This window comes from Gorilla gorilla, chromosome 15, assembly GCF_029281585.2.
Source record: "Gorilla gorilla gorilla isolate KB3781 chromosome 15, NHGRI_mGorGor1-v2.1_pri, whole genome shotgun sequence".
NCBI lineage: Eukaryota > Metazoa > Chordata > Mammalia > Primates > Hominidae > Gorilla > Gorilla gorilla.
Window position 1 is genome coordinate 105,050,493 of NC_073239.2, and position 278,543 is coordinate 105,329,035.

Below are 278,543 nucleotides of genomic sequence, written 5' to 3' on the forward strand. Positions count from 1 at the left end.
CTAGCTATTCTCTCTAAAGATAATGTATAAGGAAAAAGAAAATTTTTCTATGTCTTCATTGAGCTAATAAACTTTTTGATTGTATAATACCAAATAACATTTTAAGTGGCTGAAGATATTATACTTTCTAGTTCATAACAATAAATCACATATACTTCTCTAATTAATTTACCTGAGATAATTCTGAAATCCACTGTCAGCTACAATGTTCAGACTAAATGTCCTCAGTAATTCAACAACATAGTTTTGGGGAATAATTTTTAAATTGTAACCTAAAATATCATAATATATGTTGATAATATATATATCTGAGACTACTTGATGCGAATTTCTTATTTATTTACAAGAATTTGATGAGCACCTACAAGGTGACAGTCACTGTAAGTGATGTGAAGGAAACAGATGAATAAGACGTGCCCTCTCTCCTTTCAATTTCCACTTCTAATTCCCTAGTCCACGCCCTGGGCACTCATACCAGGAAGATTGCAATTGCCTTCCGATTTGGGTGTGTGAGGTTGGTGCACAAGTAATTGCAGTTTGCGGTTTTTGCCATTACTTTTAAGATCAAAAACTGCAATAGCTTTTGCACTGACCTAATAACACCACTTCTTACTCTCTTCATCTCACCCCGTATGCGATCTGGTCAATATTCCTAAAACACAGCTTTCATAATATCACTTCCATGTTCAAATACTTTAACATCTCCCTATACTACAATAAACCACAACTGTCTTAGCCGGGCATTCAAAGTCCTCAACAGTGAAGCTCCTTTCCAATCTCATCTCCCACTTCACGCATTTTGATTCCAACTAGTCCTTGACCATAAATACATCTTTGGAATTGGGGCCATCTTCCTTCTGATCATCTCCTTGCCTGGAATACAGTACTCTGCAGCCAAAGAATCCTCCCCATCCTTCTAGGTCAAAGCTTTATTCAAGCTTCTCATCTTACCTCGCCTGTCTATAAGGATCTCTCTAGCTCTGACTTCCTGTCATTTGATCCCTACTATTATCTGTGCTATGCATGGAAAAATTAGCTTGGACTATTAACTGTATCAACTGTATTAGTCAGGACTCTGTTGAAAATACAACTCAAGCAAGCTTTGACAAAGAAGAATGCTATTTGTTGAAGGAATACCAGGGTAATTTATATCACTAAAGCATTCAATATTCAAATGGCAAGATCAGGGGTGAAGCTGGGCTTCAAAAACAATTTAAACTGAGTATTTCCTGGGCTCTTCTCTGTATCTTGTCTCTGCTTCTCATGGGTGGGCTTGGTTTCCTGTCAAAGCAGATGGCTTCCTCCATGTGCCAGGAAATAGGGCATCCAACAATGTTGAATACCCCACCTAGTAATGTCTCCTTCGCCCAGACTAGAAAAACAAAATTATTTTTGTATACTTCCAGCTGGAAAAATCCTGGAGAAGCCTTCAAATTGGCCTGACAAAGGTCATATCTCCATTCCTGAATCACTCAGCTGCAGCCAAAGGAGCAGTGTTATTCAGTATACATGTGCCACTGATAAACCATCTCCTATAGAGTAAGAGTTGTTCCCAGAGTAAAAGGATTATTTATGAATGAGACACTAATTCCAAAGTGTGTCTTGTACATTCTAACCCTTATTTTCCTAGCATTAAATGCATGTTCATACACACACACAAACACACACATAGACACACTGATTTCAGGAGACCTGAGTGCCATTGCCATAAATGAGGAAGCCAGAGCTCTCACTGAAGTGCGTGCAAATACAAACACATCCTCTGGAGCTGAGGTAGTTATCAGGATGTTCCACAATGCCCCAGTGCCATTCCCGTGATGCCATGTGTCAATTTCCTCAGATCCCTGAAAGCATAGCCATGGCTGCACACTCCTGCTTCCTCAATCTCTGAGCCCCCTACTCCTATAAAGCTCTAGGACCTTATCCCATGAGCCTTACTGGGGCCATGACTGTCTTTGATCCCATGCTATTCAGAGCTACTGGATAACCCTCATCTCATCTCCAGGTCTGATCTCCAAGCTGCCCATGCCCTGTGAGACTGATCTGGATGGACTGAAGAAAAGGATTGCCTTTCCTTCTAGCTTCTAGTTTATTACAGCTAATGGGGGATGCCTGCAGAAGGCCAGATAAATAAAGAGAAGTCAAGTCAGAGTATCTATTCCCCAGCTCCCTTCCTATGGGATTGCCATAGACTGACTGCATTTGTTGGCTGAAGGACGCAGTTCCTTTCTGTCCACAAAACCTCTCTCTCTTCAAGTTCCACTAACCTGTCATAGTTCTATTCTCCATTTCCCAACTCTTGTCTTGGGTCATGCCGTGTAACAAAGCTAGAATAATACAGTAGCTTTTGGCAATTCTGCTCAAGGTGGTGGGGGAATCAAAGACTCTTTGACCATAATTCGTTGGAATTATTAAAAGAGGAGGTTCATGTTGGCAATGTCAAAGTGCTGTTTATCTTATAGTTCTACCCAAAGGACCTGAAGAGCTCACCTCCTGCTTCACAACCAATCACCATCACCATTTCATTCTCATCCAGAGGAGAATCAAGTAGAACTGAATGACTAGCCTGTGACTGAGAAGAAGATGGGGTAGTTTCCTGGAACTGAGGAGACTAGTAAGGGAGCAGCAGGGGTATAAAGATGAGGGTGGTTTTCCCAATACACTTTAAAGGGAATGAACATCAGCGACTGCCTATTGGACTGAGTACATAGGACTCAGGACCATGGAGGAGCCTGGGATGAATTGGATAGAACAGGAACCACCTGAAAATCCTCCCTCTCAGCATAGACCAGGAATAGACTCAAGAAAGAGACTTGAACCTAGAGTAAAGTGCTCTTTTGAATATTTTTCTGAACTCTTGTGTTATGATTGACCTCCAAGGAGTTGAGGCTGTTTAATAATGTAGTATTCCATTTCTCCCTTCCATTGCGAAGGACCTGATGCTCAGTTAAATAATGTTGAGTCCAGGTTTAGTGGACTCATTTCCCAGAGCTGTGGCCACTAACCTTCCAGAAAAGTAGCCATCCCTGAATTTTTAGGCCATTAAATAATAAATAAGAGGACTTCTAAAATTAATCTCCTTGCATTTTGCTTCATTTCAATTGAATGCTACTAGAGTCATTACAATGATGACACAAGAGGCCCACAGTGTGACTGAAACATGGACAGTTGTGTTTTTCTCTGTAAAGACCACTTTCCTAGGTGGAATAAAATAGAAAGTTAACACACCAATAAGCCAGTTGCAGGAGTGACTCTTTCTTGAAAGCTAGGCGGCATATATTCATTTTTCTATTGCTGCTGCAATAAATTACCACCAATTCAGTGGCTTAACACCACACAAATTTATTATCTCATGAGTATGTCATTCAGAAAACTCACTGTTCTGTAGGATGGGCTCAACTGGCTTCTTTCCTCCCAATCTCAAGGCCAAAATCAAGGTGCTGCCTGGCCTTGGCTCTTCCGTGGAGGCTCTGGGAGAGAACACGCAGCCTGGCCCATGCAAGTTGTTGGCAGAGTTCAGCTCCTTTCAGCAGTGGCACTGAGGTTGCCATTTCCTTGCTGGCTGTCAGTCACAGGTTGTTATCTGCTCCAAGAGCCTTGATTCTGGATGCTGTCTTCATATTTAAAGCCAACAACAGTGAGTAAAATGCTTCTTATGCTTCAACCCCCTCTATCTTCTGATACATCCTCTGTCAACTAAGCTAGGGGAAGTTCATTTCTTTTGAAGGCTCACGGGATAAGTTTGGGCCCACCTGAATAATCAAAGATAATCCCCCTATTTTAAGGTTCATAACCTTAATTACATCAACAACGTCCCCTTTACCATGTAATGTAACATATTCAACTTCCAGGGATTGGGGCATGGACATATTTGGGGGTCATTCTGCCTGCTGCAAAAGACATTGAAGCCAGTTTATGGCCAAGTGCAGAGAGGAGATAGCTTAGACCAACTGATGGCATTTTTGCATGTGATTTTTTTTTTTTTAGTTATCTTATTTAATTCAGTGTACTTGGAAAACGCTATGAAAATAAATTGTTTCAATATGCTTTTTCTAATTACATATGTAAATATATGATCTACTGATATACATGTAGAATATATATATATAGTCAAAACCTTGGAGCTACATATTTAGCTCATTCAGTTTATAAAAAAAAATCTACCACATAGCCTCGTTAGCAAAGCCAGTACTCCTTCTCAAGATAATCAATCAGCTAAATCAGTCCGACTCTCAGAAAAAAAGACACTGAGTTAATTTTTTATCCAAAAAAATGAATTCTAAAATCCACTGGAAAAGGCATGAATCATATGATAACTTTATAATACCATAATACAAATTACTAGAAGTTGTTAGGATTAAAATGATATTGATCTAATGTAATTAGTTACACATTATAATTATAAAAATCATTCATTATATTATAATTTTTATAAGTTATAAAATTAAGAATATATATGCTGTTTTTCATTAACTTGCAATGGTGTAACATTTAATATGTGGTTAAAATGATAAATTCTTTACTAAAGGGGGCCTAGAATGAAAGGGAAGGTACTCATTGTTAGGCTGGTGTGCGTGTGTGTACTAAATGTGGATGTTTGGCTTTGGGGAATGTTGTGGGGAGAATTACCTTGATGCAATGGTACCCTCCAAGTATGCTCTCAAGCAAGCTATCTCAAAGGCCGTGGAACAGAAAGGCTCACCAACAAAATTTAAATACTTGAATCACATGAGCTATTTAATCAATTTAAAATATAGCAAGAGGCAAGGGAAAGAGATGGGTTAATACACTTAGGATAGGGTATAAGAAGATTGAACCAGGGTCAGCTTCTCCCCGAGGCACCGCAGACACACTGTCCAGGGACCATCCATTTTTAGGAGCCCACAAAACTGTTTTAATTTTTTTAAGTCAGAAAAAAAGAATGAATGTAATCTACCCTGGATTGTACTAGTCTTCATACTAATTCAGTAGTAAATATTTTTAATATTTCTTCATGGAGGAAGAGCCCCAGAAAGGTTAAAATGCCTAGAACCCAGACAAGACATCCCCATACAGACAAGGATTGGAAGACCACACTATCCAAAGTTTGGGGGTCACACAGTGTTCACATAGTGTCTTTTCCTGCTTCAATCTCCCCCATGGGTGGTGAGGTTATGAAGACCAGAGCTGAGGTTTGAACACGGGGTTTAGGCCAGGTGCAGTGGCTCGTATCTGTAATCCTAGCACTTTGGGAGGCTAAGGCAGGAGGATCACTTGAGAGCAGAATCTGAGAGACTCAGGGCCAAGTGTGCCTGGCCATAGCTAACACTTGGGAATTAGCCAGCTCAACAGCTTTAGGCTTTGACTGAATTTCTTAGGCAGAGCACTGTGGGGCCAAAATAGGGCCATACCGGGAGTCGCCAGTGGATGGACAATTTAAGTATGACATAGTTGTCAGGCCAGAAGTGGCAGCATCATATTTTATGACTTGGTCTTTCCATATCTTTGTATCTGTAAGTAAATCTCTTGTTTTTTCCATCATGCATTCCATTTCTTCTGTTTAACTAGAGATGGGGTCTTGCTATTTTGCCCAGGCTAGTCTTGAACTCCTGGCCTCAAACAATCCATATTTTACAGGTTACTACTATTATATTTAACATACTTATGGATTTTGCCCGTCTCACAAGATATTTTTTAGCCATTATCTATTCTTAACATGTCCTGTGAATGTTGCCTGCATCTCATAAGTTACTAGCTTATTAGAAAAATTAAATAAGAATAATGTATGAGATTAAGAAATTTCACCATTTCATTAAATGTAATCAAACCTGTTTTATGTAAACAAAGAGAAAGTTATATACCATAAAAAACTGTACTTCATTAATTTTTCCTCATGCTTTCATCATGTTTTTATTTTATATCAAAAAGTAGAAAATATTAAACATTTTATAAGGTGAAATTAGGTGAACATTGTAATTTAAATATATGTTTAGTGTTATAAAGTATATTTAAAGTAGAAGGAATCACATATAAAAAAATTTATTATTAGGCTTTCTCCAAGGTAACTTGAAAATTTGATAGTCCCTAAAAATACTCCAGTTACATATTTTAAATTAATCATCACTAACTTATTCTACCTGCGCTGTTAACAGGGGCTTTTCTTTTTAGTTAGTGACTTATTCTAGGGATAAGCATTGGGATGTAGAAAAAATCAATTTCATGAAATATGTCTGCAGGGAGGTAGAAAGGGGGAAGCCATTTTTAACTTTCATTGTTTCTTAACAATGCTTTTTGCTTTATCTTTGTCAAACTCTCAAGAGCTGTGGATTTCTTGATAATGGTGGGGGATGAAAGAGTAGGTCATTAAATGAAAGTTAGGCCCATGACTACAGTTAGTATTTCTGACTTCAGAACACACAATAAAGGCCAAAATATCCCCATTTCTAATGCCATACTTCATCTTTAACAGAAATACGTTCAAGACAGTAAAAGAAAGATTTTGAGAATCTTTGATTTCATCAATTAAAAGACCCTTCTTTCAAGTCAGTATTTCAAATTATCTGTGCCCTGGGAGATCTTACAGCCCAGAGCAATGAGCCACAGTAAGAATTGGAAAGGTGAAATGTTTACGTTTCTTAGATGAAGAGGTAGGCTATAGAAAAAGGAAAATGAGAAAAGAGAACTCTGTAATGCCAGGAAAGAAGACCCCAGGGGTCTGAGCACCCCAGTTTGAAAGCAATGGTCTATTCTTCACAATTCAACTGATAATTGTCTATTGACATCATCATCATAAAGTATTTTAATTTTATGAGATTTTAAGAATCTTAAATTCAAGGTCCACTTCTTATATTCACTCATTACATCACTGTGCTCCACATGTAACAGAGGCTCCATAATACCTCTTTGTTGTTTACCCAATTATTCATGCCTTTGTCAAGGACCTACAATAAATCGGGTACTGAGATGACAATTAATCCAAGGAGAATTTACCATCACAGAATCTGTGACAAGCAGTGTACTAAACACTGGAGATAATAAACAAAACTGTTTCTTTGAGAAGTTAACTGATTAATACCTGTTATTATTTATAGACTCAATACCTGGAATAAAGTCTCCTTGATTCTGTTCTCACTACCACTTTTATGCTTTATATATTGAGAAGGGGCAAAAGTAAAGCCATTCGTAGAGCTTGCAGATCACACACAAAAAGGAGATGGGCCAGATTTGGCCCATGGCCATAGTTTGCTGACCCCTGATTTGAGAGAAAGAGGGGGGGAAAAACAGGGTAAAGTGTTCTACAGCAGCAATGATATGTATGTGCTGAAATACCGTGACTAGTTTTACAAAATTGTCTGAAAAGACAGGGAAGAACAGCAAGTGTGCTTTTTGGTTTATTCAAGAAGAAACCATGGACAGGAACATCATTTTTTGAGCCATCTGTTTAAGTCAGAAGGTGTACAGGAAAATGGAACAATGTAGATAAACAAGGTAATGAGTCATTTGACTGTCAGGACTTTTTTATACCTCCAACACAACCAGGTTTATTTCTCTCAATGGGATGGCTGAAGAATGGCTACCATCAAAGCCACTGTCACAAAATTAACCATTGAAAGCTGTTTGTTTTGTTTTCTTTTTTGGTTTTTTTGAGATGGAGTCTCACTCTGTCGCCCAGGCTGGAGTGCAGTGGCACAGTCTCGGCTCACTGCAACCTCCACCTCCTGGGTTCAAGCGATTTTTCTGCCTCAGCCTCCCAAGTAGCTGTGACTACAGGTGTGTGCCACCACCCCTGGCTAATTTTTGTATTTTTAGTAGAGACAGGGTTTCATCATGTTGGTCAGGCTGGTCTTGAACTCCTGACCTCTTGATCCACCTGCCTCGGCCTCCCAAAGTGCTGGGATTACAGGCTTGAGCCACCATGCCTGACCTGAAAGCAGTTTTATCTAAAATTTTTTTCTCCTCTGACATGAAAGAATGTCAGAAGAGAAGCCTGACTATATTATCTCCAATACAACTACAAAGAATGCTAGGATATGTAGTCTTCCTGTGTGCTGAGAAGAGGAAATCGTGTGGTAAACACATTGAATTGTCTCTGACACAACATACCTTCCTATTTCTCACATACTTTTTTCTTGATGCTATGCATCTTTCAGTAGCTTCTTGAGAGGGTTAGATAGAGGCAAAATGTGGGGACTCATGTGTCTTAAAATGTCTTTATTCTAGCTTCACATTAACTAATAGCATGTCTGGGTAGAAGATTCTTGGCTAGAAATTTTGATTTCCTTCAGAATGTTGTAGCAATTGCCCTAATATATCTAGCTTCCAGTTTTGCTGTTGAGAAGTGTCTCATCATCTGGATTCTTTTGTTGCTGTTCTTCCTCTCTCCCTTCTCCCTGGAAGTTTGTAGAAATTTCTCCATGGTGCTCTAGTAATTTGATATTCCACATAGGTTGTCTCTATATGGATCTATTTTCATTCATTTTTCTGGATAGTGGTGAACTTTTCAATCTGAGAACTCATGCTTTTTCATTTTGGAGATTTTTCTTGAAATTATTCAGTGTATCACATTCTCTCATTTTTGTGTGTGTTTTTGTCCTTTCTGAATGCCTTTTATTCTTTGGGACTACTTTTATGATTTTTTTCTCACCTATATGTTATATGTTTACCTTTTTTTTTTTTTTTTTTTTTTTTTTTTTGAGATGGACTCTCGCTGTGGCCCAGGCTGCAGTGCAGTGGCGCGATCTCGGCTCACTGCAGGCTCCGCCCCCCGGGGTTCACGCCGTTCTCCTGCCTCAGCCTCCCAAGTAGTTGGGACTACAGGCGCCCGCCACCTCGCCGGGCTAATTTTTTGTATTTTTAGTAGAGACAGGGTTTCACCGTGTCAGCCAGGATGGTCTCGATCTCCTGACCTCGTGATCCGCCCACCTCGGCCTCCCAAAGTGCTGGGATTACAGGCGTGAGCCACCGCTCCCGGCTGTTTACCATTTTATTCTACTTTATGAAGAGGTTCCCTCAATGTTATTTTTTAACCCTTTCTTGGAATTTTTACCATCGAGTTTTAAATTTTTAATTTCCAAGAACTCTTTTATATTCTCAAAACATTTCCTTTTATGGAAGACTGTTCTTTATCCACAGGTGCTATCTTTTTTAAAAGATTTATTTAAGGATATTATTTCTTTGAAGTTTGTTTCATGTGCAATTGGTTTCCTACAGAAAGCTTTATTCTTCTTTTCTTTTTAGAAGATTTCTTCAGACATCTGCTAATCGTTGGTTGTAGAACACTAAAAATCTGACTGGAATTTTTAACCAGATGAGGGGAGCCTGTTGACTGCAAAGATCTGGTCATGTTTCCCAGAGAAGATGTAATGTTTTGCCTCACTACAAAGCTTCTGAAACAGAATGGGGGGAGAGGACTGGAGGTACAAGTGGGGTCTCCACTTTCCACAGACATAGCTTGGTTTAACTCTCATCTTTTCAGTGTGGCACCCCACCTTCGATCATGCCTGCCAGGCTCCTCCTGGTCCACAAGCCTTTTTCCCTGTCCAGATAATAAGCTTAGTTGCCTTCCTGAGTAGGAAAGGAGAGGTTTTCCTACAAGTACGGAGTAGGAAAGAGGAACTAGGAATCTTAACACTTCTTAACCAACTCTCAACCCTTCCTTCTTATTGGAAAGCCTCACTTCTGAAAATTCCTGAACCTAATACCCTCCTCCCAATTCCAGAGTCTTAAGGATTTTGTCATGTAAACCAGGTTGGTTCTTCCCTTTCCCCACTGTTGTTTGATAATTGAGCCTTTTTGTGTCTGCCAAGTCAGTTACCTCTTATCCATTCATTTTCCAGTTTCAGAAATTGTGTTCCTTTGGACTCTAGTTCTTCCCATCAGTATCAACTCAGATCTGGGCAAGAGGGGACCTAGCTCTGAGCTGCTCCCATCATATGGAGGCAAAGATCTCTTGAAGCAATGGGTATGCCCGCCTAGAGTCTGGACCATCCCTTTTGGGATCACATTCTGTTTAGAAAAGATTCCCAAATTCCCTTTCCAAGCAGTCTTCAGGACATCTAGGAGCCTGCAAGGATTTCTTCCTGGGGCAATCAAGCAGACTGCATTGCCCATGTGTACACTCTAAGCCTGAGGGATGGCCAAGAAATGACTCTCTGCAAGGAGTGGGAATGAGCTGCAGCGTGCTGGGGTTGGGATGCTCATGTGTGTGCACCACCACCTCTTCCCAAAGCAAGTCACAGCTTTGACAACAGTAAAATAAATTTTCAAGTTGCACTCTCCGCATTTATTTGGTATCAACTGGTATGCATATGTACATACATATTAGTCAGTTTTCACACTGCTGATAAAGACATACTCGAGACTGGGCAATTTACAAAAGAAAGAGGTTTAATTGGACTTACAGTTTCACATGGCTGGGGAGGCCTCATAATCATGGTGGAAGGTGGCGAGGAGGAGCAAGTCACATCTTATGTGCAAAAAGAGCTTCTGCAGAGACACTCCCGTTTTTTAAAACCAGCGGATCTTGTGAGACCCATTCACTATCACGAGATCAGCATAGGAAAGACCTGCACACATGATTCAATCATCTCCCACCAGTCCCTCCCACAACACGTGGGAATTATGGGAGTTACAAGATGAGATTTGGGTGGGGACACAGAGCCAAACCATGTCAACATATATTTCAATGTTGTCATTATGAGGGTATATTTGTCAAAGTAGGAGGATATACTACAACAGTTTGTGGCCAGGCATGGTGGCTCACACCTGTAATCCCATCACTTTGGGAGGTGAAGCAGGAGGATTGCTTGAGCCCTGAAGTTTGAGGCCAGATTGTATAACAAAGTGAGACTTTACTGTTACAAAAATTTTTTTTAAAAATCTAGCTGGGCCTGGTGGCACATGCCTGTAGTCCCAGATGCTTAGGCTGAGGTGGCAGGATCACTTGGGAAGCTGCTACTAATCCTTTAACATATTTGTGCAAAGGTGTGGATAATCTATCAAGTTCAGTGGTGCTCGAGGACAGTCTCCCAATCATTGTGGCACATGTTGTCCATGCTCCTACCCTTGCCACAGAAGCACATGTACCTGCACTACTCATTTTTTACAATGATGATGTTAGACATTGCCATTCTCCATTAACTATTTATACAATTATAGTATGCTGTGTTATACCCTCATTAAGAAAGCATTTCCAAGCCAGGCACAGTAGCTCACGCCTGTAATCCCAGCACTTTGGGAGGTAAAGGTGGGAGGATCACTTGAGCCCAGGAATTCAAGCCCAGCCTGGGCAACATGGCAAAACCCATCCCTAACCAAAAGAAAAATAGAAAAATTAGCCAGGCGTGGTGGCGCATGCCAGTAGTCCCAGCTACATGGGAAGCTGAGGTAGGAGGATCACCAGAGCACAGGGAGGTCAAGGCTGCAGTGAGCCATGATAGCGCCACTGCACTCTAGCCTTGCAGCCTGGGTGATACAGCAAGACCCTGTCTAAAAAAACAAAAAAGAAGAAAGAGAAAGCATTTCCCTGTACTGACTCACCTGAACAAACCCGACAGAACTCCAGTCACTTGGCTTCCTATAAGCTATGGAACGGAATCATGTCAAATTGTACTGGTCACTGGCGATGCAACCCACCACCTTGGTCTTTATCATGCTGCAGTGAACATCATGATAGTGTCTTCTGTGATTCGCAAGATAATTCACGTATAAGAGCTACTGAGAGCCATTTCAAAGAGTACATACTGCTGCAGGAGTTAGCACATGCATGTCAATTTCTCACAACTTGATGTCTCAACATAGGTGTCTAAGTTGGCAGGATACAACCTTTGTCATCAAGCCCTCATAGGAATTCTTTCTACAAATGTTGGAGGGTTTGAGCAACCATTCATGGTTCAGATTCATCTTGTCACACGAGAATTACAGATGACTACAATGATCAGCATTGTATCAGCAACTTTCTGTGAAACTTCAACTCTGCATTGATCCTCATTCTTGGGGTAATTGATGAGACACCCCAGTTCAGAGATGCATGCCTCTAAGAATGCAACTGGGGTGAGCTGAGATCGCGCCACTGCACTCCAGCCTGGATGCCAAAGCGAGACTCCGTCTCAAAAAAAAAAAAAAAAAGGGTGGAGTGGCTCACACCTGTAATCCCAGCACTTTGGGAGGCCGAGGCGGGCAGATCACGAGGTCAGGAGATCGAGACCATCCTGGCTAATACAGTGAAATCCCGTCTCTACTAAAAATACAAAAAATTAGCCAGGCTTGGTGGCAGGCACCTGTAGTCCCAGCTACTTGGGAGGCTGAGGCAGGAGAATGGCGTGAACCCGGGAGGTGGAGTTTGCAGTGTGAGCAGAGATCACGCCACTGCACTCCAGCCTGGGCGACAGAGCGAAATTCCGTCTGAAAAAAAAAAAAAAAATGCAACTGAGCCTGAGTGGTTCCTGTATACAAAGGCAACTTGTCATCCTGATGCTTCCAAGATCATGACGACAGCATTTCCGCTCCTCGCCACAGTAGCCCTGTATCATGCAGCTGAAACTAGTTCAGCCATGGGAAATTATAGACAAGGAATGCCAACACTAGGAAATATTCCTGAAACTCAGCTAAGAGATGCATACAGAAAAAAGGTTGAAGCGCTCTGGTCAATCCGCATTTACTGATGAACAGTGGGAGATTCTCAAGTCCTGCAGGATAACGCATGAAATGGTTCAAGCAACAGTGGAATCCAAGAGAAAAAGAAGAAGCAAGTCTCCCACACCGATAACAGGAGATACTCCCTAAGTACTAGTGAGAATAAAAAACTGAACTTGATAGACCAAGACAAAGACACCAAAACACCGGAAGAGCCGTTCAGAAGAACACTCGAGTTGTCACAGCCAATGGATGCAAAAGAAGCAACTCCACACAAAGATTAAGATTACAAGACGCCACCAATGCTGTTGGAAAATCTCCCTCAGGAAGTACTTGTTCCCACTTTGCCACTGGCTACGTCTTAGGATGAAACTGGGATGGAAGCAGATTCGACAGAAGAGTGGACACTCAAGATGTTTGCGAACGAAACAAAAAAGACGATTCCAGCAATGAAAGCAATGACGTGCTAAATAATATTCAGGTAGTGAGACATCAGTTGGCTGGAAAAATTTATGCCTTGCATGATGCTACTGAAAACTTAACACAAGCAGTTGGAAACAGATTCAAAGTGCTCGATGCCAAACTTGAGGAATTGCAAATGGGTATCTCTTTTATGCACTCTAGATCCACCCAAAGCAGGCCACCTATTGTGAAGCTATATCCCACTTTTTTCCCTGATGCCTCTAACCCACCACCAGCTATTGCTGTGGCTTCGGCTTTTCCTGCCTGCATTTATTCTCATCCAAACAAGGAATGGAATGATTGGTGGCTGTGATACTATGACACAAGTATTGACGTATCCTACAAATGAAAAATTGCACAAAATCTACCTCACTGGTGAATTCTTTGTGCTGACAATCTTAAATGGAAAACTGATTTATAGCATCATTGTGAAAACTACTGGGACAATGCGCTATACATATCAATGGAAAAGTCCCTTTGCCTTCTGGAGCATTTACAGTGAATCTTGTCTAAGCTCAAAGACAGTTGAAAGACCAAAATACGTTTACACATTACAGACCCAAGAAGACCACAATGAATGTGACCAGAAGCACCATGACCACATCAATTCAGAACGAGTGCAGAGCCCAGCCCCATGGGCAGCCTCAATGCACAGAATGCCAAACTTTACAGCATTAGTCCTTTCACTTACCTAAAAAAAATTACTTTAAAGGCTCTGGACCATAGTAGACTTTTTTATTTTTTTATTTATTTTATTATATATATATTTTTCATTATACTTTAAGTTCTAGGGTACATGTGCACAATGTGCAAGTTTGTTACATATGCATACATGTGCCATGTTGGTGTGCTGCACCCGTTAACTCAACATTTACATTAGGTATATCTCCTAATGCTATCCCTCCCCACTCCCCCTATCCCATGAGAGGCCCCAGTGTGTGATATTCCCCACCCTGCATCCAAGTGTTCTCATTGTTCAATTCCCACCTATGAGTGAGAACATGCAGTGTTTGGTTTTCTGTCCTTGAGATAGTTTGCTCAGAATGATGGTTTCCAGCTTCATCCATGTTCCCACAAAGGACATAAACTCATCCTTTTTTATGGCTGCATAGTATTCCATGGTGTGTATGTGCCACATTTTCTTAATCCAGTCTATCATTGATGGACATTTGGGTTGGTTCCAAGTCTTTGCTATTGTGAATAGTGCTGCAGTAAACATACGTGTGCATGTGTCTTTATAGCAGCATGATTTATAATCCTTTGGGTATATACCTAGTAAGGGGATGGCTGGGTCAAACGGTATTTCTAATTCTAGGTCCTTGAGGAATCACCACACTGTCTTCCACAATGGTTGAACTAGTTTACAGTCCCACCAACAGTGTAAAAGTCTTCCTATTTCTCCATATCCTCTCCAGCATCTGTTTTTCCCTGACTTTTTAATGATCGCCATTCTAACTGGTGTGATATGGTATCTCATTATGGTTTTGATTTGCATTTCTCTGATGGCCAGTGATAATGAGCATTTTTTCATGTGTCTGTTGGCTGCATAAATGTCTTCTTTTGACAAGTGTCTGTTTATATCCTTTGCCCACTTTTTGATGGAGTTGTTTGATTTTTTCTTGTAAATTTGTTTGAGTTCATTGTAGATTCTGAATATTAGCCCTTTGTCAGATGGATAGACTGTAAACTTCTTCTCCCGTTCTGTAGGTTGCCTGTTCACTCTGATGGTAGTTTCTTTCACTGTGCAGAAGCTCTTTAGATTAATTAGATCCCATTTGTCAGTTTTGGCTTTTGTTGCCATTGCTTTTGGTGTTTTAGTCATGAAGTCCTTGCCCATGCTTATGTCCTGAATGGTATTGCCTAGGTTTTCTTCTAGGGTTTTTATGGTTTTAGGTCTAACATGTAAGTCTTTAATCCATCTTGAATTAATTTTTGTATAAAGTGTAAGGAAGAGATCCAGTTTACAGCTTTATATATATGGCTAGCCAGTTTTCCCAGCACCATTTATTAAAAAGGGAATCTTTCCCCATTTCTTGTTTTTGTCAGGTTTGTCAAAGATCAGATGGTGGTACATGTGTGGCATTATTTCTGAGGGCTCTGTTCTGTTCCATTGGTCTACATCTCTGTTTTGGTACCAGTACTATGCTGTGTTGGTTACTGTAGCCTTGTAGTATACTTTAAAGTCAGGTAGTGTGATGCCTCCAGCTTTGTTCTTTTGGCTTAGGATTGTCTTGGCAATGCGGGCTCTTTTTTGATTCCATATGAACTTTAAAGTAGTTTTTTCCAATTCTGTGAAGAAAGCCTTTGGTAGCTAGATGGGTATGGCATTGAATCTATAAATTACTTTGGGCAGTATGGCCATTTTCACAATATTGATTCTTCCTATCCATGAAAATGGAATGTTCTTCCATTTGTTTGTGTCCTCTTTTATTTTGTTGAGCAGTGGTTTGTAGTTCTCCTTGAAGAGGTCCTTCACATCCCTTGTAAGTTGGATTCCTAGGTATTTTATTCTCTTTGAAGAAATTGTGAATGGGAGTTCACTCATGATTTGGCTCCCTGTTTGTCTGTTATTGGTGTACAGGAATGCTTATGATTTTTGCACATTGATTTTGTATCCTGAGACTTTGCTGAATTTGCTTATCAGCTTAAGATTTTGGGCTGAGACGATGGGGTTTTCTAGACATACAATCATGTCATCTGCAAACAGGGACAATTTGGCTTCCTCTTTTCCTAATTGAATACCCTTCATTTCTTTCTCCTGTCTGATTGCCCTGGCCAGAACTTCCAACACTATGTTGAATAGGAGTGGTGAAAGAGGGCATCCCTGTCTTGTGCTGGTTTTCAAAGGGAATGCTTCCAGTTTTTGCCCATTCAGTATGATATTGGCTGTGGGTTTGTCATAAATAGCTCTTATCATTTTGGGATGCATCCCATTAATACCTAGTTTATTGAGAGTTTTTAGTATGAAGGGCTGTTGAATTTTGTTGAAGGCCTTTTCTGCATCTATTGAGATAATCATGTTTTTTTTCTTTGGTTCTGTTTATATAATGGATTACATTTATTGATTTGCATATGTTGAACCAGTCTTGCATCCCAGGGATGAAGCCAACTTGATCGTGGTGGATAAGCTTTTTGATGTGTTGCTGGATTCGGTTTGCCAGTATTTTATCAAGGATTTTTGCATCAATGTTCATCAGAGATATTGGTCTAAAATTCTCTTTTTTTTGTTGTGTCTCTGCCAGGCTTTGGTATCAGGATGATGCTGGCCTCATAAAATGAGTTAGGGAGGATTCCCTCTTTTTCTATTGATTGGAATAGTTTCAGAAGGAATGGTACCAGCTCTTCTTTGTACCTCTGGTAGAATTCGGCTGTGAATCCATCTGGTTCTGGACTTTTTTCGGTTGGTAGGCTATTAATTATTGCCTCAATTTCAGAACCTGTTATTGGTCTATTCAGGGATTCAACTTCTTCCTGGTTTAGTCTTGGGAGGGTGTATGTGTCCAGGAATTTATCCATTTCTTCTAGATTTTCTAGTTTATTTGCATAGAGGTGTTTATAGTATTCTCTGATGATGGTAGTTTGTATTTCTGTGGGATCAGTGGTGATATCTCCTTTATCATTTTTTATTGCATCTATTTGATTCTTCTCTCTTCTTTATTAATCTTGCTAGCAGTCTATCAATTTTGTTGATCTTTTCAAAAAACCAGCTCCTGGATTCATTGATTTTTTGAAGGGTTTTTTGTGTCTCTATCTCCTGCAGTTCTGCTCTGATCTTAGTTATTTCTTGCCTTCTGCTAGCTTTTGAATATGTTTGCTCTTGCTTTTCTAATTCTTTTAATTGTGATGTTAGGGCGTCAATTTTAGATCTTTCCTGCTTTCTCTTGTGGGTATTTAGTGCTATAAATTTCCCTCTACACACTGCTTTAAATGTGTCCCAGAGATTCTGGTGTGTTTGTTCTCGTTGGTTTCAAAGAACATCTTTATTTCTGCCTTCATTTTGTTATGTACCCAGTAGTGATTCAGGAGCAGGTTGTTCAGTTTCCATGTAGTTGAGCGGTTTTGCATGAGTTTCTTAATCCTGAGTTCTAGTTTGATTGCACTGTGGTCTGAGCGACAGTTTGTTATAATTTCTGTTCTTTTACGTTTGCTGAGGAGTGCTTTACTTCCAACTATGTGGTCAATTTTGGAATAAGTGCAATGTGGTGCTGAGAAGAATGTATATTCTGTTGATTTCGGATGGAGAGTTCTGTAGATGTCTATTAGGTCCACTTGGTGCAGAGTTGAGATCAATTCCTGGATATCCATGTTAACTTTCTGTCTCATTGATCTGTCTAATGTTGACAGTGGGGTGTTAAAGTCTCCCATTATTATTGTGTGGGAGTCTAAGTCTCTTTGTAGGTCTCTAAGGACTTGCTTTATGAATCTGGGTGCTCCTGTATTGGGTGCATATATATTTAGGATAGTTAGCTCTTCTTGTTGAATTGATCCCTTTACTATTATGTAATGGCCTTCTTTGTCTCTTTTGATCTTTGTTGGTTTAAAGTCTGTTTTGTCAGAGACTAGGATTGCAACCCCTACTTTTTTTTGTATTCCATTTGCTTGGTAGATCTTCCTCCATCCATTTATTTTGAGCCTATGTGTGTCTCTGCACGTGAGATGGGTCTCCTGAATATAGCATAGTGATGGGTCTTGACTCTTTATCCAATTTGCCAGTCTGAGCCTTTTAATTGGAGCATTTACCCCATTTACATTTAAGGTTAATATTGTTATGAGTGAATTTGATCCTGTCATTATGATGTTAGCTGGTTATTTTGCTCTTTAGTTGATGCAGTTTCTTCCTGGCATCGATGGTCTTTACAACTTGGCATGTTTTTGCAGTGGCTGGTACTGGTTGTTCCTTTCCATGTTTAGTGCTTCCTTCAGGAGCTCTTGTGAGGCAGGCCTGGTGGTGACAAAATCTCTCAGCATTTGCTTGTCTGCAAAGGATTTTATTTCTCCTTCACTTATGAAGCTTAGTTTGGCTGGATATGAAATTCCGGGTTGAAAATTCTTTCTTTAAGAATGTTGAATATTGTCCCCCACTCTCTTCTGGCTTGTAGAGTTTCTGCTGAGAGATCCACTGTTAGTCTGATGGGCTTCCCTTCGTGGGTAACCCAACCTTTGTCTCTGGCTGCCCTTAACATTTTTTCCTTCATTTCAACTTTGGTGAATCTGACAATTATGTGTCTTGGAGTTGCTCTTCTCAAGGAGTATCTTTGTGGCGTTCTCTGTATTTCCTGAATTTGAATGTTGGCCTGCCTTGTTAGGTTGGGGAAGTTCTCCTGGATAATATCCTGCAGAGTGTTTTCCAACTTGGTTCCATTCTCCCCGTCACTTTCAGGTACACCAATCAGACATAGATTTGGTCTTTTCACATAGTCCCATGTCTCTTGGAGGCTTTGTTCATTTCTTTTTACTCTTTTTTCTCTAAACTTCTCTTCTTGCTTCATTTCATTCGTTTGATCTTCCATCACTGATACCCTTTCTTCTAGTTCATTGAATCGGCTACTGAAGCTTGTGCATAAGTCATGTAGTTCTCGTGCCACGGTTTTCAGCTCCATCAGGTCATTTAAGGTCTTCTCTATGCTGTTTATTCTAGTTAGCCATTCGTCTAATCTTTTCTCAAGGTTTTTAGCTTCTTTGCGATGGGTTCGAACATCCTCCTTTAGCCCGGAGAAGTTTGTTTTTAGCTGGGAGAAGTTTGTTATTACCAATCGTGTGAAGCCTTATTCTCTCAGCTCTTCAAAGTCATTCTCCATCCAGCTTTGTTCCATTGCTGGTGAGGAGCTGTGTTCCTTTGGAGGAGAAGAGGTGCTCTGATTTTTAGAATTTTCAGCTTTTCTGCTCTGGTTTCTCCCCATCTTTGTGGTTTTATCTACCTTTGGTCTTTGATGATGGTGATGGACAGATTGGGTTTTGGTGTGGATGTCCTTACTGTTTGTTAGTTTTCCTTCTAACAGTCAGGACCCTCAGCTGCAGGTCTGTTGGAGTTTGCTGGAGGTCCACTCCAGACCCTGTTTTCCTGGGTATCACCAGTGGAGGCTGTAGAAAAGCAAATATTCCAGAACGGCAAATGTTGCTGCCTGATCCTTCCTCTGGAAGCTTCCTCTCAGAGGGGTACCTGGCTGTATGAGGTGTCAGTCGGCCCCTTACTGGGAGGTGTCTCCCAGTTAGGCTACTTGGGGGTCAGGGACCCACTTGAGGAGGCAGTCTGTCCGTTCTCAGATCTCAGACTCAGTGCTGGGAGAACCACTACTCTCTTCAAAGCTGTCAGACAGGGACATTTAAGTCTGCAGAAGTTTCTGCTGCCTTTTGTTCCACTATGCCCTGCCCCCAGAGGTGGAGTCTACAGAAGCAGTCAGGCCTCCTTGAGCTGTGGTGGGCTCCACCCAGTTTGAGCTTCCTGGCCACTTTGTTTACCTACTCAAGCCTCAGCAAGGGCGGGCGCGCCTCCCCCCAGCCTCGCTGCCACCTTGCAGTTCGATCTCAGACTGCTGTGCTAGCAGTGAGCAAGGCTCTGTGGGTGTGGGACCCTCTGAGCCAGGTGTGGGATATAATCTCCTGGTTTGCTGTTTGCTAAGACCATTGGAAAAGAGCAGTATTAGGGTGGGAGTGTCCCGATTTCCCAGGTACCATCTGTCATGGCTTCCCTTGGCTAGGAAAGGGAATTCCCTGACCCCTTGTGCTTCCCGGGGGAGGCGATGCCCTGCCCTGCTCCGTGGGCTGCACCCACTGTCTGACAAGCCCCAGTGAGATGAACCCAGTACCTCAGTTGGAAATGCAGAAATCACCCATCTTCTGCGTTGCTCACACTGGGAGCTGTAGACTGGAGATATTCCTATTCACCCATCTTGGAACCTTCCTTGTAGATTTTTTTTAAGTACATAATCTAAAGAGCGGAAATTCTGCCTCTGCACAGATTCCCAAGAGTAGAGGCCACCTAATGGAAAAATTTCTGAAGTTCTCAAAAATTACTGTTCTCAAAAAATTTCTTTCTGGATGCATCCCCTATGTGTCACTACTCTGATGGAAGTAACATTAAGGCATACTGTACACCTTTAGCTGTAGCCTACTGGGAACAGAGAAGCTAGCACTGTGAAAACTAGGGGAACTGACTTGGTTGTAGAGGTCAAGACACCCTTAACAAGAGACTCGAAACTGCAGCCAGAAGCTAAGACACAGCCCCCAGAGGACATGATGAATCCAGGAAATGTTTCAACTAGCATTAATACTTAAAGCTGTCAGACATGTTAGGTCAATCATAGGAAGAAGTTTTCAGAGAGCATGACAATTGGAATTCAGAAAGCCAGCAGTGGAGTGAATCTAGGTCATCTATTGTTTGCAATGGGCTACTCCAGTGATCACTTGGGGATATCTGGATGTGTCTGCTCTCCCAAAATAAAAATATCTAAGAAAAGTGTCAGCTAGCCAAGAAAGCTGCAGGCTCAGTGCAAGATTCTGATGCCAGCAAGGAGACTGGAGGTGCTTGTCATGAATGCAGGCTGACTTCTGCCTTCAGTGACCTTTGCCCCAATTTCTTGGTTACTTGAGAAGTCTCTATTCAAGACTCACTCCCTCATGGAGTACCTATGTTTCAACTTCCCCTTCATTCTCAGTTGCTTAAAACAAAAGTAGCAATCCCAACTCCCTGCCTTTAAAAGTAAAGGAGATGTACTAATTTGAGCCAAACAGGAGACATTTGCTGCAGGAATTTTCAGTATCAACCAAAGCCAAATCTAGGTATGAGTTGGCCAACCAGGCCTCTTAAATTAAGGTTGATTTTTTTGGTGGGATGGGGAAAAACAGACCTTGAGTCCCCAAGCAAGAAAGTCCAGTTTAAAAAAAAAAAGAATTTGCAGGATGAGGAAAAACAGACCTTGAGCCCTCAAGCAAGAAATTGCAGTTAAAAAAAAAAAAAGTTTTTACAAGTTTTATCCTATGGTTCCTCCAAAACCAGGAACTGCCAACCAAGATGACTTCATCCATTGTCTTTTCTGGCCACACATTGCAGTGGTTCCTCCAGTTGCTAAATTTTTCTACTTTTGGGAGCCGAGAACATGCTTTCCATGCTTTTTCCATATTATTTTAAAAAATAGTTTGACTCAACCTTTAAGAATTTAAAATATTGCATTAGTAATGAGAAATCTGACTAGTTCCACAGAGGAAAAAAAAATGAAATGAACAAAAGCCAGATTTTAAGCATTTTAAATTAAGAAAAAAACTTTATAGACTAGAATTTGGGCGTTAGGAACTGACTTCTTTCAAAACAAGAGGGAGCATAAGCATAGCTTCCAGGAAGGCTCTGAATGCCCTCTATGCAGCAGCTCCCTCTAGCTTTAAATTACTCACGGCTATACTTGGCTTTGAGCCTTAGGTTTTGTTGGAAGTCCATGGCAGATTTGGAAAGAGAGCTTCGGATTTCTCACTTCTGAAACCCTGCTCATCTGTTTCTCCTGCCTCTGCCTCTGCAAGGAGGAAGCATGACTCAAGCAACATTCTGTCATCAACAGAAGAGAGGACTGACAAAGAACAGCTCCAATAAGTCCCTGGGGACTTGAACAGTGCCTTCCTATTCTTTAAAAAAATATCCTCTTAAGACATTTAACGTGGAGCCACCAGCACACAACCAAAGAAAATGGTCTTCAGGTTGAGATATGGTCAAGTGAAGCAATTTGTGGGAGAGGAAGAGACCCAACTGTTAGCACAAATGATTCTGTCATTCAGGAAGGAAGCTGTGGAGGCTTCCTTATTTCTCATTTGTCTGGGTTTAAGTATCAGTCTACTAAATGCTCGTGGAGTGAAACCCTGCCTGTTTTTGATTCTTAATATGAATATAGATAATGAAAGAGAGTTTCTAGATTATTTTCAGGAGTTTTCAATAGAAGGTATCAGAAACGTTTCCAAAGGCATAATAGGCTTGTGGCTGTCCATGTTCCAATAAGGAGCTCAACTTGATCCTTTAAAGTGATTCTTCCTGTGAAGAAAGCAGGCTCAGCAAGCACTGGATTGGTCACCCCAGTGGAGACAAAGGGGGCTACATAAGTCCATGGAGAAGGGATGAAAACTATCTTGGAAAAAATTCAGCCAGAGCCCAAAGAGTCTTCTCCTGGCTTTGCAGAGGGCAAGACCGTCTGTAATGGAACTTCCTCATGATACTTTTGCCTTGGAAAGCATTATGTTTCTCTTCCCCTTGGATGAATTCTTGCCTACTTTTAAATATCCAGAGTGGAGATAGACATTTTGTGCCTGAAATTACTGCTGTCTTGGTAGGTCTTCAGAATAAAACCAATGTAGCTAAGGGAGTAAGAAAGCTGCATTGGTATATTTGGAATGTGGATTTTTATCAGATTGGTACAGAGTTTAACTGGGTATGATATAATTAGGAAATATTTTTATTTTTTCCCACCAATGAGTAGGACAGATTGCATCACTTTCAGTTCCATTTTAGCCGCTAATAAGTTGTCCCATCTTCAGGAGTTAAAAAAAATCTAATCCAGGTCATTCTTTATATATATATATATATATATATATATATATATATATATACTTTAAGTTCTAGGGTACGTGTGCGTGTGCACAACGTGCAGGTTTGTTACATATGTATACATGTGCCATGTTGGTGTTCTGCACCCGTTAACTCGACATTTACGTTAGGTATATCTCCTAATGCTATCCCTCCCCACTCCCCGTACCCCATGACAGGCCCCGGTGTGCGATGTTCCCCTTCCTGTGTCCAAGTGTTCTCATCGTTCAATTCCTACCTATGAGTGAGAACATGCGGTGTTTGGTTTTCTGTCCTTGTGATAGTTTGCTCAGAATGCTGGTTTCCAGCTTCATCCATGTCCCTACAAAGGACATGAACTCATCCTTTTTTATGGCTGCATAGTATTCCATGGTGTATATGTGTGACATTTTCTTAATCCAGTCTATCATTGATGGACATTTGGGTTGGTTCCAAGTCTTTGCTATTGTGAATAGTGCTGCAATAAACATACGTGTGCATGTGTCTTTATAGCAGCATGATTTATAATCCTTTGGGTATATACCCAGTAATGGGATGCCTGGGTCAAATGGTATTTCTAATTCTAGATCCTTGAGGAATTGCCACACTGTCTTCCACAATGGTTGAACTAGTTTACAGTCCCACCAACAGTGTAAAAGTGTTCCTATTTCTCCACATCCTCTCCAGCACCTGCTGTTTCCTGACTTTTTAATGATTGCCATTCTAGCTGGTGTGAGATGGTATCTCATTGTGGTTTTGATTTGCATTTCTCTGATGGCCAGTGAGGATGAGCATTTTTTCATGTGTCTGTTGGATGCATAAATGTCTTCTTAAAAATCTAATCCAGATCAGTCTTAATCAAAACTTTAACCCTGCATCCAATTAAAACTTCTTTCCCCACCCAGCTCAGTCTTGCTTGGAAATTAGCATCTGGGGAGGAGTCATTGTCTTTTCCTATCACCTCACTCTACTCAGTGCCTACTTCTGGGTTCTCTAGGTACAAGAGTGATGACAGATAAAAGATAAAAGAATTTTTACTTCATTGGTGCTGTTTGCAGTGTTCTCTTGACTCCTGAAGAGCCTCTATTGTGTAAATACTGGCTTATTTTGTGAGAGACAGTAATGGGTACATTGAAGACCACTAAGGAGACCTCCTGTGGTACCATCTCTTAACCCAAACAATGCTTCCTCTGGTGAAGTATGATGATGACCCCAGCCCCTTCAGTTCCTGACCCATCAGTGTAACTCTGGGGACCCCCCTACGCCAACCAACAGTCTTTCAAGACAACTTGATCCTGGGACCTTTTACATATTTGTCTGATGCCTTGTGGGGCATACATTCTTGCCCCTCAAAACAATGCAAGGGAAGCTTACCCAGCCACTACCCCCGTTCTTCTTGCCCTACAACTGTGCACTGCCCCAGCCAACCTCCCACATTTAGACTTCTTCAGGGGACACCTGTGAAGCTTTCTAGTGAACTTGGCTCTTACAGCAGCCCAAGGCAAGCTAATGAGTTTCTGAACCCCAAAAGACATTCAGCTAGGGAATGTCATGTGACATGTTTTCCCCTTCAAGCAGACAACCCAAAGCCCATGAGAAGTTATCGTGGTATAACCCCAAAGTCTATGAGAAGTTATCATGGTTTTATTGCATCCTCTTCATTTGGCTAATGAAGGAGAGCAAAAAGAAATAACAACCTTTCCTCTTCTCTTGTCTCCTCCAAGTGGACTTGGATGATGGGTGCAGATATTCCAAGGATAAGTCTGGTTCCTCCTGGAAAGTCCTGAATGTCAAGTTATTTTTCACCCATTGCCCTTGATACTGAGGCAGGTTCATTCTGCTCATCATCTAGAAAGCCAATCACTGAGACAACAAGTTTTGCAGTATACAAAATATTGATTCACAGGGCAATCCAGTATGGAGATGAGAGAACAGCTCTCAAATCCACCTCTCCAAAGATAGGGTTGAGGGATATATATGGGGTAAAGAAGTGGATTGGTCTAAGACATAGGGAAAGGTGAACAACAGTGGGAAAAATGAGGTGGTCTGTGATCTGCCAAACAGTCAGGGTTCATGGCTCTTCATAAGACACATGTTCAGAAAATGGTGGTGTTAGCATGATCTGAGGGAGGAGTTTTTGGCTGTATGACATCAAAAGGCCACCACTTGGGCATTTGCACAGGCCAAGTGGTCTCAACTGGTTCAAGCCGGACAAGAGCTGACCCTAAGTTCCTGAGAAACAACTTAAGCAATCGTTACATCAATACATCAGAGGTATTAATACATTAATCAATACATCAGCGGTATTATCTATAAGGAAGCTTGTGAAGGCTAAGTTACAGCATATAGCAGCCTGCTTTTCAGCAATGTAGGTTAAAAAATCAACAAGAAGCAAGTAACTAAAAAGATTAGACCTTGGTTTCACCATCAGCTTTAAGGCTTTAGCTGAAGTTGCAGTGAAGACAGAAAAATATCTTTCCATAGGCTGTTACACAGATTCTTCCTCTTTATGAATGAGGATTTACCCCAACTAGGACAGAAACATCAGAAGATGAAGTGATGGAGATGTCTGCTTCAGTGGTGATCTCCCCATCTCTACTGGATTTCTCTTTGGCTAATGCCAAGGGGTCCTTAGCTCTGGCCCTCCACCCAGAGTGATGTGTCTAATCCCAACCCTGTGTACCTTGATCCCTCTGCAGGACATTGGGTGTCCATTCCCCAAAGAAGCACCAACCAATTTTCAAGGGGCTTTTACACCACTTGGATGGGTCTTCAAGACTTTACTTCCGTAAGACACTAAAACATTACATTATGAAAACTGGCTACATAAATACTAGAAATTGAAAATCCATAACCAGCAACATACATTCATTCATTAAACATAAAATGTTTCTTTTAACTCCAAAAAACATCATCTGAAGCATTCAACCTAAAGCATACCAAAAGATGGGAGATAGTGTTGAACTTTATAAATGGCATCCACTCTCAGTTACCCCCATGTGATTTATTGAGAGGAAAATGTTCATCTTCTCCCAGTTCAGTTTGTGCCTGGCTCACCTTGCCCCTTGTGTTGGTGTGACATTAAGGAATAAAATCTAACTCAATATCATGCCTCAGAAGGAGGTATATGGTTGATCTGCTCAAGGAAAAGGCCACATAAAGCACCCTAAAGCCAAATACTTGTCATTTCCAGGAATTTTTAGTAGAGAAAAGATTTATTCACAGTGCAGCCCAGCACAGAGATGGGAGCAAAGCTCTGGAGGAATCCTGTGACATTAAATTGTCTGTAACATAGTGAATTTGATAGGAAAAACCAAAGCAGTCATATGCTTGAATTCTTATACACATCAAACCTATTGAAAGTTGAAGGGATGGTTATATGTCATAACCACAGCATAAGGCAAGTTTAAGTTTTACCATTTCTTTTTCACAGTTCCCAGCACTGACAAAATAGGCATACACATGAATTATCAACTGGAGTTCATTCTACACACTCTCGCAAGAAATGGGGACCATGACAAGGATATGGTGAGTAGGAGGGCAAGTAGAGGAGCTGAGCCTCAGCCAAGGTACACCACAGGACACTTTTCAGTCTGGGCCAGCCCTCTGGTATTAGTGCTCAATACCAGGAAAGGAGGAGAAGAAACAGTTGAGAGGGCAGGATACACAAGCTCTACCTAGCGTCACTCAGTGCCTTCAGAGAGATCAGCTAGCTCCACCAGCCATGAGTGGCAACAGGTTGCCTCAAGCCATTTGCACTATGGCTCTCTGCTCATTGTCCTCACTTGGGTACCTGCCTGGCCTCAGAACTCACAGTTCCCATCTGTCCCTGAACCCTGGCCTGGTCTCACTTTTCAGCCCACTCCCATTCCCAGGTTTCACATGTCAATGTGTTCTTCGCACTTGGATCTTTTAGGAAAGGCTTTAAAAGGCTCACATTCACTAGTGCCTACTTGGAGAGGTCTAGCCAATTTCCCCTCACCATCCTATCCCCCTTTTTATTGACTGGGACTGACCCCATCTGGGAGTGTTTTCTCTGTCTCATTCACATCCTTTAAGATGCTATTTGTTTCCCAATTATTCTAAGCTAGGTGGAGCTGATGTTCAAAATATTTAACAACTGGTATATGGTACAGGCACCGACCAATCAGAACAGATTCTAACCACAAACAATCATCAGGGAAGGGGAGGCATACATCTACTAAATATATAGACCCCAAAGAAAGGACAAAGAAACTTAGGCTTGTGTTTGTGCCCATGGCTTTTCTTCTGCTGTTTTTCAAGTGTCCCACAACTGTGTAAAATTACAGCTAGCTTGACCAAGCACATCATTCAGAGATGAAACTCTGTGTTGTGGGAAGAAAAAGCATTATATCTATATTTTTAGGTTTGGGGCTTTGTTTTGGGTTTTTTTTATGTTTAGGTAATATAACTCCTAAATATGCATCTTCACATGTAGAAATGTCAATTTTAATAACAAAAGACAAACCCTGTCCACATTGCCATCATATCATGAAGCTACTAGGATCTCTCAAGAAAATCCATCCTCTGAATTGGGGTTTTGTCTACATTCAGGAGGTCAGGAAGAACTACACTAGCCATCATAAGTTGTCCTCTTTACCACTCCAAGGGAACTATGCTAGCTGTCTTATTCCTCTCCAAATAAGAAAGTCTGATTGCTATCTGAGGAAGAAGCCTCCATCAAATAAAGATTCCCAAACATAAATTCTATTTTAGTGGGCAAAGACTGCTTATTTGAGCAATCACGATTAAAGCAACAGCATTTCCTGGAAATAAAAGCGCATGCAGAGGTGTTTGGGAGCCCAAAGCATTATTGACACCAGCCGGAAATTAATCTCTAGAGAAAGCTCTTCTTCAAGTGTCTCTGTTAAGTAAGGGCTAAACACACCCTAAATGTAACTTCAGCATAGCCATGCTAACTGTTCCTCACACTCCCTGGGCTACCAGCCTGAGACAGGCATCAGCCCAGCAGAGCTTGGCATTATAGGACATCCATGGAGGCAGGGCCTGACTCTATTAGGTCATCTGCCCAACTTCTCCAGACTCTGCATATTTAAAACACACAAATTTCCTTTCCCTCCAAAAAAAAAATCCATGAATTTCTTGAATAATATTTACTGGAGAATAGGTATAGCAAAATATGTATAAATCAGGCTACTGATGTTAATTTTAAAACTGAAATTATAAACTTCCCTGTTTTTGCCATAGTGTTTTGCCACCTTTGAAGCTTTGGTCTGAAATACACATATACACACATATATTTAGTCAGAGTATTTGAATAACCCAAAAGACCAAAGACTGCCAGTGGACAGCAACGTCTCACTAGGGCTGTAGAGTACAATGCCCCTATCAGAGACCGAGGGCCTTGCTCATTCAATTCAGCATTTTGTGGGCATCTCTGGGGTACAATTAAGCCAATTTAGTCTGAAAGGAAAGCTGTTGGATCAATTAAAGGATAAGAATAAAATAACACATAACAAGAGTATTGGAAATGGTTTTGATTTTTTGGAAAACACGTAAGTGCATAATCTGAGGCTGGCAAGAAAACAGCCACACACGGCAAGAAATAAGAAGGAAGCCAACCACCACTGGAACCTCAGACATGAAGAGAAATGCTATTTCATACCAGTTTTGTTTGAATCAATGGGCCAGATTTTATACAGACTCCAAGAACTTGATACTGCTGTTAACAAGCTGCTTGTATCCATGGTTTTCTAAGAAATGCTCTGGCCCTGAATTTAAATCTCACCCAAAAGATAATTATTATTCTTAGAACTAACTCCCTCTTCCTCATAGGTGACTCATGTGGGCCAGGTATGCAATATTTTGCTCTGAATATTTACATCTTCCTCTGGCAGAGGTTTGACTTTGGCCTTGGAGAAACGCCATTGATGAAGTTATAACCGAGAGCACAATTTGGATCGGAGGTAGGTTTGGCCAAGCTGAGTTCCAGGGTCAAGTGTCTAGGAGAGGCAGGAATAGAGAGACAGATTAAACAGTGGTCAGGATGGGAGGGAACCAAGGATTCAAAGGCCTAATTCTCATAGGGCAAAGCTCTGGAGCCAAGTATCACGCCAGATTGCAAGATGCACAGGGTACAAGTAGAAATGGGCTGCCTGGATGGGGTGGGTTGGGGGGACCCAAGGTAAAGAGGCAAACAATTGTGGATTGAAGATAGCCCACCAGCTTCCACCATCTCCTAGGAGGCGTTCTAAGTAGAGAGAGGCAAACAGCAAGGCAGCAAACCCTGGGATCAGATTGGACAGACGGTTTGCCACTTGTCCAAGTTTGATTGGGTAAACTCCAAAAAGTCTTCTTCCTTTTGCTACTGCTCAACTTTATTATCAACCTCTACAAATACATCAAGCATCTATCTCTACATCACTGTTTTCATACAGTTTGACTTTCACCAGAGAAGTTTCCTGCTTTCCAGAACACTGGTGTGAATAACCTCTCAGTGCATCCACATTCCTACGCCAGCTCTCCATTTCCCCTTCCACACTCAGGCTCTCCAAACCCTAGTCTAGTTCCAAACCAAGCCAGGCCTGAAAGAAGGAAGTAGTTGAGTTGCTTCAGTTCACCCTCCTGTCCCTTCTGACCCCATCCCCCATCTGGTAGGGCATAGCGTTAAGCTGCCTGCCTGGAGACAGATGGAGGAGTGGTGCCCAGGCCACAGCATTGTGCCTGGATCCATGCTGGCTGCTATTCCCTGAATTTCCTTGAATTTCCCTGACCTAGATACAACCTCATGATAAGAGTTTGCTGAGCCTTCCAGGAAAACTGTGCCCACCTACATAAACCTCAGCTGCAAGGATCTGTGGCTGGACTCAATGGTCCATAGTCTACCCTACCACACAGGTGATATTGGTGAAGGATCTACCCCTTCAGACACTCCCTACTGTGACCATGTCTTACAAAGTATAAATCGCCTGATCGTGCTACCAAATTCTAATGTGTAACCCATCACCCTTTTAAGTCATGGCGTAAACTAGTACCATTTTTGTAGAATGACATTGACATGTGTCTCCTTAAATAATATTCCAATAGCAACTGACTCCTTTTTCAGAAACAACAAGTTCACAGGCTCTGGAAGAGAAGGGAGGAAGAGCAAAGAGGAGTGTTGTATAAATCATTCAACTAACAAGTGCCAAAAAGCTTTTTACATTCTTAATCACTGAACAGAAACATACGCATAGAACTTGCATTTAACCATGACTGTAGACAGGTTTGGGTGTATTTTGGTGTATTTGTCTCAGTGCCTCATGAGAGCACACAGATGAATAATCAGGGAACTTACTTTAGAAGAGCACATTTTATTTGGGAGAAATCTGGAAGGGGACCAGCGTCAACGTATGGGACCCCTCCTCCCATGCTAAGCTTTCCAGAACAGTCCCGATTTCAAATATTCAGTCCTGTTGTATAACCAATTGATACTTCAACACTTTCTCATCCAAACTGCATCTCCTGACCATCTCACACACATAGGAGTCCATGTATCCTGATTTAGAGAGTTGGAAAAAAAATAGTGCCCATGGATACATTTCAGTAGAGATGTTTCTCCAACTTTGGGCTTTTCTAGCTAAAGCTGCACTCTCTGCATAAGACTCTTCACTGCACAGATAAGAAGAGAGCTTCTCAAGCTTTTCTGAGAACCCTCAGAGAGCCGGTAGAAAACACCAGTCCTCTGACAGGAGTTGGGAGAGCATTAAAGCAGAAGGCTCTAGCGAGCACTCACACCAGCAGAAGGTGGGCAGAGGATGTGTGCCCTGGCACGAGGCTTGTCCAAGGGGGCAGGAAACTGGAAGAGACTTTGAACACTGGTAAGCTGCAATCATTGACAACTCAAATGAGACTGCCTTCTAGGGCCACTAAAAGCCTCCTTTTGACAAATTGGAATCAAATTATTTCAAGTGTGACGTACTAAACTGTCCAATAGGACATATCCACAGAGTTTCCAAGTTGGCTCTCCCAGACACACAGGATACTAAGAGAACCATGTAGAAGGGTGCGACTCCCTGGCTCTTCCTTTACTGACCACTCAGCAAGATCCTTGACCTTGGCATTATCTGTGTTATTGCAGTCTATCTTCCCAAGTCACGAATTTGCTACTTTTCTCATTCTGGGTCTGGGTGTAACCTTTTGGAGGTGCTCCTCTCAGCTTTGTAGTCTTCTCTAACTCATCCAGCAGCCACAGGGCCAGGTGAGAGGTGCTCCACTTTCCGTCTATTTCTGTTGGAGTTCACTTTGCTGGTAATGTGGCACCAGCCACTGCTACCTAGTTTGACAAGGAACTCTCCAATCTGCATTCACCATACAGCTAGCATATCTCCAACCTTAGCATCCAATAGGTATCACAGTTTTTGAGGAGCTATCGAAGGCATCTATCTATCCACTGACCTCCACACATGATGCAGAAGACAGATGGTACATGTTCTGGGGAGGGAAGAGTATCTTGCAAACAACAAACCAGGTCTGCCCACGAGTAGACTTTCTGCACAACTCGCTGGACTTCTCCACCCAGAACATCCCTTCTGACATCAGCTCCATCACTTCCTAATATTCCCATTAACACTTCGACAACTGGCCAATACCTTAGGAGATTCCTAAACACCTCTGCTGTGCCAAAAAAAAGGTGAAAGTCAGTGGTCCTCAAATCAGGACCCATAGGTGGGCATCAATGGGTTGCTAAACACACTGAAATGGTATGCAATGTTTTTCATTTTTTTCTACAAAAATGTTCTATAGCTTTCATCAGCTCTTATAGGAATCCATGACCCAAGCGATGTTAAGTTCTACTGCTTATGATATATTCCAGTCAAGTAGAAATTATCCTTTTTCTTTTTATGGAAAATAGGAGATACACCATTTTCCTGTGCCTAAACTGGGAAACCACTGCCAGAAGCCTTTTGAAGTAACCTAGGTCATAACCCTGTAGCCTTCCAGTTCTGTCAAACTTTCTTCACAGGCATGGTCCTGTGACCAGCTGTCCATGGGTGCTGCTGTGCCTGATTCAATTACTTCCTGGCTCTCTGCCCACATCTTCCGGCGACCCAGCTTGGGGTCCTAGATTTCATCACTAGGGAAGCATCTGTCTCCATGGGCACCATGGCCAACTTTGGTACCTACTTCCACCAGGAATGGCATAGACCACGAATTTCTGGGTGGTCTCTTTCCCATCTCTAGCACACCCTTCCATTAGGGGATACAGGAGCAGCCTGTTGTGATCGTTAAGTAGGTTACTTAAAGGTAAGAGAGGGGTCAGCCCTGTCCCTGAACATTTAAATACAGCAAAGTGCACCTGTGCATTCCTCTTAAGAATGCATATAGAAGACCACTGCATGCAAGAACAATACCCCATTAGTGGATTCACCCAGTGATAGCCTCCTACTTAGTCCTGCCAAGACCTAACTGACTAATCATTTTCCCCTTCTTTTTGTGGCTCTTGATCTCAGGCAGGGACCCATTTCAATCACCTTATCTGTCTCAACAACCCATTCTGCTCTTGCCTTGCATGTTTCCTAGGTTTAGGCCCTGGCAAAGCACACTCTTTCAAACATTTTACCATATAGGAAATTCCACAGCCCAATCCTTCTAGACTCCCTCACTTCCCACCCTCTTTCCCCTCAGATCTACCTAGGAAGGTTTTTGAAAGAGTTTTCGTATTTATATGTTTTTCAGATACTTAGACCATTTAAGAGGAAAGGAGGGCATTTCAAGCATCAGTCCAGGCAGTAGATTTGCCCTCATTTTGCCATTTCAAATTTTTAAAAGCAAAGAAACTGAGTATCAAGCTGAAGTGATTTTTTTTTTTTCTTTTTCCCTGATGCAAGGTGGGGCTCTGGCTCTCGTGCGGTGGATGTTCAAATGCTTCCTTTTGATGTTGAGTAATGCAATGTCAGGGAAGGCCTCCCTGTCCCCTGCATTCTCCAGACCACCTAGCAGGCCAGACCTCATCCTGAAGTTGCTTCTTTCCCATATGGCTTTAGTGGCTCAGGATGACTGGTGGGACACCTATTGAGAGATAATTCCTAGCCATGCGGCTTTGCCCCCACGTGACTGCCTGCTCCCTCTCACAGAGCAGAAATCCCCTGTGGGCCTCTGGAGTGCTGTCCCGGGTCCTGGTCTGCACATTCTCCTGAGGCACTTCGCAGCCCTTCCTGGGAATCATCCAAAATGAGGTGATTCCAGCCAGTTTAAGGTGAGAGCAGCCAGCAATTCAGTCTACATACTGTTTCTTTGGAAATTAAACATGTATATAATTCAATGAACTGATCCTGAATAAATAGCATATTCTGATATACGCTATGGAGACAGAGGTGGAAAAGAAATCTCTGACTTAGCCCTGAGTTTTGATTTTTAGCCATTTGTTCTGCAAATGGAATTGAGTATACCACAAATTCTGTTCCCTCTCAGAGGCACCTTTCCTCACTTCCACCTCACAAAAGGATAACTGGGGCTGCTCTTGATTTTGGCTCTTCCTGGTCAGTGCATGGGGTTATCATTGCTCCAGCAGAGGCTGTCGTGGTTTCTAAGAAGTTAACATTTTGCTGAATGAAACCATGGCAGAATTCCATCTGGGTGGCAAATTAAGCAGCCTGTGCATCCTCAGGGTGGGCGTGGGAAGGTCTAATTTCCATTGGCAATTTATGAAATAGCAGGAAAGAAAGGTTACTGGAAAGTAAGCCTTACAACAGATGCAGAGTTGATGGAGGCTGCAAAAAAGAAGAGGAAAACCACAACTCTCAAGCAGCCTTTTATTCCCTACTTTACTCACTTAGGAAAAGTTACTGTCACTGGCATGCCCAGCACTGGGACCCTGCTCACACAGTGAACAGGCTCCATAGAGAAGACATTTTGACGGTAACATGTGAGAAAGGAGGCAGAGAGGAGGCAGGGGTGGGCTTGTGACATATGAGGCCCCATGTATGAGCAGAATCTCTTGGGGAAAGGGTCACACTTATAAAGCGAAGGCTACTGTATTTGAAACACCATTTCCCTTTTTTCTAAGAACTCACCGAAGGTCATGTTGAACAGAAGTCTTGAATGATCAATTCCATGAAATTTCCCAAGTTATCTATTTGAGTAGCACACTCACCACCAACACACAGCAAAGGTGGTAAACCCAGGAGAAAACCTAACAAGAGCAATTCACTGTCTCCTGGGTCCTAGCAGAGCTGGGAGCTGGGTGCACACTCCTCTAACCTTTGTATTCTTTTCATTCTTTCATGCCCAGTCTCAACATTTGAAGAAGGAAAAGAAATGTTATTTAAAATAATGGGGGATTACAGCCTCTTGTCTTCAAGGGGACATGGCATGATCCATCGCCCCATAGGTGGTTTTTCTGTACAGCTACCAATTTGGTGGATCTTGATGGAGCTTTTAGGGTGTGAGAAGTTAAAGCCACTGAGTTAGTCTAAATGGGTGTTGATGGCAGTGACTGCTGCTGATACGGAAGGGAAGTGCTGGGAAGGGAAGAGTGTGGTCCCTTTAAATGATACAGAAGAGGGGAAAGGAAGTGCTGGCTAGAGGAGGGCATGGTCCCTGGCTAGGGCTTCACCTCTGGGCCTGTGCCCATGGACCTAGTTGAGGACAGGAATTTTTGTTTTCCTGCCCAAATGTTGCATTTCCCAAGACCACCCTGGCCTACCATGACCCCATCCTGTGCCTATAAAACCCCCCCGAGACCCTAGCAGGGAGACACACAGGCAGCTGAAGTCAAGAGGAGCACATCGGCGGAGGAACACACGGGCAGCTGGATGTTGAAAGGAACACACTGACAGGCACCAGCATCCCAGCAGGCCACCAACTGGCAGAATGACAGCAGAGTTTGCCTGGGGAAGTTGGAGAAGAGCTCTGGGGAAATCCATCCCCGGAGAGACTCCAGGGGACAATCCATCTCCCTTCTGGCTCCTCCATCTGCTCAGAGCTCTTCCTCCAGTGACACTTCTCAGTGAAACCCAAGTGATTCTCCAAGCTCATGTGTGATCCAATTCTTCCGGTACACAAAGGCAAGAACCCCAGGATACAGAAAGCCCTCTGTCCATGTGATAAGGCAGGGGTCTAACTGAGCTGACTAACACAGCCACCTATGGACCCTAACAGAGTCTACTGTAACACATGCCCACTGGGGTTTCAGTTGTGAACACTCAAGCCCTAGACGTTGTCGTGGAGTCAGAGCCCCACAGCCTGCCCATCTGTATGCTCCCCTAGAGGCTGGAGCAGCAAGGCACTGAAGAAGCGAGTCATACCCCATCACATGCCCTGCGAGGAGGACAAGGAAACTTCCCATTACAACCGGGGATCGTCTGGGATCGCAGAAGCTAAGTGTGAGCAAATGTGAAACTGTCAGGTCTGCCTTTCTTTCAAAACCCTGCCACCTCTCTCTCTTTCCTGCAGGTAAGAGGCTCTGTTTTTCTTTCGTCTCTTTCCTCTCTCACACACAATTTGAAATGGCTCTTATCTCTTTCTTTACAATGTTAAGAGTTTTGCTACAGGCTGCAGCAATGTTACTAAGTAAAATAAGTGTTTGGCTCAGCCACAAAGGTGCAAATCAGACCAATTTTTTCTAGAGGTGCCATGTATGCCTCCACCTTGGCAGCTGCAGGCACACACGGTTCAGGGCACCTCTTCTTACTCTTTCCCCTCCCAGCTTGGGCACCTGGGTGTGCCCACAACAGGCAAAGGCAGAGTCCAACAACCATGAGGGGGGCGGGAGGAAGCCGAGGTGATAGCCAGGACCCTACAGGGTGCTTCTTGCCCACTGAGTCAATGGGAACCTTTCCTCCCCTGGCCAAGAAATTCAACTTGGTCTGAACTGGGAAAAGGATGGGAAAGTTATAAGGATTAGAGGGGCCCACTTGCACTAAGCAAGGGGTTCTTCCCCAAGCATTCCCCCCTTTTTTGCCCCTTTAACTGTTTTTCTCTTTTTTTCCTTTTCTAAGTGAGAGGGCCTCCCCCCGCCCACAACACTCTGTTTCTAATAGGGAAATTAACAGAGGAGCAACCCCTGCTGGCTATAAGAGCAAATTCTGCAGGGCTTATTTGAGACACTAAGTGGATACAAACATCCTCCAAAATGACTTTTAGTCCCAAACTCAATTCCAAGCTTAGGCTGAGGCCCTGGAAAGAAAGAACAGGTCTGAGGAATCCAAATTCAGGCAAACAGGCACAATGTAAATGAGCAGGACCAATTCCTGCTGACTGAACCCCACCTCAAGGAAGAAGGCCATGCTTCATGGCATAAACAAGCCCAGGGAACTCGAAGTTTGCCAACAGCAGGGAGAAAGGAAGGCACAGGTGAGGGTGGTTAATTCCTATTCTCCAGGTTTTCCCTGCTTCATGGGTACATACTACATTGTTACCTGGGGCCAGCCATCACCTGCCAAGGTCGCCAGGACTCAGGGACAAGAGGTGGAAAGTGAAAGGAAGATGCTTGCGTTCTCTCTCCATCACACCCTGAGTTTTCACTGAAAGAAGGAAGGGAAATGAGGGACACTTCTATTCTCTGTCTTTCAGAATGTGCAACCAGTTCTCTTCACCATCCCCAGCTTATACTCCTGTAAAGTGTATCCTGAACAATTGGGACTGCTTTGATCCTCAGAATCTGGAGGAAAATGGCCTCATAGCCCTCTGCACAAAGGTTTGGCCAAATTATGATTTACAGGAAGGACTGGCTTGGGTTCAGGAAGGAACCATTCATTACAATAGCATTCAGCAATTAGAACTCTTCTGTAGATGTGAGGATAGACGGTTCTGAGGCCGATATGTACAGGTTTCTATACCTTGCAAGGCAATACAGACCTTTGCCAACAATGTAGGATTGATCTAGCCCTCCTGTTTGCCATCTCAGGAAAGGCTGCAAGGGGGAAGCCCAGGGAATTAATTAAAGATACTAGTCCCAGAGGCACTCCCAGCAGAGGAGCCAGCTCCCTCAAGCCCTGCTCCTCCGGGTCCACCCCAACCTCCCTATCCAGCCTCAGCCTCTCACTTGCCCCCTCATAGAAATCCCAAATTATGATTTACAGGAAGGACTGGCTTGGCCTCAGGAAGGAACCATTCATTACAATACCATCCAGCAATTGAAACATTTCTATAGATGTGAGGATAGACGGTTCTGAGGCCCATATGTGCAGGCTGTCTATACCTTGCAAGGCAATCCAGGCCTTTGGCCAACAATATAGGATTGATCCAGACCTCCTGCTTGCCATCTCAGGAAAGGCTGCAAGGGGCAAGCCCAGGCAATTAAAGATACAAGTCCCAGAGGCACTCCCAGCAAAGGAGCCAGCTCCCTCAAGTCCTGCTTCTCTGGGTCCACCCCGACCTCCGTATCCAGCTTCAGCCTCTCACTTGCCCCCTCCAAGAAATCCTCACCCTAAACAAGCCCCCCTCTCACTCTTGCCCCTACAACAGATGCCCAGTGAATTTAGGCCCAGTGATGTCCAGGTCCCCTTCTCCCTACAGGACTTAAAGCGAATTAAGGGGGATCTTGGCAAGTTTTCAGGTGACTCTGATAGATATATAGAGGCTTTAATGGCCACCATGCAAGCCCACAAACCCCAGAATTCCAGGGGGCACCTGTTAACTGCTAAAGATATGGCAAGAACAGATATCTCTCTTCTAAAAGTTATCTGCTCCAACACAAGGTTTAATTTCCTTCACCAGGGTGAAACAGCCTGGGGCACAATGTTGTTATTATCTCTGTAATCTTTGGCACTAAATTCTTTCCTTGTATAATACACATGTTGAACCCACGCATACTTAACCTTATGAAACTTTTTTTTCCTCTCACTCCTAGAATCCATTGGCTCCCTTTGCTTGGAACCCTTAGATAGACCTCTGGGAGGAATCTGACTGCCGTTCTCCCCAAAAACAAATGCCCGCTGTCTGTGGGAAGCACTTAGGACTAATCATCATCCATATTCTAATGGCAATTAGGTATACCTCTTCAGAGGGTAGAAATGATCCAGAAGCGAACTGCTGGAAATGGAAGAGCATGGTCCCTTTAAATGATATCGAAGTGGGGGAAGAGAAGTGCTGGGTAGAAAAGGGCATGGTCCGTGGCTAGAGTTCCATCCCCGGACCTGTGCCCACGGACCTAAGTGTGGACAGGAATTTTTGTTTTCCTGCCCTATGGTTGCATTTCCCAAGACCAGCCTGGCCTACCATGCCCCCATCCTGTGTCTATAAAATCCCCTGAGACCCTAGCTACTTCCACTCAATAAAACCTGGCACTCATTCTCCAGGACCCTAGCAGATAGACACACAGGTGCTGGACATCAGGAAGAGCACCACCAGTGAAGAAAGACATGCACACGGGCATCGGGACATTGAGAGGAGCACACCGACAGGCACCAGCATGCTGGCAGGCCACCAACCAGCAGAACAATGCGGAGTTTGGCTGGGGCAGTTGGAGGAGAGCTCGGGCCACCAACTGGCCCAACTCCAGGGAAAAATCATCTCCCTTCTGGCCCCCCCATCTGCTGAGAGCTACTTGCACTTAATAAAACCTTGCACTCCTTCTCCAAGCCCAGATGTGATCTGATTCTTCCAGTACACCAAGGCAAGAACCCCAGGACAGAGAAAGCCCTCTGTCCTTGCGAAGAGGCAGGGATCTAATTGTGCTGGCTAACACAGCTGCCTATGGATGGCAAAACTAAAAGAGCATCCTGTAACACACGCCCACTGGGGCTTTAGCTTTAAACATTCACCCCTAGACACTGCTGTGGGATCAGAGCCCCACAGCCCGCCTGTCTGTATGCTCCCCTAGAGGTTTGAGCAGCGGGGCATTGAAGAATCAAGTCACACCTGCATCACATGCCTTGCGAGGGGGGACAAGGGAACTTTTCCCATTTCACCACTACCATGCTGGCTGCAGCAGGGAGTTGCGACTCAGCCTGCACACTCCATGGAGTTCCCTGGGCACCACTGCAGCAGTCCCAGGCCTCCTGGTCTATGGGCCAAGCTGCAGCTGCAGATCCAGGCCTCCTGGTCTATGGGCAGCCGCCCAAACTACAGCTGTGGGTCCGAGCCTCCCTGTGCTCTTGTGGGGAACCGGAAGCAGGCAGGATCTGCCCTCTGGGGTGCAGCTTCAGCTGCCCAACCAGCATCTGCAGACCTGGGCCTCCCACTCCATGGAGCAGGCAGGAGCCAGGGACAATCGGGAGCTCTGCCCCTTCCAAGTTGGTGGGGTGGGAGCTCCCTGGGTGTAGCTGCAACTGCTCTCCCAGGCACGAGACCTGAGCATCTCTGTAGTCTGCCTCCTTAGGGGTGGGAAGGCCCTCCCCACTGATGGCCCTGCTGGCTCTGGGGTGTCTGCTCCCACTGTCTGGCCTCGCTCCTCTCCTGGCACCTGCTTCCATCCTGGAGTGAGGTTTTGGCTGAGCCCTGGGGCCATTAATACCAGCAGGAGGCAGATTGATTCCTCGGTGGGAAAGGGTTGGTCTCCAGTAAGGCCCCACTTTCAGGCCAGGAGGTTGGGGGCTGGGCTTCCAGTCCCACTGACCAGAGTAGGGTCTCATAATACCTCTTCTGGACCCACCCATGGCTGCCCGTGGATCAATCAGCAGACACTTTTTCCCCTCTGAGGTCCATAAAAGCCCAGGGCTCAGCCAGAGTAGGGCACAGGATGGCCTGAGTCAGAGAGACAACTGCAGAGGAGGACCAGCTGCAGAGAGGAGGTACCCTCTCTGCTGAGATCAGGAGAGACATCAGGATGACCAGTGAGCGGAGAGGAGCTACCCTCTCCAGGGCCTCTGCTCTGCTGAGAGCTGAACACTCCACAGGACAACCAGCCTATAGAGAGGAATTATCCACTCTAGGCCTCCTCTGAGCTGTTCTAACACTTTATAAAGCTCATCTTCATTTTGTTCACCCTTCACTTGTCACTCTTCATTTATCTATATACCTTATTCTTTCTGGACGTAGGACAAGAACTCAGGCAAACGCACCACTGGCGACAGAGGTTTCTGGCCAGACAATTGATGCCCCAAAGATCCCATAACAGTGTGGTTTCTTGTGGAAGCCAAAGAGAGCTAAACTGCCTTGCTTAATGGAGCAACCAGAATCTTGGAGCTGTCTGTAGATGCCACCAGTTTGGGGAGTAGTGGGTGGAGTAGGGATCTTAGAAGAAATGGATGAGGTGGACAAGTAGTAAGGAAAACAGGAATGAAGGACACCTAGGGAGAGTGCCAGTTAAGTCCCCATAGCCTGAAATAATTTGTGAATTTTGTTTTCTATTCTATGCAGTGACAAAAGCCCTTCTGTTAACCCAAAACCTTCAGCTACAGAAACAGAAGTAGCTTTTTCACTCCGGGATGACAAGAACAAAAAACAAAGAGCTACAAGGTGCCAGGAAACTGAAAAAGGGAATTCAGTACGATCAGGAAAATGGATAAATGAAAGAACTGGAGAAATTCAAGGCTCATAAGAAGTCCTTGGATGCATTTGGGAAGACGCAATCTCTGCAGGGTCCAAGAATGGTGGCTCTAGCCAGGCAATTTTGTTACTATAGGAGAGAACTGTTGACCTGGAAGACAGGAAGATCCAGGGCCTGAGTTACTAAAACATGAAAGTTGCTAAGTGCAGTGAAGGTTCTCCCTGCTCCTTTCATCCAATTCTCATGTTGCTTCCGCTGCTTCAATCTAATCCCTTATCCTCAACCTTAGTCAGGGGCCCTCTTTCTTTAGTCCATTCTTCTAACATTAAATCAACATGAGGATCATTTCCTAATTTGGGAAAGACAGTGATTGGAAATCAGCATTACTCTTTTCATCCCCAAAATATCACATTCTACTCCATCCTTGGATATGAATGCCTTCCTTGCCTTCTGAGGTACTTGTCCTTGCACCATTTCTAATCCCCATATTCTCAGATTTCTCTCTTCTCCCTTTTCTTCCCTTTCTTCTTTCATTCTACTATCCTATTACTAACTATATTCAGAGCATAGGACCTCAATGTATCCTTTTGTATGACTTTCCTGTTCAATGCAATTTGATTATAAAGACTTTCATTGACGTGAAACTTCTGCCTTCCCACAGACCTATTAAATGGTGAAAACAAAAAAGATTGATCTGGTATCTAATGCTGACTTTCTTTTAGAGTATGTAGGGGAACATTACTGAAACAACCATTTATCTTTTTCATTCTAAGGCTTTGTCCCCTGAATATCTGACATTCAGGCTGTCTAATGACTATACAGACTGGATGGGGCTAAAAGTCACCAATTCAGGGCAACTTTTATGTCTGAAGTCTTGATACATATTTTTTACCAGCCTACCCCAGCTCTGCTCTGAAGTACTTCCATAAGCCTGTCATTTCTAAATATTCTGATTCATCTAGGCAAGGTAGATTCCACAGAATTCAGGGCTGAAAATGACATAATCATAAGTGTCAGGAAAGACTGAAAACCCAGTATTGCTCTGAATAAAATCTAATTCTCCAAAATGCCCATTTGCTTGCCCAATCTGAAACCCAGCATGACAGTTTTACTTCCGTAGTCAAGGCACAGAAGCAATATGAGAGTGTCCCCAAAAACTGTTCTGGTGTCAGGCAGACAAGGATGCTGCCACTTCTTGAGCTGTGTTTACCTTGGGTGGGTCTACTTATCCTCTCTGAGCATCGGTTTCTGCATCTGTAACACTGAAATAATTAGTCTTCTTGCCAAAGTTTGTATGAAAATTGAATTATATAATATGTGTCAGGTGCCTAGCTGAGTGTCAAGCAATGAGTGGCTCCTTAACAAAGGTGACAGTCCCGCCCTCTACCTCCCCTCCTTCTTTCCTGCTAAATAGACTGTTTCCTTTTATCCTTTGACATAAGGATCATTTCCTACTTTGGAAGAGAAAGAGAGAGAGATTAGAAATCAGCATTAGTCTCTTCTTTTCATCCCCCAAATACCACAATCAACTCTATCCTTGGATACCGATGTAAGGAGACGACTTTAGTGCTCCAAATCCCTCACAATCAGTAAATGACCTTATCTTCTAGCAAATGGCAGAGTCAATCCTTCACTAACAATGCTGTCCATAGCACATGAATTTCCAATTAGCTTTAATGGCAGTAGCACTCTCTGGCTTCATACAACCATGATGATTTGCCGGCCTCTTCTTCCGGGAAGAATAAGTTAACAGAAATGCCAATTCCTTTATTAATCATTTGACAGTAGGCCTTTGGGTGTGCAGAGAAGCACAACAATTGTAGACCCCTGTGAAGCTCTGGAAAATTTGAGAATTTGTGAAGATTAGAAGAGTAAAGTTGTTAGTGTAGTCAACCAGTCACATAATGAGAAACCCTGGACCCAGTTATTCCTAGGCAAATATGGCACAAATTAACATAAAACCAAACAGAAAGGAAATACTCTTGGTAGGAAACTTAATGGATCAATTCAGTAAGTATTTTTTAAATTTGTATACATTTATGGGATACAAGGGCAATTTTGTTACATCTATAGGGCTATTAGTATATCCATCACTGGAATGACTACATTGTACCCATTAAGTAGTTTCTCATCATCCACCCTCTCCAACCTCCAACCCTTCCTAGTCTCCATTGTCTGTCATTCAACACTTTATGTCCATATGTACACATTATTTAAGCTCTCACTTATAAGTGAGAACATGCAGTATTTGTCCCTGTTTCTGAGTTGTTTAACTTAAGACAATGGCATCTAGTTCCATCTATGCCACAAAAAACATGATTTCATTCTTTTTATGGTTGAATAGTATTAATATATTATATATATATCTTATATTTTCTTTATCCAATCATCCATTGATGGACACTTAGGTTGATTTTATGCCTTTGCTAATGTGAATAGTGCTGCCATAAACATATGAGTACAGGTTATCTTTTTGTTATAATGATTTCTTTTTTGGGGGGGTAGACACCCAGTAGTGGGATTGCTGAATCAAAGTGTAGTTCCATTTTTAGTTCTTTTAGATACTGTTTCCCATAGAGGTTGTACTAATTTACATTCCCACCAGTGGCATATAAGTGTTTCCTTTTCTCTGCATTCTCTCCAACATCTTCTCCTACATTTTTGTCTTTTTAATAATAGACAGTCTGATGTAAGTTGGTATCTCATTGTGGTTTTAATTTGCATTTCTCTGATAATTAGTGATGATGAGCATTTTTATATGCTTGTTGGCCATTTGTTTGTCTTCTTTTGAAAAATGTCTATTCCAGTCCTTAGCCCACTTTGTAATGAGATTATTTGGGTTCTTTGTAGTTGTTGAACTTTTTTAGTTCCTTGTAAATTCTGAATATTAGTCACCTGTTGGATATATAATTTGCACTTATTTTCTCCCATTCTGTAGGTTTTCTGTCCACTCTGTTGATTATTTACTTTGCTGTGCAGAACCTTTCTCAGGTAATATAGTCCCATTTGTCTATTTCTGTTGCCTATGCTTTTGAGATCATGAATTCTTTCCCTAGACCAATGTACAGAAGAGTTTTTCCTAGGTGAGGAAACACCTAAAAGGTGTGTGTGTGTGTGTGTTTGTGTGTGTGTGTGTGTGTGTGTATATGTATGTATATATATATATATATATATATATATATAGTTTCAGGACTTACATTTAAGTCTTGAACCCCTCTTGAGTTGATTTTTGCATATGGTAAGCAATGGGGTGCAGTTTCATTCTTCTGCATATGCCAATCGAATTTTCCCAGTGCCATTTATTGAAAAGAGTGTCCTTACGCTGGTGTACATTTTTGTTGCCTTCGTGAAAGATCAGTTGGTTATTCATATTGGGCTTTATTTCTGGGTCCTCTGTTCTAATCCACTGGTTTGTTTGTCTATTTTTATACCAGTACCATGTTGTTTTGGTTGCCATAGCCTTCAACAAATATTGCCTACTTTTTCCTTCAGCCTTGAGAATATAAAAAATAAATCAGGTAAGATTCCTGTCCTCATGCAGTGGCCTTTAGGGGAGACCATAATGTAAACAAAGAATGAGAATGACAGTATTAAATACATTCATTAAGTAGCAGAAAATAGAATTAGGAAAGGCTTCCCAGAGGGAGAAACTTCTGAGTTCACTCATGAAGGAAAAAAAAAAAAAAAAGAGGGTTTTCTAGGCCCAGAAAGTTGGGCAGGTCATTTCAGGCAAAGGGAAAGCCAAGTACAAAATTTCAGCAGGTGACACAGCTGTACATATTTGGAGAACATAAGGACGTTTATATAGCTGAAGACCAGGAGCCAAGGAGTGCAGCAGGAATGGAGGAGGCAGGGGCACCAGGCAGAGGCAAGGCCACAAGGCAAACTAGCAACTAGGCAAACTAGCAACTGTGCCCACAAGAAAAGATTTGGTGCCATTGATGGTGGGGAGCAGTTAGAACTGCTTCTCCTCATCTTAGCAGAAGTGTGAAGTGTGAAGAATGAACTAGAGAAAAGTGAGAGTCAGTGTGCCCCCTGCGAGTTCATGCTTCAGAACAGGAAAGCTGGAGAACCAATGCCAGGAGTGGCCTTGCTCTGTGACACTGATACTATGATCTTCAGAAAATAAGAAAAGTCTACTTTGCTGACTCCTCTTAATCTGGAAGAGTTGCTAGAGGGTAGGTACACAATTTGTCCTCAAACTAAAGCTTTGATTGGGAGCCTTCCAGATGATGTGGTTAAACTGACATCTGAATAATTCAGATGATGCCCATATTGGCAAGACCAGCATGTTACCCATCTACTTGTACACTTCAGTCCAACATGAGTTCAAAAAATCCAATGAGGCAGTTCTTGTCTCAGTGTTCTTGGGCAGGAGGGAGAGAGGCTTTGCCTGGCCTCCCAAGTATACTAGTATAAAGTGTAAAAATGAGGGAGTCACTGAACATCTCTAAGGTCAGAAAAGTGAACCAGAGAAACAGGAAGCTCTCTCCATTTCCAAGTTTATTATCTATCTGTATGTGTGCTGAGAGGCCAGAGAGTGATTTCAAATTCACAGAAGTGGTTCTCATTAAAAAGTGCTGCCTGCTAAGAAATGGGGTGGGAGGAAACTTGGAAAGAGAGGGGAATCCAGGTGCCCTGCCTGAGAAGGCTGCCAAGAGGAGGCCTGGGTAAGGGCAATAGGGAGAATCTTAAATGCAGATGCCAAGTCCTTTATATCCACTGATTTCTCTTAAAAGTGGAATACTGATGCTGACAGAAAAGGAGGAAGGTTTGAGGTCATTAATACTTGGAAGGCAGAAAAGAGTTTTCTTCCCTCTAAACCCAAAGGGCTTGTCTGGGCCTCTGGCTTTCTCTCTTTCTCCACTATCCATAGTGAATTTTCTGTACTCTCAACATTTATTCTTTTAGCCCCTTTTCAGGGAAAGGAGGCTCCCAGCAATCCATCCATATTTAACAATCTGCCCATCTTGCCAAGGCTACTCCCACCCCACCCACTGTGAGCACTACCATAAGACTCAACTTAATAAGGTTGCTAAGGGGTCTTGGTTCTACATCTCTGCTCCTATATGAAGCCTCTATTGGCAAGAATCTCCCAGTGAGTTGCCCCCAAGCCCGCTATCCCCAGAGAGGGCAGAATCTCTTTATGGGAATGTGTGGTCGTATGTAAGTTTGCATCTGGTAGGACATTAGCAATAACTATGCCTATGCCACTAGCAGCTTGCTACAAACAAGAGTCCCTACTACCCTATTGTCCAGGTGCCTCAATCCACTTCATTAGACAGCTACTGGGAACACACAAAATCAGTAGCATGGCCCCATTGTTGGGGTCTCACAGTTTAGCTCTACAGATGTTCCCTGGATTATGAAATTCCCATGAGCAAACTTCCCCTTAACAAATTGTTCTCGGAGGCACTGGATACAGTTTAAGAGATGGGTAACAGTATACATTACTCAAGTAGACATAAAGCACTCTTGAGCATAGATGAAAACCAAAGAGAGGAGGCAGGAGTAGGAAGGAGGAGAATTTTGCATCCAGCCCCAAGTTTCTGAGTCATCTAAACTTTTCCTTCATCAGCTCACATTATTTCTGTGTTTGTGTGTTATCCCTCTCCATCTATCCACATGCATACACCGTTGTTACATTTTCATTGTGATTGGAAGCTACAGTTCAGGCAAAGGGTACAAATCTCTTTAAGAAGATAAGAAAGAAAATGCAGAGATCCCAAGTCAATGGGTGGCTAGCCATGGCTGACGCAAGAGATTTAAAACCCATGCTCATCTTTCTGTTGTCGAAGTGATTTGTAAGGCTTTTGGGCTTCTGTGAAATGAAAGCAAAGAAATATATCCTTAAGCCCTTTCATCAATATATGGGAAATCTGACTTGTATACGAAAAGAGTTATTGCTTCAAGTGGGGATGTGTCTGTACACAAAGGCATATAACCAAGTGTACACACATAAACATGTAATCAAGTGACAAAAGTACATGAGGAATACCAACTGGGAGAGGCCCATCTGCGGCAGTACGCTTCCTGAGTAGAGAGCCTGTAAGGCTGTGTGGCTACAGGGAGGAACTGAGTCTTGTATAAGGATGGTTGGGATTTACAAGGGGGAAGGGAAAATGGGGGCTACTACTGGAGAAGGAGGTCTGCCAAGGATTTCTGTAGACAGAGGAGCTAGTTTCAGGGATATGAATGGGCCCATTTTCATGCAAGATCAATGTAGGCAAGCACCATAAAATCAGGGTAGACACATGGGGCGGGGCCATGTGCTTTGATGTTTCTCCAGTGAGAAGTTAGTGGCCAAGTTCAAATGTTCAGCAGCAGAGATTCATGACAGCAGCTGTGCTTCTGCAAGGCTCTCTGGCATACCTTACAGTCATACAGCCCCAGGCTTTCAGAACCACCCAAAGTGAATGCAGAGAATAAGAGATAGTAAATCATCTTTACCAACTGAGATAAGAACTAATTCTCCTTCTCTTTGCTGGTTCCTCTCCCTACTCCATACTAATTTACATAGTTTAGGCTTTGTACCTGTATTCTTTAGGTACTTCTAGAGGCAGACAGAGAGCAGGAGGTAAAGACCCCTGAGAGTCTTAGAACAAGAAAACGTTCATAGCCCAAAAGCATTTTCAAATGAGACGGATGGAAGTAGCAGGAAGTGATAATAAGAGACCACACAAAGATCACACTAAGAGTAGGGTTTACATGTGCATTCACAAGATACTAAACAAGAAACGCAATTGCCATTCAGTCATATGATATCCCAGTGGAAATGAAATGTATTTAGTGAACTTCAGTGTTCCTGGAACTAGGGGATTTTTTGGTTCTTGTTCCCTATTTTAATTAGACCGATGCCTACAGTTATTCTCATTTTTTTTAGCAGATCCAAACGACATAAGGTAGTTTAAAATCTAGTTAAAAATCATCTAGAGATCTGCCTGAACAACATAGCATGACCCTGTCTCTACCAAAAAAGAAAAACTTAATTAGCCAGGTGTGGTGGCATGCGCCTATATTCCCAGCTACTCGCAGCGATTGAGGCGGGATCCCTTAAGCCCAGGAGTTCAAGATTACAACACTGCACTCCACCCTGGGGGATACAGTGAGACCCCATCTTTTAAAAAACATCATATAGAAAAGGGCATTTATTAATGTGACAACATGTAATGCATCACTAAATGCAAAAGCAAGCAAGAGAACAGTCTACACATAGTGCAGTAACATTACACAGTATTGTAATTATTACATAGTGTGCTAATAGTACAGAAACAATATCTACAAATACTGTATGTGTTTATGTGATTTTTGAGAGGGAGATGCTATATATAACCCAATATATTGTTATTTTTGGATGGAGGTGACTGCAGGTGATTTTCTGTTGTTTTTCTCCCCTTTAATACTAGTCACATTTTATGTTGAACATGTATTTTAAAACTAATCAAGGACTGTGCTATTTCTCAAAACTGCATAGGAAATTGGGGTGAGACAAGCTCCAAAGGTTATAGTTCGGATTACAGGGGATTCCTGAGTCTTTTGCCTTTCTCCTTCTAAGCAATTTGACAATAGAAAGAGTCAAAAGAAATCCCTGGTTGATTTAAACCCGTTATCAGTACTCCACTACTGCCAAGACAAGCATTTTTACAGTTTCTCTCTGGGAGATCAAGAATCCAGGCATTTTCACAAGTGATTAAATGTATCTAGCTAGGGTGAGAGGGAGTGTGATGGATACCAGTGGGATAAAAATAGATATTTTTACAAGAAGACAAATTATACATTATTCAAAACATTTAATTCAAGCTTTTTGTATGCTCTCACATGCCCCCAAACACCTAGTCACTTCCAAGGACTAAGTTAATGGCCACCAAAGTGATGTGCATTTCATTTAAATGATAGATCACTTATTTCCCCCATTTTCCAAACAGAAGCTGTTGCAATTAATGCATTTCACCACACTATAATGCAATGCAGAAGAGAAGGGCTTCTTGGTGAAAGCCTGTCCTATTTCTATCCTGGGCAATCACCTGTGTGGGCTCTCAGTAGGAGACCACAGACAGATGAGGCGCTGCCTGCTGCTAGAATGCCATAAAACACACTAGTTTATTTCTCTTAATGGCTTCCTCCCATTCCTGTCCAAAATGAACTTGCTAATATATCATAGGAGTTATCAAAACAGGTTTTTGTTTCTTCCTTAGTACTTGAAAATCCATTGGTAATTACCATTATGGGGTTGCATTTTGCATCTGTAAGTCTTAGGATGAAAACTAGAGCTCCCTCACATGTTTTCTATTTACACATTTTTCTTTTCTCAGAAAACTGGGCCACATGCACTCACAAGAGGTGGGCAGCAGGATGACAGACTCCACACCAAGCAGATGAGACATATTCCTATAGTCCCATGACCTCCAACAGGGTTTCCCTTTATCTGTAGACTCAGTAATCTCCTTTTCTGTCCCTCTCTGAAAGAATGAAAAGAACCCAACCAAACAATCTCTGTGGTAGTTCAACCCTGGCTATCATAAATCAAATAGGGTGAAGGATAAAACTGTGTACCTGAGCCAATGGGTTTCTTTGGAAACCTGCTAAGATGGAGCTGTTACATACTCGTCATCTAACTGATGCTTTTCAAACTTTAATGTGCTTATGAGTCACCTGGGGATCTTGGTAAAATGCAGATTCTTAGCCCCAGGCTGGGGAGCCCAGGAATAGGGATTTCTAATGAGCTCCCAGAAGATGCTCAAGCGATGGCTGGTGCTTTCCAGTCCTGGCATCTTCTGGATACCATTGGTTGAGATAACCCATTAAAACCAATTTTGCCTGATGGTGATCCAAGGTAAGCAAAATTTAATCTGGTGATGAAGGGCTCACCCCTGATCAGGGAATATTATAAAAGAAGCCCAAAAGTGTAAGAAGCTAAAAGAGTTTTAAAAAATGACACATTCTTCATTGGAACCAAAGAAAACCAGGCACCAAGACAACCCCAGAGACAAAACCAGAACAAAACTGAAACAGAACTACTGGTTTTATTAACCACTTTGTCTTGGAATCCAAAATGTTGAGAAAATGAGGAAAACTTTTTCGGAGGAAAAACAAGGACCATGTTGCCACTGCCTCTGTAGGTGATTTATGCCTGCTGAAGGCATCGGGAAACCAGTAGCCAGGCTCTCCATGCACTTAACACTAGAAATGCAATTGTACAAACAAATGAACTACAGGGCAGATTAATTAAGTAGGCTACAGTAGTGAGACTCTTTCCTTTCTAGTTTCCAAGGTTTTATGATTCCAGGACATACACAAATTAAGTACACCTGGGAAGATATATTTACATCTTTTCTAAATGAAGTATTGCATCCACCTGTTTCCTGAGTCTATCAAAGAAGCCCATACTGCCATGGTTTCCATTTATATAAAATGAATAAGAGTGTACAGGTGTGCTCAGACATCCCCATGCTATAGCCTTGCAAGGTTAGAAGGATTATACTCCCAGACTCTCAGGTCCACAGAAGACCCTGAGGCCCATAGTGACTTGTCTAAATCCAACTCCCAGTTGGGAGAATATTCTGCCATACTAGGAAGAGGGAGTCATTCATGGAAGAATCACAGAGGCTCCAGAACATCTGGATGTATGGATTCATCTTGACTCAAATTCATAACTCATTTTTAATTCCATTGTCTTTCCAAGTTGTGAGCTACCGGTAAGGAGCAAAAGGCCAAAAAGAGAAGTTGATCCAAAATGTTTACTCCCTCTGCAATGACTGCTTATAGAAAATAGCAGATTCTCCAAAAGAGGTGCAGAGTCTGAGAATCCAGATATGTATGATCTTCCAGAGGCAAGACGGGTGGCCAAACTGAGGACCAAACTATATGTCTCCGTGGCAGATAAAGAGGCCACTTCCAGCACCTGTGTGAAAGATGGTGCTTTCGCTTATAGGATATTCTTTTTATTGTCCAAAATTAGCATAGCCAGAAACAAAATCTTGGACCTGCCTAGCTGGGCAAGAATCTAATAATGAAGGTAGAGGGAAGTACTTGCATATATTCAAGGTCTATAACTTTCTGTAACTGTCTTCTTGTAATTATTCAGTATCATAAAAGGAAAGGAAGAGAGAAAGACAGACTCATACTCAGAATCCCTAAATGCTAGGGAAGAAAAATAGTTTTGAGTGCCCTAACCTTCATTATCATAATTTCTTGGGGATGTAGATTACTCCATCAAGATTTAGAGAACTGTAGTTACAGTACTGAATTGAACAATAAGCAAGCCCAATAAAGGTCTGCCGAAAAAGTCACAACTCTATTCCTCCAACAGCCATACTCCCTGTGTAGACCTTGCCACTCCCTATCACAGCACTGTCTTGGAAATGTCAGATTCCAAGACCTGGCTACCTCTCATTAACTGTCCAACTCTTATTTCTTTCCTCACCTTACAACAGGTCTTCAGGCTCATTGATCCTATACTTCCCTCCATACTTCCCAGCCAATCTCCCTTTTTGTGGCTTCCCTTTTTATTTCAGAAGGACCCAGAGTGAGACCCTTTTCCATTCTTGGTGAGATCCTCAATTATCTGGCCCCTTCTATTTCAGGCCCACCAGCCCTATTACCGATCTTGGACAGGTCCAAACCTTCTCCCTCTCCAATGCTCCTACACCTGCGCTGCTGAACACTGCTTGAGAAAGTCATACACAGGGCCTCCAGCCTCTCCCGGGATCACAGCATCCCGTAATAACCCTCACCATATCCCACCACAGCTATTCCAAACAGTTACCAGTCTTACCAAATCCCCATCCCATCCCCACTTCATGCCTCAGGAAGTTGGCTTTGCCTTCCACCTCACTGAGGAAAACAAAGCCCTCAAAAGGGCCATGCAAGGTCCCCTAAGCCTATGAATAGGTCTAATTCTGTGTCTGTCTCCTCCCCATCCCCTTTGGTGAACTTTGTTTACACTCAAACTCAAGTTCAAGGCAATCCCACTACCGATGCTCTGCAAATGTCCCCCTCTCCCCTTTTCTTGGCCCAAGACCCTGTTTTCTGCCCAGTGTTTCCTTTCCCTTCTGTGTTCTCACCCTCTCTCATCAGGCTCTCTTTGTGCAGCTTATGAAGGTGCCCCAGAGCCTGCCACAGTTGTGGAGGAAGCAAAGGTCTCCCTTGACCTTCCGTCGTCTCTAGCAACTGCTCCATCTTCCTGGCCAAGCTTGTTAAAGAAACCTAACAGGGCTTGCTCCCTTCACTGGGAGCCAAAGGTCTCACTTCTTCACCACTGAAAATGCTCTGGCAAAGTTTACAGTAGGTCACCTTCGGGATAACAAACCCAGGCTCAGTGACACCTTTCAGAACTTCTCTAATGTGAATGCTCTGCTACTCCTTTCTCAAAAGTCCCTTACCCTGTTCTCAGCCCTGGCCTCTGGCTTCTGCAACGTCAATCTTGCATTCTTCTTCCCTTACCCCTCCTAAGTTAACTTCCTCTGTTTTCCTGGCTTCCCCTCTTCCTTCAGGATCCCCCAAGGTTCTACTCTTTTCAGTCCACATGCTCAGGTAGAGAGCTCTTCCCCGCGCTCATGGTCGTATCCCATGGATAGACAAAATGGACCCAAAGTAACCAAGTCCTTTTTTAGCCATCTACTGGCTGAGTTTGCTAAAGAACCTACTGACACCTCATTTCCTGACTGATTCTCCCTTCCCACAACTTCCAAGTCACAAAGGGAAACTCACTAAGTCTAGGTGCCTTCATACAAGAGGAAGTTACAAATTTTGAAGATGCAAGAAAAAGAGGAGAAAAATATCTGTTCTGTGTGTCCAGCCTCAGGTTTGCCTGGTTTGTCTTGGCCACAAGGGACACAGGAGACCTCTTCACCGTTGAGCTGAGCCCATTGCATTCTTCAGAGATTCCACACAATTTTCTGGCATTTCGGCTGTCTTTTGAGCCGGGTCCTGCTGTTCATTTGATTTTTGTTTCATTTGTTTCTGTACACATGCTTTCAACATGCTAAGCTCCTCTCTCCCTCTATCCCTTCCCTCTCTCCTTTCCTTCCCATCCTCCCTTCCTTTCTTCTGTCCGTATTCATTGACTGCCTATTACTTGCCAGTGTCCACTGCGGCACTAAGATAAATTAAGTTGCCCATAATCAAGTGGGAAATGAACAGGAAAAATGAGTAGTGACTGTAGAAAAGTCACGTTCACTTGGAGTTTCAGTGTGATCAAAGTCCAAAGCCCCCAAAGACCCTCTCCCAAGATTTGGGGGTTGCTGTGGCACCTTGCCTTTGCCAAAGTTCCATTCAGTTAAACTGCCCTTTGGGCCATTCCTCTTAACACTGCACTTGAATCCCACTCAGAGACACAGCACTAGCTTCTCTCTGTTGAATCTCGGGGTTAAGATCTAATTTTTCCAACTCTCTCATCATTTTCGTTTCCTTCACAAGTGATTCTTATGGGTTTTGCTGCATCCTTTAGTGTGAATTTCATTCTTCAGTGTGAATTTCACAACGACTTGGGGCCACAGGTTTTCCCTTCCCTCCCTCCTGCCATTCCTCCTTTCCTTCCCATCCACCCTTCCTTTCTTCTGTCCATATTCATTGACTGCCTACTACTGGCCAGGCTCCACTGGGGCACTAAAATAAATTAAGTTGCCAATAATCAGGTGGGAGATGAATAGGATTTCAGGGGAACAGGTAACCTATTCTCTAATACAAGCTTGAGAGAAAAGTGACTTGAAGAGTTGGCAAAAATGTGGAGTTTTCTAGGCAACTTGTGGGTGGGTAAGCAGAGCCTGAGGGGATACAGGAATTAGAGTTCTTGCCCTGTATATCACCCCAAATTTTCAGGTCTAGTTGGAAGCAACCATTAGGCAAGGAGAAAAACAGTAGAACATCAATATAGCGTGCCTCAGTTAAATATTTTTTTAACTGTTTTTGTACTGCAGAAGTGTTTGTTGAATAGCTAACAGAATCTAAGTTGAGAAGTAAACTTTAAGAAATTGGACTAATATTGTGATTTTTGATATTATTGGTCAGAATCATTTCCCATTTCTCATTATAATAGTTAAAGCAAGTACCTGATTTCTTAGTTTTTAATTCTCCTATAAGAAGTTAACCTTGCAGGAGAGGTGGTTTTCAGTGGTCATTCCCTGAGGAAAAATGCCTTCAGCCCAACCTCAGTATATACACATGGGTGCGCGCACACACACACACACACACACACACACACACACACACACACCACTCCACCATATACCCACCAACTATCCCTGAACCATCCAATGTATTTTTTGCTGGTCTTATTTCCAAAGCTAAGCAAAAGAAGAAGAGATTGCTCTCCTGGCTGATACAAAATCATAGTAAGTTTTGAGAAAAAGCCAAGTAAATAATTTTCTGGAGTTCTTATTCCATCTCCCATCCCAAACCTACCATAAGAATCCAAAAAATTATAGAAATGGCAGGGATTTTTAATTTCAAAAGTCAGTAATGTGAGTGAAAGGCTGTGATCAAGATTAAGCTTCAGAAAAGTATCTCCGAGCTCCCAGAGAGTTGCTGTAGTGAGTGCTGAATGTCTGTGGCACTAGTACTGGAAAGCAATGTGGAGTGCACAAAATTCCCTCATCACCGTAGACAGCTGAAATGCTCAGAAAATTTTGGGGAATCTCTGAAAAATGCAATGGGCTCAGCCCAATGGTGAAGAGGTCTCATGTGTTTCTGGTCTTGTAAAGACCAGAAATGAAATTTAACATGCATATTTTTAAACACATCGTTTAGAAGAGAAATACTACTGAGCCAGATAACTATTGAATTTTATGAGTCCTAATAAAAAAAGGGAGGAGGTTGGCTATAGGAAAATAAGATTTTTTGTGCTTATTCTATTTTGTGATGGTCCTTCCTTTTTTCCTTCTACTCATATTCATATTCGGAAGTTTGTGAGACTTCTCAATTGCCCTTCTCTCCACCTTGGCATTTTTCTTCTCTCTAGGATCCTGATGTATTTCTCTCGTGCCTCAGGGACGTTGACTTTGGAGAGAGCTGTTTTGAGTTTGAATCATGATTTTGGCACTTACTGGCTTTGTGACTTGGGAAAATTCTCTTGTTTGGCATGTATTTTCTCTTCCATAAAATAAGAATTATCATCTTTACCTCACAGGATGGTTATGAGTATAAACCAAGCTAATATATGCCAAGTGCTTCATACTTGCTGGCACCTATAGACACTCAATAAATATGAGTTTTCTTTCTCAGAAGAATAACTGTTGTTTTTTATATTCAAAGCTATATTCTCTGTCAGTGTCCTTGATAGTCCCAAACTGGGCAAACCTGGGGCTGGACACACAGAGCACTGTGCCCTATCCTTTTTTCGCCTGAGAGCCAGGGCCAGAAGTTAACACACAGCTTAGCAAACAAGTATTTTCTTAAAAAAAAAAAAAATGTGGAGTGACTGCAAAGCTCATCTCTAAGGCTCTTTTCAGCTGACATTATGACATTACGGGACTCTGCCTTCTAGGATCTCCCATGGCAGGCAAATACCTCTGACACACCTCCACCCCATGCATACATCTGACAAAACGGAAAAGAATAAAGCTGCAATTTGGAGGCCAAAGTGAGGCAAAAAGAAAGGCTGACGTTGAGAAGCAACCTTACTGTTCCAGCCTGGGGGCCTCTCTGCTATTGTTAACCAAATTGATGTTTTCTTTGGAAGACCACTCTGTCAACTGATGGCAGTGGACACTGTGTCGGGAGAAGAGTCAAGATTCGACATCTACCTCCTGGTTACCTACTTGATTGATGGTCTACACCACAGAAATGTCCCACATTTTTCTCACACCACAGCCCCTCATAACCAAACTCTATAAAGAGGAGGACTAGCTCCCACCCTCAGGCATATTTTCACTCTTCATCCAATTCTCTTCTCTTCTTACGAAGGAGCCCAGTCTGTTTGGCCTTGCCTAAGTAAGAATGGCATAGAGAAATCTCCAAAAGGTCAGGGGTTCTCTTGGTGGAAAGAATTACTGATGAGTTTTTGTTCACATTGATGAATGGACAGTCAATCAATATGAAAGGAAGGGAGGGAAGGAGGGGTAAGGAGAAGAGAGAAAGGGAGGAAAGAAGGGCTTGTAGACAGGAACTGATGAGCATGTATATATAGTTGCTGATGAAATGAGGACTGAAATGTGCTAGCAGCTCCTGTCTCAAATCCACAGCTAAAAAAACCCAGAAAATTTTGTAGAATTTGTTTCTGAGAAACAGAAGCCACTGAGTCAAAGTTCAAAATAACTAGGTTTGCATCTCTGAAAAGCTGTTTTCTAGCTGGGCGAAGTCTCTTTCACCCAGGCGTATGTATGAACTCTTGCTTTCCTCCCTGACGGGACTGGAAGCTCTTTTTACAGTCACGATGTGGCTCTGGTCTGTGGTCCTAGACCAAGTTTTCATGGTACTCCCCTCTTTGGCCTCACACTTCCTCACGAAACTTCAGTGCTGCCTCATGGCCTGCAGGATAAAGTCCAAGTTCCTCAATGTGGTATTTGAGTGGCCATGGGCCTGGCTACCCCCGCACCCTTATCTTGGTCTTTCCATTATAACAGCTCCCCATGGCTCATAGTTCACTGCTGCATCTCTGTGCTTTTGCTCATGGTTCCACTCTGCCTAGAACCCTCACCTACCCATACCCCTAGGCGAGCTGCTACAAGGTTCCTGCCTCCTTCCTCTGTGTGTGACCTCTGCCCCAACACTTGGCATCCCTCTCTCATTGCACTGGCCACATCCTGTAACACTGATCAGCTTCATGGTTTTACTCTCACTAGACAGTGAGGTCCTTTGGGGAGAAACACTGTCTTACCTCTCTCTCTGAATCTCCACCATGGAGAACCATGCCCAGCACACAGTAGGCATTCAGTAAGTATGTGTTGGATGAAGGGATAAATGAAGGAAATGTCCATGTTTTCCCTTCAGTTGAAACTCAAATGTCCTTTAGAAGATTGAACACTAAGTTTGAAACCACCCTGACTGTTGCTGAATCCATCCAACCTCTTGGCAGGTGTATATTTTGTGCCTTTTATCCTCGTAACCTCATTTCTCTTTTTATTCCCCTCTGTCACTTCAGTGGCGTGCCAACCTCCATGCACTGAGCAGCTGATAAGGCTGGAAGCCTGGCAGTGGTAACTACCAGAAAGTTTCAACTCCCAGAGATGGTCATGGACTTTCCCAAAATATGTTCCTGGGGCCCCAAAGTGTGTGGTGGGAGACAATGCTTTCTATTTTATGTAAACCAAGGAGAACTTGGCATGCAAGTGTGGGGGTGCCACAGCAGGAATATGGAATTCCATCCCAGACTCTTCTCACTCAGGTTGGAAATGTGCAAACAGCAGCTAGAGAAATATCCATCTGGATTACTGCAGACGCGATCAGGGCTTTGTGTGGAAGGTTAGGCTAAGTGACCTCAACATTCTCTGTCCCTATATTGGCAGGTCTCGGTCTTTGAGTTCAAATTTGATAACTTGCAGTGAGTTTTTGTTGGGACTGTGATTTGGACCCAATTATCTCATTTCCCATTTCTTCCCTCCCCAGTGGAGACTGGAAAGACTCTGAGCCCCTGCACATCCCTTCTCCTGGCTCTTCACTACAGAGGGCTTGAGGCTTCTCCTCTCCTTGGTTCTTCCAAGGTCCAACCTATGAAAACAAAAGTGAAATTTTGAGTTATAAATACAGTCACCAAAATGTAAATGACTAGAAATAGCCACTCTTGAGTCTTACTGACACACATACAGAAAATATGTGACATCTCCCTGGTGACTCAAGGCAGTGTGAACAGCAGCAGCAGCGGGCTTGATAGTGATGCTTTACATGCCTTTGGCACAAGCACCTCCCTGGAACTTAGCTAGGCGTCTGTAGCTAATCTTCAGCCACAGGACCTTCTGGCATCTTCCATGGCCTACCTGTCAGTTTGAAGATTGACAGCAGCTTGGGGCCCTCACCCAGACGAGCAGCAAAAGAGGAAAATAATGAGTAATTCATGAAAGAGTCACCATCAAGGGACTCTTGGGACTATTTGAGAGAAACCTGGGCTGGGGGGAGGGGAGTGCTGGAGCCCTACAGAGCAGCAGGGGGCAGTGCCAGAGAAATATTATTTTGTGGCTGTTCCCACAATTCTAAGCCACAGCAAAATGGATGGTTTCCCTTTATTGTTTTGTTGCATTCAGACAATCTGGACTAAGATGGCTGGTTCCTGAGGAGGAGTTTGGAAGTAAAGAGGAATGGTGATTTGGGACTCATAAAGACATCCCAAAAGTGGGGGTTGGGAGAGCAGGATAGCAGAGACCTGACACTGGCAATGCAGGGCTCTCAGTGGAGTGTCCTGGCAGACTGTGAGGGCAGGGAGGAATCTGTTGTTTGACAGCAGTGAAGGGGGCAAGACCCCTTTTATTGTAATTATCCAGTGGCTGACAAAGGAAGGTTTTCTTGACTCATGTGAACCCAGGAAATAGGGCCTTCGAGTCCTTTGCCTGGCGTGGCAGGGCAGTGGCACAGGTTCTGCACAAGGCAGGAAAATGGGACCTGATGCCACTGCCTGTCACATCCGTGCTAAAGAAAGGCACAATGCTCAAGGCCCATCGCACGTGATGCCCATTTCTGCACCATTACTACCCACCCCTCCTATACCCTGCAAGACTCATGGGATGGACCTTTTAGGGAATAAAAAAAAAGGAAAGAAAAACTGTAAACATTCACAAGGCATAGAGAGACTGAATCCCAAAGTGCACACAAATACCATTAATACCCCCAGCTCCCAAATCTCCCCCAGGCCAGTCTTCCTGGCCTCCCAAGACCAGAGAGAAGTGGCCTCTCTCAATGTGAAATGATCTCTAAATGCCAAGAGGTGTTTTTGAATAGAATCATGCAAAACTTAAAAGGGTCCTCATGAAACAGATGAAGATGATGGATACAACAGTACCGCCTGCAGTCAAACCCTCTCAACCTGCAAGAGGAGCCTCTGGCTAAAGGTCAGTTATTTCGCAGGCTGGAGATTAATCAGAGAGCTCAAGAATATGAAAGCAAAGAGAAACAGAAAGGAGGGAGAGGTGGAAAAGAAACCTGTAACCTCCATTTTCTCTCTCTGGGAGCCCATATAGTGAAGAAAAAGCATCAGGGTTGGGAGGTCTGGTGTGGTTGGGAGGTCCAGTGTGGTTGGGAGGTCCAGTGTGGTTGGTATTCTAAATGTCAACATAAACGGTAAGTCCACCCACTTCCCTCTACCAGAACTTTGCCCTTTACTGCTTCTAAAAGGATGGGTCATAGGGAATAAAAGAGGGAGACAGGATAAGAGGAAAGCAAAGACATTACCTCGCCTTTTCCCTTTAAGACTTGGGCAAGTCACACTGCCTATCCTGGGCTGCCTGACATGCTAGCTGGGAATTTTCTGACTTTCCCTGGCATCACTGTAGTATTACAGCCAGATCATAACCTGAGAGCTGATGTGCTTCCTCACCTAAAATGGAACCGACGGGAGGGAGGGTGGAATGCTGTTTGTGTTCAGGTATGAGTCATTACCATGCATCCCACTTCCTTGAACCTGACTCTTAATTGCATGCTTTAGCCAAGATTCAGCAAAAGGAGAGCTTGGGAGTAAGTCTCCATTGGCAGAGAGCACCCATGTTGTTTGCTGCTCATTTTTCTACCCATGGGAAAAAGAACTCCTAACCTCTGGAGTCAGTAGTCTGGCCAACTCATCCAAGCGACTTGGGGAAGCGATAAGATTCCCTGGCCCCAGGTGGTGCAGAGAAGTGGGTGGTACCTCCTGGAGTCCCCATTCCTTCTATTATATGTGGTTTTCATAGTGGATTAGACGCTTCATGGCAGTGAAGTGCCAATAAGAAGAAGGTGAGATCTGGAGTTAAACATGTCTTGATTTTATATCCCAGCCCCATCACCCACCGCTGGTGGGTGTGACCTTGAGCAAGTCACTGAAGTTGTCTGGTACCTAGGGTGCCACACACACCCACCCACCCACCCTCACACACATACACACACAGAGCAAAGAGTAATTGCATTTTGGTTCTGATGCACATGAGAGACTGGCGGGTTTAAACTCCTCGATGGGCCAGCAACTGTTGAAAGGCTCTTCAGTTTCTCTTTGGAATAAAAATAAACAAGTTCAAAAAGAAAAGAAAGCAAGTTGAAAAGGGACATGTATTCTTTGAGGAAGCAGATTTGCCTTCAGTGGCCAAACAATGAGTTGTGAGGTTTTTCCACTGGATCATTTATACTTTTTTGTATAGATAACAGCAGAGGATAAAACTAGTAATAGTAGAAATAATTAAATGTTTACTCTTTAATAGTAAATAATAAGTAGTTAAATATTTAAGAATAGAGTCATTAATTTTGTGTGTGTGTATGTGTGTACCTAACACAGAGACAAGGGCTTCATATACAGTATCTTTGGGGGATTCTAACCCAGAAAATTCTAACCTCTTGATTTTTTAAAAATCTTTTTAAGAGGCCTCCTCTTACTTTGTTCTAATCGCCTTCGGGACATCTATGGGTCTCTTTGTCAGAAAAGACCCAGAAGCCTGGGCTTATAGTATAGAAGTGGGGAGAATCCCCTACCACTGTAAGCAACGAGCATTGTTTTTATTTAATGGGAGTCACATTGTGCCGTCTTGCTGCACGGATAGCCAGTTCTCTACATCTTATAACACAATAAACCAGGGAGGAGAGGGGAAGGGAAAGTACAAGTCCCCTTTGGTGAAAAAAAAAAAAAGAACACACTGAGGTGATGCCAGTTGCTAAAGGGGGCAGCACCAGGGACCAGGGACAAACGTGGAGAGGGCGTCATCTTCCTCTCCCCCTGTCCACCATTGCAGTCACAGCAGAGGCTTTCCCTGATGGGGGCTGGCGTGAGTGCACTTAGAGACAGCCTTTCCAGGGCTCTTTGCAGCAACGGTACCCCTGTTAAAAGTGAGCCCATGATACCCAGGCTTGCATGAAGGGCGGGACCTATCTCTCTCTTCCTATACAGAGTGGCAGCATCCCAGAAATGGATGGCAGACAAGCTGCAGCGCTGTCTGTCCTAGACTGGGGGAAGAGGCTCTGTCCCAAGCCCATTTCAGTAGTAGCCACCAGAGGAGGATTCCTGCAGACCTCACTCACACTGCAGCCAGAAGCTAAAGGACAACGTCTATACAAACGGAAAGTCTTGAGCCCTGTGACAGGGGCATGACAGGGAAACAGATTGTGTTCTTGCCTGTCCAGGGCAAGGAGCTGGTGCGGCCCCCTACCCCTGGCCCCAGCCCCGAGACCTCAACATATCCCAGCACAACTCCCCCACCACCCCCTCACCCCAACTCCACTCCACATAAGGGCAGATGCTTACACTCATCACCAGGCTACTCAAGGGCTAGCCAGCTTTTACTCTTTAGTGCCACCTACTGGCATGGAGACCAAACAGCACCACCAAATAAGCCTGCCAGAAAGGCACAGTGCTAGCGTGGGAGACAAGCTTCCTAAGATCTCCACACTACCAGCCCTGCAGAAGATAGTGTGTCAATATGCATCAGTCTTGTGTGTTATAGACCCAATACATCACTCCAACAAGCAGTATCTGAAAAAACCACTGCATAAAAGCTTTCCATAACCAAGGAACCCATACAGAGACTTGGTCCCCTGAAAGCACCCAGAAATGAAACCAAATGGTCATACACAATATACAACACAGTCATACCTTCTAGGGAAAATAAGTTTTTAAAAAGTCTTAGCCAAACAATAGCAAATTCAAAAGTTAGAAGCGACAGTTTCTTTAGTTGAGAAGGAATCACCTCAAGAACTCTAGCAGTACAAAAAAACAGTTCTGACACAAAGGATCAAACTAGCTTTCTAGCGATGGATCCTTATCAACATGAAAATTCTGAAATGACAGAGAGTCAACATATGGACTGTAAGGAAGAGCTCAATGCAATCAATGAGATCTAAGAGAAAGTTCAAGGATCAATGAGATCCAAGAGAAAGTTGAAAACAAACATAAAGAAATCGGAAAAACAATTCAACATATGTATGTCTCGTATATGTTATATATATATACATATTTGAGACAGGGTCTTGCTCTGTCACCCAGGATGGAGTGCAGTGGCACGATCTCGGCTCACTGCAACCTCCACCTCCTGGATTCAAGGAACTTTCCTGCCTCAGCCTCCCCGGTAGCTAGGACTACCGGTGCTGGCCACCACGCCTGGCTAGCTTTTGTATTTTTAGTAGAGACAGTTTTACCATGTTGGCCGGTCTGATCTCAAACTCCTAAACTCAAGTGATCTGCCTGCTTGGCCTCCCAAAGTGCGGGCATTATAGGCATTAGCCGCCACACCCGACTGAGGTGGCTATATTTAAAAACAAGCAAAACTTCTGGAAATAAAAAATTTGCTAAAGCAATTTCAAAATACAGTTGAAAGCTTTAACAATAGACTAGATCAAGCAGAAGAATTTCAGAGGTTGAAGACAAGTCCTTTGAATTAACTCAGTCAGATAAAAATAAACATATTTTTTGAAAAAATGAACAAAGCCTTAAAGGAATATGGAATTATGTAAAAATGACCAAACCTATGACTTATAGGCATTTCTGAGACAGGAGAAGAAGAAAAAGTAAGCAATTTGGAAAAGATATTTGAGGCAATAATTCAGGAAAATTTATCTGATCTTGCTAGAGAGGTAGACATTCAATTACAAAAATTTCAGAAAACACCTGCAAGGTACTATATAAGATGAATATCACCAAGGCATACAGACATCAGACCATCAAGATCAATGCTAAAGAAAAAATCTTAAAGTCAGCTAGATAAAAAGGTCAAATCATCTATAAAGAAAATCCCATCAGACTAACAGCAGACTTCTCAGGAGAAGCTTTACACATCAGAAGACATTGAGGGCTTATCTTCAGCCTTCTTAAAGAAAAAAAAATGCCAATCAAGAATTTTATATGCTAATCAACTAAGCTTCATAAACAAAAGAGAAATAAAGTCTTTCACAAACAAGTAGATGCAAAGGGGGAATTCATCACCACTAGACCTAGCCTACAATAAATGCTCAAAGTAGTTCTAAACAGAAACAAAAAGACAAAACAATACTCACTACCATAAAAGCACACATAAGGGCAAAGTTCACAGATCCTATAAAGCAGTTATACAATTAAGACTACAAAGCAACTAGCTAGCAACACTAAGAAACAAATCTCATGTGTCAATATTAACAAAGAAACAAACCTCACATGTCAATATTAGTCTTGGATGTCAACAGCCTAAATATTCCACTTAAAGTATACACATTGGCAAATTGGATTTAAAAAATTAGACCCAACCATCTGCTGCCTACAAGACACCCACTTAATGTATAAAGACACCCATAATATCAAAGTAAAGGGATGAAAAATGTTTTATCACTCAAATGAAAAACAAAAAACAGTAGGGAATTGCTATTCTTAGATAAAACATACTTTAATTAGAAAAGAAGACTTAACTATCCTAAATATATACACACCCAACACTGGAGCACCCAGACTTATAAAACAAATTCTGCTAGACCTAAGAAAAGATATAGACAACCATACAAAAGTAGTGAAGGATTTCAACATTCCACTGACAGTACTAGATAGATCATCAAGGCAGAAAACTAACAAAGAAACTCTGGAATTATACTGGACTCTTGACCAAATGGACCTAATAAACATCTACAGAACATACCACCCAGCAACTGAAGAATATTTTTCTCATCTGCATATAAAACATTCTGTAAAATTGACCATATCCTTAACCGTAAAGCAAGTCTCAATAAATTCAAAATAATGAAATCATATCAAGTATCTTCTCATATCACAATGGATTAAAATCAAATATCATTACCAAAAGGAATTCTCAAAACCACACGAGTACATGGGAACTAAACAACTTGCTCCTGAAAGACTTTTCAGTACACAATGAAATTAAGACAGAAATCAAAAATATTTTTGAAACAAATGAAAATAGAGACACAACATACAAAAACCTCTGGAACAGAGAAAAAACAGTATTAAGAGGGAAGTTTATAGCATTTCATGCCTTCATCAAAAAGAAAGATCTCAAATTAGCAACCTAACATCACACATCAAGAAACTATAAAAATAAGAATAAACCCAAAGCTAGCAGAAGAAAAGAAATAACAAAGATTGGAACAGAACTCAATGACATTGAGACCAAAAAAAATTATACAAAGGATCAGTGAAATGAAGTTGGTTCACTGAAAAGATAAACAAAATTGATAGACCACTAGCTAGAATAACCACATTAAAAAGAGAGAAAATGTAAATAAACAGAACCAGAAATAATAAAGATGACATTACAATTGCACAGAAAGGAAAAAGGATCATCACAGACTACTATGAACTTTTCTGTGCACACAAACTAGAAAATCTAGAGGAAGTTAATAAATTCCTGGAGACATACAACCTTCCAAGACTGAATCAGGAAAAAACAGCAATCCTGAACAGACCAATAAGAGTAATAAAATTGAATCTGTGATTTAAAATTTTTCAACAGGAAAAAAAAAGCCCAAGACAAGATAGATTCACAGCCAAATTTTATCAAATGTAAAAAGAAATGCTGGTACCAATATTATTGAAACTATTCCCAAAAATCGAGGAGGGGAGATTCCTTCCTAACTCATCCTATGAAATCAGCATCATCCTGATACCAAAATCTGGCAAGGACACAACAGAGAAAGAAAGCTACAGGCCAATATCTTTGGTAAATATAGACATAAAGTTCCTCAACAAAATACCAGTGAACTGAATCCAATAGCACATCAAAAGAAAATTCTAGGGATACAAGGATGGTTCAATATACACAAATCAATAAATGTGATTCACCACATAAACAGAAGTAAAAACAAAACCCATATGATCATCTCAATAGATACAGAAAAGGCATTTGATAAAATCTAGTATCCTTTCATGAAAAAACATCCTCAACAAAATAGAGATCAAAGAAACATACCTCAAAATAGTAACAGCCCATATATGACAAACCCCCAGCCAACATCAAGAATAAGAAAAAGTTGAAATTATTCTCCCTAAGAACCGGAACAACACAAGGATGTCCACTCCCACCCTGCCTATTCAAAATAGTACTGGAAGTCCTAGCCAGAGAAATCAGGCAAGAGAAAGAAATAAAAGGCATCCAACTTGGAAAAGAGGGAGTCAAATTATCTATTTGCTGATGACATGATTTTATACCTAGAAAACCCTAAAGATTCCTTCAAGACTCTTAGATTTGATAAACAATTTCAGTAAAGTTTTAGGATACAAAATTAACATCCAAAAATCAGTTGCATTTCTGGACCCCAAAAACACTCAAGCTGAAAACCAAATCAAGAACTCAATCCCATTTATCATGGCCACGAAAACATATAAAATACCTAGAAATACATTTAACCAAGGATGTGGAGGGTCTCTACAAGGAGAAATACAAAACTGATGAAAGAAATTATAGATGACACAGATAAATGGAAAAACATCCTATGTGCATGGATAGGAAGAATCAATAGTGGTAAAGTGACCATGCTGCCCAAAGCAATCTACAGATTCAGCATAATTTCTATCAAATTAACAATGTCATTTTTCACAGAATTAGAAAAAACAATCCTAAAGTTCATATGAACAAAAAAGAGCCCAAATAGCCAAAGCAATCCTAAGCAAAAGAAACAGAGCTGAAGCTATCACATTATCTCACTTCAAACTATACTACAAAGCTATAGCTGTAACAACCAAAACAGCATGGTGCTGGAATAAAAAAAAAGTCATATAGATCAAATGGAACAGAATAGAGTACCCAGAAATAAAGCCACATACCTGCAACCAACTTTATCTTTGGCAAAGTCAACAAAAATAGGTAATAGAGAAAGGACATAAATGGTACTGGGAAAACTAAATAGCTATGAAGAATGAAACTGGGCCCCATATCGCTCATTATATACAAAAAATGACACAATATGGACCAAAGATTTAAATGTTAGACCTGAAACTATAAAAATCCTAGAAGAAAACCTAGGAAAAACTCTTCCAGACATTGTCCTGGGGAAAGAATTTATGGCTAAGACCTCAAAAGCAAATACAACCGAAACAAAAAGAGACAAATGTAACTTAATTAACTAAAGAATTTCTGCACAGCAAAAGAAACAATCAACAAAGTAAGCAGACAATCTTACTTTAAAAAGGGAGACCATATTTGCAAACTATGCATACAACAAAAGACTAATATCTAGAATTTATAATGAACTCAAATGAACAAGAAAAAAAAAACAACCTCATTAAAAAGTGACACAGTAGACACTTCCCAAGAGAAGACATACAAGTGGCCAACAAATATATGAAAAAGTGTTCAAGCATCAGAGAAATGTGAATTAAAACCACAATGAGATATCATTTCACAACACTCAGAATGGCTACTATCAAAAAGTCATAAAAGATGTTGGCGGGAGGCCGAGGCGGGCGGATCACGAGGTCAGGAGATCGAGACCATCCTGGCTAACACAGTGAAACCCCGTCTCTACTAAAAAATACAAAAAATTAGCCGGGCGTGGTGGCGGGCACCTGTAGTCCCAGCTACGCGGGAGGCTGAGGCAGGAGAATGGCGTGAACCCGGGAGGCGGAGCTTGCAGTGAGCCGAGATCGCGCCACTGCACTCCAGCCTGGGCGACAGAGCAAGACTCCGTCTCAAAAAAAAAAAAAAAAAAAAAAGATGTTGGCAAGGAAGTGGAGAAAGGGAACACTTATACACTGTTGGTGTGAATGTAAATTAGTTCAACTCCCATGGAAAACAGTATGGAGATATCTCAAAGAACGAAAAATAAAACAACCATTTGAGGCAGGAATCTCACCACTGGGTGTCTACCCAAAGAAAAGAAATCATTATATCAAAAAGATACCTGCACTCATATGTTTGTCACAGCACTATTTACAATAGCAAAGATATGGAATCAACCTACGTGTCTGTCTATCAACAGATGATTAGATAAAGAAAATGAGGTATATATTCACTGAGAAATACTACGCAGCCATAAAAAAGAATGAAATCATGTCCTTTGCAGCAACATGGTTGGAGATGGAGGCCATTATGTTAAGTGAACTAACTCAGAAACAGAAAATCAAATACCACATGTTCTCACTGATAAGTGGGAGCTGAACAGTGGGTACACATGAACACAGAGATGGAAATAATAGACACTGGAGACTCCAAAATTGGGGAAGGCTGGAGGGGTTCCAGCTAAAAAGTTACTTAGTGGGTACAGTGTTCATTACTTGGATGGAGTGTTCACTACATATCCATGTAACAAACCTGCGTATGTACCCCCTGAGCCTAAATAAAACAACAAATAAACTAGGGAGATACATGAGCAGAGGGCCTGCTTTGTAGCTTTCATAAAGTCACTGACATTTCTATATGTTTGTCTCCCTCTTCCATAACTACAAAAAACATTGTCTGTCTCACCTTCAACAGATGGGAGCTTCTTGGGCAGAGGTACAAAATCTGACATATTGCTTGGGCTTGGCATATGATTTAGTGCTAACTGACCCCCTCTGCCTTCACACTAGTTTGAGATGTATTGAATTGAAGCCAAGCATTTTCAGCATCTGCCTTGAATATTCTTCAAAGGTCCTCTGGTCAAGCTGGCTTCACACATGCCTCAGATGCCATGGATGAGTTATTTTGTCTAGAGCACTCGGTTGGCCCCTTGGAGGGGCTGGTCTCATAAGGTCCCCTTCTCTGTCCCAGCCCTTCCACGTGTGGGCAGAAAATTGGTCCTGCATCCCAGCTCCCACAGGGCTGAGCTATTGAAGCTGCCCAAGAGTGGGCATTCAATATATGTCTAGCTTCCCAGAGGGCAACCAGGCCCTGAGGGGTCTGGAGCCAGGATCTGGAAGCTGGTTTGGCTATGGGACCAACTGGATCTCTCTCTCCACAGCAGGCCCACTATTCTGCCCCTATTCGCTTTCCTCTTTGCCTAAGAGGGGAGGCAGATTCGGCTCAGCATTTGGGAGTCTCTTGTCTCTGGCACCCACACCCACCCACCAAGGCAGAAAGAGGTTGGAAAACAGGAGCTCAATTGCAGGTGCTTCTGGCCTCTAGCTACAGGAAACTGCCTCCCCAACCCTTTCTCAAAAAGGGACTGTGCATTTCATGGCACAACGCACGAATACAAAGTGTTTCTATGGTGTGAATCTTCCACAAATCAGGGAGAAAAATGATCTTCTGTTTCCACCCAAGAAACAAAATCATTCAGGTTCAAACCAAGAAGAAGAACCATTTTGGTCAGAAGGAGAAAAAAACGGCTTAGATATGCAAGAAGTGGTGAAGAACTTTATTTTCTGTAAATCATCATGACATCAGTTTCAAGACCCACCCAACTGGGAGCATGTGAAATTTTTTCTTAGAAGGTTTGGACTGGGATCTTGGGACTCTGCACCTACCCACACTGCCCCTCGCCCTCTGGCAGGGCTGCCCTGGGTCTTCTATGCTGAAGCCCACTGTGCTGTCCTTTCTTTTCGGGGGCTACACACAGGCCCCCTGTGTGGGACTCCAGACTCCTCTCTGCCCTGTCCCCAACCTGAAAGGGAAACCTCTCTTTCCCATCACTGCATTCCAAATCACTCTACTCCCTGTCAAATGAAATCTTGTGAGACTGACTTTTGAAACAAACAACGAGGAATACTCCTACCATTGTGTTTCTCCCTAGAATGAAGCTAAAATCTGGGATCTGCTTGATGCAAGATAAGAGGAAAGGGGGAAGTAAAGGGAGAGGGGAGAAAAGTTAATATACTGTGTATTATTCAATCACACTTGCTTTCAGAAGGAGTTACAATTCCTGTTGTAGCTGGTGACCAGTAGCACCGATTTTCTGTTTATCTTTTAAGTTTGGCTTAGAGTTTGTAATTTGTTTTAGTCATTTTAAAGCATTCCCCCCTTCACAGAAAATGTCTTATAACAAAGTAATCTCAAATGAGTATATATTTGAAGTATTCTCTGGACAAACAGATCAATCTTAAATATTGATCAGAATATTTAATTAAGCAGAATTATGCTTTGGAGCCATTCAGGTTTCTCTGCTACCTAACAAGTCCTATACCATCTTTAAGATGCCCTGTCTTACTGGAAGCCTGCCTTGACTGACACAATGCAAACTGATCCTCACACTCTCTTAATTCCTATCAATTTTGTGGTAATTTCTTGTACTTTTGAACCCAATTATATACAGTCTTACTGCCAGCTTTTTACCTCCCCAGAGCACATTGCTCAAAGCTACCTAACTATACTGTGCAGAACTTTGAGGGCCGTGAACATGACCTAGTTGTTCCATCATTTTCCCAGGGCCTCATACATCATAGGGTTCCATAAATATTTATTCAATGAATGAATGGATTGTACAATCTTAACCAGTTGCTATTGCCATTAGCTACTTCTCCTATTTTCCTCAGCAATAATTCACTGGGAAAAAATGTTTGGGGTTCATATTCACTCACGGAAATAATGAAATGGCCCGTTACTTTTCTATGAAATCAAATAACTGAAGAACAAAATGTTCTTTAAGGTATTGATTAATGTTTTATATAAAATACTGAAACGCACAGCCATAAATTATGCTGGCATTATGTGTATTTGTATTTCTTATGTTTCCAACTAAGCCTGTTGATGCTAGAATGTTAAAAAAGTTCTTCATTTCAAAATAAATTCGTATCTCATTGAGGTCCTGTGATTGTTTTTTGCTTCAAGCATTTGCAAAACAATTCAAAAGAGCCATCAATATAGGCACTTTACAGACAACAGCATCAATTATTATGTTGGAAAATATTTTAATATTATCACATTCCAAGTGAGGAAAAATCTTTACTTATCCTGCATGATTCCAAATAATGAATAATGATCTTTAAAATTCATTTAATAATAACTTAATAAATAACTTGTCTTAATAATAACTTGTGTGACAATTTTTTTTAGTTTTAGATTCTTACATCTTTTTAAATGTATTTCTAAGAACAGATCATCCAAAATTTGAGATATTTCACATGAAGACCATGTATGGATGCTGACCTGTATGCCAGTTCAGATCCATAGAGCCAGGTGTGCACTGCATTTTAAAACTGGGATAGTTTGGTTTGAAGAGTATCTGCACCACTCTGGCTTCTTTGGTTGGTGCAAGTTCATGGAGATGACCAGATAAAAAGCTGCCATTGTGGTTGGTATTCTGTCTTCAGAAATCTCCCAACATATTTTCCATTTGTCTGGACTGCTATCCTTTTTCCTGGACTCCTGTCACACACTGCATCCTCCTGACTTCCCCTCTAGCTCACCCCAAATTTGGGCTGCCTTCTGCTCCGACTCTCTGCAGAGCCCCTTTGCTCAACACCACAGTTTTGGATTTGCTCTGTATTCAATGACTATCTTCTAAGTTCCTGCCACGTCTATTCACTGTGCCAAGCCCATGAAATTAATGAAAGAGAGCTCCCTCTAGGAACTCTCGATGTGGGGAAGATGACAAATGTCAAAAACCGGGTGACTGTTCTTACCAGGGGATCATTGGAAGGCCATCTAATCCAGTCATGGAGTTGCTGAAAGGCTTCTAGAAAGCTGGTGCTCTTGTGGAATGATGGCCAAGAAATAGCATATGTGAGACCTCTCTAGGGACTCTCGGAACTAACTGGGGAGAAACTGTAGGGACTGGAGCCCCACAGAGCAGCTAGGGCAGGGCCAGATAAATATTGTTTTATGGTCATTGTTATGATCCACTCCTATGAGGATAAGCAAGAAGCCCTTTCTAATACAATTATTTTATATCCAGGTTCTCTAAGAGTTCTCTAAGAAACTCTTAGAGAGTTTTGAGTTCTCTAAGAAATACAGGCCCATTTACTATCGTTTTGGAAAATTCTTTTGATGGTCAATAAAGTATCAGATTACCTTGCTGCTGTTACTCTAAGTGACTAATGCTACTTTATTCTAAATACTGTACCCTCATGAGAAAATGAGAGTGAAAAGGCAAATAATACCTTACTACTACTCTGAAAGTAATTCTGACTTCATGGACTTCCTGAAAGAATCTCAGAGTCCTACTTGGATCACTAGGCCATATTTTGAGAACTGCTAACAGGGAATGTAACCTTAAAATAGATTTTAAGAATGTGCCTGGATTCGTAGGGAAGGAATTATTTGATTGATGAATGATGCCTGCCTTGGGCACAGGAGCAAAGCATAATCTCGTATTTCCTAAGTATACAGACACTCGAACTCTATCTACAGTAATACGATTGGTTTTTAAATAATCATTCCATTATCTATACATACAAATGAAAGCTGTCCTTCATAGTAGTCATGTTTAGAATCTAGTTATTTCAACAACTATCACTGTGATTAAACTATTGGAGTTCATTGTAAATCCGAAATACAAATCAAACTCATTACTTTATAGGCAAATTTGGTTTTGACCAAAATGATACTTAGGAGTTGGATAAGTTACTTAGGCTGCCAGTCTTGGCTCCAAATGACTTACACTTCCTGAACAAATTAAATCTGCCTTGAAGGATGAAAATGTATGATTAATAAGGTAATAAGATTATCCCACCAAGGCTGGGCACGGTGGCTCACACCTGTAATCCCAGCACTTTGGGAGACTGAGTTGCATGGACCACTTGAGGTCAGGAATTCAAGACCAGCCTGACCAACATGGTGAAACACCCCGTCTCTACTAAAAATACAAAAAAAAGTTAGCTGGGCATGGTGGCACATGCCTGTAGTCCCAGCTACTTGGGAGGCTGAGGAGGGAGAATCACTTGAACCTGGGAGGTGGAGGTTGCAGTGAGCTAAGATTGCGCCATTGCACTGCAGCCTAGGCAACAAGAGTGAAACTCCGTCTCAAAAAAAAAAAAAAAAAAAAGATTATCCCACCAATAATTTGAGTTTCTATAATGTATCAGGTATCCTGTTGAGTGCTAAGGATGGAAATGAAAGGCACAATCTCTGCCCTGAGGCATTTATAATATGCACGGAACAGACGAGGAAACTAGCACTTAAAACCCAGCATAAGCAGCACTATCACTGAGGGGAGCTCAAGCTGTGTTGAAAGCAGCTAACTCCAAGGGGATGGAGAGAAGTAAGGAAAGACTTCCTGGAGATACCTCATCAGCTGAGTTCTGAGGACTTGAATGAGACAGGTAGTAGTGGAATGGGGGAAGTGGCGCATCAGTGAGGAGGACTTCCAGAGGGATAGCAGGTGCAAAGACACGAAGATAGAAGAACTGTAGACCACTTACACTTGCTCTGACCCACAGTTGGGAATGCACCTTTGAAACCACGGCATGTCTCCCCCACAAAAAGAAGAGGAGAGACGGTGAAGACAAGTCAGAAAGAACCACATCACATTCTCTGGAAAAGTCATTAAAGCATATGTCCCCTGCAGCCACATGGCCTAGTGAGATACTCAGGCTTGGAGCTGATTAACTTGGGTTGGAGGTTTCCTATTCTCTTTGAGCCTCAAAGTTTTCATCTGTAAAATGAAGATATTCAATTTATGGTTGCATTTGCAAGGGTAAATGGGATGTTTGTAAACTGGTAGATAACAGGTGCTCAAAAATGGTCAGCATTTTATTTCTGCTCAATATTAATAAGCCCGTGGCTGGCAGATGCATAGCAAGAGCAAAACCAAACACAGCATGAAATGTCGGCATCCAAGGGGTTGTTCATTTTATACTGGAAGACCTGGCGCGATGTCTAAACTTAGTGTTTCACCAAGAAAATGTGATTTATCATGCTGGTGTAGTCCCGGCAACGTACAATCAAGATCAGGTTGAAACAGGGAAATGAAAGTAAATGTGCAGCAACAATTCTGTTTGTTTTTTTTTAAGGTTTCTCTTCATGGATTGCTTTGTGCTCCTCCTCCTGCAAGACAGTGAGTCTCCACAGGCCCATGAATGTCATAAGTGAGTGCAAGCTTGAGGAAGCACCTATCCTGTGCTCAGAACAAAATATCTGTGGTCCAGAGCAGAGCTCCCAACCCAGCTACTATGAACCACGCTAGGCCCCAGAAAAGAAAGGAAAACAGAAGAGACATTGGATTGGATCTTCCAGAAGGTCTTTGTTGCAATTTTTCTCCATCATTGAAAAAAAAATTACATCATCAAATAAAGACAATAGCAGCACAGCTTACTGAAATGTCACAAGCAAATTTGTTTTGTACTTTCCCTAAGAACATTATGAAATCCCCCTCCCCCCGCATTATTTTCTGTAAAATGCCTTTTTTTTTAAAGCACCATGAAATCCTACGGAAAGAAAAATAAGTAAAACACCTCCACACATGGATTTATCATCATTGTCACTGGGTCCCCTGCCTGTGACTCTGGGATGGGAAGGAGGCCAGAGGCTGGCATGTGAGGTGGTTTGCATATCACTTCTAGGCACCACTGCACCTTCTCCCTTCAAGCTCAGAGCCCTGACAGCAAAAGAGAGCTTCCGCAGTTACCTTCTGCAGCATAGGTCTGCTGAATCGACGGAGCAGATGTCCTCTCAAAATAATTTATTTTAATGCACAGGGAACTATTTCAGATTTTTCACCTAAGAATCAAGAACACAAAGTAGATACCAAATCTCAGGCACCTGTGAAAATGATCATCACTTTCAGTAAAATCAGAGACACCTCTCATTTCTCCTCAATGCCACTGCACTGATGTCAACTGACTTAGGGCAGGCATGAGAGAACTGAGGTTTACATGGAGCATGGGTGGGTTGGTGAAGTCCAATGAAGGTATGGTGCAGAGACAGAGGACAGGGCTTTGCTTACAGCCATGTAATTAGCATGCTGTTCCAAAGTTTCCCTATGCAGAATTAACAGCATCCACAATGCCACATTAAAGTGATCTTTGTTTCAGAGAGTTACCCTTTTTCTTTTTAAGGCCATTACTAGCCAGCTCTTACTGTTCACTCAGCCACTGTCTTTGCACACAATTGCATCATAACAGTAAGAAAGAATCCCATATTAGCAAAATGCAACAAGCAGAGATATGGAATGCAACACTGGCTGGTTTTTCCTTTCTCGTTTTACAGGGGCTCTGAATGTTTGTTTTCCTACGCCTGTCCCATGGTTCAGAAACCCTGGTACACACTGGATGCTTCACATTCTCACCAAATCCAGTGGGTAAAAACCAGCCCCACCCAAACTCTGGTCACCTTCTCACTAGTCCTCAGAACCCAGCATGCAAACAGACAGGCAACATTGACGAAGCCAGGAAATGATATCATCTCAGAGGGAGGCAAGGGGGCAGGTTCTTAGTATTCAGCTCAACTAGGACTTTAAACATGGAATGGTCCTTATAGAACCCAAAGCAGCCATTTCCTCAGGTGTGTGTGTGTGTGTATGTGTGCGTGTGTGTGTGTGTGTGAGAGAGAGAGAGAGAGAGAGAGATGTCTGTCTGATCATAGTACTTGAATTCATGATACATGAAGTACTACAATTGACTGCAAATAGCAACAGCTTAAAATTCTTTAACTAGTCTTAACACCATGCAAAAAATGCCCTCACAGCATGAGCCCTCCCGGTGACAGTACACTAAAGAGCTAGAAGGGAGGATAGAGAGAGCCTACACAGGGCATGATCCGAATTTGGACACCAGTCTCCCAAGTACATCTGGTCTCCATTAATCCCCCAAAAGACAAATCCCAAAGGGCAAGAGACTAAGCTCTCACCTTAACCTAAAATGGGCAAGACAATTAATTAGTCATTATTCACAAATCCAACTTATAATTTAATCTTAATAAATTTTGTGAACTCATGGACTAGGGAGTGTTTCATTAGAGAACTGCACAACTACAATGGACCTTGACAAGTATCTGTGCTCAACTCCCTCCCTTGATGTGCAGACAAGGTAACAGAGATCTAGGCAGAGAACTGATGCACCCACAATCACAGGCTATGACTGCTGGAACACAAATAGTCCCAGTTACCTTAGTAACAGGCCAGAGATGGCCCAACACCACCCCAACCCAGACATACACACACACACACACACACACACACACACACACACTCTATACAGCCCTGCCCCAAAGTGATAAATTCCTGGAATCACTGTTGGGTTAGGACTGGGTATGGAGCTGTACTCTTTCCAGGAAAAAATGCCCATTGGCTCTCTCACCAGTAAACCTCCAGATTTGTCATGCAAGAAAAATTCAGTGCCCGCTTGCCAGTGAAGCAAAAGACAGCCCCCACTGAAGATGGTGGACGTGTGCTCTTTCTTTGTGCGAAATTGAAACATTTCTCCTACGTTTATGCTGGAATGGGAATGCATATTGGAAGGGGGGGCTGTGCTGATGCATGTATAGAATGTGTAGCAGCTTTGACTTATCACGTGTATTCTACATGCCATTTGGCCCCATCTAAAAAAGGTAACATTCAAGTAACTTCAAATCAACTGGCCTCCTCCAAAATCTTAGTTTATATGAAGAGGAATCCAACCTCTTATTCTCTCTCAGCATCTTTGCGAGAGTATTTTATAGGTTTCTAAACACTTTGCACACATATTTAATCTATCAATCACCATAGAGGATCTTCTTTGATTTTGTTCATCACATTCTTGCCCAAATGTCTCAGGGAATGGGTTATGTAGAAAATTTTCCCACCCCCAGCCCAAGGTTATGTTTGATCCCTCTGTGTGACTGATTTGACTCATTTGGGGAAGCATCTATGCACATACCAACACATGCACCTATTCCATTTGGTAGAGTATGCAGCTTAGTGCTTTGAACTATTTTATTCCTGCTGTATGCAGAGTTTCTACAAAGTTAGCAAGTAAAGTGCAAAAGAGTGCTTTCAAAGGGCATTTTTTAAAGGGTGCCACATACAAAATTTCCAAAACCAAATAAATGTACAGTAGGTGTCTGCAGGGGCAACCCTTTGAGCCATGTTTACACAAAGACCTTGTGCCCTCTTGGCGGTGGAGATTCCGCCATATCTGCTCCCCATATCTGTAAGCTGTGTCCATGAAGCTAGAAAGACACACATACACACAAACACACACATTCACAAGGATGCATGACACAGACACTATAGTGAAGTTGAAAGCAGACTTTGGTCAGACTTTGAATACCAGCTCTACCATTTTCTTGCTGTGTGCCATTGGATAAATAACATAGCTTCCCTGAGCCTCTGTGTCCTTGTGTATATAATGGGTTTGCAAATACTTCCCACATAGTGTCGTGAGGTTTCACTGAGCTGACGTTCATAAAGTGCCTAATCCTGTGCCTGGCCCACAGAAGGCACTGGATAAATGAGAGGGAAGCCTCTGCCAGATTTGGCCGTAGGGCCTGGAATTTTAACACACTGCTACAAAGAACGTACCAGATAACACAGAGTGGAAACCAAATAAGTGAGATCCATGGACAGTTTAATTAGGAAGCTTCGACTTGTTAGAATAACAGAGGAAGTCCCAGTTATCTACCTATTCCTTAAAACACATTTTGTCAGGCTGGAATGATTCCCATAGTAAAACTCAACATCCACAACTGCATAAACATCGCCTCCCAAGTGACTATTTATTACTGAGTCAACACAGGATGTCACCAGTGAGCCTCATCTCCAGTCCAATGGAGGAGTTGACTTAGACCTTCCTTGGACAGGAAGCGTCTCATAAGCAATGCCAGAACTTCAACAGAGCCTAAAGGTCTGGGGACAGGGAGATGGGACTGCATGTGCTCCAGGCAGGGAAGAGCTGTGCATTTTTGAGAAATGGGCAGGGACAGGTCTTCCATGGTACCAGTGGTCGAGGATGTCGTGGGTACAACTTTCCCTGGAGGTCAGAAAGCATGAGACAGTTTCTGGAAGTCTCCGCTAGTGCTGTGATCTTTTGGTAAATCCACACTGCGGGTTAGTTATGTAAAATCCCGTGAACTCTGTAAAAGGCAGCAGTGAGCCTAGAACACCCATAACCAGCAACTGCCTGGTGTTGCCAGGTCCAAATGCTTTCACGTGTGGCCCAAAGAGCTAGCCGTGAACCAGCCAATTATGATAAAGACTGAGGCATACACAGGAGTATGTATTTTCCCCTTTCTGATACAAACCCATTTAAAATCATCATGCAACCTATGACTAGCCATTCCCTGACTTTCCTCTGCGGGATGTTCTAGCCTCACAGACCAATCATAATTACGATGTGTTAGCTTATCGTTTGCCTGGGAACAATCAGTCTAGCGTGTTCCAGTTTTAGTGAGTAACCGATGTGAGATGTAGAAACAAGCAAGGAGAAGTGGTGACATTTTCAGAATAAAGGAATGCCCAAACATAAAAGTAAAATGAAATATTTTAAATATTTCTAAGTATCATTGTTAAACGGAATTAATGGCACTTACGCTGCAAGCAATAAAAACATTTCAAGCTTACTGTACAAGGGGTACATTTTCTTTTTGTTTGGAGATAGCGAGATTGGATCTTATCACTATGTCTACCCTAAGACACCCAAGGGACAAAAAGCCCTGAGATGGAAAGATGCCACGGTCCTCCTCAGTGTGTCTCAGAAATGCAGGATGTCTACTTTTGTAAAAATGTAGGATCAGCTAGACAGAACAGCAAGCCACTGGCATCATGCAAGGCAATTGTTTTGGTATTTCTCCCCCTCTTATCAAAACAAGTTATAACCAAAGTACATGGACATTTCCAAATCAGTTTATTGTCACCATTGCACCCACTGAGGAAAATGCATGATTGGCCTTTAACCACGCAGCAGTTGATGTCGTGTTTTCACCACTGCTCGCCAGTTCACGTGGACTACCTACCCCTGTGAGAAAGACCAAACTCAGCAGGCTTCTGTCATTGGTTAAGGTGATATCCACAGTGTGATGTGTTTGTGATTATTTTTTTTCTTTTGTCATAAGAAAAGCAATTGCACCTTTTCATACGTGTGCTCTGATCTGCTTCCAACAAATTCCAGGTGCTCTCAGGTCCCCACAGACATTCACTTGGAGCATAGAAAGACTAGGTATGATGCACTGAATGGTTTGTATCAAAATTCAAGCTCAGAGCACATGCCAAAATGTCAACTCCAACGCTTGTTACACATAACCAGCTCCCCCCCAATCAGGTCCCCTTCTGTGTGTGCACATATTACTAACGACTGCACTAAAAAGACACACCTGTTTCTTTCAGGAGACTGGTCTAAGGAATAGCTGCCCTTGTCTACGTGTGTGCCCAGGTAGCACTGCCCAGGGGTACAGCACTGCCACTGAAATGCCCTTAACATGTACGGCCAGAACCGGCTACGTGCACGGACACTCTTGGTGTGTCCTGCGGTTGCTGTCTGAAATGAAGTTCTTGTTCTCTGATTCCTTTTGGCAGAGCAAGCTTTCAGTTGTTTATGGCACAGTGAAATATATTCTTCAATGCTATGTAATTTTGGACTAAAAAGTCTGTTTAAGGCACATGTCTCAGTGTGAATATTAAAAACACACACACACACACACACACAACGCTCAGTCCAAGACCAATGTCCTTCACATTTAGTTTCTGTCTTCAAGTAATGAGTTGTTCTCCAGCTCCCGGTCTTTGGTGTCCGTGGGTATCATTCCGTTCTCCATCTCAGCGTGCTGCTGGATACAGTCCGTCAGCATGGCTGTGCTGGAGTTGTCCGAGTTACACATCTTTTCCGTCTCCTCCTCTTTCTTCTCCTCGTCCAGGGAGTAATTCCGGAAGGTCTTGTAGATTTTCTGAACGTCCTCGGGCAAGGTCTTTTTGAGGTCCTTGTTTTTCCTCTTGGTGAGTCTGGAGGTGGACCCGAACTTGTTGATGATGTTGTCCTCGGACGCACCCTGCCCATGCTTGTTCAGCTGCTCCGGCCCCTTCAGGCGCAGGTTGTTGGGCCGGTTGTTGATGCTCTCCTGGGACGAGGCCTTGAAGCGGCCGGTGTCCAGGGCGGCAAAGACAGAGCGCTTCTCGGGGGACAGCATGTCCAGTGAGTGGGCCCGCTGGTCCAGGCCCAGCCGCCGGCGCTCCATGCTGCGGATGGTGGCCGCCCGCTGCAGCTTATCGTGGATCTCCACGCTGAGCCTTCGCCGTGTCTCCCGGAACTCAGCCGTGACATTGGCCTTCCACTCTGCCGCATGGGCCTTGATTTCACCCACCTGGCCAAGAGACAGAAGAGCAACAATATGCTGACAAATGCCTCCCTGCCTTGGCCTCCCAGCACCCACAGCCCTCGGGTGTCCCCACGGGGAGGCCAGGAGGTGACGGAGCACATGCCCAGGGGGAGGTGCAAATGCTACCTTCTGCCCTAGTACTTCTGCCACCTGGACACCCATCCCTAATTGGCTAGCAAATAAGGTGGCTCAGGGAGACACACGTGGTGGGCAACCCCAAGAAGCCTGAGATTTGGAGATGGTGACTTAAAGAGAGGGGGACGGCATCCTGCAGGAGAGGTTAAAATGTGGAGTTGGACAGGCCTGGCTTCCAGCTCTCTTTTATCAATTGCATGGCCTCATTCCCCCAACATACACTTGAGTGACCATATGTAGCTCACCTGAGACAAGGAAATGCACCTCACTCAGCCCTGGGCACAGCAGATGTTCAGCAGGTCTTCTGCCCTCCCTGCCTTTCTGGTTTTCTATCCTGGCAGGGTGACCAACTTGTTCCAGTTTGCCTGAGGCTGTCCCGGTTTTAAAACAGAGTCCTGTGTCCTAGGAACTCCCTCAGTCCTCGGAAAACTGGGATGGGTGGCCACCCTATCTGGGCCATGCTATGGTCATGTGCTGTGGGGCTTTCCCTGGTTTAACAAGATGCTCCAGGGCACCTGGTAACCCACTTCCCCCAGTCAGGGTGCAGGAAGACGGCCTATTCTGCCAAAGCCCACAGAACAGGCCTCCTTAGAGTGGAGTTTTGCCTGAGGATCAGCACAAAATTTCTTGGCTCTTAATGAACAGGGCAGACAGTATAAGTCCCATGCTTCCCTCTGCAAATGAGGAACTCAAATTTGTGCCTCCAGGAAAGTCAATATTCATGTTGTTCCCTTCTCTTTTGTTACAGCTGATTTTCAGCAGGTCAGTTAGCTGTCTGGGGAACCGGTCTGGAAATTGCATTGCTTACTTTCCTGGCTTACTTATATAAACCAGGAAAATTAGCATATGGGCCCAGGAAACTGATGTGGGAAATTTCTCCATTCAGCAACTTTCTCCTGGGGAATTTTATACAGAATGAAGCAAACAGAGGCTGGTCCTCTATTTCTTTGGTTTTTCTTATCTCCCTTCCTTTCTTTTAGCTCTTTCTTTTCTCCTTCCTTGGCCTTCCTCCTTTCTTTTCCTCTCTTCCTAAGAGAGCTACATGAATATTTATTTTTTAATCACAAAATCTATCTTTCCTTCATATGTCTTCCTTTACTTCCCTTCATGTAAAGTTACACGCACGGCCCTTCCTCAAGGATGTATATTTGTCTCTATGGATGCGACAACCAAGAGGGGATATAAGTGAAAAAGGCCCATTGGGCTCACTTCCCCGTAGCCGGTCAATGTTCGATGATTTCAGTTTCTTACTGAATCAGGAAAGATTCTTGGCGTTCAACTGCCTTTCTGCACAGACCCTGAGACCGGAAGGACAGGCTGCACACCCCCCCACACACTCAGCCATAGTCTACCTCTCCTATTTATTTTCATTTTCATTTTTTTTAAATCAGCTGTTGTTTACTAGTTTTTCCAGGATTTATGGGCTGGTAAACGAATCACCATATTTTCTCACCTGCCAAAAAAAGAATCCAGAAATAACTGTATTCTATTCTCCTTAGCTTTGAAGGAATGATTCAACATGACGAAGCCTATGACCCGCCCCCCGCTCCCCCCGCAAAACCGAGCCAGAAACACTCCAGCCCACAGGACAGAGACAGGCAATTCTGGACACAAGCTCATCTGTTCTCAGGAACATTCATAGGGTTAGGAAGGGGTCCTACCTCTTCTTTTGTCTTTTTGGACAGAACCCGTAGCCAATCTCCGATCATACTGAGGACAGCTGCAAAGTAGGCAAGGCCAACAAGGATCCAAAACCACACTAGGGGCTTATACCACTCCCGATAATTGATGCCAGCGTTTCCCCCTGAAAACAACCAAATGTTACTTTAACCATGATCTAGCATATGGTCTTTGCAGAGAACACATATTCCATTCCATGTAGTGAAGACGTCATCCATCATTGTTTAACACTCAGCTGTTAGGTTTGCTGTGTACAAGGTGGACCGGGGTTAGAGGGCAAGCGGGGTACCCATCCCTTACCCAAAAAAGCCTAACTTGAGGCTTTACTTCCCTCGATTCTTGACCACTAACCTTAATACCAGAAATAAAAAATGCCAGTGGCCAACTTGACCTACTAATGCTTGACCTGAGCGTTGAGGATGAATAACTCTGAACTACAGGACAACAGATCAGGCCTGGTTGTCATTGTTTTTTCTTAAACTTCTCTAAATTTATTTTAATAAAAATCAAATATAATCATATCACCCCCTATGGTTTGGAATTCTTGGAACCATTTCCATCTTAAGCACCCATACATTTACTAAGAGACAAGTGGATGTGTGAAAGTAAAATTAGCTTTAATGGCATTACTGGGACTTTGATGCAAGCAATAGTGATTTAATGCTAACTGAGGAATGGTGTTTACATAGTGCTACTCCAAAGGGTCAATTAGGCTGAGTAATTAGAGTCACCATAAACTAGAACTAAAAGGGACCTTTGAGGCCAATCCCTTTATTTTATAAATAAGGATTACAGTAAAAATCCATCAAACGAAATTGGCCAGTTGCCTGATTGCATTGACTGGCTGTTCCATTGAAAGGACCAGTCATTTATTCTGAATAATTAGCCTATTTATTCTAACCTTCCTACAGACAGTGCTGGAGGCAGCCATGCAAAACAGGTTGCAAGCCCAACCCACCATCCTAAAGAAGTGAGGAAGCTCCTGGAAATAACGGACATCAGCCTCAATCTCTCTCTGGGAAACGCTGTTGCCTAAGGAAGCAGGCAGTGGCCGTTTCTAAGACGACAGATACTAGCAATGGATTGGTAACTATCGTATTAGGTGATGAGTGATTACAGACTTTCCCACCGGACCAAGGTTGTAACCACATCTAGCGCCACTGAGTCTTACGGCAAAGGCAGCTGGGCAAGAAATGTGACCTGTGGCTCCTCTCGACAAGCTCAAACCTAATCAGCAACACAGCGCAGCAGACCATGAGGCTCGACAGCTGCTGCCACTTCTTAACGTTAGAATTCCAACTTCTCTGTGCCAAGCCCCCTTCGGTTTGGTCCAGCTGCTTTTGGTTTTTCCTTTCAGACAACTCTCTCCTGCATCATTAGAGCTGTAGGATACGATCTGAGTTCCCGCACCAGTAAGTGGTTTTTGAGGTTCATTTCGTTTCTGTGCTACGCCAGAGAAATATGTAGCTTTCTCCTGTGGGCTATCTGGGAGTAAATATTTACCTTTGCAAGTCACTATCACCCAGCAAAGATGGTCACTAGGGTGCGCTAGTGAACAAGGAACAATGAAGCAGGCAGTCAACACCCTTCTAAGTATCCCTTTATGAGCTGCTTATCTGGATTCGGAGTTCTGTGTGTGCTCCCAGACAGAGTTGCGAAATATTGTAAGGCTGTCCTAAAGTGAGTCAGCTGCAAAATAAATCGGCAATCAATCCTGCAGGATCAATGATCTGATTACATTTCTAGTAGAGTTCATACTATGTCGAATCACAGCAACCATCAACTCTTGTTAATATATCGTTTTCCAATGATTGGGTAACCTTCCCTATCACTTGTAGACTGTTACCAAAAGATAGAGATAAACTTCCAGTCTTTTCAGGCATGCATTCTCCAGATTGGTCTGTGTAAGCTCGGAAAACTGGAGCTTGGAAGGGGTCTGGCCTAACTGCAGTCAGCACTGTGACTTTTAAGAGACCGTGGTCTGCAGAAACCTCAGGACAAAGGAAATATGGCTCTGTAATCACTGACAAGGGCAGTAAAACTGTGGATGCCTGGGACTGTGTAGGTTGTGCCCTTACTAGGTAAGTAAAGATAAGGTAAAGTGCTAGTTTGTACTAAGTGCTCAGTCCATGGTAGATAACAAATAATAAAAGCATCACCTAAAAAATCTCACTCCCAGGCCTCTGCTATTTGTGCCTCAGATTAACAGACTGAACTGAGCCATTGGTTAGAGATCTGTGTCTGTCACAGGTATCTTATAACAGACAGTCCTCAGGACAGCCCAGTGCTATCCCAGAGAGCTCTAAAGCACCACCCACTGCAGGTTATGCTTTGGATACTTAAAGATGTTTGTGAAATAGTTCAAAATTCCAGCTGCCACTACATGTGTTTGCCTTAGATTGGAAACACCACTGAGTCTTCCCATGGACCGGCTACGGATGATGCTAAGGGATTAACTGGAATACATCTATAACTGTTCCTCTTACTTTTCGCAGTTTCTCTGTGCAGTCTCTCTTCGGAGCTTGAGGCCACTAACTAGACATCCATGGTTGAGCACTGTGCTTAAGGGGAAAATGGGTAGAGTCCCAGGCTCCAGGCTTTCTGTAAATGATTTTTAGTCACACTGACTAAAACTCAATTTTTAGTTAAAAGCTAAAAAAAACTAAATTTAGTCACTTTGCAATTCTTAGTCCTTAATCAATAAAAAGGAAGGGGAAAAAAACCCCTATTATTTCTACAAAGTGGAATTCAGTCTTTGTCTGCCCAATTGGAAGAGCTACAAAACCACTCTGCCAGTTATTTGTATTATAAAATTAACAGGGAGGCACGCGTGCCCCTATTGATGAGCCTTCAGCAATCTCTTCCAGAATTTCCTGTTTGCCAGACTCCCAGAGACCAGAACCCATCCTCCTGATGTGCACAGTATTCCATGGAGAAATCAAGACACTGCTGGGATCACACGCCAAACAAGAACGGTCTGGCCAGGTGCAGTGGCTCACACCTGTAATCCCAGCACTTTGGCAGGCCGATCACATGAGCCCAACAGATCAAGACCAGCCTGGGCAACATGGCTAAATCCCATCTCTACGAAAAATACAAAAAATGAAAATAAAAAATAGCCAGGCATGGTGGCACACGTCTGTAGTCCCAGCTACTCAGGAGGCTGAGGTGGGAGGATCACTTGAGCCCCAGAGGTCCGAGGCTGCAGTGAGCCATGATCACACCACTGCACTCCAGCCTGGGCAACAGAGTGAGACCCTGTTCAAAAAAAACAAAAACAAAAACAAAAACAAAAAAAAAACAGTCTGCTTAGGGCTCAGGTCAGGCTGCCACTTCACCAGGAACTGGTAAAGGAAACACACACACACATGCACGCACGCACACACACACACACACACACACACACACTCCATCCAGACATTTCAAACTTGTGACAGATAGAGTTGTTTGATCAAAGTGTTCACTTCTTGTAGTAGAAACTGATCACCTGTCTGAACATCTAGAACTATCCTATTAGAAAAAGAGAAGGATGGCCTCTTCCTTCTATCCGTACCTTTCTACCACACTTTTGGGAAACTGGTGCACATATGAAACTAAATCTCATTTCATTTGCAATTTCCCTGGCCCTAGATGAAATTGATGGTGATTTTTTTTCACTTCCTTAAACATAGCTCATCCACATTTATTTTTACAAGGAAGGCTATTGCTTGTATATACACTCCTGCATAATCCATGAGCTTATATTCCCTCTGGGCAGTTCTCAGCTCCCCATAGTCACCAAAGTCCTCAGCTTTGTATCTGGGCATGTGCAGGACAACGTTTGCAGAGACAATGGCTCTCACCTGGGAGTCAGGAAGCTGAACCTGCAGGTCACTGCAGACCAAATTCTATGCTAATCTCATCTGAGTTTCCTATGTGCCACTTCCTAGCACAGCCTTTATCATTGGATTAGAGAGGTTTAATCCAATTCAGAAGTCCAAGATTTAATGAGAAATTCACTTTAGTCTTGCATAATTTGTGTGACGATAAGGGAAATAAGCATCCTGAGAAGGAAAGGGTTGGCTTTCTTTTCATAGCAGAAAAAACCTATGGTGTTTATATTACATAGGACTAGGGATTTGAAATGAGCCTCTTCACAGCAGTAGTGACGCTGAGTCATCTTCATTTGCTTCTCCCGCAACATCTTTTATCGATTGCGAAAAGCACAGCCAACAGATTATTTTTCCCTCCAGAGCCCCAGTGCCTGGCCTGCCCAGGGTGCTTACCTGCCACAAAATCACCAAAGCCCACCGTGGTCAGAGTGACCACCACAAAGTAAATGGACTCCAAGGCCGTCCAGCCCTCGATGTACTTAAAGATGACAGCAGGGATCGTCACAAACACAATGCAGCCGGCCAAGATGAACAGGATGGTTGAGATAACCCGGATCTTGGTCTGACTCACTTGCTTTTTCTAGGAAGAGCAAAGGAGAAAGATAGGCAAGTCAGCGGCATCACCCTGGATTCAGGATATAGATGCACAGAAAACGGTACGGTGTCAGTGACTTTTAACCTTTCTCTGGTCATTGGCTGCTTGGAGGAAATTTGATGAACGCTGTGAACTCTTTCCTAGAAAAGTGCATTCAGAATTTTTCAAGTGGTCTAGGAGGTTATCAGGCTCCCTGAAGCCTGTTCGTGGACACCAGGTCAAACAAACAAACAAAAAAATCCTGCTTAGCCAATGCCTTGAATGTTTCTTGCATGGTTCCATGACTGCAGCCCAGATGCTGATTCTGACTTCTCACTGGTGCAAATATAATGATTTCCCAAAAATGCTACCATTTGTCATGTAGTATTACTGATCCACCATTTGTGAGAATGAGTTTGGAGCTCTTTCCACAATGGTGGTGATGGATTTGCACCGTTTCCCTTGTGTCAAATAGAATATGCTGGAAAAAAAATTATCTGAGTCAGGCCAAAATGTTTGGATGAAACGGAAAACATAGTCATCCCCATCTTCACCTGTGACTGACTCTAGCCAAGTATTTGTGTGTTTCTTCACCCCCACATTTTCCCTGCTGAGGCTGTACATTTATAACACACTTTTGTTTTAAAACACACCTGTCTGAGCTGGTGCTGTGATCATCATGTGTGTTGACTGTATCACTCACAAGAGACAGGATAGGAGTTAGCATAACAGGGTCCCCGTCTAAATGGGTAGCAGGACGTCAATTAGATGGACTTAATGATCTGTGGTGAAATCTCCTTTGGGGCTTCAAAATTTTTATACATCTCTGCAAACAAATCTCATCTCATGCCAGCTCCTGAAGGAGTCAGTTGTTGGGTCATTAAGAAAAAAGCATCTAGAATGGGAATTAGACTGATACTGGGGCAAAGGAATCATACCAGTGGAGTCCAGGAGCAGGACTGGTAGCATCGGTCGTATTCTCTTTGGATGTGCTGAAGGCGACACTGGAATTGACTCTAAGCTGAAAAATCCTCGCAATTCTCAGAATTGGTGCTGGAGACTGTCATCAGGAGGCCCTGGTATCATATACTAGCATAAATATATGAATGATGTGTTTAACACCAGAATGTATGGCCTTTCTACATTGCCTAGATGAATTTTCTGCAAACGTACACCACATTTGGGGCAATCAATACAGGAAATCCGTACCATGAGACCTGCATCCTCTTCATCGCACCAAGCACAGAGAGACCTTTGCTTTATATACTTCATTTTACGCATGCAAAACAGAAGCCAAGAGGGGTTAAGGGACTTGCATAAAATGATGCCACTAATTAGCCGAGATTAGAATTCTGATGTAATTAATTCTCAGTCCAGTGCTTAACAATGGAAACAGCTTTTCAAGTAATTCAACAATTCACCAGCCCAAAGAAAGTTGTCAAACAAAGTCGTCTGCATCTAACAAAAGAAATCAGACTAACTCCTGCTGAAAATGGGCAGTCCTCTGTCCCTTCTGTGAAGGAAGACTGAGAATAAAAAATGGTCACTGGGTGATCTGTCCAGGAAAAGCTAAAGAAATGCCATCCTTCCTTGTAAAAAGGAGGTACTTTTCTAACTCCTAAGAAGGCATCTGGTATATAAAATGGGAACAGGGAAAAATAATTTGATCTATGCTTTGATATAGAAACCCTCCTAATCTCCTCAGAGAAGCCATCTGAAAAAAAAAATACAATTTATTGATATTGTTGAAACTATATATGAAAATATCGACTTTTTCACACATGAAAGTGTCATAACAAGATAAATTACCTGAAAACTGCAGGGAAAGTTTTGTCCATTTCATAAATTTCCATGTTGGATATTACAGAAGGATTTTGTGAAGGCAGGTAAGCCCCTCTGAGAATGCAGGAACTTACTTTAATTAGCCTAGTTTTGTTTGCAGAAATGTATGAAAAGTTCAAAGCCCAAAAGGAGATTTCGCCATAGATCATTAAGTCAATCTAATTGCTGGCAATGGGAGTACCATTCCTCCTCAAATATTCCTCCTCAAATGCATAGTGAAGTTAAAGTGAATTAAATGTTTGTGAGATGCTTGTTAAGTCATAAATTAAGATGTGAATGTAATTGCAATCTAAATGAGGTTGAGGTTGGCAAAAGAGGACTGCAAGTACGTAGGAAACTGGAGACGTTCCTGGACTTCAGGAGATGGGCAGGAGGGAAGATGGGGAAGGACAGGGGTGGATTTGTTTGATGGCAGACAAGGAGGTGTGTAACAAAGGCTAGATCGTGGCATCTTAATTGCATCATCTACTGGAGACTTTATCAGCAAGGTAAACATTTCACCACTACTCATTGCCCAGGCTAACAAGTGTGTTCCTGGGCTGCTTCTCCTAGACATCCAAGGGTAACGCTCAGAGAATGTTTGGAGCATTTAATTATCAGGGTATTTTAGGGACTTAAGAAATGTGCGTCTTGCATGTGTATGTGTGTGTAGGTGTATGAAAATATGTGTATACCCATACTTTGCTATAAAAAGAAGTGCTGTGGGCGTAAGGTTTTAGCAATATCTGTTATTCTAGATACCCATGTTTTTGCTGCCCTCTAGGTATTTAAAAAAAAAAAAGTTGCCTTAATTGAACATTTTAAACTGCAGCTTTCACAATGGAATCACAAACCATCTCATGTGCCGTGTTGTGATCTTCAGTTTTCTTATCCCCATTAGCCCTGTAACTGTTCACTGCTGCTGAAAAACCACAGTAGTGTTTAAGAGCACAGAGTCTAGGGAGAGACTGCCTGAGACACATCCCAATCCCACTGCTAAATAGCTGAGTGACCTTAGGCAAGTTTCTCAACCTCTCTGTGCATTAGTTTTTTCCTCTATAAAATGGAGATAAGAAATCCCACCTTATCGGATTGTTTGGAAGATTAAACAAGTGTGCAAACACTTAGCACAGTGCCTGGTTAATATTCAATGCTTGTTAACAGGCCATTGTAATGTAAATGCTCAAATTTTTCCTTAGATGTAGACAGTCCCAGATTTAATGCTTCTCTTTGCCATTGAGGAATGTTCCCTCATATGTGGCTTAAGATAATCTCTGTTTAGCTTTAGGAGGTCGCTGCTGGTTGTCCTTTCCTGGATATATTGTATACCTCATTGTCAATGACAAAAAATGTCCTCATTCTCCTTTGGTTCCTCTTGCCAATTCTGGTTTGAGCTCTCAGACAGTCTCAGCTCACAATCTTGGAAGCTTTTTTATTTGCCTTCCAATTAATTCCACCCTACTTCCAAAACCCCAGGCTCAGCCACCTCCCCGTCCCATTTTTCATCATCCTTCAGAAACTGCCAAGAATTGCAGATAACGTTTGCGATGTCAGGAACCAGCTGCAGAGGGATTCTGAGAGGCACAAACCTCACTCTCCCTGCCTCCCTGCCACATCCCCCTGCCACTTACAGAATGGAGCTGTGTTTCCACGGTGGGGTTGCTAGGCAAAATTGCATTGTTTACTTACCAGTAAGCAGAGCCGCTAGCAGAAAGCTCTGTGAGAGCCCAGATCTAACTGAGCTAATGTGTCCTTAGGCTAACAAAACTGTTATCAGGGAAGAGATGGTCTGATATGATATTTGGGTAGAACTGATAGGATGGTTGTGTACTTCTGTCTAAATCGTGTTTTCACACTTTGTTGATTGGTTAGACTAGAGCGCATGTTTTTCCCTTCTCTTTACACAAACAGTATTTTGCAAAACTATCTCCCGTATCTGATTGATACAAACTATAGGAATTTTTTAAGTACTCAAAACCCATCTCCTGTAGAGTTCATTTAGTTGTTAAAATTATATGTGCAATTGTTCCAAAGACCAAGTAAGCTTCGTAAACAGGAGGAGAGGGAGCCAGTTCTAAGAGCTCTCTTTTGAGAGAGGGATGTATGGACTGACAATTCGGGAAGTGTTTACTTGTTTCAGGCCTCAGAGGGCTAAGCCACATGTCCAATTCTCATTAAGCATAATTCTCTGCCTGTTTTTGTTTACTTCCACAATGTTATTTTGGAGAGCATGTATATTTCCATTCATTTGTGGGCTATTTTTTCATTTAATTTTTACCCCCTCTTTAATGCCCATTGTTTGCATCTTTATGTAATTTCTTAGAATTCTGAGATTAACAATTCAGATTGTTCTGTCTGGCTGGGAAATTATTTATTCATTGTGATTTCTAGCCAGGATGTCGGGGATTTTACTCAAGAATAAAGACACTGCAGTAAAAATCCTAAGACAGAAGCTAAACATTCAGAGCTCAGTTTACTGCTTGGTTTGGTTTGTTGAAATGCAAACACATCACCATAGTAATACATCTGAACTGAGGATAATTTCTCAAAATGGAAAGATGATGGGAACTGCCTAGTAAGAGGACTGACTTCATTTTCTTATAACATGTTTTCTTCCAAGATTTATTTTAGAAGGTTCACTTATAACTAATAATTTCAACATCACAATGAATGGCCTTGTGGCACTAGCAATTCTATAAACTATGAGTAGGGCTTTTAAACACTCTCTGCCTAAAATCTCCATGGCAGAGATGCTGTAAGCACACATCAGTGAGAATAGTGAAGTGGAACCTTCAAGAAGCCTACTGAAAAAGTCCCACTCAAAAGCTGAATACACAAATAGATCGTATATACACACACAGAAAAAAGTTTATATCCAGCTTCTGACTCTGAGTCATGTTGCAAGACACCTATGACAGACTGGCCAGTTCAGTACTTTGCTGGTTTCACTATGCAAAGTTCTTGAAAAAGATGTTGGTTTTTATGGGTAAATTGTTTTTATCACTAGACTACTGATATAGGTGCATCTGGGATGGAAAAAAATAAAATTCACAAATAATAAAAACTCAGGCCAGGCATGCTGGCTCGCACCTGTAATCCCAGCTCTTCGGGAGGCTGAGGTCAGGAGTTCAAGACCTGCCTGGCCAACATGGGGAAACCCCAACTCTACTAAAAAATACAAAAATTAGCTGGGCATGGTGGCAGATGTCTATACTCCCAGCTACTTAGGAGGCTGAGGCAGGGAGAATCACTTGAACCCGGGAGGCAGAGGTTGCAGCGAGCCAAGATTGCGCCACTGCACTCCAGCCTGGGCAACACAGAAAGACTCTGACTAAAAGAAAAAAAAAAATCAACTGTTCCACTGCAGGAAGACTTTAATTAAAATTTTCAAAAGTTTTCTGTTCTAAAAAACTGGTGGCTGTTAACATTTGAAGATAATACGCTATTGGAACACAGGATTTGGCATTTAATTCATTCTGCACATAATTATTTAAAACCTTAAATGTCAGGGACCATTCTAGTTGCAAGAGACATGGCAGTTCGACGGAAGGAGGGAGGGAAGGATGGAAGAAATGGAAGGAAGGAGGGAAGGGAGACAGAGAGAGAGAGAGAGAAGAAAGGGGAAAAAAGAAAAGATGCACACAAAGTCCAGCAGGAAGATCTGAGCCTTTGGCTGAAAAAGTCTTTGTGGCACTGTCCATGGTGACCGCCCCCCCCCCCCCCCCCGGTAGATATTGAAGGCAAAGCTTAGTACCTAATGACACCTAGGTGACCAAATATATCACCTGGGGGAGAAGAAAGGAAAGAATAACATTCTTGTAGCTCTGGCATGTGGAATATAAAAGCATGCCAACTGTAATGGACGACCTTTAAATCTTTGTCAGTCAGGCATTCAGAAGGTAGGTCTCAGAGGCAGGAAAACTCATAAGCGATCACACCACATGTAGAAAACATCCAGACAAATCCTTAACTGAAGAAGGGTCCTTCTCTTTGGTTGAAGGGTGAAAGAAAGCCCATGGAAAGGTAAGGAGAATGGGACACCTGCTGATGAGCCACATCAACTGAGTAACTCCTGACAATCCCAAAAGATGCCCCTCCCAGCTGCTCACCTATCCAAATTCTAAATTTATCCTACTCAAATTTCAGCAGCATGATGAACAATGCCTCCATCTCAAATGGCCTCTCCACCATCATAAACAGAAGCATACAATAATACTATAGTAACAATGCTACAGACAGCTAAAAGGTAGACTCACTCTTCTTCCACTGGCTAACAAGGTGTAAGGTCACAGTTCCCTGGCTAAGCAGTGCACAGGAGTGAAGGCACAAGACCCCTCTAATAGGATAAACGCTCATTTTCCACCCCAGTGCTTTCCTTGTATAGGGAGCTCCACCTGCTGTAATACACATGGCCACTCAACCCTTATTCTGACCCAGGAACTGTTAACCCAGCCCCTTCCTCTCCCCTTCCTTTTGGGAGTTACCCCTTGTGATCTCCTATCTAATTCTGAGGTTGTATTAGGAAACTCATCTTTCCACAGATATAAACCATATTCTTCAGTATAAAGGGAATATAGTAATGTTAGGCTTTAATTTATCATCTCCTTTGTCTTATTTTATTATTTTATATTTTATTTTATTTTATTTTATCTTATCTTATTTTATTTTATGTTATTTATTTTATTTTTTTGAGGCAGAGTCTCACTTTGTTGCCCAGACTGGAGTGCAGTGGCGCAAACTCAGCTCACTGCAACTTCCGCCTCCCGGGTTCAAGCGATTCTCCTGCCTCAGCCTCCCAAGTAGCTGAGATTACAGGAGCGCACCACCACGCCCGGCTAATGATTGTATTTTTAGTAGAGATGGGGTTTCGCCATGTTGGCCAGGCTGGTCTTGAACTCCTGACCTCAAGTGATCCACCCACCTCGGTCTGCCAAAGTGCTGGGATTACAGGCGTGAGCCACCGTGCCCGGCCCATGATTTTTTTATTTTAGCAGAAAGCTCAGTGATTGTTCCATTATGAAGGGGGAAAGAGGTGAAATCCTCTGCTGTTCAGCAAGCTCTCCTCAAGGGAAGGCGAGTTCCCTTCTTTAGCTTGTGAATGTTCACCCGGAAGGAAGACATGTTGTAAAAGCAGAAAAGTAGGGTGAGATTACAGTGGGTTTCCTGCTAAGGGTGCTCTGCTAAAAGAAGAGTGGATTGGGACAGCCATTAAGGAACCCTGAGCCCTGGCTAGAGCTGTCTGGGAAGGACAAGAACCTGGAAAAGCAGCCAGGGCAAGGGGAGAGCAGCGTTAGGGTTCTCATGTAGCCATAAAACAGACTAGGTCAGTAAAACACCCCTTGCCTCTCTGGCTCCTCTAGGAACACTTTACTCTTTCTTGTCCTTCCCACCCATCTCTTAGCTATGCAGCTGTTCCCTGGAACCAGTATCCAAGAGTACCCAGAACACGTAAAAGAGAAGAAAGTTGTCATATGACCCCTATCCCCACTCCCATGAGTAGCCCAGAGGCTACTAGACAGAAGATCTATAGGCCCAGGAATAAAGGTAAATGACAAACAAGCATGCATTTTCTGTGACCTTATTTATCTTGCCTGTTAGAAGATTTGAAGACAGCCTTCAAGGTCAGATAGATTTAGGTCAACACCTATACAAATACCTGAGTATTGCTGGATAAGCAGTAAACAACCCCCTTCCCAATAGACAGTTTCTTTCTTTCTTTCTGTTTCTTTCTTTCTTTCTCTCTTTTTTCCTTCTTTCTTTCTCTCTTTCTTTCTTCTTCCTTTCTTTCTTTCTTCTTCCTTTCTTTCTTCCTTTCTTCCTTTCTTCTTCCTTTCTCTTTCCTTTCTTTCTCTTTCTTTCCATACTTATCTCTCTTTCTTTCCTTCCTTCCTTCTTTCCTTCTTTCCTTCCTTCCTTCTTTCCTTCTTTCCTTCCTTCCCTCCTTCTTTTTTTAGACAAATACTTTTAATGTAAGCACCTAGGGATGCTTGTCCACATAAAACTATAAATAATAATAAAATAAGCATTAAGAAATCATACAGAGAAAGGTGTGTGAACTAGAAGAGAAAAAGGCAACAAGAAGCAAACAAAATTAGAAAATCTTTAAGAAGGATAATTTAAGAGCATAACTGAGAAAAAAAATTGGGGTATAGAAAGAAGAGATAGAACAATAGTTTGAGGGATCTAGAATTTTTCTGGAGGCATACAAGAAGGCTTCCCAGCTACGCGTGTACCTAATTGTTTCAGAGATAAAAAGAAAATGGAGAGAAGGGAGAAAGAGATATGCATGAACTTTCTAGTTAGACTAGGAATGAAAAGTTAGATAAGAAGGAAATACAGCTTTATAGAAAGTCATGCAGAAATAAACCCTACACTGGAAAGGCCTGCATTGAGGGAACTGGGCAGAAACACCTACAAATGAGAAAATTCCTTTAGCATATTTTTCAAGCTATGAATGTAGCTGAACTCTATAACTTTTCTATTCCTTTTTTCAATGAGTATTTATCATGTACCTACTCTCTGTCAGATATTGCGCTAACTTCACCGGTGAGTAAAACAAAACGGCCCCCAGTCTCACAGAGCTAGTAGGAGTTGAGACAAGCATTAAGCAGTCATGCAAGGAAATAATTAATCACAGCTTGTGATAAATCAGACGTGTTGTGAAGGGGAAAGAATCCACAGAGTGAGAGAGTGTAAAAGGGACCTCATGACACTGTGGAACTGTTTGCCTACCACAGTCTCCATATTTGCTGCTCATACCTCAAGATTCCCTCTTCGTAGTAAAGGAAGTTGTTGCAAATGATCCAAAACAGGGGATTAGTGATGGAGAGAAACAACCCTGCAAGGAGGCTAGGGAGGTGCCAATGAACTTGGACTTCACATACATTGGCTGTTTTCTACTCCTGACAAAGTTTCCATTGGAGGCCTCATGGCAGAATCAGGGAAAGTACCTTGACATCCTAGGGGACATGATCTTATCTAAGTTTTATACAAATGCCTCCAGGAAATGCCAGGCTCCAATTGTGTGTTGTGGACAAATAAATGCATACATGATTCATTTCCTTATTCATCGATCACTTATTTATGATTATTAAAGAGGAGCGCTGCACCTTCATTTGATTAGAATGGATTTGCTTAGAAGGACTATACTGGGCCAGGCACAGTGGCTCACGCCTGTAATCCCAGCACTTTGGGAGGCTGAGAGGTAGGTGGATCACTTGAGGTCAGGAGTTCGAGACCAGCCTGGCCAATATGGTGAAACCCTGTCTCTACTAAAAACACAAAAATCAGCCAGGTGTGGTGGCGGGTACCTGTAATCCCAGCTACTTGGGAGGCTGAGGCAGGGGAATCACTTGAACCTGGGAGGCAGAGCTTGCAGTGAGCCGAGATCATGTAACTGCACTCCATCCTGGGCAACAGAGTGAGACTCCGTCTCAAAAAAGAAAAAAAAAATAGAAGGCTACACTGAAGCCTATTTTGATTGCTGAACATGCATAATAAATGTCCTGGCTTTTAATTGGTACATTTTTTCCTCTTAAAAGAATTAACTTATATGCAAACTCTTTCATGGAGCTAAATGTAATGAATAAAGTAGACTATTATCTTTCATGAAGAGACTGGGCTGTTTAGCTATGCAAATGAAAGCAGATGTAGGCATCCCAAGGCTGTGACTCCAGGGACACATGCTCCATAAGATAAAGTAGTCAACAGTGCCCCACCCTTTGGTAGGGTTGCATCTCTGTAGATACTATTTCCTTTACAAGAGTATTCTCTTTAAAATGCAATTCTAGATTCCATTGCTCCTGCAAAGTGTTTAGTAGAGATATACATGAACAGTTTGAACAGTTCTTCTCAGAGGACCAGAAACTGAGAATCTAAAAGCAACAAAAGAAAATCTCGAGGCCTCCTGATGTTCACCCCATGTTAGGAGAAAGATTAGAAAATGGAATTGGACCAACCCTGGTGATGCTCAGCCTGTGGTGTATGGTAAATGATTATCAATGATACTGCCATAGGTCGCCCAAGCCACTCCACTATTATGCTGTGACCAAACAGAGTTAATGTGATCACAGGGCATGTCCACGTCAGAGGATCCTTGTCATTCTTTTTGTCCACCAATAATTTGAACATCCTTCTTTAGTTTGGTGAAAGACAGAGACCTCCTCCCAGTATAGATGCTACAATGTACCACCTACTGACTTTCCCAGCCTCTCCTGCTATGAGGAGACAAGCACGTGACCCAGGCTTTCCCAGCCATAAAGACATAATTCAGACTTTGAACCACACCCATGCAGATGTAACAGGGTTAAACCTTGAAGTAGTCATCTGAGAGTCCTCCGTCCTCCGTCCTCCTCTTTCATCTCACTGGCACCTGCCACTCCCCAGACCATTCTGAAAAAAGGTGTGGAGATTCTCAGAGGCAGACTTACAGAACCACTTTCTCCTCTCCCAGACAGTAGGCAAGACTGGGTTAGGAACACAGACAGAGAGAAGGCGGAATGGCCACTCAGCCTGGAGCAAAAGTACAGTGGGAGGGATGAGATCTTCCTAGAGTCTTCCGGTTGCGGGGGGTGGGTGGTGGGAAGCAAAACGTCCAGGCTGGAGGCCAAGAGGAAGAGATTAGATGCAGAGCTTTCTGCTGGTGATTCACCACCTGTGCACAGCCCAGCTCTCAAGAGTCCTGGATCCTCCTAGGTCCTCCGACAGAGGGTGAGGGACTGGAACCCTGAGTGGGGTGGGCATGGAAGGTAAACCTTGCCCTTGATCAAGATGGAAGTGAAAGCATCAGCGGGGAGCTTCCATGGGAGGTGGGGTGGCAGGCAGGAGCAGACGTATCTTGGATGTTATATAAAGAAACAGGGACCCTGTGGACGCCATTCCAGGGATGGTGGTACCAATGCTGGTATGCCCCACTCCAGGAGCAGTCACAAGGATGGTTCTTGCAGCAGCATCCAAGGGCCACAGCCCTGTATATGCCCGGGCAGACACAGCAGTGGCTTCCTCCAGGACCAGTTCCATGGTGTGATTTGGTCATTGTTTTCAAAAAGGTACCTTCCCAGTTTGGGTTTGCAACCATCCCAAGGATTTGGTAGCTATCCAATATCCTTTTTAAAATTATTTTCATTTTTGTTTAAATTAGCCATAGTTTCTCTCATTTTGAGCTAAGCTGCCTGCCTGCAACAGCTACTCCTGGAGGTCAGGGCAAGCTGGCTTTAGCCACCTCGAGGCAGGTCAAGGACACAGCCCAACTGGACACCCTGGAACAGGCCTGGAATTCTGGGCTCCAAGAACAGCCAGACTGTAAGCAGATGTGATGTAACTGCTGTGGGTAATATCTCTCTGACATTCCTAAATCTTAAAAGTCTTGTTACAATGTACAGCTGGTGTCAGCTGCAGTTTGGAAGGTGTTGTATCTATTCCTGAGAATCTAGTGTTACCGGGGAGAGTGGTGTCCGTCTCCCTCAGCTCTAGGACAGCAGGACAGTAGCACTCCCCCTTCTGAGGCAGAAGGATCTGTCACCTGCAGAAGGTGGGTAGCAAAACTGTCATGAACGATCAGTGGTTAGAGCAGAGGTCAGCAATCCAGAAGGAGCTGATGGAGTAACACAGGGAAGGCACAGGCTGTGGCCAGGACATGGTGACAACCCCTGCCAGTACCAGAGGGCAGGGAAACTTGGACAGGGTAGGTAGCAGGTGGGAGGGGCACTGTGGGGCCGGTGGAGCACCAGGCATTGGGGCCAAATGTAGATGCAGAGAAAAGATTCAGAAGTACAATTATCAACGTGTTAATGGTGGATTTCTTTGGACAAAGGATATTTACATGATTTTACTTTCTTCTTTGTACTCCCCTGCATTTTCCAAGGCCTCTACAGTGACCATGTATTCTCTTTGTAGTCTTTGTAATGAAAGAAAAAGGAAAAGGAGAGGTGGGAGAGAGCGAGAGGGAGAGGGCTAAGGAGAAGAGAAGGGGAGTAGAAAACGAGCAACATGCTCAAGAACGTGGCAGAGGTTCCCTCGAGAAATAACAGCACTGTGACCTTGAAAATCATTCACTTGGTCCTTCTTCCTTTTGGAAGAGGAGTGACAACCCTTCCTTGGAGGGAAACCTAAAAGAGAAAAGGAGGAAGAGATAATCCCCATGGTAACGTAAGAGGGATGGGCCTTGTCTGAGCCTTCAGGATCCCAGGAATGTTTGCCAAAGGTGGCAGTGGGAGAGCTCTAAGGACCTGGCCATGATCCAGTTCAAGAAATGCATCTTGCCTGCCACCTCATGCTGCCTCCTCCTCCTCCTCCTCCAGAATACGTCAACCCACTTCTGAGGAAACTGTCAGGGACCTCTACCCCCCCATTTCCCCCAACTCCCCCCTACCCCCGCTGCAGGTAGGTAGTTGCTGACCCCTCTCTCTTGCTGTAGTAGCAGTTAGTTTGCAGTTCTGGAGAGACTGGATGGTTTATTGGTGCCCCAATACTGCTCCATTTCATACTTCAGTGCCTTTTTCAAGATTTGATTTTTTAAGAAACATTTTTGCTTCACAGCAAAATTGCGAGAAAGGTACAGAGATCTCCCATATAGCCCCCACCCCAAACATGCACAGCCTTCCCCACTATCAACATCCCATGCCAGAGTAGTGCACTGGTTACAAGTGATGAGCCTATACTGACAATATCATCCAGAATCCATAGTATACATTAGGGTTCACTCTTGGTGCTGTACATCCTATGGGTTTGGACAAACGTCTGATGACATGTATCCACCATTATAGTATCATACACAATAGTTTCCCTAGCCTAAAAATCCACTCTGCTCCACCGATTCATCCCTCTCTTCCCCCAGGCTCTTGGCAATCACGGATCTTTGTAACTGTCTCCATAGTTTAGACTTTTCTAGAATGTCATGTAGTTGGAATCATACTGCATGTAGCCTTTTCAGATTGGCTTCTTCCACGCAGCAATATGCATTTAGCATTCCTCTACATCTTCTCATGGCTTCATAGCTCATTTCTTTTTAGCTTCTGTGCCCTTTTAAGGGCTGTTCCATCTGCTAGGATAAGGTTCTTCCCCCTTTTTAATGCTTGTCGGACTCCTAATCATTCCTCACACACAATTCTGACATTACCTCTTGCAGGAAGCCCTCTCCAGTTCTTGCTCTCTGCTGTCCATGTTCCTTCACCCTTGCATGGTCCCCTGTCCATAGAGCTGCTCAACCTGCATCACTGTCCGTCCATCCATCCATGTGTCTCCCTATTACACAGTGTGCTCCTCCATCTCAATGTTCTAAGTGCCTGGCACAGTGCATTTTTCTTTTCTTTTCTTTTCTTTCTTTCTTTTTTTTTTTTTTTTTTTGAGATAGAGTCTTACTCTGTTGCCCAGGCTGGAGTGCAATGGCGTGATCTCGGCTCACTGCAACCTCTGCCTCCCAGGTTCAAGTGATTCTCCTGCCTCAGCCTCCCGAGTAGCTGGGACTACAGGCATGCACCACCATGCCCAGCTAATTTTTGTATTTTTAGTAAGATGGAGTTTCACTATGTTGGCCAGGATGGTCTCAATCTCTTGACCTCATGATCCGCCCACACTGGCCTCACAAAGTACTGGGATTATAGGCATAAGCCACCATGCCCAGCCCGTAGTGCATTTTTCTACAGCTGCCTCCTCTATTTTAGCACCTCGAGAAAACATGAGAGTACTGTTTAAAGCAAATATTCCATAAAAACAATAAAACCATTCATCTAGCAAGAGATAAACTGACAGGATTTTATAATTTGGAATGCTAGTAAAGGTACATAACATAGAAAGGTATAGTCAGATGGATGTACACACACATATGCATGTAATAAATATTTGTGGAATAAAACTGAATATTAATAGCATGGGAAATACATCAAGGGAAAAGGCTTAACTATTGGAACATGGCCATTTTCACGAAAATAGAAATTAAATATGTAAATTCTTGAAAGTTACATGGGAGCTCCCTGGAAGCTCTGTTTATAACCCTGTTTAGATTACAACACCCTAGGAGGTGGTCTCTAAACTTGTTAGGGTGTTTGCGGTTGTCACAACTGGAGGGGCACGTTTGGCATGTACTGGGAGGAGGTCAAAGACGTTCAGACGTCCTGCAATACAACAATCAGTGCCACAAATCACAGAACCATCCCACATTTAGCATGAGCTTTGAATGTCCCACTGAGAAAAACTCATGTCTACAATTATCTGAGCCAAGAACCTAACTCCCTTTTACATGTGAAGACACACACACAAATTGTTTGCATCTTTTCAAAGTTGACCAAATTTTATAAGAATCTGACTCTAATGTAAATAGATTAGCTGGAACCTTGCTGAGAGTTGTTCTCTATTTTGGAAAACCACACCACTGGAGAAAAAGTCCTTTGTGACATCTTAGTCATCAACACAACATACCTGAACCAATCTGCATTTGGAGATATTGCATTCTACATATAGATGCCAAGACTCACTGCTTCAGCAGGTCTCCTAGGGTTTCATAACAGAGCACCTATTGTTGAAACATTACTTTCCATTTATTTCTCCTTTATATTATAGCTAGAAAATTTGCATTGAATTTTTCAAAATTATCTGTATTGGCAAGGTGCACTGTCTCTGAAATTCATTTCAATGTAGTAAAGGAGTATTCATAAATATATGCTATAAAAGGATATTGGATATTACAGGGTTCAGAACCACTGGGTGAAGGTAAATTGTATACTGTATTTAAGAAGATTGACTTGATAAGTCTGTAGAATTACACTTCTAAGTATAGCCTGATGAGGTAAAAGTGTCTGTGCATATGAATAACATTGGCAATAAGCATTAGCAGGGAGCAGCTCCCCTACAGACCCATCTTTTATTCAAAATAATTGTACTTCAAAGACTAAGAACTTTTTTTTCCCATTGCCATTTATTTGCATACAATACTAGTTTCGATTTCAAGGTCACTCTCTTTTTTTTTTTTTTTTTTTTTTTGAGACAGATTCTCACTTTGTCGCCCAGGCCGGAGTGCAGTGGTGCAATTTCGGCTCACTGCAAGCTCCGCCTCCCAGGTTCACGCCATTCTCCTGCCTCAGCCTCCCGAGCAGCTGGGACTACAGGGGCCCGCCATCACGCCCGGCTAATTTTCTTGTATTTTTTAGAGGAGACGGGGTTTCACCGTGTTAGCCAGGATGGTCTCGATCTCCTGACCTCATGATCCGCCCGCCTCGGCCTCCCAAAGTGCTGGGATTACAGGCGCGAGCCACAGCGCCGGCCCAAGGTCACTCTCTTTATCTTTTTTTAGAGGGGGATTGTGCACGATTAGGAGAGTAGGAGGGATAGGGGATGTCTCACTATGCTGCCCAAGCTGGGCTGATCCTCCAGCCTCAGCCTCTCAAATAACTGGGACCTAGTCCAGCTTCAAGGTCATTTTCTATATCAAGATGTATAAGGTTATGTCTAGCAATGTTCATTCATTGATTCATCAAGTACGGATTAAGTGCTCTCTGGGTTCCAGGCCCTGTGCTAGCACCTGAAGATGCAGTGGTGAACAGGCAGATGGGACCCGACCTCACACAACTCATAGGCTGATGGGGATACCCACCATCAATACAGTGAGATGAATGTTATTCTTGGGGTCTACAAGATGTTATTTGCGGGGGTGTTGACCTCATTTAGAAGTCAGGAAAAGCTCCCCAAGGAACTGACATTTGAGCTGAGACCAGGAGAAGGGTACAGACATTGTTTGAAACACCATAAATATCACACGCAAAAGTCTGGAGATGAAAGAATGTGGCACATTCAGTGCAAACGCAGAGGTCCACTGACTCTCCCGTGGTGAAGCAGAGATTTCTCCCCAAACACGATCACCAAGGCTCTTACTTTAGGAAATATTAACGATGACAAACTTTTAACATTTTGACCCATATAATCTTTTCAGAAAATTTGGTTGGTGGGTTCCTTTTTTATTTCCCTAAAAATAGAAAATAATTTGAAATCAAGACATTTCTAGAAACATCATTAAAGGCACATGATCATTTTTTAAAAATAGAAAGGAGAAGAGAAGCAAATGTGTGCTCATCTTCTAGACAGGGGACAATACCATCAACTCTTAAACTCTTCCAATAGTGGCTCACGGAAGCAGGTGTCACATATTTATACAGCCATCTGGACAGGTCCTCTTCTTCCTCTTCCTTGGGGAAAAGGTTGATAAGCCTCCAAAGGGTAAATAAAAGAGAGAGACACCTAATATAAATACAGAATTAAAGGGCTCAGGACAATTGAGGCTTTCTGAAGAGCAGCAGAGTCAAGAAGCATACAGCAATGTCAGGAAAAGGATGCCAGAAAGAAAGTGGTAATAACACTGCAAGAATACCATATGGCATTTACATGTCATGTACTGCATTTTAAATGTTGATACTTGCTTTTTTTTTGTTAGCTCTGGTGCCAACTCTGTTATAGTACACAGCAAAATTTATTTTTTTAAAAAAATCACATGGAAGTTCTCTGTAATCTATTCTTCAAATTGTAGATAAATTCCCTTTTATTTTAACCACATGATATCTATTCCTGATTCTAATCGCTCAAGCTAATCTGCAAAATAGTTTAGAATGAGAAGGGACAGTCCTGACAACTGAGACGAGATGCCGGATACACCCATTTGTGACTACTCCGGAGTGAGAGGGGACCTGGGGGTGGGTAGTGGATAGGTAGACAAACAAATATTAATAATAATAATTTAGTATCAGTTCTTTCAAGCATTCCCCAGGCTCGTATAGAAAGACTGCAGATGTTGTTCATGGTGAAATTCACTTCTGCCAAGGAACGGAAAAAATAATGGAGGAAACATCACTCAATCTGAGAGGGGAAATGGTGTAATAATACGGTATCTAAACAGAAGAGACAGTGTTTGGGCTCAGTAAAACCCATCTTCCGAGGATCCCTTGTTGGTATTTGAAGGGCCAGGCTTCTTTTCGGAGGAAACTTTAGTCTTCCTTCAGGATCTTTTAGTAACACTTTGATGCATTTTTATAAAAATACAAACTGGCCCTTGTTTTCAAGATCTGGTAAGAGCACGGGCAAGCTAAGAGGCAGTCAGCATGTAGCTAAAATAAATTCTTACTCATTCTTGGATTTTTTCTTCTTTTTTTACTAGAATCTGCATATGTGGTAAGATCACATGAGCACATCTGCATGAACACTTGCAGCCAGTGAAGTGTGGCCGACGACGAAGAAGACAACCTGCCTCCTTCACGCAGACCGAATGGCAACGGCACCCCCGGGGGAGCCCCAGAGGAGCCGACCAACCTACCGTCTGCACTCTTGCTTGTGCTGTTTGCCTTTCGAAAGGGCTCGCTGCATCGCGGCCAATGCATCTTCTCCTCCCAAGGCCATGCCTGATGGCTGAGGTCCTGTCCCAGATACAGACCCTGTTGCCCACGGGTTTCTTTCTCTCCGTCGCTACCCTTTCTGGGGCCCCCTCCACTTCTCCAGCCCCACCCACCTCCATGCCCATTTCCAGGAAGGGTAGGACAGAGGGCAGCATCAGCAAGCATCTCTTCTTCATTTGTGAAGCTTACACATCCTGGGTGCTTGGAAAAAGACCTGGTTCGTGTCTCTCTCCTCTCTAATCAATTCACAATCAATAAATATTTACTGAACACCTCCAAAGCACTTAGCACTGAGAAGGTCCTACAGGGATACAGGCCAATAAACGCACGGTAACATTTAGCTTCAAGCCCCTATGCTTTACTTGAGCAGAACAATCCATTGGCAAGACAAGGCAGGTGCTTGTGTGATGTGAAATATACAAGCTAGAATTAACAAGTCCCTCTCTGGGCTCCCATAGCTAACAGTGTTCTATAATAATAGTGAATAGCATTGATTGAGGCTATGTGGCAGGCACTGCTCTCAAGTATCAACTAAGTGCCAAAACAGACAGGAACCATTATTATCCTCATTTTTTCAAATAAGAAAACTGAGGCACAGCCTGAGGTCACATAGCTGATAAGAAGTAGACATACCATGGATCATTCACCCAAGGTGGTGTGACTTCAGAGCCTGCCTGCCCTAGCCCTGGTATCATTATGCACAATATTATGGACACTGGTCTTGATGCATGGCTGTTTTCTCCTTAAGAGAAAGGACTATCCCTTGTTTATTGCCACATATCCCTATAGTGTTGAGAACACACACAAAAAAGTGTTATTCAATAATTGTTTATTAAGTTGACCTGGCAAGGAGCATGAAGGAACAGCCACAGTGAAGAACAGAAAAGTGAATCGTGATTGGGTGAATAAAAGGATTTCAGAGTAGAAAAAAGGTCTGGTGGAAAGTGGATGTCATCCATATGCAGAGGCCCTAGTCGGCCTGGCACTGAGCCACCCGTCCTCCCACCAGCTCTGCGCACAGGGCCCAAGCTGACGAGTAGGAAGGAAAGACGCACAGGGACACAGCTGTAGGTTAGGGCAGGGAGGGAGACAGGGCAGGTGCAAGAGGGAAGCAAGGCTAAAGGCACAGCCTCTCCACTTAGCCCCCAGAGTGATAGAACAGCAGCTATGGGAGCAGCCAGGACTTAGAGGCAGTCAGACAGCAATTTACCAAACACTGTCATTTGGGCCTATAAAAGTTAAAGAAAAAAAAAAAACAGAAAACAGGAAGTGTTGGTGAGGAACTGGAAAGACAGAATCCCTGGGCATTGTTGGTGGGAATGTGAAATGGTGCGGCCACTGTAGAAAACAGTGTCATGGTTCCTCAGAAAAATTAAATCTGTAATTATATGTGATTCAGCAATTCCACTGCTGGGTATATGTCCAAAATAATTAAAAACAGGGACTTGAACAGATGTTTATACACCCATGTTCATAGCAGCATTATTCATAACAACCAAAAAGTGGAAACAGCCCAAAAGTCCATCAACAGATAAACAAATAAACAAAATGTGGTATATACAGACAGGGGGATATTACTCAGCCTTGAAAGGAAGGAAATTCTGACAAATGTGCAACATTCATGAAGCCTTAAAGACACTATGCTAAGTGAAATAGGCCAGACACAAAAGGACAAACACTATATGACTCCATTGACATGAGGTTCCCAGAGTGGTGAAATTCATAGACACAGAAAGTAGAATGGTGGTCACCAGGGGCTGGGGGAGAGGAAATGAGCAGTTATTATTGAACAGACTCAGAGTTGTCATTTGGGAAGATGGAAAAGTTCTGGAGATGATGGTAGTGACGGTTGCACAACAATGTGAACGTACTTAATGCCACTGAACTGTACACTTAAAAACAGGATGGTAAATGTTATGTTGTGTACACTTTAACACAATAAAAAAAGGCATAAAGAAAATCTTGAAGCAGTCTCTAAAGTATCCTACCAACTCCTGGGAGTAACTTAGAGGAAAAGAAAACTTCTGGACAGGCGCAGTGGCTCACGGCTGTAATCCCAGTGCTTTGGGAGGCCGAGGCAGGTGGATCATGAGGTCAGAAGTTTGAGACCAGCCTGGACAAAATGGTGAAACCCTGTCTCTACTAAAAATACAAAAATTAGCCAGGCGCAGTGGCAGGTGCCTGTAATCCCAGCTACTCGGGAGGCTGAGGCAGGAGAATTGCTTGAACCTGAGAGGCAGAGGTTGCAGTGAGCCGAGATTGTGCCATTGCAGTCCAGCCTGGCAACAGAGCTAGACTTCATCTCAAAAAAAAAAAAAAAAAAAAAAAAAAATTCTTTGTAACAATGACTATGGCCAGGATGAAAATGTTAAATCCACAGAAAAAAGAAAGCCCAGAATGTCATGGAAATTGATGCTAACTTGAAAGGCCAGTGATCTCAACTTTTGTGAGTATGGCACTCCCTTCTGAAGGTTAAAAATATCCTTGATCCCCACACAACAATAGAACTTTTGGTACTAACTGATAGTGAGAATATATATATATATATATATATATATAGAGAGAGAGAGAGAGAGAGAGAGAGACAGAGAGAGAGAGAGACAGACAGAGAGAGAGAGAGAGAGAGAAAGAGAGAGGCCGGGCATGGTGGCTTATGCCTATAATCCCAACACTTTGGGAGGCCAAGGCGGGCAGATCACTTGAAGTCAGGAGTTCGAGACCAGCCTGACCAACATGGAGAAACCCCATCACTACTAAAAATACAGAATTAGCTGGGCATGGTGACACATGCCTGTAGTCCCAGCGATACAGGAGGCTGAGGCAGAAGAATCACTTGGACCCGGGAGGCAGAGGTTGCGGTGAGCCAAGATCGCACCATTGCACTCCAGCCTGGGCAACAAGAGCAAAACTCCATCTCAAAAAAAGAAAAAAAAAAAGATACTATAGATACTATGAATTCGGGAGTCACCCTTTAAAATGAACTGAAATGAATCATTGATGACAACCCCTCTACACACATTTGGAAAAGGGCAGCACACATGTTAAGGAGACATATTGTTTATTCTGTCCACTGGCAATGCTTGAAACACAAAAGGATTCACTGATCCTTTAAAACGACACCTCAGGCTCCTAGGGGCCCACCACCTATAGGATGAGAACTACAGCTATCTATGAGCAGGAGCCTAAAACTCAGCAGTAAACTTCCAAGACATAGTGCAAAACCATTAGGTCAAAACTTATGATGCACAAATGCAGCTCCTCTCAGAAAATACAAAGCAATGCATTCTCCCCCAGAAATACAAAGTGCACTTCTAACAGGAATGCACATTTCCTGGGCTGGATTCAGTTCAGGAGAGTGCAGTTTGTTGGCAGCCCTTCACTATGCAAAGCCATCAGAGCCTGCTCAGCATGGGGCTGCACATGCTTGTCACACTGTCCCCTCCCAGGGGAGCTGGCTCTTTGGGGTGTGATGGTTCAGAACACTGGCACACCTTTCAATAATGATGTGTATTCTAAACATTTTCCCTTCCCTAAGGCAAAAAGTCATAAAGCTATCTAGAAAGTATCAATGACTACTGACATGCCAGTCATCTAAAACTTATCCTACAGTGAACACATAGATCACACACCCAGCTCCGTGATGAGCACACTCAATTCAATAAGGGCACCTCTCAATTTTCAGGAACCTAATTTGTTAGAAGCTACACCAAAGTAGGTCATTGCTTGCTTGGCTCACAGAAGTAACATGAGGCTAAATGTAAAAAGAAAAAAAATTACGATAATTTTTTAAAAAGAGTTCTCTATAAGAAGAGAGCAAAGAATTAATATTTTATTAAATCAGTGCATTCCAGAGGAACCAAACTAACCTGTGAAAATTGGTGATAAAGCATGAACATAGGAAATCATTCACCTATTATGCTGATTTTATAGTACTAGTAAAAATGTGATTGCTAATAGAATTCTTGCATTAAATTCATAACTCAAAAGCACCTGGAATCTTTAAATACAGTTTACCATGTTGTAGACCTAAAGCATCACTAGACTTTCACTAGCCCCAAAATGCAAAAATATAAAACCTTTTATTAATACTTAATAAAACCTCTCAGATTCTAAGAAGTGATTATCTCTTCAATGAGAAAGACCTCACTGATAATGAATACCCATAAAATTTTCTAGATAGTTTCCTCTATCAGAGATGTTTTAAGAGTTTCAGAAGCCTTAGGGAAAACCAGCAAAATCTGAAAGATATGAGGAAAGAGCTAAATGGCTCTTAAAAGGAAGAGATATTTAATACTACTTGACATAGCAGACCTTGAGTTTAGGACTGAGTTAAATCCCCAGTGGGAATTAAAATCTTGGTGGTGATGGTCTCAAACTCTATGCTCTTTTTATTTTACTTTATTATTATTATTATTATTATTATTATTGAGACAGAGTTTCACTCGTGTTGCCCAGGCTGGAGTGCAGTGGTGTGATCTTGGCTCACTGCAACCTCCGCCTCCCAGGTTCAAGTGATTCTCCTGCCTCAGCCTCCCAAGTAGCTGGGATTACAGGCATGCACCACCACACCTGGCTAATTTTGTATTTTTAGTAGAGACAGGGTTTCTCCATGTTGGTCAGGCTGGTTTTGAACTCCTGACCTCAGGTGATCCGCCCACCTCAGCCTCCCAAAGTGCTGGGATTACAGGCTTGAGTCACCACACCAAGCCACTCTATGCTCTTAAAACCATCGAAGCAGAGCATTGAGGCATTCTGATGAGCCCAGAAAAAGAAGAATGCTTTGGAGGACAAGGCCAGCTATCTCAGGGCACCAAGAGGCTTGGCTTTGAGCTGTGCATTTCCTCCTGTTTTTAACATTAAGCAGGTTGTACAAAGTGGAGCAATGGATGGAAGAACAGAGTGGGGACTATCTTTGCCCGGCAACTGCTCTCACAGAGGTGGGTCAAAACAAGTCAGCTATTGGTACGGTATAGGCCCCTCTTTTATTAGGTTGGTACAAAAGTAATTGTGGTTTTTGCCATTACTTTTAATGTCCTATAGTGATATCAGAATATAAACCCATCTTTGTATTAGTCACATGGCAGCAGACATGAGCAAGGGGACACCTAAATCTTAGATTAACCTCCAAGAAAAGAGAACACAAAGAAAGAGATGTTAACTAATAATGAGCTGGTATTAGGGAACTAAAGCAGGTACATAAAGAACCAGAGGCTATGATGCAATTCAACACACTGAGAGAGAGCATAAAGTCGGAAAACTAAAATCCTTTTAAAGCAGATAAAGACAGGCCCAATATCTTTCTCTCAACCAGCCATTTTTATCTGTCCCCAGGTCTTACTAAACCTTTTGTGAAGGCTCCTCTGAGCCATCAGATGCTATGCCTACATTGCAAGAGAAAGAAGAAAGGACGTATAGTAGAATGACTAAGTCTATTTGTGCACTCTGGGGCAGGGAGACCAAGTTTGGAAGTCTAGCTCTGTCATTTATGGGCTGCGTGACCTTGGACAAGTCACAGAACCAGTCTAAGCATTCCAATCTCATATAATTAAGAAACAATAATGATCTCTTTGGCAGGGTTACTTACTGTACAGCTTACTCTAGGTAAAGCCCAGATAGCCCAGTATCTGGCATAATAAACCCTCAAAACAGATTAGCGACTCTATTAGTCCATTCTCATGCTGCTATGAAGAAATACTCGAGACTGGGTAATTTATAAAGAAAAGGGGTTTAATTGACTCACAGTTCCGCATGGCCGAGGAAGCCTCAGGAAACTTACAATCATGGTGGAAGGCACCTATTCACAGGATGGCAGGAGAGAGAATGAGTGTCAAGCAAAGGGGTTAAAGCCCCTTACAAAACCATCAGGTCTCATGAGAACTCACTATCACAAGAGCAGCATGGGAATAATCTCCCCCATGATTCAATTACCTCCCACTGGGTCCCTCCCACAACACATGAGGATTATGGGAACTACAGTTCAGATGAGATGTGTGTGGGGACACAGCCAAACCATATCAGCGACTTGTATCTAGGCTTTGGTATCACAGTGCCATAATACTCAGTATTATCTCAACAAAATCCTCTCAGACAAATGACCTATCCAAGGCTCCCTACAAAGGTTCCGGCATGCAGATGTTCATGAATAATTTCCCACCCCAAAGTAACAATCAGATTCCCAGAAGTTACCTGTGATCAAAGCTTGCCAGGGGGAAAAGAGAGAGAGAGACAGAGACAGAGAGACAGAGAGACAGAGAGAGACTCTGTTAAAGCTACCTGGAAAATGTTTAAATGATAAATGCTATCCAGGCAGTATTTTAAGTAGTTCTATTTTAGGCAATGTTTGATATCTTTACTGTGCATAGAAAAGAGTGAAGATGCACTTTAAAGGCCATTAAAACGTTCTATAATGACCTCAGAAGACAACAGGAAACACCAAAAGGATACTGGCCAGTTATGAAAGGTAAGCCAAGAAAGAAGAACCATACATTAGATAAGTCCCTATGGGTCAGTTAAAGTTAGTGCTGAGATGGTTTGCCTAGTGAAGAATAATAGCAGAACAATTTATCATTATGTGTACTCATCAGAGTCAAGTCTCCAAGCATTTTTGCTTTCTTGGTGAGAAATGATCTCATTCCCGGAGTATAAAATCTGCAAAGCCCTCTTTAAGGACCCATCTGAGAGAGGAGAGTTCTGAGTCGGAATGGCGCTAGCACTGAAAAACTGATTAGGATCATTGGTGGAGGCACCAGAGCTCGTGTGGAAGATTTGGACAGGGGACCAGGGCATGCACCTGGTAGTCTTTGGGGCAATTGTCCCCTTATTATCCCAGTATAGCTATGGTCAAATTAACTAGGGCGATTTTGCCCCTGAGGACACATTTAGTAATGTCTGGAGACATTTTGGCAGTCATAACTGCGGGCAGTGATGATGCTGGCATCAAGTGAGTAGAGGCCCAGGGATGCTGCTACACATCTCACAATTCACAGGACAACTCCTATGACAAAGAATTATCCAGACCAAAATGTCAATAGTATCGAGGCTGAGCAATCCTATGTTAAATGAAGGGAGGAAAGAAGGAGCCGGCCATGGAAAAACTGTCATGGGCTGTCATTAAGAAATGTTGTGTAGTCTGTTTTGTGGATGTCATATATGTAGGTCACCCCAAATGTACATTCTGGCCCTATCATTAAAGCTACACAAAATCCTTAAACTAATTTGGAACAGACTTGGTTGATAAAGCTTTAAAATTACTTGCATTTTCAAATAATTCCTTCCTACCTTCTTGCCTCCTAGGAAAAGGAAGAAAGCAACTGTTTACATTAAAACCAGGGTCTTCTCTCTGATAAAAATAAACTCACGGCAGGGCGTGGTGGCTCATGCATGTAATCCCGGCAGTTTGGGAGGCCAAGGTGGGCAGATCACGAGGTAAGGAGTTCGAGACCAGCCTGGCCAATATGGTGAAACCTCGTCTCTACTAAAAATACACAAAAATTAGACAGGCATGGCGGCACGCGCCTGTAGCCGCAGCTACTCAGGAGGCTGAGGCAGGAGAGTCGCTTGAACCCGAGAGGCGGAGGTTGCAGTGAGGCGAGATCGTGCTACTGCCTTCCAGCCTGGGCAACAGAGTGAGACTCCGTCTCAATAAATAAATAAATAAACTCACATTATCATGTAACATTAATCCTACTGAGTTAGTTGTTAGGAACTTATAATACGATATGTACTAGGGCAGGCATGACATAGAAGCAGATACTCCAGAGACATATGGGCACTGGTAAACTGAAGTTCACTGATATTGTGTCTTTTCTACACTACTGAAAGGCAGCCATTTCTTAAACTAAAGCCTCAGCCTACCACTCTGCCCTCCTCCCCTGCCTCTTTGGGTGCAATGCTGATGTACACAGCCAAGACCCTTGAACATTTTCATTACCAATAGGTATTGGAAACTGTAGCTGAACCTACAGTGCTGAAAATAATACCCAGTTTCCAAAACAGGGATTTTGATCTGTTTGAAATAATAATTTTTATTTTTTTTATTTTACTTAAAAATATTTTTAGAGACAGGGCCTCATTCTGTTGCCCAAACTAGAGTACAGTGATGTGATCCTAGCTTACTGCAGTGTCAACCTCCTAGACTCAAGCAATCCTCACTCCTCAGCCTCCTGAGTGTCTAGGACTATAGGCACTTACCACCACACCCAAGTAATTTGAATTTTTTTTTTTTTTTGAGACCGAGTTTCACTCTGTCGCCCAGGCTGGAGTGCAGTGACACAATCTCGGCTCACTGCAACCTCTGCCTCCCCGGTTCAAGCGATTCTCCTGCCTCAGCCTCCCGAGTAGCTAGAACTATAAGCACACACCACCATGCCAGGCTAATTTTTGTATTTTTAGTAGGAACAGGGTTTCATCATGTTGGCCAGGCTGGTCTCAAACTGCTGACCTCAAGTGATCTGCCTGCCTCTGCCTCCCAAAGTGCTGGGATTACAGGCATGAGCCACCGCGCCCGGCTCGATTTTCTTTTTTTTTCAGAGATGGGGTCTCACTATGTTGCCCAGGCTGGTCTTGAACTCCTGGGCTCAAGTAATCCTTCTGTCTTGGCCTCCCAAAGAGCTGTGATTACAGACGTGGACCACTGCGCCTGCCTCTTGAAATAATAATTATTTTAAGTTAACCCTTTTGCTGCTGAATGCTAGCTCAAAGATGCCTTGGGAGAAACAGAAGCTTCCTGCCAATTGTGTTCTTAAAAGCCTCTCCTTGATCCATGCCAGGCACATGGCAGAGGCCTGCAGGAATCTTTGGCTTCCGCCACATGCCCCTTCCTGGAATCTAAAGTGGTTGATCAGTCCACTAATTTAACCGTATTAGCACTTTGAGATTGTCATCACTTCCATCTTAAACATGTGGCCTGTTCTAAATTTTCCAAGTAATTTTGGCACTCGTAAGTCTAGGGTAATGTTTTATTATTTGTCAGTGACACCCAGAATCATTTGGATCCATAAGCAAATAAACATTTCTGCCATATCCTTGGGGCGGGGGGAAAGCCAAAAAAAGAAAAAGAAAAAAAAAAAAAAAAGGTGTCCCTTGGTTTTACAGGAAATATCAGAAAGCCTGCTGATCCGAGCCGGAAAAAAAGAAGCAGGTACTTCCTACCAGAGGCCAAAGTCCAGCTTGGAGCCAAGAAAATGAGAATCAGTCCAAAATTTGACTGGTTTTCCTACAGCATCCTATCAAGTGATAATCAGCCTGGCCCAGCAAGACAGCTACCCCACAGCAGGGGAGAAAGAGGCCGCCTGCTTCCAAAACCTGCTTCAGAATCCAATGTCAGCCCTCCTTCATCCCAAATAAGCAGATATTTGGGATGCTAACTGCCCAGATATTTCCCTGGGAACTCAGGAAGAATTATTTTCACTTTAATTAGTATGGTATACTAAAATATTCTAAACTCCACATTGGTTTCATGGTGTAGATTAATCTGACATTAATATTTTCAGCCCACCTGGAAGAGGTTAAGGCAGGATTAGTGGTTCTAATCCAGGTCCTACCACCAATTCACTGTGTGGATCCAGGCAAGTCACCTCACGGGCTCCATTTTCTCAGGTGTGAAATCTATGAGTCTCACAATAGCAGTATTCTCCCCGAAGAGTGATGCACAAACGACCTAGAACTAAATTCCTGAAAGGCTGGTCACCCTAGAGTGGGACCCAGGAGTGCATCTTAGAGCATATGTACATGACTATACCAGTGCGCAACAATTTTACCATCCACTACTATTCTTGGAGATAAAAGAATGCATTCCAAACCCCCTTTGCAGCTACGAATGGGACCTGGTAACTAGCTCGGGCCAATGGGCTCTACCTGAAGGACAATGCTCTGAAGAGCCAGCAAGCAGCGCTCAGCTGTTTCCCCCACCCTATCTAGCCCCTGAGCCTGAGAAGCTGTCTGGGTTGCAGCAGATCTGGCAGGAGTGGGAGTAGGCTGTTTGTGATAGGCTAGCTTATCTTGATTGATTCAAGGATCCCAACAGCCACCTAATTTATGACAAGGAAGAGGGAAGACATCTTCTCTATGAGTGATCTCAGTGGCTAGCAGTTAATTGACATCTATGTGAGATGTTATCGTTTGCTTACTCCAACTTCTTCGCTAACAGAATTCTAATTTTGCTCATCACAGCAATGTGTTCAGCCCCAAGAGATGAAACATGATTCCTCTGCTCCTTAAGCATTGGAATCACTTGGACAGCTTGGTAAACACAGATTGCTGAGCTCCAGCCCCACCACCCCCACCACCACCACAAATAATTTTCATTTCTAACAAGTTTCCAGTGGATGCCGATGCTGATGGTCCAAGGGATACTGATGCCTAAGGTTGAGGGACCAAACTTTGAGAATCACTGGTTTAAGGCAATACTATCGTCCTTTGTCCGATACTTCCTTTCCTATCCTCCCTTGCAGATGCTAATGTGATCTCATTCTGGTCAATGAGACAGAAGGGGAAATCCACAGGGTAACTTCTGGGAAAGATTTTTCTTCCATAAAAGGAGCTGATGTCAATACAATATTGAAAAAGAAGAAAAATATTGGAGGACTGACACTAACTGGCTTTAAGAATTACTATAGAGCGAAAGTAATCAAGACAGTATGATATTGGAGAAAGAAAAGACAAATAGATCAATGAACTAGAATAGAGAGCCCAAAATAGAACCACATAAATATAGTCAACTTATCTTTGACAAAGGAGCAAAGGCAACAACATGGAGAAAAAAAAAAAGGTCTTTTCAACAAATGGCACAGGAACAACTGAACATACACATGCAAAAAATATGGTGCAGACACAAAGCTCACACCCTTCACAAAAATCAACTTAAAAGTGATCACATACCTACATGTAAAATGCAAAAGTATAAAACTCCTAGAAGGTAACATAGGAAGAAATCTACATGACCTTGAGTATGCCAATTACTTTTTAGATACAACAAACACATGCTCCATGAAAGAAATAGTCGATAAGCTGGACTTCATTAAAATTAAAACCTCTGCTCTGTTAAAGACACTATCAAGAGAATGAAAAGATAACCCATAGATTGGGAGAAAATATTTGCAAAGGATATACTAGATAAAAAATGCAAAGGATATACTTGATAAAGGAATATAATTCAAAATATACAAAATATGGCCAGGCACAGTGGCTCATGCCTGTAATCCCAGCACTGTGGGAGACCGAGGCGGGTGGATCACCTGAGGTCAGGAGTTCAAGACCAGCTTGGCCAACAAAGTGAAACCCCATCTCTACTACAAATACAAAAATTAGCCAGGCATGGTGGTGCACGCCTGTAATCCCAGCTACTTGGGAGGCTGAGGCAGAAGAATCACTTGAACCTGGGAGGCGGAGGTTGCAGTGAGCCAAGATCATACCACTGCACCCCAGCCTGGGTGACAGAGTGAGACTCTGTCTCAATAATAATAATAATAATAATAATAATACATTACACATTATACATTAAATCTCAACAATAAAGAAACAAATAGCCCAATTAAAAAATAGGCCAAAGACTTTAACAGACACTTCACCAAAGAAGATATACAGATGGCAAGTGAGCATCTGAAAAGATGCTCCACATTATACATCATCAGAGAAATGCAAATTAAAGCAAGATACCACTACACACTTAGAATTGAGAAAATTCAGAACACCGACAACAGCAAATGCTGGTGAGGATGTGGAGCAACAGGAACTGTCATTCATTGCTGGTGGAAGTACAAAATTGTATAGCCACTTTGGAAGACAGCGTGGCAATTTCTTATACACCTAAGCATATTCTTACCATCCAATCCAGTCATCACACATCTTTGTATTTAACTAAAGGAGTTGAAAACTAATGTTCAACCAAAAAACCTGTGCACAGAGGTTTATATCAGCTTTATTCGTAATTACCAAAACTTAGAAGCAAACAAGATGTCCTTCAGTAGGTGAATGGATACATAAACTATGGTACACCCAGAAAATGGAATATTATTCACCACCCAGCAGAAATGGACTACAAGCCATGAAAAGACATAGAGGAAACTTTAATCCATATTTAAGTGAAATAAGCCAATCTGAAAAGGCTACATACAGTATGATTCCATCCACACAACTGTATAAGTCCATTTTCACGCTGCTGATAAAGACATATCTGAAACTGGGAACAAAAAGAGGCTTAATTGGACTTACAGTTCCACATGGCTGGGGAGGCCTCACAGTCATGTTGGGAGGTGAAAGGTATTTCTTACATGGTGGCAGCAAGAGAAAAATGAGGAAGAGGCAAAAGCAGAAACCCCTGACAAGCCTACCAAATCTCGTGAGGCTTATTCACTATCATGAGAATAGCACAGGAAAGACTGGCCGCCATGATTCAACTACCTCCCCCTGGGTCCCTCCCACAACACATGGGAATTCTGGGAGATATAAGTTGAGATTTGGGTGGGGACACAGCCAAACCATATTAATGACATTCTGGAAAAGACAAAACTATAATAAAAACATGAGTCATTGTCAAAGGTTAGGAGAACGGGATTGATGAACAAGCAGGGTACAGAGGATTTTTAGGTGAGTGAAATATTATGTATGATACTATAATGGTAGATGCATGTCATTATAAATTTGTCCAAATTCATAGACTCTACAACACCAAGAGTGAACCCTAATGTAAACTATGGACTCTAGGTGATAATGATGCATCAATGTAAGTTCATAAATTGTAACAAATGTACCAGTCTGGTGGGGGATATTGATAATGAGGGAGACTGCACATGTGTGTAGGGGCAAGGGGATATGGGATATCTCTGTATCTTCCCCTCCATTTTGCTGTGAATATGCAACTGCTCTAAAAAAAGATAAATTTTAAGGGAGTTCCTTTTGTATTTCCTGATATGAGGTTGGGTGAAAAAGTGCTATTTGGTCATGAAGCAGCCATCTTGCAATGTGAGTGACAAGTCTGAGGATGAAGAGCTACCATGCCAAGGAAAACAGAGCAGAAAGAGGTAACAAATCTGGATACACCTGACATTGTGGAGCTGACAGCACAAGCCTGAGTCAATGTACCTCCAGGCTTCTTGCTATGTGAGATAAGGGTTCAAATTCTTAACCCATTGTTAATGAGTGTTGGGAGTTATGAAAATTGTCAGAATCAAAATGGGGTTACCTGTGCTTAAAACTCTGACAAACAGAGTCAGGGAAAGCCAGGAAGGAAGGATTCTCATGCACAAATGCCTGATTACAAGAGCTATCATAAAAGACTGCAAAAACTACAGCCTTGCACAAAACCCATCACCGCGTTATGCAGAAAAGCATTTCTGCGAAGACATCTACCCAGCAACTGACTGTCCAACCTTGGACTGGCATCACCCTTGTTATTGATCCTTGTATTCAAGGATAATTAGCTCAAAACAATTATGTAATCCTCTTCATTTTTCCTTTAAAAACCTTTTTTTTTTTTTGCTTTACCTCCCTGAATGCACACATAGTTTAAATTGGCATGTATGTTACCACTGCAATGCCCGTCCCTGAGTAAATATCATTTTCTTTCAATGAGCCTCTCTCTCTATGTTATTTAGGGTGACATAAATGGTGTCAGAAGTGGGATCAAAGTGAGTGCACCTCAGAGGAATGAGAGGTCCCTGGAATTGAGTGCAGTACTGACTGAGCCCTTTCTGCTCTCTGCTTCTGTCTGTTGCCTCTTCTGTCTGGGTGACTCTCCTCTCAGATTCTCAGACTCCCTCCCTTTGGTGAGTTCTTTTTGACTTTATATGTGATTAGATTTGGCTAAAAGGTGCCTTAAGTAAAGAATTTTGCATCCCTCTTGGGTCTGTAAAAGGCGTTTTTGTTTGTTTGTTTGTTGGCAAGCACTTTCTGGTAGAAAAGTATCCTTCTGCATTGAGTACTCTGGTTTCTACAGAATTTACATTCTGTCTTAGTGGCATGTCTTTTCTGGTGAATTCACTTTTGGTTCTTTCTTTACATCTAGTTTAATATGTTATTTGGTCTGTACACCTGGCTTAAAAAAATGTGTGTGGCTGGGCATGGTGGCTCATGCCTGTAATCCCAGCACTTTGGGAGGCCAAGGAGGGCAGATCACCTGAGGCCAGGAGTTCCAGACTAGCCTTGCCAACACAGTGAAATCCCATCTCCACTTAAAAAAAAGAAAATAAAATTGTGAGCATTCTTATTTTAGTTTCATTTGGGTTTGGTTATGCACATCTGCAAATAATTTGGCACCTTTACTTTTACCTTTCCTTTGTTTCTGAACATCATCTGAGAGCAAAATTAAACATTCTAAGTGGTGGTGCAAGAAGGCCATTTAAAAGTGTTGTTTTAAGCTTCTATGATTGTAGTCATATGTTACACAGCAATAGAAAAACTAATGCAGCAGCAAGGTCCTAATTCGGGGTAAAGTGACTGTAAGCCCTTTCAGAAACAAAGCTAAAGCTATATTCTCTGATCAGCTTATAAGCAATAAAGCTGGCAATTTGATCTCCATCTGACTCCTCCATTTCACAGTTAGTTCTGAACTCCAGAGGAGAAGAATTTTTATTTATTCATGTCATAAAAACTCCAATAGTCAGGCATTTTATTATTCTGCAACCAAAAGCATTTCTAAGTAATCCAATATCCCTCAGCAATTCTTTAAAATGAGGATCAGACCTGGGATGTGTTGGAAGGACCCAAAACAGGGTCACCTCAGGATTCAGGCATCTTGAAGACCAACTTTATATTTACTTTATTTATTGATTGATTGATTAACACAGGGGCTCACTCTGTCACCCAGGTTGGAGTGCAGTGGCACGATCTCAACTCACTGCAACCTCCACCTCCTGGGTTCAAGCAATTCTAATGCCTCCATCTCCCGAGTAGCTGGGATTATAGGCATGCACCACCGTGCCCTGCAAATTTTTGTATTTTTAGTACTGACAGGGTTTCATCATCTTGGCCAGGATGGTCTTGAACTTCTGACCTCAGGTGATCCACCCACCTCAGCCTCCCAAAGTGCTAGGATTACAGGTGTGAGCCACCATGCCCGGCAGAAAGCCAACTTTAGATTTTATTTTTACTCCACCGTAAATCCTCTCTTCCCAAGAGCTGAGGGAAAACATAACAGCTCAAGAGAAGGGCTTAACACTCATTGAGCAGAAGAAATACATTAACCTTCCCCCATGAGAACTAAAAATTCACAACCCCAAGCTTTGTTAGCTTATACAATTTTCACTTCTCAAATAACCACCTAAACATAATTGGACTTTTAAATGTAGTTTAAGTCAATGGCAGAAAACTGAGATTTTCTACCAAAACTTTACATGCAGCAAGCAAACTGCTGCAGGATCAGTTGTTCGTATATTTAGGAAGTGTGCTTACATTCTCCCTGGAATTCGGTCACCCTTTCCAATAGCACCCTCCAACACTCAGCAAATGCATTCATTGTGCGCTGCCCATTCAATAATATGCAACTGTCTTGCCTTCCTAAAAGAATCTTGATCTTTGATGGCGCTGCAAGAAGCTGAGTGGACAATCAACATAAAGATGAAATGTGAGGTTTCTAAGGCTCTGTATCAGAATCTGTTGATGGTCCATTTGAGAGGCAGCTTCAAGGGGAAGGAGAACCATATACTCTATTTGTAGTCGGAAATTCATTAGGGGAGACTAAGTCCCTAAATTTAGTAGCAGATGTCCAGATGATTGCAACCTCTTCCATCACTTCAAATATAGTAACTAGAATTTTTTCTGCTAAGGAGGATTTCAAAAACTTTTAGTCCAATCCTTTCTTCTACAAATAAGGAAACTGAGCTCTAAAGAAGCTACATAAAAATAAAAATGCCAGATCAGTCATTTCCCCAATTGAATCCTGTTCTGAGTGTTCAAACCACCAGATTCTTTTTTCTCTAAGTCAGAGGGCCATGAGGCAGCAGCTAAAAGGGTGCTTCCAAGAAATTCAAAAGAGTTCTTGGAGACAGGGCTGCCATGTCTGGTTTAGGAAGAACTAAACATCTGAAAAGCAGGGAAGCTGAGCACTGATGGTTTCCATGGAGACTACTGGGGAGCCCAGGTGCACGGTCTAATGAGGCCACCGGCCAGCCAGCATGAAGGAGCAAAGGCTGTGGGACATTCCAGTAAAACTCACACACCACAGAGCTCCTCAGATGAAACCCGGATGAGTGGCTAGCCTGCCCATGAGGGCTTCTCTTGGAGAGACACACAGAAGCCCTGGGCTCTATATGTTTGCCCTATATGACAAGCTCTTTTCCACACATTATTTCATTTAATCATCACCAAAACCTGACAAAGTGATTCAAATTCTATCCCCTTTTGTGGATGAGTAAACTGAGGCAGCTGATCCAGGATCAGTGAGATTATAAATGGCTCACCCAGCTATGGTGCCTCGTTCCTCCCATTCTACTCTTTTTAAAAAGCCTCTGAAACTGCTCATCTGAAAGCTCCCTTGCATTCTTCTAAAGAGAAGTATGAGCCATTATTGCAGAGACAGCCTTGAACTCAAAGTTTAAGAGTTCTTAGAGGGGGAAAAAAGCACAGCTTTAGAGCTTCCAGCTGATCTGTCTTTGGCCACCATTCCTAGATCCTGGAAAAGACCTCAGAATGTCATTTTTAAATATTAAGTCATCATAAGAAAGCATTCCCTGAGGAAGGTTTGAAAGACTTGAGAATTAGGTCAGCAGTGAGTAAGAGAGCAGAAGTGACCTTACATCTGAGCAAAACAGGTGTTCTGTGAAAGCATACGAATGAGTGAGAGTTAAAGGGCATTGGGAACCCCGGTTTAATCACTCAGCCACTCATGCCTGCAACTAATGCCAGGAATAATTTATTAATTAATTTTAATTTTAGTAAATAAATTCCTTGAGTTGAGATAGTAGTCTCTCGTTTAAAGATAAATATTCCAGAAAGGAAAAAACCCACTAAGGCAATAGCAATCATCAACAGTTCAGTAGGAAGTAGTACATCAGGATGCCATTTCTGAGGGAGCACTCAGCAGTGAGAGATGGGAGAGAGAGACCATTAGGAGACAGGTGCAAAGCACAGAGCAGTGTCTGGAGAAGTCAGGCTTCTGGAAGAAGCAGGATTAGCCTGAAGACACTGTGCTTGAAAACAAAACGGAGTGAGGGAGTTCCAACAACAAAATGGATGGATTTACAGTTTTCTACATCATTACAAACACAGTGAGGAACCCCATCTTCCATCTTGAAGGAGAAACTGAGCTTGTCTCACCTCTTCAAAAAATCTGTGTTGGCAAATCCATACTTAACCCTCTTGTGTTGTGATTGCAGAAATATCACTTTAAAATAGGAAGCTACTCAAAGAAGGGAGTTTAGGTGCAAAATGTTTGACTTCCATTGGCCAAAACAGAAAATACAATCATAACATTAAAAATATTCCATTAAAAGCAGACAGTGCCCCTGATACTGCCTCCTGGATCCTCTCAGGCTAAAGCCAACTGGATCGCAGTGGTTAGAATTTAAATATGACACAGTACTCACTCGAAAGACCTTCTCCACTCTTGCAATGCTTTTCCCAAAGATGGTTCCAAGTTGGTCTCCAATTCCAGCCAATAAGAAACCAAAGAGTGGAATTCCAAAGATGGCATATAAAATACAAAAGATTTTGCCTCCTTCAGTGCTCGGAGCAATATTCCCATACCCTGGTGAGAAATATGAAAAAGAGGGACAGTGGCAGAAAAATTAGCAAACTGACCAAAGAACTCACAGACTTTTTTAAAAGTTTGTACATTCCCCCACCTTATGAGCTTTAGGGAGTAGAACTTCATTTCAAAGGCCCTCTACAATTCGCAACAATGTTCCATTGCTTCTCTTCCTTCTCCCCTTATAAACGGTTTTAAGGTTTCTTGGATATTAACACATTTTAGGAAATTCATGGTCACTCAGAACTTTCATTTTCATTTCTGACAAAAAGTGATACCACCTTTTTCTGAAACACCAAGCATCATGGGCATGTCTAGTTTAGCGAGACCTGAATGTGTGGGAAGGAATCACCATTGCACTTATTAGATTTGACGAGAGCTTCTTTTTCACAGTCTTACCCATGGGCTCCACCTGGCCCGACTGTGGCTGTCTTGAAGGGTGATGGGTACCCCATATTAAAGAGGAAATGTGGTCTAGTACAAAGTTAGAAAGGACTCATGAATTGTACAGCCTTACCCTGGGAAGTCTAAAAACAGGAAAGAATAGGGAAGGGAAGGCTTTGTGCTGTCTCTCCCCACTGCCAGTGAAGTTTCACCCCATCTGGTTCTTTTTTTCTCTTTACTGGGAACTCCACATCATCTCTGAGTCCTACCCCTCCTCCCAACTACCTCTTGCATTGAGGGTAATAAGATGTTAAAAGTTTATTGATGGATGTTTGAATACAAGAGAAACTTTTTATAGTCAGGTCTACTAATATGTATTTCAAATAGTGCTTTGAAAATACCCGCATCTGCATTCTTAAGAGTACTGCCATTACATAAGTAATTTATGTACAATGAGTACTGGGCTTACCCTATATGGATGAGGCTAAAGAAAGTATTGCTGGAAGAAAAAGTCCTATAGCATTAGCACACTTTATATGGAGATGAAAGTCTAAATTAATTAATGTTCATTTTTGTGCCAATTGATATTACAATCTTATGTTAAAAAGTATCTAGACAGTAATCTAACCATTCTCCCAAATCTGGGTAAATCATGTGGGGCCTGTTTCTGAATCCATTCAATGAGTGAGTTATTGGGTCCATGGTTATTGACAGGTTGGGAATGCAACATGATAAAAAAACGTTGATGGTTAGTCCATCATTCAGCCACCCACAGGCCTGCAGAACTCACGGTTGCCTTCTGCCTTCGGGAATGAGTCACCTGGATACTTTCCTTTGCAATCTTCTGTTCTGAATCATTCAAACCTCTTATAATAATCTAAATTACAGCTTCCATTTCTAAAATGAGTGTTCAGGCTAGGCTTCCTCATCTTGTATTTCCTTTACTCACCAGGATTTTGATTTAAATATGTAAAAAGCTCTCAGAACTTTTTTCAGGTACTTTCAGGAACTTGGACAAAATCATTTTTCCAAGCATTCCCCTCTAGAATGGTCGAGCTGACATTAAGCTAGCCCTATTAAAAAGGAAATAAATGAGCCTCTACAGTTTCACTTTATGCAGGTTTATGGTGACTCTTGGAAACATCCAAGTAACTTGTGAAAACACTGAAGACCCCAGCTTGACTGTCTCACAATAGCCTAACTTTGGGGAATATAGGTTGTCCAAGTGTCTCAGAAAGAAATATATTGCAGACATAGGCAAACAAGTGGAGGCTTGGAACTGGATGAACAGGCATCTCATTAATCCTGACAAGTGCTACACCCCCTTCCTCCAGCTTTCAGAGATGACCACCCCCACCCACCTCCTGGGTAAGGCACTGTGGCTTACCACGGAGCACCAGGGAGAAGTGAGGAGATGAAAGATCTGGATCCAATTCCACCTCACACTACCTGGTTCTCCTTAGACCCACTTAACATCTGCAAATCCTAGTGTCAGAGGTACTCAAGGAAAATGCAGGGGGGAATAAAATCAATGGACTGTAAAGTACTGTACCAATGCAAAGTATTATTATTATTATTATCATCACAATTGGTTCCTTATTTGTTCAGTGTTTTGTTGACTAGAACACAAAAATAATATTAAAGCTAAGTTCTTGGGTAAGAGCATGAGTGATGCAATACTCAAACAAGCCTTTAAATATATTCACAGCCATCTTTCTTTGGTGACACACTGCCCAGTGGACAGAAAGTCATCATTCTTGAGTGATGCTGTATCTCATGCATGGGCATGTGTGTGAGTGTATTTGTGCTCCATGCCTTTGGTGAACTATAAGGAGAGACTGTTTGACCCTCAACACTGTCACTCTGGGAAAATGCCAGCACTTAACACTTTGGAGCTTTGCTCTGAGGCAATGGGAAGACCACATTTCTGGATTTGGGGATCTAGTTACACCCCGCCTGTCTGACTGCCCTGCTCATCCTTCTAGAATGCTTGGGTAGAACTTTGAAGTAAGGTGTGACAGTTGTCTGTAGGCTCTAGAACTAGAGACTACACAGATTTCTGTTCTGATTCTTCTATTTACCAACTCTCAGGTCATAGGCACATTCTTAATCTCTCTCCCTCACTTTCTTCATCTAAAAGACAAGGCTATTAAAGTGCCTACCCATAGCTATTAAAGATTAAATGAGTTACATGCAAAGCAAGAGTTACATGTGAAGATTAAATACCTGTGAAATATGATGCAAACTAAGCACCCAGTTTGCCTTGTGCTTTACTGTGGGAAGGAATTGTTTCTGAGCAATATGTCTCCAGGAAAACTCAGTCCCAGGAGAAAACAGGCAGTTGATTCCTATCTTCCCTCCAGAAACTTCACTGTTCTCCCATAGCACCCACAGCATCAGGTGGTGACTTTCAGCAGAAGACAACCAACTCCACAAGGGCAAACAGCCAAGGGGAGGCTGTAATGAACGCACAGCACCAGGATGAGCTCAGATCTGTTCACCTCTGGCTAGAAAAGAGTTCCCTGTTTTTCAGGAAGAGAAAGCTGGCATTTAAAGAGGACTTGTGCCTCAGGAGTGCACACAAAGGCTTCCATTTGCTGTTTACATGCCAAAGTCAAATCTTGGCCCAACTGTGTGTTGTGCAGCCCTACTTGTTTAGTTGAGAGTGTGCTTTCTTATTATGGTCACCAGTCTGTCTGCGCAGGCAGGGCTGCTTTGTGGATGTGCACCCTGTGCAGTCCCACAGGGCCCACACTTAGATGGGTCCTCTGCTTGGTTTAATGCTCTAAGGGACCCCACTTCAATTTGTACTGGGTGCCACAAATTATGTAGCTGGTCCTGGTGAATCTAGCTGGACTCCATTGCTTACTAACTATGAAATACTGGGCAAGTTATTTAAATTCTCTGGGCCTCAGTCTTCTCATAGATAAAATGAGGCTAATAACAGTACCCACCTCATGTGGTTATGCAGGATTAAATGAGATAATGTATGTGGAGCACAGTGCATGTTAACTAGGAAGAACTCAGTAAATGTTAGCCATGGTGATTGCTCTTTTCAAAGGCACGGGTTAAACATCCCATCTAAATCAAGTGGGGCTCACACTCATAATCTCAGCACTTTGGGAGGCCAAGGTGGGAGGATCACTTGAGGCCAGGAATTTGAGACCAGCCTGAACAATATTGTGAGCCCTTGTTTCTACAAAAAAAAAAAAATTTTAATTAGCCTGGCATGGTGGCGCACAACTATAGTTCCAGCTACTTGGTTGGCTGAGGCGCGAGAACCATTTGAGCTAGGAGTTTGAGGTTACAGTAAGCTATGATCACACCACTGCACTCCAGCCCAGGCAACAAAGCAATACCCCTTCTCTGAAAAATAAAAATAAAAATAAAAAATAAACATCCAATCCAGTGCTGGGTAAGTACCAACAGGTGCCTCGATAGTTTGATAGGGACAACCCTTAAATGAGGCTGCCAGGCTAGTGACGCAGTGACTGGCTACCACCTGGTCCTGACCAGAGGCTCTCTCTCTGATGTGGGTAGAGTCAGGTGGCTCAATCTGAAAATGCCTCACAGACTAAAATCTAATCGCATTTCACAGATATTGGTAAGAACCTGATCACTCGCTGTCCTTCTACAAATGACAGCTTGTGAAAAAGCATCTGCACATAGAAGTGAGCATCATTCATCCAGCTTAGAAAAGCTAGTTACGGGGGACCCACCAGCTGAGCCAATAATCAAAGGCAGGTGGGACTTTCTCACGTTGAATTAGTTACTGAGAAAGGGACTAGGGTGCAGTGCAGCCCTGTCATTGACAGAGCAGAGTCTGCTCTTCCTTCTGGTGTGGCTACTGGTCTGGAGAAGTGCCTGAAGGTATTCTGTTTGCTATACACTTGTAAATCTTTCCATATATCTCAGCACAAGAAAAACCTTCTTCAAAAAGAAGTGCTTTGATATCCTCAGATAAAAGGGACCTCTGATACTAAGGAGTAGCGCTGCTTTTCAGAAAAGATTCTATTATTCCCAAAGTGTGTCTATACACATTCTACCTAATAAACACATTTTTTACGTCTGAAAAGTACATAACCTTAAGCTGCTCATGAGAGCCTTTCTGGAAAGAAATTTGGCAAGCCTTTCATTTCCTTTGACAGAGCAAACCCTTGGTAACCTTTCCAAGGAAACAACCAGAGATGAAGACCACACTTCACAACGTTAATACCATGGTGTTACACTATTACTAAAATAGAAACAGCTTAAGTTCCCAAGAATATGTGATTATAGTGTGAATAGTGGATCCAATAGAAACCAGCAAAGAATACGCTTTTCAAAGAACTTTAGTAATACGCAAAAATGTCTGCAATATTACGTTGCAAATTTTATGATCGCAAGGAAACAGGCCAATATTTGTGTATTTCACAATTAATGAAATACACAGCTCCTCAGCTCTCATGGTTCCTCTTTCCTGACTCCTAACTAGTGGAAAATTGCTCAGGAAGAACTGGAAGAATTGCTGGGCTCTGAGTTTTCTTATAAACCTTGAGACCACATGCAACAAATGAATTTACCACTAAGTAATTGGAAAAACAATTATTTCTGCACCTCATTATTCTTACTTACATTGTATTAAGGGCTTCTTTGGAATTCTCTAACTGTATGACTCTATAAAAATCCTCCACTCTGGAGTTAAAATTTAGCCAGCTAAATGGTGTTCAACTTACAATACATTATTTTTCAATTAAAAGAAAGAAAAAGTGAGAGAGAAAATTGTGTTTTCTAAATTAAATAGAACAAGGACCCTATCTCTAGTGTTAACACTGTACAATGATACAGAAGTGGACTCTGCATTTTACTTTTGGTTTTGATGCACATTTGTTTTGCAGTAGTTTCCTGTTCAGCATCCACCTTCCTTCTGATTTTTGGGAAAGACCCCCTTCCTATGCATAATTGGTATGACACAGTGTCCTGCCTCCCACCACAGAGGAAACAGCCTCCTAGGCAGCCAGGATGTGTGCACATGAACAAATAGGATGGCTCTGCCTAAGACTTTAAATCAAGAGTCAGTGGCTCAAAGATGATGACAGATGGCAGCTGCAGCAGCCAGCAGGCTCAGTCACTAGCTGTGGAGGTCAGAGGATATTCACTGGCCCTGCATGAGCTCTGACCCAAAGCATGTATTGGGATGTTTTCACTTGCAGGTAATAGAAAGCTCAACGCACACTCGCTTAAACAATGAAAGAAAATATATTGACCCCAGTAAATAGAAGGCGGTTTAACATTTATTTCTTAACACTTCCTGGGTAGCACCATCCAGAGCTCAAATGATGTAAGCGAGACCCCATTCACCACTCCTTTTCTTCACTCTGCTTCTTTAGTGTTTGATGAATTCTAGGCAGAACAACCCAAGGGGAAAAAAATGACTGGCAGTGCCTTAGGCCTGTCTCTTTCCAGACTTACCTTTAGTAAGAAAGAGAGGTCATTTCCTCCAAAGCTCCGGCAAAAGCCCCTAATCCAGATCATATGTCCATCTTTGAACTAATAATTGTGGCCAAGCACTGGATTTCTTAGTCTAGACAAGGTGATTGTTCACCTGAGGCCTGGGGACAAAGCATGGGGAAGGGAACCACTGGGGATATGACAATGAGGACATGGGTAAGTGAATGGAAATCCAGGCTACAGAATCCAAGGGCTAAGAGCCATTTGCTCAAACTCAAAGATTCCGGTGTAAGCACACACACAAAAAAGGGTAAAAACCGTCGCATATCAAACGTTCTTCATTAGGCAGATGGAGCCACCGTTCCTCAGTCACATAATATTATGTGGATCAATAAACATAGTTGTTCAATAAACCAAGTTCCTGGATTCCTAACAAGCTAACACAATAAATACCATTAATGCACCTTCCAATGTTGCCATAGTGTTTTTCAATGCAGCAGACAGATCATTCATTTAGCCATGTCATGAAAGAAGAAAATTAGGAGTTTCCTTCAATATACACAAATGTCTCATGAATCCAATACCGGGTACCAGAGAGCATTTTCCAAAATGTACTTCTTGAAGTGGCCTAGACTTTCTCAATTTTAATTGGTGTACAATAGATCCTCCTACAATGCGTGACACTTTTTCCCAGGTTAACAATCTGCTGAACACAATGAAACCTGACATTGGTCTTCTTCGATCCACTACAGCAAGGCCCTCTGGTGTTGTTCAGGTTGCTAACACTTTTTGCCCTTATACTAAATGATGTCAGGCCACCCAGCTTCCTTTGTTGGACGCTGTGAGTCTGTGGATTAAGCTGACCTAACCTGGCCTAGAGTGCCAGAAAAGGCTTCTAAGCCCCAGACACACTGGTGTCATGGGCATCTTGAATACTTTTAATAGCTAACACCAGTATATTTGCAGATTTGCAAGTGTAAACCTAGCATGTCATATAATTAGATTAAGAGTGTTTCTAAATAAGAATGGCAATTTTCCTTCATCCAAAATGTTCTTGTTGCATACGACTTTCTGGATTTCACCTAGAAACAACATAGGTCCTGAAGGCTAGATCTTAAAACAAAAGCAAAAACCTGTGCCTCTAAACCAATCGTTAGCCTCTGAAATTTGCGCCTATAGGAAGTTGATTGTCAAAACTGTGCCTCAGAGGAAAGAACCTCTCAAAAGGCATAGCTGGGCTTCAGAGAGCAATAAGGCAGGGAGTTCCTCCTAGAGAGTATAAACAAGTTTGAATGAAAGAATTTCCCCCACCAGGAGGGCGGGGGAGCCTCTCAATGCCTGTCCCTCATTGCTGTGGACCAGTGACTGCTGGGTGTCTCTCCTGCTTCTGAATGAAGATTTTTGTTGCAGTGCTACTTCACAATTGTATGTGGGCAGAAAACCCTCAAACTCATTTTCAGCAGAGCTGGAAGAAGGATATAATCCAGAGATTCCAGCATATGTGTAAGAACTACCAAAAGAAGCGGAGATTGGACAGAAGCCATATGAACAAAAAATAAAAAGAAGAAGCTCGGAAAATGATGACAGGGCCCTAAAGTGGTAAATTTCAGAAAGTATCCGAAAATATCCAAGTATAAAGGGGAGGGTCTCACTCTGAACTTCAAAAGAGATGTCCCTGTTTTTACCAAGCATGAAACATAGGATAAAGAGGGAGAGCAGCAGAAGCCACCCTGAACTTGATCTGGTTCAGAAAACAGGGAGGCAGGACAGAAATAATACAGATGGACCCTATTTGCAGAAACACTCTGTCACAGAAATGAAGAGAGTTAGGATGTGCTATCTGGAAGGTGGTACCCTGACTCACCCTGCTCTCCTCTCCCCAACTCCATGAAATCATTTGGCAGAAAGCTGGTCCAGGAATATCCAGTTTGCCTGGGGCCAGGTATTTTAAAAAGAAGTTGACCAAGCATAAATATAAAACTTCCATAAGAAAAAAATGTGAAAAGAGTAGCAAAACTTACCAATGGATGGAAAGAGGCTCACCAGAAAAATGTTTCCAAAATCAGACAAAAATTGTGACCAAGTATGAAATAATCATCTCTAAGAATCTTCACAGAGAAGCCAAAAAGTAGAAATTCAAGAAATCAGTGGAAAAATGGAACAACAAGTGAAGATGAAATGTGAGCTATGAAATTCAGGAAAGAAACAGGAAAAGGAAAAAATTCCCTATTGATCACAAAAACAAAAAATAAAATTGGAAGGAGCTCATGGCAGCACAGGCATTGTGGAAAACATACAAACTAAAGGAATAGGGAGAATAAAATTAACAAAATGAAAACTAAATTTTAAGAGTTAAAAAGTAGAGAAATGAGAGACATAGAAGATGAGCAAAGAAGTTACAATATATGTATAGCTGTAATCTCCCAAAGAACAAAACCAAAACCACACAGCAAAGAAAATGTTTAAAGATGTCAATCAAGAAAACTTTAATGCAATAAGAGTCAAAACCTAGTAATGTTATCAGATGAAAGAGAAATAATATTTTAAGTCACTGAACAAAAAGATAAAGTCACCTATAAAAGTGGGGAAAAAAAAGGCTGGCATCAGGTTTCCCCCAACAGCTGCAAAAAAACTGGGAAAGAGAAGAGCAACACCTGTGAGACCAGTTAAAAAGAAAATGTAAAGCCAGGCGTGGTGGCTCACACATGTAATCCTAGCACTCTGGGAAGCCAAGGTAGGAGGATCCTTTGAGGCCAGGAGTCTGAGACCAGTCTGGGCAACACTGCAAGACCTGGCTTCTACAAAATATTTTAAAAATTAGCTAGCCCTGGTGGTATGCGCCTGTAGTCCCAGCTACTCAGGAGGCTGAAGCCAAAAGATCACTTGGGCCCAGGAGTTGGAGACTGCAGTGAGCTATGTTTGTACCACTGTACTCCAGCCTGGACAACAGAGCAAGACCCAGTCTCAAAAAAAAAGAAAAAGAAAATGTGAGTCAATAAAATGGATTTCATTTTGTTTCAACTATCCTTCAAATGTTAAGCTACAACTGTGAACAATGCAAGATCTCACAGAATATTGCTCCCCTGAGCCATTCTTAAGGCAACTACTTGAAGATGACTTTCAGCCAAGTAAGTGATCATGAGATAAACCACAGCAAAAGGACTAGAGATGAACATTAATGATATCTAACTATAGAGCTATGACTAAAACAAATGCAAATATCAGGGTAACAAATTAAAATCTAAATTACATACCCTGAGGTTATACAGGCATATGTCAGAGACATTGTGAGTTAGACTTCAGACCACCACAATAAAATGAGTCACACAATTTCTTTTTTGCTTCCCAGTGCATATAAAAGTTATGTTTACACTCTACTACAGTCTATTGAGTGTACAATAGCATTAGGTCTAAAATATATATATATACTCCTTAACTTGAAAATACTTTATTACCAAAAATTCTAATAATAATCTGAGCTTTCAACAAGTCATAATGCTTTCGCTGGCGGAGGGTCTTCCTTTGATGTTGATGACTACTGACTGATCAGGGTGGTGACTGTTGAAGGCTGGGGTGGCTGTGACAATTTCTTGAAATAAGACAACAAAGAAGTTGGCCACATCCATTGACTCTTCCTTTCACAATTTCTCTGTAACATGCAATGCTGTTAGATAGCATTTTACCTACAGTAGAACTTTTTTCAAATTGGAATCAATCTTCTCAAACCCTGCCACTGCTTTATCAACTAAGTTGATATAATATTCTGAATTCTCTGTTGTCATTTCAACAATGTTCACAGCATCTTTACCAGGCAGGAGCAGATTCCATCTCAAGAAATCACTTTCTTTGTTCATCCATAAGAAGAAGCTCCTAACTCATTCAAGTTTTATCATGAGATGCAGCATTTCAGTCACATCTTCACACTCTACTTCTAATTCCAACACATCAGCAGTGGCATCCTCTAGTGAAGTCTTGAACCTCTCAAAGTCATCCATGAGCCTTGGAATCAACTTCTTCCAAACTCTTGTTAATGTTGATATTTTGACCTCTTCCAATTAATCACAAATGTTCTTAATGGCATCTACAATGATGACTCCTTTCCAGAAGATGTTCAAATTACTTTGCTCAGACTCATCAGAGGAATCATTATGTATGGCAGCTACAGCCTTATGAAATGTACTTCTTAAATAATAAGAGTTCAAAGTCAAAATTCCTCCATCCATGGGCTGAAGAATGGATGTGGTGTTAACAAGCATGAAAACAACATTTATCTCCTTGCACCTTTCCATCAGAGCTCTCGGGTGACTAGGTGCATTGTCAGTGAACAGAACTATTTTGAAAGGAATCTTTTTTCTGAGTAGTAGATCTCAACAGTGAGGTTAAACTCTTCAGTAAACCATGCTGTAAACAGATGTGCTGTCATCCAGGCTTTGAAGTTCCATTTATAGAAGGCAAGCAGAATCCTTAAGGGCCTTAGGATTTTCTGGATGGTAAATGAGCACTGGCTTCAACATAAAGTCACCAGCTGCATAGCCCCTAACAAAAGAGTCAGCCTATCATTTGAAGCTTTGAAGCCAGGCATTGACTTCTCTTCTGTAACTATGAAAGTCCTAGATGGCATCTTGTAATATAAGGCTGTTTTGTCTATAATGAAAATCTGTCGTTTAGTGTAGCCACTTTCTTAGCTAGACCTTCTGGATAACTTGCTGTAGCTTCTCCACTAGCACTTGCCACTTTAACCTGCACTTTTATGTTATCAAAAGGTCTTCTTCCCTTAAATGTCATAAACCAACCTCTGCTAGCTTCAAACTTTTCTTCTGAAGCCTCCTTACCTCTCTTAGCCTTTATAGAACTGAAAAGAGCCCGCTTGCTCTGAATTAGATTTTGGCTTAAGGGAATGTTGTGGCTGGTTTGATCTTCTATCCAGACCACTACAATTTTCTCCATATCAGCAATAAGGCTGGTTCACTTTCTTATCATTCATGTGTTCACTCACTGGAGTATCACTTTTAATTTCTTTCAGGAATTTTTCCTGGCCAGGAACAGTGGCTCATGCCTGTAATTCCAGCACTTTGGGAGGCCAAGGTGGGTGGATCACTTGGGCCCAGAAGTTCAAGACCAGCCTGGGTAACATAGTGAAACCCCATCTCTAGAAAAAAATGTTTAAAAAATTAGCCAGGAATGGTGATGCACACTAGTAGTCTGAGCTACTTAGGGGGCTGAGGTGGGAGGATCCCTTGAGCCCAGGAATCAAGGCTGCAGTGAACCATGATCACACCACTGCACTCCTGTGTAGGTGACACAGAGAGATCCTGTCTCAAAAAAAATAAAACACAAAATTTCCTTTGCACTCACAACTTTGCTAACTGTTTGGCAGAAGAGACTTAGCTGTTGGCCTGTTTCAGAGTTCAAAATGCCTTCCTCACCAATCTTAATTATTTCTAGATTTACATTTAAAATGAGAGACATGCAACTGACTCTTCCTTTCACTTGAACACTGAGAAGCCACTGCAGGGTTATTAATTGGCCAAATTTCAATACCATTGTGCCTCAGGGATCTGGGATGCCTGAATGGCCGGCTGGTGGAACAGTCAGAACACACGGCATTTATTGATTAGGTTCACCATCCTCAAAGGGCATGGTTTGTGGCACCCCAAAACAATGACAATCGTCACATCAAAGATCACTGACCACAGATCTCCTTAACAGATATAATCAAAAATGAAAAAGGTTGAAACCATTGTGAAAATTACCAAAATGTGGCAGAGACACAGAGTGGAGCACACGACGTTGGAAAAATGGCACCAATAGACTTGTTAAATGCGGGATTGCCATACACCTTAAATTTGTTAAAAAAAAAAAAAAACTCAACATCTTCAAAGCACAATAAAGCAAAGCACAATAAAGTGAGATACAACTTATATAGAATGACACCATGAATAAGAGTGGATAGTGGAAGAGGGAAAGGAAATTGAGATGCTAAGTTCACTGACTGCCTTATATGTAATAGCTGAATGCCAAGAGTTATCATTTAAAGCTGGCAAATCATATAAGAGGAACATAAGCACATTTAATCATTTAAAAGATGATGTCCACCAAAACTTTGTGTTGGAAAAAGAGAGAAAAGAGATATCATCACCCGTTATAGGGATCGAATACATGCTGGTTAACGAATAGAACACTAAAATTATTATATGCCATTATACTTATAAAGTTAACCCCTAGGCCAGGTGCGGTGGCTCACGCTGGTAATCCCAACACTTTGGGAGGCTGAGGCGGGCAGATCACCTGAGGTCAGGAGTTTGAGACCAGCCTGGCCAATGTGGTGAAACCCCATCTCTACTAAAAATACAAAAATTAGCTAGGCATGGTGGTGGGCGCCTGTAATCCCAGCTACTCGGGAGAATGAGGCAAGAGAATCGCTTGAACCCGTGAGGCGGAGGTTGCAGTGAGCCGAGATTGCACCACTGCACTCCAGCCTGGGTGATAAGAGTGAAACTCCATCTCAAAAAATAAAATAAAATAAAATAAATAAATAAATAAAGTTAACCCCTAAGACAAAAAATACGAAACTCACCAAGCGTCAGAAAAAAAAGACACACATACAAAAAATAAGACAAAGACTGATACAGGAAAGAGATCATCGCAGTTCACTCTATGATCAGCTGCAGAAAGCATTTATCTAGTCAAAATCATGCAGATGTTTCACTTCTATCTAATTAAATATTGGGAAGACAGGAGGACAGGAAAAGAGCCCTTCTGTGATGAGGCAGGCAGGAAGAAGGAACTAACTCCTCATCTTCCACAATGGAAAGTCAAAAAAAATCCCCAAAACTGAAAATTCCAGAAGTAGTACAAGCATGATATTTAAAGACATGGGGATGAATGTTAAAATCAATCAAAACAGATGAAAGCAACAGTCTCTGGGAAGGTAAGAAAAGGTGAGAGGGTCAGAATGTTACTGTTTTTTATAACAAATTTTGTAGAATATTTTGGTTCCTTACTATATAACTTTAATAAGAAGTACAATTTTTAAAATGGAAGTTGAGCTCAAATGAGTAACCCGAGTTCAACCGACCAACTCATATTTTCCATTCTAACCTTTTCATTAGGTTTGCTAGCCTTTCATTCTGGAAAAAGAGATACTTCATTATGCTTTGGCTTTTGTTGAAAGCCACCACAATGACTGCATTAATTTAAATGACAGTGTTTCATAAGCCTCCTCTGAACCTCAAACTATAGTGTATGCTATGAGGACAAAGCACTGACTAAGCGCCCTTACACAAGATGACCTGCAGAGGAAGAGATATTAGCAAACAAATGGGTACCTATGGTCGTAATGACAGTTCCAGCAAAGAAAAAGGCACTGCCGAGGTCCCAGTGGCTGCTGTTGTTGGAAGAATTTCCTATTGGACTGACTCCTGCATTGTCAGCATCAAGGGCATGCTGCAAAGAAAGGAAAAAAGCATAAGACTCAGTTTAAAAGTTGTTTTTTTTTTTCCAAAAAAAAAAAAAGGTTCCAATACATTATTCCCCTACTCAAGAACCTGCAGTGATCTAGAGAGAACTGGTTAAGTGGATGAGGGTACCATCCCAAAGCAAAATACTATGCACCCAGTTGTGAAAATCAGAAAATTAGTGTTAAATAGGGGGGAAACGCTAGGATATAGAATATTGTGACATTTATAGAAAGCTTGCAGGCATGGGGTGGCCCAGATTATGCAAAATGCTACAAGTTGCTGTGCATATACACACAAAAAAAATGTCCAGAAGAATGTTCACCCAAAGTGGGCATTTCCGCAAGGCAGGATTTTGGTTGCTTTTTCACTCTTTTCTGTCTTGTAAGAATGTTTTACGTTGAGCTGGTTTCCACAGGGCAGGAGTTAAGAGCCATCCTGGCTGTGGCCGTTATTAACTTCAGAACCTTGGGCAAGTTGTTTGAACCTCTCTAAGCCTAGTTTCCTCATTTGCAAACTAGAGATAATACCTTCCCCACAGGGTTGTTGTGAGGATTAAATGAGCTGGTCCAAGTAACACCCTTAGCCAAATGTCTGGCTCCCAGTTAGGGTTTACCAAACAGTAGCCAATTTCATGATTGTCATTCCACTCTCCCCCACCCCCACACCACACACACACATCGCTCTTTTTGAAAATAAGCTACAATGACTCCTTGATGATAACTGAATTGGAATTCCATACACCTTAAAATTTCCAACAAACTGGCCACAATGATGACCCATTTTCATCTCACACTGCTATAAATTCCCCACTCTGGGCAGGACACTCCATGACATGTTCCCTGTACTTATGTACCTGTGCCCTCCCACAAACGGTGCCCATCCTTCTGGGTCTAATTCAAGCCCTGCTTCTTCCAGGAGACTTAGTCTATGCATCACTGCTTCACAGTTGCCCCCTTCCCCGAGTTCATACTTCGGCAACAATTAAAGATACGCTAAAAATCCCTCCCTAGCCTCATCACGAGCAGGAGAAGGTAAAAAAACTCCGTAGCAGTTCTTCCTGAGCTGGCCCCTGCCATATTCTTTCAAGCCAGGGAAAAAGGTAAGACGTGCTGTCATGGCAGCCGAAACACATGCTGTTCACACAGGTGAACTGGGATAAAAAAGCGACAGGTGGAAGCCTTAGAGAGGAGGTGACAGACACAGGAGCTACTTCTAGAACAACAAACAGACACTCTGTTCCTTGGGCAAACCTGGAATAACCCTATGTAGGGAGAGCAAGACACAAATATTGAAACGTAATTACATTTATCCTAAGTAATGCCCATTAAGCTTTGTTAAAACAGGCATACAGTGGTTGTCACAAATCAGATTACAACTGGAAAAGTCAATCATCATTACATTTTGCCATCTTTCATCTGAGTTATTTCAAACACTCTGAACCAGGGATCAACAACTTTTTCCATAAAGGGTCAGATAGTAAATATTTTAGCCCTGGTGGGCCACATATGGTTCTCTGTTGTATATTTTTCTTTTTTTAAATAATCTTTTAAATATGCAAAAATCATTTTCAGCTCAGGGGTTGTACAAAAAGACGCTGCGAGCTAGATTTGGCAGACTCATAGACAATTGACTGGATGATACAGGGGAAAAAAGCACCTTCTGTCAAGTCGTGACTCTATTCTTTTCTGCCTCTAAGAGAACATGGAATATTATGCAAGACCGCAGCCGGCCACTGTTCCTAGCAAACCCTGGCACCCTAGAATTTAAAATCTGGCTGCATGGGATGTGTACAGACTGTCTTTGCATAAATCAGCCTAATTGACAATGGTCACATAATCATCATTGGTATGTTCTGCTTTGCTCTAGAGGGGAGATAGATGGTGAGTCCTTTCCACTGGTAGCATCTCCATTTTCACTGTGCCGTATGAGTACCATCAGACCAAGCCACAAAGCCTTCACCAGTGTTTATATCTTCACTATCAGTTCAGCTCTGATGAGCCCACTTGGAAATAATACCGCAGGGAGGGCTCTAGGCTTCAGTCACTTAGGTTGCCTCAAATCACACCATCAGTACCTAATATTTACAACTCCTATCAAGCTGTGAAGAGAGGTTAGGCTCACTCAAGTCTCACGGTGCTGAGAATTGCACATAAATGTCATAAGCAAACCCAGCACTGCAAACAAAAACACAGATTTGCACGAAAGACAACGGGGACGATGATTTGTTTCATCAAAAAATCTGAAGAATCCTTTTCAAGTTTCATTTTTCTTGAATTATGCAATTTATAAATATTTAATGTTTACCTATGTAACCCTCAAGGAAAGTGTTTATGAGTTGAAAGGAAAAGGGAACTAACAGTTGTTAAGTGCCTGCCTTTGGCCAGGTGCACTAGAAGCGTCATTCTGTTTTATCCTTTCTACAACTTGTGTGTGATTCCATTCTATCCTTTCCATAACTTGCAAGAAAGTAGTATTATCCCCCACCTTAGAGGTGGGGAAACAGGCTCAGGAAACTTAATTAACTTGTCCTAGGTCACCCAGCCAGGAAGTGAAAAGGCCAGGATTCAACCCTGTCTGGCCCAAAGCGGATGGTTTTGCCTTTCCTCTACCTTTGGTACCTAGAATGCATGCTGCCTCCCCCACTCCCATCTTCACCTCCAGACAGATGAGGAAAGAGGATAGCCATTGTCCCAGAATTTAGGCAGAAGAGACCTCACGAGAGATCATTTCTAATTAGACTACTTCCTTGAACATGCAAATGGAGACACCAAACTTCACTTGGCTGTTGAAGCTGATTAGAGATGAGTCTCTCTGTGTTAAAATAAAATTAAAGAATAAATTAATTAAAGTGGGAAAAGGTTGATTTTTATACCCTAAGAGGGAAGGATCAGAGAAAAGGGAAAAGCCCTGAAAAAGGAGGATAAGAAGAAATAAAGCGACAAAAAGGGGTGTCAGCTGACAGGTGGGAAATTCAGGCTCCGTAGCGGCAATGCCCAAGTCTTTGAAGAGCAGCTCCATCTAGTATCCAATTTCAGCTGGGTTCTATCTGTGATGTCAATTCCTCCCTCCCTGCCAAATCTTCAGTAAAATGGCCAATGCACCCAAATGCCCTAGGGAAGCAGTTTTGTGGAAATTATACATGAGGCTTGTTATGGGCAAAGTAGGGCCGCTGATGATCTGAACTAACTCCTTGAGAGCAAGACTCAATGAAAAGGAGAAAAATAAGCTCTCCCACGAGTCACCAAATTTCTGACAAGGCTTTAGAAAGCCCCAATGCTGAGAATGAGGTTTGATTTTCTATCTGGATCTTATGACTCTGAAAAACTCTGGCAAACAACCAGAATTCAAATGAATCAGCAAACTCGGGTTATAACTGACGTTACCATTTGAATTGGCAACATCATTTTTAACTCAATAATAATAATTCTAATTGAGTTTACAGTTCTAATTTTTATTAATTTTCGAAGTATTTTCAAATGATCTTAATTGTTTGAGCTCAAGTAAAACATTTTAAAATTAAATGCATTTGCTTTTAAGATTTTTCTCGGCTGGGCACGGTGGCTCGTGCCTGTAATCCCAGCACTTTGGGAGGCCGAGGCAGGTGGATCACAAGGTCAGGAGTTTGAGGCCATCCTGCCTAACATGGTGAAACCCCATCTCTACTAAAAATACAAAAATATTAGCCAGGCATGGTGGCGGGCGCTGTAGTCCCAGCTACTCGGGAGGCTGAGGCAGGAGAATGGCGTGAACCTGGGAGGCGGAGCTTGCAGTGAGCCGAGATCGCGCTATTGCACTCCAGCCTGGGCAACAGAGTGAGACTCTGTCTCAAAAAAAAAAAAAAAAAAAGTATCTGCATTCAGGCTGCAGAAGTGAATGGAGGGCAGCCCATTAGGAATGTATGAACACACAGATGATGAAATAGCACAACTGAGCTCGGAACAGTTTAGCTCAAAAGATGTTACAGGGTAGAGGTTCAATCAATGTTATTCAATAATTTCAGACTCAGTGAGCATCATTTGTTCACTTACAAGTTCAACCATTATCAAGTTCAGAGAGATCTTACAAGGATCAAAAAATTCACACAGGCAGATAATTCAATAGAGGTAGACAGATAATTAGATACGAGGGGATACTGTAGATAAGAGGGCATTACTTTACATTTTAATTCCATTCCTCCTTGAATTTCCTTTTTAGCCTCTAAGCTGGCATTTCCAGCACCCACTCAGCTACCCAGTAAATGGCACGGGAGTGAATGTTTTAAGTCAACAATAAATAAATGAACAAACTAAACTAATAAATTTAGATATATTATCTTCCCAGAGGTGTGAGAGGAAAACATTTTACTTCTTTCTAAAATTAGACAAACACAAAAGCAACTCACAACAACAACAAAATAATAATGATTTGTTTCTTTTAAAAAGAGGTGGAGAGCTGACTTGAAAGAGGGCAAGATCTAAAAGATTCTGTGCCCCTCTTTCTCCCTTGTCCTCCCTCCCCCACACCATGCATTAGGACTACCTGACAGGCAGAAGAGAGAAACTGCAACCTCTCACAAAGTGAGGCGGGTCTGTAGCTGATGCGCTTAGAAAGAGAGGAGGAGGAGGTAACTGGACCCCTCACAGGACCCCCCACCACGTTTTCCCCACCAGTTTCCTCCCATCAGGCAACGCCAGCTACATGAATCACTGCTCCAGACAGCGTGCGATACCATCATGAGCGTTAGTGCTGCACTGGGATGAATGATGACCCACAGGGGACCATTAACTGTCTGTGGCTTTTCTCCTATGATCTGTGCACTCGGTGAGATCATCTGTTTCTCTGTTTCCTTATGTGCCACCAAAAAGAAAGACAAACAAAGGTGCAGCAGTAATCTCTTGGTTGTCTCAGATTGGCTGAAGAATACAACAGATTCGTGCTTTATGCATGGATGCTAATAGCTGGATGACCAGTTGATCTATTGTCCAAAGCAGGGAACTTGCAAATAAAAAGGTAGCTCTGTTAACAGCTATGCTGGGACCACAGGACAGGTGCAACCCAGGATGTATGGTCATTTTACTAACAGACTGTTTGTCTCTCGAGAAAGGACTTCATCTGAGGGTACAATGGTGGCTGCGTCCACCACGTTCTTACTCCCTGAATGGCACAGTCAGCAAAGGAATTATGAATTGGAGATTTAGCCAGGGATTGAGGCAGGGTGAGGGCATGAATGTGGAAAGTGGTTTCTAAAGTGTATTAAAAGTGAGCCTATTTTTAGTAGAGACGGGGTTTCACTGTTAGCCAGGATGGTGGCGGGCGCCTGTAGTCCCAGCTACTCGGGAGGCTGAGGCAGGAGAATGGCATGAATCAGGGAGGCTGAGCTTGCGGTGAGCCCAGATCGCGCCACTGCACTCCAGCCTGGGGGACAGAGCGAGACTCCGTCTCAGAAAAAAAAAAAAAAAAAAAAAAAAAAGTGAGCCTATTCCAGCCATTAGCAGTTGGGAGGAAAGCCACAAACTCTGTGAGAAAGGCAACTGGCAGACCACATTCATTACTACTCAAAAATGCCCCTAATGATTCAAAACCCCAGCAGCAGGGCAGCAACATCTCTCCACCTCCTCACACATTTGTGGCGGAAGAGCCTCGGGTTTGAAGTGGAAAGACAATATTGAATTTGCTTGCCACAATTACTTTTTCTTTCACCTGCTTCAGAAGTATTTCACATATAAATATTCCACAGCCACAGAAGTGAATCTTCCAAGGGCAAGATGAGTTCACAATATTTCAAACAACCATGGGAGGGTCTCAGAGAGGATTTCTGGGGCCACACCCAGCGAGGCACTTTTGTGGCTGATTCAGAGATGTCTTGGATTCAGTGCAGAGGGAGACAGTGGAAGCACCTCATACATTACTCTTGCAACAGGGAAAGTTCTTGGATAAAGCGGTAACCATTCAGCCTTGCAAGCTGTTCAGCTTCTCTGAACCTCGGTTTCCTCATCTATAAAATGAGGGACTAATACCTTCCATGCAAGGTTGTTGTCAGAGTTGTCTAAAAATGAACATAAGACTTCAGGCACTGTGCCTTGTCATTTCTTATTCAAGAGTATTAGTAACAGGAACCCTTTCGGAGCACTTCCTAGAGTACAGATTAACTCAGCCCTGGTGAGGACCTAGTACAGTGGGCAACACTGCTGCCCCCAAGGGACTCATGACACTGAGAATGGTAAAGTGCTGTGTGTACAGTACACATCTGGTGTGCAGCAAAGCTAGCAAACAATGCTCTTAGAATTGTCAACAGGAAGTTCACCATCCTGAACTCTGCAAAGGTGCTTCTCTCTACCTTGAGTTCTTTTCTTTCTCTATCTCAGACACACAGCTTCCCACATCTGGGAAGGGCAGGCTGGCTCACACCCAGCCTGGGACACCCAACTATCTGCAATAGGACGAAGGGAAGAGAATGCAGGCTGATGCACGTGTGCCTTTACCTCCCACCCAGACACAGCCAATATGGCAGTCAAGCCTGGGCTGGCCTGAGTGGACACGCCCCAATCAAGTGGCCTTCCTAACTGCCACACCACCTCAGAGTCCCTCATAAAAAGCAGACCAGGTCTCGCCTTTCCACGGTCTCCCTCTGATGCCAAGCCGAGGCTGGACTGTACTGCCGCCATCTCGGCTCACTGCAACCTCCCTGCCTGATTCTCCTGCCTCAGCCTGCCGAGTGCCTGGGATTGCAGGTGTGCGCCGCCATGCCTGACTGCTTTTTGTATTTTTTGGTGGAGACAGGGTTTTGCTGTGTTGGCTGGGCTGGTCTCCAGCTCCTGAGCGCGAGTGATCTGCCCGCCTCGGCCTCCCAAGGTGCCGGGATTGCAGACGGAGTCTCGCTTACTCAGTGCTCAATCTTGCCCAGGCTGGAGTACAGTGGCGTGATCTCCGCTCGCTGCAGCCTCCACCTCCCAGCCGCCTGCCTTGGCCTCCCAAAGTGCTGAGATTGCAGCCTCTGCCCGGCCGCCACCCCATCTGGGAAGTGGGGAGCGTCTCTGCCTGGCCGTCCATCGTCTCGGATGTGAGGAGCCCCTCTGCCCGGCCGCCCAGTCTGGGAAGTGAGGAGCGCCTCTTCCTGGCCGCCATCCCATCTAGGAAGAGAGGCGTGTCTCTGCCCGGCTGCCCATCGTCTGAGATGTGGGGAGCGCCTCTGCCCCGCCGCCCCCTCTGGGATGTGAGGAGCGCCTCTGCCCAGCCACGACCCTGTCTGGGAACTGAGGAGCGTCTCTGCCCGACCGCCATCCCGTCTGGGAGGTGAGGAGCGTCTCTGCCCGTCCACCCCGTCTGGGAAGTGAGGAGCCCCTCCGCTCGGCAGCCGCCCCGTCTGGGAAGTGAGGAGCGTCTCCGCCCGGCATCCGCCCTGTCCAGGAGGTGGGGGGCAGCCCCCACCCGGCCAGCCGCCCCATCTGGGAGGGAGGTCGGGGGCAGTCCCCGCCTGGCCAGCCGCTCCGTCCAGGAGGTGGGGGGCACCTCTGCCCGGCTGCCCCATCTGGGAAGTGAGGAGCCCCTCTGCCCGGCCGCCACCCTGTCTGGGAGGAGTACCCAACAGCTCATTGAGAACGGGCCATGATGACGATGGCGGTTTTGTCGAACAGAAAAGGGGGAAATGTGGGGAAAAGAAAGAGAGATCAGATTGTTACTGTGTCTGTGTAGAAAGAAGTAGACATAGGAGACTCCATTTTGTTCTGTACTAGGAAAAATTCTTCTGCCTTGGGATGCTGTTAATCTATAACTTTACCCCCAACCCCCTGCTCTCTGAAACATGTGCTGTGTCCACTCAGGGTTAAATGGATTAAGGGAGGTGCAAGATGTGCTTTGTTAAACAGATGCTTGAGGGCAGCATGCTGGTTAAGAGTCATCACCACTCCCTAATCTCAAGTACCCAGGGACACAAACACTGCGGAAGGCCGCTGGGTCCTCTGCCTAGGAAAACCAGAGACCCTTGTTCACATGTTTATCTGCAGACCTTCCCTCCACTACTGTCCTATGACCCTGCCAAATCCCCCTCTCCGAGAAACACCCAAGAATGATCAATAAATACTATTAAATAAATAAATAAATAAAATAAAATAAAATAAAGAAAACATAGTTAGATTTTTTAAAAAGAAAATATATTAGATAGAATGAATAAGATCTGGTATTTGATAACACAATAGGGTGACTATACTGAACAACAACTTATTGTACATTTAAAAATAATTAAGAAATATAATTGAAATGTTTGTAACATAAATAAATGATAGATGCTTGGGGTGTGTGTACTCTATTTACCCCAATGTGACTATTACACATCGCATGCCTGTATTGAAATATCACATATACTCCGTGAATATATACACCTACTATGTACCCACAAAAATGAAAAATTTAAAATAAAAAAGAAAACACAAAATAAACAAGTATGTAAGAAAATTAAAAAAAAAAAAAAAACAGACCAGACCATAAAAAGGTAAAGAAAGAGGCACCTTCAGTGCTGTGGTGGATATTACAATGACGTGTATTTTCCTACTGCCCTAAGTACCCAGTTATGTGCAAGTATTAGCCTTTCCTCAGGTCCTCAGGAAGCCAGGCAGCAAGTTTTCATTAGAACTTTACAGCCTAGTTATAAATCTAAAGTGAAGGCCACTGGCAGAAAGGACAGGGCAAGTGGAGAATCTGTTTGGAGAAGAGGACAGAGAAACCCAGGATGGGCTAGCATGCTTGCTCATGGCGTATGGTCTTAGACACGCTAGCTTTCCTTGCTACCACAAGTTAATCCCTTACAATGGGGATTTCTGAGACTCAATTCATTAGCCCCTTGGGTATTCACTAACGACTAATCTATCTAAATATTATCTTATGAGACCAGGCCATATTTGGGGGCACTCTTGTAGCTTCCAAATTGTGCCTTATGATGGAAAATGCATTTCCTCTGTCTCTCTTTGACTATATGGAAGGATGAAATAAGACAAATTTTTAAACCACGAGGAAAGTATCAAGTCCACTAACGAATCAGGGATAGATGTGTATACTTTGATATGATCAATAAACTCTCAGACTAACAAGCTGTCACTCTTTCATCTCAGTTTGGACTTACACTCTACAGGCAGAATAACAAATTTGCCAACTGATGTTGAAAAATTGCCCTGGTCCTGAGGAGAGTGTCTGATATATGCCTTGCTCTCTCTGCACTTGAGATCATTCCCATTAAAAATGGGTCTATCCAATTTCTATTTTTAAAAAACTGTACTGGACTACAAAAGCAGCTACAGGAATTCTGATTCATTACACTGTGCACTAAATGGAAGGTTACTATTCCTTCCATTGCCATTGCATTGAACAGAGCCTGAAATTTAATATTTAGATGATTAATAACATCATGAAAAAGAGAGGCTTCTGCTATCTTGTTTTTATTGTAGCTATTTACCTTAGGGCTCTTTGTTGCTTTTGAGTGATCAATATTAATCACAAATTAAGTTTTCATTTCCAGCTGGGCATGGTAGTTCATGCCAATAATCCCCATACTTTGGGAGGCTGAGACAGGAGGATTGCTTGAGCCCAGGAGTTCAAGGCCAGCCTGGGCAACATGGCAAAATCCCATCTCTACAAAAAATACAAAAATTAGACAGGTATGGTGGTGCATGCCTGTAGTCCTAGCCACTCGGGAGGCTCAGGTGGGAGGATCATTGGAGCCCAGGAAGCAGAGGCTGCAGTAAGCCATGATCGTGCTACTGTACTCCAGCTTCCACAGAGCAAGACTGCCCTTTACAGAACAAGATTCTGTGCCAAAAAAAAAAAAAATCATTTTCTGTGCCTCCTTAAGAATGAGTCACCAAATCTCCCGTGAGCATAGTTTGATAAGGGGAGAAACAAGGAAGTGCAGACAATGCTAGAAACTTCGGGGAAAGTTCTAGAATACTCCTAAAATTAATCATAGCTGCCAGCACTTGCAATGTGGCAGACTCCACCTTATTATCCTATTTAGTCCTCACAAAATCCTGTGAGGTTATAGTAGTTAGGAAGTGTCAGAGCTGAGACTGGTTAAAAGTCCTCTCTTTTAACTCTAGCCTTCTATCTTCCACGAATAGTTCTCTGTTCACCTTCTAAACATTTTTCTAAAGCTCATCTGTCATGTCACCTTCTTCCAACTAAAAAAAAGGACAACATAGAGAAGTCATAATTTGTATGTCTTATCTCCATTTTTAAAAAAACAAAAGGTTAAACACTCACTTACTGAGGAAAGTTAAGCTGCACCAGCAGGCTTTTCATCTCTTCTGCACATTTCCATAGAGAAAGAAGGAAAAATAAATGTTCCCAATATAAAGTGATAAGCTACTCTTAATTGCAGACTTGAATGATAACACATGGACATTGGTTTTAGATCGAAAAGGGTGACCCAGCTTCAACACCTTATGTTAAGACACAAAGCCCTGTCACTCTAAAGGACAACCAGGAGGTAATCATGACTCTCTGCAGTTGACTCACAGGTGAATGAAGGTCCTCTTGGGGGTCCCATAGGTTGAGTCAGAGACTCCTGCTCTGTGACTAAGGACCTGAGTGCTTCCTTGTCTTCTAGAACCAATCTAGTAACCAATAGCTACTGGGCTGTAACTATCCACTAGAGTAGAGCATCATGGCTAAAAAGCATGGATTCTAGAGCCGGACTGCCTTGGCTGGATCACAGTTGCACCTCTCACTTCAGCTTGGGCAAGTTATTTAACTTCTCTGTTCCTCTGTTGCTTACCCCACTTCATAGGATCAATGTAAAATTTAAATGAGTTACTACACATAAAGCATTTAGAGCAGTTCCTGTCCACAGTAAGCACCATGCCAGAATTGGCTAGTGATATAATTAATACTGAACCTCAAGCTCCTTGAGGACAGGGTGGAGGCATCTTGCATTTTTTATTATTTTTTAATCGCTAGAGCCAAACATAGCACCTGCTTCATTATAGGTACTAAGTAAATATTAGTTATATAAATGAATACATTGTATTGTGGTAAGTAATAAGAGCAATTGTAGGAACCAGACACCATCAAAATCTCATTATTCCATAATGTATACAGCCACACTCTGAAGGAGAACAAACCCATGCACATTTGGATAAAAATGCAGTCACAGGAGCATTGACTTCTGGGTTTTGGTTTTATTTTTATGGGAGTTTTTTTAGAACATTGAATTCTCATTTGCAAATTCATTTTCCAGTGGCATGCCAATTTCCATTACCTCTTTAATTTCTGGCTTAAAAGCTTTAGACTTCCTTCACTAAACAGTGATGAAATCAATAACCCCAGGGATAGAAACAGTAATAATAATGACTCGGAGGCCTGTAGACACAGGCTGGGGGCTGCAGGCCTGATCTTGCACACATTGAAGCATCTTTTGCGTGACTGCTTTGCTGGTGAAAGGGCAGCCCTTCTGAATTCAAAGCAACAGCCAGGAGGAGTCACTTCAACTCAGAGTTGTGCCCCTGGGCTCAAAGAACCCGAACCTGCACTCTCCAGAGCTCACCTGCTGCCTGAGCTGCTACCTAAACTTCCTGGACTAAAGACTGCTTGAAATAGGGGATGGCCCAGGGCAGACAAACAGAGGGCTGCTCTAGATCTGCACTCTGAAGTCACAACAAGGATTTCCATGAACATCTCAGGTGCCGTGCTTTCCAACACGCTGCTTTCCTAAAAATTCTTATGTCCCTAAATAGGGAAATACGTAAAGCTTCGACGGCTATAGATACCAAGGGAATCTGCTCATGCATAAAGAAGACAAAAAGGTGAGTTTTTGTCTTAGCTGGGTGTGGTGGCACACCCCTGTAGTCCCAGCTTCTCAGGAGGCTGAGACAGAAAAATCACTTGAATACAGGAGGCGGATCCAGAGAAGTACTATTGACAACCAGACCAAAAAGAAAAGACTTGTAAAACAGAAACAAAAGAATTTTTTGCTTTCCTTCTGTGAAAGTTCTAAATGAAGGGCTCTTGGTCTTCAAAAAGATACAAAGGCTGGGCACAGTGGCTCATGCCTGTAATCCCAGCACTTTGGGAGGCCGAGGTGGGCAGATCACAAGGTCAAGAGTTCAAGACCAGCCTGGCCAATATGATGAAACCCCGTCTCTACTAAAAATACAAAAATTAGCTGGGCGTGGTGGTGCACACCTGTATTCCCAGCTACTAGGGAGGCCGAGGCAGAAGAATCGCTTGAACCCAGGAGGTGGAGGTTGCAGTGAGCCGAGATCATGCCAAGGCACTCCAGCCTGGGAGACAGAGCAAGACTCTGTCTCAAAAAAAAAAAAAGAACAGACACAAAAAGCACCATTCCTTCATTCCTCAAGCCTTTAGCATTTTCTATTGGCCAGCCACTGTGCCAGGCAGAAGAGATATATTGATAAAAGACATAGATTCAACTTCAGAGACCTCACAGTCATGGAAAAAGGACAGAGAAAAGTAAAGGTCATCCAAGAGAGTCTAGCAAATGGGGGGCAAATGGGGCCAAGCCGGACATGACCCAACATAAAGGGCCCATAAAGGCTTTCCCCAAGAGTTGAGTTTTGGCACCACTGAGGACAATTGAGTTCAGAAGTCCAGAGCAAAACACTTAGCAGAGTGCCACAGTTGCCACTCCATAAATGTTTAGTTATTGAATTAATGAACAAATAACTTAAAACCCTTTGGGTTTATACGAAGAACCAAAATGGCAATGTACTGATTGACCAGATTATATCACTCTGCTACTGAAAACATAACTGTAAGCTTCACAGTGCTCTTAAGATAAAATTCAGAATCAGCCCCTGCGTGGTTTGGCTCCTGCCTGTCTCCAGCCAAATTGCTTTCTAAGTTCCCTTTGCTAAATGCCCTTTGGCCACATTTGCTCACTTCTCTCAAGTCCTCAGCCATGGCATGTTGCTTCCTCCCATCCAGGGCCTTGACTCAGCCCTCTCTGCCTGGAATCTTTGTCCTACTAAATCAGTTCTCCTATATGGGTGTCCCATAGCTCTAGCTCCCTCTCCTTTGCAACTTTCATCTGGCTTTTAGTTACAATTATTTGTGTAATAACAGGCATAAGGTTTGGCTCTCCCACTGTCTATAAGTAGGGTCACTATATATATTTCAAACCAAGACACTTTTTTTTAATATAGATGGGGTTTTGCCATGTTGCCCAGGCTGGTCTCAAACTCCTGAGCTCAAGTGATCCGCCTGCCTCAGCCTCCCAAAGTGCTGAGATTATAGACATGAGCCACCACGCCCAGCCCCAGGACACTTTTGAGAGAGAAAGGGGCACTATTAACAATTACTCCAGAACCACAAAACCTGGGACATTTGGTCATCCTAGTTATAAGCTCCAAGAAGGCAGGGACCATGTCTGTCTTTTATTCACCATTACATCCCAGCATCTAGCACAGTAGGCAATCAACAAGTTTGTTGAATGAAAGAATGAATGAGTGAGTGAGCAAATGAGTAAGTGAGTGAGCAAGTGAGTGACTCGGGTCTTGGCAGAAGGGCAGAGCCACAGCCTTGGGAAATGTTTATGGGTCATGCAAATTACCAAGGAGATTACCAACATGTCCTTGGTTATGGAGAGAACAGTTTGGCAGTTCATAATATCTAGTCCTCTCATCTGCAGAATAGCAGCTTTGGTTGCCATGACAATATCAAAGGTTCATACCCAGGACCACAGCACAATACCCACTCCTCACATGCCGCTGCCCACATCTTAGACTAAATCTTTCTCCACTAAAGCATGGTAGAGTCAGGCCCAATGCGCACAGCCAATAACATGAGTCAGTAAGCCAGAGGCCAACACTCTGGCACCCCAGCCTTGTCATGGAGGCTTTCTGTATGTCAGAAAGGTTACAAATACAGGGAGAGGACAGGAGAGAGAGCTCTGCGTTAGAAGGCAAGCACTAACTGTCACAAAGGAACCTGCTCATCATGTTGTTTGAGTGGGTTTTCCCTTCGTCAGGAGGAATTTGTCTTGATCCAATTATGTACTCTCCAAGCCCACCGTGTCAAGCCAAGGAGAGTACGATTAAGAGAGTGTGGCCTCTGGAGTCAGAGAGATCTAGCTAGACTCAAGTCCTGCTTTGGTCACTAGCTAGATGCAAGAACTTTACCCTCTGTAAAATGGGGCAGCAACAGTGGCCGCCTCTTGGTGCAATGGAGAGAGGCAAATGAAGCTAAGTAATATATGTAAACTCTCTAGCACCCAGCCAGCACAGAATCAGTGCCTAATAAATAATGCTAACTGGAAAGAGTCAGGGGAGCAGGGGATAGGGAAGGATTTGTTAAAGGGGACATAATTACAGCAAGATAACAGGAATAAATTCTAGTGTTCTATACCACTGTAGGATGGACTACAGTTAACAATAATCTAGTATATAGTTTCAAATAGCTAAAAGGAGGATATTGAACATTCCCAACACAAAGAAATGATAAATGTTTGAGATGATGAATATGCTAATTTCCCTGATCTGATCATCATACATTGTAGGTATGGAAACATCACGAGGTACCTCATAAATACATACAATTATTATAGGTCATTTTAAATTTTTTAATGAAAAGATAATAAATCTTGCCAAATAATACTCATCAAACACAGTACTGAGCAAAGTATCTGAAACTCTATTTGGAAAGGATTAAAAAAAAATCCTTAGCCGGCACAGTGGCTCACACCTGTAATCCCAAAACTTCGGGAGGCTGAGGTGGGCAGATCACCTGAGGTCAGGAGTTTGAGACCAGTCTGGCCAACCTGGTGACACCCTGTCTCTACTAAAAATACAAAAATTAGCTGGGGTGGTGAAGTAGCCTGTAATCCCTGCTACTCAGGAGGCTGAGGCAGGAGAATCACTTGAATCCAGGAGGCAGAGGTTGCAGTGAGCTAAGATCTCACCATTGCACTCCAGTCTGGGCAACAGAGTGAGACGCCATCTTGGGGGCAGAGGGGGGAATCCCATAGACGTCATAAAGTGAAAACCAATGGTAAAGTTTCTGTTCACCAACATAAAGAGTCACTGGACCAGTCAGGGTGGGGGGGAGAGAGAGAGAGAGACAAAGCAGGTGGGAAGAGACCCCCCAAAAGGCTCATGCTCCAGGCAGTTCCAGACCTAGCCCCAGCCACGCAGATGAAGGCCCCGGGACTTTCTTCAGACAGAAAAACTATCATGAACAGACAGTGACCATTTTGCATTGGAGAGACCCCTCTTGCTGGAGGCAAGGACTGAAGTGAGCCAAGGAAGAAGGCAGCCTACCAGGGAGTGAGATAACCTGCTCACTCTGAGGGGATTAGACCAACCTGCCCCCAGAAACATTCTCCAGAGAGAGAGGAATAGACCCCTGTCGTTTGCTTTATGGCAAGGCACTTAGAATGAAAAATCCCATGTCCTTCCCGATGGGTGCCTCATCCAACCCTAAACCCACTCCCGTGAAATGCTATTCCCTTCAGCGAGGCTATGACCAGAAGAAATGGCAGCCATGGGACCACTCGAGCTCCCCTGAAGACACTCAAAATCTTCAAACATCTGGGAAACATCAGAATTCATAACCTGAAAAAAGACTGCTGCCAATGATCATCCCTGCAAACCGAAGCATTCATTCTTCACTTCCCCGTCAGTCAGTGAAGGCTCATCACGATTTTATTCTTTGAGGATCACAAAAGAGGAATGTTTTACGGCCTTCTCCAAGACTAGTCAGTATAGAAGCTTCTAAGACAATTGCACTGGGAACAGGGAGATAAGCAATTGCGGCATGTGAGGACGTCAAAGATAAAGGCTTTCTTGGGACACAGTGACCGCCAAATCAAGTTCATGGAAACCTCAACTTCAAAAATACATTTAATTTACTTTATTCTACTGCCAAAGAAATGCAAGTACTCCAGGTATAATTATGTTTGTCTACTGAGTTCGCTTGAGAGAAGAAAGACGGGCGGGAGAAGGAAATAGCATTTCCTGATGCCAGTGGCATGCCAGGCACTCTGCTAGGTTCACTCACTCCCCACAATCATCCTAATGAGGACTGTGATCCCTTTAATATGAGGAGGAGGCTTAGGTTTAGTGGTGTTGAGGGACCAAGTCTATCTGATATAATGTCCCTGCTCATTCCCCTTCTAACACACCCTTTCTTTGAAAACACAATATTCCCCACGTGGAGTGCTATAGCACCATGCCAGACAGCCCAGTTTTCTTGAATCACATTTCCTTCTCCTTCCAGCCTTTTCCTTGGAGTAAAAGCTTTATGAATAGGTCTACATGTTAGTGAGGGGATACTCACCATTGATGCAAGTAAGCAGTATGGCACAAGGGTTCAGTTGTGTGGGCTCTGGAGTCTGGCTTCCCAGGGCTCAAATCCAAGTTTAATCACTTATTGGCTGTCTGGACTTGGACAAGTTATTTAACTTCTTGGGATTTATTTGCTCATCCATAAAATGAGATGATGATGATTGAACCTACTTCAGACTGGGCATGGTGCCTCAAACCTGTAATATCAGCACTTTGGGAGGCTGAGGTGGGAGGATTGCTTGAGGCCAGGGGTTTCAGACCAGCATGAGCAACACAGTGAGACTCTGTCTCTACCAAAAAAAAAAAAAAATTAAAAATTAGCTGGGTCTGGTGGTATCCACCTGTAGTCCCACGAACAGACAGTGTCCATTTCACGGTGGAGAGGCCTCTGAGGACTTCAGTAACTTGCTGGAGGCAATGACCGAAGAGAGGCAGGGAAGAAGCCAGCCTTCCAGGGAGTGAGATAACATGCTCACTCTGAGGGGATTGGACCAACCTACCCCCAGAAACGTTCTGAGGAGGCTGAGGCAGGAGGATTGCTTGAGCCTAGGAGTTCCAGGCTACAGTGAACCATGATTGCACCACTGCACTCCAGTGTGGGTAAGAGAGCAAGACCCTGTTTTTAAAAAAAGGAATAAAAAAAGTACCTACTTTGTAGGCTTCTTGCAAGAGTTAAATGAGCTAGAGGATTCAAGCACTTAGAACAGAGTCTAGAGGAAAGTAAACAATCAGTAAGTGGTAGCTATATTTTATTATTACACCAGCTCTGCAGGAAGTTACCCATTTACAATCGTCTGCACACTCCCTCACATCTCAGGGGTAAGATTCTAGAGACGGATGCATCTTTTGTGTCCTCTATGTGCTGAACTGCTGAGCCCCAGCTCGGGTTAAGCGGCTTGCCCTAGGACATCAAACTTGGTCCTAGTGGAATTCGGATTAGCATCTTGTCTCTTTGTTCAGAAGGGTCCTTATTAAAGGGGCCTGGCCCTTCCTCTAGAAGATCCACACACCTCATTAGGGTTTAACTGCAGTCAGGCATTGGAGATATAACCCCTTTCACTCGGTCACACCTTGGAATCTGTGGTCACTCCACTGGTCAGGTGACCTGCTGCTTTGAGGCCGCCTGAGCCCACCGGGTCCCTCAGGTTCTCTGAAACTGTGCCTCAAACCAGAGAAGCAGGGGGGAGAGAGATCAGTGGAGCCGGCCCTAGTGTCTACTTAATAAATGTGAGACTGACAGTCTCCAGTAAGACGAAGGATAAAGATGACATTCTAGATGCCCACAGTAAACCCTCTCAATGGAATGGCAACTTGCTGTGCTGATTCCCTGAGCTCAAGCCACAAAGACAGAGCATCATGGTGTGAGCAGCCCAGCCTAGCACTCTGGGAGCGACTTCTGTGATGGGCACTCTGCACTTGAACAGTAGAAATAAAATTTGTCTATGAGAAAATCCAGGGTTTGAAGCCCAAGAGGCATTTCAGACACCTTCTCTTTTCCCTCAGCAGAACTCCACAATGCGCATCAGTTAGGAGTTTTCTGGTTTCTTTTTTTTTTTCCTTCCCTAACAAATAAGCAGCAGCAATAACAAGAGCTCAAGGTTACTGAGCTTCTTTTGTTTAATCCTCAGACCACCATAGTGTCTAACAGGTAGACACCGTGATCGCAATCTCCATTTCACAGAAGAGCAGTGAGGCCAGGGGCAACATGATATTTGCCCAATTCACTCAGCTCATTAAGCGGTATAGGATTTAACGTGGGGAGATTAACCCCAGAGTCTTGGGGGCTACAGGCCATGCAGGGATATGCAGCACATAGCAGAAATCTTTGCTGAGTCAGGTTTGAGTAATTTTCAAGTTTTCTCTGTCAACTTTCTTTAATATAGCCTTTTCTCTATCTCTCAGCATCCCTCACCTGTGATGTTGCAACATTCTAACTGGTCTTCCTTCTTCCCGTTTCTCCTTCCTCCAACCCAACTTCCTCATTGCTAAAAGGTTTTTTCAGCAGCCAATTTCCATCTTCCAAGCCTCGCTTAAAGCTTTCAGTGACTTGACATTCCACAACATAAAGGTCCTCTAAGCACCTCCTCAGCCCAGCTCCCACGACCCCCTTCCCAGTCTCATTTCCACGTACTCTCATACTTCTCAGTTCAAGCCATTCTGGTCACTTTCAATGCCTCAAATCTGGAACTGATTAGTATAACATTCTTGTCACCACAAACTTGTTAGCATTTTCCCATGGGCCACATGCCAGCCATTGGGATACCCTCCAACCATGGCCTACCCAATGAATCCCTCCCAGATATCATGTTTCTGTTCCAGTGCATGTTGGTTCAGAGCCTGGGATATGTGGTCAGACTGCCTGGCAGTAAACCCTGGATCCTCCATTTCTAACCAGGTGAACTTAAGCTGTCATTTCAGCTCCTGCTGCCTCATTTCCTCGTCTGTATGTGGGCACCAAAGATTATCCTCATAGAACAGCTGTGGGGACTGAAGGAGATAAATAACCACAAAATACTCTCTGAGCTCTATTTGCCTCACTAGGGCTCCATTTTTTGGACATCTTTCAGATAGCTCTATTCCAACAGATGGTAATTATTGGCTTACATGCCTCTTCCTCCAGTGCTTCTCAACCTATGAGCATGTTGAACTGGATAATTCTTTGTGGGAGGGGGGGTCTATGCTGCGCATTGTAGGATGTCTAGCAGCAACCCTGGCCTCTACCCACTAGATGTCTATAGCACCTCCCCAGCTGTAACAATCAAAAATGTCTCCAGACATTGCCAAATGCCCCCTAGAGGCAACCATCCCCTCCCCGGTGACCCCACCCCATCCCATTAAGAACCACTGCTTGAAAATCTGAGCTCCCTGAATAATATTAAGAACAGTAGCAGCAATGGAAGCAGCAATAATAATCCTTTTGTGAGCACTTACCATGTGCCAAGCACAGTTCAAAGCCTGTCTCATGAATTACTACATTTAATCCTCTCAGCACCCTGAGGCCACATTCTATTGATGAAGAAACAAGAGGTGAGTAACTTGCTTATGGTGTGTCTTTTTTTTTTTTTTTCGAGACGGAGTCTCATTCTCTTGCCCAGGCTGGAGTGCAATGGCACCATCTCAGCTCACTGTAACCTCCGCCTCCCAGGTTCAAGCGATTCTCCTGCCTCAGCCTCCTGAGTAGCTGGGATTACAGGCACCTGCCACCATGCCCAGCTAATTTTTGTATTTTTAGTAGAGACAGGGTTTCACCATGTTGGTCAGGCTGGTCTCAAACTCCTGACATCGTGATCCCCTTGACTCGGCCTCCCACAGTGGTGGGATTACAGGCGTGAGCCACCAAACCCGGCCACGTCTTCTTCTTTCTCTCCCCAACACCTGGCATGTTACCTGATACATGCAGGAGTTCAGCAGCAATTCTGAGAACAAGTGGATGGATGGATAGATGAATGAATGACTAAATGAATGGATGAGAATATCCCCTTCATAACAGCAACCCATCTTTCTTCACCTTTAGGGATAGTGGCCCATTACTCTCCTCTGGAGTCCCACGGTACCCCATGAAGTGGTCTTACTTGTTGGAAAATCCCTCCCCACGATGGCTGTAAGAGCTACGGCTCTTCTAGGCTATCCAGGCATTTTGAGGGCATCATGCTTCTCTGGATACTCTATTTTGGTTATTAATAATATGAAGCACACATTCCAGCTTGGCTTTATGAGGGGTTCACTCAATCCAGCCAAGAGACATGATGAAATAAATACTTTCCATCTACTTTCTACTCTCCAGTCACTCCTTTCAGACTTGAGTGAGATACAATAGTACTATCTTTCCAACTTAAAACACGGCACACTGAAAACCCTTCCAGATGTGAAAACAGACTATTTTTAAATACTGTGTTTCTTGTGATCGCTACATACAGTGCTGCTCAGAGGCATAAAGTGTGAGAAAGCTCCCTGGTCTGTAAGAGTGGACACTTTCATCCTTGTGAAGGTATCAGTGAACTGAAGGGCAAAATGTAATGATTTGGTGCAATGATTTGACACAGATTCAGCAGTTAAACCTGCTTAACTTATATTGCGAGAAAGACTATAGATAAACACAAAGATGAATCTGTAAGTCACAGTAGATGGAGATCTAAAAGCATCCCAGGTCCAGGACTGATGCTCAATGTGCATAGGGAGAAGAAACAGAAATGCTTCCTGTTAGGCAGCCAGGAACTCTAATGATTTATTTATTGAGACAAGGTCTCACTCTGTTTCCCAGGCTGGAGTACTGTGGCACAATCATGGCTCACTGCAGCCTCAACTTCCCGGGCTCAGGTGATCCTCCCACCTCAGCCTCCCAAGTAGCTGGGACTACAGGCGTGTGCCATCACACCCATCTAATTTTTGTAATTTTTTGTACAAAAGGGTTTTGCCATGTTGTCCAGACTGGTCTCGAACTGCTGGGCTCAAGCAATCCATCCGCCTTGGCCCCCCAAGCTGCTGGGATTACCAGCATGAACCACCACACCTGGCCATCTAATGCTTTTTGACTGCTAAAATTCTGGAAAGTGTCTGATATGGTTTGGATTTATGTCCCTGCCCAAATCTCATGTTGAATTGTAATCCCCAGTGTAGGAGAAGGGGCATGGTGGGGGCAGATTTCCCTCTTGCTGTTCTTGTGATAGTGAGTGAGTTCTCATGAAATCTGTTTGTTTGGTTTTTTGTTTTTGTTTTTGTTTTGCGACAGAGTCATGCTCTGATGCCTAGGCTGGAGTGCAGTGGCATGATCTCGGCTCACTGCAACCTCTGCCTCCCGGGGTTCAAGCAATTCTTCTGCCTCAGCCTCCCTAGTAGCTGGGACCACAGGTGCACACCACCACGCCTGGCTAATTTTTGTATTTTAGGTAGAGATGGGGTTTCACCATGTTGGCCAGGTTGGTCTCGAACTCCTGATCTCAGGTCATCCACCCACCTTGGCCTCCCAAAGTGCTGGGATTACAGGTGTGAGCTACTGCGCCAGGCCAAGATATGGTTGTTTAAAAGTGTGTAGCATCCCTCCCTTTGCTCTCTCTTCCTCCTGCTCCAGCCATATAGGACATGCCTGCCTCCCCTTCGTCTTCTGCCATGATTGTAAGTTTCCTGAAGCCTCCCAAGCCATGGTTCCTGCATAGCCTGCGGAACTGTGAATCAATTAAACCTCTTTTCTTTATAAATTGCTTAGTCTCAGATAGTTCTTTATGGTGAGAATAGACTAATACAGCATTCAACATAAAGCACAAGTTTAAAAGAGACTGGAGCTTATTATAAACCAAGATCTACTCAAAGGGCCTGTAGACTATTTGGATGAGAGAGTGTACAGTCAGTCCAACCTTGCGCTGACTACCAGCTCTACCACTTTGGTGGCTGGAAAATTACTCACCTCTTTAAGGAAACTGATGTAAAATGGGAATCATGATATGAACTTAGAGTGTTGTTGATAAGATTAAATCAGATAATGGGTATATGATGCCCAGCTCATAACAGGTGCCTAATAAAGAGCAGCTTTTTAAATTGTTATAAAATTATCTTAAATGCACACACGTGTGTATGTGCAAACACATTCACACAAATGCACACATACACACACATATCTCATTTCACAGAGAAATCTTTGAGGTCAAAACTGGACACCAGTCTTAATGGCAGCATCAGAATAAGGACCTCCACGCTCTCTGACCCTGTTCTTCATTCAGGTCTCTGAGCTCTCTCATAAAGAAGAGGGTTAAAGAATGGGCAATACGGAAATGCTGAATGAATCAACAAATGCATGGATAAGCTCAGATAGCTTGTGACATCACCAGTGTTCTACAATTTGCTTTGATATCTTGCTCTAAAAACATTTATCTAATGGGCAATAATTAGAGGCAAAGCAAAGCATAGGCCGCATGTGGAGGAAAAGGTAACACAATGCATTCCTTTTCTTCAAGATCTTACTGCCTAATGAAGGAAAATTCAAACACGATACTAGATTCACTTCAGAACGCCTATCAGGTTATTACAACGTGTCTTACAACTAATTAAAAAGGATCCTACCTCATATCACAACAATGTGTATAAATGTAATTATACTCCTACTTAAAACTACTCCAGAATTGTTTCTTCCATTCTCTATAGCATGCTAGGCTTTAAATCTGGCACTGATTAGTACAAAAATCTCATCACCACAAATGTGGTAGCATTTTCCCACGAAAGAAGAAAAGGGATGGGCGTGGTGACTCGCACCTGTAATCCCAGCACTTTAGGAGGCCAAGGCGGGTTGATTGCTTGAGCCTAGGAATTCAAGACCAGCCTGGGCAACATGGTGAAAACCTGTCTCTACAAAAAAATGCAAAAAGTAGCCAGGCATGGTGGCACATGCCTGTAGTCCCAGCTACTCGGGAGACTGAGGCAGAAGGATCAGCTGAGACCTCGATCAGGAAGTTGAACCTGCAGTGAGCCATGATCACACCACTGCACTCCAGCCTAAGTGACAGAATGAGACCCTGTCTCAAAAAAGAAAAAGAAAAAAAAAAAAAAAGACAAAGCCATTTGGAGAACTGACTTCCTATGAAACAATTATATGAAATGCTGCCCTTGGATTTTTAACATTTTATTTTTTTGAGAAGAATTATAGGGCATAGCTATGAAATCATATTTACTCCCAGGAAGGGAAGAATTTGTATTTCTATTTATTTAAGAGTCAAGTCATTATTAAAACTAACTGACAAGAATATGATTGCTATGAAGGTGCCAGATCATAAGCAGCATCCGAATTCCCCTACTCTATCGGTATGGTAGGAAATAAATAAATAAGAAAACAGCACGGACTGGTAAATCCTACACTATCTTGGATTGTTGCAGCCATTAGAATTTAATGTGCATCTTCCAGAGCCAGAAGGAATTGTAAAGGCTGTCTTTTCCATCCCTCCACCTTCCAAACTTTAGAGCCCCCAGAAAGATAAGACTCTCCCTCACCTCCATAAATGTCACCGCCTTCCACCAAAACCCACTCTTTGTAGTTCAGGAGAGTGTCTGGGATAGAAAGTGGAACTTCAGCCTCAGAGGCAGCCTTCCTCCTTCACGTCCAAGGTGAAGCCCTCCAACAGGGCTCTCCATCATTTCCCTTTCTTCCTCCTGGGAACTGCTTTTCTCTCTGGCTTCCCAGACTTCTCAACCCTCCTGATCCAGTCCCTCGCACCACAGCCCCACAGATGACTCTCTGGCTTTCCTATAGCTCCTCACCGCCACAGTCCACCCCTGCCAAGTCCACATCCGTCGCCCAGAAGTGTTGCCTTGCTTCTTTAGGCTGCAGTTCAAGTTCTCTGCTTCCATTTTCCTATGAATCTTTTTTCCTTAATATCCAGGGTATGTAAAGGCCTTAGTACAGTGCCTGATACACAGTAAGTATTCAAAAACAGCAAACCTGATGATTACTACTACTGTGATCCATATTATTTCATCCCCATAAATCCACTATAACAGCTGTCTCAGGCCACTGACAGCCTCTTCACCCACACACCTGGTGGCCTCTTCTCTACCTCATCCTCATGGACCTTGGACAGGTTAATATATCCCTGCTTATTCTAAATCTGCATATTTAAAATTCTTTCCTTCTTCGGGTTCTATCCCAGCATTCCACAGAGTTCAGAATCAAGGAGTTAATCAGCACACATAGGTGGACTTGAACTTGAAAATCCAAAGTCCATTGGCCTGCTGCCGCCTCTGACCACTCATCCAAAACCAGATGCAGAACATGGACCCTCCTTCCCCCACACTGTCACATGCCTCACTATCGCTTCTTGGAGGTCTCAGCTCACATGTCACCTCCCTGGAGAGAACTTCCCTGACCACCAAGAGCCTCTCAACTGAAGGCAAGACTAGAGACCCAGAAAGATAAAACCAACACTGCCATCCACCCCACCAGCTGGCCTAAGATGGACTCACTCCCTGCTCACCTGGATCAACGTCTCCAGCTCCTGGGGGCTCACACAGACATGATCCCGCAGGAATTCCGCCTTCTCCAAGGCGATGGTATTCTTCTGGCTGCTCTCAAAGGGCTGCTCCAATGCCCGGAAGACAAGACCGCCAGTGACAAGGTAGACCACCACAACCACAAAGATGGCAACCACCGTCTTCCACTTCATGACGGTCTGCAAGCCCCCCTGGGAGGTGCCTTCCATCCTGGCTACCACTGTGGCTCGGGAGGAAATGGACAGGCGCGGAGTTGGAGTCGGAGCCGGAGCCGGGGGTTGCCCGTTAGTGGCGCTCTTGGGCTGGCACACCGGTGCTGCTGCGGGAACGGCCACTGAGGAGTCAGGGTAGGGGACAAAGAAGAAGAGAGTTTGTTTATAAATAAATACAAAATGTGTCAGAAACAAAGCACAGATGTCTTCTTTGAGCCAGCTTTCAAATGTGAGGATGAAACGCTGGTTCACCAAACCTGCAGTTAGGGAATTTGATCAGTTGCTAGGTACCCATTTGAGTTCTAAAAAATAAGCACCAGGAGTCCCAGTTTAAAAAAAAAATAAAGTATAAACTGAGTTTGAAATACTTACATTTTTCTACGAGGGTCCAACTTGAAAGCTATCTCTCTGCCATTTATAATTCACCTCCTCCCTTAGCTTCCTTGTTGAAACAATGTGTAAGGAACACAACAAATCACCAGATTTAAAAACAAACATGTTGTTGAACTTGGAGAGGAAGTAAATAGGAGAGGGATAACCAACTACTCTATCCAAGCACCAAGGGCTGGTGATACCAAGAGCAGAGAAGAGATGAACGTCTAGAGACTTAAAAAGTCCTCTTGTCACAAAACAAAGGAAAAAAGGATGAGCTTGTTATATCTTAATAGAAGATGTGACTTAGGCATAACCACTCCTGATCTACTAGTAATAGAATTTTTCTTCTATTGTTTTCCAATAAGATGTCATTGGAAAAAAACTGTTTCCTGGTTTTCGAAGCACATAGAATTCTCTAAGGTCCCTGTTCTCTGTAGGGCAATTTCATTACTTTGGAAATAAATAGGTTCAGCTGGAGGCTTTTCTGCGATGGCAGGAAGTTTGGGGTTGTGACGCACACACAATGCTATCATGCATCACAGAAATGTCTTGTGCAACAATGAACGGCCACTGCACTTCAGTTTTGTTCTCCCTTTATTATTCCAACTCTTATTATAGTCTCTGTCATGGTGCAGGCTGGCTGTTGTGTGAAGAAGGTATTAGTAGATGATAAACCTAATTACCTAAGTGGGGTAAACAGTCCGACTCCAGCAGGGAGTTAAACTGCTCAATCACTGTGGGAAAAGTCAAAGAGCAGGCTATGTCACTCCCTGTTCAAAACACCTGGCTGTAGAGGTGATGGCTTAGAAGAATCTAAGTTTGTAAACATCTGCCTCTCCTCCTAGGCCCTCGGAATCAGTTTCTCTCTTTGGAAACCGAGCTGAACGTCAGTCTTTTATGGCGTATTATCCAATCCAATAAAATCACTCCACGTTAAATTTCCCTCAGATTTACACAAACGCAAAATTGTCTGGAACCTTGATTGAAAGATCTATACATTAGAATCAGCAACCTGGGCATTATGTTCTTGCTAACCTTTCCCTAAAGACGCTGCATTCACTTTCCCCCTTGCTCCTGTTGATGTCGAGAAGGTGAGCCTTGCCTAAGGTGGCTTTCTTTCACCACTGCCCACATCTCCCATTCATTCTGCCTCGTCACTGTATTTCATCCCTTGGGCCTTTCCCTACCCCTGTGGCCAGCAGCCTCATCCAGGCCACCGTCACATCTTGCCTGGACCAGCCCAGCAGCCTCCCAAGGGGCCTCCCTGCTTCCATATGTATCCCGCTTCTGACCCAGAAATCTCATATTAAATATCACTTCTGGGAGCACCTTCTCCCCTCCTGCCTTGGAGGCAGGTAGAATAATGGCCCACAAAGAGGTCCACATCCTAATCCCCAAGACATATATGAATGTTATCTTACATGGCAAAAGGGACTTTGCAGATGTGATTAAGAATGTTGAGATGCGGGATGATCCTGGATTATATGGTTGGGCTCAATATAATGACAAGAGTTCTTATAAGAAGGAAGCAGGAGGGCCAGAGAGAGAAGGGATGTGAGGACAGATACACAGGTTGGAGTGATGCAGCCATGAGCCCAGGAATGTGGTCCCTCTAGAAGCTGGAAAAGGCAAGAGAAGGATCCTCCCCTAGAGCCTCCTGAAGGGACCTGTACTGCTTACCCTTTGATTTTGGCCAAGTGAGCCTGATTTTGAACTTCTGACTTCCAGAACCATACAATAATAAATTAATGCTGCTTTAAGCCACTACATGTGTGGCAATTTGCTATGGAAGCCCCAGGAAATGAATCTGCCCTCCATTAGTTCAGGTTTCCTGATATGGTTTGGCTGTGTCCCCACCCAAATCTCACCTTAAATTGTATTCCCATAATCCTTACATCTTGGGGGAGTGACCCCGTGGGAGGCAATTGAAGCATGGGGGCAGGTTTTTCCCCGTGCTGTTCTCGTGATAGTGAATAAGTCTCACAAGATCTGATGGTTTTATAAAGGTGAGTTCCCTTGCACATGCTCTCTTGCCTGCTGCCATGTAAGATGCAACTTTGCTCCTCATTTACCCTCCACCATGATTGTGAGGCCTCCCCAGCCATATGGAACTGTGAGTCCATTAAACTTCTTTCCTTTATAAATTACCCAGTCTTGGGTATGTCTTTATTAGCAGCAGGAAAACAGACTAATACATCTCCCTTGCCCAGCACTCACTGTGCTGTGCTGCTGTTACAGCCTGTGCCCTTGTCCAGCACTCCCATTAGATTGAAAGCTCCATGAGGGCAGGCACCCTGTCTACCTCTCACCTCTGCACCCCTAGTGTTCTGCACAGTACCTGGCACATGGTGGGTAGACAATCAATGATGGTGGAATAAGTGAATAAAGGGTGGAAGGAATGCTGGCACATCCAAACCACACAGACAACGTGGATGAGCAGCGTCAAATGGCTAACAGTTTGGCACCCCAGCAATACTGAAAGCAGGTTCTCAAACACAGCAGTGCTCTGTTCACACCTTCACACCTTTGCAAGCGTTGTCCTCTCAGCCAGTAACCCCTTCCCCACCCTCATCTGCCTGGAAAACTCCCATCCTCTTTAGTCTCAGCCAAAAGCTACCTCCTCTATGAAGTCGTCCTGGGCTCTTCCAGGCAGGCCCAGCGTGCTGATCTTTCCCACTAGCCTATCAACTTCTTGGAGTCAGAAAGTTCATCTTTTAATCATTGGATCTCAATTTCTTGGCATAGTGCCTGGCATAGAGCAAATGTTGTTTTCTAGTGGTGGTGGTGGTGGTGGTGGTGGTGATAATTCCTTCACACAAAAGCCCCATCGGAATCACCAGCACTCTCAAAAACAAACATTTATTTAATGCTGAATGGGCACAAAGGGGTGTGGTATGGTGGGGATAAGGCACAGTCCCTCCCAGCCTCGGGGCTTGCCAGTCAGCTTAAGGAACATGCTCCACAGCACCAGGTAACCAACATTAGCTTAAAGCCTCATCAGCTGACATGCAATAAATAGCATGAGCATGGAGGTGAGTGGAGGCTGGTCTCCTTCACTGACCTGCATCATGGATGCTTCCCAAGCTTCTAGCATCCCTGAGGCTGGGCAGAATTGGGCTTGAGAAACATCTCTTCAGGCTAGGTCCTGATGCCAGTTTGCAAAGAGACTGTCCATTAGGGCAGAGTTTGAACAGAATCCACCCATGCCTGAGCTTCCAAAGCATCAGAGCAAAAACCAGAGTTTCAGTCCCAAATCCATCAGTGACAGCATGACCTCGAAACTGTCACTTAGTTTCTCTGTTTGCTTACTGTGAAATGTGAATAATAGCAGCCATCTTTTTTTCTAAACGTCCACAGGGTTCTCAGGAACAGCAAATGAGCAGCCCTGGTCTACTGGTTGGAGTATATTTGTAGTTGTCAGGAGTATCGGCACAGATCTCAGAATGTTACAAAACCTTTTGTGCATTTCACTAAAAATGGACTTGGTTGTTTTGGCAAAGAAGACTGCACATCTCAATGGCTAGAAAAGGATCTGGATTGTGCTTAAGTTGGATAAATTCTTTTCTTTTTCTTTTTTTTTTTGAGACAGAGTCTTGCTCTCTCGCCCAGGCTGGAGTGCCGTGGCACAATCTCGGCTCACTGCAACCTCCACCTCCCGGGTTCAAGCTACTCTCCTGCCTCAGCCTCCCAAGTAGCTGGGACTACAGGCGTGCACCACGATGCCCGGCTGATTTTTTGTGTTTTTAGTAGAGACGGGGTTTCACCATGCTAGCCAGGCTGACCTTGAGCTCCTGACCTCAGGTGATCTGCCCGCCTCAGCCTCCCAAAGTGCTGGGATTACAGACGTAAGCCACCGCATCCAGCCAAGTTGGATAAATTTTTAAATGGCATTTTCATTAATCCATTTATTCTCCTTAGAAGCCATAGTTGTTCTCACCCTAATACAGTTGCCTTATGACCTGGAATCAACCACTGGAGTTCTCGTGCCTGGAACCAACAAAGAAGCAAACTTGGCCAGATGGTGATGAGGATGGTGGTGCTGATGGTGGTGAAGGTGACAGGAGCCCTGATGGCCTACTGGGCAATTACTCATGCTGTCACTCTGACAAACACTCTGCTTACATCACTGCATTCGGTCCTCACTACAAGGAATTATCACACTGCATGAGTCCAGGTAGGACCCCCAGAAGCAGATGCCAAGAAGGGATTAAATGTGCATGGATTTTATTAGGGGGAATGCATGTGTGAGAGAAAATGATAGGGAGTTGGGGAGGCTAGAACAGCCACTAGACTCTATGTAAGTCTGACCCCTGGAAAAGGAAGGAAAGAAGGAAGGAGGAGGTAAGCATCTTCCAGCCTAAGGAAGTTTAGCAAGCCCATCAAGGAGTTCTTGAGCTGAAGTCAGCTGTCTGAGGAGTCTTGTGTCTCCCAGAAACAATCCTGCCGTGGTATCCTTGCTGCACACAGACACTGGCTGGGAGCAGCCCGGGAGCAATGTACCCGCAGTGCAAGCCCAGCCGTGGAGATCAGGGCAGCAGACAGGGCCCTGATCACCAACACCCCCTCCAGTTAGAGGCCTGTAGGTGCATGCTCATGCCCAACACAGCCCCACTTCACAGACAAAGAAACTGAGACCCAGACAGGTTCAATGGCTAAGTCAAGGTTAAGCGGCCCAAAAGTGAGAAGCCAGATTAAAAAGGGAATCATCTGACTTCAAAGTCAGTTCTGCAGAGTGTAGGAACAGGAAAAGAGGAAACATAGCAATTCCAGGGGGAAAGGGCCCTTTTATCCCAAAAAATAGGAACGACATTTGTTTCAAATAGGCATAAAAATATTTTCCAGTCTATGAGATTGACTACTTCAGTTTCCAAACAGCAGTGGAGTTCTTCCCTACATAACGTATCAATAAATGAATGGATCTATAAAGTAATGGCCTATCACACTTCACAGCTCCAACAGAAGAGTACTGGGCAGCAAAAGTGCTGCCAAGAATTGATGAGAAAGGAAATGTTGAAAGGTAATATCCTTTCTGCTAGTTTTCATTTTAAAATGTTTCCTCAAGAATATCTGCATGGCTGGGCGCAGTGGCTCACACCTGTAATCCCAGCACTTTGGGAGGTTGGGAGTTCGAGACCAACCTGGCCAACATGGTGAAGCCCTAGCTCTACTAAAAATACAAAAATTAGCCGGGCATGGTGGCATGCACCTGTAGTCCCAGCTACTCGGGAGGCTGAGGCAGAAGAATCACTTGAACCAGGTAGGTGGAGGTTGCAGTGAGCCGAGATCGTGCCATTGCACTCCAGCCTGGGTGACAAGAGAGAAATTCTGTCTCAAAAAAAAAGAAAAAAAGAATATCGGCACATATTTCATTTTCATCTAAATGTGGGTGATACGGAGGGGCACATGTGGAAATCTGCTTTTTCATGGTTGAACAAGCTCTTAATAAGTTGACATTATTCAGGCTTTCTCAAGCCCCACAGATATTACTGCACCATCCATTCATTGGTTCAATCAACAAACAACTGAGTTTGCCTGGCACTGCATTTGGCACTGGAGCTACATAGATTAATAAGACGCATCCTGCCTTCAGAGTTAATGGAAGAATTAACAAAGATCTTACACGTGCATGAAGCTGTTTTTGTTTTGCTTTGTTTTGGTTGAGACAGGATCTTGCTCTGTCACTCAGGCTGAAGTGCAGTGGCACAATTATAGCTCACTGTAACCTCGAACTCCTGGCTTGAGCTATCCTCCCACCCCAGCCTCCCCAGTAGCTAGGACCACAGATATATGCCACCATGCCCAACTAATTTTTTAATATTTTGTAGTGATGGGGTCTCACTACATTGTCCAGGCTGGTCTCAAACTCCTGTCCTCAAGCGACCTGCCAGCATCGACCTCCTAAAGTGCTGGGATTACAAGTATGAGCCACTGCACCCTGCCAGTGAACCTGTTTTTATCTTCGCCAAACCTTCTGTGTAAGGTGATGATTATTATCTGCCCCCATTGATAGATGAGGAAACTACGGGCCAGAGAGGGGACACTGAGCAACCTAAGACAAGCTAACAAGCAGCGGCATCCTTGAATCCATCTTCAGACACTTAACCCGAGTGCCTCCACTCCTCCATGTCACCTGAAACAATGGCATTCCAAGGGTTCAGAGTCTCTTGGAAACCTGAAATGCAGCTGCCTCAGTGCCACTGTCACACAGCAGCGTGACTCTGCCTACTGACCCAGGCAAAGTGCAACTGTGACTGCAGACTCCCGGGCAAGAGGGAAAGGACAGCCTCCTCTCACCTCCCCCGGTCCCGCAGCCGACCTCCCACCCCTACTCTAGGTCTGGAATCATTCCGGGACCACCTGCACTGATGGCTCAGAGCTTCCAAAGAGTCCCAGGTTACAGCTCAGCCTGCATAGGCATAGGCAGACTTCAGGCTGCTGGGGAGGGAGGGTGTTAGGAAGAGGGCAGGAAAGATGAGGAGAGCAGGATTCCACCTCGGGTGCTCCACCCACACCGGCCTCCAGTTGTCCCAGCAGCTCTTAGAGCAGTATCTATGCTGCCTCTGGTTCCAGATACCCAAACAACCAAATCATGTTTTCCCTGTTTCCATGGGACAGCCCTACCTTAAAGGCAATCAAGCTGATCCCAGTAAGAATGGCAGTAACACTAAGTCTGTATGCACTAAGTGAGCAAGCCATGGTCCCAAAACGCCACCCGAGGCTCTCCCTTTGGGTGAAGCATTGCTCCCTGCTGTCTTCAAAATTTCAGGCTGCACTTCCAGATGGAAGAGATCAAGCTATGATGAAATGACTGAGACCCTATGGAGCCATGAGAAGAGGAAAACAAGGCAGACTGGGGGGAAGAGGGAGCTAGAACTGCCTGCCACCTCATCTCACATCTGTCCTTTCCTGTCCCCTTAGTCCAGACCCCCATCTTCTCTCACCTGAATCATTGCGACAACCTTCAGTCCTGTCCCCCTTAAATCCATCCTCCATATCCCAGCCATGTACATGGTGTGTCGCTCTCTCAGGTGTCAGTGTGATCACACGGACCCCTGCTAACAATGCTCTGAAGGCGCCACCAAGATTCAGAGTAAAGTGCAGGCTCCATGCTTTGCTCCCTGACTCTCCCTTCCAGGACCTGGCGCCTGCCTATCTCACAGGCCTCACCCACTGCCACACCCCCACAAGCAACCTTTGCCCCAGCCAAACCCAGCAGCACCCAGACCCGCTCACACCTGTCCCAGAGAAACAGGTCTCGATTCCCAGATTCTTCTCACCTCTTGACTCTTTTTTTGGTCAATTCCTTCGCAAACATCAAAACCCACCTTACGTCCCCACCTCCAAGCTGACTGCTCATCCCCCAACATTATATTATAAGATGCCCTTCCTTTGTGTCTCAATATGAAGTTTAGCAGAGAACCTACAACTAGGAGACCCCTGGTTACAGTTTGTTTCATTCCTGAATTTGTTCATTCATCCATTCTCCCATTTGCTTTGGGCCAGCATTTATGATATCCAGTTCACACACCTGCCCAACAGAAACTTTGACTGCAGAGTTAATCCTGCATATGGAAGCACCCCTGGCACTATTGTGGTTTTTTCCCACAGGCAGAAATCCAGAGTCGAGGTGTTAACATTCTCAGAAAGCAAACAGTCCAAGGAGAGTTCTTCATGGTTTGTACAAGCGCTAGAGTGGACAGACAAGAGACAGGGCAGTATTTTACTTCACTGGGCTCCAAACACTCAGTTCGGGCCTTTCTTGTTCTCTTCATGAAGAGCTACAAGCCTCTCTTTTACTCAGGGGTACAAAATACTTGTGAGATTTTAAAAATTCTACTGAATGGCATGAGTCACACTTGGTGAGTCCCCTCTCTGGTGGAAGACAGGCAGAATTTACCCTGAGTCTGCCTTCCTGGGGTCCCTCTGACTGGGGCCAAACTGCATAAACTGTGATTTGAGGACCCGAAAGACTAAAGGGCTTTTCTTTCACCCCACAAGCTGGGGAGAGAACAAGGGGCTCACATGAGACTTAAAGGAGCAGTGACTTCCTTCTCGGGACTTGTAAGCTCGACAGTTTCCCCTGATTTTCCCCCAAATCTCTTCTTGTATTTATAAACCAAAGGCATGGCAAAAAAAAAAAAAAAAAAAAAGTCAGAAGCCTCTCCGCTAGCAGACAGGCCCCAGAGAATAAGGTTATCAGGGTTAGAGGAAGAAGGGGGAAGGTTGGACTTCAACAGCCACCCAGCTTACCCCTACCATAGGTTTGTCTTCCACGATGGCCCCACCCTCCACAGGAAACACTGGGCAGGGCTCCTAAAAGACAGTCCCTTCTCCAAGCCTCCTTCCTCCTCCCTGGAAAGGGACAGAAGCAGTAGCACTATTGGGAAGATTTAACATAAAATGTAGGGCATGTTGCTCAATGCCTTGTTCAAAGCAAGTCCTCAATCAACGTGAGCTGTCCACATTATTAGGAGGTGAAGAAAACTACGTGATCTATGCAAGCAAATGCAACAAAGCGTGCAGATGCTGTGTTTGACAGAGGTGTGGGGGACAGAAAGACATGAAGAGGGAGTGTCAGTGCCACCGAAGAGGAGACGAGAATGCAAAGACAAGGTGCCCACTGGTGTGGAAAGGGCATTAGGTGTCTGCGAGAGGGCAGAAGGAGGTGGAGAGGAAGGCAGAACAGCAAGGGGGGGCAACAGATACAAAGACACTCAGCCATGAATCAGCCTGGGGCATTTGGGAAATTACCTCATGTCTGCGTGTCAGGACTAGAGGGTGTGAAGATGGCTACACCAAAATAAAGCTGCAAAGACAAGCAGAGGAGAGAGTGTGGCTCTTGTTGGTCTTATTAATGAGCGTGGGAAGCCATCAAGGCTAACACAGGGAGAAGAGCCAGGGGGTCAGACCCGGGTTTAGCAAGCTGACTCTGGCAGCAGTGCGTAAGAGACATGCAGCAAGTGAGAGATCGTCTGTGGGGGGTGTGGGTAGGAGTTTACTGGAATGTATTATGAGGCCTCAACTCAGGCAGCAGCAGAGGAGGAGTCAGAGACAAGGCGTGTTAAGGAAGTAAAATGTGCGGGTTCTAGTGATTGATGCAAAGGAAGAAGGGAGGCGTCTGGGATGACTCTTATAAGCTTGTAACAGTATCATGCTCTGCAAGACAGAAAATGCAGGAGAGTTAGGTTTGCAGCTCCTGTAGCCCATCCAGGTGGAGCTACCCAGTTAACATGAGGCATAAGGGACCAGAACTCAGGGGAATAATCTAGCTGAATCCCTAGATTTAAGAGTGATGAGTATGTAAGTGGTACTGAAGCCACAGGACTGGATGAAGTGGTCCAGAGGGAGATGTAAAATGAGAAGAGAGAAAAAGATGATGCTCAAGAGAGCAACATTTAAGGGACAGCAAAGGGAGGGGGATGCATGACAGAGAAAGAAAAAACTAGAGAGGAAAAGGGGAGAACTGGGCTGGGCATCAGCATCAGAGATGGCAGATCTTATCCCAGTCTCTGTCTCCAGCACCATTCACAAGGCCTGACCCACAGGAAGTCTCAGTGTGTGCCTGATGACTTCAGTACTATACCATAGCAGCATTTTGCTGTTTTTACCACTTTCTATCTCTGGCTGCCAGGAAACCCTGTTCAACAGCACTCCTGTTCCAGAACTTCTGAGCATTTTTGGTTGCTCCTGGTAGCAGGTGGGATGCCTTTATTGTTCCGATAAAATAAACTCTCACCCTCCGACCCAGGGCACAAATTGCCCAGGACCAGAGCTATTCCTTGTGTGTGCTGAGCTGGTCAGAGCAGCCCAGGCATATCCGACTGGACCACCATCTTTTGGGATTTAGAGCTGCCTACGTCATGATTCTCCCAATAGACTCTGACTCCGCCATGTTGACGAGATCGACTCCTTTATCCTGCCTCCATGATCAAGGCCCTAAAGGTGCACACAGCCACAGCTGGGGTTCCTTGTGTCTTTTTCCAAAATGCTTCCTGAATATCATATTCTGTCTCTTGCTCTAAGTTTTTTCCTCCACAATTTAAATTAACTAGCGCACTTTATACAGGAAAGACCTTTATCCTCCTCTTGGGATTAAAAGTAATATAAGCAGTCATAGTTCTCAAAATATCTCCTTTCCCTGGGGCCAAGGGTTTTAAATCCTATTGTCAACGCCATTCCTTCCAGATGCCTTTCCCAGGTGTCTTGTCAAAAGCAGTTATCTCTCCTCACTGGCTCCCGGAGGGGTCTCCCCACCACCCCCACCCTGCCCCAGGCTCCACTCAGCAGCCAGGTGAGCCTTCTGAAATTCCCAGCTTGCACCTGTTAAAACTCCACAAGCACCGCCATGGTTCTTTCCCTGGCCTCCAATGTCCCCTGTGCTCAGGGCTCATCTCACTTCTCCAGCCCTCCCCTCTTCCTCCACACACAATTCTCCCTTCCCAGCAAACTCCTTCAGTATCTGCAATCACAAGCAAATAGACCATAAGTAGTTATACTGTGGATCTACAGATCCACAGTAGGAAAGCAAAACTGAAAAATATTTTTTGACCTATTAGAAAGATCCTTTCCAAACCAGCCTGGCCAACATGCCAAAACCCTGTCTCTACTAAAAATACAAAAATTAGCCAGGCGTGGTGGCGCACGCTGTAATTCCAGCTACTCAGGAGGCTGAGGCAGGAGAATTGGGAGGAGGAGGTTGCAGTGAGTGGACATTGCACCACTGCACTTAGCCTGGGTGACAGAGTGAGACTCTATCTAAAAATAAAAAATAATAAAAAAAAATAGATCTTATGGCTTAAGTCCATAACATGTCCTAGTGCATAATTCCCTAGCTTTAGGAAATCTGTTCACTGTGTCCCACCCAATAATGGTGATAACAAATAGCTAGAGGTACTTCGATTAATTCCATATTTATCAGACCATAAAATATATGGAAGTGACAATGGTTCAGAATGATGAAAAGGTGGGGCATCTACAAACTTGATGTGTCATTCATTTGTTTATTCAACCAATGCATGCCCCCTGTGTGCCAGGAGTAGTACCAATCTCCACACCCCACATCCAGGCTGCCAAGCCACCCACCACCGGGTCTGAAGGGACCAATTCTGAGAAGTGTGAGGCCAGTGAGGCCACTTGGTGTAGCTTTGTTCTTTGATCTCTCTTCTGCTCTCAGCCTCCTCCCATCTGATCCAACCTTCCCCTCACCCCTACCCTAAACCATTCCAAAGATGCCTCAGGGGCCCCTGCTGAAGATCTGAAGACTCCCTCATGCCCCCAGCCTCTTCAGGGCCCCTTCCTGCGCCTTTTCTCCTGACACCTGGGCTTTCCCTGAGAACACTGTGCTGTCAGTGTGACTCTGGGGTAGGGGCTGTTCAGTCTCCCTCGCCCACAACATCAGGGTCACATTGTCCGGGAAAACCAATACCCCATATTCTTGTGTCAAACCCGCAGTTCTTTTGAGACCCCAGCCCTCTGACTCCTCCACTTCCTACTCTTCCCCATGGCCATCAGTGGTAGACCTTGCTGCCCCCTCAGTTTCCTGCAGCCTTCTCTCTGGGTCCTGTTTCCCTCCTAAGTGACTTCAGCATCACACACACAACCCAGCCGAGACCCAAGCCTCCCATTTCCTTGAATTTATCACCATTGCCATCATCTCCATTCCATCTCAACCACTAACTCAGGGCAGGTATCCCAGAAGCAGATCCTGGATGAGAATTTGTTTGTGAGTTATTTATTTAGGAGATCCTTCCAGACAAACTGTGAAGGAGTAGGTGATACAAACTCCTAGGATGGCCAGGCGCAGTGGCTCATGCTTGTCATCCCAGCACTTTGTGAGGCCGAGGCAGGGGATCACCTGAGGTCAGGAGTTTGAGACCAGCCTGGCCAACATGGCGAAGTCCCAGCTCTGCTAAAAATACAAAAAAAAAAAAAAAAATTAGCCAGGCATAGTGGTGCATGCTTGTAATCTTAGCTACTTGGGAGGCTGAGGCTGGAGAATGGCTTGAACCTAGGAGGTGGAGGTTGGAGTGAGCTGAGATTGTGCCACTGCACTCCAGCCTGGGCGACAGAGGGAGACTCCATCTCAACAAACTCCTAGGAACATCCTGAAAATAGGCTCCAGTAGACCAAGGAGAGTCCTCTGAAAAAGGCTGTAGGTACAGGCCAGAAAGAGAGAAGCCCCCAGAAGCTAAAGGACAGGTGCACAGAACAAAACGTATCTGGGTGACCTTGGCACAGCTCCAACAGCTCCACTACAGCTGAGTCTCCCTATGGCCACATCCTAAACCTTGTTATCACAAGAGCTGTCTCAATACTCAGTTGAAGCGATTACTGCTATGGTCTGAATTTTTGTGTCCCCCAAAATTCACACACTGAAATCTAACCCTCAATGTGATGGGATTAGGAGGTGGGGGCTTTGGGGGGTGATTAGATGGTGAGGGCTGAGCCCTCATGAATTGGATTCATGCCCTTATAAAAGAGAACCCAGAGAGATCTCTTGGTCCTTCCACCGAGTGAGGACACAGCAGGAAGACAGCTGTCTGTCAATCAGGTACCAGATCCTTACCAGACACTGAATCTGCCTTGATATCTTGATCTTCCCAGCCTCCAGAACCATGAAAAATAAATTTCTGTTGTGCAAAAGCTACTCAGTCTATGGTATTTCATTATAGCAGCCCTAAGGCACACTAAGACATTGACTAGAGCATCCTCTCTTTCCAGCTTGCTACCCTCATTGCTCCCACATCATACCCTGCCTCTACTTTCTCCTGTCATCCTCCCCTCCCTGTGTTTTCTTTCTCTTCTCCACCCAACTTGGATCCCATATTCAACACTGCTCTTTAGCCAACAGACTCAACTTCCTCCCCTTTTGTCTTTTCCTGGAGCTACCTGGAAATATCCCTGTATAATATTCCTTCTCTCTGCTCAGAGTCACAGGCTGCTGAACACTGCTACAGAAACCAGGCAGCCTCACAGGTCGCTATCACTCTCAGTCCACCATTTCCTTCTTCAAATGGCCCTTGATGCCCCATGGCAGTCCTGCCCTCTTTCTCTGCTCAGTGACAGCTGTCATGATAAATGTCATGAAGACATCCAAGTGTACCTCCCTATAAACAAACCTGAGATCATATACAGAAATCCTACTCTGCAAGATAGACGTGTACTTTACAAAAGGATTTTCCATCGAAAGCATTTAAACACCACAGTCTGTGTGCATCAAAAGTGGGGTATCATATGTATATTTTTAAACCATTTCTGTAGAATGAGGTGTGCCCTCACTGTTGCCTTTCCCCAGGTCACTGACATGGAGGCTCCACACCCCAACACACTGCTTTGCAAGCAGCCTCAGCCATCTCCATTTGTCAATGTAGCTGCTCAGTGCTCCTGGTTCATTTCAAAGTCACCAAAACCTCCTACACAAAACTTAAATGGAAAAAAAAAAAACATTTGGATGGTTATTCCTTCACTGTGCCTACTAAGTCAAAAAAAAATAAACAAGATCCATCAAACAGAGAAAACAGTTTCTACAAAATACCCTACCAAACAGCTTTGCATTTCAGCATCACCCTCTGAGTAATTTCCTCTGAAGTGGCTCCTCTAATGCATATCAGTGCTGCTGACATCAGCAACATTTCTGTGATTTACTGCAAATGCATCTATCAGAGGCTGGGAGTGGGCGCAGGTTAGAGGAAGAGAGAAATCTAAAAGGGAAAAGGATACCCACATTATTCCTCATGGGGCTAGGGAGACAGCAATGTAGAAAACCTACAAATCCATTCATCTGAAGACTGGGAAGTGTTTTTGAAATATTCATAACTCTGATTAGTGAAGTCTTCGAGGAATCAACAGACTTACTTAAAAACTGGGGAAGTCAATTATCTTCAATAAAACAGCTCAGTCTCTTCCCAGTAACACCTAGGTTTGGGGAATAAAATGTGGCCGAAGGAAGGCAAGAGTCAGCGCTGCCAGAGAAATCTATGGCTGAATCAACATTCTGAGGAATTTTCCATACCAGAGAGCTACTGAGCATAGGCTGAACCTGCCAGCTAGACCAACACCTCACTCCACTCCCCAAAATACCTTTTCTCATTAGCAATTTCTCCTGCTAGAGGATAAGTTCCTCTAGACGCCCCTTGAAGGTGGACCTTCTCCTCTCTAAATTTTCCATGGTCCCAATCCCAGTGCACAGTGTATAAAAAGGGCTCGATTAATGTCCATGGCATGAATTCAACAAATGTTTGCTGAGGGCCTATTGTGCTTCAGGCATCGGGGGCACCAAGGTGATGAGCAGAATCCCTGCTGTCCAGGAATGGATGAGTTGGGTGAGAGCTGGCAGTACCTTCACCTCCACCCCTATGGAATTCAGAAGAAGCCCAGCACTCAGGGGCTAGAGAAGGCAGCCAAAATCTCAGAGAGCAAACAGACCCTTACACGGATCATATAGAAGTCTGCCAAGCTGCTATACTGGTACAGAAGTTGGCTTCAGTATCATTTTCAAGGATTAATCCCGTCTTCCCCACATGAGAAGTGTCCCTTCTCCTAGACCCTCAGAATCAAATCTATTACCAAAGCAGTCTCTATGTGATGGGTTAGTCACAATTAAGCAGCCACTGTGAACATATTTCCATTCAAGGAACTCCCCAGTTATAAAATTGTGGGACACTATTCGAAAATCTAAGAAAAATTGGATATTGAATGCTGGCACATAGTAGAGTTCCCTAAATTAATGTGGAATGAAAGTACCACATGCAAGCTTGCCATGTGAGTGAATGCTAAGTGTTGATGCAAGATCTTCGTAAACAGCAAAGCTTGCAGGAAAACACAAGAGAAAAACCATTTTCCTAGATAGTTCAATCTAACCTTTGAGTTCAGGTGTCAGCCAAGGAACAGAATCTTCAGCCAAGGAACAGAATTTAATTCATCAATACACTTTGGATTCAACCCATACTTAATTGCTTGGAAATTGCCTCTGAAAACGTCACTGGAAACAGTCTTGTGGTTATGTTTCCTCCACCTCACAGAAAGGAGGAGAAACAAAGGCATAAAACTGGTATAACCAATTAAAGTAGCAGATGATCAGCCTGGCTGTCTTGGAATTTGCAGGCATGTCTGAGAGTTGTCTGCCATTGGGAGATTTTTAATGGCCCCTCAGAAACCAGTTGCACTTGGGCTGCCATGAGAGGTGCCAAACTCACAGGCATATGGAGTAAGTACTCGGTTCCAAAAGCATGCCCAAAAGTGCCACGCCACTGAATTCATTGAGAACCTCCCGTGAGGCCCATTTCATGGTGTTCTCTAAGTTGTACCACAGGTACCAGGATAGTTCGTTTCTTTCCATTCAGTTATCAACAGCTGCTAATTTTCCCCAAATGCAATTTCTATCAAACCAGCATTTGATGAGGTCCTACTATGGGCTCAGCATCCTATGCTCTAAGGGAATTTAGTAGAAGCATTAACCATCACCAGACATAATTTCCTTTGAGGTCAGATTTTCTTATTGACCCTTGTGGCTAAACCTAGAAATAGACTGCATCGCATGGTAGCTTCTACAGGGTAGTTTAGTTAAGGGAGAATTGCCAGATATGTGTGTGTGTGTGTGTGTGTGTGTGTGTGTGTGTGTGTGTGTGTGTGTTACAATGCACATAACATAAAATTCCCTATTCTAGCCATTTTAAACGGTGCAATTCAATGTGGGCTACCAGATTCAGGAAACAAAAATACAGGACACCCAGTGAAATTTGAATTGCAGATAAACAATAGCAACAAAATTTTTAAAGGGTAAGTATATCCCATGCAATATTTGGGATATACTTATACTTTTTTAAAAAGTTTTCTGAAATTCAAATTTAACTGGATATCTGGTATTTTATCTGCCAGCTCTAAGGTAAGGGACAGGAGGAGCACAACCATCACCTACCCAACATAATTGGCCAAAAACATAGTGAAGTACTAAACTGGGTGATATGATTTGGCTGTGTTCCCACCCAAATCTCAACTTGAACTGTATCTCCCAGAATTCCCATGTGTTGTGGGAGGGACCCAGGGGGAGGTAATTGAATCATGGGGGCCAGTCTGTCCCATGATATTCTCATGATAACGAATAAGTCTCACGAGATCTGATGGGTTTATCAGGGGTTTCCGCTTTTGCTTCTTCCTCATTTTCTCTTGCTGCTGCCATGTAAGAAGTGCCTTTCACCTCCCACCATGATTCTGAGGCCTCCCCAGCCATACGGAACTGTAAGTCCAATTAAACCTCTCCTTCCCAGTCTTGGTTATGTCTTTATCAGCAGCGTGAAAATGGACTAATACACTGGGTGATACCCATCCTAAAACTGCATAAAATCTACTGGTCTTCCTCTCCTGTCACTCCACTGAAACTGCTCTGCTAACGATCTCTGCTACCTACACAAGGGACATCATCACGGCCACACATCACTTGTCCTCTCAGCAATATTCTGCACAGGAGAACTTGCTCCTTCTTAAAAAGCTCCCTGCTTACAGCCTCTGTGATATCACACTCTCAAGGCTTTCCTCCACTCTCTCTCGTTGGGTCTTTTTAAATCCACTCTGCAGATACTTCTTCTGCCTAAACACTGGACTTCCGTGGGTTATTTTCTGGACCCCTTTTGTTCTATATCCTCTCCCTGTGTAATCCCTACCCACTTGCTGATGGCTCCCAGGTCTATACACCCAGACCTAAAATGTCCTTGGAACTCCAGCTTCGCACACCCAATTGCCTACTATTGAGTTTCATTTGGATACCTCAGGTGTATCTCATGCTTAGTAAGTGAAAATGGCGCTTGATAGTTGACCCAACCAAAAAGGAAGTCTCACCTCCCCGAATGACAGTAATGTTTACCCAATCTGTTCAAGCCAAATAGGCAGGATCCTGAGAGGCAGCCTTACTTTCTGTTCTCTTGTCCTGTCCCTCCCCAATAGTTCTCTCATTTCTACCGCCAAAATAGACCTGCAAACAATCCACTTCCCTCTGTCTCCCTGGCCCTCCATCCAGGCTACCTGCTCCCTAATGGGCTCCAACCATAGCCTTCTCTCAGGTCTCCCCACTTTCCACTCTCACCCACTCCCATCCATTTCCACAGATCAGTCAGAAAAATCTTTTTGAAACATAAATCCTCTCACATTCCTCCTTGCTCAAACTTTTCAGTGCCTCTCATCATTGCATCTAGAATAAAATGCAGGCCCCTTATCATGGCTTCCAAGGTGCTCAAACTCAGTGCCTCTCATCGTTGCATCTAGAATAAAATGCAAGCCCCTTATCATGGCTTCCAAGGTCTGACAGTAGAGCCTCTGTCTCCTCTCTACTTTTATCTCACAACATGCCCCTTTTCCCTCTGGACTCCAGTTTCCATTCAGTTTCCACTCGGTTTCCACTCAGTTTCTTTCTGCCTGGAGGGCCTGTCCCCCATTCTTCCACGGCTGGCTCTTTCCCATTCTTTGGGTCTCAGTTTAAATGTTACCATGTCAGAGAGGTATCTTCTGACTACTCTAAGTAGCCTAGGATAGTTCATTTTATGTGACAACTTGACTGTGTCAGAGGATGCCTAGATATTTGGTCAAACATTATTCTGGGTATTTCTGTGAGGGTGCTTTCTGATGGGATTCATATTTAAGTTAGCACAGTGAGTAAAGCAGATTTCTCCCACGACATAGGTGGTCCACATCCTATCGGTTGGAGGCCTGAATAGAACAAAATGGCTGACCTTCCCCTGAGTAAGAGAGAATTCTTCCTGCCTTTGGACCTGAACTGAAATATCGGCTTTTCAGGGGAATTATACCATTGGCTTTCCTGGTTCTCAGGCCTTCAGACTTGCACTGGAACTAAACTATCAGCTCTCCTGGGTTGCCAGCTTGCTGACTCACCTGCAGATCTTGGGACCTGTCCATAATTGTGTGAGTCAATTTCTTAAAATAAATAAATCTCTCTCTCTCTCTCCATATATATATACACACACACACACACACATACATATGTACGTATATACATATATCTCTCATATAGATATATATATATGCAAGATACATTTGTGTGTGTGTGTGTGTGTGTGTGTGTGTGTGTGTGTGTGTGTGTTTGTATCCTACTGGTTCTGTTTCTCTAGAGTACCCCCACTAATACATAGGTCCTCCCCATTATTCTCTATCACAGCAAGTACGATTGTAGTGATATTATTTGCTTCTTTACTATTGACGAACCATCATCCCCAACACCTTCCCCACTAGACTATCAACTCCCTGAGGGCAGAAACCCTGCTCATTTGATTCACTCTTATATACCCAGTACCTAGTATGGTGTCCGGCATTGGAGGGCATTTAATAAATACTTTGAATGCATGAATGAAATCAAAGAAGAAGACGTTTGTTATATAGTAATTATACTGTATGAAAAAACTAATAGTTATTTACTTAAAAGGAATCATAGATATCAACTAGTCCAACCACCTCAACCAGAGGTTGTAAATAACTTGCCCAGGGCAAATGCTGGAACCAGGATATAAGCCCAGCATGCAACCAGCTCTAAAATCCATGCTCTATCAAGACATCCTGCCACCTTCAAGTTCTGTTACAAGAAGTTCTCTGGAAAAGAAGCTCAGGTCATGATTTTGTATTAATTTGCAAATTTAGCTTGAGTTTCTCAATTTGATGCTAATAGTCCTTCGATAATTCCAAATCTCAATATTTGGCATTCAGGACTGCATTTAGCTCAGTAGAAGCAGACAGCGGATACCTCAAGGCCCAAAGCTGAGGCTTAGAAGACACCTAATTTTAGGGAATATCCTGGAACAAATCAGCAAACTAAGCCAATTAGCTACTGGCATGAAGGGAACTACATCTACCCCCATGGTCCTCCGTTTCAGCACAATTGCACACTGTCTCAAACTAGCTACTTTTTTATTCCTAGGAACCCTCCAAAGATTGCAGAAGAAATGCCCTAAACTAAAAGCAATGGAGGTACAGAAAGGCACTACCTTGAAAATTACAGCATGTAATACCTTCTTATTCCTAGTACTTTGAGGCTTGGTATCAAGCTCTCCCATGCACAAAAATCAACAGAGGCTGGAATCCACGACCTCCTGACAGTGCTTCCGCATAGACAATTCCAGAAGACACCATTCACAGTTGCATAGTGCACAACTTGTGCAGACATACATTGTACCCCTACCTCTTACAACCTGCTTCAGCACTGTGTCAAACTGTGGTCTCTCTGCAATTTAGACATGAGCTAGAAATGTCCTTGCACCAGAAAATTCACATTTCTTTTCATCACAAGTAAACAACTGCTGTATGCATCTATTAAACTCCACTGTCTACTAAAGAAGAGAGTGATTAACACACTTTAAGGGTTTTTTTAAATCACTTTCCATCAGGAAAACTTGATGTGGAAAAGCAAAACTGGGAACAAAGATCACGATATGATCACTCTTTCTGGGACACATTTATGTAAAAAATCAGTCAAGAAAACCCAAGAGATATAAGATCTAAATCAAACTGAACTTTTAAAAAGTGGAATAAACTCTTTCTCTTTTTTCTTTGACTTTTAGTTTTATGGCTTTGTGCTTACATGGGCACTTTAGAGGTTATCTTCCACAGTAGATGGTAATACAGATTTGCCGGTAGAAAAGACTTTAACTAGTGACTGAGACCTTGAGCCTGAAGTTAGAATAATGATACCGATACAGCTTACAGGCCAAATCTTTAAACTAAAAATATCCAACAGCAATGTGGAATATGTCAGAGGTGTGGGTTTCAAAAGTTTAAATTTTAAGTAGAAATTCAATTGAATTAAACAAAATTCAAATTTTAAGCAGAAAATGTAAACATAGATATAAAACTCCATTTGAAGGAAGGGGCTCACCCCTGTAATCCCAGTACTTTGGGAGGCCAAGGCAGGTGGATCACGAGGTCAAGAGATCGAGACCATCCTGGCCAACATGGTGAAACCCCGTCTCTACCAAAAATACAAAAAAAAATTAGCCAGGCATGGTGGTGGGCGCCTGTAGTCCCAGCTACTCAGGAGGCTGAGGCAGGAGAATTGCTTGAACCAGGGAGGCGGAGGTTGCAGTGAGCCAAGATTGCACCACCGCACTCCAGCCTGGTGACAGAGCGAGACTGTCTCAAAAAAAAAAGTCTGAACACCTTTTGGTGTTCCATACTGCTCTTTGATATTGTATTTTGTATGTTACAAATATATTAAATATATATTAAGTATTGCATTATACTATGTATCATATATTAGGTATAATACAATATAATTTACCTCAAAGCATGCTACTTGGTTGGACTTTGGAGTAAGGGCCTAGAGTCACATGAGCTTTGCTTCTTCTCAACCCCTGCAGCAGGTCCCAAGAGTTTTTTAGGACCCAAAAGTTTCAGGAACGCAATTCAAAACCTCAAGTCTAAAGGAAAGAACACCAAGAAGAAAATCCAGAACCTGGATTCTAGTGCCAGCTTTGTACTAACTAGCCCTGTCACATTGAGCATGCACCTGTGGACTGGGAGACCCTGGGTACAAACGCCAGCCTCCATGACTGCATTAGTCAGGGCTCTCGAGAAAGACAGAACTAACAGGATAGATGTACATATGAAAGGGAATTTATTAAGGAGTATTGACTCACATGATCACAAGGTGTCCCACAATAGGCCATCTGCAAGCTGAGGAGCAAAGAAGACAGCCCAAGTCCCAAAACCTCAAAAGTAGGGAAGCTGACAGTGCACTGTAGCCAAAGGTCTGAGAGCCCCTGGCAAACCACTGGTGTAAGTCCAAGAGTCCAAAAGCTAAAGAACTTGGAGTCTGATGTTGGAGGGCAGGAAGCATCCAGCACGGGAGAAAGATGAAAGCTGGAAGACTCAGCGAGTCTGCTCATTCCACCTTCTTCTGCCTGCTTTTTTTAGCCGTGCTGGCAGCCAAGGGGATGGTGCCCACCCAGATTAAGGGTGGGTCTGCCTCTTCCACTGGCTCAAATGTTAATCTCCCCTACAACACCCTCACAGACACACCCAGAAACAATACTTTGCATCCTTCAATCCAATCAAGTTGACAATATTAACCATCAAAATGAGAACCTCTCTACTGTTCACTCTCATCTATAAAATGGGTACGATAAAGTAACTGCTTCACTGTATTGTGCAAATTAAATACATAATACTCACAGGGTGCTTAGAATATTGAATGTCTCTAGTAAGCACTTAAATAACTGCTAGTTGTAATTAATGAAGTCTACAAAATGGAACATGTGTTCCTGAACATTAAATGCAATGCTAACTAAATAAGTTTGCATTAAACTCACTTTGTGTCTTGTTTTAAATAGTGTTTGTTTGTTTTTGAGGTGGAGTCTTGCTCTGTGGCCCAGGCTGGAATGCAGTGGCACGATCTCAGTTCACTGCAACCTCTGCCTCCTGGATTCAAGCGACTCTCATGCCTCAGCCTCCCAAGTAGCTGGGATTACAGGCGCACACCACCATGCCTGGCTAATTTTTGTATTTTTAGTAGAGATGGGGTTTCGCCATGTTGGCCAGGGTAGTCTAGAACTCCTGACCTCAAGTGATATGCCCACCTCAGCCTCCCAAAATGCTGGGATTATAGGCCTGAGCCACTGTGCCTGGCCTGAATAAGTTTTATTTTAACTATCATTAGAGGTTGTGAGTGGCCTCTGTCTCTCCAGAGACTAGTTAATTGAAAGCCATCTGTATTTGTCTTCACCTTTTAGCACGCCAACTTCTTGTGGCATCTCAATATGCCCCCACAGCCATTAGCACAGGATCTTGCACAGAGTCAAGATTCAATCAGTGCCCATTAAATGAACGAAAGCTTAGCTGTTCTAAGGAGTCAACCTTTGAATTTTAATACAACTTAGGTTAAGACTACTCAGGTTCTTTAATAAATAAAAGAGATCCTGATTTTAGAGTATGTCCAAATTTAGATGTGTACTGGATCCTTTAAGCCAGACAGCCTCATAAGTGGCCCACAGGTTAAGCCTCCTGGAAGACTGTATTTACCAGAACCAGCCACAACAATCTCTCCTATCCCATATACTCCTTACTATGTGACTTTAATACTCCCCCCACGAGAACATTGAACCTATGTTCCCTCTCCTTGAATCTGGACAGGCTTGTGACTAAAGCAGAAGCGACACCATGTGACCTCCAAAGCTAAATAATGAAAGACCACACCGCTTCTGCCTGGTTCTTTCGGGATGCTCACTCTTAGGATCCAGCTGCCACACTGTGAGGAAGCTCAAGCTAACCCATGTGGAGAAACACAGTGATCACGTACAGATGTTCCAGCCAACAGCCACGCTGAGATCTCAGCCAAGAGCCAGAATCAACCACCAGTCACATGAGCCAAGATACCTCCAGTTGATTTCAGCCCCCTCCCCTAACCCCACAGACACCTGTAAATTTCCCAGGTGAGGCTCATCTTCCCAGGTGAGGCCCCAGACATTGCAGAATAGAGACAAACCATCGCCTCTGTGTCCTGCATGAATCCCTGAAGCACATTATCTGAGCATAATAAAATGCTTGTTTTATGCCAATAAGTTGGGATGGCTACGCAGCAATAGGAAAAGAAACAGGTGTTCATCTATATTGTGATAGAGGAACTGCTCATAAAATGGAAACATGGCAAAAACCAGGACAGAACCCAAGCATCCTGCACACTGACTAATACACAAGTTAAAACAAGATTCCGAAGTAACACTCTTGTTATAACACATTGTATTAGTCTGTTTTGACACTGCTGATAAAGACATACCTGAGACTGGGTAATTAATTCATAGAGAAAAAGAGGCTTAATGGACTCACAGTTCCATGTGGCTGGGAAGTCCTCACAATTATGGCAGAAGGTGAAAGGCACGTCTTACTTGGCAGCAGGCAAGAGAGAATGAGAATCAAGTGAAAGGGAAAACCCCTTATAAAACCATTAGATCTCATGAGACTTATTCACTACCATGAGAACAGTATGGGGGAACCGCCCCCATGATTCAATTACTTCACACCTGGTCCCACCCACAACATGTGAAAATTATGGGAGCTACAATTCAAAATGAGATTTGGATGAGAACACAGCCAAACCTTATCACATGCCCTACTCTTCCATCTATTGAGGTGCACCCTACGGAGAAAATAAAATAGTAACATTAAAATTGCTCATTTATTGTTTATTACAATACCAGGCACTATTCCAAGTGCTTTACATGCATTAACTCATTTAAATGTAAAAATAACTTTACAAGCAAGGTATTATTATTACTCCATTTTACAGATAAGCAAGCAAAGCACAGAACATGCCACTAAGAGGCAGGGCCAGGACTTGAACCTTAGCAATCTGCCTCCAGAATGCATAATCTGACACAGGACACTAGATGCTTCTCAAGCCTTACACCCTGTGAAAAATAATACATGTGAAGCAGCTAGCATAGTGTTTGGCATTGTTTCCTTCCTTCCCCAACATGGATGCTACCATCAATTGTCATCAATTAGATTGCCACAAGTTCTTTTTTATTATTATTTCCATAGGTTTTTGGGGAAGAGGTGGTGTTTGGTTACATAACTAAGTTCTTTAGTGGTGACTTGTGAAATTTTGGTGCACCCATCACCCGAGCAGTGTACACTGTACCCAATTTGCTGTCTTTTATCCCTCACCTCCCCCACCCTTTTCACCAAGTCCCCAAAGTCCAATGAGGATGCCTTTGCATCCTCACAGCTTAGCTCCCACTTATAAGTAAGAACACACAATGTTTGGTTTTTCCATTTCTGAGTTACTTCACTTAGAATGTTGGTCTCCAATTCCATCCAGGTTGCTGCAAATGCCATCATTTCATTCCTTTTTATGGCTGAATAGTATTCCATGGTGTGTGTGTGTGTGTGTGTGTGTGTGTGTGTGTGTGTGTGTGTATCACAATTTCTTCATCCACTCGTTAACTGATGGGCATTTGGGCTGGTTCCATATTTTTGCAATTGTGAATTGTGTTGCTAGAAACATGCATGTATGAGTATCTTTTTCGTATAATGACTTCTTTTCCTCTAGGTATGCACCTAGGAGTGGGATTGCTGGATCAAACGGTGGTTCTACTTTTAGTTCTTTAAGGAATCTCCACACTGTTTTCCATAGCAGTTGTATTCCCAGCAGCAGTGTAGAAGTGTTCCCTTTTCACCACATCCCCGCCAACATCTATTATTTTTTGATTTTTTTATTATGGCCATTCTTGCAGGGGTAAGGCAGTATCGCTTTGTGGTTTTGATTTGCATCTCCCTTATCATTAGTGATGTTGAGCATTTTTTCATATGTTTGTTGGCCATTTGTATTAGATTGCCACAAGTTCTAAAGCAAAAAGTATGCCCCTTCTAAAGCAAAATGTACAGCTCTAACATTTTGTTCCACTCATTGTTCACTATTTAGTTTTTACACTTAGTTGTCCAATTAGCTGCTTGTCCAATTAGCACATTGAACATGATTCAAAGAGAAATCTTGTTTTCACTCACACACATTCACATCCCAAATCTGCCTCTTCCCCTAGGCTTGTGCAGCTCAATTCATGGTACTGCTATTCATCCAGGGCTTGGACAGAAAATCCAGAGTAGTCTATGGCTCCACCCTGCCCTGACACCCACAGCCAGTCCAGCCAACTCTCCCTTCCAAATACATCTTGATTTCATTCCACCACTTCTTTCATTCCCACCTCAACCAGCCCATTAGCCATTGTTGTTTCTGCACAACAGTGTCCTAAACTGCCTGCCAAAATGTAAATTCCATCCCTCCACTGCATGCTGAAAACCCTCCAGAGGGTTCCCACAACACCCTGAGGAACCTCCAAACTCCTGTCCTTAGATCCCCAAATTCTGGCCATGGCCCACTTCTCCACCTTCATCTCCTACCATCTGTCCCTCAATACCGCCCAGCCACACTGGTCTTCTCATTTGTCCAAGTTAGCTCTAGTCTCAGGGACTGCACGTGTGTTGTTCCCTCAACCTGGAACAGTCTTGCCCAGGGCCTTACAGGGTAGCGCCCTCTCAGTGCTCAATGCTGCCTCCTCAGCGAGGACTTCCTTCCTCACCACCCCACTGCAGAAGGGCCATTCTCCCCTCCAGTCTCTTCCTAGCCCACCGCCTGGCTTGATTTTCCTCAAAGCAACTTAGTGCTAGCTGAGATTGTATTCTGTACTGATTTGCTCATTCCCTGTGTGTCTCCCTCATTAGAATATAAACTTCCCATCTAGAATATATGATTCAACCCAGCACCCGGGTTGGTCTCATTATAACACCACTCAGTCTACAGTCCAACCTTCGCCCCACCTCTGCCCTCCATGTAAAAATTTCCATTTCCCTAAAGGAAACCCTGGAGAAGATCGAGAGTAACATGGCCTTTAGGATTCAAATGCTGCCTTTTCTTTCTGACTCATCTGAATGTACCTCCTTCTTTGCCTTTTAAAGTCACCAGGTGGTTTTTCTATTAATCATGAAAGAGGAATCTCACTGGGCTTCTTCTCTTTTATTCACACAGTTCCTCAGGCTGAAGCAGGGCCCCATTAGTGTGGTGTAAGTGATCTTGGGGAGAATCCAGTTTGGTGGAATTAATCATGCCCTCACACAGTTTTTTAGATTCACTTGAAGACAAGGCAACATTTGCCCAAGTGCCAGAGCCATGGACTTGCAGCTTTGGGTGATGGCAGGAATGGGAGCAATGTTGCATCAGCCTCCTCTGGGAGCTCTGCCCACTGGCCCTCATCATAGCCGCTTGTGTGATCTGCTCCTCTTAAGCTGGCCAATCTTTAGCTACACACACAGTGAAGAAGAGAGCCTGAGGGTACACCCATCCATCTTTTAAGGGGGCTGTGATGAATTAATTGTTCAAGCTTAGAATCAGATAGACCTGAGCTCATGTCGTTAGCTCTGTGGCCTTGAGAAAAAATACTTAAGCTCTCTAAGCCTCAGTGTTCTTATCCTTAAAATGGAAATTATACCTTTCCCTTAGTGCCATGGTGAGATTTCAGCAAGATAATTCACTTGAAGTGCCTGGCACAATGCCTGGCACATAGTAAATACTCAGTAAATGTCAGCTACTGTGATTATTACTAAGGGCATCATGCTTGTGTATCTATTTTGGCATAAGCATTGTGTCTTATTCACCTGTATGCCCAGCACACAGCGGAGGCACACTGTAGATACTTACAGGACAACTTTTAAAATAATTGGTAGGATCAGCAGGATAATGTTCGGTCCCTCAAAGATGTCCATGTCCTGATCCCTGGAACCTGTGAGCACATTACTTTACTACTTTACATGACAAAGGGATTTTGCTGATGTGATTAAGATCTTGAGATGGGGAGATGATCCTGGATTATCTGGGTGGGTCCAGTGTAATCACAAGGGTCCTTATGGGGGGGGGGGGAGCAGAAGGGCCAGAGAGAGGAGGCATGTGAGGACAGATGCAAAGGTTACAGTGGTGCAGCCATGAGCCAAGAAACATGAGCAGCCTTTAGAAGCTGGAAAAGGCAAGGGAAGGATTCTCCCTAAAGCCCCCAGAAGGAAACAGCCCTGTGGACACCTTGATTTTAGCCCCATATGACCCACTTAGGAAGTCTAACATGCAGAATGATATGATAAACTTGTGTTGTTTTAAGCCATGCAGTTTGTGCAACTTGTCATAGCAGCAAGAGGAAACTAATGCAATTAGTGACATGTTCTGGGTGCTTGCTCTGTGCCAGGCACTGCGTACATTTCACATGAATGCCCTCACTAAGCCTCACCACAGACCAGGATGGAGGTTCTACTCTTGCTCCAGTGTTACAGATGGAGAAATTGAGGCACAGGGAAGTTAGGTACTTTGCCCAAAGCCTCAAAACTTATAACAGATGGAACGAGACTAACGTTCTAAGCTCTCTACTATGTGCAAAGATGAAAATTTACAGATGAAAACCTTTTGAGAAAATTCTTGCCCATGTCCCTATAAGATACAAAGCCCTAAGCTAACATGGTCACAAGCAAACAATAAAATTATTTCTGCAGGTCGTGCAGTTGCTGTATTCAGAGCCAGAGGAAGATCTTTTCACTCACAAAAAAAAGGCACCCACCATGCAAGTTGTGCAGAAGCACAGCACTCACCAGAAGCTTCTAGGTCAGCATCAGGAAACAGGCAGGGAGGTATTCAAGTGGCAGAACCGTGCTGTGGGAAGAGACCCACCAGGGCAGCCTGACAGGTGGTCCCTCTGCCGCGGAAAAGGGCAGCACCTGGACTATTTTTATTCCCACACGTCTTGTACAAACTGTTGTTTTCACCAGCAGAAAATCATGAAGAAGCCAAACACTGCAGAACTGTAAATAGTGGGAAACTCCTGATCGTGGAAACCACGGTTGGCTTTCTCAGGCACAGGAGTTTTCTAACTGTGCTCAGAAGCCAGCCTTGAGCACCCTGCCCCTCGTTTCCCACTACCCCAATGGAGCACCATGTCACCTGCTTTATATACTGAGCTTCCCTGACAGCTTTCATTCAAAGAGAGGGTTTCTCTGTTACAAGGCAATGTTAAGTGAGCCCTTTCCTGTTGTCTTGGGGTTTATGCTGAGATCTCTCAAAACTGAAGACTGAGGATCCATCTATGCAGAGCTTGCATACGATCTCTAAGCCATATAAGAGAATTCGCTGGAGAAAAAGCATTTCTTAGCAGAAAAGAACACACAGCATTGCAGCACTATGGCACATGAAGGAGCAGAAAGAGAACTGCTCAGAGATCAGAGGGGTTGGCAGAAGGGGGTCTCAGCATCTGGAACCCCAGCTGGGTGCCTGCTGAACTGCATACTTCATAGAATGCACTGCTGCAGGTAGGGGCATGAGAGATTTGTCTGAACTCAGGGCTGCCACATTAACTGTGTAATTCTAGGAGAACACATGTGAATGATGCCCTCTGGAGGTGTGCATTGAGACGGCCCTGGGAAAATCAGACATGGGTGTGCAGTGTTTGGCCTGTAATGCAGGCTGAGGAGGGTAGGCAACAGTGGAGTCACGTGCTTTCCCCATATATGGCAGCACAAAGATGCCTAATGGTTTCTCCTGGGCCAAGTAGGCACTGGATGGGGTCAGAAGCTACATCAAAGCCTTCAGAAAAAAGCCTTCCCCAAGAAGTCCATCTACTTGAGAAAAAAAGTTCAGGGTACACTCAAGGTAGAAGCTGAGAGGCCGGGGGTGTCATAAGAGACCAGCCAGGGAGGGCATCATCCATGTCTGTAGAGGAAAGTCTGGGGGTCTTCACAGGGTGGCCAAGAACTCACAAAAGCTGGACACCTGCAAGACAGAGACTATTTCACGGCTAGAAAGAACCATAAGAAGCACCAGCTAAGTAAAACACCCTTGCTTTCTAGTCACCTTCTCCCTGCCCCTTGACTCTGGTGAAGCCAAAAGCAGCAAAGCCAGCAGGAAAGGAGTGTGCACAAGGAGGGAAAAGGAACAGCCACGGCCCCCGCCTTCCCTTTCCCATGGCTGATCTGCAGTGTCTCAGGCCAGGCCTGGCCTATAGGGAAAGGAGAGCTTTGTGATTTTGTTTTGTTGTTGTTGCTGTTGTTGTTTGAGATGGAGTCTCCCTCTGTCACCCAGGCTGGAGTGCAATGGCGCGATCTCGGCTCAATATAAACTCTGCCTCCCGGGTTCAAGCGATTCTCCTGCCTCAGCATCCTGAGTTTCTGGGATTATAGGCACCCGCCACCATGCCCAGCCAATTTTTTGTATTTTCAGTAGAGACGGGGTTTTACCATTTTGGCCAGGCAGGTCTTGAACTCCTGACCTCAGGTGATGTACCCACCTCGGCCTCCCAGAGTGCTGGGATTACAGGTTTTTTTGTTTGGTTTTGTTTTGGACAGGGACTGGCTCTGTCACCCAGGCTGGGGTGCAGTGGCACGATCTCTGCTCACTGCAAACTCCTCCCCACTTGTTCAAGCGACTCTTGTGCCTCAGCCTCCCGAGTAGCTGGGACTACAGGCACACACCACCACGCCCAGCTAGTTTTTGTATTTTCAGTAGAGACAGGGTTTCACCAGGCTGGTCTCAAGCTCCTGGGCTCAAGCGATGGCCTGCCTCGGCCTCCCATAAGTGCTGGGATTACAGGCACAAGCCACCTCACCCGGCTGAAAGAGAGCTTTGAATTGGATGAGAGGTTGATGTTTTGATTCATGTAAAACTGGACTTTTGAATATCTGAAAAAAAAGTACAATTTTTATTTCTATTTTACTTGATTTGATTTTTAAAGTGCCTCGAAAAGCTGTGAGGTATTTCTGGTGCATCATCCAGGGTTGGCCTCACAGGGCAAGAGTGAAGGTAGGAGTTGAAGATAAATGAAGTGATTTATGGTTTGTACTCTCAAGAAGGCCCGCCAATTTAATAAACTAGTTAAATGGCTTTAAAAGTAAAAATAAAAACTACTATAGCCACCCCTTCTCATTATGGATTCATATATCCATGAATATATATTTCCAGCTCTACCCTCTAAATTCCAGACTCCTGTCTCCAACTGTCCAGTTGACATTCCCACTCAGATATTAACAGGCTTCTCAAATCCCACAGAGCTAGAACAGCATAGTTGATTTTAAAATAATAAAAACCCTCCATTCTTACCTATCTCAAGAAATGCTACCACCATCCTCCCAAGTTACTCAGTCCACAAGCCTAGGAATCATTTTTAATTATTTTCCTTACCATCTTCAACATGTATTTCATCAGCAAATGCTGTGGATTCCATCTCCAAACTAGAAATCAAACCCGTCCACCACTCTCCATCTCAGCAGTCACTCTGCTTGTCCAAGCCACCATGATTCTTTGCCTGGACTTCAATACCTCCAAACTAGCATACCCACTTCCTTTCTTCTTCGCCTCCTTCTCCTCCTCCTTCTTCTTTTTTATGGACAGAGTCTTGCTCTGTTTACCCAGGCTAGTGTGCAGTGGTGCAATCATAGCTCACCGTAACTTTGAACTCCTGGGCTGAAGCGATCCTCCTACCTCAGTCTCCCAAGCAGCTGGGACTACAGGCATGCACCACCACACTTGGCTAATTTAAAAATAAAATTTTTTAGAGATAGGGTCTCACTATGTTGCTCAGGCTGGTCACTGACTCCTGGCCACAAGCGATCCTCCTGCCTCAGCCTCCCAAGTAGCTGAAGTTACAAGTGTGAACCACTGTGCCTAGTCCTGCTTCCATTCTCATCCACCCTTTCTCTACATCATTCTCTCAGCATCCATGACCATGCCATATTATGTCAACAGTACCGATTTTGTTTAGGGAAACCACTACAGCCCACTCTCAGCCCTTGAGTTGGGCTTCACTGGGCTTCTCTCTTACGCTCCATGAGTGAAGCACACAACCCAGGCAAAGCCAATTAGCACATTCGATTCCCCCAATCACCATCATGATAATTAAAGAATGAGTATCTGACCCTAGACAGGCCAATCAGGACCAAAAAGATGCCATTGCAAGACTTTTGTTTCAGCCTTAGGGAACTGAGCTTTCGCTCTCCTGAAGGATGTAAATCTGGAAGACAGAGGAGGGTCTGCAGCCTTTGGCAGCCACCTTAGGATTTCCAAGATGGAACTTGCCTAAGAATAGAGCAATGCAAAGAAGACGAATCAAGAAATGAAGAACTATGCAGTCCTGGATGCATGATCTGAGCCCTAGATTGAGCTTTGCCTGGACTGTTGTTCAGTTTTGAAAATCAACAATTCTCTTTTGGGCTGGATCCCACTTGGGCTGATTTCTTGGGTACAATGTATCCAGAGCAATGTGTCAAGCAACAGATACATGGGTTGATCCAATGACTCTGCCTATGCCCATGACACTCAGGCCTCAAGCAATCCAAACATACAAACGTCCTCATAGGGCTACATGGGCAAAAGACCACAAGAGATTTTGGCTGGTCTTTAAAATACCAATTCCAGCAGCAAAGTATTGCCTTGAGGATCAATTCCAGACTTGAAATATTGCCAGCTTTCTCTTTCCTCTCTTAAATTTAATATGCAACTTCAAGGGCACGGTCCCAACCTTCCCCTCTCAGGTATTCTAATAATGTTGCGTTCTACCCTTAGAAAATATTTAAATGAAGTCATCTATGACCCTGTATAGGTTAAGAATTTCTCACTGTACATTCATGAATATTCTAATTCTCTTCAATGTATTTCTTATATGTGTTTGCTCATCTATTTGTTCTTATACTGGAAACTCTAAAAGACAGAAAACGAGACTTTATGACCCTCTTTGTGAGCTATCTTGAGCCAAACAAGTATTTAAGTACCTAATAAATACCTATGATGACAAATACAGCCGTGACAAGGGTGATAGTAGCGTTGTTCTGTGTGTCACTAGAAAGGTTATTGTTCTGGCCATTCGGTGGAGATTATTTCCCCTAAATTAATAAAAATCAACTTTGCTCTGTCACCCTTGTGGGAAGGCATTAGAAACAGGCATAGGTGAACAACTTGGAATTCTTCCTAGTTCCCAGATATGAATAGCCACCTTGGACATTTAAAAGCTTGGGCTCTTTCTCATAATTTGCAAAATTCTTCTTGGCTCTTCAGTAGCAAACCCAAACATTTTAAATTTCCTTGAGATGGTGGCTCACCTATAATCCCAGCATTTTGGGAGGCCGAGGCAGGCAGATCACCTGAGGTCAGGAGTTTGAGACCAGCCTGGCCAACATGGTGAAACCCCATCTCTACTAAAAATACAAAAACTAGCCAGGCGTGGTGGCAGGCACCTGTAGTCCCAGCTACTCGGGAGGCTGAGGCAGGAGAATTGCTTGAACCAGGGAGGCAGAAGTTGCAGTGGGCCAGGATCGTGCCATTGTACTCCAGCATGAGTGACAGAGCTAGACTCCATCTCAAAATAAATAAATTAATTAACTAATTTATTTATTTATTTATTTCCTTGAGGTCTACATGGGGTCAAAATCTAAAAGGAATTCATTGACAGGAGAACACCTCCACTAGTATCAGAAACATAATTAAAGTTGTTCATTAGCTCCCAACTATGGACTGTGAGCTCATCCATTCAGCAAGCTCCTCTTGGGATCATGGGCTTTATTAAAATATCCTATCACTGAGTTCCAGAGTCTTAACTACAACAGCACTTCTGCTCTTTGGGGGGGGTCTAATTAAACTAACAAATTCTTGATCCTCAGCCCTTAACTCACCATGCTACCAGCTCCTTCTCTGGGCCTGCTGGGCAACCATCCCCTCCCAATCTGGTCTAGTCCATGCACCTGGGCTATACACAGAGGAAGTTATTCCAGGTATTGGTAGAATCTTGCTCAGGAATCCTATTAGATTCTGAAGCTCTTTTATGTAACTCTTCATACTCTGGCCCTGTCTGGCTTCTGAGACCTCACATAACTGGACATAAAGTAAATGCATGTTCTCAGATTTGGGGAAACTGCATGGCACACTGGAAGTGGAGCAGACCTTGATGCCCCATGGAGCAAAGCCCGAATCCTGGTTCTACCATTTCCTAACTGTATGAACTTGGACAAGTTTTTTACCCTCTCTGAGCCCCAGTTTTACACATGAAACAAGGATAATATTGATGATCAATGAATACTTATTTTGTAGAATTGTTACCATTTAAAAATTGTGTTTCTGAAGTGGATAGGACACTCGATAAATGCGTGTTGCTGCTATCACTGTAACTTGGTTGTTCACTTTACCATCATTAGGTATACACGCCGACCCTAATCTCTCTTGGTATGAGTCCTATCTCCCATGCTGCAGCTGTTTCTCTTTCCTCCTGCTCTATTCTGATGTCTGGCAGAGTTGCACTGCAATGAATTTATGTGGCAGGCCAGAAAGGGAGAGAAGATGCATAGACATGAGGCATCGGAAAATGTCTCTCCATTCTGCTATTATTGTCTACATGGCTTGAACCCACTGGGCTCTGCATTCACCTTCTGATTCTTCTCTCTTAGACCTGGACATCTGGGCATTTGAGTCCTAGTGTCCCTGGACCAACATCAACGCCTAAAACTAGAGGCTTAACATTAGTAGTGAACTCCAAATAGGACCATTACATTGGCCAAAGCATGGTACCAATATAGTATTGTACAAATATCTTCTATCAAATCAAGACATTGTCAATTACAAAACACATCATTATTTTATGTGCCTCTTGAAAATTTAAATTGCCAATTAAATTATGACATATTGCTAGTAAGACACATTCTGATTCCAGAAGGGTAAATAATTCAAAAATGCATCTAAGAATTAATGTAGTACAATAGAACATTTCTCTTGGAGAAACATACAAAGTACAAAATATGGCTCTTGTTCCAGTTTATCGGAGTACTGCACAGAGCCTGGTAGGTAGTAAATAAATATTTGTAAATGAATAAATATATGCATGAATAAACAGATTTCCTATCAGCCACATTATAATGAGGTTCTATCATTTTAAAAGGAAAGTTGCCACAGTGGAAAAATCATGCAAAAAAATTGAAGTTAAATACTCATCATTTCACATTTAAAATTCACTTAAAACAATAAACTTCACTTCAAACAGTTTGTTGCCACTAGGTTGGAGATCTAGATCCATTAATAGATTCCAAAAGTTTAGTGTCTACTTAATAGTGAGTTTGAAATTGGACACTATTTTTAAGTGCAGCATCCAGGACCATAAAACGTAACGTGCCTATTGAGAAACATCTGGCAGCATTCTCAGGCCACAGTTTTGGTTCCTATTAGCTAGGAGACAGTGTTGGTGGTTTTGATAACAGAGAATACAGATTCCTTTAACAGTAACTTCTCCTTTCATTTGTACCCTAAATTGTCTGTCGACTTCCAGCTGTTTCCTGGCACTTAACCAATCCCAGTGATGATGGGGATGAAGGCCAGTGAGTCACGATCTCCAAAAAATTTTCCTTTAAAAGAATTCAGCCTCCACTTCCTGCCCAGAGCAGCTCCCAAGAATTGCTTTGCCCTATTCATTGCAGTCAGGATTGGCGCATTTCATCCCAGGTACTACAGAGATAGACATTATATAAAATAGATAAATTAAAAAACAACAGATGAAAGAACTATGCATGAAAATGAATGGATGTGGGAGATTCAGACTTAGACGTTTCTCTGAGGAAATTTCCAGTGGGCCACCCTTCTCTTCGTTCTGCAGTGGGAATACCAAATCTCAAAGCTGCTCGTTATGCGTTCATCTGCTCTTTGCCTAAAGGTATGCCCAGGAGAGTCATTTCTGTGTAAAGGCAGAATTGCATCCACAGCCACCAACCGTAAGATCTTTTCAGGTAGAAAACAAGGGATTGAAATAGAGGAATCCTGGCATGTAAGTATCCCAAAATATAAGGAAATTGAAAAGGAACTACCTATTTTATGTATAAAAACGAGTTACTCAAATGACTTTTCATAGAATATTATTGGCCAGTTCCCAGGACACAGTACCCTTGTATAAGTCAAAATTAATATCGTCCATGTTCAGTGCAACCTCTGCACCTCTCCAGCATGAAAGGCCAAACAGAAATTGTATGGCTATTTATCCTTGAGTATACTTAAAGACAAAAATAAAAGGAATTAACTACAGTGTGGACTGCCTCTGTTCTTTCCCAGTGAATAATCTGTAAAACGCCTTCCCCTCCTCATCCATCACCTACTGGAACTGCGATCATTATCTTCTTTCCCCTACCATACAATCACCATCCTCCACTGCTCCACGCCTCAGAGATGCCCCACCTCTCCTCCTTGTAATTTCAGAGAAATGATTGACTCCACTATGCCAGTGGCTAGTGGGTCCTCAGCCCTCTCAGTGACTATTTAAACCTTTCTTTTTCACTCCTCCAGTGCCCCCCTAGCGCAGACCTTTGTTATGGTGACCACTCACAAATTCATTGTTTCTCACCCAGATTGCTGCAGTTTCTCCCTAAGAGTATTTAGCTTGCAGTTACTTGTCCCTCTGACTTAAGTTATGTACGCCCAGCTAGTGTAGCCTTCCATGGCTCCTGATCATCTGTGAAAATAAATCCATGTTCAACCTAGCATGTAAGGTATCCATAAGACCCCAACCTTCCTTTCCACCTTCACGCCCCCAACATCACCACCAAACAATGGAGACTTGCTCTTCTCCACACAGGTGCCTCAGCTTCCCTCTCTGTTGTCATAATGATGCCCTTCCCTCTGCTGAACCCCCTCCATCACTGCCTTTTGTATGATCCCATCTTTTAAAGTCCATCTGAAATGACACGTTTTCTAGGAAGCCTTCCCTGGTCCCCAAAGCCGGCTATGAACTCTTCCTCCCGTAAGTACTGAATACATGTCATTGCATCTCTCTTACAGTCCTTATCCCACTCTGTCTCCCACTTCATACTTTGGTTTCTGGTTTAACACTCCCTAAGATACTTTAATTTCCTTAATATCTGCAAAAGTGTCATATAGTATCTGGCAAATACTTGTTGAAGTGAACTGAATTTGAGGAGAGCTTACCCTTGGGTTCCGGAGTGGCAGCTCACTCAGCTGACCAGTGGCAGAGCTGATATCAGATGGCTTATCTAAAAGCTGCTTTACATGGCAGAGATTGGACCTGTCAGGCCTACATCTCACTTTCTCATTGGTGTGCCATTCTCTCTCTGCTTTGCTCCAAATCTATTAAGAGTAAGGACTGCATCATATGTTCATCTCCTCCATCACAAGGGCTTGCACACAGTAAGTATCTAATAAATGTAGCTGGCTCCTATTTATTCAGTTTCATCATGTCACAGTTAGAAAGCTGTAACAGTGCCTTGGGTATTCCCAAAAGTGTAGCACATGAACCATAGGTACACAAGACAGCATTAGGTAACACACATATGCAACATTTTTTTAATGGCCGCAGGTTTAATTTACTGTGCATTTGGAAAAATAGAACTAGCACAGAATACCTATGATTTCATAGGTACTAGTGCTTGGGGTAAGGCTACATTTATTTAAGATTTAAGGGGTTAAATTTAAAGAAAAGCATTAAGTAAACAATGATAAGTTTATTGCATAGGGCAAAGCTAAATTTAAGTTTTTAAAAGTGAAATCAACTTACAGAAAATATTAAGTATATAGTGACACAGCTGATATCTAAATATGGCCACCAAAAAATTAAAAAGTGAAGATGGCATAGGAAAGGCCGAAGTTTAAGAAACCCTTCCCTAACTGGGTCTGAATCTGGTTTTTCTCTCAAATGCACCCACTGCAATATTTATCCCTCACAAATATTCCTTCATGTAACATCAGTACTCAGAAACCCCAAATAGCTCCCAGCCAGCCTAATCTCACTTCCTCTACCGACAGTTCTCATTTCCCTAATTCTCTTTGCCGATTCCCCTCTGATTCCTCCCCAATGGGTCTCAGCCCTTTCTATCCCTTGAGCAAAACTTGCAAATATGCACCATCTTACCAGTGCTTAAAACCATCTTCCTCCCCTCTCTTCTCCACCAATCCACATACATTCCCTTCCCTGAGTAATGAAAGTTCAAAACCACCCACTTCTTCTACTTCTCATTCTTATCCATCTTGTGCCACACGTCCTTCATCAATCACATTAACTGTCTTTACTTGTGACTTTGCATTTATTCACATGTATGTTTCATCACTCCAATTACACTGTGAACTCAGCAAGGGCAAAGACTATGTCCTTGATGTTGTGTGAGGTCTCAGTCATCCTACAAGAGTAGGCTAAGCATATACCACAAGCACTAAACATATGTCCCATAATATGAGAAACCAAAGGCCAACATGCCAGAAAACATTTAACACTGGGTGCTCTCCTAGCTTGTCAAACATGAAACTTGGTTTAGGAAGCACCTGCTCACTACGTAATTCAAGTGGGGTTCTTACTGCACTCATCACAAAGACTGAGTTTTAATAGCTTTCCTGGACAATGAACCTGGCTCATCATAAGAATGCATCTTTAGGGTATTTTAATAAGAAAATTGTTCAATCTGGATTCATTCCTAATGCTTCTTTTAAAGAACTCACCTATGCCTTCAAATGAATTGAATGAATGGAGTCCAGAATTCCAAAATTCAGAAGGTTTTGGACTGAAAATTAAGTTTATTTATCATATGTTTTAAGTAAATAAGAAATCATTTATCCTATATTAGGCTTCCTTTTCTCAATCTGTTAAGGGGTTCTCTGTCCTCATCTGAGCAAATATAGACCAGTGGTTACAAATACGGACTTTGGATTCAGTCAGATCTAAGTTAGACTCTCAACTCTACCATTCACCAGCTCCAGGACCTTGTGGAAATTTATTTACTCACATAGCAAACATTAATTGAAAGCTACCATGTGCCAGGCACTTTACTGACCTCCGTAAGTCTCAGTGTTCTGAGAATGAGAATAACATTCCTTGACAGTAGAGGCATTGTCAGGACATTTAATCTGTCAGAATTAAATATGATAATGCACGCAAAATGCCTGGCACTCTTCCAGGTTCATAGTAACAATAAATGTTAGTTATCACTGTCATTATCACCATCATCATCATCATCATTATCATTATCTTGAATCGTTGTAGAGCCTTTAGCGCTGCTAACTAAGTTCCCCTTCTTAAAACTCTCTCCTCCCTTGACTTCACAGAGATATCATTGTACTGTTTATAGTTTATTAATTTTAAAAATTTTGAAATTTGGTTTATAAATTTTTTAGTTTTAGTTTATTAAACTAACAAATAGAACTTTTTTTCAAAGAGTTAGAGGCATAATGCAGAGAACCCTAACAGTATGCTACGACAGAGGGTGCCCAGCAGGAGTGGGCGGTTAGAGAAAGATTCTTGGAGGACATGACATTTGGACTGAGATTTCAGAGGCGAGGAGGAGCCAGTCCTATGAAAATTGGGCAGAAGATAATTCTAGGAGAAAAAAAAAAAAAAGAGGTCCCGTAAAGGCCCTCAGATCAGGAGGAGCTTGTTTTATTCAAGGAAAGCAGAAAGAAGTGCAGCATAGGTTAGAGGAAGACGGCTCAAGACCAGCCTTGGAAAGGAGGTCAGCATAGCCAGCACTCAGGGTGCTGCAGGCCAGCACCAGAAAGCAGATTTTATGCCAAGTGGAAAGAGGAACCAATAGAGAATTTTAAGCTGAGGGTCAAGAGAAATCAGATTCATATTTTTAAAATATCATTGCGGCTGTTCCATGGAGGATCAATTATTGGGAGCAAGGGTAGAAGAAAGGAGGCCGATAAAAAGGCTGTCAGCTATCCACATAGGAAGATGCATGGAATGAGGGTGGCAGAAGTAGAAACGGAGGGAAACAAACAGATTCTGGATGTGTTCTAGATATCGTATCAGGCAGGACTTGCTGGTGAGTGGAGTACAAAATGGCAGGGGTGGGAAACAGAGGACTCGCGCAACATGCCCAGACTTTAAGCAACTATACAGATAGATGGCGGTGCCCATCAATGAGATGGGAAACTCATTCAATGAGATGATAAACTCTTGAGAGAAGCAAGTTTAGGATATACTCGGCATATAGGTGATACAAAGGGACTGCTGAGATCACTCAGGAGAACCTACAGATCCTGACAAGAAGGACCTCAGGTCTAACTATTTGGGCTTTCAACCAATTAGAGGTAGAGCAATGAGAAAGGAGTCAACAGGAAACAGGAGTGGCCAGGAAAGTTAAAAGAAAACCCAGAGCGGCCAGGCACGGTGGCTTATGCCTGTAATCCCAGCACTTTGGGAGGCCGAGGCGGGTGGATCACCTGAGGTCAGGAGTTCAAGACCAGTCTGGCCAACATGGTGAAACCCTGTCTCTACTAAAAATACAAAAATTAGCTAGGTGTGGTGGCACACGCCTGTTATCCCAGCTACTTGGGAGGCTGAGGCAGGGGAATCACTTGAACCCAGGAGGCAGAGGTTGTAGTGAATTGAGATCACGCCACTGCACTCCAGCCTGGGCAACAGAGAGAGACTTTGTCTCAAATAAATAAATAATAAATAAATAAATAAAACCTAGAGGAAATGATGTCACAAAGCATGTGATGGAAGTGAAGTGCTTCAAGAAGGATGGGGTGGCTGGCTGTCAAAATTGCTAGGAAGGGTCAGGGAAAATGTGGCAGACACTGCCTGGCACTTTCACCTTAGGCACTCCCCCTTCCTTTAACAGATCCAATTTTGGTTAAATGACAACATTTCAAAGAAGATGGGTCCCATTCACAGACTCAGGGGATGAATCTTAATTGGTCCAAGCCAATAAGGATAATACCATCCCCCTTTGCCAGGGATGAGTTTAGGGGGTGATATTTAAGAAATGTGCATGGGGCTTGCAGGGCAAAAAAAACATCCTCCATGATAAAAAGAAAAACATAGAGGCTACTTCACTCCCTTCCCTGCTTTTAGACAACATAATATCTGCTGATGTGATCAAGAGAGGCAGGGCAGGAAACTGAAGTCTGAGTCCTTGAAGGTGTTATGAAACACCCAAGCCAAGCCTGGAACATCCTTGTTCAGTGAGAACGTAACTCTCTTAACAGTCAATGTCCGTATTGTGTAAGCCACTTGTATCAGGACATTCTGCAACAGGCAGCTGAAAGCATCCTAATTGGTACTTAAGATAAAAGGACAGAAAGGTGATGCAATGTCCATAAGTGGCCTCCAAAGGAGCAGCCCCCATAAAGTGGTGGTGGCTTGGAAAGAATGTGAGGGGAGGAAGTAGTGATGGTGACTTCAGACCACCCTTTCCAGCAATTTTGCTGTGAAAGGCCTAAAGGAATGAGGGGTGGCTGGCGGCAATGCGGGATCAAGGGGGATGACACGGAAGCCCATGTATACGCTAGTAGGAATATTCAAGTAGAGAGGGAGAGATCAATTCCCCAGGAGAAGAGAGGATGCCCCAAAGAGCAAAGGAGTCCCCAGCATAAGCAGAAGGGACGGCCTTAGATAGGAAAAGACGCCCTTCATCTAGAGAGGAATCAAGGTGGGACTGGTGGGTGCAGATGCAGGTAACCTAGAAGACTTGATCTAAGGAAATGAAGTTGTTTTGACCAATTGCTTCTTTTTTTTATCAATGATGTATGAGGTGTTCAAAATGTAAAATGTTTCTCAAGACCTATCTAAAAAAACTCCCTCCAATGTGAAGTCCTTCCTGAATCACACACTCAAGTCCCTCCTTCACGCTTTCACAGAACTCTCTTCTGGAGTAGGTATTCTGTCTTGTGTTATAATTTGAGTTCCTTGTGCCACCAGAATGGACGCTCTTTAATGACAGGGACCATCTCATTAGCATCTCAATAGCAATCAAAAAGCCTGGAACACACATTTAATAAATATACTAAATTGCACTTTGGGAGAGTGAGAAGGGGGATGGCTTGAAAACAGGAGTTGGAGACCAGCCTGGGCAACATAGGGAGGACGTCTCCACAAAAAAATAAATAAATAAATTAGCCAGGTGTGGTGGCATGTTCCTGTAGTCCTAGCTATTTGGGAGGCTGAGGCGGGAGGATCACTTGAGCCCAGGAGTTTGAGGCTGCAGTGAGCTAGGATCACACCACTGCACTCCAGCCTGGCTGACAGAGCAAGACCCTATCTCTCAAAAATAAAATAAAATGAAATAAAAATACTGAATTGAAGTAGAGTCTTATTGTAATGAAGTAAGAAAGACAACTGACCCTCATTATTCACCGAATATATATTTGCAAATTCTTCTATGTGTTAAAATTTATTTGTAACCCCGAAATCAAATCAATATTCATGGTGTTCTGCAGTCATTCGCAGTCATGCACAGAGCAGTGAAAAAAGTTTGAGTCACCCGATGCACATGTCCTCAGCTGAGGTTGAACAAGGCAACGCTCTGCCTTCTTGTTCGAGCACTCATGCTGTAAGCAAGTGTCCATTCTGTGATCTATTTAGTGCCATGTTTTTCACATTTTGTGCTTTTTTGTTAGTGTTTGCACTGTTTAAAATCACCCCCAACTGCAATGCTGAAGTGCTATCCAGTGTTCCTAAGTGCAAGATGCGAGGTGCCTTATGGAGAAAATATGTGTGTTAGATAACTTTGTTCAGAAATGAGTCACAGTGCTGTGGCTGTGAGTTCAATGCTAACAAATCAACAATATATATGAAATAAGATGTCTTTAAACAGAAACACACATACAACAAGGTTATGTATTTAGCTGATGAAAATGTGACCTGACCAGGTGTGATGGCTCATGCCTATAATCCTGGCACTTTGGGAGGCCGAGGCAGGCAGATCACCTGATGTCAGGAGTTTGAGACAAGCCTGGCCAATGTGGTGAAACCCCATCTCTACCAAAAAATACAAAAGTTAGCCGGATATGGTGGTGCATACCTGTAGTCCCAGCTACTCGGCAGGCTGAAGTGGGAGAATCGCTTGAACCTGGGAGATGGAGGTTGCAGTGAGCCAAGATCGCGCCACTGCACTCCCACCTGGGTGACAGAACAAGACCCTATCTCGAAAAAAAAAAAAAAAGAAGAAGAAGAAGAAAATGTTGTGACTAGAGGCTCACAGGAACCTAACCGTATATTTCCCCTAAAAGCAATGGTTCACTATTTGCTAATTCAGGATTTACAGCAACTTTATAAAACACAAGAATTACCATAAATGATGAGAATCAACTGTACTTGATTCTGCCCTTTTCTGAGAAGGAAAATTATGGAAACAAAATAGTTTGATGAGACTGGAACATGCCTCATCAAGCTTTACCCTCTCTTTTCATGCTGCGTGGATCACTCACCAGCACCAGGGTTTGTTCTGCAGATGTCTTGGGGAGAAAACTGCCAGTCAGCTGTGGATTGTGTCTCCTGAGAGCCATTAGCCTGCCTGAGAGGTTGAGCATCCCCTCACTCCCACCATCAAAGCTAACTGATTGGGGCAAAAGGCAGAAAGGCAAGAAAAGAGGGAAGCTTTACCATATGTCTTCATTTGGATTTCCCCAGAAGCTGATCCTACAATTACAATTTGAGCACAAGTGGTTTGTTTGGGAAGCGAAGAAATCGCCAGTAGGGAATTAGAGAAAAGAGAAAGGGCTGGGAAGGCAGCCAAGAAAACCAATAAAAGGTGCAGTTTCTAACTAGCTACTGCTGTCGCCCAGTGGAATTTTTCCTACAGAGGAAACTGGGACCCCATGTAAACCATATTCCTGAGTTACCCTACCCAAGGCTGAGGGAATTGGGGTGTTTACGCACCATCTTCCATCAGTTATTGGTTGAGGGCTCCTCCTGGGGTCCACTAATTCCCCAACACTTCCTGCCTTCCATGGGAGCAGCAAAGTAGGCTCAGTCAAGAAAAAGGCAAAAAAAATGCCAAGTTGGCAGTCAGAAGTGAGCCAGCATGAGCTGAAGTGGTGCGAGCAGGAGGATAGGGACAGGCACTGGAACATCTGCTACATCAGACTGGGCTGCTGCTGAAAGTCTTACATAAACCCAGAGCAGGAATGGGGCCACTTCCATGAAATCCATGGTAGACGAAATTCCTATACAACAAGCACATAACCGCTACCGCAGGCCTAAAGTGTTCATGTACTTTCAGCTAATTATCTGATTCAGGGGCCAATTTCCACTAGTTTTAAGTCAAAGTAAGGTTTCATGGTGTTTATATAGGTTATTTTCCTCCTTCTTTGGTAGAAGCAAGATGGAAATCTCATTTGCATTTTAATGATAAAATGGGACCTTTTCCCTAGAATAGCATGTGAGAGAATAGAGCAGGACAAAAGTAATTTTGGGGAAATGTGGGGGAAGATTTGTACTTCATAGGATGTGCTCTGTCATCACGATAGCTCATTCCCTGATGATCAAGCGAAGACACACATCCCTGCCCAAGAGCCTGCTGGTACCACGCCTTTTCCTTCCATGAATACCTGTCCCCATCATCCCCACTGCTATCACAGCAACTGAGGAAGGGATACACCATCTCATGTCTCCAGAAAAGCACTGGGGCTGGGGGAGGGGGCACGGGGCAGGAGGGGAGCCAACTAAGACACCATAGTGTTTCATTACAATCTATTATTGAAGACAACACAAGAAGGATGACATTTCCTCCATCATATTGAGTGACTGGTTGCTGGGTTTCCAACCCAGAAAGTGTATCTCTCCTATCACTTTCATTTCTGTAACTTTCCAAGTTCATATCATAACCCTTAGGAAATGGACAAAAGAATTAGACTGGCCAACACTATGTGAGTATACAGACATGAAACCATATCCCCCTCAAGGTAGATGGAAAATATCAGAGTTATTGCAACCACAGCAATTCCTCAGGATGTCCACACCCAGTGGGACACACCCATCTCTATAGAAATGGTGTTCAGCATGATGCAGAGGTCCAACCAGAGACCAGCGAGTGGATGAGAAGGCCAAGGTCTTGCCTTGGAGCCAAGATGGACCTGAGCACAAATCCCAGCTCAAGCGCTTTCAAGATGGGTGGCCATGAGCAAATTACATACACACTCTCAGCCTCAGTTTCCTCATCTTCCAAATGGACTAATACAACTGTCTCAGATGACTGTCTTCATTCTTCATTCAAAATAGGTGTGGATACCACATGAGTGAACCTTGAAAGCATTATGTTACGTGAAAGAAGTTGATCTCACACACACACACACACACACACACACACAAATATCTACATGTTGTATGATGCCATTTACATGAAATGCCCAAAATAGGCAAATCCATAGAGACAGAAAGTAAATTCATGCTTGCCAGGGACTGGGAGAGATAAAATGGGGAGTGACTGCTAATGGATATGGAGTTTCTTTTTGGAGTCATGAAAATTTTCTACAATTAGATAGTGATGATGATTGCACAACTCTGTGAATATACTAAAAACCACTGAATTGTACATTTTAAATAGGTAATTTTATGGTATGTAAATTATATCTTAATAAAGCTCTTATTTTTTAAAAATAGATATGGAGTCCTTGTTACATGAAGATCCTTTGGAAGTCATGAGCATCTAAGTCGGTTAGCTAAACATTAGGATATTAACCAGAAGAACAAGCAAGTGACTCAGGCTACTGTGAAGAATAAATTACATATTATATGTTAAGCACTGAGTACTGTGCCTGAGCCACTGAAGACCCTCAGCAAATGGGTGTTACCAGTAGCAGCATCATTGATGTTTATTAGGTGCCTCCTGTGTGCCAGGAACTGTGCTGTGCTCTTTGTGTGCATGGTCTCATTTAAGAGGTCTCAATTAACCATACCTACTCCCTAGGGAGTAGGTACTTTTATCATTTCCAGTTCTCAAGTTGGGAAGCAGACACAGAGAGGTAAGTTAGTGCCTAAGTTCGGCAGCTTGGGAGTGGCAGAGCTGGTGGGGCACACCTGAGCTCTTGCTCATCTTCTCATCAAACACTTCATCTCCAGCTGCAGCCGTGGGAGTATGGCCACTGTTAATAATCATCAGCACCCCCAGTCAAGGTTCCCTCGATCACTAGGACGAGCTTAAAACAGAGCAGAAACCTCTGATAGATACTGGAAGGATGGCTCCTACAGGTCTCTTCCAGCCACTCAGCTGAGAGTCCTGGCAGTGGAAGTGCGGCCTCAAACTCCAGGTAAGACTCTCACTACCCCTGGATTCTTAATGGACACCCCAGTCAGTCCAACCATCTGCTGCTTCCTTAAGCCCTTGTGACCCAGACTGGCATCCGTGGTTCTCTGTTGGCCTCATTCTGCCCCAGCAGCCCAGATAAGGCCAAGAGACTGCAAGGCATATAACAGACAAAAGTCCTAATTTCCTCCTACTCAAAAGACATGTAAATTTAGACACTTTGGAAATCACATGTAGCAAAAAGTTACTATCTGCTAGAGTGTATGTGTGTGCACGCGTGCACATGCATCCAGGCACAGGCACACTTGTGTGCAGTCATGCAACGTGTACTCAAGTACCTCACATTTCAGCATCTTGCAATTCCTTGGAGATTAATTTACATGCCATCATCATGGAAGAGACATAAACTCCAGTCTCGTCCCAGTATACATGCACAAGCCACAGAGTCCTAATTAACACAGATTCTTCAAAATATCTAATTACAAACTAGGCAGCTCTGAGGCCTTCTTTGAAATCACTGAATTTTCTAACAGAATGTCACCACCTTTGACAGCATCAGCACCCATTCCATATTAAATTCCCATATTAAGCATTTTTGCCGAGCAATGGAATATCAGAATGGCCTCATTTTCATCCTTATTAACGTATTTTTGGAACCTCTTTACTTGTCAAATGTGTGCCTGAAACAGATTTCTAAAATGCAGAAGTTGACCTGAGTGTAAGAGATGCTAAGCCTTGGCTAAACAGTTAGTTTCAGGAGGGCAGAGACTTCGTCTTGTTTATTGCTGTACCTCCAGGGCCTACAACAGTGCCTGTCACGAAGAAGACTCCGGGCAAATATTCACTGAAGAAATGGATAGATGTCTTCTTCAAGAGGCTGAATATACACTCACATTTGTACTTGCTGCAGACATAGAGAATTTAATCTGAAATCTCAGAACCGATATGCTCCAGACTCTAGTAGAGCCTACTGCTCTTTCTCGATTCTTTTTCCCATAGGAGGGAGAATAGCAAAAAGGCCCAAGCAGGCAGGGCACGGTGGCTCACACCAGTAATTCCAGCACTTTGGGAAGCCGAGGTAGGTGGATTGCTTGTGCTCAGGAGTTCGAGACCAGCCTGGGCAACATGGCAAAATCCCGTCTCTACAAAAAATGCATAAATTTGCCAAGTCTGGGGGCACATGCCTATAGTCCCAGCTACTCAGGAGGCTGAGGTGGGAGGATTGATTGAGCCCAGGAGATCGAGGCTGCAGTGAGCTGTGATTGCACCACTGCACTCCAGCCCGGGCGACAAATCAAGATCTTGTCTCAAAAACATAAAAAACTAAAATTAAAAATTAATAAAAGGCCCCAACACCTGTTGGCATTGCCATAAGCATCACTGTTGAATAATGAAGGTTAGCATTATGGGTTCATAGATATGCTTTGTCCCCTTTTTGCTGTCTGGGCAAGCACAAGTCACTTCACCAATCTAGATTCAGTATTGCCCTAAGAAGCCTCAATGGACTTGGATATCTCAAAAGTTCCTTCCACTTTATAAATTGAGTTTAACATGAGCAGAGCAACCTCTGAACAACATTTGCACAAATGAAAAGTTGCTTTCAGTGACCTTCCTGGCACTCCTGCCCTCCAGAGCTCTCAGTCTGCTCCCTACACAGCACCTGACTTCCCCCCTTCCCACTTGACACCAGCCTATCAATACATATCAGTCCCTAGTTCTGTTCTCTCTTGGTCCAGTTCTCTCATAGGAACTATTAATTTGGCTGTACCCACGGGTAATTGGAAATTAGTTTGTTACCCTGAGGAACTACATTTGCATGTTAACAGGATGTGTTCTTGAGCTGACGTTTTAATCCATATCTCTATCAATGCATTTATCATGGTGTATCATAATTACTTGATGATGCACCTGTCTCAGTGGCTAGGCTGGGACTTCTCTGGGTACACGCCTCAGGTCTTTTTCATCTTTCTGTGTCCAATGCCTAGCCCCATTTCTGCAGGCACTCACTCGCTAAGTGTTTATGGAATAACCAGATGGATGAGTGACAACAGCCAATGAATAAAGTAACTGTTAAGATTGTAGGCATCCTGATAGTCATGGGAAGGAGTGGTGTGTGTCAGCTGTGGAGAGGGACTTTATAGGGCTCCTCAAATCCCACCCCCTGTGGCTGTCTGCTCTGCCTGTCTTTAGTACTGAGGCTGAATACAGAGATTATTGCCTGAGCAGCAGGCATTCACGCTCCTATAGAAACTGCGTTCTCACCCTGCCAGAGAAAGGGATCGGCACATCAGAAGCTTTCATTAATTCAGGCTTTTGGGAGGCCTTCCAAGCTGAGGCCACAAGAACACAACTAGCAGGGGGTCCCATTAGAGTCAAAGGAGAAATACCCCAATGTTACAATACCTCTGGACACACCAGGAACAAAGTGACGGCGGGTATGGAGGGGGCAATTTTATCAGGCACATTATGCTGAACTGAGAGCCACATGCTTCCAAAAGGCTTCTGAAGTATAACAGAGTATGAGCGAGCGAACCACAGTTTTGCATGTATTGATTCATCGACTCTAGATACGCAAATTATCACAGAATCAAGGGTCATGTAACAAAGCCAGGGAAAATATCATTTTAATGAACAGAAATTGAAAATGCAATTGCCATTGCTTTAAGATACACCTCCCATTTGCAACCAGAAGTTTGGAATTGGTTGTCATAATTCAAAGATGTCAAGAAAAGCTTTTTTCTGTAAAAATATTTTAACAGCTTTTATGTAGGATTCCTACAAGAATACACAGATACCCCAGGTAAGGCCAGCACTATGCCTGTCACACAGTAAGTATCCTCTGCAAACATTCGCTGAACCCATCATTTGATTTATTAGCGATTTAAATAATCTTTTAAAAATCTGATTGTGTCATCCTCCCACTTCAAATCAATCAAGACATTCCTGTTATTCTCAGAAAAAAAGAGTTCCTTAGTAAGACCTACTATGCCCTACATGACCTGAGCATCACCCACCTCTCCCCACCCTCATGCGCCATGCCACACCTCACTTTCCAACCAGTAGCAAAACCCACATCTCCAAACAAGAGACCACGGCTCTCTTTCCTGTGCCTCATTGCCTTTCTCTGTTCATTTAAAACACATCTAAAAAATCTCACGATCTATACCAGACTGTGAGTGCAGGAGTGTTACTGGAAACTTTGAGTGCCATGAGCCACCGTTGTTATGCCCAGCTGTAAATAAGTCTAGAGTATGTATACTACATGACTTAGGACCAATTTTCACAGTAAAAATGGAAAAGCGGAAGAAATTAGGTGCATGAGGCTTAGTCTGGATCATAATGAATCCTTGTGGATCTCAGAATTGAAAAAGGGGCCGCAGGAAGTGTTGAGTTAGTAGGAAGTTAAAATCACCAGTGTAGAAACCACCCTGAAAGTCGGTCCCTTGTCAGGGTGGTTGGGGGCAGGGATGGGGGAATTTCTGGATGAAAGAATAGAGGGGAAAACAACAGAACCAGAAGGGGGGCACAGTGGCGTCTTGGCATCCTGAGACTTTTTCCACTCTTGGTTACTATGGTTACAGATGCCATCAGTGCTGGCTCCTGAATGTGACTGGGGCCCCAGGCAGCTCCATTCAACACACTCTCACCCTGTCCCAGACCCTGTCTTTGCCATTTTGTGCAGTAAGTGACATATTCAACAATGTCCAGCTCCTGATCATTCTCAAGTCCACGGTGCTACTCAAAAGAAACCATATTCACTCGCCTCTGCCCAGAACACAGAAGCTCCAAAACTTCCTTCAGAATACAAAACTGCCTCAGGAATAAGCCAGGCATGTAATGTTTGGAAACATGGGAACCTCTAAGTCATTGGATGCATCCTGCTTCCTGGAAATCATTTTCTCAAGACTGTACAGAAAAAGCAACAAGATTGTCAAAAAAATGTTTACTCAAAATATGACAAGGAGTGCTAACGGTCCTCCCTCCATCAGCAGCTTCTCACTGTGTGTTTGCCGTCACCCCCAGGCACACGGTCCCTGCCATCCTGGCTGGATGCCGACTTGCGTTTCAGTCACCATACAGACACATGGCCTGCAGGCACTGCAGGAACACACCAGACACACACCAGACACCCCATTCCCCAGCATTTCTACTGCTCGGCCTGGAGGCCATCCTGTTTTTTCTGGCTTTACCCAAGAAAGTTAAGTTGTCAGTCACTGAATCTGTAAAAGAAGGGACATTGCAAAGAAAGGGACTCTGTAAGAGAAGTGGGACCATGAGTTATCATACCCCACCTCTAGTTTCACAGTCAGAAAAAATAGGGTGGATTATGGGGTCTTTTTTTTAAATTAATGTTTACAGATTTACACATAGATGGTGCCCACACAAGACAGGCAAAATAGACACTTCCAGTATTTGAATAATACAAAAAGTTTGGACTGATAGGTATGCTGGGATCTATTATAAGACCATATGTTCATATTATACATAAATCATCATCATGCTCACTGTCTTTCTAGAATAATGTTTCAAGCCGTTGGTAAATGAAAGGGTAAAAATTGAGTTAAATGAATCATCATTCTGTGGTTAAGTAGAAAATGCAGGCTTAAACAAAATTAAACAGACTTCTGAACTACAGGATTATCAGAGAGAGGCATATGAGGCAGAGGTAAGAGTTCAGGCTTTAAATCAGACAGACCCGGGTTCAAGTCATAGCATGACTAGGTAACTTTGGGCAAGTTACTTAAGCTCTATAGGCCTCAGCCTCCTCATTCAGAAAGCAGAGATAATAATTTCACCTATTTCTTTGGATTATGAATAGGATTATATGAGATAATAACTATAAAGCATTTAGCCTAGGATGTGGTGCCTATTCAATAAATGATAGGAAAAAATTCTTATGGTGATTTTTCAATATGTCTTCAAATTCTTTGACATGTCTCCCTTCCAACGTGAATGTAATCACCCCCACCACTCCCCAGATGTGGACTAACTTTAGTGACTGGCGTCTAATGAAAAGAACATGGTGGTGGTAACAATATGTGATTTTTGAAGTTAAGTCATAAAAAGTGTTGCCAATTCCACCTTGTTCTCTCTTGAATCACTTGTTCTTGGGGAAGCCAGCCACCATGTCACATATGAGTACACATAAGCATCCCATGGACAGGCCCACATTGGCAGGAAATAAGTCCTCTCCCCAACAACCAGCAGCAATTTGCAAGTCACATGAGTACACCATCTTGGAAACAGATCCTACTGCCCCAGTCAAGCCATCAGATTACAGCAGCCCGGACAACATCTGACCACAATCAGTGACAGACTCCTAGTCAGACCACCCAATTAAACTATCCCTGAATTATTGATCCACAGAACTTATGAGATAATAAATGTTTATACTGATTTAAGCCACTAAATATTGGGGTTATTTGTTACACAATAATACAGTAACATGCTAACGTGCATGATGACTCTCTAGGAATGACTGAGCACGTATCATCCTGCAAACTGACTTTACCATGACACCACTTTTCTTCTCAGAGTATCTGATGAGTCTAGCTTATGTCTCACAGAACACATTTTGGGAAATGTTGGTCTGGAATTTAACAGTTTATGAAGTTTATTCACATTTGTCTCATTTGATCATCTCAGCAACTGTGAAGTGGTTGTTGTTGTGATCTTTATTTTACCCAAAAGAATACTAAGGCTAGGAAAGGTTAAGTGACTTGGCCAAGTTCACACAGTGTTATGGTCTGAATGTGTCCCCCCAGAATTCATATGTTGAAATCCTAACCCGAAAGGTAATGTTATTAGGAGATGGGGCCTTTGGAAAGTAATTAGGTCATGGGCATGGAGCCTTCATGATTAGGATTAGTGCACTTATCAAAGAAGCCCAAGAAAGACCCATCACTTTTTCTACCATGTAAGGACACAGCAAGAAGGCACCATCTATGAGCTGAAAAGTGGGCCCTCACCAGATGCCAAATCTACCAATGCCTTGATCTTGGACCTCCCAGCCTCCAGAACAGTGAGAAATAAATTTCTGTTGTCTATAATCTATCTAGTTTATGGAATTTTATTAAAGCAGCCGAAATCAACTATGATACACTGCTAATAAAATTGGTACATTAACTCAGACTCAAATATTGTGATTCCAAGCCATGTTCTTTCACTGGTCTTTTCTCTGAGTTAACCAGGACAGCCTAGGTTGTTTAAATCTGAACTAAGAATACTAAGAGTCTACCAGAGTATCAGGAGGGTTGTGCTCTGCTATGGACCACCTCCTGGATGATCCAGACAGTGAACCAGATGCTTCCAAGAGGCTGAGCTGGAGGCTACCCTGACTTCACAGGCTGCCTCCTGCAACTGTGAGAACAGCATAAGGCAGGTACCACTCATGGAGCCTTTATGATGATCCGGCATTCTTCTAAGAGCTTTGCATGTATCACTTTATGTAATCCACATAACAAACCAAAGAAGTAATGGCTGTAATTATCTCTATCTTGCAGATGAAGATACCAAGTCACAGAAAAATGAAGCAATGTTCCCAAATCAGCCTCTAGTAAATCATGCTTGGATTAGGACTTAGGCAATCTAAGACTATCAGGGAAGGAAGGGATCTCAACAACCAACAACTCAACTCCCTCCTTTTCTAAATGAGTGGCAGCGCCAGCCCTAGAAACCAGGTCTCCTATCCTAAGCTCCTATACTGTACAGAGGGTGACATTTTGCCTGGAGTCTAGGTTAAATGACTATAACATGTATTTAATCTCCTTTCAGGTTATTGTAAGAATATATAGGCCGAAACAGATCTATCATAATCACCTCCCATATGGCCTCAAATTCCACCATGAGGGATAAATTCCTTTGGCCTAAAGCAACATCCTTAGCCAGTAGAATCCAGGAGCTGGCCCAGGTTAGTCCACAGTTAACATGGGTAACAACACTTCCCAGTTCTCAGAGGAAAATACAAATTAATAAATAGACTTTATTCATCTCTAAGCTTTTCCTCCCATCAATTTTTCTTAAGCACTTGGTGCCTGACTTTTGTCTCAGAGGACGAAGTAAGTGAATGTTCGATGTCAAATCTTTTATCACACCTAATACCAAGCATCTCTATTCTGCCTGTCAGGCTCATATCACATTAAATTTAGTAAGTTATACTATTTATCTTTATCATGCTAAATATTTGGTGTGTGATTATTTAGGGGATCTCGAGTTCTGCTTGCACATAAGAAACTCATTTTCTTGGTAGTAAAATTATTGCTAGCTTGCATGTCAAAATTATGAATATTGGTGTTTTAGGTGTCTGCAAAGGTTACCGTGACTTCCAGGCTCTCCATCACCCAACCAAATTTTCATTTTCTATTCAAGCAACTCTTTTTAAACTGTAAATACCACCAGCCCCACCACACTGGGTAGTTGAGTAAGGGAGAAAGGACCCTTTGCACAAGCGAGAGCAATTGAGATCAAGACTCTGCAGGATCTCGGGGGATGGCGGTGGGGAGGCAACAAAAGAATGAAGAAAAGAAGGATGGGAGGAATGAAGGAAAAGTTCCCTGTGATCACCTGGCTTATGTATGGCAGTAAATCCTATGTTTTCCTTTCTAATCTTGTTTCCCCACCATTCCACTCTGCTTCAAAGTTACTTCCATGGAAAGGGTAAGTGATGAGACTAGAAGTTATTGGTAATACAAAACCTAAAATCTCCTGAAATCCCATCCATCTCCCAGCCTCATCCCCACTACCTCCAATGCCCACCCCTCCCCATCTCCCTGGCTCTGGGAATGGCAAAGGAAAAGAATGCAATGCTCCCTCATGACCGTGCCCTCCCCTGCCAGTGATTATGACCCTTACTCCCTCCCTTCAACCCTAAATGGAGGATTAGGAAGTCAGGTTTCATTTTCAATTCAGAGTATTCAGTCCTAGACACTCACAGGGAGAAAAAAAAAACTCTTAAACTGTGGCTGCAAATGACAAATAGATGTTCTAGCAAGTAAATATGAGGTCTTTATTTCCCCATTCTAGGTGATGGTAACGAGCCAGACATAGACAAATGTAAAGTCTCCGCTGAGAGTACCCCTAGGACCAGACCCCAGAAGTGGAAGGTCCCTTTGACCTCCATGATTCTTATGGAGAGAAATCACCCAGGTGGGTGGAACCAACAGGGTGACCACACTCCTAGTGCCACGGTTAGGTAGATTCTGTAAACAAGCCATGCAGAGCTAAGCCCCTAACTAACTCTAACCTCATCTGGATCATTCAGTAGGTGCCCTTTATAAGAATCAGAGTACAGAAAAAGATTGTCACTTTTATCCACCTTTCTGCATCAGCCAAGGGAGCTGTCCAAACTGAAACTTCCTAACTGGCTATCAGTAGAATGGCTTCTTTCCATTTCATCATTAAACTCTTCCTCTAATTTCCTGTAGACTAAAAGTCAAAAGGAAATCACTAGCTCACTGTGCCTATATTAAATATACTTCACACCATATCTCAGTTGTGGTTGAAGTTTCCTAATGAGGGGAAAGACTATATTATATTTTTAAATGCATCAGATTTAAGGTGGGGTTCATATGGAGCCAAAGTACAGATGTTTTGGAAATGGCATGAAACAGCAAAGTCAACCTGCTCAGTCTTAATTCAACCCAGTGATCACTGGGATTAGCAAAAGGATGGTGAAGCTCCTTAGACACTGCTGGAAAACAAGCCTGAACCAAATCTTGGCCAAGATGGTCTTTGGAACACTGTTCCTTGGTACTTTTGAGGATAATTGTGGTGATTTTGGCACATTTTAAATCCCGTTTGGAACACTGATCTCCTGAAAATTGGATATTAAATCAAAAATAGATTATTTTCTTTCCAGGAAATCTAAGCTACACAAATGTGTGTTTGGAAACACATTAACAAAGCTAGCACTTAAGCAACCTAGCAAGTTGAAAATGGCCCCCATTCACAAAAGACCAAAATCTTCTTTTAGCCAGTACAGCAGAAGGAAGATCTAAGGGTCTTCACCTGAGCTCATAGAATGAAAGTGTAGACCTGTACAATAAGTACAACCTGCTGAAAATAGCCATCAACTAAAGATTCACTGATCAACAGGGAGACTGCTTCCTCTAAATCTCTCAGAGAAACCTTTGAACACACTTTTGGGTAACAAAGAGCAGGAGAGTGTGGAATGAACAAAGTTGCTGGGAGGAAGGAAAGCTCGAAGGAAACTGTCATGGACGTAAGCATCAAAAGGCCTAGGGTAGCCCCAGCTCTGCCTGTTTGTTGCTTTGGGCTCCCACATAAATCATTTATCCTTTCTATATCTTGCTTTATTTGTCAGTAAATCTAAGACTCTAATCCCTACAAAAATAGGGTTTTTTAAAGTACAAATGAGATCATTCCTAAAAAGTGTTCTGTAAACTGAAAGGTGCTATGCACATAAGGTACGGGCTTCTCCAGAATTTTGCATTAAAGTGTGCACTAAAAGTGTAGCATTTAAAAAAAAAATCCACCTCCACTCCTAGAGCTTTGCTTCTTTCTTAAGTGGATTAAAGTGCCTAAAAATAGCCACACTCCAATAGCTAATATGAGCCAAATTATTTATTGGACACTGACCATATCTTCAGCAGGCTAGATCAGTCCACCCATCCACCCTCACTGCACTTCTATTCAGCCTTCTTACTTCTGGTCAAAGACGAGAAAAGAAGGAAAACAGCCCACTGGAGGTTTAGAGCGAGATGGAGCTTGCAAGGAAGTGGGAATATCAGCGTCCTTTCTGATATGCCACTATTTGGGGATATTCTTCCTTTCTCCTTATTTGTACTTTGCCATTTATAGCTGAGAGGCGTCCTGCAATTTCCATGAGGCATAAAGCCTTCAGTCCTCTCCAATCCATCCTGCCAACCTTCCATTCATTCAGCAAAGGGTTATTGAGTGCCAGGCACTTTCTAGGGCACTGGGGTTATGGCAATAAACAAGACAGAGAAAGTCCCTGCTCATGCACCTCATATGCTAGTAAAGGAGGCTGGCATCAAATGTGACCCATGAGTAAGTGAGATGGTTTCAAATCATGACAAGTGCCAGCAAGACAATCGAATAGGTGATGCAAGAGAAAATGATGGTGCTGGGGAACAGGAGGAGAGGTCTTTCAGATAAGACAGGGAATCCCTTGCTAACAAGAGGACATTTGAGCTGAGATTCAAATGACAGAAAGGAGCCAACTACGTGAAATGCATTATAAGCAGTGGGAATTCCAAGCGCAAAGGCCCTCAGACAGATGCAAGTGTGATCTATTTGAGGAATGAAAGGAAGCCAACTGGCCCCAAGATCAGATCAAGATGGGGAAAGTTGAAGAGACAAAGTCAGAGAGGTAGACAAAGGCAATGACTCCTTTCTCCACGGAAGGGAAGCGAAACCCAGAAAAGCTAAATGAGCAGCCCAAAGTCATACCACTAAGTATTGCTACAGCTGCTTTTAGAACCTAATTATTTTGCCCCCAAATCCAAAGTTTTTTTACACTGTATTCATCTGCTTGCCTCTAGTGAGAGGAATACTATTTGCAGATCTCACTGGTTTTAAAAAGATCTTAATACACATAAGCAGCAAGTAAATACCAATTTTAAGCAGAAAATCATCAACAAATGATGCTGATGATTTAAAGTGTACGTAAATTCTGCTATGAAAGCTAAGACTTAGAACCAATCTACTTGTGGTAGGTCCTACACAAACAGTAACGCTCTTCGTAGAAGGCTCTGTTCCATGAATATGAAGGAAGGCCATAGCTCACCAAAGATGAACCATTTTACATTTGGGTCTTGTTTTTACCTACACCTCTTGACAATGCTTTGCTTAATCCACCCAAATGCCATCCAAACCAATCTATTCTCAAACCACCTTCATTTTGTGCTATTAAATTGTAGGGTAATAAGGCTGTAAGAAAAACATTATAATTACAACTGCCTTCCAGAACCCATGAGAGCACCTCCGCCTGAAGGGTCATGTCTGTTGACAGACATATCCTACAGTCCAAGTAATGTGAACTGTCTCTCCACTTTCCCCTAATACTGCTGGGCTCCCCTTCATCTTTTCCCTGCTAAACACATTTGGTCTGTGTAATCCAGAACCTCCAAAACAGACACCCAAACTCTGTCCAGTAGTCACTGACTTGCCCATCAGACATGGAAATGAAAAGATTATTGTCTGAATAGGTTAGTAGAGAAAGGAACAAGTAGGGTAAGCTTGAGTCACTGTCTCCTCTTGTCCTTCCTCCTCTCTCTTCCTCTCTTTTACCCTCCTCCTATTCCATTCCCTTTTCCTCTTCATCCTCTCTCTTCTCCTTTTCCTCCTCGCAACAAGCTTCTCCACTTCCTGAGCTTTGGGAACCTTACCAGGCAAAAGCCAAAAGTCCCAATAAGAAACACAGACTTGAAGAGTGCTTAAGAGCCCAGATTCTAATCTTGTCCTACTAGCTGTGCAACCTTGGGCAAGTTACTCAACCTCTCTGTTCCTCAGTTAACTCATCTGTAAAATTAGGATAATACCTTTCTCCTAAAATGTTTGTGAAGATTAAATTAACACATGTAAAGCATTAGAAGAGCACCTAGCACATAATTCTATACAGATAAGAGATACGCCACCTCACTCCTCACTCTCTTCCCTCCTCCATTCCCTGGCTAGAAAAAGACTACTGTCACCCCTACCTTTGGGAACAACTGTGCACAAAGTCAGAGCAACTCCACTGGAAGGCAGATTAGTGGTGTCATGATGGCAGTCAACTGCCAAATGGGACTATAACACTTATACCATCAGATAAGTATTGTGAAAATAATTGTATGAAACAATGTACATAAAGTACCTGGCATGCAATGGTTGCTCATTAAATGTTGTTATTTTTATTGAGGTTTTTTCATTTTTAGCACCACTGGTTGTAACTGAAGGTGCTATTTGTATGCTTTTCTTCACTGTGTCAGGCTGTAAAATGTGTAAAATTTGTCTGTGTTCATCACTGTAACATGAATATATAGAATGATGATCACACAGAAATGTACCTTAAAACACAAAGCCAGCTTCACAAAATCAGTCTCACGGTACTCCCTCTGTGCCAAAGTTCCTTGAAGATCCTGACCCCAGCATTTAGACAGCTGCCCACCTAACACACCCCTTGGATGGCTTGGGGACATGTCCTACTCAACAAGTCCTAGATTGAACTCATGAGCTTTCCTTCAAGACTGGTCCTGCCCTGGCTGCCATCTCAGTCATTCCAATTCCTTCACTTCACTTCCACACATTATTCATGCAAAGCCTGTTGATTTCATGTCCTCTACAGCTCTCTACTCCATCCGCTTCTCCATGCCCACAGCAACCACCCTGGCCCATGCTACCATTGTATCTGGTCCCCTACATCCACAAGAGCCACACAGCACTTGTTTTGAAACTTAGCTCAAATCATATCACTCCTCGTCTTGAAACTCTTCATTGGCTTTAGATAAATACTATACTCTTCCAACCCCACAACCCTACCCCACCTCCAACAACACAGGGCTTGGGGGGGGCGTCTCGCCTGTGGATCCCCCAGTCATATCTCAAAACACAAGCCCTCTTGCTCTCTGCTAGGGATAAATACATTTTTCAGGGATTTCCCAGAAGAAAGCCAAGGCACACTTCCGTATTTCCAGAGGTTTCAAATAGAGACAAAATGAAAGGTTTGTGCTGTATTTACAGTATAACAGCCTGGGTGTTTAAAAAAGGCAATACCTCTTCACTCACTCTGCCGTAGCCATGGGAACCTCCTTTCAGTTCATCAAATACACATACCTCTTCTGCCTCAGGCCCTTTGCACTTGCTGTTCCCTCTTCTGCAACAATTCCCCTCCTTAGACAATTAACTCCTATACATCCTCCAGGCCTAAGTCCAAGTGTCATGTCCTCAGGGAAGCCTTCTCTGGTCCTTGTCAATCTCTTCTATCAGACACTTTCTTAAACCTCTGATGCTCTCCCTGGAGCATACATAAACTTTGAATTATGCATTCCTCCATGGAATTGATTTAGGTCTGTCTCCCTCACTGTAAACTCCAAGTCAGAGCTTTTATCTTTCCTGTTCTGACTGTATCTCCAGAGCTTAGGACAGTGTTTAGCATGTAATAGGTATTTAACAAATATGCTTTTCAGGGATTCTCCCCCCAAAAAAGCAAAGGCACACCTCCATATTTCCAGAGATTTCAAGTAGAGACAAAATAGAAGGTTTGGGCTGTATTGAAGATGTAACAGCCTCAGTGTTTTAAAAAGGCAATATCTCTTCACTCACTCTTCAATAGCCAGTCAATTCCTAAGACATTTACTCAACAAATAAGAAGGTTTCTTCTTTCCAGTCTGGAGAAAAAGAAGAAATGCGCTCATAAAGAACATTAAACACACACGCACCCCAAATAAACAAATTTCAATCCCAATACACACAGAGGCGTTGCCTAGCCTGACACAGTCGTCAGATGAGCTACAAGAAATGCTAAAGAGCATTCTTGTCACAACTGGACACGCGGTTCCAACTTGTTCTGCTCCCATACCGATCACTCCCTTGGAGCCTTAACATCTGTATGCTAATTACAGACACGGTGGCCGACGCTAGGCACACACATATCCGTCTTAATCGCTCCCTTTTGCGTGGATGAAACCTGGTCCAACATTCGTAAAAGCATGCAAGTCACACCATTGCTTGGGCGGGCACACTTCGTGCCCCTCCCCTATGCCTTGCCAGCCCCACCCTTCTCACAAACCACCCCTCCTCCTGCTTCTACTCTGACCTGAGCCTAACTAGCTGCTAGGTTTGGTAATAAGATTGAACGAAGACTCAGGAGGCCCTGTGGGCTCCATTATTCTGCATGCCCTGCGAGAAGGGCCCACCCCTAGGGACGGCTGCTGCAACTCGAGCCCCACTTGCTGCCAGGAAACCTTTCCCACTGAGGACACCCGGGCATGCGGCGCAGCTCCAGGTCCAGGGGGAAGCACCCCACCCATCTGCCAGAGAGACAAAGATCACCAGAAACAAAGGACACACACACACATACACACTCGCACACTCAAAGTCAAAAGCAAATACCGACACTTGCAATTTCAAACAAACAGTCGGCTTGGTCTATCTAAATAGATCTGGAGACAATCTAGGAGGGACAATGATTATGTGGTAATGACAGGCACTATCTGGGTTCGGAACCCACGCTGCCTCCGCCCTCCTCCCACCCGCGCTGCAGTTCCCAGGCGCATTTCCCAGCCTCAGGACACACGCTGCCAGAAGCAAGAGTGCTTCCACTCAAGGAAGCGCGCACACGCCGGAGACAGAGGCAGGGTGAGGGCAGCCAAAAGTAGGAAATACCCACCTTTAGGATCCCAGTTCACCTGTTTTCTTGGCGTCTCGATTGGAAATTTCATTGCTCCGTTGCCCAGAAGGGGAAGAAATGAAAAGAACCCAAATAATAATAAAGTCCTCAAGCTTTACACGCCTCGGTTTAGCAGTCCAACAAAACAATTTCCGAGGATGGGGGAGCCTTGGACTGGCTCGTGGAGGAACCCCAGAAAAAGACAGGTGGGAAAATATTAGCTTGGGGGAGAACTGGAGACGGCTTGGGTGTTTGCACCGGCTAGGGGGTGGCCGGCCGCGGCCCCGTGGGTAAAAGAAAAAGTAAGATCGGCGAGGGGTGGATGAAAGGATGGAGAGGAAGGCTTGGGAAGATGGAAGAGCCAAGCTGCTTCCCAAAAGCCGTGCCGGCAGGATAGGGGCTGAGCAGCCTGAAGGCTGGGGCTACGGAGAAGCCCACTGCAGTGTCACTCCAGCCCCCGAAGGCGTGTGCGCACACACTCCCGCACACACACACCCGCACACACACTCCCGGGCGCGCGCTTGGGCGGGCACGTCAGCCTCGCTCGGCCGCGCTAAGCGAACACGCCCCACCCCGGCCGCGGCTCCTCGCCCCCGGCGACGCCCCCCACTTCCCGCTCCCCGAAAGCCATTGGATGTAGGGGTGGCGCGGCGCCCGGGGAGCGCGCGGCGAGAGCGACCCTCCCCGCGGCGCGCCCCAGACGCCGCGCCCCGGCAAGAGGGAGCAGGGCGAGCAGCGGACCGAGGCTCCCAGCTGGGAAGGCGCGCTGATTCCCCGGCACCCGGCCCGGGGCAGCGGGAGGCGGTCTCGGACTTGCCCGTGGGGCGGCGGGAGGCGGTGGGCGGTGGCGGGGAAGCCGCGGAGGGGCGGGGAACGAGCGGTGGGCGCGCCGCTACTCACTGGCTCGGCCGGCCGGCGGGCGGGCGTGAAGGCGGCAGCGGCGCGCTTGCTGGAGTTGCAGCCGGAGACACGCTTGGTTGCCTGGAAGGCGCTGCAGGAGGCGGAGGAAGGGCCGCTGCGGCTCCGCCGCAGACCTCAGCCTCCGGGTCACCTCTTCTCACCGCTCTCACCCTGAGCTCTCCCTCCTTCTCTTTTCTCACTTCATTTTTTTTCCTCCCGCGTCTGGCTCTCTCGCCTGAGTCCCGAACTCACGTCTCCGCCGCACTCCGAGGAGGCCCGTGCCAGCCATGAGCCTTTTGTTCTGGGACCGCTCCGCATCTGCTGCGCTCTCCCCGCCCGGGGAAGCTCGCTCCCAAGGCGCAGCTTGGTCCCTTCCCCAGCTACCTGCAGCCGGACTGGGGCCGCTGGTCGTTGCCTGGAAAGGAGGCTTGAGAGAGGCACGGGGGCCCCCCGGAGGAAAGCGGAGTTGCCAAGACCCGGCAGCTCCCGGAAGCGGCGGCCCCGGGATCCTGGGACCCAGCAGGGCAGATGCGAAGGGACCCAGACCTGTTCCCGGAAAGGGGCTAAACCTGGAGCATTCATCTAATGCCCTCTCACTGCCCCTGCTTGAAACCCCACAGGGGTTTGTGGTGGGGCCTCAGTCTTCAGAAAAGCCAGGTGGTGCTGAGGTGCTCTTGAACGGGTCACTCCGAGTATCAACATGAATGATGCTGACAAATTGCTTCGGATGCCTCGCAACGGAGCCTTACACGTAGTAGGTGCTCAAGAAATACTTGCTAAATGAAGACATGAATTGCATGCTGCAGTGTTGGATAGGAAGTAGTTTAAACCCCTACTGTGGCTTCCAGATAAGGTTACTAAAATTTGTTGTTCATTCAACATATATATTGAACCCCTTCCAAGTGCCATCACTGTGCTATGTGCTGGCCATATGGCAGAGAACAAGACAGAGATCTTGCCTTCATGGGGCTTACTATCTAGTGCCATAAGGTCCTGTTAGATTGTTGTTGCCTTTACTTACGCATAGAAATTGCCCAGCTCATTCCTATGCCTGCCAGCTGGGGTCCTAAAATCCCACACTAGCAGCTGATCTCTAAGTTGCATGCCACTCTAGGGCACCTTGAGGCTTCTGGGGAGCCCTATGTCAGCAGCATCTTTCTCACCATCCATCCCTCACTATCACATCAAGGTTTCTGAGTCCAAGAGCAAGACCTAGAGAGGTCCGCTATGGTCTGTGGGAAAGGTGAGTGCTTTGTCACTGGGCTGTCACAGGCACCCCAGGCTGGAGCCCTGAATTCTCTGCAAACCCCATTCAGGCAAAACTGGTACCAATCTGATGGTGCTACTCTGACTCTTCAGCCCTTTAGGCAGGTTCCCGGGTGCTTCAGAACCATCTTCCCTGGACTCTGTAACCACACTTTGCCTCTCTCTACTAGGACTGGGAGGATGGCTAAGACATAGAAATCAAACAAACAAGGAATCTCTGCTTCTCCCAGCCATGCCCCGAGACACCAGTGAGTATGTAAATTCTGTTCTCAAGTCCAGAGGGAGATGCTTCTAAGAAAGGCTTTCGAACCTCCCTCTGCGCTCTTCTCTTTAACTGTTCACGGGCAGCTGGACTCTAGCACAGTCACTGCAATACAATGTTTTTACCTGCATCAGAGTCAGAGAGGGGCTTCAGCAGAGAAAGATACCCTCTCCTGAGTCCTCAGAGCATGGGGAGGCAAGATTGACATTTACTGAATTCCCCCTCACCATCTCATATTTCCTCTCCATTCATCTTTGTTAGATCATTTTGCAGAAGCTGTAACTGGCCTCCTTTTACAGATGAGAAGATCAAGGCTCAGAGAGATAAAGAAACATTCCCAAGGTCACGATATGAGGATTCAAACCCAAATTTGTATGACACAAAGGTCCATGCTCTCCATGCCAGAACCTTGTGAGCTCATCCAGTCCCGGGACCCATGAATCTGACCCTGAACCTGTCCCATGGGTTCGTTTGGGTAATGAAGGTCTAAATACGATATTTTCTAAGCCTCCAGGCCCTCCTCCTTTGCAAAATGAACTGACCTATGGTTGTGTTCTGGGGTCTGCATTGAGGAATTAGTTCACTGTCCAAGGCAAATTCCTGTGGCAGGAACTGCACCCTTAGGATGCAACATCATTCGGCTAATCAACAAACATTTATTGAGCATCACTTGTGTACAAGACAGGTTGCAGGTCCCCATTAAAAGTTATTTGGGGCCCTGAGTAGTGATGACCTTCCCCAGAATGGCAACAGCAGGATGGTTATAAGGGGAGGGTTGGGGATGGGGAGGTTGGGGTAGACTCTATTAGGGCAGGGAGCAGGATCAGTGTCTAGTGCTCCTGGTCTGCCTTGAAGACTTGCACTAGTCATTGGCCCTTGGGATGATCTCTCTGCTTAATCACTGGATGCCGCCCCCTCCTTTCTTTTCCCCACCTCCAACCTCTGGAGCTTTCTCTCACCTCCACTTTCATTCTCCTTTCTCAGAATGTAGACAAAAACAAGTTACCCGCCCCCCCCAAAAAAAAATCCACCAAAATTAGGTAAATAAATCCCAGTACCGTTTCCCAAAACGTGTCTGAAATCAAACACAACTCCTCCTCAACTGCGTATTTGGAGTGGACTGCATGGAGTGGGGATGGAGGGAGACCTCCCTCCCAAGAAAACTTAGCCCTTTGGGCTACTGCAATCCCCTTCCATCCCCTTCGGTTCTACCCTTTGGTTATTTACAAGCTGGACTTCACTTACCCAAGGAAAGAAAGAAGTCGTCTGTGTAGAGAAAAAACATCCAAGAAAGATGCCGCGCCAAGCGGTTCTGTCTCCCTCTGTGCCGCCGCAACTTCCATGGCTATTGCTTCAGGCGGGTTAAGTCCGGTGGAAAGAGACTGCCTAGCGTTCCTGCGGCAGGAAAACAAAACATCGTGGCGCAAAGTCTCCCTGCACTCGCCGTCCCCCAGCAGGAGACCCTGGCTGGCGGCCACTGCGTCCTGGGTGCACTCGGTGGCAAAGCGCTGCTGCCGGGCACGGGTCTCTGCAGCTCAAAACCTGCCCGGCCGGAGCGCAGCGATAGTTGCCCCACCACTTTAATGAATGCCATGTGGCCCGGCATGGGAAGGCTGGGAAAGCCCGAAAACCCCAGTCATCTCTGGCAACGAAGTTTCCCCGAGTTGGCTGGCTCCCTTACCCCCTCCCCACGCTCCAGCCCGGGGTGGCTGTGAGACCGGAGGAGACGATGCCTGCCGCGTGGGGAGTCTCAGGGTGGCTGGCAATGGACAGCTCAGCCAGAGAAGAGTCGAACACGGATTCCGGGGCGAGTCAGGAGAATTTCCTGGGACAGCTAATGGCAGGGAGTGATGAAGCAGCTTGGGGAATCCTCTTTAGTGCCAGTTCTGCAAACAGAAGAGGGAGGAGATGGGCTGATTAGAATCTACTTTGAATTCACAAATATTAGACTAAATTCATTAATCTGCCTTGGATTGTTTCCCTTTGGTTTCAACCTTCTTCCCTGAAGTCCAGAAGAAATCCCAGTCTTCCATCCTTTCCCCATCCCCAAGACATCTCCAAGTCCTCTTCCCAAAAGAACTGCAATCAGGTTTCCATGTCATTTTGTGAAAATACCCCCCGCCACACACACACCCTCCTTTACCACACACACATACACACAGACACGCAAACATCCCCTTCATATACCCACTCAGTGGTAGTAAAATTGATGGCGTTATACATTAACATTAACTTAAACGTGCCCCACCAAAAATTTTCTTCCCCCTACCCCCACCTCGTGAAGTTTCCACATTGGTCTCAGCGTTTAAGCATGCCTACATTTGTTTTCTAGTCCCAACTGACATCTGCAAAAACACACCCTTAAATATATGTTGCTCTAATCCTGGGCTCTGCTTTTGGCTTGGAAAAACTAGAGACACATCAGAAGTGAAAGGACAGAGGGTGTCATATGTCATACACCTGGAAGCGTGAAGCTAGGCTGCTCCATAATGAACTCTGTGTGTGTAAGTCCTGCAGATTTATTTTGATGACTCAAACCTCTAATTGGGGATTAATGAGGATAATATACTATAAACTCCAAAGAAGTTGTAATTAAAGTGTCAGGCTGATGGACATGATTCATAACCAGGAACTGCATCCTCTTTCCCTATAAGTTTCTCTATTTAAAATCTTAACCCTTAGGACAATATTTTTATGCTCCTATAAAGCATTGTGCCAAACATCTTACCAAAAATGTACAGAGCTATAGTCCTTCTTCTTATAGAACAAGTTTTAGTGTTTTTCTCTCTCTGTATTACTACCAAACCATAATCCCAGGTAATTTTTTAAAGAGATGGAGCTAGAATATTTTTGCTTTTCCCCTCCACTATTTACTTTGAAAATTTTCAAACACACAGAAAAGTTACAGTTGTTTGGTAAAAACCAGTGCCACAGTTTGAATGTGTTTCTCTAAAACTCATGTAAAACTTACTCTCCAATGTAATTGTCTTAAGAGGTGAGGCCTTTAGGAGATGATTTAGGTCATGAGGACTCCCCTCCCACTTATGAATTGGTGCCTTTTAAAAAAGGGCTTGAGGGAATGAGCTTGTCTCTTATTGCCCTTCTGTCATCTGAGGACACAGCAAGGAGATGCTATCTCAGAAGCAGAGAACAAGCCTTGGTTTTGGACTTCCCAACCTCCAGAACTATGAGAAGTAAATTTCCATTATTTATAAACTAACCAGCAAAAACGGACTAACACAAGCAGGGTCCAATCAAAGATTGCATTTGCTTGTTCTGTTTAGTGTGTTTTATTCTAGAAAAGCATCTTCATATTTTTCTAATGCCATTGATTTTTTTTCACAGAATCCAAGCTCATTTGCTTTCTGATGTGTTTAATGGCCTGATGTAGCTAAAGATAAGTTGAGTCAAAGGGGGAAAATTATTTCCTGGTCATAGTAGATCATTAAAATAAGTTAACATTTTCAATAAACTTGGCATCTGTGCCAGTATCCGTAGAATGGAAGACAGTTGTAGCTCCACTCACTCTCCTCCTTAGTCTTTGCTTTATTCAAAGAAGTTATCTTTGTTTTTTATCCAAAAGGTCTTGTTTCAGGAATGGATGAGTGTTTTCACACATATACACCAAGTTGACAGGCACATATGGTATTTTACTGAATTTAAAAATAAGAACTCAGCAAGGTCACACACCATAATGAATGAGCTGATTTTCATGTCGTTCTAGGAACATTTTAATTTGAACCAAACTTAAAGACGTGTAGAAAGCATGTGTGCTTTCAATAACCTATTGATTTATGAGCAAGTCTTATTCTCAGGGTCTTTCAACTTGGCAGAGTTGAAAATTCTTTAGAAGGACCTACTGTCTGGGCATATGGACAGATGCTTCTCCCAGAGAGCCTATGAAAGGCTTGGAATAGCCTGGACAGTAGAAAAAATTGTGTTCAGTAGGAAGTGAGACACAGTCTCACATTGCTTCTCAGCCTTTTAGCGAAGATCAAGTGTGAGACACAGTCTCCACCTCCTATGAGAATGTGTGAAATAAATTCATTTCATTTTTGCTGCTCTTAAAGCTAATATTTGTTTGCTTGAAAATCATTGGAACAAATGTAACATAAGAACTTTCCTCTTCTACAACTAAGTCAGCTAAATGTTTGCTGAATCATGAAACCAGATTTCAAAGAGGTCATTTCAAGATTACTGGTTCAGTCTTCTACTTCTAAATAAGAGTCCAATATATATGACTATTCAAGGTTTCTAAATATATTTAGTGAAAGATTCCAAACCCTTTGTTGATGGGCTTTTCCAAAATTTAAGAAACTTCGGTGAAGTAAAAATATTTTCTTATTTCCAGTCTAAATCTCTTTCTTCTTTAAATTTTTCAGTACTTAAGTGAAGATGAGGAGAAACCAGTCTTTTTCAGTAACTGTTATGTATTGGAGATTAAATTGTTCAATGTCCTCTTCTTCATATCAAATAACCCTTTTTTACCCCTTTACTGACATGTATAGGCTAATATGGCCAACTCATACTTTTCTTAAAAGCATTCTTTTTCACTACAAGTTTCAGAAAAAAAAAATCAAAGTCTTTCTAAGCCTTACCGAGTTTCTGCATCTATAAAATAGGGGTTCGTAATAAGAACAACTATTTGGCCAACTTATGCACATTTTAGCCCACCATTCTTTTCAGTAGGGAGCACTGCACAACCAACCAAGTGAATCATGCCAAGCTTTATTCAGTTTCCTCACCTGTAAAATGGAGCACTGAATATCTGGCTAGTTCTGCCTACAGGGTTGCTGTAAGGAGGCAATAGATGTGGAAGTGCTTTGTAAACCATGTAGGAATTCACATATTAAAGGAATCATCTTTAGGATTACTTGTTCCATAAGATTCTTCTTACTACCCACCGGGCACATAGCAACCACTTTTTAAGATTATCCCATTTATTTCTCATAACAATCCTAGAAGATGGACAATATTATTGTGATTTAATTTAAAAATAATACCTGACATGTATTGGGCATATAAATATTTGTTGAGGAGAACACTGGAGCTTAGAGAGGTTACTGCTTATCCAAATAAGCAAGGCTAGTTAGAGATGGAAGTAGAAATCAAACCCAAGCTATCTGACTGAAGTTGGGGACCCACTAATCTCTAAGTCAAATTACCATTCCCAATGCCAAGATGATTACACAAAGTTTTGATCTCTGGCAATTGCAGTTGAAACACTCTTGACCCTTTTTCCTTTTCACTGTTACCTCCCCAACTCTGGGGTACTATTCCCTTGTATTATTCTCTCTATCAAAGTGTGTTGTCTGTGTTCTTTGAGAGAACTGATGCTCAAAGACAATGTTCTTCCTATCCCAGAGGTATTTGCATTTTTAACACCAGGTGAACATTTAAGCCAAAGTATAGAAAAATAAATCTTAGACCATCGGACATTATGAAACAAATAAAAGAAGTATGGGGAAGAGGTGAGTAGAGAAGGAGGTGAGAAAACCTTTGTTATGTCCCTGAAATCATGGCAAATATGTGACCATCCTGAAGTATTTATCCAGATATGCAGTCTTCTTGGAATTACTTCAACTTTTATCCAGTGTAATATAAGACCACATTACGTTGCTCAACCTACTCTACTCTTTCAGTGGTCGATTAATAATGCTGAGGTACAGAAAGAGGATCTATTTCCAGTTTATATAATGCCTCTATATTTAGATTCCAATACTATGTTTTTATTTAGGTTTTTTTTTTTTTTTTTTAGATGGAGTCTTGCCTCTGTCACCCAGGCTGGAGTGCAGTGGCGCAATCTCAGCTCACTGCAACTTCCGTCTCCTGGGCTCAAGCGATTCTCCTGCCTCAGCCTCCCCAGTAGCTGGAACTACAGGTGCCCGCCACCACGCCTGGCTAATTTTTGTACTTTTTAGTAGAGACGGGGTTTCGCCATGTTGGCCAGGCTGGTCTCGAACTCCTGACCTCAAATGATCCACCTGCCTCGGCCTCCCAACGTGCTAAGATTACAGGTGTGAGCCACCGCACCTGGCCCCAGTACTATATTTTTAATAGTCATCTAATGTTACTGATACGCATTGAAATGGTGATCCTCTCGGACCTGCAAAGAATTTCATCAGGAATCAAAGTTCAGTTGACAACTGTAATTTCTAAGAATCTTATGGTATCTTTTATGAAAAACTATTCTTTTTCATTTTTTTCCAAATTTGCGTCCTTGTTTTTCAAGAAGAATTTCAAAAGAGTGATGTCTTCATGTTCCAAAGCGTTGCAAGTGACTATAATCTTCAGGTAGAAAGAATACAACATTTTTAGAAAACCTTTATCAATTATTGCCTCACTATATAATGCACCGTAGTAAAATCTCAGCTAATCAGAACTCACTCAATTAAATCTACCTCCAGCAATGTTGTAGAAGAGAAAGTCAAACACTGCAAGCCTAGATGGCCACTGCTAGCCTAGATGGCAGATAGAGAAAGGCACTCCCCTCTGGTGGGAAACAGCGCACTATGGCACTGTCTTGACTTGAGACAGTATCTTTGTTCTTTGTTCACCTCAGAAGACATCCCTTGGGGACAAGGGGTGGGGTATGAGACAGGAAGGATGTGCCAATACCAGGAAGCACAGCAGTATGTCCAGAACTTGAACTGGCTCTCAGTCCCACTCACCACCTCAGCCTAGTGCCTGTATACAATGTGCAAACTGAACAATTGTACGCTCTGGCCCTCTATATAAGATACACAGATGGATACAATAAGCAAGAATATATGATGAATTCCAATCATTCAAGGTCAATTTTTGGAAAGAGAATATTTAAGTACTTTATGTCATACATGAATTCAAATTAAGTTTAGATTAGTTTTGAGGGAGAAAATATATTATTGTGTTTGCCGTTTCTGGATATTTTCAGCTTCTCTTGTTTTCCTAAGTGCTATTTTTCTCCATTGGAAAGAAATCAAAACATTATGGCTATGCAATATCATAACCATGTTCTTCCTTTAAATCATAACAGTAAGCTTGAACTTGATATTACAGGGATGCCCCCATTGCTATTGAGCCATGAATGAGGAAAATAATAAATTTAATTCTAAAATATTGGGAGTGGGGAATCTACACTCTGCCTCTGACCAGCTGGGTAACTTGTCATTTTATTAAAGAAGCTACTGAGACCAAGTAAAGCTCATACTTTTGTGATGGTTTGCTTTGCTTTACTCTACTCCTAGGAGATAGAATAATCTATTATTTTCTGTCTTTGGTGCCAGGACTTTTATTTGTAACATGTGCACATTGGACTTGGTATATTTTTTTCTGGCATATAGAATTTGTTTCTTAGAGACAGGGCCTCACTATGACGTCCAGGCTGGAGTGCAGTGGCTATTCACAGGCACAATCATAGCACACTACTCCTCCATAGCCTCAAACTCCTGAACTCAAGTGATCCTCTAGCCTCAGCTTCCTGAGTAGCTGAGACTATGGATATGTGCCACCATGCCCAGCCCTGGTATATAAATTTTATAAGCTGACATCAAAGACTCATCCATTCAATTTTAGATTCAAGAAAGAATAAATAACCTGGAGTTAGTGCATGTATCCATTCTTTTGTCCTTTATCCATAGAAAGCTAGAGAACCTTACAATGTTTTCCATATTCGCAGTGACCCTAAGTCCATCAAACAGAAATTCAGTTGCTTTAGAAATTCTGAGCTTCCAGTGAGAAAACTGAGTCATAAATATAATCATTAGTAGGGACTATGGAGATCATGTAGTGGGAGCTTTGCAAAATTTCTTAGTGACAAGAAGCAGATTCCTAGGTCCAAGTGCTTCCTCTGAGATCCTGTTTCAGTGGGTCTAAGGTGGGGTCTGGAGATTCATTTATGTAACAAGAGCCCCAGAGCCCCAGGTGACTTATTTTTTGAGACACAGTCTCACTCTCTCACTCAGACTGTAGTACGGTGTTGGGTTCATACCCCACTGCAAACTCAAACTCCTAGGCTCAAGCAATCCTCCCACGTCAGCCTCCAAAAGTATTGTGATTACAGGCATGAACCGCCAAACCTGGCCACCAGGTGATTCTTCCATGCAAAGTCTGGTTACTTCTAATGTACTAGAGCCCTTTGTTTTACAGATAACAGTGAGGCCCTGAGAAGTAAGGTGACTTCCCTGAGGCCAAACAGCTGGTCTGTGATAGAATTGGGACTGGAACAGAAATATTCTGACTGGCTTCAAGTCTTCATAAAATGGACTAATGTATTTAAGAAACATTTGCAAGCATGACGGGAGTTAGGAGTTGTGAAAAAAGCAAAGTTACACAATCAGAAATTTCAGTTATCCGAAACTCCTCATTTCAGATGCATTTGGGTTAATCAAGCATTTATAAAGCCTCTGTCCCTTATTTGTTGGACTATTGAAGTCTTTTCTCCACGTTTTCTCTGATTTGCCCCAAAATCCCAAAAGCCATGTGATTTACTGGGTTCCCCTTAGTAACTTTGGGCCTATTAACACCTCCATCCTTCTCATACCTCTTGGCCAATGCTCTTCCCCCTCCTTAAAATTCATATAAAGCCAGACATATCTCTCTTGACTCATGTTACACAGCTCCTTTCTATACCGTTTCCTTCGTCATCCATTCATTTAGTTGCTCTATTTCTCAAGTCCTTTGTGTTTAACTTTTTTTTTTTTTTTAAAGACTAAGTCTCGCTCTTTCACCCAGGCTGGAGTGTAGTGGTGCTCTCGCCACTCACTGCGACCTCTGCCTCCAGGGCTCAGGCAATTCTCGCCTCAGCCTCCCAAGTAGCTGGGATTACAGGCAAGTGCTTGGCTAATTTTTGTGTTTTTAGTAGAGATGGGCTTCACCATGTTGCCCAGACTGCTCTTGAACTCCTGGGCTCCAGTGATCCACCCACCTCGGCCTCCCAAAATGCTGGGATTACAGGCATGAGCCACCGTGCCCAGCCACTTTGTGTTTAACTGTGGTGCATGCTTGTTTATATGAATGTTAAGTTTTTCGCATATGAGATAGCTGTCCTAGAGTGGGAAGACCACTCTAATAGAAATTGAAACTACTAATTTCTAGTCTCAGCTCTGCCACTGGTAAGCGGTCTGAACTTGAGTAAGCCACTTTGCCTGTCTGAGCTTTTGTTGTTCAAGGAAAGGGTTAAACGCTGAGTTTCTGAGTCTGTCTGACTGTCTGACTCTGTGTCTGTCCCATTTCTTTAAGGAAGAAACTATCTTTCCTGATTTATCTTCTTTTCACTGAGCCTATTTCATAAAGCTACTTAGTGTGCTCTCTCGATAAATGCTGACACTTCCTTCTTGGTCTAGTTTGGCTTCCCTTCTCCACCTGCTCCCCTCACAGATGGTGCACGAGCCACATATCTGGTCACCATTGAACTTTGATTTTGGTAAAGACTAGATTTTTAAAGCAATATTCACCGTGTGTCTTTCCAGTGTCACCCTTCCCTCCCATGAAATGGCACGCCGTGTTCCTTGGCCCTCCACGTTTACCATTAAAACAAAACATTGTTTCCACATGTCCCTTCTATTTTTTTATTTTTGGTACTCCTGCACTTGCATTTATTGAATCATAATATTTAATTTTATTTCTGATGTCCTGGACCTCTTTCTTCAGAATTTCTATTTACAGTGAGCTCTCTATTTAGCTGTGATTTAGGTCACATTGGCTTATGTTTTTGAGTTTTTTAAGAAAATATTTGGTCTCACAATCACAACCATTATTACATTTTTTTGTTTTAAGTTTTTTTAGAAAAATAGCTCTTAAAAATATGACACTATACCACACATAAAATTGCTCTATTCAGTCAGTTGATCCATATTCAAGTGGACTGACATCCTTCCTTCCTCCGTCCCTCCCTCTCTCTCTCTCTTTTTCTTTCTTTCCTTCCTTCCTTCCTTCTTTCCTTCCTTCCTTCTTTCTTTTTGATATGGAGTGTCGCTCTGTCACCCAGGCTGGAGTGCAGTGGTGCAATCTCATCTCACTGCAACCTTCAAGTGGATTAACTTTAGATACACATGAATGATAATAGAGTATAAGAAATACGAAGTGATAGAATGTGTCTGTTCAATGAGCAAACACTCTGAGTTCAAAATAATACACAAAATTGTAAAACAAGAAAATGTGGGATTTCAGGACCTTGGACAGTTAGAAGTACTCTGGCTGTATTCCCTGGTATTGCCTCACAAGCAAGTTTGTGATACATTTTTACATCTGCAGTACTATATCCGACATGGTGCCCTGAAATATCCTGCTGTTATTTTTTTTTCAGATGAAGCAAAATAAAATTGCCTGTTCAAAAATAACGTAGAAAATGAAGGTTTTCCTACACATTTATCTGACCTTCTTTCTAAAATAAATGTAACAGGAAAATGTATGGCTGACTATGCTAATAGATCAAGTTACGTGAACTCCATGCTGAAACTTAAAGATGATCAAAACCCCAGACAATGGCAAGTGCAAATTGTTGGGCGCCATTCTGAAACTTAGATTTTAAATCTATAATTTCTTGTTTTACCGCGTGTATTTTCAGAAAATGCAAACAATAACTTTGAAAACTGATCATGGAGGGTTTTCTGTGATTTATATTTTACGAGAAGAAAATCGAGGCTTCCCTAATAAGGTCTATAAAGCCCAGGCTGTATGCTCAGATCCAGGAGAGCAAACAGCTTCGAGGCATTGATGCAACTGTGCTCTCAGGCATGGTGGCAGGGCTACTGCAATTTGGCACTAAGTGGCTTTCACAAATGCTTTTTTAGCTAGTTTGCTATTTCTTTTTAAAATATAACCAAATACTTCATTACACAGTTATAAAGAACTATAGGTGAGAAATACCAGGGGAAAAAAAGTTCAATGTCATAACCATCCAAGAAATGCAAATTGAACAATAGGATGCTGTTTTTCATCTCTCAGATTGGCTGAGATTTAAAAAGATGTCCAGGGATGTGGGGAAATGGGCACTTTCATGCTCTGCTGGCGGGAATGCAGATTGGCACAAGTCCTGGGGCAGGTGATTAGGAAATATGGATCAAAAGCCTTAAGAAAATGATGAAATGGTATATGTAATAATATGAAAAAACAGTCTCAGTTCATTGCTAAGTGGAAAAAAACAAGTTACAATCAGGCGCAGTGGCTCATGCCTGTAATCCCAGCATTTTTGGAGGCCAAGGCAGGTGGATCACTTGATGTCAGGAGTTTGAAGCCAGCCTGGCCAACATGGTGAAACCCGGTCTGTACCAAAAATATGAAAATTAGCCATTAGCCAGACATGGTGGTGCACACCTGTAATCCTAGCTACTCAGGAGGCTAAAGCATGAGAATCACTTGAACCTGGGAGGCAAAGGTTACAGTGAGCCAAGATCATGCCACTGCACTCCAGGCTCGGTGACAGAGCGAGACTCCATCTCAAAAAAAACAAACAAACAAGTTACCAAGTTATACAATCATACGTTTGTAATATTTAAGCACACATTCTGAACAGATATATATGAAAATATCATTATCTCAGAGAGTGGGAAGAGGGATGAGTATTTATATTTTATTTACATGTTTTCTAATGTATCTGTATCCAACATAAATTACTGTTTCCATCATGAATTATTATTTCATTTAAAAAATGACAATTTGCTTAATTATCAATAGAATTCTCATAGTAAATACTGCCTGGTGTCTCCTTTTCCCAGGTCTACATTTACTGGAGTTGGCTTTGGTGTGTTTAAGACGCTGAAGAGAAGCCACTGGGGCTGGGCAGTTGTGGGTAAGAAAGGGAATAGCCCTAGATAAGTGTAGACAAAGTTGGAGGATAAATTATTTATTCCCACCTTTGAAGCCATGGTAGTGTTCGGATTTTATTCTAGAAGCAATGGACTACCATTTCAGGTACAGAGCAAGGAAGAGATGGTGATTAGATTATAAATTTTCGTTTTGTTTTTAATTAATTATTCTGCTTGGCTCTGTGCAGAGAATGGAAGGGAAAGAGGTGAGATTAGAAGCCAGGAAGATCAGTAGGACCATCATAGAATATAGTAGATGAGATTAAAGCATTGAGAGTGTAGATGGAAAGAAGTTAGAAAGATTTCATTTACCTTTTTTTAGTGAAAATGACAGGACTTGCTTGTGTGACAAGGTAGGAAAAAAAATCAAGGATATCTCACACATTTGTACCAGAAATAACTCTGACAGTTACTCCTTATTGCGAAATTGAGAAAGATAAACTGTGCTTTTTAGTTATTAGTTTTCAAATCTTTCTACTGAAATACGCCGTTATGGTGGGTTGGATGGTGGCCTCCCAAAAGATATGTCCACATGTTGGGAAAAGGTTTGCAGGTGTGATTGAGTTAAGAATTCTGAGATGAGGAGATCATCCTAGACTATATGATGGGCCCTAAATCCAAGGACAAATATCCTTATAAGAGAGGCAAGAGGAGACTACATAGACAGAAGAGGAGGCAGCAATGTGACCATAGAGGCAGAGACTGGAGTGATATGGCCACAAATCAAGCAATGCCAATGGCCACCAGAAGCTGGAAGAGGCCCAAAATGGATCCTCCCCTAGAGCCACAGGAGAGAGCACAGCTCTGCTGGATTTCAGACCTCTGTCATCCAGAACTCTGAGAGAGTCCATTTCTGTTGTTTTAAGCCACCAATTTGTGGTAATTTGTTAAGGCAGCTACAGGAAACTAATACAGTTATTGATATGGTTCGGCTCTGTGTCCCCACCCAAATCTCACGTCAAATTTTAATTCCCAGTGTTGGAGTAGGGGCCTAGTGGGAGGTGACTGGATCATGGAGGCAGATTTCTCCCTTGCTGTTCTCATGAAAGTGAGTGAGTTCTCATGAGATCTGGTTGTTTAAAAGTGTATAGCACTATCCTCTTCTCTCTCTTCCTCTTTCTCCAGCCATGTAGGATGTACCTGCTTCCCCTCGCCTTCTGCCATGATGGTAAGTTTCCCTAGGCCTTTCCAGCCATGCTTCCAGTACAGCCTGCAGAACTGTGTGTCAATTAAATCTCTTTTCTTTATAAACTACCCATTCTCAGGTAGTTCTGTGTAGCAACAGACTAATACAGTCATTGATACAAAAAGCTGCACAAATCTTAAGTATGCAATTTAATAAATTATCACAAAGTGTTTATTACTTTTTCCCATTTAAAAAAATTAATTAGGCAGATTTTCAAACACACAAAAACAGAGAGAGTAATATAATGAATAATGTAATATTCACTATAAGTAACATAATGAATCTTCATGTGCCCAAAACCCATTTTCTTTTTTTTAATATTATTATACTTTAAATTCTGGGATACATGTGCAGAACATGAAGGTTTGTTGCATAGGAATACATGTGCCATGGCGCCAAAATCCGTTTTCAACAATTGTCAACACATGAGCAATCTAGTTTCATCTACACTCCCACTCACCACCCTGCCACTGGATTATTTTGAAGCAAATCCCAGACATCATATTGTTCCATCTATAAATACTCCAAATGCATCTCTAAAAACAATGTTTTCTGCTGGGCAGGGTGGCTCATGGCGGTAATCCTAGCACTTTGGGAGGTCAAGGCAGGCAGGTCGCTTGAGGTCAGGAGTTCAAGACCATCCTGGCCAACATGGTGAAACCCTGTCTCTACTAAAAATACAAAAAAATTAGCTGAGCATGGTGGCAGGCACCTGTAATCCCAGCTACTGGGGAGGCTAAGGCAGCAGAATCACTTGAACCCAGGAGGCAGAGGTTGCAGTGAGCCAAGATCACACTACTGCACTCCAGCCTGGGCGATGGAGCAAGACTCCATCTCAAAAAAAAAAAGTTTCCTTTTTTAACATAACCAAAATATGATACATCACCTAAAAAATTAACAAAATATTTTAATAATATCAGCCATCCAATCAGTATTCAAATTTCCCCCAATTGTCTGATATTTGGTTTCTTTATTGAGTTAGTTTGTTTGCAACAGGATTCAAACCAGGTCTATACACTGCATCTGGTAACATATCTCTTGTTCTATGAATTTCTTATTTTCTTCTTCCCTCTAAATTATTTGTTGAAGAAACCAGGTCAGGTTGTTTGCATTGTAAAATTTCCCAGATTTTAATTTATCTCTGAGTATCTTTAGTATATTCCTATCTTCCCTGCGTTTCCTGTAAATGAGAAATTAGATCTACAGCGTATTCAGGTTCAATATATTTGGAAAGAATGCTTCATAGGTGGGGTTTTGTACTTTACATCTTATCACCATAATGCCTGGGTGTCTTTTCATGTGACACTAAGATTGGCTAATGGTTTCATTTGTTGTCAGCCTGATCTACCCACTACAAAGTTCCACATTTGCTTTTCCCCTAATTGTTTTACAACTATTTGTGATCATTGCCTTGAGCCATTTTGGGGGGTTGCAAAATGATAACATTTTATTTCTACTTTTTCTGCCTTTATTAGCTGGAATTATTGTATAATGAACTCTCCTTTATACACTATTCAATTACCTTGAGGTATAGCCCATCCACAAAAAATAATGATAAATGTTCAGTTCTTTCCCTTTATGTACCAGTTGTCGGAATAAGTAGTTGGTTCCCTAGCATCCTCCAAAGGTGATTAACAGGATTTGTTTTGTTTTACATCATTAGGAAATAATGAATTTTACTTTGATTATTATTTCATTTCTTGTTTTTTGAGTTCTGCCCAGAAGACACAGTGTACTATTTCCTTGGCTGTGTCTCCTAGGAGTCTATGTCAGCCAGTGTCTAGCAACCTATTCACTTTTAGAACTATACATGGATCATCGGCCCCAGCCCCTGTTAAAAGAGAGGAGGAGACGGAGGGTCAGAGTGGCCTGATAATTTGATGAAATCCCTCCTGTGGTTAGTAGCAGGATCCAGGTAAGAGCCCAGATCCGTGCTTTTCAACTGTAACCTAACTAAGATGCTAAGCTATTTAGATTGCTAAATATTTTGCTTCCAGATGCAGAGTAGCCACAATAATTGCAGTAATAAATATATTCATCTGGTAGTTAAAAAAGTAATATTTGAACATCTTGTGGTATATGTACTACTCCTTATTGTGGTTTGGCCAAAAGAACTGTAAATAACAATTCGTGCACCAATAAAGTCATCTGAGTCAATTGTTAAATCAAAGGATTTGAGTTCGGTTAGGGAAAAAAACACTTTGGCACTGAAAAGAATCTGTTTTGCTTACATTTTAAAGCAGAACATGAAATAGCCAGACTAAAAGAAAGGTTTTCATGGTCAGTTCTACTCAGCTTCTATTTCTATTTTAATTGTATTTAAAATTAAATATTCATTTGAAAGTAATATTTAAATTTTAATTTTAAAATAAATTTAAATTATTTTGATTAAATTTAATTAAGTTTAAATTTTTATTTTTAATTAAATTTAAATTATTTTAATGTAATTACATTTAAATGGTTTTAATTTTATTAAATTTAAATATTTTAAATTTTAAAATAAGTAGTAATTTAAATTTTAATAATAATTTTTCAATATTACATACAATGTAATATACACATCTGAATTCCCATATTCATAGCTCTTTATTACAGGGATTCAGATAGGATGTAGTTCAAACTATATGCCCCTCCTTCCTGAAATACAGTCAATGATGGTGAAGTGTAATGTAATACTCCTGCGGTTGTAAGAGAATCATTAACTCTTTTTCCTAGAGCAAGATTTACAAAGTACTTTCAACATCAATTATTAGGCATGTGTTACAGTATTTAAGAACTAAGCCTGGAGTCTTTTCACATGCAAAACTGTATTTGAAGTCAACATATGTCCTCTAATTAACATGTCATATTTTACTACATATGATATGCACGCCAGTGGAGTTGAAGGAACTAGAAAATTTTTATCTGGAGATGATCAATAATAACAGTTTTTTCATCAATTTTATTCACTACTAAATGGATAAGGGAGTGGATGTCTTCTTCGTAACTGCATGCAAAAACCAATGTGTGTGAAATACAGTAAAATCTTGAACAACATGGGTTTAAACTGCAAGAATCCACTTGTACACAGATTTTCTTCCACCTCTGCCATTCCTGAGATAGCAAGACCAACACTTCCTCTTCCTCCTCCTCCTCAGCCTATTCAACATGAAGATGACAGGGATGAAAACCTTTAGGATGATCCATGTCCCCTTAATAAATTGTAAATATATTGTCTCTACCTTATGATTTTCTTAACAACTTTTTCTTTTCTCTAGCTTAGTTTATTGTAAGAGTGTAGTATATAATAAATATAACATACAAAATATGTATTAATCAACTGTTCATGTTATTGGTAAGGCTTTCAGTCAACAGTAGGCTATTAGCAGTTAAGTTCTGGGGGAGTCAAAAGTTAAACACAGATTACTGACTGCACAGGGAGTCGGTACCCCTAACCCCTGCAGTGTTCAATGCAAGGTCAACTGTACACTGACATATATATATATATATATATATATATATATATATATACACACACACACACACACACACACACACACATATATTTAATTGAGACGGAGTCTCACTTTGTTTCCCAGGCCAGAGCGCAGTGGCGCATCTTAGCTCACTGCAACCTCTGCCTCCCTGGTTCAAGCAATTCTCCTGCCTCAGCCTCCTAAGTATCTGGGATTACAGGTGCGTGCCACCACACCCAGTTAATTTTTGTATTTTTAGTAGAGATGAGGTTTCACCATGTTGGCCAGGCTGGTCTCAAACTCCTGACCTCAAGTGATCTGCCCGCTTCAGCCTCCCAAAGTGCTGGGATTACAGGTGTGAGCCACAGTGCCCAGCCCACTGACATATATTCTGAGTCAGCAATGCCACAGGAAAGAGAGCTGGGATCACTTCCTCCTCATTATTTTCCCCATGCATCCAGGTAGAAACGAGGAATTTACATGCACCTTTGCATTTCCAAATCAATTTATTTTTATTTATATTTTTTATTTTTTTCTTCTATAACCAATCATCTAACCTATTTTTGTTTCTAGAAACTCCAATTTTTTAAAAACTATATTGATATAAAATCTCTTCCCTTCCCCTCTCCACCCAAGCATTCTTCAGTCCTTTAGCAGTTATGCTTTTCTCATGGCCTATGTGTACCTCTCTCTTTCTTCTCTTTGTTTTATTCCCTTGTATGGTTCAAAATTCCTGGAAGAAGATAAGCAGGAGCCATCTGTGTCCCACAATTAGGAGGGGGACTCCTGTAATAAAGCATTGGTTCCCAAATCTTGGAGTTTGTTTAAAAATACAGACTATACTCATCATCCCACATTTAGTTATCCAGATCTCCAAGGTTAGGGCCCTAAAATGTGTATTTATGGCAAGCTCCCTAAGCAATTCTAATGGACAGAGTCCAAAAACAGATACTTGGGAACCACTCTTATGAAGCCCAGTGATTATTCTTGACCATAGACAAGAGCACACATTTCTCTTTTCCCACCTATCTCCATTAAACGAAACCTAACCAAACACTTTTACTATAATAAACTTTAATTACATCCACAAACCCTTAAGAAACTTTAAGTCCTGGTGTCTAAATTATAAAACTATTATTGGAAAGAATATTTACCTTTCAGGGAGAAGTCTCTGCTTCAAGCCATATCATTATCATACTTTGTATATCACATATAATGCTACTAACAACATCTGGGACAGGTGTTTGCACCAGTTAAGGCTCTTGCAGTTTCAAGTATCAGAAAACCGAACTCAAACCATATTAAGCAGACCAGAAATGTATAGGCTCACATTACTAAAAAGACCAATTATTATTGGCTTCAGCCATGGCTTGATCCAAAAGACTCAAAATATTTCAATTCTCTCTCTCTCAGCTGCACCTCTTCTGGGCTGGCTCTGTTTTCAACAAGATCTTCCCTTGAGGTTGCAAGGTGCTTTGCAATAGTTCTACATCTCATTTTCCAAAGGTCAAATTCACCAGGGAAGTGTCTTTCTCTCCCTCTGCGGTCCTAACACAGGTCTTCTTACATGTCAATGCTCCTGACTGGGTCACATGCCCATCCTTAAACCAATGACTGTGCCCTAAGGAATGTGATGTTTGATTGGCCAGGTGTGAATTAGTAGCTCGCACTCTCTGCTGGAGGTAGGGGTGGGGTCAATACACATAGACCAACTGTGGATCTAGGATGGCTCTCCAAAAAAATACCCGGTGCGGCTACCGAAAGAAGGACACTAGATAGTCAAAAATGGCAAATATCTTCCCCAGTATAGGTGATGACAAGGCTATTTCGACCAGAAAACACTAGTAAGTTGCAAAACTGAAATCCCAACCAGGAATTTCAATCTCTTATGAACATCACCATACATACACCCAAAATGAGATATTACGATCTATTCTAACAAAGTCAAAGCATGTTTATTATCTCTTCCTTTCCTTTTGTCCTTCTGATTTTTATATCCAGTTTTGTTGCTGTTGTTGTTGTTGTTGTTTTTTGAGACGGAGTCTCGCTCTGTCGCCCAGGCTGGAGTGCAGTGGCACGCTCTCGGCTAACTGCAGGCTCCGCCCCACGGGGTTCACGCCATTCTCCTGCCTTAGCCTCCCAAGTAGCTGGGACTACAGGCGCCTGCCACCTCGCCCGGCTAATTTTTTGTATTTTTAGTAGAGACGGGGCTTCACCGTGTTAGCCAGGATGGTCTCGATCTCCTGACCTCGTGATCCGCCTGCCTCGGCTGCCCAAAGTGCTGGTATATCCAGTTTTAAACAATGGATCAAACAATGTTAAAAGGCTAAAACTAAAAAAAACAGATTGCGAATTTAAAATGTCGTTAAATGATGATGACACATTGCATACAGTACTTTTGACTTTTGAATAAGGAAACTTTTTCTACTTGAATGTCATCTGAAGCTTTCCAGACTTCAATATACAGAGGCCTGAGGTGCGTAATAAATAGTATACCTGAAAACATAAAAACATACCAAGCATAAATCTGAACCCTTAAATATTCATTATACATAAGAAAATGAAGAAATTATCCAGTATATACAAAGAATTCCTGTAAATCAATAAGAAAAAAACAGAAAATTGGGCAAAAACCTGGAAATTATATTTCACAAAAGAGGCTATTCAAATGGACAGTATAGGTGTGAAAAGGTGCTCAACTTTATTAGTCCTCAAGAAAATGCAAATGAGAAAACCATAATCTGATACCACTATTCATCCCACAGAAAATAATAAGTGTTAGCTCGTACAGATGACCCTTGAACAACATGGGGGTTAGTGGCACCAACCACCTGCTCTGTCAAAAATATGCATATAACTCTTGAATCCCCAGAAACTTAACTACAAATAGCCTCTTGTTGAGTGAACGCCTTACCAATAACATAAACAATTCATTAACAGATATTTTGTATGTTATATGTATTATGTGTTGTATTCTTATTAATACAATAAAGTAAGCTAGAGAAAAGGGAGTGTTACTAAGAAAATCATAAGACAGAGAAAATATATTTAATATTCAGTAAGTGGAAGTGGATTATCACAAACGTCTTCACCCTCATCATCTTCACAATGAGTAGGCTGAGGAGGAGGAGGAAGAGGAGAGGTTGTTCTTGCTGTCTCAGGAATGGCAGAGGTGGAAGAAAATTCCCAGGATTTCTTGCCCACTACTGTTGAGAATGTAAATTGGTATAACCATTTGGAAAACTATTTGGCAGTCCCTATGAATGTGGACGTATGTTTATTCTATGTATGACTCAGCAATTTTACCCCTAGATATGTAATCAAAAGATATGATAAAGAATGTTCATTAGAACACAATTTGTAGCAGTTAAAAACAAAAAAGCACCAAAATGAATATCAACAGTAGAATGGTCCATAAATTGTGGCATAGTTGCACAATTTAATATTCTTCATCAGAATGAACAATTACAAACAACAACGTAGGTGAGTCTCACAAACATAAAAGTTAAATGAAAGAAGCTGGACACAAAAGAGTATGTATTGTATTACTCCATTTATAGAAAAGTTAAAAACAGACTAAACTAATCTATCCTATTAGAAGGCAAGATACCAGGTAACCCTGGTGGAAGGACAGTGATTAGAAGGAGCAAGAGCAGAACTTAGGGAGTTTGGAGATAATCAGTTTCTTGATATGGGTGCTAATTACACCAATGTGTTAAGCTGGTGAAAATTCAGCTAGCTGGGCCTTGTGTGTATTTTTCTGAACATGCATTACACTTTAAAAGTTTAAAATAAAAAAGGAAGAAACAGTTAAGTCTCCAGCCTGTCATTTCCTTCTATTTCCAATTCCCTTGCTGTTTTATAAAGTTGCATTTCAATGTTAAAATACTTGTTCTGTTTTAACAAGCAGTGGGTGGTTGGTGTGATTTCTCTATAAATGATTTGTATAATGGTTTGGGAAACACATAAATGTTAGGGGTGTATATAATATTTTTTTCTCATAGAGATTATATTATTAAATCATAGTACTTTTATTCAGCTTTATTTTTTCTGTGTAGCACAGTGCCCAGAAGCACTCATAATTTCCATCTGCAGATTATAACACAATTGATTCCTGTGACGATCACAGCTATTGAAAACATTAAAGTAAAGCAAGAATCAGACATAGCTGCCATTGTTGATCCTGAAATATTATTTGAAATAATGAAGAAAGTCTGAGGATATCTGTTATTCCTTCTTATATTATCACTGTTTCCCATTAGTAGTCTATGTCTAGTAGATATAGAATAACTAGTGATCAGGTTTTCATAAAAATCTCCATTTTGGAACACAAACCCCAGCTTCCTCCATGTGAGCTCACAAGTTTTTGATCCAGCCAAAGCTCTTCTCAATATTGCAGCTTCCTTTGTAAATAAAAGTGTTCTTTTACTTTTCTTTACACTAACAGAGGCTGGATTAACATTGAGGGTAAACAACTTATCCTAATAAGCAGCATTCTATTATTCAGAATATGGAGTATGTGGACTGTGCAAAGCCATAAAAAATCCAAAAGAATATAAAAATTATGAAGCGATGAGTCAATAGGCAGATGTTTGTAAAAAGACAAAGTAACAAAGGGCATGCATCAAGTAGTAAATCGTTTGATTCTGAGGTCTCATAAAAAACAGGCAGTGGGGAGATGACTCACTTGAGTGTCCCTTGATGCCAAATACAGATAGTCCCCAATAGTACAATGGTTCAACTCATGATTATTTACTTTTTTGACTTCACCACAGTGTGAAAGCAATATGCTCAGCAGTCGAGTACTCACACAACCATTCCGTTTTTCACTTTCAATACAGTACTCAATAAAGTACATAAGATAACCAACGCTTTTTTATAAAATGGGTTTAGTGTTAGATGATTTTGCCCAACTGTAGGCTAACGTAAGTGTTCTGAGCACATTTAAGGTAGGCTAGACTAAGCTGTAATGTTTGGTAGGTTAGGTGGATTAAATGCATTTTGACCTAGAATATTTTCAGTTTAAGGTGGGTTTATCAGGACATAGCCCCATTGCAAGTTGAGGAGCATTTGTATCAGGAAAGCAACAGTTTTTCTAACCCATAAAGTCAGAAATAAAATTACTGTGTTTTCAAAGTTGCTATGTTTTATCTTCTTTGGTATAATATGAAAATTTCTATCTTTTTTTGTTTGTTTGTTTGCTTGTTTTTGTTACGGAGTCTCCCTCTGTCACCAGGTTGGAGTGCAGTGGCATCGATCTCGGCTCATTGCAACCTCCGCCTCCCGGGTTCAAGCAATTCTCCTGTCTCAGCCTCCAGAGTACTTGGGACTACAGGCGCCCGCTACCACACCCGGCTAATTTTTGAATTTTTAGTAGAGATGAGGTTTCACCATGTTGGCCAGAATTGTCTCAAGCTCTTGACCTCGTGATCTGCCCACCTCGGCCTCCCAAAGTGCTGTGATTACAGGCGTGAGCCACCAATCCCAGCCGAAAACTTCTATCTTCTAAAAAAATTATTATGGCATTATGTTTTGAGATGTCTCAGAACCACAGGCTAACTTTTAAGATAAAATGAGAAGTTAAAATTTGTCTAAACAAATGGCCCTGAAATTGTGCACTGAGGAGCGCTGTGGGCTCTTACTTGGTGTTTCAAGGGGGTTAGAAAAAGGACAAGAGAGAAGCAATCGGGACCCTGCTAACCCCAGCACATCTTTAACAAGTAGAAATCCACTTCTGTTTTCATAACGGGCTTCTACGTGGGCTTTATTCGAGGAAAGCATTCAACTATTTAAAATGAAACAAAAACTTTAAAATAGATAATTCAGGCAGGATGCTGTGGCTCACGCCTGTAATCCCAACATTTTGGGAGTCCAAGGCAAGTGGATAACCTGCGGTCATGAGTTCGAGACCAGCCTGGCCAACATGGTGAAACCCCCCAAAATACAAAAATCAGCCAGGTGTGGTGGCAGGCGCCTGTAATCCCAGCTACTCGGGCGGCTGAGGCAGGAGAATCACTTGACCCCGGGAGGTGGAGGTTGCAGCGAGCCGAGATCACGCCATTGCATTCCAGCCTGGGTAGCAAAGTAAGACTCCGTCTCAAATAATAAAATAAAATAAAATAGATAATCCGTCTGGTCCAAATATCCTCGAAGCTGATACATGTATAATTAAGGAAACTGAGGCCTCAGCAGTTTAAGTGATTTGCCTCAAATCTTAAAGCCACCCAAGGACAGAAGTAAAACTGGAATTTCCACTTTCTGATTCCAATTTGAATGGGCTCTCCAAAATATGATGTATCCATCAAAGAGCTCTTGCAGTTCCAAAACAAGGAATTGAAAATCTTGAGTTTGATGTTATTGAATCCTTATTTATCCAACTTATGTAGATTTTTGTTTACCTTCAGTGTTAAAGTCTTTGATACAGAGACCATCTGCATTTTATTTTATTTTATGTTTCTAAATTTTTTTCACTCTTTGCAGAACTCAATCTACCATCTGCATATTAATAATGTGTGGCATGTTGCATGAAATAATATAGATAATAGAATCAAGGGTAAATTATTAACAGTCCACCTCCTGTTTGCTTCAAAGTGCTATTTGCAAATGGAAAAATAAATTAGCCGCTAAAAACATTAAATTGGTTACAATCGAATCCTTCAACAGAGTAAAGCTGCCATGGGAACTGACTAGATGATTTTAAAGCTAAAATAAGCCTTTTCAATACATACTTCAGGTTTTTAAAGAAAATATATTAGGATGTCAGTTCAAAATGCATATATAATTAGAAATCAGCTTTTTCTGTCATGCCAGCTTACTTTCTGAAAAGAATCTACTGTAATTAATTTCTTTATTTGATTCGGAAACCAAAGGGTTAATTAAAGATAGAGACCTCTATTTTTAGCTGTTACTATAGCCAGACTCCCATTCAGTCTAAAAACAGTCATGTCTTTTACACCATTTTTAACCCTGCAAAGCTGAGACTCATGCCTACCCAAATTAAGGATAAGCTTAAATAGCCCATCCTCAGTCAAAACCATGGCAACCAATACACAGTACACATCCTGCATCTTGCCCGGCAGTCCTTCAAATTCTTTAATCACAAGACAGGAAATCTGTTTTGTTGGATGTCACTTAAGGGCAGATTAATATTACATGATGGTCAACAATTTGCTTTTATTTAGGAAAATAAAAACCTATTTGATGGTGTAAGCTTTACAGTTAGAGAGAGACAAGAGTGCTTTTAATTATTTATTTGTTTACTATCTGTTTTCAAAAAGATCTGTGGTAAGTCCCAGAATCCCAAAAGGAGAGATGAAGAAAGTGATAAGTATTGGGTTGTGGGCTTTCTGCAGTTATGACTGCAGAAATAACTAGCTTGGCAGTCAGGGTAAATAAGAAAAATAAAATTGGATTCTGTACAGTGACACTGCCGAAGTACCACTCTTAAACTGGGCAACATGAAGAGATCTTTGATATTTCTGTCTTTTGTTTCAAGTTGAAAATAGCTTCATGATTTTTTTCTGATTATAAAGTCAACAGATGTTCAAGCAGACAATCCATGCACTTTAGAAGAGTATAAAGAAGAAAGCAAACATCAGCCTAAGTCACCCAAAGGCAACTGTTAAAATCATGGTGACTATCATCCCAACAGCACTCTGTGCACGTATTTTTTTTTTTTTTTTTTGAGACCGAGTTTCACTCTTGTCACCCAGACTGGAGTGCAACGGTGCAATCTCGGCTCACTGCAACCTCTGCCTCCCGGGTTCAAGCGATTCTCCTGCCTTAGCTTCCTGAGTAGCTGGGACTACAGGCGCCCACCACCACAACTGGCCAATTTTTGTATTTTTAGTAGAGACGGGGTTTCACTGTGTTGGTTAGGCTGGTCATGAACTCCTGACCTCAGGTTATCCATCCACCTCGGCCTCCCAAATTGTTGGGATTACAGGCATGACCCACTGCACCTGGCCACATGCATTTCTTAATAACTTTATATACATGAAACTACTCTGCATGATGTTTTGTGACCGGCTTTTCCCATTCAATTCATTGTGAAGGTCTTTACATTCCAGTCAATATAGATTTGTCATACACTCTACTGCATAGATGTGTCATAATTAATTTAACTAATCTCCTGTTTAGAAATATGTAGGGCATTTCCAGCATCTTGCTATTATGAGCAATACTACAAAGAAGATTATTTTACATGCATGCTATTGTACAATTGACCAACTACCTCCACAGGATAAATTTCTAGATATGAGATTGCTAAATAAAAATATATACATATATTTAAATTTGGTGTCCATATCATCCAGATTGTACCCTAGAAGAGTTAAGCCAATCTATACATCCACCAGTAAGGCATGAAGATAAAGCTTTTCTGCATCTTTACAGATATTGGTTATCTCAGTCTTTTTATCTTTTCCCATCTAATAGACAAGATGTCATTATATTTTGATAGAAGCAGCTATTTCCCATCAATTTATAACTCCTAAAAAAGGAGAAGTGTAATTAAATTCAATGAGATAGTTGACCTAGATGATTTTGAAAGGCTTTTCCAGTTTTAACATTCAGGAATTCTACAAAAATGGTCTTAATTCATTTCTCTATCAAGCATCTGCTATAAGCAAGGCCCCAGAGAAAGAGAAGCTAACCTTGAACACCTAATCAATGTGAAAACAACCCTTTGAGATAGTTGTTTTGATGCTTATTGTATACAGGAAAGATATGGGGATTAAATAAGAGCAGAATCAGAGCAGGTTGGTTCAACTAGAAAGCTGAGATTTTTTTCTCCCTATCCCTTGCTGTACCTCATTGGTGTTTCTGTCCTTCAGGAACACACAGTCCACTCCAAGGCAAGGTAGGAGTTGCAGGAAAAACCATATTCACATAAACATAATTCAAGTCTCACCTTCTGATTTCTATGTTCAGGCCCTTGTCTTCCTCCACCCACTCCCGCCCACTACCATCTTGTGTTACCACTTGAGCATTCAATATCGCACATTTAATAGGTGCTTGAGAAATATTGTCCATGTTCCTCACTATCCGCCTATCTGGCTGAGGGGAGGGAGATTTTTCTTGTTGTGGACAAGGCAGTCCCTACTCCCTGCACCATGTAATAGCAGCCTGGCAGCTAGAAAGCTCTTAGCCTCAGGACTGAACATGCCACTTAACTGACAGCCCCCATCCTCAGCCAAGCCTCACCAGGCTTGGAGCTATGAGCCCAGAGAAACAGACTGAACTCCAGAGACAGCAAGACACTCAGCTCCAGGGCACAAGTAAGACAGATTATACTTTTAAAGTTTTTCTTGGACTTTTCTAAAAAATCTGATCAAATCATTATTATTTTTTATCTTTGACATTTTCTCTTTTGCCCTTTGACATTCTTAGAGTGTCTTTAGACTTTGTTGAGATTATTATCATCATTATCATTACTATTCATCATTAACCATGGATGTCTTAGTCTGTTCAGGATACTATAACAAACTGCTATTGACTGGGTGGCTTATAAATAACAGAAATTTATTTCTCACAGTTCTGGAGATCAAGGTGTTGGCTGGTAAGGGCTCACTTCCTGGTTCATAGACTGTTGTTCCTTTGCTGTGTCTTCACATGGAGGAAGAGGTGAGGCATCTCTCTCAGACCTCTTTTGTAAAAGCATTCTCCTAATCACCTCCCAAAGGCCCCATTCCTAATGCCAGGTCCCAGAGAGATACCTCCCAATAAATGTTTTTGTCCCCTCCAAAATTCACATGTTAAATCCTAGTGCCCAGTGTGCTAGCATTAGGAATGGGACAGAAACATTTAGACCACAGCAATGAGTAATTCACATTTGCTGTAGTTCAATGTTACCTGAAAAATAACATTTAAACTACTAGTACTCTAGTTACTACATTCTGAGAGCTAGAGCTGACACATTATATAACAGCTCAGGACCAAGAAGTTAGCATTGAATGGTTATGTTCACTTGTGGTCCAATAGGTCAAAATGTCATTGGTTGATATGCATTCATAGTGGTGTAGGACCTAGACTCTACATATCCACTCTTGTACATAAATCATTTCATGCTCATTTTATATTTCACATAGTACAAAATAGCTTTTTAATTTGGTTTGTGTAAATATATGACGAGCTGCAATTCAATGATTTCTGGAGATGAAATACCCTGAAAACAACTGGAAAGACACAACATTTACATTGTGAAATTCATGTAAACCTCACCTGATAAATGACCACATTTCCATGCAATAATTAACTGTCCTATGTGCTTTGATTAGGCTGGGAAAATCTTGATTTTGGTGAATGTCTATGGTTCTTCCAGGCTGTTGGATAGGACAAGCCCTTGATTGTGGCCTACCTCACTGTAAGGTTAGCCTCTGTATTAAAGAGAATGGCCATGGTGAGGACATTGAGCTACAGTGACAGCCCACTCCCGGGAAGAAAAGCAGGCCTATTACATTTGCTGCAATAAACTCATGCTTTCTAATTTGCTGTCTTTTTTTTTTTTCAAACAAATGTGTTATTACTCAACAACAAAGGGTCTGACAAGATCCCACAGAGCTTATACTACAAAGCTACATAAAAGCAGGAAATGATGAATGTTAAGTGCATTCTGACTTGATTCGGTTTAAAGAGATCACTTCCAAGAAACACTTGGGATCAGTACTTGTGGTGTAAGAGATGTGTCCTGACAGCTGGGGTTTATTGGAACAAGTGAAGCTTTGTTCTCTTTTATGTCCATTTATTCCCATGCATTTGTCATCAGAAACTGCTCATGCAGAGGGCAAAGCAGAAGATTAGACAGTGGAGCACCCGCAAAGAGGTGAGAGATTCTCTCCAACTAATGCTGAGGAGGAGGGATTCACTGTCAGTTCTATTTTTAGTGGCTGCTGCTGCGAGGATTTCTAGGGTGCACAGTCCAGCCTGTCCCTACAAATGAATTCACATCTGGGCATTTCTATAGTTTGATTTTGTTTGTTGCCTCCAAATCTCATGTTGAAATTTGATACCCAATGTTAGAGGTGGGGGCCTAATGAGAGGTGTTTGAGTCACGGGGGCAGTTCCCTCATAAGTGGCTTGGTACAGTCCTCACGGTAATGAGTGAGTTCTTACTCTATTAGTTCCTGGGAGACCTGGTTGTTAGTGGCAACTTCCCACTCTATCTCTCTTGTTTTCTCTCTTGTAATGTGATCTCTGCACACATCAGCTCTCCTTCACCTTCCGTCATGAGTAGAAGCAGCTGGGCACCTCACCAGAAGCAGATGCCAGTGCCGTGCTTCTTGTACAGCCTGCAGAACAGTAGGCCAAATAATCATCTTTTCTTTATAAATTACCAGCCTCAGGTATTCCTTTATAGCAACACAAATGGACTAAGACAGTCATTAATATCCATGTATACAACCAATCCCATAACCTCTTCTTCCTTTGCACATAGCTAGACTCTATTTGCCAGCCTCTCTTGAGGTTATAGCTAATGGAATATGAGCAGAAATGACATGGGCCACCTCCAGCCCTGGCCCATAAAAACCTCCGTGATTAATTCTCCTTGCTATCTCTTCCCCCATCTGCCAGCTGGATGTCCGTGCCCAGGTAACCATGAAGTTGTGTTTGAAGAATGGTGGAGCTTCCATAAGCCAGATCCTAGAATGATTACATGGAACTCAACTTATCCACCCCTCTACTCCTGTCTATTGGAATTTACATAAAGAAAATATAATTGTCTATCATATAAGACCACTGAAATGTGGGCAGGGAAGTGGGGGAGGTCTGTTACAGCAGTTAGCCTCCCCTGACTCATACAGCATTCAAGAGCCCATAGAAAGAGCAGGTGATGCTCTCTGAATGCACCTACTCTTGCAGCATTTCTGACCACCTTTTTTTAATGTTCCCCTCTACTTGATTGCAACAACTGATACTGAGCTGGGGAATGATGGGGGAGAAGCATGTTGGGTTGTTACATACTAGCATGTTGATGTGACTTTGGAAAAGAAAATGTGAAGACGGCAAAGAACACACATTCCTGAGGACAGAAATGCTATCCCAACCGACAAATCCTTGTTGGGCATGTTCCCTAAAACAGTCATTCTGCTAGGTGCTGGGAACACAAAGGTATGAAACTTCATCTCCACCTTAGAATGAAAACAAAAACAAACAAACAAACAAACAAAAAGATACAGCCCTATTCCTCAAGCTTACAAACTATTTGGGGAAACACAACTTAAAATACAGTTGACTAATCAAAGAGGACAAGCTTTACAGTCACACAGAATTAGGTTGCAATATCAAATACGGCACTTAGTAAATAGATGGAAAATTATTTCATCACATTGTGCCTCAGTTTCCTCATCTTTAAACTTATATAATACCTGATGTATTAGTCTGTTCTCACACTGCTATTAAAGACATACCTGAGACTGGATAATTTATAAAGGAAAGAGGTTTAATTGACTCACAGTTCCACATGGCTGGGGAGGCCTCACAATCATGACTGAAGGTGAATGAGGAGCAAAGTCAAGCCTTACACGACAGCAGGCAAGAGAGCTTGTGCAAGGGAATTCCTCTTTATAAAACCATCAGATCTTTTGAGATTTATTCACTACCATGAGAACAGTGTGGGGGAAACCAACCCCATGATTTAATTACCTCCACCTGGCCCCTCCCTTGACATGTGGAGATTACCACAATTCAAGGTGAGATTTGCGTGAGGACAAAGTCAAACTATATCATTCTGCCCCTGGCCCCTCCCAAATCTCATGTCCTCACATTTCAAAACCAATCATGTCCTCCCAACCGTCCTCCAAAGTCTTAACTCATTTCAGCATTGACTCAAAAGTCCACAGTCCAAAGTTTCATCTGAGACAAAGCAAGTCCTTTTGCCTATGGGCCTGTAAAATCAAAAGCAAGTTAGTTACTTCCTAGATGCAATGGGGGTAGAGGCATTGGGTAAATACACCCACTCCAAATGGGAGAAATTGGCCAAAACGAAGGGGCTACAGGCCCCATGCAAGTTCAAAAACCCAGCGGGGCAGTCAAACCTTAAAGCTCCAAAATGCACTCTTTTGACTCCATGTCTCACATGAAGGCCACACTGATGCAAGAGGTGGATTCCCACGGTGTTAGACACCTGATAAACAGGGTTAAGCTTTTTAACATTTTATTTTGAAATAATTTTAAGCTTAAAGAAGAGTTGCAAGAGTTCCCATCTACCCTTCCTTCACCCATCTTCCCCTAACGTTAACAATTTACATAGTTGGTTCTTATTTTACAGAATTGTTTTGACTACTCTGGTTTCTTTACTTTTCTGAATAAATTTCAGAATCAACTTGTTGATTTCTTCAAAGAAGCATACAGTTGACTCTTGTTTTTTACCCAGTCTGACAATGTTTTTCAATTAGTGTTCAAATCATTAATATGTAAAATGCATCAAATCACCTTCTTACTAGCTGTTTTCTATTTGTTTCATCATTTCTTTGTCTCATTTTTTCCCCTTTTTTGCTGCCTATTCTCAGAATCATTGAGTATATCTTAGGATTCCATCTGATTATCTCTATAGACAATATATATAAGAATTTTTAAAGAATATTTAGTGGTTACCCTAGGTTTACAACACATGCATTTAATCAGAGTCTGCCTACAAATATATTATACCACTTTATTTGTAGTATAAGGAATCTATAACAGTATATCCTCAGTGCTTTTTAACTGTGCTTCACATGAAAATCAGGAGAGGAGATCTGGAAAAAAATGTCAGTGCTCAAGCCCAACCCAAAATGAATTCAATCAGAATTTCTGGGGGTGGGAGAAGCCCAGGTGTAGCTTTCAAAAAGCTCTCCAGGAGATTCTTCTCTTTTTCTTTTTCTTTTTTTTTTTTTTTTTGAGACAGGGTCTCACTTTGTCACCCAGGCTGAAGTGCAGTGGCGCAGTCATGGCTCACTGCAGCCTCGACCTCCCAGGCTCTAGTGATCCTCCTGACTCAGCCTCCCAAGTAGAAGTAGCCAGGACCACAGGCACACACCACCACACCTGGCTAATTTTTTTTTTTTTTTTTTTTTTTAGTAGAAACAGAGTCTCGCTCTGTTGCCCAGTCTGGTCTCAAACTCCTGGGCTCAAGTGATCCTTCCGCCTCGGCCTCCCAAAGTGTTGGGATTACAGCCACGAGCCACCACTCTGGCCTTCCAGGAGATTTTTTTTTTTTTTTTGAGAGAGTTTCACTCTTGTGGCCCAGGCTGGAATGCAATGGCATGATCTAGACTCACTGCAACCTCCGCCTCCCAGGTTCAAGCAATTCTCCTGCCTCAGCCTCCCAAGTACCTGGGATGACAGGCATGTACCACCACACCCAGCTAATTTGTGTATTTCTAGTAGAGATGGGATTTCACCATGTTGGCCAGGGTGGTCTCAAACTCCAGACCTCAGGTGATCCGCCTGCCTCAGCCTCCCAAACTATTGGGATTACAGGTGTGAGCCACTGCACTCGACCCCAGGAGATTCATTTTTTTTTTGGAGGGGGCATAGGGGAGACGGATTCTCACTCTGTTGCCCAGGCTGGAGTGCAGTGGCACAATCTCCACTCACTGCAACCTCTACCTCCTGGATTCAAACAGTTCTTCTGCTTCAGCCTCCCGAGTAGCTGGGATTACAGGCACCCACCACCACATCCAGCTAAGTTTTACATTTTTGGTAGAGACAGTTTTCACCATGTTGGCCATGGTCTCGAACTCCTGACCTCAGGTGATCTGCCTGCCTCGGCCTCCCAAAGTGCTGGGATTATAGGCCTGACCATGCCCCACTGGCCGAGATTCTTAACAAGCAATGAGTTCTGGCCACCAACCCCTTTAGGTCATGGGTTATCACTTGGTGTTTATATGCAATGTGCAGCCTGGGGGTGTGTTTAATTATGCCTGTTATTGAAAAGGCATAGTACCTGGGCAGTGAATACGCCTGGTACCAATACTATTAGCACTTATTGTCCTGATACAATTATCTCAACTCCCTACCCACTTCAGTCTTTTATAATGTCTGCTTTAGACTGTAACCACTAGAAGACACCAAGGAGTTTGCAAAAAACAAACAAACAATAACATCACGTTTAATGAAAGAGTACAGAAGAAGCTACTTATACATTCAGTACAAGATGCCCCATTCCAATCAGTGAAGGAGGTACCAGACAGAATAATTTGCTTCCTCACCCTGAAACGTTTCACTTTTTATAAATGATAGTGTTAATAATTTGAGTGTTTGAACATGATTTAAGGCCATGAATAATTTTCTAAGAACAAAATATCAGTGAAATCACTAACACTAAATCTGCCATCTTTCATAGAGCAGCTTGTGATAGCACAGGTCCTAAAATAACTCCAAAGTTTTAGAGATTTGGCCTTTGTCAGAACAGTAGGAAAAAGCTGTCTTTTAAAAATACCAAGCTTTTCATAGAAATAAAGGACTGGAAGCCACATTCATTGCAATTTAACTCTTTTATTTTAAAGGTTAGGAAACTGAGACTCAGAGATGTATCTATTCAAACTCATACAACCACTTAATACAGTACAAGCCAAGGATTTTGATCTCATAATTCTTTACTGTGTAATGTTTCCATGCAATTGCCAAACCTTTAGCATTATTAGAACAATTATTCTGGATAATCTCAAGAGCAGAGAATATAATGGGGAAAAGGCAACCGCTAATAAAATCTGAATATGGGTTTGGCTCATTTTAAGTCAGTCCTCCAATTTCTCCAAACTATAAAAATATTCACATATAAGAGTAGAAATACTGTTATATTTTCAGTCCCATCCAAGTAGGCATTCTGTAATGTACATTTAACAACTATTCCAAGCTGTCAATAAAAGTAGTTTCTAGGAGACTCCATTTTCATAGTCTAGTTTGAACACTACAAAAAGTCTGACTGTGATTGGCTAGGATTATGTATAACTGTAAGTAATGGAACATTTAGTTCTCTCTTCTGAAAGTCTGAAGATAGTAGCCCTTCTAGGTTGGTATGAACTTCCATAGTATCAGGGACTCAGGTTCTGATGTAGTTTGGTTCTGTGTCCCCACCCAAATCTCATCTCGACCTGTTATCCCCATGTGCTGAGGGAGGGACCTGTAATCCCCACATATGGAGGGAGGGAGGTGATTGGATTATGGGTGACATTTCCCCCATGTTGTTCTCATGATAGTGAGTTACTTCTCATGAGATTTGATGGTTTTATAAGGGGCTCTTCCCCTTCGCTCTTACTTCCTTCTCTCGCCTGCTGCCATGTTAGACATGCCTGCTTCCCCTTCCGCCATGATTGCAAGTTTCCTGAGGCCTCCCCAGCCATGAAGAATTGTGAGTCAATTAAATCTCTTTTTTTTAATAAATTACCCCGTATCAGGTATTTCTTTATAGCAGTGTGAAAACCAAGGGAGGCAGGTCCCAAGAGAACCATTCTTTTGTAGGTGCCAACAAAAAGGGGAAATGTGATTCCACTCTCTGGTTTAATGTCTATGTTAGTCAGTGGATCTGCTCACCTGCCGCTGTGATCCAGGTGGAGGGGAATGAATTAAGAAGACAAGGAATGATGGAGGGTGGTAAGACAGAGAGAGGCCGCTTCCTTTCTTTGCATCCCTTCCATAGTTCCAGATCCCAAGAAGTACAGAAAAGGATCCCACAGGTACTTGTAAGTCTATGAGTCTGTGGCCTACAGTCACTAGCTGGGGATTGCTGTAGCAGGGGTCAAGGAGGCAAGCACACTGAAGCAGTGGAGGAATATGCAGACAGAGGGTCTTCATTTGGAGTCAAATCTCGTAACATATTACCAACATCTGGGGAAGCTGCTTGGGGAGGCTGCCATCAGAGGGGCATGCTAGAGCCATCGCTTGTCTACATTGAACCCTCAGACAACAGCAGTGTCAACCACCTATGAGAGCTATGTAAAGACAAGTCAAATAAGGAGCTGGGTCTTTCTTGTTCCTTTTCCTTCTCCAGCTCAGCATCAGAGAAGCAGGTGCGTGGAGGGAGGAAGAAGGGGGTATATGAAAGCAGATCATGCCCCCTCAAATGCCAGCCCTGGAGCCCACTGGTCTAGCCAATGCTGGGAGGAGTGGGGGAGAAGAGCTTTGGATCTGAAAAAAATTAAAGTTTAAATAAACAGAGCTGAGTCTTAAAAACTGAAAGTGACTTTTAATTACTGAAAATGACAAAAAGCTAAAGAATCAGGCTGAAGTGTTATAAAGAGCCCCTGTCACCCAGTGAGGAGGGGACTTTGTTAGAGCAGAGTTGAAAATAGTGGTTGGGAAAAATAAGTGTTCTTTGTTTTTACCCGCAAATGAATTGAGACTCCTTCCTCAATGAACCAAATTTGTCCTTTAGTCAAAATCACACCAGTGAAGCAGCCTATGCCAATTTGAACGGATCCTTTTCTACTCCCTCTTTCCTCCATCTGGAAACAGGGATACCACTATACTAAGCAAGTGATTCCCAAAGCTAAGACTTCTAAGTACCACCTACATGGCTTTTGCCATATTGTTATACCACCTGTACTATTATTTACTTTATAGTTTTCCCTTGAATTTACTCACTTTAAAAATTAACCATATTTTTAAAAGAAACTGGCTCAATTATAATTGGAAGAACAGTACAGTATTCCCTTCTTAGCCATGAAAAATGCATTCCAAGATCCCCAATGGATACCTGGAACCATGGATAGTACAAAACCCTAAACACACACTGTCTTTTCCCATACATACTACCTATGATGAAGCTTAATTTATACATTAGACACAGGAATAGATTAACAACAATAACAATAAAATACGACAACCCTAACAATATACAGTAACAAAAGTTATATGAATTTAGGTTCTCTCTCTCTCTGTAAACATCTCATTGTACTGTACTCACTCTTCTTGTGATGATGTGAGATGATCATTGAAAGGGCTACTAAGTGACTCATTAGTGGGAAGTGGAGACAGCGTGGAGACACTGGACAAAGGGGGGATTCACATCCCACATGGGACAAAGCAGGACAGTGCAAGGTTTCATCATGCTATTCAGAATAGCACACAATTTATAACTTAGAAAGTGTTTATTTCCAGAATTTTCCACTTTATATTGTTGAAGCATGGTCGACCATGGGTAACTGAAATCTTGAAAACCAAGCCCAATTACTACTGTAGAAATTGCCATAAATAAGCACAACAAAGATGATACTCTCAAATCTTATCTAAATACTGTGGCCTGAGCCCAAGCTTTGATCTTTGTTAGAAAGGGAGATTAGCAAGGGTGAGAGGTGCTAAAGACACACTAGTAACAAACAGAGACTTTCTCCTTAATGTAATCAGGGTTGAAAGAATTGCAAAGTGAATGACTTTCTTATGGGGTAATTCAAAGTTTTTTAATGCTGTGACTGAGCAATAATGTATGAAATTAAAAAACCTCACCTGAGAGGAAGCATGTTCTGCTATATAATGATGCCAGCAGTACATACCTGCCTCCAACATCTTGCTAAGCAGCTTTTATACCTACCAGGGAACTTACACTGAAAGGTGATGTGCTAAAAGATAAGTCTTAGAATCTGAGGGCATGAAGTGCTATGGGTACATATTAAATGCTCTGACAGGTGTGACTCTTTCATTGCAAGCAACAGAAAAGAATTTGTTGGCTTATGATATGGTCTGGCTCTGTGTCCCCACCCAAATCTCATCTTGAATTGTAACCCAAATTGTAATCCCCACGTGTTGGGGAAGGAACCTCGTGGGAGGTGACTGACTTGACCAGGGCAGTTCCTTTGTGCTGTTCTCATGATAGTGAGATCTCGTGAGATCTGATGGTTTTGTAATAGGCTTTTCCCCCCTTCACTCTGCACTTCTCTAATTCTTCTCCTTCCTGTCTCCATGTGAAGAAGGACGTGTTTGCTTCCCCTTCATCTGTAATTGTAAGTTTTCTGAGGCCTCCCCAGCCATGCTGAACTGTAAGTCAATTAAACCTCTTCCCTTTATAAATTGCCCAGTCTCAGGTATGTCTTTATTAGCAGTATGAGAACAAACTAATACAGCTTATATAACTGGTAGGGCCAGAGGCAGAGCTCACTTCAACCAGAGTTGTATTTGGATGATAAAGTAGTCTCTTCAGGAGGTGTTCTGAGTCTCTTTGTCTCTCTCTTCCAGCTTAGCAGATGCAGCAGAAAAAGTCAATACTAGAATCTCTAGCAGCTATGTCCCAGGGAGGTTGCCGATAGGATGGTGTGCTGACCAGGGCCCCACACCCACCTGGAATAAATGCCTGAAGCCAGCTTGCCTGGGAGTATTCTCCTGGATCCCATTCCCATTTCCTGTGATAATAGAGAGCTAGAAGAAAAGAAGAGACTGGGAGGGAGGGAAGATCAAGACCTAGGATGAATTTCCCACAGGAAGAAAAGGGAAAAGGTGCTAGGCAGTCAAAAACAAGTGTTCACAACAAATGCCTTCTCTGCACCAGGCATAGCCAATATGAAAATAACCTAAAAGGTCACTTAATGATATTTTAAAACACAAAGAGTAAATGTGTGTTTAATGGTCCCTGTTGCCTGGGCAGCAGACACCGCTGATGCTCAGCCCACATCTCCTCAGCCCTCGCCACTTTCTTGGACGCCAATCCCAACTTCAACAGCCAGTGTGTGCACCTTACTGCTTACAGCTTTCTCTGAACATGGAAACTTACTTACATGCCAATAGGGCAAGTCAGAAGGCCAGGGAATTAGCCACCTAAGGCCCTTACAGCCCTTAGACAAGTACAGTTGTTAGATGGTGGATCAATGCCCTAGCTTCCCCACCCCTGGGGTAGGATAACTGCTGAGTTCTGTACTGTTTCCCAGCTCCTTCATGGTGGGATTGAGTTCCAGTTACCCACAGTGGTAACTTGCTTGATAGCATTCCTTTTTTGGCTTCCTTCCCTTCTCTCTCTCACTTCCATGTCCCCCTTCTAGTGTTTATTTGGACCATCTCCTAAATAAACTACTTGTACTTGAATTATTGTTCCAGAGGAACCCAAACTATGACAGCCAAACGTAGTGGTAAGTTATTTAAATGTATTACCTCCTGTCATTCTCTTAACAATCACATGAATTGTACACTATTATTATGCTATTTTGCAGATAAAGAAATGAGGCCCTTAGTAAAGGCCACACTGCTGGGGAAAAGCACAGCTAGAATTCAAAGCAGGTTGAATCCAACACACACTTAACAATGGCTGCTGTGCTTCCTGACACTTTACAATATCCGTATAGACCCCCAGCTTCCAGTGATTCTATTCAAAGCAGGTAAATCCCAGAGCATCACTGAAGGGGATGTAAATGAACTGGAGAAAGTACTGTTGTTCCGTAGAATCCCAGGGGGAAACGTGACCCAAGTAGCCTTGCACGTAGTAGGTGCCGATTAATATTTATTGAAATAACATGTGGCAGTATTTACTTTACAAAACATCATTAGTGTTATTCTTTATGCTATCCTTGAAAAGGGGAAGCTTTCTGAGGGATAATTCTCCAGTAAAATGTTTCTAAATCAATACAAATGACAGTCCCCCTGGATTACGATAAAGTAATCATCTCCACAGTAGAAGAAATTTGGACTCAACCGTGGTCAGAATAATACATGTTGCTCTTTTACAAAAAAAAATGTATAACTTCAAAATATACATATTCTTACTCATCTAGGACAGCTTAGGTACAGGTTTGCCTAAGACCAAAGACTGAAGCAAATTCTCATTGATCTTTCCCATTTTATACATCCACAATTGCATACGAAAATCATTTTTCTATTATTTTAGGTAGCACATGCATAAGAGAGTGAACACGCCTAAGGACAAGCCACTGAAATAATTGTCTTCCTGCCTATTTCCTGATTTAGTGGAATGAGCACGAAATCAAGAGTCATAAAGACCAATTGTGTGGGCTAATTATTTATCTTTTCTGGGCTCCATAGCTTTTTCTGCAAAACTAGAACTTTTGCTTAGCAATCACCAGCATCCTCCTAGCCCCCAAATTTTCTGACAAACAAGGGAAAATATTTGCTTACCTCCAGTCTTGTGTACAAACTGAATTAAAGAGTGTCGGAACATCACTTCTTCTACCTTGTTCAGATATTGTACAGAAACTTTCACTCTGCATCTTATAAATAACACAGAGGAAGTCTTTCTGTACCCAGATCTCCACCAAACTTTCTATCTAGACTGCGCTTTCACTGTGGGAAATATTAATAGCTCCTGTGTTCATTGGGACCTCAATGTTATCATAATCTCAGGTTGCCTATAGGTATAAACTTCAGTGAATACTTAATGTTACAGAACGATAGGCTGTTTTCATAACACATTTTCACACTGTTGGATAATTTAGATTTTGTTTAAAAACATAATGAACACTAAGCAGTTGTTTGCAGACAAGGAAATGGAAGACTTCAAAGAGGATAAGAGAAATCTCACATTTAATTCAATTAAGTCAGAGATTGAACATGTCTAAGGATGTCAAGAACCACCCTCCCACCTCCATTTTCTAAGATTACTTACTCAAATATTCTAAAGAAATAATTAATGTAGTCTAAATTAAATCTAAGTTTCTAATAGTGTTCTTCAAATACTTCAAACTACTAGGTAGAACCAAGTGATATCGTCTAATTGACAATTTTTTATTTATAAAACAGCAATTTCATGTCATTCAATCTAATAATTTAGAGTGTTTCTGTATATTGCAGGCAGACATCTAACAAGACAAAGAACTAAAGTGTGACTGGAGTGGAGACTGAAATCCCTTAGAAAGACTAGGCAAAGTATCAATAAAGAATGGTTTTCATTGGTAGCTTACATAAATCATGGCTTTTAAAAATTGATTTGTGCGTGGCAGTTTGTGAATAGTAGATGCACTTATAAGAGCTTTTCAAAAATTCATTAACTGTTAAAACTTCAGATTCTATTTTTTTAAGTGGAAAAGATATTATCAGGATAGATGAACAGATTGGTTAAGCTTTTTGTTTTGCTTTGTTTTTCATGGTGAAGCCACTTGTAAACAGAGAATGCATTTGGTGGAGATTATCAAAGCTTTAGGGTGAGCATCCTCCCAAATGTACTGTTGTGGAGATTGATTGACAGTGGAAGAATAGATGGAATGCTCTTCTTAAGCTATGGGGACAGGTTACCTAGTAACCACTGAATGATTAAGTTCTGTTCACAGAGACTTGTTCTCTTAACTGGACGAAAAGATTTAAAGAGCACAGCTGGAGAGAAATGGAAAGATGGAGGACCGTGGCCATTATTAGTGGACCTGACCAGCAGCCTTAGCCAAATGGTCACAATATGAGTGAATCTTCTGTTAGTACAAAGAAGTCAGTGAAGCTACCTACAGAGTCACAATTTTGTGCACTTTTCAACTGTAGGAAAAATGAAAATAAGGTGTGGAATTACACATATTAAGAAGTGCAGTGAAAACCGTGTGGTGTTATAGTTCTGAGAATGATCATTTTCTGTGGACAAGATTATATTTGTGTTCAGATATCAGAGTTCTATTCTTTAAGAGAACTCAAAATAGGCACTTGGGGTCAGTATATCCTATCACAACTCTCTTCGGTCTAATACCGTCAGGCACATACTGCTTTATAGAGAATTGTGGTCACCTCTGTTCTCTCCTGCTTTTAACAATAAAATTAAGAAAAGTCAAGGCATAGATTGGTAATAATGACATTTTTCATTCATTAAGGATTAAGAAAAAGCAAGGTATAGTTTGGTAATAATGACATTTTTTATTCATTAAGGATTTTTAGATGATAGAGTACTTTTTGCCTATGCTCAAAAAAGAACTCAGTATTTATATTTTAGAAAAGAAAAAGTATCTGAGACAAGTCTCAATCAATTTAGAGATTTATTTTGCCAAGGTTAAGGGTCATGACCTATGACACAGCCTCAGGAGGTCCTAAGGACATGTGCCCAAGGTGGCTGGGTTATAGCTTGATTTTATGCATTTTAGGGAGACAGAAGTTACAGGTAAAGACATAAATCAATACATGTAAGGTATATATTGGTGTAGCCAGGAAAGGTGGGACATCTTGAAGGTGGGGGTTAGGCTTCTAAGTCATAGGTGGATTTAAAATTTTCCTGATTGGCAATTGGTTGAAAGGGGTAAGCTCTGCCTGAAGAGTTGAAATCGGTAAGCTCTGCCTGAAGAGTTGAAATCAGCTTGAGTGAAGGTAACTGGTGAGGGGTGGGTTGTGGAAACCAAGGTTTTTGTCATGTAGATGAAGCCTCCAAGTAGGAGAATTCAGAGACAATAGATGTGAATGTTTCCTATGGAACTTTAAAGGTCGGTCAGACTATTCAGAAAGACCTAGTAAAGGAAGGAGATTCTCTACAGAATGCAAATTTCCCCCACAAGAGACAGCTTTGCAGGACCATCTCAAAATATATCAAATAAATATATTTTGGGGTAAAATACTTTCGCTTTCTTCAGGGCCTACTATCTGTCACGTGATGCTATACTAGAGTCTGTTTGGAACTTGCTGGCTTATTGCTACAAAGCCTGTTCTGTCAGTCTTAGAATTCCTATTTTCATATTAACGCTGGTCAGTTGTGCCTGAACTTCAAAGGGAGGCAGGTATAATGAATATATCCTACCTTCCCCTTCCTGTGAAGGCCTGAACTGGTTTTTCAGATTCCTTTGGGTCCCCTTGGCTAAGAGGAGGATCCATTCAGTCAGTTGGGGGGACTTAGAATTTTATTTTGGTTTACCATATATATATGTATGTGTATGTACACATATATTATCTAATTGGAGAAGCTCTACCTTGGAGCAGAGCTTTTTTGTCCGCTTGGATTTTTTTTTAATTTTTAATTTTTGTGGGTACATGATAGGTACATGTATTTATGAGTTGCATGAGATATTTTGATACAGGCAAGCAATGGATAATAATCACATAAGAGTAAATGGGATATACATCTGCTCAAGCACTTTTCCTTTATGTTACAAATAATCCAATTATACTCTTTTCATTGTAAAACAAAAAGTATCTGAGGCAGGTCTCAATCAATTTAGAAAGTTTATTTTGCCAAGGTTAAGGACGTGGGCCTGGGAAGCTGCACCTGGGAAACAGATCTGTGCTTTTCTCCAAAGATGATTTTGAGGGTTTCGATATTTTAAAGGGGAAAGAGGAAGAAATTTTTAAAAGGTGTAGATAGATGAGACAAGTGGTTGCATTCTTCTGAATCTTTGATCAGCCTGTCGTCAATTACAAAATGTACATGTGAGGGGGATAGAAGAATAATCCCTTATGCCTTCTCTAGCTCAGTGATCTGCATTTTTACATCAGAGGATGCAATCAGATATTCACATGTCTCAGAGGAGCAGAGGGATGACTTAGAGTTCTGTCCTTTGTCCTGTACCTGGGAAGATAAGCTATTATTTACATTGTTGGGATAAAATTCAACAGAGCTATTTTAGGGTAAAGATCTTGGGCCCCACAAGGAATTTCCCAGTGGACAAATTGTGAGGCAGGTGTGTTAGCTTTTTTATCTTTGTAGCTGTCTTATTTAGGAATAAATTGGGAGGCAGGTTTGCCTGATGCAGTTTCCAGCTTGAGTCTTCCCTTTGGCTTAGTGATTTTGGGGTACTGAGATTTACTTTCCTTTCACATAATTATTTTTAAATGCACAATTAAATTATTTTTTACTATAGTCACCCTTTTGTGCTAGCAAATATGGGGTCTTATTCATTCTTTCTAACTATTTTTTGTACTCATTAACCATCCCCACTTCCCCTTCTAACCCTGTTACTCTTCCCAGTCTCTGGTAACCATCCTTATACTCTCTGTCTCCATGAGTTCAATTGTTTTGATTTTTAGATCATAAGTAAGTAAAAATATATGAAGTTTGTCTTTCGGTGCCTGGTGTATTTCAGTTAATATAATGATGTCCAGTTCTATCCATGTTGTTGCAAATAACAAAATCTCATTCTTTTTTATGACTGAATAGCACTGCATTGTGTATATGTACATTTTCTTTATCCAGTCATCTTTTTGTTGTTGTTGAGACAGAGTTTCGCTCTGTCACCCAGGCTGGAGTACAGTGGTGCGATCTCAGTTCACTGCAACCTCCGCCTCCTGAGTTCAAGCAATTCTCCTGCCTCAGCCTCCTGAGTAGCTGGGATTACAGGTACCTGCCACCACCCACAGCTATTTTTGTGTGTGCGTGTGTGTATATTTTTAGTAGAGACAGGGTTTCACCATGTTGATCAGGTTGGTTTCGAACTCCTGACCTCAAGTGATCTGCCCATCTAGGATTCCAAAGTGCTGGGATTACAGGCATGAGCCTCCATGCCCGGCCTATCCATTCATCTTTTGATGGACACTTAAGTTGTTTCCAAATCTTGGCTATTGTACATAGTACTGCAACAAACTTCAGAGTGCAGATATCTCCTCGATATCCTGACTTCCTTTCTTTTGGGTATATATGCTGCAGTGGGATTGCTGATTTATATGGTAGCAGTACTTTTAGTTTTTTGATGAATGTCCAAACTGTTCTTCATAGAGTCTGTACTAATTTACATTCCCACCAATAAGGTACAAGGGTTCCCTTTACTCCACCTCCTTGCCAGCATATGTCACTACCTATCTTTCAGATAAAAGCCATTTTAACTGAGGTGAGATAATAGCTCATTACAGTTTTGACTTGCATTTCTCTGATGATTAGTGACGTTGAGCACACTTTGTTTAACTGTTATTTTAAGTTCAGGGGTACATGTGCAGGAATCATAGGTTTGTTACATAGGCACACGTGCATCATGGGGTTTGTTGTACCAATTATTTCATCACCCAGGTATTAAGCTGAGTATCCTTAGTTATTTTTCCTGATCCTCTCCCTCCTCCCTGCCTCCACCCTCCAATAAGCTCCGGTATGTGTTGTTCCCCTCTATGGGTCCATGTGTTATCATTTAGCTCCTACTTATAAGTGAGAAGATGTGACATTTGTTTTTCTGTTCTTGTATTAGTTTGCTAAGGATAATGGCCTCTAGCTCCATCCATGTCCCTACAAAGGACATCATCTTGTTCTTTTTTACGGCTGCATAGTATTCCATGGTGTACATGTCCACATTCTTTATACAGTCTATCACTGATAGGCATTTGGGTTGATTCCATCTCTTTGCTATCATAAATAGTGCTGCAATAAACATATGCATGCATGTATCTTTATAATAGAATGACTTATATTCCTTTGGGTATATACCTAGTAATGATATTGCTGGGTTGAATGGTGTTTCTGACTTTAGATCTTTGAGGAATCTCCACACTGTCTTCCACAATGGTTGAACTCATTTACACTCCCACCAACAGTGTACAAGTGTTCCTTTTTCTCTACAACCTCACTGGCATCTGTTATTTTTTGACTTTCTAATAATCACCATTCTGACTGGTGTGAGATGGTATCTCATTGTGGTTTTGATTTGATTTGCATTTCTCTAATGATCAGTGATGTTGAGCTTTTTTTCATATGCTTGTTGACCACATGAATGCCTTCTTTTGAGAAGTATCTGTTCATGTCTTTTGCCCACTTTTTAATGAGGTTCTTTGTTTTTTTCTTGTAAATTTGTTTAAATTTCTAATAGATGCTGAATACTAGATCTTTGTCAGATGCATAGTTTGCAAAAATTTCCTGTCATTCTGTAGGTTGCCTGTTTACTCTGTTGATAATTTCTTTTGCTGTGCAGAAGCTCTTTAATTAGATTACTTTTGTCAATTTTTGCTTTTGTTGCAATTGCTTCTAGTGTCTTTGACGAAATCTTAGCCCAGAGTATACTTTCATATACCTGTTTGCCATTTGTATGTCTTCTTTTGAGAAATGCTTATTCAGATATTCTGCACACTTTTTAATTAGTTTATTAGATTTTTTTTTCTTATTGAGTTGTTTGAACTCCTTAGATATTCTAGTTGTTAATCCGTTGTCAGAGGAATAGTGTGCAAATCTTTTCTCCCATTCTGTGGGTTGTCTCTTCACTTTATTTTTTCCTTTGCTGTGCAGAAGCTTTATAACTTGATGTAATCCCATTTGTCTATATTTGCTTTGGTTGCCTGTGCTAATGGGGTATTGCCCAAAAAGTCTTTGCCCAGACCAATGTCCTGGTGTTTCCCCAATGTTTTCTTGTAGTAGTTTCATAGTTTGAGGTGTTAGATTTATTACTTAAATGCATTTTGACTTGATTTTGTTATATGGTGAGAGATAGGCGTCTAGTTTCTGCATATGGATAACCTGTTTTCCCAGAACCATTTATTGAAGAGACTGTCAATTTCCCAATGTGTGTTCTTGAAACCTTTGTTGAAAATGAGTTAGCATAAATGTATGGATTTATTTCTGGGCTCTTTATTCTGTTCCACCAGTCTATGTGTCTGTTTTTATGCTAGAATCATGCTATTTTGGTTACTATAGCTCTGTAGTATAATTTGAAGTCAGATTATGTGATTGCTCCAGTTTTGCTCTTTTTGCTTAGGATAGCTCGGGCTATTCTGGGTCTTTTGTGGTTGCATATACATTTTAGGATCGTTTTTTCTATTTATGTGAAGAATGTCATTGGTATTTTGATAGAGATTGTATTGAATCTGTAGATTGTTTTCGGTAGTATAGACATTTTAACAACATCAATTTTTCCAATCCATGAACATGGAATATCTTTTCATTTTCTCGTGTCCTCCTCAATTTCTTTCATCAATTTCTTTTATAGTTTTCACTACAGAGATCTTTCAGTTCTTTGGATAAATTAATTGCTAGATATTGTATCTTATTTGTAGCTATTGTAATTGGGATTTATAAGCTATTGTAAAATTGACTTGCAAAAATTAGCCTGTAAGTACTAGACAGATGATTGGCAAGATGGCCAAATAGGAACAGCTCCAGTCTGCAGCTCCCAGTGAGACCAATGCAGAAGGTGGGTGATTTCTGCATTTCCAACTGAAGTACCCAGTTCTTCTCATTGGAACTGGTTAGACTGTGGGTGCAGCCCACAGAGAGCAAGCAGAAGAAATATGGGGCATTGCCTCACCCAGGGAGTACAAGAGGTTGGAGAACTTCCTTCCCTGACCAAGGGAAGCCATGAGGGACTCTGCTGTGAGGGACAGTGCTATCAAGCCCAGATACAACGCTTTTCACATGGTCTTCACAACCCACAGACCAGGAGATTCCCTTGGGTGCCTATACCACCAGGGCCCTGGGTTTCAAGCACAAAACTGGGTGGCCGTTTGGGCAGACACTGAGCTAGCTGCAGGAGTTTTTTTTTGTTTTTGTTTTTGTTTTTTTGTACCGCAGTGGTGCCTGGAATGCCAGCGAGACAGAACCATTCACTCCTCTGGAAAAGGGGCTGAAGCCAGGGAGGCAAGTGGTCTTGCTCAGCATATCTCACCCCTACAGAGCCCAACAAGCTAAGATCCACTGGCTTGAAATTCTCCCTGCCAGCACAGCAGTCTAAAGTCGACCTGGGATGCTCCAGCCTGATGAGGGGAGGGGTGTCTGCCATTACTGAGGCTTAAGTAGGTGGTTTGCCCATCACAGTGTAAACAAAGCTCCAGGAAGTTCGGACTGGGCAGAGCCCACCACAATGCCACAAAGCCACTGCAGCAGACTGCCTCTCTAGATTCCTCCTCTCTGGATAAGGCATCTCTGAACAAAAGGCAGCAGCCTCAGTCAGGGGCTTATAGATAAAACTCCCATCTCCCTGGGACAGAGCACCTGAGGGAAGAGGCAGTTGTGGGCACAGCTTCAACAGACTTAAACATTCCTGTCTGCCAGCTCTGAAGCGAGCAGCAGATCTCCCAGCACAGCACTTGAGCTCTGCTAAGGGACAGACTGCCTTCTCAAGTGGGTCCCTAATCCTAGTGCCTCCTGACAGAGAGACACCTTCCAGCAGGGGTCAACAGACACCTCATACAGGAGAGCTCCAGCTGGCATCTGGCAGGTGCCCCTCTGGGACAAAGCTTCCAGAGGAAGGAGAAGGCAGAAATATTTGCTGTTCTGCAGCCTCCACTGGTGATACCCAGGCAAACAGGATCTGGAGTGGACCTCCAGAAAACTCCAGAAGGCCTGCAGAAGAGGGGACTGACCATTAGAAGGAAAACTAATAAAAAGAAAGCAATAGTATCAACATCAACAAAAAGGACGACCACTGAAAAACCCCATGCGAAGGTCACTGACAGCAAAGACTAAAGGTAGATAAATCTATGAAGATGAGGAAAAACCACTGCAAAAGGGCTGAAAATTCCAAAAACCAGAATGCCTCTTCTCCTCCAAAAGATCACAACTCCTTGCCAGCAAAGCAACAAAATTGGACAAAGAATGAGTTTCACGAATTGACAGAAGTAGGCTTCAGAAGGTGGGTAATAACAAACTCCTCTGAGCTAAAGGACATTTTCTAAACCACTGCAAGGAAGCTAAGAATGCTGATAAAAGGTTAGAGGAATTGCTAAGTAGAATAATCAGTTTAGAGACGAACATAAATGACCTGATGAGCTGAAAAACACAGCATGAGAACTTCATGAAGTATACACAAATATCAATAGCTGAATTGATCAAGCAGAAGAAAGGATATCAGAGATTGAAGAATAACTTATGAAATAAAGTGTGAAGACAAGATTAGAAAAAAAAAAAAGAATGAAAACGAACGAACAAAGCCTCCAAGAAATATGGGACTATGTGAAAAGACGAAACCTACGTTTGATTGGAGTACCTGAAAGTGATGAGAAGAATGGAACTAAGTTGGAAAACACACTTCAGGATATTATCCAGGAGAACTTTTGCAACCTAGCAAAACAGACCAACATTCAAATTTGGGAAATACAGAGAACACCACAAAGATACTCTTCGAGAAGAGCAACCCCAAGACACATAATTGTCAGATTCACCAAGGTTGAAAGGAAGGAAAAAACATTAAGGGCAGCCAGAGAGAAAGGCCGGGATATCCACAAAGGGAAGCCCATCAGACTAACAACAGATCGTTCTGCAGAAACGCTACAAGCCAGAAGAGAGTGGGGGTCAATATTCTTAAAGAAAGGAATTTTCAACCCAGAATTTCATATCCAGCCAAACTAAGCTCCATATATGAAGGAAAAATAAAATCCTTTACAGACAAGCAAATGCTGAGAGACTTTTTCACCACCAAGCCTGCCTTACAAGAGCTCCTGAAGGATGCACTAAATAGAGAAAGAAAAATTGTTACCATCCACTGCAAAAACATACCAAAATGTAAAGACCATCGACACTATGAAGAAACTGCATCAACTAACGGGCAAAATAACCAGCTAGTGTCAAAATGAAAAGATCAAATTCACAAATAAAAATATTAACCTTAAATGTAAACAGGCTAAATGCCCCAATTAAAAGACACAGACTTGCAAATTGGATAAAGAGTCGAGGCCCTTTTGGTGTGTTGTACTCAGGAGGCCCATCTCACGTCCAAAGACACAAATAGGCTCAAAATAAAGGGATGGAGGAAGATTTACCAAGCAAATGGAAAGCAAAAAAAGCAGGGGTTGCCATCCTAGTCTCTGATAAAACAGACTTTAAACCAACAAAGATAAAAAAAGACAAAGAAGGGCATTACATAATGGTAAAGGGATCAATGAAACAAAAATAAAGCTAACTATCCTATATACATACGCACCCAATACAGAAGCACCCAGATTCATAAAGCAAGTTCTTAGAGACCTACAAAGAGACTTAGACTCCTACACAATAATAGTGGGAGACTTTAACACCCCACTGTCAATATTAGACAGATCCACGAGGCAGAAAATTAACAAGGATATTCCGGACTTGAACACGGCTCTGAACCAAGCAGACCTAATAGACATCTACAAAACTCTCCATCCCAAATCAACAGAATATACATTCTTCTCAGCACCACATAGCACTTATTTTTAAATTGACCACATAATTGGAAGTAAAACACTCCTTAGCAAATGCAAAAGAATGGAAATCATAACAAACACTCTCTCAGACCACAGTGCAATCAAATTGGAACTCAGGATTAAGAAACTCACTCAAAGCCACACAACTATGGGGAAACTGAACAACCTGCTCCTGAATGACTACTGGGTAAATAATGAAATTAAGGCAGAAATAAAGAAGTTCTTTGAAACCAATGAAAACAAAGACACAATGTATCAGAATCTCTGGGACACAGCTAAAGCAGTGTTTAGAGGGAAATTTATAGCACTAAATGCCCACAGAAGAAAGCAGGAAAGATCTAAAATCAACACCCTAACATCACAAAAAGAACTAGAGAAGAAAGAGCAAACAAACTCAAAAGCTAGCAGAAGACAAGAAATAACTAAGATCAGAGCAGAAATGAAGGCGATACAGACACGAAAAAACCTTCAAAAAAATCAATGAATCCAAGAGCTGGTTTTTTTTGCAAAGATTAACAAAATAGATAGACCACTAGCCAGATTAATAAAGAAGAAAAGAGGGAAGAATCAAATAGATACAAGAAAAGATGATAAGGGGGATATAACCACTGATCCCACAGAAACACAAACTACCATCAGAGAATACTATAAACACATCTGTGCAAATAAACTAGAAAATCTAGAAGAAATGGATAAATTCCTGGACACATACACCCCCCCCAAGACTAAACCAGGAAGAAGTCGAATTCCTGAATAGACCAATAAGAAGTTCTGAAATTGAGGCAGTAATTAATAGCTTACCAACCAAAAAAAGCTCAGGACTAGATGGATTCACAGCTGAATCCTACCAGAGGTACAAAAAGGAACTGGTACCATTCCTACTGAAAATATTCCAAACAACAGAAAAACAGGGACTCCTCCCTAACTCATTTTATGAGGCCAGCACCATCCTGATACCAAAACCTGGCAGAGACATAACAAAAAAAAAGACAATTTCAGGCCAATATCCCTGATGAACATTGATGCGAAAATCCTCAATAAAATACTAGCAAACTGAATCAAGCAGCACATTAAAAAGCTTATCCACCACAATCAAGTCGACTTCATCCCTGGGATGCAAGCTCATTCAACATACCCAAATCAATAAATGTAATTCATCACATAAACAGAACCAATGACAAAAGCCACAGGATTATCTCAATAGATGCAGAAAAGGCCTTCAACAAAATTCAACAGCCCTTCATGCTAAAAACTCTCACTAAACTAGGTGTTGATGGGACATATCTCAAAATAATAAAAGCTATTTATGACAAACCCACATCCAATATCATACTGAAAGAGCAAAAGCTGGAAGCATTCCCTTTGAAAACTGGCACAAGACAAGGATGCCCTCTCTCACCACTGCTATTCAACATAGTATTGGAAGCTCTGGCCAAGGCAACCAGGCAAGAGAAAGAAATAAAGGAAATAAAGGAAATAAAGAAATAAAGGAAAGAAATAGGAAGAGAGGAAGTCAAGTTATCTCTGTTTGCAGATGACATGATTGTATATTTAGAAAACCCCACTGTCTCAGCCCCAAAACTCCTAAGCTGATAAGCAACTTCAGCAAAGTCTCTGGATATAAAATCAATGTGCAAAAATCACAAGCCTTCCTATACACCAATAATAGACAAACAGAGAGCCAAATCATGAGTGAACTCCCATTCACAAATGCCACAAAGAGTACAAAATACTTAGGAATACAACTTACAAGGGATGTGAAGGACCTCTTCAAGGAGAGCTACAAACCACTGCTCAAGCAAATAAGAGAGGACACAAACAAATGGAAAACCATTACATGCTCATGGATAGAAAGAATCAATATTGTGAAAATGGCCATACTGCCCAAAATAGTTTATAGATTCAATGCTATCCCCATCAAACTACCATTGACTTTCTTCACAGAATTAGAAAATACTACTTTAAATTTCATTTGGAACCAAAAACCAGCCCATATAGTTGAGACAATCTTAAGCAAAAAGAACAAAGCTGGAGGCATCATGCTACCTGACCTCAAACTATACTACAGGGCTACAGTAACCAAAACAGCATGATACTGGTACCAAAACAGGTAAATAGACCAATGGAACACAATAGAGTCCTCAGAAATAACGCCACACATATACAATAATCTGATCTTTGACAAATCTGACAAAAGCAAGCACTGAGGAAAGGATTCCCCATTTAATAAACGGTGTGGGGAGAACTAGCTAGCCATATGCAGAAAACTGAAACTGGACGATTCCTTACACCTTATACAAAAATTAACTCAAGGTGGATTAAAGATTTAAACGTAAGACCTAAAACCATAAAAACCCTAGAAGAAAACCTAGGCAATACCATTCAGGACACAGGCATGGACAAAGATTTCATGGCTAAAATACCAAAAGCAATGGCAACAAAAGCCCAAATTGACAAATAGGATCTACTAAAGAGCTTCTGCACAGCAAAATAAACTATCATCAGAGTGAACAGGCAACATACATATTGGGAGAAAAATTTTGCAATCTATCCATCTGACAAAAGGCTAATATCCAGAATCTACAAGGAACTTAAACAAATTTACAAGAAAAAAACAACCCCATCAAAAAGTGGGCAAAGGATATGAACAGACACTTTTCAAAAGACATTTTTATGCGGCCAACAAATACATGAAAAAAAGCTAATCATCACTGGTCATTAGAGAAATGCAAATCAAAACCACAATGAGATACCATCTCATGCCAGTTAGAATGGTGATCATTAAAAAGTCAGGAAACAACAGATGCTGGAGAGGATGTGGAGAAATAGGAATGCTTTTACACTGTTGGTGTGAGTATAAATGACTTCAGCCATTTGTGTCTGGCAATTCCTCAAGGATCTAGAACCAGAAATACCATTTGACCCAGCAATCTCATTACTGGGTATATACCCAAAGGATTATAAATCATTCTACTATAAAGACACATGCACACGTTTGTTTACTGTAGCACTATTCACAACAGCAAAGACTTGGAACCAACCCAAATGCCCATCAATGATAGACTGGATAAAGAAAATGTGACACATATACACCATGGAATACTATGCAGCCATAAAAAATGATGAGTTCATGTCCTTTGCAGGAACATGGATGAAGCTGGAAACCATCATTCTCAGCAAACTAACACAGGAACAGAAAACCAAACACTGCATGTTCTCACTCATAAATAGGAGTCTGCATGTTCTCACTCATAAATAGGAGTCAAATAATGAGAACACATGGACACAGGGAGGGGAATATCACACACCAGGGACTGTCAGGGCATGGGTGACAAGGGGAGGGATAGCATTAGGAGAAATACCAAATGTAGATGACGGGTTAATGGGTGGAGCAAACCACCATGGCATATGTATACCTCTGTAACAAACCTGCACGTTCTGCACATGTATCCCAGAAGTTAAAGTATAATTGAAAAAATTAGCCTGTAAAAATTTACAATCTATTGTAAATGGGATTTCTTGATTTCTTTTTTGGATTGTTCACTGTTGGCATATAGAAATGTTACTGATTTTTGTATGTTGATTTTGTATCCTACAAATTTACTGAATATATATATATCTCAGTTCTAATAGTTTTTTTATTCAGTCTTTAGATTTTTCCAAATATAAGATCATATCATCTGCAAACAAGAATAATTTGATTTCCTTTCCAATTTAGATGCCCTTTATTTCTTTTTCTTGTCTGATCACTCTAGCTAGGACTTCTAGAATTATGTTGAATAACGGTGGTGAAAGTGGGCATCCTTGTCATGTTCCAGATTGTACAGAAAATGCTTTCAGTTTTTCCCCATTCAGCATACTAGCTGTCTGTCAGTCATATATTGCTTTCATTATGTTAAAGTATGTTTCTTCTACACCAGGTTTTTTGAAGACTTTTACCATGAAGTGATGTTGAATTTTTTCAAATGCTTTTTCAGCATCAATTTAAATGATCATATGGTTTTTGTCCTTCATTCTGTTGATATGATGTATCATGTTGGTTGATTTGTGTACGTTGAACCATCCTTGCACCCCAGGGATATATCCCACTTGGTCATGGTTAATAATATTTTTAATGTGTTGTTGAATTTAATTTACTAGTATTTTGTTGAAGATTTTTGCATTAATATTCTTCAGAGATATTGGCCTGGAGTTTTCTTTATTTGATTTATCTTTGTTATTGGAATCAGAGTAAGACTGGCCTTGTAGAATGAGTTTGCAAGTATTTCCTCCACCTTGATTTTTCGGAAATAATTTGAATAAAATTGGCATTCGTTCTTCTTTAAATGTTTGCTGGAATTCAGCAGTGAAACCATCAAGTCCTGGGCTTTTCTTTACTGGGAGACTTTTTTTTTTTTGAGATGGAGTCTCACTCTGTTGCCCAGGCTGGAGTGCAGTGGCACGATCTTGGCTCACTGAAGCCTTCGCCTCCCAGGTTCAAGTGATTCTTCTGCCTCAGCCTCCTGAGTAGCTGGGATTACAGGCACACACAATCATGCCCAGCTAATTTTTGTGTTTTTGGTACAGACAGGGTTTCACCATGTTAGCCAGGCTGGTCTTGAACTCCTGACCTCAGGTGATCCACTTGCCTCAGCCTCCCAGCCTCCCAAAGTGCTGGGATTACAGGCATGAGCCACCACGCCCGGCCAGACTTTTTATTAAGGCTTTGATCTCATTACTTGTTATTTGTCTGTTAAGGTTTTGGATTTCTTCATGGTTCAATCTTGGTAGGTAGTCTATATCTAGGAATTTATCCATTTCTACTAGATTTTCCAATTTATTGACTTATAGTTGCTCATAGTAGCCAGTAATGATCTTTTGAATTTCTGCAGTATCTGTTGTAATGTCTCCTTTTTCATTTCTAATTTTATCCATCTTCTGTTTTTTCTTACATGTTTGACTAAAAGTTTGTCAATTTTATCTTTTCAAAAAAATCAACTATTTCATTGATCTTTTGTATTTTTTCCTTAATTTCCATTTCATTTATTTCTGCTCTGATCTGTACTGTTTCTTCTCTTCTACTACTTTCGGGTTAGATTTGCTCTTGCATTTCTATTTAAGATGCATTATTAGGTTATTTGAAGTTTTTCCTCTTTTTTGATGTAGGTGCTTATAACTATAAACTTCCCTGTTAGTAGCACTTTCATTGTGTCTTGTAGGTTTTAGCATATTGTGGCCTATTATCATTTGTTTTAAGAAATTTTTCAATTTCCTTTTTAATCTCTTTTTTGACCGACTGGTCATTCAAAAGCATATTATTTAATTTTCATGTATTTATATGGTTTCCAAAATTCCTCTTGTTATTGATTTCTAGTTTTATTTCATTGTGGCCAGAGAAGATATCATTTCAACTTTTCAAATGTTTTAAGACTTGTTTTGTGACCTAATATATGGTCTGTCCTTCAGAGTGATCCATGTGATGAAGAAAAAAAAATCTGTGTTCTACAGCCATTGGATAACATGTTCTGTACATATCTGTTAGGCCCATTTGGTCTATAGCGCAGATTAAATATGTTTTTGATTGTTTTTTTTTTTTTGTCTGGAAGATCTGTCTAGTGCTGAAAGTGAGGTGTTGAAGTCTCCAGCTATTATTATATTGGAGGCTATCTATCTCTTTAATACTAATAATATTTGCTTTATATATCTGGGCACTACAGTGTTGGGGGCATATATGTTTACAACTGTTACATCCTCTCGCTGAATTGACCCCTTTATTATTATATAATGGCCTTCTTTGTCTCTTCTTAAGTTTTTGTCTTAAAATCTATTTTTTCTGATATAAGTATAGCTACTTCTGCTCTTTTTTGGTTTCCATTGACATGGAGAATCTTTTTCCATCACTTTATTTTTAGTTGTTGTGTGTCATTATAGGTGAAGTGTGTTTCTTGCAGCCACAGATAATTGGGTCTTTTTTCTTTTTTTATCCATTCAGCCAGTCTATGTTTTTTGATTGGAAAGTTTAGACCTTTTACATTCAATGTTATTATTGACAAGTAAGGAGTTACTCCTCTCATTTTGCTATTTATTTTCTGATTGTTCTGTGGTCTTTGCTCCCTTCTTTCCTTCCTTCCTGTCTTCCTTTTAGTGAAGGTAATTTATTTTCTCTGGTGGTAGTATTTAATTTCTTGCTTTCTATTTTTTGTGTATCTGTTGTATGTTTTTTGATTTGAGGTTACCATGAGGCTTGCAAATATTATCCTGTATTTATTATCATTAATTATTTTAAGCTAATAACTTAACACTGCTTGCATAAACAAACTAACAAGCAAAAAAAAAAACAATAAAAATTCTACACTTTAACTTCATCCCCCAGCTTTTTAACTTTCTGTTGTATCTATTTATATCTCATTGTACAGTCTATGTCTTGAAAAGTTGTAATTATTATTTTTGATTTCATCTTTTAGTCTTTCTACTTAAGGGTACTTTACACTCTACAGTTAGTGTCATAATTTTCTGTGTTTTCCTGTATATTGACTACTACCAGTGAGTTTTGTCCCTTCAGATGATTTCTTGTTGCTCATTAATGCCCATTTCTTCCTGATTGAGGTGCTCTCTTTAGGGGAGTACTTGTAAGACAAGTCTTGTGTTGATGAAATCCCTCAGCTTTTGTTTATCTGGCAAGGTCTTTATTTCTCCTTCATGTCTGAAGAATATTTTCACTGGATATACTGTTCTCGGGTAAAAGTCTTTTTTCTTCAGCACTTTAAATATGTCATGCCACTCTCTCCTGGCCTGTAAGGTTTCCACTGAAAAGTCTGCTGCCAGATGTATTGGAGCTCTAGTGTATGTTACTTGTTTCTTTTTCTTGCTGCTTTTAGGATTCTTTCTTTATCCTTGACCTTTGGGGGTTTGATTATTATATGCCTCGATGTAGTTTTCTTTGGATTAAATCTGCTTGGTGTTCTGTAGCCTTCTTGTACTTGGATAGTGACATCTTTCTCTAAGTTTCGAAAGTTCTCTTTTATTATTTATTCAAATAAACTTTCTATCCCTATCTCTTTTTCTACCTCATCTTTAAGGCCAATAACTCTTAGATTTTCCCTTTTGAGGCTATTTTCTAGGTCTTGTAAGCATGTTTCATTGTTTTTTTATTCTTTTTTCTTTTGTCTCCTCTGACTGTGTATTTTCAAATAGCCTGTCTTCAAGCTCTCTAATTCTTTCTTCTCCTCGATCAATTCTGCTATTAAGATACTCTGATGCATTCTTCATCAGCTGTGTAGCCTGGGGTTGGTGAGGCGGGACAAAGAGGGAGAGGTGCAAGCACTCTCTTAGCTTCCCCAGCTGGTATCTTAATAGGTCATATGTCCCACCCTCCAACCCAATCTACTGACTCTGAGCCTGGCTCAATACCAGGACTTGCATAGGAATTGCAGTTCTTGTGGCCTAAACTGCCCCTCAAGTTCACTTAGGGCCCCAGTGCCTCCAGCCCACAGTGGCAAGGCTTGCCAGAACTCAAGCTCCAATTGCTGGAATGGGCAATTACCCTCTGCCTTGGGCCGGTCCAAATGCCCCCTCCATGGGCAGGCATCAGCTGAGTACAGCTCGGTTTGCTTTCTGCTGTGATGGGGCAGCACTGAGTCTAATGCAAAGCCTCATGACCACTGTGCAAGCACAGAGATTCTCTCCAAAAGGCAGCTGCTGCTGGGGAATGGGGGAGGAGAGAGGGATGGCATCAGCAATTTAAGACTGTCTTTCCTACCCTCTTTGGTGCCTCTTTCAGTTATGTGAAATCAAAGCCAGCCACTGAAAGTGCTCCCTTGATTTTTGGTTCCTATGACGGTTACTCCCTTTGTGTAGACAGTTGTCAAGCTAGGTGTTCCTGAGAAGGAATGATTGGCAGAGGCTTCTATTCAGCTATCTCACTCTGCCCCTCCCCTGGAGTCACTTTTTAAAATGTTTGTCAGTTGCACTTTACATTGCTTGAATAAGATTTGTAGGTAATATTGCCTTGGCATGGCTGCTTTCCTCACAGGGATGGAGCTTAAAACTTTCCTAAAGCCCCCTCTAGTGACAAACAGCAAATTATTATCCATTATTTCATACCTCCAAGCTCTAAATACCTCCAAGCTCTAAAGTTCCATTTTCTCATTTAGTTATTAGATGAATCAATTGCTACATTATTTCAATTAGAGAATGACTGAGAAATAGTTAATAGCTCAAATTCTCAAGCATTCTTAAATCACTGAAACCTAAGCAATTTTGTTTTGAGACTGAGGTCAGCACAGTGCACATTTAACTCTATAATTTTACTCTGCCCTCGTACATATAATTTTTAAAGATTCCCTAAATTTCCTTCATTTTTGTCTTTCAGGAACTTTAAGGGTTAAAATATGTTCGCAATAACTCAATAAATAGAAAAATGTTGTTTTGAACTTTGGCTTCTTCTTGTTTTCACTGTATTTACTGGAACATTTTCTAAACACACAAATATAAATTCCAGGAATCCTCTGAATTATGAAACTAAGGGTCATCCATAAAGACATAGATTAAATATATAATAATAACATAATGCTTAAAATAATAATATATAATAAAACAGAACAAACAATAAACTATTATTTGCATAACTATAGGTTATGGTATTAAAATATATAGTTTATTTCATTTATATAAAATTGAAATATATTGTATATTTCAAATATATAAAAGCCCATTTCCAAAGGGCTTAGAGCTCATCCAATAAGACAGGCCTAATTAAACCATTAAAAGAAGAAGTCATATTCCTAATAAAGGGAATTAACGAGATAAATTTTTAAAAGGCTATGAATATTTATTTCAACTGAGCACAAATCTTAGTTTTGAGGTTCCTGTAAGCTAATACAAAAAAAGAAACCCAGTAATTGATTAGTTCATGCTAATTCATTAAGGGAAACAAAGTATTTCCGTCTAAAACACACATATGGGTCAGGCACAGTGGCTCATGCCTGTAATCCCAGAACTTTAGGAGGCTACGGCAGGTGGATCACTTTAGGCCTGTAGTTTCAGACCAGCCTGGCCAACATGGCAAAACCCTGTCTCTACTAAAAATACAAAAATTAGCCAGGCATGGTGGCTCACGCCTGTAATCTAGCACTTTGGGAGGCTGAGGCGGGCGGATTGCCTGAGCTCAGGAGTTCAAGACCAGCCTGAGCAACACAGTGAAACCCCGTCTCTACTAAAATACAAAAGAAATTAGCTGGGCGTGGTGGCATGCACCTGTAGTCCCAACTACTCGGGAGGCTGAGGCAGGAGGATTGCTTGAATCCGGGAGGCGGAGGTTGCAGTGAGTCAAGATCACACCACTGCACTCCGCCTGAGCGACGGAGCGAGATTTTGTCTCTACAAAAATAAATAAATAAATAAACAAACAAAAACACATATGCATATTTCTAAATGTCAATAACAAGATTATAGCATTGGAATAATTTCAGAACATGAAATTCAGGTGTAAACATATATATTCAACAAAAGGTCTTCAGAATGCCTACTCTCCAAGGCCATCGCAGCTGGTGATGATTTTCCCAATAAAAGGGTGTTTCTTGGGAGCTTACCCTATAATAAACTCATACCAGCTGTATCCATCACCCATGATCATGAATTATTTCCTGGGAATAGCAACCAGAAAGAATCTTCTCTCTTGTTTACATACATAGAGCCAAAGCAAAGGACAAATTAAATTGCACTTAGGATAACATGTTCATTGCTAAAATTGGAGAGACATAGACTCTATTATGCACACATTCTTGAAATAATTGGAACAAAATATTGAAAGGGAAATAATGAAATAGATGGCTTCGGACAAAGTTGGGTACCAGACAATATGGTCTCCAGAAGTTTCTCCCATTCTGCTGCCCTCTCCAGATCATGGACCCCCCGTTCTACTTGAAAACAAAATCTACTTGTCATCCTAAAGTCTACTTTTCTAAGAGGAGCTGGTATCACCTTCCCTGAGTCAAGTCACTGTGTTGCTTATCCCAAGGATGTTTGCCTTGGGTTCCTTGTTTCTAATTCAATTTAACAAATGCTTACTGGAGGCCTATTATATGCAAAGTATTTGCTAGCTGCCAGTAGTGAAATAAAGGCCTTCATGATCTTAGAAACGGATTTCAGGCAATAATGAGTACCTAGGAAGGAGTTTTTGTTCTCTGCATGATATGATTTGGCTCTGTGTCCCCCTCCAAATTTCATGTTGAACTGTATTCCCCATGTTGGGGGAGGTACCTAGTGAGAGGTAATTGGATCATGGGGGTGGATTTTCCCCTTGCCGTTCTCATGATAGTGAGTTCTCATGAGATCTGTTTGTTAAAACGTGTGTAGCACTTCCCTCTTCGCTCTCTCTCCCTCCTACTCTGCCATGTGAAGAAGCTACTTGCTTCCCCTTTGCCCTTCCACCATGATAGTGTTTCCTGAGGCCTCCCCAGCCATGCTTTCTGTACAGCCTATGAAACTGTGAGTCAAACCTCTTTTCTTCATAAATTACCCAGTCTCAGGTAGTTCTTTACAGTAATGTGAGAATGAACTAATAGACTGCATAACATCTGACTCCCTGCCACTGTATCCTTCCAAATTACTTTTGTTGTTGGGGCCACAGAGCCATCACACACACTTCAACATGCCTCCAATTTTGAATCATTGTCTGCCTACCCTGGGTTTTAGGAAAACAGGGATTCAAGTGTTACTATAACCGGGTTTCTGATTTATTTCTCCTTCCTTGTTACAGAGTTTCTGACTTACTCCCTCAAGCCTGAATTCCCTGATACCCAGCTCTGCTGAGATAGGAATCTCAGAAGAGAGAAAGCTAACATTTATTGAATACATTCTTTTATTTGCCAGGCACTGTTAATTCTTTTAACTATAAAATTAGTAGCATCATTTTTTCATCCCAAGCAACAGAGAGGTAGACTGTTGACGAAAAGAGTCAAACTCTGTAAAATATTTTTAGAGATTTATTCTGAGCCAAATATGAGTGACCCTCAGGAGGTCCTGAGACCATGTGCCCAAAGTGGTTGAGGCGCAGCTTGGTTTTATACATTTTAGGGAGGCATGAGACATCAATCAAATAAGAAATACATTGGTTTGGTTCAGAAAGGTGGGACAACTCAATGAGTATGTAAATTTAAACATTTCCTGGTTGACAATTGGTTGAGTTTATCTGAAGGCCTGGGATCAATAAAAAGGAAATGTTGGGGTTAAGATAAAAGATTGTGGAGACCAAGTTTATTGTGCAGAGGAAGCTCTCAGATAGCAGACCTCAGAGAGAGAGCAGGTTGTAAAATTTGTCTTGTCGGACCTAAAAGGGTGCCTGGCTCTTAGTTGGTTATCTCCTGGATTTGGAAAGGAAAGAAGGAAAACAAAGGGGAAAAGAGATTCTCTATAGAATGTGGTTTTTTCCCACAAGAGACTTTGCAGGGCAATTTCAAGATATGGCAAGGAAATATATCTTGGGGTTAAATATTTTGATTTTTTTTTCCTTGTCTCATAATATTATGCCAGAATCAGATTGGAAAGTAAGTCATGGTATATAGAGTCAAATAAAACCCATCTGATAAGAATTTATGGTTTCTAGGGCATGACTCCCTAGACCCCTTAGATAGGAATTTGGGCAAGATAAAAAAATTAGAGCTTAGTCCTCAACTCTACAGAAGAAAATGACATTTACCCAGGAATGGGCATTGCAATAGGAATATGCGTGCCATGGCAAACTGTTTGCATATTCAAGGAATTAAAGGAAAAAAAAGTTTTTTTAAAAAATAAAAAAAGGAGAGGATTACATAATTGTTTTGAGGTAATTAGCCTTGGCTCCAAGCATCAATAACAAGGGTGATGTCAGTTCAAGGTTGGACAGACAATTGCTGGACAGATGTCCTCATAGAAGTATCTTTTTGGGTAAGGTGGAGGTCTTTGTGCAAGGTTGTGGTTTTCGCAGTATTTTGTGACAGTTTTATTATCAGGCATTCATGGATGAGAACTCTCCTTCATGGCCTTCCCCAGTTCCACTTGTCAGGTTTTCTAACACATGTGACTCTATTTTGATTCTGACAGCTTTCACAATCTACATTAGAAAAGAGGAAACTGGGGCTCAGAAAGTTTTAGAAACTAATTCAAGATCAAGCTGGTAAGTAGCAGAAAATTTAGAATTAAGTTCTACATATCTGGCTCCAAAACCAGGACTCTTTTCATTACAGCAGTGGTTCTCAACAGAGTTGCGATTTTGCCCCCCAGGAAATATTTCACAATGTCTGGAGACATTTATGACTGTCAGGATTGGAGGTGGAGTGGGTGGGGTCTGCTTCTGAGAAGCTACTTGCTTCTAGTGAACGGAGGCCAGGGATGCTACAAAACAGTTCACAGGGACAGCACCCCCACAACAGAGAATTATACAACCAGCCCAAAATGTCAATGGACATTTGGGCTGACAAGTCTTACATGACAGAATGCTTCCTACCCTGATCTGACGTTATTTCCAAGGATTCAAAGGTAACTGCTTCAAAATTAAACAAATTATAGAAAGCCATCAATAAATCAACCCCTTATTCATGT

The 278,543-nt window shown here is 42.5% G+C and overlaps 1 protein-coding gene and 1 long non-coding RNA gene across 5 annotated transcripts; one reads left to right on the forward strand and one right to left on the reverse strand.

The window, feature by feature from the left end:
* The first annotated feature begins 52,651 nt into the window (after positions 1-52,651).
* Positions 52,652-72,190, forward strand: LOC129526720 (uncharacterized). The gene is made up of 4 exons (XR_008671453.2): positions 52,652-52,676; positions 53,294-53,341; positions 56,553-57,985; positions 71,890-72,190. It is a non-coding gene; the product is annotated as an uncharacterized lncRNA (long non-coding RNA).
* A 4,488-nt stretch (positions 72,191-76,678) lies between these two features.
* On the reverse strand, positions 76,679-220,589 carry KCNK10 (potassium two pore domain channel subfamily K member 10). Of its 4 annotated transcripts, none has more exons than XM_004055549.5 (7): positions 219,922-220,589; positions 156,788-157,137; positions 132,436-132,553; positions 119,133-119,293; positions 84,241-84,427; positions 79,957-80,099; positions 76,679-78,145 (listed from the first exon to the last, which is right to left on the reverse strand). In XM_004055549.5, the coding sequence occupies exons 1-7, from the start codon at positions 219,959-219,961 to the stop codon at positions 77,525-77,527; spliced, it is 1,620 nt and encodes a 539-aa protein (XP_004055597.1). In that variant the 5' UTR covers positions 219,962-220,589; the 3' UTR covers positions 76,679-77,524. The 4 variants fall into 4 exon arrangements, with proteins under 4 accessions (XP_004055597.1, XP_055217777.1, XP_055217776.1 ...); XM_055361802.2 differs by lacking the exon at positions 219,922-220,589 and adding an exon at positions 217,149-217,711; XM_055361801.2 differs by lacking the exon at positions 219,922-220,589 and adding an exon at positions 216,249-216,880.
* Between the last annotated feature and the right edge of the window lie 57,954 nt (positions 220,590-278,543).

Bases quoted from the DNA above. Each gene is read 5' to 3' on its own strand.
- KCNK10 (XM_055361801.2), bottom strand. From the start codon at position 216,300: ATGAAATTTCCAATCGAGACGCCAAGAAAACAGGTGAACTGGGATCCT. The intron at 157,138-216,248 runs GTGGGTATTTCC...CTGACTCCTCAG, and splicing joins GGTGAACTGGGATCCTAAAG to TGGCCGTTCCCGCAGCAGCA. The intron at 132,554-156,787 runs GTGAGCAGGGAG...CTTTCTTTGCAG, and splicing joins AGCTGGAGACGTTGATCCAG to CATGCCCTTGATGCTGACAA.